The sequence below is a fragment of the Ammospiza nelsoni genome, chromosome Z (assembly GCF_027579445.1).
Source record: "Ammospiza nelsoni isolate bAmmNel1 chromosome Z, bAmmNel1.pri, whole genome shotgun sequence".
NCBI classification, from domain to species: Eukaryota; Metazoa; Chordata; class Aves; order Passeriformes; family Passerellidae; genus Ammospiza; species Ammospiza nelsoni.
Genome location: NC_080669.1, coordinates 79502070 through 79786072, shown reverse-complemented (window position 1 = coordinate 79786072; position 284003 = coordinate 79502070). Strand labels below are relative to the sequence as shown.

The window sequence follows — 284003 nt, the reverse complement described above, 5'->3', positions numbered from 1 at the left end:
TTAGGTAGAGTCATTGCCTCATCACCTCTCCTGTGGAGGGCCAAGTCCATTCATGATCCTGCGCCCTCTGCAGACATCACAGTGCACCCCTCCCTGAAGGCACCCATCACTGGATGCCTGGTGAGGACAGACTGAGCCACGGTGCAGTTGGGAGAGGCCATTTCTTCAGGACCTTACCCCTACTCCAACACCCTTTCAGGTAGAGCTGACTATAAATCAGAAATCAGTCCCCTCGATGGCTGGAAGTGAAGTGGCAAAGCTGTGCAGCCAGGGAGAGGATGCAGGACATGTTTGTCTGAGCAGGAGGTTAGAAAGAAAAGAGAAAGGCCTTGTGCTCTGCATGGGAGAGCTGACTCTTTGGCGTGAGGATAGAGACACAAACAACGCCAAGCATGGCCCTGAGCCCCCTGGTTACAGCCAAAGCCACACTGGCTTCTCATCCAGGCATCTCCAGACCCCCATCTCTGGCCACACTGCTGCACCACTGCAGCCTTTGGTGCTGGCAGGTTTGGGCTGGGGAATGCTGACCTGCTGCTCCCCTGAGTGGTGCTCCAGCTTTCCATAACAGAGACAGGGTGAAGGAGCATCACCAGCAAAATCCTCCAAACCCCTGTTTCATACTGCAGGAGAGGCCTAACACTGAGTGTGGTGCCTCTCCTGTATGCTGGTCGCTGGGCCAAGGACTTGGAGCCACACATCATGGGGGATTTATCAGTCACATGGGACACAATCCCTCCCAAGGATGTCAGCTCCAGGGGAGATGGGTCACATCTGTCCTGTGCTTCCCATCATGTGAATGACTCCCTCTCTTTCCCTCTGGACGGAGTGTTGGCTGGGCATTCTCTTCCCAGCCCCTCTCTGGTGTCCCTCCTTGCACCTGCTGGCAGCCCTCTGTCAGTATCCTGAGGCTGTTCCCTGTGTGGAGGACAAGACAGAACTGCAGTAACCTGACAAGCCACTTATCCTTATGGCATGGCTCAGCTCCCAGCTTCTTTCCCATTACATCCTTAGTCTCAAACAATTTGCAGTAAGGTCATGGGATGAGTCTGGATGGGATGGGAGGCTCTCACATCTTCCAGAGGTTTGGGGAAAAAGGGTCACAAAGGCAGGTAAGGCCTCTGTTGGGTGCTTCACCCACAGGGAAGGGGTGGAACCAGCCTCCTGCACCCAGAGGGGTAGGAAATGCTGGAGATCCCTGCTGCCTTGCCTGTGCTTGAAGCTGCAGGCATCTGCCAGCCTGTTGTGCAGCAGCTTTAGGAGGGACAGAGGCACCCTGCAGCTCTCTGTCCCCGGCTGCCCAGGGTGGGAAAGCAGGTTCTGTGCTAATGTGCTCCCTTGGAGGCTGCACCAGGCAGCTGGGACCAGCTACATGCTGATGTGCTCATGCAGAGACTGTCATCCAGATGACTTGTGGGGAGCAGCGTGGCTGAGGATGGAAGGTGCCACAGGAATTAAAATTACTGTCTCCAGGTTATTTGTGAGCCCGGGATGGAGGCATTCATCAGCAGGTCTCTCTGTAGAGTACAGCTCCCCAATTGCTCTGCATTTTCTGCTGTTATGTGTATATGTCTCTTTTTGCAGAGGAGGCACAGCCTCTGGTGCCCTTGGGGACACCCCAAAGGACCCCAAACATCTGCACAGGGCTGGTGGATACAATGGAGGGCAGGCTCTTGCACCCTTGAAAGGCCAGGTGGGATCTCCTGGATGGCTCCTCAGGGTCTGGAAACCTCCACCAGACACATGAACTGCTCCCTCAAGGTCACAGAGTAGAAAAGCAGCTGGAGCTGGTTCACATTTTCTTTTTTTAAACAAAATGAGCCTTTTCTTAGACACTGTTTTCAGGAATTTCACCAGGAAGGAAAAGATGTCTTTTATTTCAGGAACATTTTCTTAATGCTCCAAACTGACAGGCACACTGACAGCAAAAACATCCTGAACCCCCCATGACTTTTATTTTTTGCACACAAGAAAATTTGCATATGTTAGCATATATATTTGATATATAATGTGTATATCCTCTGAAAAGTAATTAGTATTTTTTCAACCAGCTGCAATGATCACATGTTCGTAGACTCCGTGCTGGCATAATTGGATGAAACTCTGCTGTACGTGTTATACTGCCGGTTTGAAGAATACATCCAAAAGTTCCCATCTGGCCCCAGGGTTTCTGAATTTCTGTCAGTGGTTTAAAGCATCTCTACCACGGCCAAAAGGTCAGTACGACACGAGAGGCTGTGGAGGCTGAGCCTGGGTGCTGAAGGTCATGTCCAAGAAACCCATCAGAATTTGTGCAGGCTCCTGAAATCAGGAGCCTGGGAGACAAAGTCGTTTGGACAGCCCCAGTCCCTGACAGCACACTTCCGGAGTGGGGGCTATGGCTTCAATAATCTTGTTTCAGCTTGTTTTCAGTTATCACATCACGCAGCTAAACCTGGAAAGCCACTCCTGACAGCGATGTGTGTCATGGAAGAAATGGTTTTGTTCTGAGGATACCGTGAAGGTTTTCTGAGGATAAAGAATAAAATTTGTGCAACTTGTTAAAGGAGCTGCAATACAGCAGGAAAACTGTTGAAAGGAGAACTCTGTGTGTCACTGAGGATATGAACTACCTGCCTAAAATTGATTGTCAGCATGCTCATGCTGTGGTCGGGTGAAAATGCTCCTCATCCTCCACTCTGGCCAGATTTTGTCATGGGGAAAGTAGGCAAGAGGCAAAGTGCAAGGGTGACTTACATGTTTTCTGATGGAGCAGCAGATGGATTTTTTTTTTTTTTATCAGCAGATTTAAAGGACTTTAAATCTTGTGCAGGGTTCAGGTGAAGAAGAGTTTAAGAAGTAAGAAAGGGTAAGGCTTGCTTTCAAGTCTCCTTCTCCAGGAGTTTTGTTGATGCCTGTGAGCAGAGCAGTTTTGGGCTCGAGGGGGGCTGAATTCCCCGTTGTTAGAAGGAGCTCAGCCGCACTTGTCCACCTTTCAAGGGCATTGTGGGCATAAATACTGCAAATGCTGAGATGCTACAGCAATCACACACACACTTGAATAAGAAGGTTTCTGTGTTGCCCAGAGGCAGCCATTTGCCAGCTGGAAACTCACTGCATTGAGAGGTTTCATTTCAAAGCAAGCTCAGCCACAACAGTGAAGGACATCCTGGTGTGCCCGGTGGTGAAGGATGATGTGGTCTGAGGAGCTCTCTAACAGCATGCTCCGCAGCAATTTTGAAGGAGCAAGTCTTGATAGCCTTGCCTGGGGATGGAGAGCAGCGAGGAAGGCCATGGTGAGGTTGTTGTTTGCTGCCTGTGATGTGCAGGCTGGAAATCAGGCTCCAGGCTTGAGGCAGCACAGTAACCTCAGATCTTCAGCCTAAACAGCAGCAGGGAAATCTGTTTGCTGGTTCCTCTCAGCACATGCTTGAGCTAATTGCAAGATGTGAAGGATGATGAATGGCAGCAGAAAGCATACCTGACAGAAGACACAGGAAAAGGCAGTGCATATTCATGAGAGCCTGGACACTCACAAGCAAATGCTGTTTTTCTTTCAGTCAGGTGTCACTAACAAAGTGCAGCTCCTGTTACTGGTGGTGCTGAACCCAAAATGTGAAACGGTGAAAAACTTGGTTTAGGAAAGCTGAGTGGGGGCAATAAATTCAGGAATATTTATATTTCACTGGCCTTATTTGTGGGCAAAATACCAGTGCAGCCCTGGATTTCATGCTGTTGCAAGCTTCGAAGCTATTGCTCTGTGTCTCTCAGCCAGAGGAACCTGGATTCGTGGGCCTTCTCTGGTCAACACAGGAACAATTCCCCTTAGCAGAGGGGTCATTGGTGTGCTGACAGGGCAGATGGCCCCCTGGCATGAGGACAGAGCACACAGCAGCTCTGCCATGCAAAATGCCGCCCAAGAATGCCAGCACTCAGACCTTGCTGGAACCACCAGGGCCAGGAGAGGCACCAGGGCCAGGAGACAGCACCACACACACCATTTAAAGCCACCCAATGATAAACCCTCTGGGTTCTCTGATTGTTTTCTCACTCTGAAACCTTCTCCTTCAGCAGCCACAGGACTCCTGTTCCAGGCTCTGAGTGTTACCATGGTGCTTAGGCCACCAGGGTCACCTCCTCACCAGCTCCATCAACACCCCTTGAATAATAAACTGCTGAGAGCACTGGATATCTCTCTGATTCCAGCAAGAGGAGTGCTACAGTTCTCCTGTGTCCCCAGAGCAGATGCTCTGAGATGTGTGAGGGTTTCATGAGTCCAGAATTGGACCACTTTCCCCATGACCTGCGCAAGCTGAGGCAGAATGGGCTCACCCTGGTACCTCTTGTTGAACTCTCGTGCCTGTGGTGACACAGGGCACCCAGAACCCATGTTTTTCTCACACTTGCTTGTCTCACAGCCCTACGAGGGACACAGAATCCCAGGAATGTTTTTCACAACTGCATTTTTTACACCCCCAGATGTTTCACTTCCTCTTTTCCCTCCCACCCCGCTGTGACACAATGATGAGAGACCCATTCCTGGAACTGGGTTAAGACCTTTGCCTACCAGCTTGGGAACTACATTTTTGGGCATTGCTTTTAACTTGCTTTTCTCAACTCCAGCAGCTGCTGGTTACTCCCTTTTGCCTGATGCCATGTCTGTAGCTTGCTCTCCCCTTAAAGGACTCTGCTAAACTCCAGCCCACCCCTGCAGGGCCCTTGTGAAGCACAGACAGGCTTCCATGACTGCCCAGTTTTGCATTTATCTCATAATCCTCCAGCTTATTCATCTCCCAGTTTGATAAAATCTTTTTAAGGCTTCTCACAATCCTTCATAGTTCTGTCCTTTCATCAATTTCTTTCCTTCTTCTATTAGCAAATAAAACCCTACACAGTATGATGCCACCTGGATAGATCTCACCTCTTGCTCTGTCCTCTTGCTTCTCCAAACCATTAATAAATATTTCCAGTGATGCCCCTCCCAAATCTAGTCCCTTGAGTCTTTCCCATTTAACCTCCCTCTGCTCCAAGGATCATTTATTCACTCCTACCCTTTGTATCCCATTGCTTGAGCAGTTTTTGACCCACAACAGGATGCTGCCCCTTACCCTACAGATATTTATTTTCCTTAAGAGTCTCCTGCGAGGAACTCCACCAAAAAGCCTTTAGAAAAATCCAAGTAAATTACGTCCAGAAGCGCCCTTTATCCTATTTGCTGTATTAACTCTTTCTCAGGTTTTGGCAGAAGTCACAGATTCCTGTGTCTGCTGCACTCGTGCTCATCCCCACGTGCTGTCCGTTCAAAAATCTGACCAGATTTTTGTAGGGCTGGGATGCTCTGAGTTACCCATCATCAGATTTCTCAGGATCCTACCAAACCAAAGGTCCACAGGACCCCAGAATATGGGGAGGGAGGGATTTTAAAATAAGGGAAAAACTGTGGAGCCCAGATGAATATTTCCACTTTAATTAGCCCAATCATCCCCCTGGAAAGTGTACTGGGGAGAAAAAACCACTTTATTTTCAGATTTTTGATTAGATTTCTGTATCTTTCATTCCCTGGTTTTGTTTACTTTTAAAGTTTCTGGGTTTTTTAGAAAGGTTTTAGTTAGTGTTCATTCTTTCACCATGGGATCTTTCAGGCAATCATAAGCCTTTTTCAGACAGAAAAAATACCCCCATGCTTTTCAAACAGAAAAAAAAAAAAATCTTTCTTTTAACATGAGCTCCTGGGTTTATTCCCTAGTATCTCCACAAGGGAGCTGCTCTTTGTGAACCCTTCAGCAGGACCTTGACAGGCTGCAGGGAAGGGTAGAGAAGACCCTGCTTGAAAGTCAGCAAAGCTGAACTGCCTGAAGTCCAGAGCAGGTCCTGCACGTGGGGAGCAATGAGCCCATTCACATTCTGGGGGAGAAACAGAGCTGAGCAGAAGGAGCTGGGGGTCCTGGTGGACCAGAACCTGCCCCCCTGCCCCTGAGCCAGCAGCATTCCCTGCTGGAAGGCCAATGGATCTTTGGGGTGCCCCAGGATGGGGTGCCAATGGTTCTCTGGGGTGCCTGCATTGCCAGCAGGTCAGGGAGGTGATCCTGACCCTCTGCTGAGCCCTGTGTCCAGCCCTCAGCCCCTCAGGACATGGGAGATGTGGAGCTTTAGGAGCAGGTCCACAATTTCTTGGTATATAAGACACGGCCAAGATCTTTGAACTTTATCTGTAAGTTTGGTGTTCAGCTTTTGGAAAGAAGTCGAAAACTGAATGATTGAAAAAAGGAACTGTAAAAATGATGAGAGGCCAAGGGAAAAAAAGAAAGCTTGGAAATGAATGTGAAGAAATTCATCCTATTTAGCCTACTAGAGAGAAGGGTAAGAAGTAATTTGACCTATAGGTATCTATACAGGAAGATGGTATTTGATATTACAGTCCTCTTTAATTGAGCAGACAAAGCAAAATGAGATCCAATGTCTGGAAGCTGAAGATGGAAAAATTAAAGGCGGACATAAGGTGCAGCTTTTTTTTTTTCCTTTTTTTTTTTTTTTATAGGCTGAGCAATTAACCACTGGAGCAATTTCCAAGAATGGAAAAATTATCCATCACTCTAGGTTCTGAAGTCAAGACTGGATGGCTTTCTGAAATGCACATCCCATGTCAGTGCCCAGTCACGAGTGCCACACAGGACTGCTGTAATTCCATGGACTGGGTCCTTCAGGAGGTCAAAATCAATTACCATAATTGCACTGTCTGCTTTAAATTCCCTGAATATCCATGGCCCTTTCTACACCACGTTTCTAAGGCATGACTTAAGAGCAGCACATCAGAACGCTCTGTTTAGGTTGAAAATATATCTAAATGAAAAATTGCCATCATGTTGTTTCCTTTCCCCTCTTTAGATGGCCTTTGGGAACACAGAGGTACCACTGAACACCTTTCCCCACCACTTTTGCCTTGAAGGTGCACCCATGGAAAGGCTGCCTGGGGCTGGTTCCCCCTATCAATCTCCTCCCAGAGCTGGGCCGTGGATTCCCACCTGGCATTGCCTCTCAGCCCTGGCATCCCCAACCAAGCTACTCCCAAACCAGCCACTTTGTGTGCTTCCCCACTAGGGCTCGTGTTTGTGAATTCCCTTCACCTCTGTTTCGCTGCGATGTTTGCCCCAGGACTGGCAAACCACACCTGGCTGTTTTCTAATACCACTGCCTGAAACTGGCCTCACTGTTTTCCCGCGTTTACCCTAAAATGTGCATGCTATTGTTTCACACCTCGCATTAGGAAAGTGAGGTTATCATGTGAACCCAAAACTGGGCAGCCTGAAGGTTCTCTTACTCTTGCTGCCCATTTCTGGCGGCACGAAGAGCTGACACAAAGAGTAACAACAGGAACCACGCATGATTTTGTGCTCCTGCTTCCAGGAAATTCTCCTTGTTGTGTATTTACAGAGCACCTCGCAGAGCTGGCCTGCAATGCAGGATCCCCAGGGGCAAGCAAAGAGGAACCGTTACTATCAATTACTGCAATTATTGCAATTATAATAATTATTATTCTGTCACTTAAATTTCAGCAATTAATTTTTCCAGAGTCTAGTTCAAGCCATTTTCTCTCTGCCAGATGCTGATCACAGCAAGAGCGAGGTGCAGCATCTGCTGCTGATCAGAATCTGGTTTAACTCATGAAATACTGCAGGGGCAGGTGCCTGGTGAAGTGCAGGCCTGGGTCTCTTTGGTGGGCTCAGGGAGAGCCCACCAGAGCAGCTGAGTGTGCAGTGGGATCAGTCTGATTGTGCAGACCAGGCACGATGTCAGTCTGGGTATTGCAGGCTGGAGCAGGACTGTGCTAAACTGGGCTGCAAGGTTTCAGAGCCAGGGTATTGTCAGAGAAAGGTGAAGGGTGGGGGGTGGATTATCCAAATTTAGGCAGCTGAAGGCTGTTTCTCTGAGCTATGGCAGCTGTCTAGCAAGTCACCAAGAGAGCCTGGACACGCCACGGAGCAGTTCATCCCATCCTCGTAGGAGCACCTCCAGCAGTGCATCAACTCACCCTCTGGAGACACCACCTCGTTTTCCCCACTGGTTTTAGTGAAGCCCAAAGTGTCTGCTTAGACCAGACACCTGCCTTTAGTGGGAGGAAAATCATACCCTTCACATTCTTAATTGCAGGATTGATAAGAAACCTTGACACGTGAGAAGAACCCGTCAATCCAGAGGTTTGGGAACCGCCAATTCCAGATAAATGTAGGAAAGACAAAGCAAGTGGCGGTTCCCTCCCATCAACTAGCATAAAGTGACACTAATAACACACTGTTTTGGCAAAAACCAATACAGAATATACAGGTCACCTTCCTGAGTGACAGATCTGAGACCTAAAACTGGCATCAGTTGGACAGGTCCATTGAGAAGTATTTACCTTTTTTATTTTTTTTGTATCAGCTCAGAGCTGGCTTACATGATATTCAGGGCATAATATTAACCTCATATGAGGTGCTGCTTCCTTGGACATCACTGCTGCACCTCGTTATAAGAATTCTTCTACTGCAAACACTGAGAAATTCTACACCCAGGTCAGCAAACTTGAAATGAACGCAGGGAGCTGTACCTCAGGAGGCAGTCATTCTAGAAATGCTCATAATAGATATTCAATTCACTGCTGTAAAAAAAGGACTGAATTATATCTTTGAATCTTTCAGTAGCAAGACAGTAGGCAGGAACTAGGAGATTGCTGCTGTCCTCTTATTGATATCGTGTCCAATTCTGTGTTTCTGCCTTCCAAATAGACCTTTAGTTAATTAGAAGGGGATAAGAAAACTGCTGCCACAATGACTTGATGTTGGGGAAGGTTGTCTTCTAGTGAGGAATTCACTTGCATTATTTATCCAAGGGAAAATTAAGAGGCAATTGGATCATGGCCTATGGGCCTGGGCATTGAAAAACGGTCCAGGGAAATAAATGGGACTTTGATTTGCTGGGAAAAGACAGCTGAAAATCCAGTGGTAGGCAGAGGAAATGCAGTCACACTGGTAAGAAAGTGCAAAAAGTGAGTGGATAACAAGGCTTGGCAGGGTGTCTCTCACTCCTCTTAGAGCCAAGGCTGGGGATGTGCTGTGGTGCTCACAAATTATCATGTGAACAATGCAGAAACTGGAGGGGTGGAACTTTGCTCTCCTCGCTGCTGTTTGGAGTTTTGGACTCTCTGATTCCCAGGGCTACAAACAGCTGCATTTTCTCACTGATAGCAGATAAAGAGTCTTTCTCACACACAGCAGAATGAGTTAGGACTACAGCAAAAGTCTGCCATTTTAGGCATCAGGGACAATGTCTGTTCTTTAAAAGACACTACTTAACTTCACTTGTGTGGTTGCTTGAATGTTTCTTGGTGATCCATGGGAAGATATCCAGAGAAAAATCAAAATAAATGGACCAGAAAGCAGACATGAAACAACTTGCTTTCAATTTGTCTTCTTCAAATTAAGAAAATTATAAAATAAAAGGTCAGTTTATTCAGGATCCACCAGCAAAGGCCATGTTTAATTCTTTGTAAAGTAGGTGAAGGTTTCTACTATTTCTGTAGTCTTTTCAGTGAGCTCTGCTTTAGTGGTGGTGTTTAATGGTCCTCTAGCTGAAAAAAAAGAAATAAAAGTAAGGATGATTTTCCCTTTTTTGATGTCAGAGCTGCAGAAGGCTGCAGGTTGAAACCCAGGGCTGTGAGTGGGGTTCCTGGGGTGTGTTCAAGACAAAGTTGGACTCTGACTCTGCTTCCACATTTTTGAAAGGCTTTGGGGCTGCGAGACTGGAGGCTTGTTACATGAAGGCAAGTTGCCCAAGGTAAAAAGAGATAGAGATGGGAGAAATAAACTGTGTAAACAACTTCACGAGTGTGCTGTGTTTGACAGGGATAGAGTTAATGCTTTCCGCAGAAGCTACTATGGGGCTGTGATCTGGATTTGTGCTGAAAACAGTGTTGATAACACAAGAATGTTTTATTTATTTCCGAGCAGTTCTTGCACAGAGTCAAGGCCTTTTCTGCTTCTCATGCCAGCCCAGCAGAGAGGGGGCTGGAGGCTGGGAGGGGACACAGATGGGACAGCTGACCTCAGCTGACCATGAGGACATTCTGTTCCATATGGACACATGCTCAGTACAGAAATCTGGGTGAAAGAATCCAGGGGAAGGGGGAACATTTGGAATGGTGGAAGTCGTCTTCCCAAGTAACCACGAGGCGCGATGGAGCCCTGCTTTCCAGGGGAAGGCTGACCATCTGCCTGCCCATGGAAATGGTGCTTGAATTCCTTGTTTGGTTTACCTGGGAGGCTGTTTTCATCTCAATCTCCGGGTTTTCTCACTTTAACTCCTCCGATTCTCCACCCCATCCCCACACAAAGGGAGTGAGTGAGTGGCTGTGAGGGGTCTAGCTGCTGTCTGGGGTTAAACCGTGACAGTGAGGAATAAGTACCATTTCTTTAATCCAGCAAAGGATTGCACCAGTCAGAACCAGCAGCTAGAATTCAATTGAGGCAGATGAAATTCAATTCAGAGGGAAAGCACAGGTTTTTCACTGTGAGACAAATTAACCACTGAAACAAACAATGAAGGAAGCAGTGGTTTCCAGCCCTGCTCATATGTTGGGCTGACATGCATATGGAGCCACAGGTGGATCCAAAATGGGGTAAAATTGGGGTGCATGAGGTGAGAGAACATCTCCTGATGGTGGTAGCCAGGTCAAGCTCTGCCCTGCAGGTTAGCACAGGCCAGAGGGGTGGCTGTGTGGCCCATTTGCAGATTAAGACACAGACTGGACTTCTTAACCAGGAACGTGCAGAGACATTTCAGCAGGTTCTGCTCAGCTACAACTGCATAAAGAAGTCGTTTAAGGAGGAAATGTTTATGTTTAGTTCACTAATGGGGCTTCATTAAGAGCCTTTAAAGACCAATAGACAAAGACCCAATCAAAGGATCCTGATGAAAACAGCAAAATAGGAAAACCAGAATTTCCTACATACCAGGAATGTGTGAGCCCATTCCCTGCGATGAACAGAGATACAGTTTCTTAATTGACATGCAAGGACACTTAGTGCTTATTTGCATATGAAAACATGTGCACAGAGAAGCACAAGCCCACAGAGGAGCCAGCATTCCCATGGATCAGTCCTGGCTGGGGTAGAGTACATCCAGCCTGTGTTGCAGGGTACAGGGCTGTAGGTGGGAGCCTGGGTCAGTGATAGGTGCATCTGGAGGATGGAGTCCAAAATGGGTGAAAAGATGGGTGAAAGAGGCTGCAGAGTGGTGCCACGACAGGACAAGGTCCAGCCCTGGCCCAATGCTCTGAGGACCCAATTTCTTGTATTTGGCACTGGCCCAATGCCCTGAGGACACAATTTCTCATATTTTGCACTGGCTCAATGCCCTGAGGACCCAATTTCTCATATTTTGCACTCTCTGCAGCACCAACTTGAGCTGGATGGCTCCTTCCCCAGTTGCAGGTGATCCAGGAGGAAATGCACAGACAGCCACCAAACCATCCCTCTCTCTACACTCCTAATCCACGGGGTGGAGGGATCACGGGAATGATCCCAAACCCCCCAGTGCTTCTCTTGCTGAAGGCAAAGGGTCATGGCCAAACACAGCCCTACAACCTCAATCTCCAACAGCCTGGGATAGGAACCCCTCCACTGTGCTTGTTCTTATCCTTCTTTCTTTACTATTTTGTCCTACTTTCTTTACTTCTTTCTTCACTGGCTATGTCTGCTGTAAGGAAGGGTAGAGCCTGCAAAGGGACTCTTGTGGGCACTGATGTCTCTGAGCTCACCCTGGCAATCAGAGTTGTGCAGTCCCAGGTCTCCCCAAGACACACCATAGTCTTGCCAGCGAACACCAGGGCCTGGCGGTCCTGAGAAAATAGACCTTTCTCTCACAGACAAAACCAGAGTAAAAATAAAATATTACCCCTGTGAAATGTTTCCCTTGCAGTGAGTTGTGGGACAAAATTTGCCTGTGGAAAGGACCTCCTAGGCTGCTGCAGTCACTCATCCACAAGAACCAAAGCCTCTAATCCCATTAAGAAACTTATCTTTCCTGATGGACAAAAAAGCTTTCTTCCATCAAACGTCTATTCTGATGGAAATCTTTATACCAGAACTCCTTCTGTCTCACAAAGGGCCAGGGTGCAATCTAAGCCTTTGATGTTGTGTTTGGAGTATAATGAAAGGCATTAATTTGAATAGAATTATTGAAATGGCATGTCTGTTTCTGCTATTAATAGAAAAATCTTAAAACAATGAGCAGCAGAGATGGGGTCTATTGCAGGGAGCAGGAACAAAGGCAGAGCATTTTGCTCTGGTTGTGTTACGGGAATGGCTTCAGGTCTCTAATGCGCTGGGCTCTGCACAGAGCAGAAACAACAAACCCTGCACGAGGCCAAAAGAGCAAAATCTTCAGACCTGGGCTCTGTCTGCACATGTCCTACAGCTCAAAAGCTGCAGTGCTTCAAAGAAAACTGCACAGAATGTATTCCAACCAAATCAGAGGTGATGGGGCCTCATTTACCTGGGTAGGCCTTGCCAGAGGGTGTTATGGCTGCTAAAAGTTCATCTGGGCCCAAGGTGAGACTGAATGAATTCACAAAAGAGAAATCCAATCAGGATCAAGCTTATAATTCCCTAATATTTGTAGCATGGGAAGGATGCAGGAGGGGAGGATCATACCTGTGTGACATGGTATTATGCCTTCCTTACAAATGCACTTTTGTCAGGATGCTGAGATACCAGAGCTTTAATCTGACTTAATAAAATTGTTCTGATAGCTTTGAGTTCTTCTGATCCCTGTATGTAAAGAAGTATTTGAGCATTTGTATTTTTATGTCTGTGCATCATTGCATAATAAGCTGAAAATCATAAATCTAGGTGGATTCTGTGGTGAAAAAATAAAAACCCCAAAAAACACTTCCCAGAGGCTTGAGTTTCTAATAATTGTCTGTTTGTCTTTGCTGTTTGGTTTCCAGGAACAGGCTGGCAAAGTGACTCAGGGATCACTGCTCCTGTGCTGTGCTCTGGGAGCAGAGCTGGCAAACGGCCTGAGGAACCTTGTGGGCACTGGCTCCACAAGGAGCTCACAGTGGGAAATGGCTGAAGGACAGCTCTCTGTGTAGGGTGAAATTAGGCAGCTCCCCTGTCCCAGGAGACTGAGAATCTCTGGGGAAAGATGGCAGAAACATGATTTTGTCACAGAGTGAGACACAGAGCCCAAGAGATCAGGAATACTCAAGAAGAAACTACTCTGTGGTGGATGCCACAAATCCTACCAGCATCCCCAGCAGCTGTCTCCATGAGGGAAGGACCACAGTGAGTGAAGTGAGTTTATTCTTTGCCCTAACAGGTGCTTTCTGGCTCAGACAACCTCCTCACATGTGTCCACTGACCTTACCTCCAGGGCTGGTTTGATGGGCACAGGATGGTGCAAGTCCCAGCTTAGGAATGGGCTAAGAGCAGACATGAGCAGCAAGGAGTTAGCTGCAGGAGGGGTCTAGAGAAAACCTGTGTGCTCTGGGATGTCATTCCCAGCATTTCCTTCTGCCCTCCACCATGCAAGGAGCAAGAAGCCTTGCCTTGCACATCTGCTCTGGGTCCCTGGCACGGTTCTGCTTCTTCTCCCCAAGACACCAACACCAAGGCCAGCAGCATCCTCCCTCGCTCAGGTTCTCTGTGGCTCTCCACTGCACTGTTGGGGTTTGAAAACATGCACACACAGAGGTCCTGAAGAGCTCTGAGAAAGTGACCAAGGCTGGAAATTACCCAGGGTACAGACAGAAAGAAGAGAAACCAGCAGTGGGTTTGCAGAGCAGAGGAGCAAGGGACAGGAATGGGAGGCTTAAAATTAAAGCTGTGAGATGGGGCAGACCAGAAGAAGCTGATAACAGGAGGCAGCACCACAACCTGTGGTCTTTGCTGCTTTGGTTTCAATTATCTGGCAAACCTCCTGCAACATTCCCATCCCTTTCATCCAGGATGCTGCGGTTTCTTTCCTGTCAGTCACCACAGACAAAGCCAGCACCACATTTTCCCTTCCCCAGACTGGGGGAGGACAAGGCTGATACTCTGCATCCTGCAGTGGGAGAGGGCAGCCTGGCAGACAGCGCCGTGCTGTGCTGCTCCCACTGTGTGTGTCCCGCAGCAGCAAGAGCCTGCTCTGTGCCAGTGCCATCCTCTGGAAGGATGCTGGACCCGCCTGCAGCCAGGAATCAGCTGGCTGGTGGCCACTGTAGGACACTTACGGCTGGTGGAGGTGCTGTGTTTCTTCTCTGCAGCAGTAACCCAGCCCAGGTGTCCAGTTTGACAGCCCCGAGCTGCTGTTGCAGCTGCATCGCTGTTACCTTTGCATGCTGCTGCAGAGTGATGCTGCTGGACAGAATGTGAGTGATTAAGGGCATGTCTGTATGCATTGAAGGGCATAAAACAAAGTTTCAGCGCAGCAGGAGGGTCCGCTGGGAAGCTGGGAGCAGGAGACCCATGTTGAATCTCCTTTAAGGATGCATTCTCCAGCTCTGGAATGATCCTTGGGACCAGCTTTGTGCAGGGCATGCTTCATCCCCTGCAGCAGAACTGCCCTGGAACACATTTTGTTTAGTGTTTTATCAAATTCTTGCCCCAGCTGCTGCACCAGACTCTCTGTCTCACAGGCTGCCTCTGAAGCACAGCAGTGCAGCTCTTCTGGGGGCTGTGTGGGCTGATATAGAACAGACACAGAAGCTTACTCTACCTAAAGAACTTGCAAGCTGTAAACTTTTCCCTGCTTTTTATCTGACTGATTGGCTGCTGGGTTTTCACACACACTTACAGAAGCCTGGTCTCCCAGGAACACCAGCAGAGAGGACTGGAAACCAGTGGAAAATGGCAAAGCCAATAAAGATTTTAATGGTGTCAAACTGAGCATCTACAGCTAACGCAGACATAAATACAGTATCAATGATGCATTTAGGAGGTTACCTCTCATGATAAAAGGGAGTTGCAACAAGGAGATTTCTCCAAACTTCCTTCTTTCCCCTTCTCACTCTTCCCTGAAACTTGGCATTGTTGAGGAAATGGCAAGACCTGCAGCACATGGGAGGAGCAGCAAACACCAAATAAGGCCTGGGACAGGACCAGCAGCAGACAAAGGTGCATACTGTAACCCACCCACACATTCATTAGAGTCTGGCAATTATGCTGGGTGTTAATTGCTGCTGCACCAGGCGGGATTCAACAGCACTGGCACCTCGGGGCTGGCACCAGTGCAGCCCCACAGCATCCCTTGCTCCACCTCTCCTTGGCTTTGCTCAGTACCTTGCTCCTCTGTCCTTTGGCAAACCTGGCTGGCACATTTGGAAAGGATGAGATAAAGCTCACAGAATGAAGAGGTTTTGAGCAGGTGCTGGATCTATCGATTCGTCTGCTGGCCTTTCAGTCGCTGGGGGTCACATCTCCAAGTTCAGCCATGAAATAACAAGGACTATAAATAAAACAAACAGGCTGAGATTTTTCACAAGGCTGCAGTCACTAGCAGCTTCTAGAAGACAAAGTGCCAGGTGATAGAGAAGTCCTCAGGATATACAACCAAAGCTGTCAGGCAGCAATCCACGAACATTTCTCTTACCAGCCATATGGGTGAACACCTCTCTCACCACCTCCTCTGCCACCAGCAGCTCTTTCTCCCCTCTCTGCACCACTTCTGTAAGCAGATGATGAACTCTAGGGGATCTGGCTTAAACATAGGTGTGTGTACATATTTCCATGTTTAATACATATATCTTTCCAGACACCTTACTTTCTGTCAATTCACTCACACTTGTTGTGTGGATTCAGAAAAGGGGGATGCTTTCCCATCATATCCACCATTTGCCATGAACACCCACTGTGAGCTGTTTAGCCTGCCCTTAAATAATTTTAGCAGCAATTCCTCCGACATCTTCCTGTGGACAGGGTTTGACAGCCAAAATCATCTCTTCCTGAGAGCACCCTTCTCTATTTTTCAGCACAAATTTTCTTTCCCTTCTGCAAGACAGCCGTGGTACAACAAATGTTTTTTTTTCTCAGGGTCATCAACTCATAGGATCGTTGACTCATGGGATCTTCGACCCATAGGATCATTTAGGTTGGAAAAGACCTTTGAGATCATCAAAGTTCAACTGTTAACGCAGCACCTCTGTGTTCACCACTAAACCATGTACACAAGCACAGCACATCTTCTAGACAAACCCTCCTGGAGTCACACACAGCAGCTGCTGTGCAAAATCTGCTCATTGCAGGGGCAGAGGCTGAAGAGCAGGGATGCCAGGGTGGGCTTTCCAAGGGGGCTGCTGAGCAGAGGGAGGTGGCTCTGCATGGTGTGGGAATGACATAGCATCCCAAGGATTCATGGGAATAGAGAATCAAGACAAACGGATGCACGGAGGCAAAGCTGTGGCAGGCCTGGGCAGTGATGATAATGGCAAGGAACAGAGTTTCATGCCAGGAAGTGGTGGACCACCAAGATGTGCTGAAGGTCATTTAAGCTTCCTTCTCTTAAGTATTACTGCAAAATATCACAAAGGGACAGCTGTGAGTGAACATTTTTTCTGAGGATATTGGGGTGCCATGCTCAGCTTCCTGCTGCTCCTTGGTCCCTTGTGTGCATTCATTCCACCAGGCTCCCAGCAGACTGCTCTGGCTCTGCAAGGCACCATGTGCCAGCTGAGACAGGTAACTCCTGCCAGGTGCTGCAGACAGAGTCAATGGCTCTGCAGACAGAGTTAACAGAGGCTGTTCAGCTGCAAGTGAGGGGCTTAAAAACCTCAGCCAACAGCAACACAGCTGTTTGCTCCTACCTGCTGGCACTGACAGACTGCTCTGTGAAAGCCACCCCACAACAGGAGTGCCACAGCTGTGGGGGGAGAGAAAAACTGGGTCAGTACACTGCAAGCTGTGCACGTCCCTGCTTGGTATTTTGCTTTCACCCAAGACTCCATCTCCCTTCTGCAAAATGGGAGTTTGCAGTTGAGCTTCCTCCTCCCCAGCTTTTGCAAGCTCAGTGCTCTGGATGGGGTACATGGATAACCAGGGAGGGTCCTGCTGTTGGCAGGGGTGACTCTCCTGCTCCTCCCTCTGGGCTGGAGGCAGCTGGGTGGGCTCTCCTTTGCCTAGTGAGGTGTGAGCATCACCATCACACCACAGGACCTCCCTGCAGCAAGAACATTAGAAGGATTTCCTCTCCTCCACCCGCTGCAATGTCCCAGAAGCTTCTTGCTCTTCACGTGCCCTCTCTCCTGCTGAGTGGGTTGAAACTGGTCTGTGCGCTCCAAAATCGAGAGGGGAGGCACAGCAGCCCCCTGTGCACATCTGTACAGAGGCAGTGCTGGAGCAGATGCCTGTCCCTGAGGACTGAGCAAGGTGAGCATGTCGTGCCTCATCCCCCAGGAGTCAGTGTCCTCTGCAGGGGTGGAACTTGGCAGGCAAGATACAAGGACAATTCAGAAAGGCAGGTGGTAAAATGTAATTTCAGATCCCATGCAGGCAAGAAAAGAGAAAAAAGAGACACTGAGAAGACTGAATTATTTGCTACTCTGGAATGCTTAATTTTTCATCTTTTCTGGAGCATTTGCATAATATTTTTTTTTTTTTTTTAGGTAGGATTTTTTGTTTTGTTTTATTTTTTGCTTGCAATTTCTTTTTTTTTTTTTTTTTCTAAATGAAATGCTTTTCATCTGTGCTACCTTGGCAGCCTGTGAGCAAATTATTCTGTGCTTAGTGCCATCAGAAGATGCCAGCTCTTGGGAGCCTCACAATGCAAATTGCAGCCAAAGCCTTGGAAAAGGGGAGAAGCTGGGGACAGGGAGGTCACCACCAATGTGAGTGGTGCCACCACTGCCACAGAGCAGGATTCCTGCACCCAATGCAGCATCCTGTGTGTATCACAGCAGCCTGTCTCACCCCTGCAAGGGCCCTGGGGTGTTCTTGGGTTGCTGTTGATATTTGGTGCCTGGAGATGCTCTGGATGTCTTTGCTTCAGCCCGTGCGGCTGAAGAACGAGTCTGGACTCTTCAGTTTTCGGTCCTGAGGTTGTTTATCAATTCTTATCTATAAAATTTTCATTCTGCCCAGCCGAGATCTGCTCAGCAGGGCAGCCACAGGCACTCTGACCAACCCGAGGCGGTGTTGTCTTTTTATACTACAAACTACATATATCATATTTACTCTTAATTCCCAATTCCTATCACCTATGTTAGACAGTGCACCTCTACTCTAAACCAATCCCAAAGTGCCAACATCACTGCAGAAAATGGAGAACAAGAAGAAGAAAGAAGGACTAGACACGCCCAAGTTCCTCCATCTTGTCCCCATAACCCCCATACCAAAAATCCTAAAATCTATATTTTCACCCTGTGAATATTTTATTATTACACTATTCAAACCTGGATTTCACGTCCTCATACAAAGCTGGTAACTGGCTCCAGGGGTCAAAATCAAACCCACAGGTGTTCTGGGCAGCGTGCCAGGGTCTCTGAGCCCCCCAACAGGGTCCTTGGCAACTCTGGACACCCAGAGGGATGTGCTGAGTTCCTAATGGGTGTCCCTTTGGGTTTTCATCCCGTCGCTCTGGGCTCAGGCAGGGGATGGTGCCGTGGGTGGAGATGTTGCTGAGCAGAGGCAAATCTTGCTGCTCCTTGGCTTATTCAGCATTTCTCTTGATCAGAAAGTACCAAGGCTCAGAAACTCAGCGGAGGGTCTGCCAGAGTGTTTCAACTGGTTATTGAGATCCCTGGCTAAGCCCCTTCGGCACATCGTCAGGCTGACAAACACAAGCATTGCTGAAAAAAAAATGGAGACATTTCATTTAAAAATTGTGCTGAAACTCAGCGTTCAGCCTTCTCTGCAAGAAAATGTGATTAAACATCTCCTCTTCAGCTTGAAAACACTTGCCAAGTTTTATCTGAAAATTCATTACACCCTCTCTCCACATACGTTTTCCAATGAATGCACTATTTATCTCCATCCTATTAAAAAATATACATAAACATCCGTCTCTTGCGTGTAACACCAGACTGCAGGGCTCATGTGTGGGTTCAGAGCCAGACTTGGTTTGAGCCTCTTCATTCTCCTGTGGGTCCATAACTGTGCTGGAAATCTCTGGGTGATGGACTTCCAACATGTCTTGGGGAAGGGAGAGGCCACTTCCAAAGTGAAAACTGAGTTAAATAATTTTAAAAAACCCAGAAAAGCCAAAAAACCCCAAACCAACACAAACAAACCAGGGAAGCAAACCAACCCAAAACGTCTTGGAAATAAAAATGAGCAAACTTCAGGCTCACTGGTGGCTAGCACAGAGCTATCCGAGTGCTTCAAGTCCTGCTCTTCCCAACCAGCCCTCCTCCTAATGGGGAATATTTATTCTGTGTTGACAGAACTCTGCTCCAGGGTGGGAGCTAATATTAATTATATGACAAACACATCCTTGGGCAGTGATTTGCATGAGGCCTTACATCAAACAACTCAAGGTCCTATAAAAGAGGAGCGGAGCCTGCTCCTGCTCCCTGCTGCATACTGAATGGATCCAGGCATGATATTTGATTGCTGTGACCTTCAGGAAGGTCTGAACCTGTTCCCAGCCCTTGCACGCCCACACAGGTGGCTGGCACACACTCGGCAGCCCATCCTGGTGGGGCTCTTCAAACAGTTTGCAGAATCTTCTGTGAAAATCTGGGTGTGCAAAGGCACAGGGTGCCTCGAGCTGGGGTCTGCCTCCTTAAAGCAGCATCATATTTACAGCTTTATCATCTGCAGGGAACAGCTGGTGCCTCATCCCGCTGCATGCTCCGCAGTGTGACTCTCCAGCTTGCAGTCTGATTTATGGAGCGTGCCTTGCTTTACTCAGTAAAATTTATAAATGGCACAAAAAAAAAAAAAAAGAAAACTAACCCCCCACCAAAAAAAAAAAACCCAACCAAACAAAAAAATAGAAAAAAAAAAGGAAAAGGAAAAGGAAAAGGAAAAGGAAAAGGAAAAGGAAAAGGAAAAGGAAAAGGAAAAGGAAAAGGAAAAGGAAAAGGAAAAGGAAAAGGAAAAGGAAAAGGAAAAGGAAAAGGAAAAGGAAAAGGAAAAGGAAAAGGAAAAGGAAAGAAAAGAAAAGAAAAAGAAGAAAGGAAAGGAAAGGAAAGGAAAGGAAAGGAAAGGAAAGGAAAGGAAAGGAAAGGAAAGGAAAGGAAAGGAAAGGAAAGGAAAGGAAAGGAAAGGAAAGGAAAGGAAAGGAAAGGAAAGGAAAGGAAAGGAAAGGAAAGGAAAGGAAAGGAAAGGAAAGGAAAGGAAAGGAAAGGAAAGGAAAGGAAAGGAAAGGAAAGGAAAGGAAAGAAAAGAAAAGAAAAGAAAAGAAAAGAAAAGAAAAGAAAAGAAAAGAAAAGAAAAGAAAAGAAAAGAAAAGAAAAGAAAAGAAAAGAAAAGAAAAGAAAAGAAAAGAAAAGAAAAGAAAAGAAAAGAAAAGAAAGAGAAAAGAAAAGAGAAAGAAAAGAAAAAAGAAAAGAAAAGAAAAGAAAAGAAAAGAAAAGAAAAGAAAAGAAAAGAAAAGAAAAGAAAAGAAAAGAAAAGAAAAGAAAAGAAAAGAAAAGAAAAGAAAAGAAAAGAAAAGAAAAGAAAAGAAAAGAAAAGGGAAAGAAGAAAAGTGGCTGAGCCTCTTTACTTCACATTCCACCATCAGAACTGACAGGTAAAAGGGCAGATGGGAAAATACCTGCTGAGAATGAAGGAAGAGCTACTAAACAGAGATCTATCTCCACTCCTCATGAGGTTATCAAAGCCCTGGTGATCTGAGTATGAAAATAACATATTGTCAGAGCCAGGTGCCAGCAGAGGAATAGCCCAGCTACACAGGGCCTCATAAAGAAACAAATCTGGGGTATTTGGAGCAGCCCAGCCAAGGGATATCTGATCCCGAAACTGTCTCTTATTTTGCTTATCCATTTCATTACCCGTGGTTGCCTTTCACTGCCAGAAGACACGGAAACAGCACCGTGAAATCCTCTGGCTCAAGGGGATCGGTTTGGAGATGTTTGGGAAGTCTTATGATTTTTCCCCTCCATCAAAAAAAGGAAAAAATAAATCTGATTTCTCAATACCAAAACTTGCCTTAGGGAATGCTTGGAATTTATGGATTTCCCAACTCTAAAAGTAATTGTTCCCAATACCTTTTGGAATTGTAAAACCAAGGGTCTCTGACTTCTTTCAGTGCTTACTTAGAAATGCAACCCCAGGGTAACAGAAATGTTTGAGGCGAGAGCAGAGCAGTCGGCAATGACAGTAGTGAAATACTTTGACTGTGCCAAACCAGTCTTGGAGGATTATTATTCCCGTTCTAGCCCAATCTGGAATAGACATTTTGTTTGTTTTCCTTTTTTCCCTTTCCTTTTTTTTTTTTTTTTTTTAAATATTAAAAATGTTCACAGCATAGGAAAATAGCTCTGGAGAGGCTCCTGTTCTGCCAGAATCGTATAATTTCTGAGGAGACTCCATGGGTATGGTACCAGTAGGAAACTATTGGAAAAAAAGGACAGAGGCACAGAGAGTGTTCTTGTGAGAGTGAGGCTCCCTATGCCCTAACTGTGTGAAATTTGGGAAACTCCTTACTGAAAAAGGAAAGACAGAAAGTTAATCTATGCATTAAATTGGGTGTTTCTTCTGAGCCCAGCACTAGGCTGCACCTTAATGACTTGAAGGTAGATATAAACTGGTTGTGTGGAGTTTCTGAGGGGAATCCCTTTCAAATACCCTTCATCCAGAAAGGAGAGCTTAGTGACTTCTCATACCCCCACTTCCCTTAAATGTTTTGCTTACAAAATTAATACCTGCTCATCTTTTGCTTTTGCTTTGAATATTCCCTGACAGCCTCCTCCCACCAGCTGGGATTCAGGACCCGTATCCTCATTTCAGGAGAGCAATTATTTTTCAGCTCTTGCTAGTGCTCTGCCTGGCCTCTCCTCTAGGAAATGGTCCTGGCAATGCTGGGGGCACTGCAGGCTGGGATTCAGGGTGAGGTTGGCTGCAGCTCATGGGAGCCTCCCCAGAAAAGAAGCTTGTGCAGGCATCAGGATCACACACCTCACCCAGCAAGAGCAGAGGGCCTCACAAACAGCCCTCAGGGTGTGTGTGGGGGGGTCTTTGTGTTTTCCTTGGGGATGTAAAAAAGCCCCAGATATGTTGGAATCCCATTTCCTGGTGATCCTGAGAGAGGGTGTGCCAAGGATGGAAACAATTTAAGGCTGCAGATTAAAAAAGAGGGAAATGAGGAGAAGATGTTGCCTGATGGTATGAGGACTCTGGAAACCCGAGTATCAGGTGATAGAGTAGAAAAAGGAGGTTGAAATGTGGAGAACAGAAAGGGAAAAGTCTGAGAATGAAAGAGAACAGCAGCTGCTGATAATGTGTCTTTGATGGAGAAGGGATACACACAGCTGCCAAGGGGTTTTTTTTCACCTTCATGTGTGAAAATTCATGTGAATTATTTAATGAGCGGATTTGCATATTTTCAAATAAATCGCAGTTTATCCTGCCATTGCTTCTCATTCTGTTTCTGTTGACAGAAGCTGTTGCTAATCGAGGAGCTCTTTTTCTGTGAGGTTTCATGAGAGGTGCTCAGTGAGACACTGTTGCTCCTTCCAGGAACGCACCAGGAGGGGAAAAGCTTGGAGACAGGATGAGATTCCTCTTAGGACACACACCAAAATCCCATTTCCCAGAGGGAACAAAATCCTTTTCAGATTCCATGCTCTGCTGCACTTAGGGTGGGACGAAGCTGAAGGAGGACTTGCAATGGTGTGAAGACCAGAGGAATTAACAGTGTAGGGACAGGTCAGGAGCCTTTATCCTCCACACAACAGCAGGCAAAACAAATAATTGTGCTGTATTAATAAAGCCTGGGGATGGTTTTTTCTGTAAATATGCCTGGGGAGTAAGCACACAGGGGTAGGAGAGCTATTTCAGCCAAAGGATAGTGCTGGCATGAGAACAAATGTATATAAACTGGCCATGAATAAACCAGGCTGGAACTTAGTCGAGGGCTGAGAACCATTAGAGCAATTGGGTTTGGGGCAACCACCCAGTAGGAGCCAGAAATCCAAATAGCTTTTAGGAGAGAGCACACTCCAGCTCTGAAAGGGCATTGTGATGTGTTGCTGCAACAGCAGGGATTGAATCTAGCAAGTCTGGAATTCCCTGCCAGCGCCATGTTCTTGTGCTTCAACTGTTTGGGAGGTTTGACTTCTATTTTTTTGTAGATAAATATGGCTTTGTGAGCAAAAGCAAATAAAGTGCTGGTGGCAAAAATTTATTTGAACATTTTTCAAGGTATATTTCAAGGGCAAAAAGAGTTGAAAACAAAAGCTGAAATGCCAGCTCTCACCTCTCTATCAGAGCTATGACAGCCTGGGGTGTCCTTTCCAGATAGGAAAGCTGAAAAATGAAGGTGTATGGAAATGTCACTGACCTGTGGGTTCAAAGAGGGCATTGAGATGGGGTGTCCTGGAGACAGAGACCATCGAATTCCAGAGCGGTTTCCAGTCTTAGGCAGAAAAAGGGTCCCACCAGTGATGGAAAGGATGGAGCTGAGTTTCTGAAACAAGTTCCTCCTCATCAGTGCCTTGACAGCCCCGTGCTTCACATCCCAAGCCAGGAGTGTATTTCCTGTCCTGCCCAAGCCCAGGTTTTATTTGCTAGTTCCCACAAGGATGTATCAACATCATGCAGTTTGTGGATGAACAGCCCCGTGCACCAATGTAAGTCAGGAACCCCCTGCTGGAAAGCAGAAGAGGCCCTGGGGGCCTGGTGAGCACAAACTGACCATGATGCAGCCATGTGCCCTTCCAGCAGAAAAGGACAATGGGATCCTGAGCTGCTCCAGGCTCAGCACTGCCAGCAGGTGAGGGGAGCTGCTCCTGCCCTCTGCTCAGCCCTGTGAGGCCACAGCTGCAGCACCGTGTCCAGACATGGGTGTGTGGGAGAGTGCCCAGGGAAGGAGTGATGGAGGGGCTGGATCCTGTCTCCTGTGAGGAAAGGCTGGGGGAGCTGGGACAGTTCAGCCTGGAGAGCACTGAGAGGGAATCTCATCAATGTGCAGAAATACCTTGAGGGAGGGTGACAGAGAACAGGCTCTTTCCAGGGTACCCAGTGACAGGGACAGAGGCAGTGAGCACAAACGGGGACACAGAAGGCTCCTCCCAAACATCAGGAAACACTTGGTCACTGTGAGGGTGACCAAAATGGGTTGGTCCCCACCCTGTGAGATCCTCAAAAGGCAGCCTGCTCTACATGGTCCTGCTTGAATAAAGGACAGAGGGCTTGGATAAAATCACAGAGCTCCCTGTCAGTCTTAGCTAGCCTGTAATTCCGTGAGATCCACAGGCAAATTATCTGTTTCAAAGGCTCTATTTTATTTGCAATCTGCCATCTACAGTTTTCATTTGAAGCCTCCTAACTCCAGAAAACAACTGCTTTCTCTCCATCCCTTCCTTCTCTCACAATCTTGCAGACCTTTCTCACGCTTTGGTTATCAGTTTGTCAAATCTTAGCCTCAGCTTATTGGGTTCCTCCTCACACAGCTGCAGTTCTATTGCTTCACTTGCTATTTCTGCCTTTTTCCAAACCTTTCCCAAAACAGCTCACTCTGGGGAGCATCGTGACACTGGAAAGTCCCTGGTCACAAACAGCAGGAGACACCTACAGTGAATTTATAGGTCTCAGTCGTTTACAGAAGATGAAATTGAGGTCTCAGGGAGGAGACAGGCACAGTATTGACTGGTAAGCTGATAAATCAACACACAGCTTTGGGATGCTGTGCCTGCTTGTTTGCACCAGGAGGATCACTCTGATGAAGGAGCTCCAGATGGATGTCCTAAACTGGTCCTAAAGCTGCATCTGCTCACCATCCCAGTGTGGCCAAACCCCATTAAACTGCCTGTTCCTTTGGGGCCAGAGTGGAACCTGTCCAAATTCATCCCTAAAGGACTCTGAGGATGATATTGCTGGGGTTCAAAAGTCATCCCTATCCTTGAATTTAAAGGGGTGGAATCTGGTGCCAAGGTTTTCCATGGCTTGCCTACACATCTCCCGCTCTCCTTCAGTCAGTGAAGCTCTCTTTGTTTGGACCCATCATTTTCTGGCATATGAATTGAGAAACAGCAATTGCCAGAGGTGCTGAAGCACTGCAATTTAGCTCTGGGTTGCTGGGCAGCGATTTAAACTACCATAATTTCAGGAGATCCATAGAGGAACCCTTCCCTAATTGAGCCTTTTTGCTTCAGTCAGTCAGAGATGCTTATACAGAGGACAATGAGTCACTATAGGAAACATCAATATGAGAAGTCACTGGGAAGGAACAAGACTGAGTTCAAACTGCCCACAAACTTCCTGCAAATTTCAGTTCAGCAGCAGCATTTCACAAAATAAACCTTTTCTAAAGTATTTTTTGAGAGCTGCAGTTTGGTTTTTTGTTATTTTGAGAAAAAAAAAAAGGTAAGGACACACACAAGAAAAAGAGCAACAGCAGTCCTGTTTTCTAGCTTGTGAAGCATTTTCTGGTTGAGAACTGAGACTTGGGAAAGGAAGTCAAGGATGCTCCTTGCCTACAGCAAAGCACAGGGTGAAGTCACAGCTCCTGGCCTGGGTTTGTGGTCAGAGCAGCCCGTGTGGGAGCCCAGAGGGGTGACTGGAGCAGGGCTTTGTCTCTCCACCCATGTCCTCCACCCCAACAATGACTTTGCTTTGAATCTGTGCGAGCAGAGGGGAGTAGGGTGTGTGCCTGGGAGTAGGATGTGAGCTCACACCTCAGCCAGCACCACTCACCCTTTCTCATTAAGGCAGCCCTGTTTCCTTGCACTCCCCTAATAAACCCAGTTATTCCTTCTTGTCCCACCTTCTTAACGTATTAATTAAAAGCATCTGGACCAGTCCATCCTAGTGTGCAGGTGAATGTCTTTTCAGTATTCATCAAGCTTCATTCTCTGGTGCCTGGTGACAATTTTATCTTCCTCTGGGGTAACAAAAGAAGGAGAGATGGTGTTGCCGTAAAGAGATGCTAATCGCACTATGGGGATCTCCTCAAGAATTCGCAGAGCTCTTTGTTGTGGGATGCCAGGTCTCCTTGTCCTCAGCTCTGTCTTTCCTCTCTGATTTCTAGAGGGGGTTGAAGTTATAAAGATCTTGAAGGGCAAGGGAAGGGCATTATTTAATATTGCATCTCAGAGAATGCCACAAGCTGTTGTGAATTGGGTCTGCCTTTTCATTGCACATGTGCAGTGCCTACTTGACAGGGACAGGGATCTGCTCTCACCCTGCATTGCAGGGGGGGTCTACTTTTTTCCTGCTATGAATTTTGGTTCCTTTCTGGCTTACCAAGAGCTGAAAATGGATCACTGTCCATACATATGCATTTCTTCTTCTGGAGTTTGACAGAGCTTGGGGAGTCTTTGGAGGAACAGTGGAGCCAGGTGTGGAAGGAAGATGGTTTTGGATGGGACTGACAGTGACTGGCACCTTCAGGTGACTGTGGTTTTTTGCAACACTGCCAACAGCAAAATCCACCTCCTAATGACATAACCCAGGAGCCATTTTCTCCTCCTCCGGCACCAGCCCATTTGCAGTCTGTAGATACATCCAAGACCTGTGCTCTAGACACAGCCTAAGAGCCAGGCATCTTCTCCTTGGGTCCCAACTGCAGGGAACAGCACCCAGCTGGGCTGTAGGCCGATGGTTGAGATCAGCAGTGACTTTGAGGGCTGCTTTACTATGTCCATGAACGGTGACTTCTTTGGACCCCTCATGATCCCTGCAGGTGAGGTTACACAGAGCCAGACCTGCCTTGCAAGCTGTCCCCAGCATCTGACAAGCAGCCTAGCATGTCCTGAGAGTGCCAGATGCCTGCAAAGCCTTTTGGATCTGCATGCCACATCCCCGTGCGTGCCACATCCCAATGTGTGCCACATCCCAATGCGTGTCACATCCCAATGTGTGCCACATCCCCGTGCGTGCCACATCCCAATGTGTGCCACATCCCAATGCGTGTCACATCCCAATGTGTGCCACATCCCAATGCGTGTCACATCCCAGTGCGTGCCACATCCCAATGTGTGCCACATCCCAATGTGTGCCACATCCCAGTGCATGCCACATCCCAGTGCGTGCCACATCCCAATGTGTGCCACATCCCAATGTGTGCCACATCCCAGTGCGTGCCACATCCCAATGCGTGTCACATCCCAGTGTGTGCCACATCCCAATGCATGTCACATCCCAATGTGTGCCACATCCCAATGCATGTCACATCCCAGTGCGTGTCACATCCCAGTGTGTGCCACATCCCAATGTCTGCCACATCCCAATGTGTGCCACATCCCAATGTGTGCCACATCCCAGTGCGTGCCACATCCCAATGCATGCCACATCCCAATGTGTGCCACATCCCAATGTGTGCCACATCCCAATGCATGCCCTGGGCTCTGTGGACTGGCAGCTTCGCTGCCTTCAAAGAGTTAACTTCCCTCCAGATACTCTTCCCCAGTGAAGTGACTTGAAACAGGGGCCAGCACACAGCAACAGAAAACAGGCTGGAGCAAACCATATGCTTCTGCACAAGAATAACAGCATCATTAAAATCCTGAACCAAGAACTCAAAGGAGCATTTGAAGAGTACATAGCAGCAGGTCCTGAATCCTAACTATCAGCTTCTCTTCCCCTCAAATCCTTTGTATGGGCTGAATGTGAAAGCAGAATGTGTACTCAATCACAGCAACCCACTTCCTCCTCAAGTGACTCTCCAGATATGTGTTCACCTCAGGAGTGAGATGTAGCCTAAAACAGCAGGGAAACAAACAGGTGAAACAATAGAGAGAAAAGGAGTATGGGGGGAGAGGGAGCGAGGCAGACCCCAGTCACTGCTTAAACTTTGCTTATTTACAGCTTCAGCATACATATGAAGATCTATAGCACTTACACCCAAATAAATCCTCCCCTGGAGACAGGTGGCAGATATCCCCCTCCATTATTTACAGCCACTTCTCAGTGAAAACTGCAAGCTGTAAAATGCCCATACAGTGCTGGGGAGATTTATAGTCCTCCTGTATTTCACACACTGTCTTGCCCTGCTGTGTTGCCTTTGGGAAGACATGGCAAATGGACTCCAAGGTGTTTGACAAAGATGAAGACTCATTTATTACTTGAAGCTTTGGAGAGAAATATTTGTACGCAGCAGCCTACACGGGCGGCAAAGGTTAATCCTCTCCTCTCCGGTCAATCCAGCTTTTCATGGGCAAGGGGAAAGCAATGTGTTGGCAAGGGAAAGAGTGAGGAAGGGGAGCAGCAGCAGCAGCGACCAGTGTCACCCTGCATCCTTTAGTAGGGCCAGAGGAGACTGGGGGACTTCACTCTGTCACTGACCCCTCACCAATCAAGTCTGATCTCAACTTTTTATTTCACAAGTCTTGGTCCTACAGGAAGGGGACTGATGTCCTCACTTTCGAGCAGCAGATGAGATTTCCTCAATCCTGCTGTTGGAGGAGATGTTTGGCTTGCAGGTCAAAAGCATCCATGGCACCCAGCAACTTGAAATCCAGTTGTGACACACCTTACTGCCCCTGGCACAGGACCATAGGGGCTTTGGGCAAATTTGGCTTCAAAGGGGCCTTCAGAGCATCTTCTCTGAGATGGGGACTCCACAAATGCATCCCCTTGTCCTTCTCTGCTGGTAGGGCCAACATTTCTGCTCTCTCCTCTCTGAAGGTGAACCCTGGGAGTGGGGTTGAGGCAAAGAGCCAGCGTGGTGCCAGCAGGCTGCCTGCTCTGGATACAGACAAAGAGCTTCAATCTCCGGGGCAGTCGATAGAATGCTTTCCAGCAGCACTAAATTCTTGCAAAAACTCGAACATGAAAACATAAAAATAAAAACACGGTGTAAAAAACAAACAATAAAAATATAACACCAAATACATCACTTAACTAAAACCGCTTACCCAGTGGCTTTGATGTTAATGCATTGTCTGTAACAACGTGGCATTCCAGCTGAATACTAACTGGCTGCAGAGCCCAAGCCCAGCCTCACTCCAGAGGTTTCTGGTTTTACTCCCCTGATTTCTGCAGTCAGCCTTCCTCTCCTGGGGTTTATTAGGTCTCGTCCCCTGCCATGATCAACTAAGAGCTGTTTTCACTTTCCCTCCCCAGTGTTAATTAAAGCTGGGGTGGAGTAACCCACAGAAGACTCCTTGGAGGAGGGAGAGGAAAGCCGAGCCCAGCACAACGACAGGGTTTGATCAGTGGAGAGCTGTGTTAACAAGAGCCTATGGATGTGAGTGGGATGAGCAGTCGGTAGGGAAGGCAGGAACAGATGGTACCCAACTATGTGCAGCATGGTTCCTGGGGTCTGCAGGATCTGCACAAGCTCCTGCTCGCTGCACAGGCTGCCTGGTGCCTGATGAGAGCAGCAGCCACAGCCTCTGCAGAGCCACACTGACCTGCTCCTGCACACACAGCGTGGAGACAGCGCTGACAGGATCTCTGCTGCTCCAGCCCTTGCATGCTGCCAGCATGGGCTCAGCCAGAAATTACTGACCCCTCTTTGATGTCAGATTTTGGGGGAGTTCCTGTGCAGACCTGATGCAAGTGTGGCAGCTCTGTGCAGATATTCAACACCCAGGTGCAGGAGAAGGGCTGAGTGAAAGCCTGGCAGGAAGGGGGGTCTGCATCTGAGCTGTGACACCTGGAGGCACAACTTCTGTTCCATACTGGAAGAGGTACCAGTTGCTCCAAAAGATTCTGGTCACTTTGTTGATGGAGCACCTGGATTTCAGTCTCACCTGCTGTGGTCTTTTGCTGACTGCTGCTGCCAGCCAAACGGTGATGGAAGGGGGTGAGGGTGACCCTGAATGGGTTAGTCAAGTGCCTGCACTATAGGTGCAGTCATGGGGCAGGAACTGAGACAGGAGACAAACTGGAGGGCTTAACCCTGGAGGCTTTCACTGTAGATGCTGTTTCAACTACAGTTAATAAAGCCAGTACCACAGGGTGATGGCCCTGGATGGCCCTGCCTCAGCTCACATTGCTTGCTGAGACAGCAATTGCCAAACAGACAGCTGGGGACAGCTTCCATCCAGAGCCTGTAAATCCACACCCTGAGCTGCTCCAGCCTCATTCTGTCGTTGGATTTCAACAGGTGGAGTCATGTGGAGCAAAGTGATCCAAGTTTTCCATTCCTGCAAGGTCATGGTGACCACTCTCTCTTCAAAGGAAAGCATCCCATCTGTTCATGGCTGCTTCATGCTGCAGAAGGCAGGTGGTCTCTCTTCTGTCCCTGGCTTTGCTAACATTTACTTCCACACCCAATCTTCTTCCAAAACACATTTTTGTTCTCTAAGATAAATCCTGAGGCAAGCATCAAGCACATCTGTTGCTATGCTCTGTGTCTGGCCCTGGAGCTTCTCCCTGGTCCACTTCCCTGCTGCTGGAAAGAGCAAATGTCCTCTGCTTCTCCAGCCTCCCACCCTTTTCCTGCCTTGGTACAGGCAGTGGTGCTGGGGCTCAGGGTGAGAAGCCAGAGGTGTGCCTGCAGTCTGTAATCACACAGCAGAGGTTAGGAGTAAGGCTGTGGCTGTCACATTTGTTGGCAGCACTGTGGCCTCTTCCTGGCTCTTTTGAGTTTGGATGTCCAGTGTGGATGGACAGTGGGAAGAAGGTGGCATTGGTTAGCTGAGGTAAAGAAATTCTGTTCTGAGTCAGTGGAGAAAGTGTCCAACTTGACCTAAAGTGAGAAAGGAAGATAAGAAGCAGCTGAGGAAGCCAAATATTACCTACAGACCTGAGAGTCTGCCCTTCTTTAATTTTTTTTTGGCAAATTATTCATCACTGCGAGGTGTTATTTTGTCTTGCTTTAACCGAGGCCTTTAACTGAGGCCTCTTGGCCTCAGGCGACCCCACCTGCAGCAAGGTTCTCTCCCACATTACTACACAGCATGCTTGAAAAGCTGTGCAGGATCCTTCTGCTCCTCCAGGCATCCTGAGCTGTTTGGTGATCTTGCTGCCTGACAGCAAGGGATATGATGGGGAGTCAGAAGGAGGAGAAATCAGTCCCAGTGAGGACTGATGAGTAGAGGGATTCCTCCTGTAAATAACTTACTCACCTACGAGCTGGCATCAGGGATTAGGAGAGAGACATCCCCAGAGCCTCCCATCCAGGGTGTGATGGTGCCTCCGCTCCTCTCACCCAGCCCTGGATCCAGCTCTGCTTCCCTCAGCATCTCCTGGGCTTGCAGCCCTGCTCCACAGCCCAGTGCCTCCCACACCTGCAGAACATGGAGACGCCCATCTCCCCCTGCTCCCTCCTGCTCCCTGCTCCCATCACAAGTCTCAGGGAAGCGTGATGCTCTGTGGGGGGCTCCGGCTCGTCCTGTCACGCACTCTGCTGTGTCATGCATTGGAAGCACTGCCTAGTGTTAATTAAAGCTTTGAGGACCCAAGTCAGGCAGAAAAGAGGAGAAAATGCTAAGAACAGCTAATTTCTTAAGCTGCCCTCTGGCACCTTTTGAAACTTACCTCATGTAGCAAATTAAAAATGCTAATAGATGGCCAATAAAAAAAAACCCAAATCCTTTCTTCTCTGTAATTTCAGTGAGATGAGTGGTACTGTGCATCAATTAGTGGTGGGAAATGAGATTTTCTTCACTGGAGAAGGGCTGGGCCGAACACACAAATTCACAGGCTGGCATCTGAAAGGGTTCAGTCCCCTGAATGTCTTCAGCAAAGGCACATGGGGCCATACTGAGCTGCCCCTCTCACTTTTATAGTTCTTACAGACTTATTACTCCTCATTGCCTTTTGTCTCAAGGCAGACTGTAAGTCCGGAGACTCAAATGGAACAAGCACCGCCCCTTGTTTTTCAGAGAGCTCCATCTCATCTGGGTACTGCTTTTACATCAGTAATTAATACAAAATTACAGCAGGCACTCCCCTTGTTGTACCTGAGGTTGTCTTTGCAGAGATGCTATCTATTACACCCCCATGGCTGCAGCAACCTCAGCTTGTGCTCAGCTGGGATAGCAGCACCTCTAAGAGTTTAGAGAGAAAACGGTCCCTGAAGGCCTTGCAGATCCTGTGCACAAGGCATGGGAAATTCTGCCTTCTCCCCCCTCCACCCTCTGTCACTACAGGGCTGCAAACTGAAAATATACAATCCATTTTTTTCTTATGGTCAGAGGTTTGAGTACCTTCTGATAGCCAAACAAGCAGTGTACTAGCTGAGACCAGAGAGCTTTGGAGGAAGGATTTTTTTATATTGATGAATATTGAATAGTTTATCCAAAGCAGGACAGCCACCAGGACTGAAACGGTAGTGGACACCAGCTGAAAACCTTGTCCCATGTGTATCTGCACAGGACACAAGTGAGGCAGAGGAGAGACAGAACTAGAGTTCAACACTCTCAGTAGACTGGAAACATCAGGATGACTGGAAAACATATGAAAAAGCCTGCAGTGCTTTGGATCTTCCGTGCTATGCATAGATACTCTGTGATTGCTCCTCGGGCACAAACAGGGACTTCAGCCTGGAGAAGACAAGGCTCCAAGGAGACCTTAGAGCACCTTCCAGTAGCTAAACAGGCTAAAGAGAGCTGGAGAGGGACTTTTTACAAGGGCATGCAGTGTTAGGACAAGGGGGAATGGCTTTAAACTGACCAAGGACAGGTTTAAATTGTACATTAGGAAGAAATTGCTTACTGTGAGATAGTGAGATGCTGGCACTAGTTGTCCTGAGAAGTCATGGATACCCCATCCCTGGAAATATTAAAAGCCAGGCTGGATGGGGCTTTAAGCAACCTGACTTAGTGGAAAATGTCCCTGCCCGTGGCAGGGGGCTGGAACAAAATGATCTTTAAGGTCCCTGCCAATCCAAACCATTCTGTGATTCTATGACCGTGCTATTTCTACTGAGCAGCATGAGTTGATTCCCTTCTTGTGCTGATCTTTACACCCTTTCATTGTCATCTCCCATTTGTCGTTTTCCAGAAATACCTACCTGTGATCTACATTTTTGAGGCCTTGGCCCAAGACAAGCACTCAGTTAAATATACAGTCCCAGCATATTGATTTTACAGATCAGCTGGAACACCTGAGAGGTAAAAAGTCCAGGGAGCTTGAAGGAGGTCATGGACAGCATCACAGTCACACAATTTGGCCTATATCCAGTGGCTCAGCACTTAAAAGCTTTCAGCCAACTAAAAGCAGTCTTGGAGCACCAGGAAGGTCTGAATAATAACTCTTGAGCATGGTTAATGAAACTTCTGTGTTTGACATATTTCAGCCACATCATGTCTCCCTTCTGCTTCTGCCCTCCCATCGCTGCAGTGGAGCAGACGGGAAGGAGCGAGAGAATTGCAAGCAGAAGCTTCTACTTTCCTTTTGGAATTGCCTTGACTTTTCACTCCCTCAAGGGCCACAGGAGTTTGTTGCACAGCAGGCCGAGCCAAATGAACATCGACACCTTTGTAATTGCTCTGGGCAAGGGAAGGTTGCTGAGAGGGGAGGAGAGGGTGGTATGTCCCCAGGGCTCCGTGACCTCATCCTTCCACTGTCACAGCAGAAGCACAGGGAGCAGGGAGATAAGGCAGCACTGGAGAAGGAGAGGAGCAGTTTCCAAGCAGGGTTTTGAGCTCAGGATTCACACACAGGTTCTTCACGGCATTCCAAGGCTGTTGTGGCCAGGGAGTTTCTCTTGTTCCTTCTGTGGGGCAAAGTGAACAGAATGGTCCCAGCGGGGTGCAGGCAGATTCCCAGTCACCAGTTCCCAGGATACAGTGAAGGAAAGGAGGTAGCTGTGCAGATTTGGGGTGTTGAGTTTTTCCTCTCCTCACAGTCAAAACACGGGACAAACTTCTCGTACTTGAAAAACCCATGTGTTCAGTGCAGCACTGCAAACACAACCCAAGGGCAAGTCTCCATTGAGAGCAAGGCCAGCTTCCACCTCTGGGGTGATGCTACAGAGAATTTTCTCACTATTTTTTGCAGCTCTTTGGCAAACATGTTTCAGGATCACCTCTAGCTCCTTTACACTCACAGGAACACAGCAAAGAAAGAAGGGCAGATCTATAGTTCCAGCTTGTCTCAGTAGAATAGAGAGAGAAAAAACAGCGCAAGTTTGCAGGACCTTGGTGATCAATATGTCAGCAAATTGGGACTGGATGGTGATGGTACTTGCCAGCACTGAAGAGAAGTTTCATTTGCTGTTTTTCAATGAATGGTTGGAAATTTTCTAAACACACAGTGTCACCATGGTTTGGTTTTTTCTTTTTTATTGAAGATTCACCTTCACTTCTGGTGGGACAGTGTGCAGAATTTGTGTCCAGGCTTTGGGTGTCTAGATACTTGCCATATTTCAGGCCACTTACAGATAGAGACTGTCTCAGGAGAGGTTGACTTTGATATCTAGAGGTTCAGCTTTTCTTCTGTTGCTTCCCTAAAATCTCACACAACAACTCAGGTGTTGCAGCCACCAGGACCATTTTGCCTAAGTAGGACACATTCCTGGGGTGCTAATCATGCTGATCATGCTTTTCGCTTCCCTCTGCTGCAGGTCACTGTCTGAAACCTGTTGAGAAGCCTAAGTCTCTCCATGATTCCCCACTGGGAGTTGGTTACACTGTGGGCTAGCTGGGCTATCAGCAGATGCAACTGAGACTCCTCAGACCAGGTGCCATGAAGGAGAGGACCCTGCTGTCCTAAGCCATGTCCATAGGGAGTTAGAACAAAGATATCCAGGGCTATAAGCTCTTTATCTTACACAAACATTAAATTCAATTTAATACAAAGGGGGAAAAATGAGATTTATACCTTCCAGATTCTGCTGGTCTGGGACACAAACTTAATTAGAAAGACTGAAATGTCATCATCTCCTGGAGGAGGGTGAGCATCTTTGTTGGATGCACTCACTGGCCAAATAAATGTGATCTGCTATTTCTTAAATGCCAGTGTCTCATTGCAAAGAGTGGGGAAATGACCCTCTGGAAAAAGAACAAACCTCTGCTCATCTTCTAGTCCATTTAATGAAAATTATTAACCTGGCCTATCCTTAAATTGTGCATGCTGTAAAGAGGATCCTGGCTGTGGCTTTGAAGCCGTGAGGAGAGTTTTAGGCGCAGCTCCTCCCAGCTGGGCAGCAGCTGCAGGGAGGGCAGAGAGCATATGGAGGAGCACAGGTCTGTGCTCTTGGTGCCTGCCTCAGCTGTGCAAACCCTGGGCTGAGCAGAGCTGCAGTGACAAGCAATGAGCTTGTACTACCAGAGGCTGACATCTCCAAAGGGCCTGTGGGTTTTGCAAGTGACCATTTAATCTGGCAAGCCGTGAGAACTCTGACCTTGACAACTTCCTAGAGCAGTAAGGAAGTTGTTCCACACCTGCAGGACATTAGGGTTGTGGTTCCCAAATTGGGACCTGGCATCCATGGCACGAAAAGGAAGCCACGGAAGATGACCTGTGGTTGTCCTTGGGAACTGTACTAGTCAGCTTTTCTTCCTCAGTGGTACAGAGAGCCTCAAAACATCTTCCCTCTGCCATGGGATTAAAGCCAAGGTCAGGCTGTTCCCATGTAATAGCCAGGTCATGGAGAAATGTTTGTGCAGTGTTTTGTGTTTTCCATTCCAGCTCTGCTCTGCTCACTGCAGCATCTTTCACAGCTCAGGGAGGATGTGTGCAGGACAGCAAAGCAGGAGGATGGGGAGTGTGAGATGAAAAGCAGAGATAGGGTGGAAAGCAATGTCCAGGATAGGGGGAGCATGCATTGAGGAGACTGGGGGATGGAAACAGCCCTGGGACTGAAAGCTTGCTCTAAGAATAAGAGTTTTGAAGGAGAGATGGAGATGACGGAGAGGGAGAAGGAGAGGGAGAGAGGAGCCGGATGTGCCTCCAGATCCTTGTGGCAGTTTGCTTTGCCTAAGGCCTAGTTCTGTGAGTCAAAATATTTGGAGACACATGTATGGGGAACAACCAGGCAGTGGTGGCAGGAAATAAAGAGGATGGCAGTTCAGGACTTTTCTGGTGATGTTTGATCCTGCCTCAGAGGGAGGGAGAGACTGGATTGCCTGAGCCTGGTGTGGGAAGGCAGAGCCTGTAAGGTGTTGGCTTCCACCTGTGGTCCTGCTTGTTCCAGAGCTTTGCAGGGCTGACCCTTGTGTGCTCTTGGGATAGGCAGTTAAACGTGCAAGGGCAACCCTTGGGTGTGTTTGGAGTCCCAAGTTATTCACACTCTGCCCCCAGGACTGCTAAACAGCCCCCAGTGAATCCCAGGGCAGCAGCAGGAGGCTGGCCAAGAGATGGCTGTGCCGTACCTTCCACACTTCCTTTCATGAAGGAATTGTGGGATAAAAGGAGGAAAACTCAGACTGAACAACCCTGTGCTGACTCCTCTCCAGGCCGCTCTGGGACACATCCTTAGAAATGATGGATTCCAATCTGCCTGGATGGCAATCCAAAGCCCAAGTCCTGGTCTCCAGTCAGTTTGGAAAGAAGGTGATCACAGGTCTGTCCCAAAGCAAGAGCACAGTGTAGGCATGCAAATGAGACAAGGAGCTCTCTGCAGGTGGATATCAACCTGAACAACACAGTTTCTTCCAAGGAAGGCTGAGGAGCACCTTGAGTGTTGTGATCTAACTGGGATGGATCCAGGCTCAACAGCAGTGGTCTACCTGCCCCAGTATGGCCCACAAAGCACACATTCCATTCAGCTGAACCCCATTAAACCATCAATTTCTCAGTTTCCCCTCAATTATGGAGATCAATGACCCCTTAACTCTGCTTTCCTCCATACATTTCCTGCTTCTTCCAAATGTGGAGCAGTTAATTGCAGTTCACTGCTCATCCTAATGTTTCCTCTCTTGCTCACTTTCTCTCTCTGCTGTAATTTACTGACATTTTCTGAGCACGTTTAGGCTATGTTGGCAGCTGGATTCTGCGATAAGATTTTTTGACATCTAGTGATTGTTGGTCGATAACATTTCTATCCCATAATGAACAGAGGAGGGGAACAGGGAAGGGAAGTGCAGACAAGGAGTGATCTTCAACAGTTAGGAGATGAGATCATTATCTCTTAGAAATATGGGAAAGGCAGAAGTGAGAGCAGAGAGGTGATGCAGTCATCACAGCTGAGAACAAACCTCATAATCACCTTTCACAGGACAGGCATTGCTTGGTACAAACACAGGTGGCCCAGGGTGCTCTCTGGTTTCCCAGCTCCAGCCTTGGGATGTCTCAGAGAGGGAGTCTGATCACAGATCTCCTTGCAGGGGATGTGCCCACACAGGGGGAGGTGCAGGTCTTGCTTTCCCTCCAGCTGGAGTTATTGCTGCTGGCCCTGCACGTGTGTTCCTGAGTGCTGGTGGGCAGCCAGACACCCTAAGGTGGAGAAGGATGGGATGGGGGGTCCCCTTAAGGTGGTGCTGGGGACACAGCTGTGTCACACTGCCATTGTCACCATCACTGGCTCATGGCCCACCAGCATTTATGCCATTATTAGTAGTGGCAGTGTCACTTTGCCATTGTCACCCACTGCTGCCTGGTGGGACCCCATGAACATTTATGGCGTTATTAGGGGTGGCAGTGTCACTTTGCCACTGTCACCATCACTGCCTTGTGTCTTGGTACCCCCTCAGCACTTGTGGCTTTATGGGGATGGCTGTGTCACATTGCCACTGTCACCCACTGCTCCCTTCTGGACCCCCCTCAACATTTTTGGCTTTATTAGGGGTGGCTGTGTCACCACTGTCACCCATTGCTGGCTCATGGGTTGGAACTCTGCTGGGGCCTCCAGAGCTGTGGGATCACATCTCCCTCTGCCTTTCCTTCTCTTTCAGCTGATCTAAGACCATGTCTGCACTTTCCACCTGTGCCTGCAAAGTCCAGCCTGACTGGTGAGCCCAGCGAAGGCTAAGGAAACAGGGTGCCAAGCTCCTGGTTTCCAGGAAACATCCAAAGAAATCAAGGCTGCTAAAAGTCAGGATTTGTGCCTTGGGTTATCAAGACCCATCTGTGTTTGATCTAAGATTATAAGGCTTCAGAGTCCTCTACTATCATAGAGAATCACAAATTGTAGAATAGTTTTGGTCAGAAAGAACCTTCCGAAGGCCATCTATTCCAACATTCCAACTACTCAGGAGTGAGCAGGCTGCTCAGGGCCCTGTCCAGCCTGACCTTGAATGTTTCCAGGGACATGGCACCCACCACCTCCCTGGGAAACCTAGGACTGTGTTCTACCACCATGATTGTAAAAAATCTTCTTTCCTATACCTAATTTAAATCAAGCCTCTTTCAGTTTGAAACCATTAAAGGCATTATCCCTTGTCCTTTCACACTTGCTGCTTGGGGCTTGGCTTGGCTTGGGCCTCTGTTTAAGCTCAGGTAAATGCACCTAGGTACAAAATGCTGTCTGTGGTGAAGAGTCCCAGGAATTTCACACAATTTCTGCTGTGTGGGCTGGGACTGTGGATGAGGGGTTGTGTTCTGGCTGTGACACAGGCACTGTGTAAAGATTTGGCATAAGAGCTGTCTTAGTCTTTCCTTTGTGTCCCAGACTGCAAAGGGGTGATGCTTGCTAGTCAGGGAGTTCCCCTGGACAAGAGCTGCCTGTTCCCTGGCTGCTTGGCATGATGGAGGTTTCTCCTGAGCTCCTGTACTTCTTCATCTCAGCAGACAGCAGAGATAGAAGTGATTTCATGACCTTGAGCTTGTGGCATTGGTCTTGTGCTGCTCCATGAGCCTCCCTGGGCACTCAGCACCTCAGGATGGAGCCCCAGCAGTGACCTGGCCTGGCTGACCTGGACCTCAGCACACTCACATGCACTCATGGGAAATGAGACAACACATTGCTTCTAACTCCATGCCAAATAACTTCAGATGAGACCCACAGCATGCAGGGATCCACCAGGCAGCCAGGCATCTGCCTGTCTCTGACTAAAGGCACTTCAGCCTTTTGCAGTCACAAAATTGGCGATGGAATTGGTGAACAGAGAGTTGCTCAGTGCTGGGGAAGCCCCAGAGAGCAGATTGCTGCCAGAAGGGATGGTTTGCTGGGGAAGCACAACCACAGGCTTGTCCTGCTGTGTTTGTTTGAGGTGGACGCTCTTGGCTGCTGTCAGGTAAGCCTCGCTAGAGTCACCTTTACCACCTGCCCTGTGACACTGCCTCTTCTCTCCTGGCTGCAGAGAGGGCTGAAGGCATGGCAGATCTTGTTAAGGAGCCAGACTGAAATGCAGATGGGGTAGGGCTGGACCTGAGTTTGCTTTACTGTCATTCTTCTCATCCCTGGAGTCTAAAGGGTTCTTAGTTCTGCTTTCTGCCTGCACCCAGCCCACCCCAAATTTATACCAAAGGTTCATAAGGACAGGCAGAGAGGGGCAGAACCACCCTCCTGCTCCCAAATCTCCCCTCTGCCACTTCCCACTAGTGAAAATTTTGGAGAGAAACACATGAGACAAGGCGCATATGGCCACAGCCTCCCCACTCCCACACCTCCCAAGATGGTGTCTTTGCCCTTAATAGCTCTTGATGGGATTTTTTTTCTTTTACTCATGTTGTTCACTCGCTTTGGGAAACAGATGAAATTCTTGTCATCTACAAGATCTGCTGGCAGCAAGCTTCACAATTTGAACACAAACTGGGGGGTGGGGGTGTGGTGTGAGGATGGGTGGCAGGAATCATCCTTTTGTGTTCATTTTAAGCCCATTGCCTGGTGAATTCCCTGAATGCTTGTTCACTCTTGTGCTGCAAGCTACAGCAAAAAAAGAACACTTCATCTGCCACCTTCTTTTAACCTGTCAGGTAACTCCCAGCATCTCCATTCAGCTTTTTCTCTGAGCTGCAGAATCTTAAGTGATTTAGTCACTTTGTGTTTAGAGCTGTTGTGCCTCTGATCAGACCTGTCACCTCTCCTTTTCTCTGCTCTTTCCAGCTCTGTTTCTTGTCTGAGACAGAGCTCAAGGCCACATCCAAGATGTAGCTTCGCCATGATCTGTGTGGTGGCACAGGTGCCTTCTCCATTCCTCCCCCAAAAAGGCACAGCTTTCTGTTTGCTTCTTTGGCTGCTAATGAACAGGAGACTGAGACTCCTGTGAAGCTGTCCACGCCAAACCGGCTTTCAGGAGGATAATAGCTTGTTGTCAGTTGGACGCAGCTGTGTGAGGTTCGTTGGGTTTTTTCCCCCCAGGTGCATCATTTTGCATTTGCAGGAGTCACACAGAGCCAGCAGAGCTACAGGCTACTCTCTGCAGCCTCCATAACTGATTCCAGTCACGGTGTAAGCAACAAACTAATTCAGCACAGAGTTCCTGCACCCCAAATCAGGCAGGGCAAGGTGGGGCAGGGCTTGCTTTAGGCTGTTAAAATATTAATGTGTCTGCTGGTTCCTGACCTGGTTTTTAAGGATGTCTGAAGACGTTCTCTTCAGCCCTGCTGCTGTCTCTCCTGGAAGACACAAAACCTCTGCTTCCTCAGCACACCCTTTCTTCTTCTTCTTCCACCCACTGCTCCTAATTTGGTCCCTCATTTATTGGATCAAGAAAAGAGGAACATCCCCTATGTTCTTACCAATCCATCCAGATAAAACTAATGGGATTTCAGTCTGACAGGACTCAGAAAAGACTATTTTATCTGACTGAGAAACATAACCACATGCCTCAGACTAATGGAGAAATACCTGTTGAGAGCCAGAAATAAAGGAGAGTAGCTGCCGGATGCTCTGTTTGCTTGTTAATATCATCCAACTTTTAAAACTCCTTAGTTATCAGATTTTGCAGATCAGCTTAAAAAAGAATCGCCAGATCTAAAAGACGGGAAGCATTTGCTCTTTGCTATATTAGGAATGCATTGCCCAGCTTTTCTCTGCAACTATTACAGCAAAGACTATGCACCAGAAACTGAAAAAAACACAAGCTGAACTTCCCTGGAAATAGCTCCTTTCCACCACAGGGAAGGGCATAAAAAAAAATAACAACACCACCAAATAGAATCATTAAATGTGAACTGTGAATTGTCTTTTCATCTCTAGCATTATCAGGTTAACAAGGAGAGAGGGAAGCACCACTGGAGGAAGGATTTCCTTGGAGGTGAGGGTGCCCCAGGAATGGCACATCTGATTTTTGTGTGCTCCTCGGATGGGAAAAGGAGCTCAAAGACACTTCTTCACAGTCCTCCCAGCAGAGGGAAGTGTCGGTCCTTGCTGGAGGCAGGTCACTTGGACGCTGGGAGGGTTTGCAGAGCCTCAGAACAGGCGTGCAGGGGTGGCTGCAGGTTAGGCTGGGGGCCACAGCCCGCTGCTGCTGCTGCGTCTGCTGATGTGGCAGGGGACGCTTGCAAGGCCACGGGGCTGCTCCATCCTCTGCATCACAGCCCATGCAGCAAAGGCTGAGCCTAGCCTGGTCTTGGGTAGGGTTATGGGAGCTCCTGATGCCGCTCTTGGACACATCCTGCACCAAGATGTTTCTGTTCTTCTCCACACACACATTCCCATAGAAAAGTAAGAAAAAATGGATGCTCTGTCTGTCCCCTACCACAGCCCCCATCTGTACAAACCCTGCCTGCATTTGCCACCCAGTGCCCAAATCCCATGTTAACTCTGTTTATCTCACAGCACCCACGGGGCATCATAAGCTGCTGGACTGGTGCACCTGTAATATAACCTAATTTTTATTTAAGAGGCATCATAAAAGTGCTGAAAGCAAAAATCAACCAGGTAAACCCAAAATCTATAATGGAAAAGCTGTATTTAAGGCAGTAAAGTAAAAAAACCACCAATTTTGCTTTTGCTGGAATGCCTTATTTCTGCCTCTTCCCACCTGTGCTGTCTGTACTGACACTCAAACTTATCATTTTTCATAGCTCCCCATATCTTATTTAATCTTTGGTGCACAAAGGGGATAAATTAAAGTTAACCTAGATAACCACGAATTTACTTTTGCCAGCTTGACCTGAGGAATGTGACTTCCAGAGCAGTGTTTATGTGATGCTGCTGTGGCCGTACACTCAGCTGGGCACACTCACACGCACACACAGAGGCTGTGGCCACACTTGTGATGCAGGCAGTGGGTGTGCAGGGGAGTGAGGGACTCCCAGGGAGTAGATCACACCTCCCTTCACAGGCACGTGAGAATGCTCAGTGCACTTCAAGCACAAGCAAATGGCTAATGAGTGGAGGAAACTGGTGTTTTATTGTGCAGTATAATAGGATAGCACAGCTAAACACAATAAAAGGCAGACAGCCATATCCCTGCAACATAAACCTGGCTGGGCTTTGGAGCACTTGGGGTCTATTGCATGAAACTCCGTGGCCTGGGGAAGGCAGAGGATTTCTGCTCCATTTGCTGACATTAGGCAGGGCTGCTGCTAGTGTAGGTTCACCCCATTACAGCCACCTGGCAGGCTCTCCTGCAAGTTGTCTCTCCCTGAGATATCCCTGGAGTTATCTCAGGATACTCCCACCAGAGAGCTGGATGCTCCCGTAGGCGCCACAGCAGTTAAACCCAGTCCTTCCCTTCCCAGTCTGGCCGCCTGCTGGGGTTTCTTTGAACATGGATTTCCTCTTGCCCCCTTTTGTTTTGTTCTCTAAGTCCCCAGTTATAGTCCAGCCCCAGCAGCTCCAGGCTCCCTGGGTGGCTGATGCAGCCCCAGCCCTTGTGCCCTTGTGGGGCATGGCAGAGGCTGTGCTTGCTTTGCCTTCTCACCAGCCTCTTTGGAAGATGAATGAGCCTTGTTAGTCAGCAAGTGGCTCTAGGAGAGGACTAGGGCATAACACACCTGCCCAGAACCAAGATACTGGGCTGTCTTCTGTCCTCTGCTTTGATGCCTCGTAATGCGTGTCACACCTTGGAGAGGGAGATTCAGAACTCCGCAATTAGGGCTGATTTGTTAATATTCATTAGACATACATTGTTCCTGAGCTCCAGAAGCCCTGGGCTCCTTCAGGCTGTGCTATTCAGCATCCCCAGGAGCAAACCCCTTTCCTTGTTTCTATTCCCAGCCTCATGTGAGCCTTTCCCTGCTTCTGACCGTTCCCTCTCTCATGCTGCTTTCCAGGCGGTGCTTGGTTGCTGATGGTCCTTGATATCTCCATCAGAGATGCAGGAGAAGTTGAGTCCCCAGCTGCATGTGAGCTGCCAGAGCAGAGATAACCCGTGCTGGGGAATTTGGGTTTGTTCCCAGGGCAGAGACCTGCCCATGACTCCACAAGCAGTGCAGATGGGGTGCTCTGCCAAGATAAACTTCACATTCCCAGGTAATCCATCCCAAGCTGCTTCATCCCCCCAGTCACCCTTTCTGCTGCAGAAGAGCCCCAGCCTGTGTAAGTGCTCCCTACCTGGAAACCATCCTCTGTTCATCCTTGCCAGGATTCTCCAGACCTTTTCCAGCTTCATCTGGATGAAACCCTGTGCCCCAGCTGAAGGTGTAGTGGCTCTGTTCCACACCATACTCTGTGTGCCTTCCTAATAATTCCTGCCTTTTGCTTTGCAATTTCCATCACCACAGTTTGCCAAGCTGACATTTCACACACAGGTGCCTGCCCTCCATGATTCTTTACTGTGTAGCCATGCTTTGTTCAGAGCAAAGGAAAACCTAAGGAGGCCTTTCAGCACAGGCTTTCTTCCACAGGCTGGTGGAGCAGCGTGAATGGCTCCTGACAAACGCCTGCTGCATAATGCAAATAAGTACATGCCTCAGAGCCTGCCCTCACAGAATTCACAGAATTCTCAGAATCACTGGGTTGGAACAGACCTTAAAGATCATCGAGTCCAGCCCATGCCCTAACACCTCCACTAAACCATGGCACTGAGCGCCACATCCAGTCTGTTTTTAAACACATCCAGGGGTGGTGACTCCACCACCTCCCCAGGGAGACCATTCCAGTACTTTGTCACCCATTCTGTAAAAAACTTCTTCCTAATATCCAACCTATATTTCCCTTGATGCAGCTTGAGACTGTGCCCTCTGGCTCTGTCAGTGCTGCCTGGAGAAAGAGCCCAACCCCACCTGGCCACAACCACCTTTCAGGGAGCTGTAGAGAGTGATAAGGTCACCCTTGAATCTCCTTTTCCCCAGGCTAAACACCCCCAGCTCCCTCAGTCATTCCTCACAGGGTTTGTGTTCCCAGCCCCTCTCCAGCCTCCTCTGGATGTGCTCAAGTGTCTCAGTGTCCTTCCCAACTGAGGGGCCAGAGCTGGGCACAGCACTCCCTTCTGGCCATGCCTGCATTCCCCACAGCTGCGCTTCACCCATCCCTGCTCCAGCCTGCCTGCACAAACCTCCCCAGCAGCACAGAGCTGCAAACCAGCTGATGTTACTCCTGTGTTTTTCCCCTCCCTGGGCAGCAGTGAGCTCTCTGTGTGTGTGGCAGTGCCAGGGGCAGTGACACAGTGATTGTGAGCTCCCTGTAGGAAGGTGGCTCTCCATCAGAGCAAGAAGTCCCACAGGGAAGCAAGAGATGTGCTGAGAAGTCGCCACTCCTCTGCAAGGGAGACATAGGAGCCCAGGGAAGAAGGAGGGGGTAATTTCCCCTCCCCAGTGCTGTCCCCAGCCACCCTTGTGGTAACATCTCACCCACTGTTGCCCAGAGCCCATCTCTGCACCCTTGCTGTGCATTGGGATGTTGTCTTAGAGGAGCACAACTCCACATCTGACACCTGAAGGCAAATGGACTGGTTTAAAATTATGAATCCTAAAGAAGAACCCTGATAGCATGGATGGAAGGGGCAAGGTAGGGCTGTGGGAAAATCCATATGGTGGGGTGAGCTCAGGCATTCAATTGCTGAAGCGTTGGGGGAGATGTCTGTCCCAAAAACCTGCAGTGAAAGGAAACAGAATGGCTCAGGGATGAGGCTGAGGGCAGCCCAGCTGTGCCCAAAGAAGCAATGGCAAGTAATAGGTTAATAAGGCAGAGAAAAATCCTGCCTAAATATAACTACCGTGCTGCAGGGTGGTTAGGCCATGTCCCCAGCAGGTCATTCTGGTCCTGACCTGATCCAGTTGCAGTGACACGAATAGCCATCTGTGAGTTTTGGTGTGGAAAATATTACTAATTAAAATTAAAAAAAGGAAAGCAAAACATCTGTACTCGGCAGCATCTGTCATTCTTGCTTCTTCAGGGCATCGTGCTTGGAAACTTTAAAACAAGAGGGTATTTTTAGTTTGAAAAAAAAAATTAAAAGCACAATTTTAAAATTATATAAAAAAAAATAAAACCAGCTCAACTTCCTTCCCCCCCCCCCCCCCCCCCCATTGCTGCCTGTGCAGCCTGGAGAAGCTCTGTGAGCTCCTGCCAAGGAGCTGAGCAAGGGGAGGGAGCGGGTGTGCAGAGGGATAGGGGTGGCAGTTCTACCCCTCCACATCAGGACCTGAATTCTTCCTCCAGAAAGAAGAAAACTGAGCAGGGATAAGGTCTGACTCCAGTGCTGGCTGTGCCCCTCAAGCTGCTGACAGTGTCACATGCATTAAAACAATGTTTTGTTAATTAGGACGGGGCTGGCTGGAGACCAGACCAGGGTAAGAAAATTGGGCAATTTTAAGAAATCTTCCCTGCTGGCATATTGGAGCAAAATAAATAAAAAGTTGCCCATGGCAAGCCAGTGGGAGACAATGCTAATTAAACCTGGTGAAAAAGAACCAGGGAAGGCAGAGAAGAAAGCAGCTAGCACCAAAAAGGGGTAGGCATGCAGGTGCTGCGTGCCCTACCTGCGTGGGCACAGCCCCCATGACCCAGTTCAGCCCCACAGGTCTCCCCTCTGGTCTGTCCCTCCATCTGCCCACCCCGTGGACATCCCAAAGCCTGGTCCTTGGCCACCATCCAGCAGCACCCCTGTCTCTGAGGTACCATGTGCAGTCTCCAGAGCTCTGGAGAATAGCAAACAGAAGCTGAACCCTTGCCAAAGCATCATGCATCTCCCCCACATGTGGACGTGCACTGCCCCCTCTGCACTGCCCTATAGCCCTTGCTGCCTGCTGGCAGAAGCCCCACACCTCAGGGGTGAGGGTGACCTGCTCCAGAGACAGCTCCAGAGCTGCTCTGTGGATCAGTTTGATTCCTGCAGCATCTGGGATGAGCTAGCTGGGAAACAGCAAGGCTTCTCCAAAGGGCAGCAGAATGGTTTGCAGTTTTTCTCATGAATATTTTTGAGATTTTTAGGTTTGGGTTTTTGGGGTTTTTTTAGCTGGTGGCAGAATTACCCAAGGGCTTGTGTGGTTGCCTGCCTTAATCCTGAGAATTTTGCAGATATTAATTGGAAACTTGAAAGACTGTGAGTGAAGCTCAAACCCTTGTCTGGGCTGTGTCTGCAGTATATATGGAAAGTGCAAGGGGACAGAGCCAGCAGTGAGGTTTGGGATGCTCTGTAGCAGTGCTGAGTGCTGCAGGATGCTGGCCAAGCTCTCTGCATTGTCCAGGCTGTCCTTCACCCCATGCATCACTCACTTCCAGTTTTGCCCATGTTGGTGACACCAGCCTTTGAGAGCAGGTTCATAATTTCTTGGCTGCTGCCAAGATTAAGGGCAGTCACCCATCCTCTCCATCCAAGGCAAACTTAAAGACAGAGAGATCCAGGGAAGTGCCAGAATTTATTCAATATCCAGGCAGAGAGCAGGCTTCCTTTCTTTACTAAGTAGACTCAAACCAAGTAAGTTTTAGGAGTAAGCTGCAAGGTACAACTGGTTTTCATATGTATTTAGGTGTCTGTACATGCACTGTCATCTGGGTGGCACTTTGGAAACCTCAGGAAGATGTTCTCTTCCTGGGAGCAGACACCAGCACCTGCTAAGCATGCTGGAGAGCACAGGGACCATTCAGGTATCTCCTATCCTCCTGTCCCCCCAGGAACAACATGCCTCTGCCCTGTGTCCTGCCCACCACCTGTGCCACAGTCATCTTGGCAACTAACAGGTGGGGAGGACAAGATGGAAGTCTGGAAGTGAAATGTGCTGTCTTTGGGGGGGGGGGTATCCCAACAATTATCCCCCATAAAAGACAAAAGAGAGACCTGCACCACCCTGATGAAAAATGGAGTTTGGCTCTCTAAAATCAGTGGGGAAATTAGGATAATAATTCCAGGCACGAGTCGTGGAGGGGCAGGGAGGAACCCAGGGCAATCTGTGACTCCGAGAGCCTTTGCACTTCCAGACAGATGGCACTTGGCAGAGGCAGCTGTCGTGCTGCTCGTGCTCGAAGCCTGGCTTGCTTTTCTGGGGGAGGACAAGCCACAGAGGGGAAGTGGTAAATACTCCCAGCCCCAAAATGTCCCTGTTATCAACCCACAGCCCTGCCTAGAGCCTGGAGATGCAGGAAACATGCAGGATTTTGGGCAGCAAGTGCTGGTTTGTTATTGCAGGGGACTCGGGAGCAAGGCGCTGCACACAGGGACACACCGCGAGTGCTGGAGGGGGAAGAGCACAAGTTGTTTGGTGCCTGTTTGTCAACAGCTCACAGGGCGAGCTGCTGTGGAGGGTTTTAGGGGTTTTGAGTATTTTTCAGAGGGTTCCCAGGTCTGCCTGTCCAAGGATCAGGGATGTGCCAGGCGTGCAGGGCATGTGCAGGCACAGGGGCAGAGTCGCTGTGTGCGCGGAGCTGTCGCAGGGACGGGACAGGAGCATAACCTCACGTTGCCTCAGCTGCAGCCCATTAGCTGACCATGCTCTCTGCTCCTAAATCATTTCCTGAAGGGCTTTTTGAAACCAGAAAGAAAAAAAATTCCCCTTCAAGATGGTGGTGGAAAGGGAGGGGAGGAGGGGGGTAGAAAATGGTGAAAAGTTCAAACACAGACTGATGTCTCGGAGCTGCTTTCATGCCCGGCTCCATCTACCAAGAGCTTTGTGTGGGTGTGCAAAAGGTAAAGCTGAGCACAGGCAAACCCTCCCCTCCACGGGGGTGGGAGCCCAGGGACCCAGACTGAAGTTTTTTGGGTTTTTTTTTTTCTATTTTTTTCTATTTTTTTTTTTCCTGCTTGTGACTTTTTAGCAGTCCTTAGGGGACATTCCAAGTATGTGGCCAGGCATGGAGATAGTTTAAAACACATTAAGTTCACGGACAAGGTGTCATTAGGGCTTCTTTGGAGGAGGAGAGAGGGAGGAATTATTTGAAGTTCGTTTGCCCAGAGGGAGTGCTCTCTGAAGAGGAATGGTTTCGGGGCACAGGGGGGTCTGGTTCAGGGTTTTTGCTCTTCCTGCGACTTCGAGGAGCTGTTTCGTTTGAAGACGTTGGTTGTTTCGGTGCAGAACAGGACAGGGAACAGAAAAGCATCAAAAGTATTTTGCCTGCCCTGCCTGTAAAGTTGCTCTCCCCAGACTGTCTAGGAGAGCAGGTCGGAGCCACAGAGTCCTGTTTCATGGGAAATATCGACCTCTTTGTTGTTGTTGTTCCAAACAGGAATGAAAAATGTAAATTTCTGGTCAAGCAAACATTCCTCAGGGCTGTTCTGGAAAATTGAAGCGACACTTTCTCAGCATTTTTTGTTATATTAAAATTCAGCAAGCTAATTGGCTGTGTGATATATATTACGTAACATACCGTGAGCAAAATGCAATAGAATATAAGGTATAAATCCAAAACATTAAATGGAGTGGTTTTCCCCTAAATATGTTACCAAAATTATACCTTTCTGGCAAAAGGTTTGGATTCTATTGAAATAGCTCCTTCTTTTGTTTTGGAAAATTTGCCTGTTGCAAACAAATCTGAGCCATCCGCAGGCATAGTCCCAAGACAAGCCTGCCCTTCCTCGGGGCCATCTTTCCATCAGGACCATCTCCCCTGTGAGGAATGGGCTCCTTCCACTGCTCCCTGCTCAGATTTTGGAAGAGCTTCCTTGTGGCAGGGGCTGGAATTTTACCAGGTTTGCTGGGCTCCTAAATACCAGGTACCTACTTTCTGGAAAAGGCAGGAGAAAATTGGTCAGACTTAGGAGAGCTTTTTCCCTGTATTAAGTCTGCAATTACAGTTGGGTTTTGTTTGTTGGGTTGTTTGTTGGTTATTTTTTTTTCTTTTCTTTTTGTGCTGTTGTTCATTTAAGCAATTATGAAATCAGACTTTTCCAGGCCCTCACAAGCAGAAATGCTGCTTCAGTACATGTACTAAAGTGTATTCTGGATGCTAAGGAAGATGAGGAAGGCAGGTAAGCCTGGGCTGGAACTCACTGCCCAGTCTTACCTCAGCAATGGGCTGCCCCATAGTGATGTCCATGGGTCTGGAAATATCACTGGCGAAACCTCAACAGGAGACAGGAAAGGGCTGTTTTGCTCTGAAAAAAATCACAAGCTGAAAAGAAAGCAGATATGGAGTGACTTCAGAAGTGTCCAGACCTGAGCACCACCCCCAGAACTCTAAGAAGGAAAAAAACCCATCTTTTGAAGACAGGACTGACCTTGGATTCACACTGCACACAAACTTCTGCAGGCCTGGCTCAGGCTCAGGAGGTGCACAAAGCTGAGCACCCCAGGCTGGCACTGTGCTTGTCCCCACAGCTTGGTGAGTCTGGGGGGGTCACGATTCCTTGGGGAAGGTCCTTGCTGTGCAGGCTGCAGCATGGAGCCAAAGCCTGGCTGCTGTGGGGCAGCTGCAGACTTCAAGAGTTGCCTCAGCAAAAAGCCCTTCAGCTTCCAAAATACTCTCCCTCCTGTTCAACACCCCCCTGGTGACACTGACAGTATGTGAGGGCTACAAGAGTCTCTAATGTCTTTTTAGTTCAATAAAGCACTGAGGAAAGCAGTGTTACCTGTGTCTGTAGTTAATGGGACAGTTTGGGGAGGTAAATTTTTTAATGATAATCACTGCAGTGAAGGTTGCAGGAGACACTCTATCCTTAGCCTGTTTTTCTCCCTAAAGAAGTCACCAGATTGACAGATTAAATCCAGCACAGGGGAAAAATGACCCCACAAAGCTGGACTGGGGTGGGACAGGACTTGAGTCCTAGCTCTGTGAGAAGGAGAGGTGTTAGAACCACTCCAGGATGGCACTGATTGGAAAAACAAAACCTTGCTATCTTTAAAAACGTCTCTGTAACAGCGAAGGAGGAGCGTGGGGCTTGAGAACAAACTGTCTGTGATCAAAGCCTCTCCTAGAAGCTGCTTGCTGCGAAGCGACGCTTTGATGATGTGTTACCTGTTCAGCAGCTGGCAGGGCCCCCCTGGAGCAGCAATCACCCCCAGCCCTGCAGCCCCTGCCCTGAAAGAGCCTCGTTCTTGCTGGGGCAAACTGCGCTGGGCAAGGGGCTGCTCAGCCCACAGGCTGTGTCACAGAGTGGAGACAGGAGCTGTGCGCCCATCTGCTCTCCTTCCCAGTGTGCCAGGGTAGACCTGGAAGCCCAGAAGGTGCCCTGAAAGGCTGGGAGATCCCCAGCCTGCACTGCTGCAGCTGGCCTTGCTGGAGAAGGTGGATGATGTTAATTAACTCCAGCTGTCTCCAAAGCAGGAGGGGTTAAAATTGTTCTCCCATCTCTGCACAGCACAGCCCAGGGAGAACATCTGCTCTGAAGGGTTTCCAGTGAAACCATGGGGTGAGACAGTGGATGGAAGCAGAGGAAATATCTGTGGATAGAATCCCAGAGTGGTTTGGGAGGGAAAAGACCTTAAAGATCATCTAGTTCCAGTCACCCTACCATGGGCAGGGACAGCTTTCACATTAAGGCAACAGGAAAATTACCTGCACACTTATGAAGAGGGTGGTGTGACAATTCAGGTGTCCAGGCAGGACTAGAATTCTGGGGAAATTTAACACCTATCAAACTAACTGACATCATTGGAAAAGAAACCAGCTTTTTTTTGGGATGCATCAAACCTTTTCCAGGTCTCAAACAGAAAGAGCAAACTTCAAAGGGAAATGCAAATGGGGAACCATGGCTCTAAGTTTAATTGGACTTGTTAGTCAGCTAGACCGGGGGATTGAAGAAATAGGTGATACAGGAACATAAAGGAGAGTCTGGGCCCTGTCAAACTGAGCCAATGTTGCAGAAGCACAGGCAGTTCACCATATTGCCCCAGTTTGATTTTCAAACAGATAATATAATCATTTAAATTACCCACTCACCTTCCCTGCTGAGGCAACAGGTGCCCTGGGGACTGGGTCTGCCTGGTTCTGCTGGTGCAGCTCTCATCCCTGCTGGGGATCAGGGATTATGGGGGGGGCCTGGAGAAGCTGCAGAGCTGAGCTGGGCTGGGATGAGCACCCTCATGGATAGCCTGGCTGGGCTTCATGGACCTGCCACAGGTGACCAGAGATGGGAGTTTTCCTTTCTACTTAAATCCCTGATATTTTTCCAGTGGACACATCATGAGGGATCTCAGTGAGCCTTTGCTTTGGGGGAAGTGTGTGTCAGGAAATCAGGAAACCATCCTATTCCTGCATGCTGAGAGCCCGTTTGGGTATCACAGCCTCGGGGCAGCTTCTTGGGGCTGAAGAGGGATTTGTGCCTAGCACTGCAGACAGAAACAGGCATGTCTGCCCTCATGGTGGGAGAACAGGAACTGGCAGCTGCAAATACCAGCAATGCTTGTTCCCAAGGGGGAATCATATTCGAAAGCCCCAGTCTTGAAAAGCCTGACAGTCTCATTTTCATACTTTTGGTCACTACAGAAGAAAAATGAAAGTTTTCCCAGCCTGAAGCACTCTGCTTTAACTTCCTGAACTTGTTCCAAGTGATTGGAACTGTGTAAGCATCTCCTTGGAGATGGACATTGCTTTTGAGGGTGTTTCCCTCGTGAAGCCCAGTGCCTGTTTTTCTCACTGGGTCCTTCTCCTGGCTATGGAGCTGCACCTTCCAGAGCCTTCCTTGATAACTGGGGTGCCCATCTGGAGCAGTCTGTACTGCGTGGTGAAGAATGAGACATTTTGGGGGGAAAACTGCCACAGGAGGGAATGATTCACGGACTCTAGGAAATGCAATTCTCTGTGCAAACACGCTGGTAGATTTACAATTCTTCATCTCTTTTGCACAGGAAGGAAACTTGCATGACAATAGCTTACCAGCCTTGAGATGAAAATATCTGGCATTTCTGGAGATAGCAGAGGGCAGAGTTTTGTGCTTGGACTTGGTAGCAGCAGCGGTGTGTGTGACTGGCAGAAACTGATTTGAATAATTGGGTGTCACGTCTCTATTTTTCTTTCAGTTTAACTACATGTGCAATTAATTAAAATAATAACCTAAACGGTCTCCTGCTGGGGTTGTGTTTGCTGCTTCAGTTCAGTCTGCCATCAACGCTGCTGAAAGAGTTTTATCGAGAGTTGCTTCTTGCTGAGAGGAGCTGGAGCAGAGAAAGGCTTTCCCAGCAGAGGAACCTCCAATGCTTGTGGCATCTGTGCTCTCCCCACCCATGTCGTCTGGGTGGTGGCTAGATAACACGTAGGGATTTAATGTATCACTTCCCACATCCTCTGCCTGACCTGTGCTTTGCCTGGCACGGAGAACTGCCTCATCCATGTCGTGGGAAATGTGGTCCCTGTCCTGCATCCAAGGCAGCATCCTGGGATGCTGCAGAAGGGCTTGTGGGGGTTCCTGTGAAATCAGGACCTTCCCCAGGTGTAGACACAGAATAGCCCTGAGTACCTATGACAGAGACAAGGTACAGAACACAAGACTTGTGCTGCTGAAAGGTCTCCCAGGACCACTCCACAGAGCATCAATGTGTCCAAGACCCCAGGAGCCGAAGTTTCCTGAAAGTGCCAACTCCTTCTCCTCTAATTAACTCTAATTTCTATCAGCTCAACACGGGTGCAGCTGTCTCCAGATCCCATCTGATAATTTTGCTGTCTGTTTCCATACACATTCCCTGCCTCACCTCAGCTCTGCAAGCCCAAGGCTGGCTGGTGCCCTCAGCAGCCTTTGCATGAAGAGAAAGCTCTGGTCCATGAGGAAACCATTAGAGGCTCTTCGTTCGTTCGTTCATTCATTCATTCATTCATTCATTCACAATGCTCCCCAAGTGAAGGTCAAGAATTCGGTGCACACAACATACCTTGCAAGATCAAGGTCCATCGTGTGCCCGTTGCTTCCATGCTGCAGTTCTCTATGGAAGGAATGAAATTACTTGGGGAGCTGCGCTCCTGCTTCTCACACTCCTCCTAAACACCCTTTATCTGTGAGTACATGCAGTTACAGTGGCAGCAGGAGCATACTTTAAAAAAATCAAGATGCTTACAAGTCTTTCCCTGTTGCTGTATTCATTGCTGGTACAAGAAATATTGTTCCCCTGCAGCTGAGTGCATTCACATCTCATCTTGCTCTGTTTCCCAGTTCTTTTTCTTGCCTGGCTGATTCTTTGTCAGCAGCCAACACTAATCTATCCCTGGCAGTCCCTTCCCTGCTTTTAGTTTTAAGGATGCTTGAGATAGAAGGTATTGACCATGGTTGTGAGCGTGGTGCCAAGCAGCCCCTCACCCCACAAGTCCTGCCTGCTCCTGGCAACAGAAGACAATGGTAGAGATTAAAGCGCCCGGCTGGCAGAAGCAAGATTATAAACTTGTCCAGAAGAAATTGAATTGGAATTTAGCTGAATGGGAAAGCAATCAACATTCAAAAGGTTTTGTTGGGTTTTGGGGTTTTTTGTTTTGGTTGGTTTTTTTTTTTTTTTTTTTTTTTTTTGGTTTTTTTTGGTTTTTTTTGCTTAAACCAACTGACTAAAGTAGAGCTCCCAAGACTTTGAACTGCATTCAAAAACTTTAAGGACAGTGAGGACCATTTTGATCATCTGATCTGCCTTTTCCTTGGTGTGAACCTGATCACTCCTGCCAGCCTGAGCACATCCTGCATCAAGCACAGGGTTTTTGTGCCTCTTTTAGAAAAACAATCTGTATTGATAGAGAGATCAAGAGAATGGCGAGCATCTCACATTCTTTAGTAGTCCATAAGTGCAGATTAAGCTGATTTATCAATTCTCTGAATAAAAGGATGTCTCATGCCTACCCCAGAGATAGTGAGGACCTGCTTCTGTGCCCACTTCTGTGCACAGGGTTTGCAGAGCATGAAGGATATACCAGGAGGAAAAACCAAAACACTGAGCCAGAAGAGAAGGGGAAGGAAACTAAAAGCACTGCTTGACAAAATGTTACCACTTTCCTCTGAGCCCATTGTCTGAAAATAAGAGATGGTGTGCTTTTGTTTCCATCCCCACTTCAATTAGCACAGTGGGGACAGCCATTAGTACCCAGCATGCCTCATCCAGAACCCTGACCTCCACAGAGAGGTCTCTAAGTACAGTTGTGATCTACAGCGGGGTCACTGCGGTTATTTATCACTGGTTACAGCAGAGAGTGATGTGGTAGGAGCTGTTACACCCCATGTGCCAGCATTACAGCACTTTCCTAGCACGGGCTTGAAATGGCTGCTGGAGGGGAACCTTTTCCTCTGGCCCTGACAATCCAGATGCTTGGGAGGTGCTGAGAGACAGAAAAGGTGAAGCCCCAAAAGGGGTTTGCTCCCTGGCCAGCTCAGAGGAGCCTGTGGGAATAATCCAGCCCATGAGAGGCAAATATGGGGCAGTGCTGACCTGGGCACAGCCAGACCAGAGTGGGACCACTGATGGGATCCAGCACACTGAGATCTGGGCTGTCCCAGCCCCGTGGGGCAATTTGGTTGTTGTTCAGTTCTCTGATGTGTTCTCTAGTCTCTGCTGGCCGTATCTGATGGCTGCACATGCCTGGGGGAGCATTCAGCTCATCAGCTGGTTGGGATGTCTGCCAGCCCCTCTTCTGTCCTGCCCTGAGCACATCCCTGCTTCACTAGCCAGTGCAGACCTTAGATGTGAGCCTTACACTCCTAAATCCCAGTACACCCTCCCAAACCCAAGTACACCCTCCCAGAAGCAAAACCGCCGCTCAAAACCTCTCACAGAGCAAGAGCCACCTGAAGGCATGGAAACTGCTCCTTCTCAGCACTTCTTGTGCTCCTTTGCCAGGGGTGCCTGAGGGGCCCAGGACCCACTGCTTGATAATTTGAAGGCACAGGAGAATGAGCTCTTGCTTCCCCACTCTGCTGTATGAACAGGCAAAAGCCAGAGAAAGGTGTGGGGACAGCACAGGGACACAGTGAGAGAGTCTCAGGGATATTTTCATTTATACCACACTGTAATGTCCAGCATGGTATAAATGAATGGTATAAATGTCCAGCATGGTATAAATGTCCACTCTTCCCCTTCTGTCCAGACATCAGGTTTAGCAAGGGTGCCTGTCATCCTATTTATCAGAGAACACCTATCTCCAGTTATACACCCCCCACACGGGGTATCAAAGCAGCGCAAAACGTGAGACCGCCGTGTTCCCTTTTTCCCCGGCGCTCAGCCCAGCCCCGGGCAGACTGGGGAAGCATCCCAGGCTGAGCAGCGCCCTGCCGAGCCGTGTGCCCGCCCTGGCGAGCCCGCTCGGAGCGCCGAGCATCCTGCCGCGGTCCCGGAGCGGGCCCTGCCGGGAGATGGCACTGCAGGCACGGAGAAACACCGGCCGCCCGCAGCAGCGCCCGAGCCGGCACAAGCCCTTTTATTTGGTCTTTCCTAGCCTTCCCCCGAGACCCCGCTGGAAAAATATCCTTCTCGTCCCCTGTGATCGCTGCCTCCTGGCCGCTTTGCGGTGTTTCTTTCACCTCGCTGCTGAGGAAGGCGGCTGGTGCACAAGGGATGGTTGGGAGTAGCTGCCACATCCCTATCAGCATCCGGGCAAAGAGGGATGGAGGCACAAAAAGTCTGTGCCCTGTCCTTAAGCGGTGAAGACACCCCTTTCCAAACATGTGGTTTGCAGTTTCAGACTCTGCCTGGAACCCTCCAGTGCATGAATATTTCAACTGCAGCCTCCTCTGGATCCATAATCACCCAAAACTTCCCTAGGAGCTTTTTTTTTTTCAGTTCAAACAAAGAAGCTGTGCAAGCATAATTAATTTCCCCGTCTCTAGGTGGGAAGCTTTGCTAAAGTGGCTGTCAGGAAATCAAAATTTACAGCACCTGAAGTTTTGCTAACTCGCTGTTTCACGTCGCGTTATCAGGGGAGATGCAGATTTTCTTGTTTCTCATGAGAGCTCGAATCTCCACCTGGACGAGACTGAGAAATTTCGGCAGCCTTTTGCAATGCTGGCCCAATTTCCTAAGGAAACTTCATGGGCTTTTCCTCACCCTGCCAGATTTTTCAACACCTTTCAGGAAGTCACAGCTGAGCAGTTTTGGTCAGGATAGTTTTGCGTTTCAGGGAGAATATTTGGACTGTTAGGTCTTCTTGGCAAACAGTTGTTGGATACTCCCAGGATGGGTGTTTGTGCTCAGCAGTGGTGCACTGTCCCAGGCAGCAAGGTGTTCCCAAAACTGGATATAATGCAAAAACTCAGTAAGAAGACACCCATAATTCTCTTGTGAAAACACATCTGTTTGGGCTTAGATAAAAGGTTCCAAACTGATGCTGTCTTAGGCTTGGGTTGTTTTTTTTTACTGATGGTTGGGTATGTGGTGGGGGGGTTTTGTGTTTGGGTTTTTTGTTGGCTGGTTTTGTTTGTCCCTTTTTTGGGGCAGGTGGGGAGAGGAAGGGATGGATGGAGTGAGAGGAGCTATTTTTTATTTGCAAATTCTCAAATCTGAAATTTTGAGAACAGGAACATGTAGGTGCCCCACCTGCTCTGAGGGGATGATAAAAAAGCAATTATTCATTTTGACGTAATGCCCTATTCTGGCGTTTTTACAGAGAAGTGATTTGCCCAGTTTAAAGAAGGAGCCAGATAAATCTGAAGGAAGATCAGTGTTGAAGGGTCACGAGTGGAACATTTCAACTTGGGGGTAAACAGGCATGTGGGCTGGACACCCTGTGATTGTGCCAGGCATGTGAGAGAAAACAAAACATTTGCCCCCTTTTGGGCTTGGCAGTGGTGAAGGTGAAGGCAGGGATGGCTGGAATGCAGCTAATGGAGAGGAAAGAAAAGGGAAGATGGCAGAGGGTGCAGGAGCAGAAAGAAGAGGGGGTATTTTTCCATTTTTATGAAAGGACTGTGTGGTGCACAGCAGTGTCCACTGTGACTTTGTCAGTGGCCACAGGAGCCATCCATCTCATGGTATAGATCTATTCCACACAGAGGCACCAAGGAGCTGTGGGGTGAGGATGGGGCTTAGCCTAAGAGGGTTTCACTTGCTTGATTGATCTTCTGGACTTGTAGAAATTTATCCTGGAAGTTAAGGAAGATAAACCAGCAAATTATTATTTAAAAAATGCATCTTTGAAAGGTTCGTATTCACTGAGAGCCAAAAAGTGGAGGGTACAGGAATGGTGGTAGTGGTGGTGGCATCTCTTCACAGGCATCATGTTTGGGATGGTGACTTCCCACTGTAGCTGTCTCCTCCAAAGGCAGCTCATGGGATCTGCTGTTAGAGATGGGATCTCTCTCTTCTCTTCCTCCCCTGCTCCGCACACCCGGCACTGATGTTTCCCAGGTGTTTCTGACTTGCAGGGTTTGAAACTGAGTCACCTTTGATTTCTCCTGACATTTCCCAGAATTTTTTTAACTGCAATATTCTATTTATCCCAAATGTGGATTTCTGGGGAAATCGTGCTTTTCAGCTAAAGGCAATAAAGAGAAAAAGTGAAACAAAATTAATCTTTCCGTATCAAAAACCCCCCAAAAAACCAAAAGTAAAGCCAATCAAAAAAAGCACCACCAAAAACCTCCAACCCTTTTGGAAGTCATGGGGGCGGGGGTTTTCAAATTCCTCACCAAAAGACATTCAAAAAGCAGCTCTTTCACTTTTTTTCTTTCAAACCCAACCTTTTCATGCTAAAAACATCAAACCGCTCTAATCCCTGGCTTCTGCTTTCTTATGTGAAGAAGATGATTTGTGATAGAAGCCAGTCCCGCAACCAGAGCAAGGAGCCACGCTGCAGCAGATGCTGGCTTGCCTTGAGGTGTTAATCCAGAGGCGGATCGTGGGGATGAACCAGCCCTGCTGGCACCGGCCACGGCTCGGGAAGGGCTCACACGTGGCTGGAGAATGGTGGGGGTTTGTGGCAGGGGCTCTCAATCCAGGCAAAAACCACAACCATGAGGACATCCTTGCTCTCTCCAGGGCTGCGAGAGTGTTTCTGCCATGCAGAGCCTGGGGCAGTTTGGTGCAGTTCTGCCACAGAAGGGGCTGGAGGCAGAAGGCTCCAGAGAGCAGTGCTAACCTGGGTGTGCCCGATGCCACCCACGTTCCCTCTGGACACCTCCAGGGTGCCCAGCCCTGGCAGTGGTGAGCCCCTGTAAGATAGCCTGATCCATGGGGAAAAAACAACCGACCTGGCAAACACACAGGATTATGGTGCTGATTTCCCCATTCCAGGAGCATTGCAACACTAATCCTGTAATTCAGTGCAAAGTGGTGCAAAACATGATGATCGCTTTAATGTCTCGGCACTTGCCTGAGATTTCATGGGGTTGCTCTTTTGGCACCACAGGAAAGAAAGTGCTGGAGGAAACCTTTTCCAGACCCCAATCCTCTTGTTCCTCGCTCAGAAAGACATGTGCAAAAATGTATTGTAAATATGTCTTTCATTCCACGCTGAGCCCCTTCCGAGTGAGGAGCTGGCAGCCAGGGGTCATGTGGTGAGTGGGTGATAGGACAGGCGTTATTTATAACAGGTGTCAGGTGATACTTTGTCATTGATATCTTACCCGGCAGTGCCAGCAGCAGCAGCACTAGTGAAGGGTCTCTCCATATTCCAATCTCTGTTTTCCAGGAGTGGGTTTGGTAACAGCATGCACCGAACCTGGCATCCTTGTTGCACATGGAAATTTCACTCATTTATTTCAGCTGACTGGCAGGACCCGGTTCTCTCCGTACCACTCTGCATCCCAAATCATGCTAATCACTCATCTCCGTGCCACTTGATGCCCATGACCAGGGCTACATCCAAGGACAGGATCTTCTCCTGCACAGATGGCCAAATCACACACCCTGTGCAGGCTCTGGAGGTCCCCACGGGCTCTCCTTGCCCACACATTGTTGTATGCATGCAGGTGCTCACCACCATCACCAGGACTCTTCCCAGGCAAATGGGTAAGGGGCTGGAAAGCCACCGCCAGGTCCTGTGCTTATTATCTCTGTCTTTCTCATGCACCTCCCACTATCTACACAGGAAGAAGTTTTGGCAAATGTAATAAAGACAAGGTGAAGTTTTACATAAAATATTCTCTCCTGCTATGAGTCCTGAGGAATTTTAATCAGTCCAGGAGTACCAGCAGAATTCCTTTGCCTGCAATCTTTTCATGATCTTGCTTTCCCCTCTTGTTCCTCGTGGGGAGCATTTGCTGAGAAGATGATTAAATTGGGCTGGTAAAAAGCTCGTCGGCTCCATAGCTTCCATCTTTTCCTGCTTCTTTGCAAGAACATTTGTACTTTTTTCTGGCCTACGGCATGCAAGGTCAGCTGCTTTCTTTGCAGTTTTCTTGTACGTTTCCTCACCATTGTTGTGGGGTTTTTCCCCCTCCAGAGAATCTCTTTTGTGCAGAGGCGAGAGACAAGGCTCCTAGCTCAGCCTGCTGTGTTGTTGTTCGCCTGAAGTCCAGCAGGAATTCAAGGAATGGTTCCCCACGTCTCCTATTCACCTTGCTCCTGCCAGTGGCAAGGGGTCGGGCAGGGGGCGGATATTTTGGGGAAGCTGTGAGCAAGGAGTGCAGACTCAGGGGCTGATGTGAGCTCAGGGATTTTGGAGGGCTGAAACTCATCTGCCGTTGCCTGCCAGTAGTTCAGTGTAGGAATTTGGGCATTTTCCTTTGAACAAATGATTCACCAGTAATCATTTAATCAGCTCTCCTGATGTTTGAATAATCTGTGAGTAATTTAGTCAGATGTTTGCCACAGAGTATCAAATAAATGGTTTGGAAAGACACTGGCTCAGACTCTCACCTCGTATATGCTCAGCTTTGGGGTAAACCAGGCCAGTGCTGTCCCCTGCGCTTTGGCCTCAGGTGTCCAAGAGATTTACAGCTGGCCAGGACCAGCCCCAACCTACCAGGTCAGGATGTGGCCATGGCTCAGCTGTACTGTATTTCTGCCATGCAGCTGTGGAGCATCTGCTCTCCTGCCTGGGGTACCACAGCTGCTGGAGGCTGGGGGTGGCGTGCAATGCCCCAGATAAGTGTCCTGGCTGGATATCAGTGCACAGGCTTGTGAGGAGCCCCTTGCTCTCTCTGAGTGGCTCCCTCTGGGGTGCTGTGGATGGGGAAAGCAGCCCAGGGTGATGGACTGATGCTGGCTCATAAGCTAATGGAGAATCATTTCCCCAGGTTCATCTCTCTGCCTGGACCTATTAAAGCTCCAGTATCTTTCCATTCCTGTCCCCACAAAACCACCTGCTCTCCTGACACACTTCCCAATGCCATCAGAGAGCTGCTGCTTCTCTCAGAGCTTTGACTCCTTCTTTTTCAGCTCTGATCCTGGCTGACAGCAGGGAGGGGTGGAGAGGGAGAATGAGGGTTGGCATTTTTTTTCCTTTTCTTCCATTTTGTGACTACTTCAATCCAATCCCGACTTTCTGAGCAGGAGGGTCACTCCCCAGCTTTGCTGCATCCTGTTGAAAAGCCTTGGAGACATCTGCTTTTGCCTTTAGTTTTCCCTCCTGGGGTTTTTTTTCTGTCTTTTTTTTTTTCCTGAGGATCTGCTATCACAGATTCCCTCAGAGTCCCAACATGCTAGTTATTCTTCATGGATAAAACTACTAAAAATAATAATTTATTGTGCACTTTCATCTGAGACAAAACATCATTATTTCCATCCAATTAATAGTGTCTTTTAGCAGCATCAGTGAAAAACCAGAAAAAACCTGGCTCCCACCCAGCCCCCTTCCTCTGCCTGTGTGACATTGTCTCCACAACTGCAGAGAGGTGGTAGCTTTGATTTGATCAACACTTATCTAGTTAAAACAAAAGAGAACTACTTTTGTAGGCTTGCCCAAATATTAGGTTTTTGGGTTTTTCTTTAACAGGAAGATCAGGAAGAGAGCTCTGTTGTTTTGTTACTACTGTTGTTTTCTTCAAACCAGGAGAAGTCCTGGGATGCCAGGGAAAGTGGGAACCTGCCAATGGGAGTATTTCTCCCAAGTCTCTCTGCAGAGTTTTCTCGCATGTGTTGTTTCCTGAGTCACGGGGATTTGAGCTGGGGACGCTCAGATATCTGGAAGCTGGAACAGCCCTTACTGCCGACCTGAATGCTGATGTCCAGGGAGCAGCACCCCTGCCACAGTCACTAGGCTGGAGATAAGGGCAGAGGATGTGCATCATAGGATTCTGGGCTCTGCAGGGCTCCCCAAAATTGCCTGTGGGCACTGCTCCCTGTGCCTTGCTGGCAGCTAGCCCCTGGCAGGGAGCAGGCTGTTTCTTCATGGGCATTTGTCTTTTCCAGGCTGGGAAAACAGAGGTATTTTTCTGCACACTGGCAGCCAAGTGGGGGATGTGGCTGTGGAAGGCTATGTCCCCCAGGCCTCCTGTTCCATGGCATCCCCCAGCCAGTGCCACCAGGGTGCCAGTCAGCCTCTCCCCAGACCCTCCCCACAAGGTGTTTGCCTTTGCCTGGGCAGCTGGCAGGAGGCAGGGGTGGATGCCCTGCAAGGGTGCCTTCCCCTCGGCCTCCTGCCCACCCTGCCCTTCCTTGCCCTGAGGCCGTTTGGCTGTCCTTGCTCACCCTCCCCATTGGCTCCTGCCTGCTTGGCCTCGCTGCTGCTTTAATTTTAGCAATTCCTTGGAAAGAGTCATTTTCCATAAGTCAGCTCTCAGCAGAGCCCTCTGCCTGCCAGCTCTGCCTTCTCACACGTGTTGCTGGCGTGCCCCAGCAGCACACGCCTGCACCTGCCCGGCCAGGCCTGCCTGTCCCAGCCCTTTGCACACCAAATCCTCACACCCGGCTCCCGTCCCCGCCTGGCACATCTCAGCCTGGCACTCCCAGTCCTCTGGTGCCGTGCCTGGAGTGGCCAACCTGGCCCAGCTGCATGGCCACCCCTGGGGCTCCCCCCTCACCAGGAGTAACTGGGCACAGCACAGGGGGACATCTGTCCTCTTTGCCCTGCAGACCCCACCCACACGTGTGACAGCTCTCTGTCCTTATCTGTGATGGGAAATGCCGTGTTCCCACATGCTGCAGGGGACCTCATAGGCTGGGGCTGTGATGGATGAGCAGGGTGGGCTTGTTCAGCACCCAGCAGCAGGTTTTATTGCAGTGGGGAAGGTGGGTGCAGGTGTGGCTGTGCAAGAGGAGCACAGCCCACACGTGTGGTGGGTGTTTGGTTGTGCAGTGTGTGAGAGGGGTGAGAGGCTTTCATGACAGTGAGCCTCTTCCTGTGGGCACTGCTGGGCACTCCAGGAGGGTGTTGGTGTGAGGAAGCATGGCACTCATGAGTGGGGCGTGTGCGAGGATGCACACAGAGAGAGATGCGTGGTTCCTTCTCTTGGGTCTGCATCTCATGCTGGTGGGAAGGGACAGTGCATGTGGACGGTGCATTGTGCACGACCCTGTGTGCATGTATGTGTGTGATTGTGTGTGTGTGATTGTGTGTGTGCACACAGGGCACGCGTGAGGTGACCGCGACCCTGCTGCTTCCACTCTGGGGAGGTGGGGGGACTTGCAGGGACTGCTGCTGGTGCTGTGTGTGTGTCTCTGTGTGGGGGGGGGGGGGGGGGAGGCGCCGTCCCCACGGTGCTTCCACGAGTGTGCATTTGCACGGGGGTCGGTGGGGCGCGCGCGTGTGTGCGGTGCCTCCCTCCGGCTCAGCATCCGTGGGGAGGGAGGCGGCGGCGGCTTGTCCTCAGGGGCGTGGACCAGTGTGTGGCCGTGGGGGGTGCGTGTGTGGGTGTGCGTGTCTGTGAGCCTGTGTGTGTGTGTGTGTGTGTGTGTGTGTGTGTGTGTGTGTGTATGTGTGTTTGCGGGCGGGTGCGCGCGGCGCGGCGGGGCCGGGAGCGCGTCCCCGGCGCTGTGCCGGGGGGTGCGGGCTGAGCTCATCGCTGGCTCCCCGGCGCTCCTTACCAGTGGCTTCTGCGGTCACATGGGTTATGTGCTGGAGTTTAAAAGAGCTTATAGCCCCCGAGCCGGTGCAGAAGCAGCCGGTGGTTGCATGGGGTAGCGCCGGGAGCGGCGGCAAGGAAGGCGCCGTGAGTAGCGGGCGGCCGGGGCCGGAGGGCGGCACGGGATGTACCCCCACCCGCGGGACGGGGGAGGCGGCCTGCGGGCACGGGGGTCAGCGCAGGCGAGCCGCGGGGCCCGCCGCCCAGGGAGGCGGAAAGGAAGGCGGACGGGAACGCTTTCTTCCCCCGCATTCGCTCCCGGTCTTGTGCTCCGTCCCTCCCGCCCCGCAGCCGCGCACCTTTCCAGCGCCCGCGTGTGTCCGCGCCCCGACGTGGGCCGCGCGTCCGCCCCCCCGTGAGGAACCAATTTGGGCAGCTCAATACTTTCCTGCCCCGCCGGGCGCGTGTTCCCGGCGGGGAGGGATGGGGGGCGAGGGGCCGGAGCGTCCCCGCACCCTACAAGACAGCGGGTCCGCATCGGGGCGCGGCGGTGACACCCCCGTCCCCTGCCCCGCGGGACCCCCGTCCCCTCCCGGCCCGGAGGGCATCGCGGCCGGCACCAGGTTGAGGGCTGCGAGGGATGAGCTCTCCCTGCGGCAGTGCGCGGGGCTGGAGCGGCTGGGACTGCGGGGCGGCTCTTTGTAAACCGGAGCCCGTGGATTTCCTGGGCGGGAGAGCAGGCTGCTTCTCCGTCTCTCCAAAGGCGCAACCTGCCTTCTTCTCTGCTGTGGCAGCGCAGATTTTATTTTTTCTTTTCTATTTTTTTTAATTTTTTTTTTTTTCCCGAAGTGTGATTTTTATAAGAAAAGTGTCTGCATGGTGTCTGCTTCTGGGGAACTGCTCTCCCCGGGCTAGGCAGACAGTTCATCCCGAGCGTGAGTACAAGGGCTGCTTTCCAGAATTGCATAATACACACCGATCCCTATGCTGCTCAAAACTCCCTGACATTTCCACATCTTGGTGACTTCCCCCACTGCAATCCTGAAAACGAGTTGTGACTCCAGTCAGCTCGTGAGCCAATTTGTGGTGTCTTCACTGAGGACAGAACCAGGTCTGCATGTTCCAGCTTCCCTGGCTCCTCTGGCAGTTGTTTCCTTAACCCGTAAACTTTTTTTGGTGTAACGATCGGCTCTTCTTTACTCTCTTACGTTCCCCACCCCAAGCTTACGGACACATGTGCTGGTCTGTTCAGAGCACAGGTTACAGAGAGGGGATTGCCTGCAAAGCCGTTCAATTTCTTTTCCCCATCCCTTTGTGTTTTAATTTGTGGGATGGTTGAGGAGATCCTTTCCTCGGATTGCTTTTTGCTCGGGAACTTGCTGACATCTCGGATTTAGCGAATTTCACTGGCTGTGCCCACTCTCAGCACACCGCGTTGTGTACTCGTGTGAGGGACATGCAGCTGCCAGTCCCACTGGCCGTGTGTTCAGGCAGTGAGGCTCTGACATTGGCTGCTTTCTGCAAAATGTGCAAATATTTGGGAGCAGCCGGTCTTGCTCCCGAGTCCCTGCCTTGCCCCTATCCGTGAGGAGTTAGAGCTTTGCTGTGATGTGTGGAGATGTGCAAGGGATGCTCGTGTCTGGCCGGGCAGCATGCTGAGACCAGGTGCTGGGACCAGAACTCTGTGGGGTTCACTGCACTAGGAGGACTTTCCCAAGACAGGCTGAGCTTTAGAAATGAGAGCCTCGTGCCTGGCAGCCTTCCTTGCGACAGCTCCTCAAGATAAGTTTATCAGAGCCTCTTGTCAGAGCAAGCCAAGCCATGATCTAATGATCGTACATTATCTTTGGTCTAATTTACTCCAAGAGGACCCCATTGTGCCAGGACTCTGCATCCCCTTTCCCCTGAAAAGTGCTCAGCAGCTTCTGGACTTGGGAAAAGCCCTGATACCTCTCACAGCCACAAAGCTTGTGATGCACACACACATTCAAATAACTGTGCAGCCAAGGCTTAGCTTTTGGGGACGTGACTGACTCTCTGAAGCTGGCAGCACGAGTTTTGTGGGTGCAAGCCCCAGCTCCTGGCCACTCTCATTTAATTCCCTGCAAGCTGGAGACACGCATCCTGCTCCAGCTCAGTCTGGGGCTGGGTGTGCGCCTGGGGAGCGTGTCTCTCAGCTCTGTCGTTTATTATTGCTGCCGCTGCCATTATGCCTGACAAATGAGAGTTGCTGAGTAATGTGCTGTTTGTGTGTAAATATCTGAGTGCTCGCAGCTGAGCTCACTCCTGCCACTTTGCAGGAAGCCATCTCAGCACCTTTCCCCTGTGAAGACCCGGGAGTGCACAGCGTCCTTCTGCGGGGACCTCCCCACCGCCACCGCCAGCTCTAGCCTCCGCTCGCCTCTGCTTCCCTGCAAGCGTGAAGCCTCCATCCTCTCCGGCTATCGTGGCAGCCCTTCTGCTTTCCTGAGTGTGAGTCAAGGGTGGGAAAGGGCTCTGTGTGTGTCTGTGTGTGTGTCTGTGTGTGTGTTTCTCTGTGTGTTTGTGTGTGTGAGTGTGTGTGTGTGTGTGTGTGTCTGTGTGTGTGCACTGTTGCTCCCGAGGGTCCGTGTCCGAGGCAGAGTGAGTTTTGGGGACTTTGAGTGTTTTGATGGAGACAGTCATGCATAACTAGGAAAGGAGATTTTTGGGTTGGTTTGGGTTTTTTCCCCTGCCTGCTCAGCCCCGAGTTCCCCCTCATTTCATTCCAGTACTGATGAAGATGCTAAATTGCTCCTTCCCATATTGTTTTCATCCCATTTGCAGTTTAGCATCCAACTGCTTCTTGCAGTCAGTACTTGCTCAGCCCAGCTAGGCTGATCGCAGCTTTTTAAATCTCCCCTTGTAAATCAATCCCTTCTGCCTCCTGATAATTTTTGTCGCTCATTTTTCTGAAATCCCTCCAATTTGTCCATTTTGTGTCGGTGACGTATGCCTGGCCCTAAACATGATGTATACCAGGCATGGCAGCGTGAGGGAAGGACACCTCCTCCCCTCCCACCCCGCTGGGGCTTGTGATGCTTTGTCAGCACTGAACTGAGTTACTTCCCCATTATTCTAAGCTATAGTCCCTGCTCGGTGTTGCAGAAGAAAGCAGCATACTCAGGTCAGTGCCCTGGGGAGAATTCCTCCAAATTCTGGTGATGGTTTACTGAGGTTTGGTTGCATGCTGGTAGCAGATGCTGGAAGGGGCCAGTGGTCTAGGTGTATTCCTGGGGTGCCTCTTCCCACAAGAACTAATAGCTGAACAGGAGGGGTGAGGAAAATAAGGGAGGGCAAGCTGGGCAGATGGGGAAACTGAGGCACGTGCATGCACATTTCCTGTGCATCTTTCCAGCTCTTATTTAGATGCTCTGTGTGTGGGGTGTGGTTGCACTTGTTAGTGTTGCAGCTGGCATGGGCATTTTCTGAGGAGATGCTGGGTGTTTGGTCAGAGCAGGCTGGCACACTGGGATGCTGGGCTCTGGGCTGATTTTGTTCATTGCTTCTCGTGCTCATAGCCAGAGCCTGATGCCACAGGTGCTCTCATGGGGAAGAAGCAGGGTAACAAAGTGCCTTGCATTCGCGCACTTTGAAGTTTTATCATGCCAAACCCTGAGCTCCTAGGACTGAGCATTCCCATTCCCTGGAAGGGCCGTGCCCTTCCAGGATCTGTCTATTTTTAGGAGGAGTTGTATTCTGGACAGTGTCCACTGCAGATGCTCTCTGCCTCCTCCTCTTGGCCCTCCTCCAGGGACACCGTTTGGGCTCTCTGCTGGAGGGGCCGCTCTTGCCGGGGCTCCTCCAGGGCAGAGCAGATCCGAGCGGATGTGGGACCGTGGGGATGCCCGCTGGGCTGTGGTACCCCGGGGTGCTGGGGAGGGACAGCGAGCTCACGCTGTCCCTTGCATGAACTACTGGGAATTCGCCGTGCTCCAGGAGCCAGCAGCACACGGTGGCTTCTGCACGGCGTGGCCAAGCAGGGGTGCTGCTGCCTGGGCCAGGTGGTACCCGGTGCTCGGCGGTGCCCGGCGCCGGCCCGTTCGCCAGGATGACACTAGGGGGCACGAGATCTGCTGGAATTCCTTTGTTGGGGATGGGAAAGGAGGCTGCAAAGCTGCTCTTGACCCTTCAAGCCCCGTGCATCATTCCCCCGCGCGTTTTGTGGGAATTACGAGTGTTAAACCCCACGAGCTGTCCCGGTAACTCCTCCTGCCGCCAGGGCAGGACGCGGCTCTCCGGAGGCTGCTCCGCTGGCTCTGCCCGTCCCTGGCCGTGGGAGCAGCAGGACAGGGATGGAAGCGGACAGCCGGAAACATCTCCCAAGCAAGGAGGTGGTGGATGCAGCCGGAGTGCCAGGGAATCTCCGGGGAATGTGGGAAATCCAGGAAAACACCTTAGCATGGTTTTAATGCCTCTCTAGAGGCGTTGTCCAGAGCAGGGATTAAGTTAGATTCAGGGCTGGCTTTCAAGATGCAGCGTGTTATGGTTTCATTTTCTGCTGGTTGTTAAATTCATGCATGATGTCTCCTCAGGGTCATGTTTTCCCAAAGCAGCAGAAACTTTAGAGAGTCTGATTAAATGAATGATTCTGATCGATCTGAAACATGGAGAGTGTGTGTATGTGTGTGTGTGTTTTTAATATGTGTCCATCTACATATCTGGGTGGGGTGCAAAGAATATGTTTTTGAAGGTATGTTTATGCATTTCTGCATACATCCAGCTGTAATATTGTCCTGAGTCCTTAAAATCTATTATTCCAGCTGTGAATGCGTGTATATATATTAAAGCACTGTATACTGGAGTCTTTCTCTCTTGTTATAACAAACCTCACAGAAAGCAAATAAAGAGACATTGTTCTCATAGCAGGCTTTTAAGGGCTCAATATTTATCTTCTATGAATTTTGATAGTTTTTGTTCAGCATGTTTGCAGTTATGATGGTGGTGGGGGGTTTGCCTATCTGCTTCGGATTTTGTGCTGTTGGGAAACTGAAAACATTTGGATCGTTTCAGCTTATTCATTAGGTAATGAAAACAGAAGTCAAGCTTCTGGATTGAAATGTTGGCACCTGATATCATTCTGGCATATTAATTTCTCAATGGTTAGGGTTTTTTCTAATGCCTTCCGTTGCCAGATACCAGGCTCCTTTGCTGGAGCCGTGCTTCTCTCGCGAGCCCCCGGGCAATATTTTTAGTAGGACACTGATGCATCGCAAACACTCCTGTACTCCGAGAAAAAGCTTTGCTGGCTGTTGTTGGAAGTAGCGCCAGAATGGGTAGAAAGGAGAGATCAGAGGAGGACGGTGCTGCCGCTGCGTCGGAGCGTTCGCTTTGTGCCTGAGACGGAGGTTTTGTGTCGGGTCGTGCAGGTGCTGTGCCTGTGCGGATGTGAGGGCAATTCCCCAGCTGGCTTCTGAGACAGGGCTGAGGAGCAGGGGTTTATTTATTTTGAAATGCCTGGTGAATTGGAAGGAGGTCCGGGAAGAAGTGCCGAGTCAACTTTCAAGTCAATTAGGGATGTGTCTGGAGGTGTGAAGTGGTTTGAAGAGGACAGGGTGATTTGTCTGAAAGTGTTACCTAATTAGAGGGTATAGTCAGGGCTCTAATTAGCCATGACACCCTAAAGATGTTATCAAAGCCCTCTTGGGGCACAGCTGATCCAGTGCCGTGGCTGTGAGCTCTCTGGTCAGCGCGGCCGCGCACGGCCGGAGCTGCCGCCCTCTGGCTCAGAGGCAGCCCCGATGCTTGAAGAGGCTCTTTTCAGGTAACTCGTGATACCCTCCGGGGCTGCTGCCAACGTTCAGTGATGTTCATAAAGTCACAGAATGAAAGGAAAGCCTGCAGCAGTTGGAAGAATTAATACTGGTGCCCACTATGTGGGAAATCTCCTCTCTTTTCCCTGAGCGGCGTCACTTTCTGCTGCTCTCTGCCTGGGGGGAGGCTGGAGGAGGAGGGTTGTGAGGATTTGCATTAAGTGATGCTGTACTAACAGCTGGTGGAGGAATCGTGACCCCTTTCTTAGCATTGCCTGACAGAGGGGACATGGGATCAACTGAAATCTGGCTTGCCCAGACCTGGTTGTATTTAAATACTATGCAACACACCCTGTGAGGGGGAACTGGTGGAGGAAGCAGTACAAGAAGTGCTGGGTAAGAGGGAAAGGCTCCTGGGAAGGCTTTTCCCTGACGTTGGAAGGAGTTTGCAGCCTGCACCTCTGCTGGCCACACCTGGGTGGTGGGTGGTTGTTTCCCTTTTGAGAGTTGGGGCTGGGGATTGCTCTCTCTGGGGCTGCTCTCACTGCCTGCTGTTCATCCATCAAAACCATTGTTCAGTCAGCCCTGTGAGGAGAGGAGAGTGGGAGCTGACCATTCCCAGCAGTGGTGCCAAGAGCCAGTAGGAGCCACCTGAAGCCAGGCTGGTGGATGGGTGTGGAAAGCAGGGCCCATTGCCATTCTCAGCAGCAGTGAGCAAAGGAATTCTCTTCGCTCTCAGGGCTGAGGTCCCTGTGTGTGTCAGAGCCCTCTGAATTGCCAGGAGAGAGCAGTGGGTAGCTCAGACCTCCTTGGCAGGAAGGAGCGACTGTTACTCCTGTGTCAATGATGGATCCTGGGGCTAGGATGTTCCCTGTGTGCTTCATCAGTGCTGTGAGGAGCTTGGCTCTGCAAAGGGACTCTCTTTGCTTGTGTAGGTGGAATTGCAGCCCCCCAAATGCAAACACACAGCCGGGCACACTCCCGTGCTCACAGTTACCCAGGGATGTGCCTGCTTTTAATTATGTGGGTGTTAAGCCAGTGAATTAATTTTGTTCACAAAGTTGCAGCTGGCATTTTCCTACTGCTCCTGGTCTCTGGTGGCATTCCCACACTCTGGAGCACATGTGCAAATAACTTGGGGATTGGGGTTTGGTAACTTGGAGGACAGTGCCAACAGGCATTGTCAACACAGGGCTGACCCAGGCAGCTCTCCCTGAGCTGTTGCTGTGCTGTGCCAGGGCTGCAGGTGCCACGCTGGATTTTAGGGTGCTGTGTTATGGTTGGTGGATGGGGAGCTGCTCCCTGTGCTGTCACAAGCTGATCAGCACAGAAGGAGGGACCTGCACTGCTGCCCTCCTGCCTGGGGAAGCAGCCTGGGTTGGGCATCTCAGCGCCAGGCACGAGATTTGGTTATGAATTCTAACAGTGTCTTGTACAATAAAACAGCCTTATCTCTGCTTTTGCCCTAGGTACACTCTGCACCACACTCCTTTTGTCTAGGGCCTAAAAATGCTGGTGAAAATGAGGACACATCCTTTTTTGTGGTTAAAGTGTGGTTCTCAGATGCAAAGGGAGGCAGCCTGTGCTAGACTTCACCACCAATGTGTGATTTACCCTCCTCTGTGCCACTGAACTGAGGGCTTGAAAAACAAATATGTTAAAAGGAAGGAAAGACAACAAAAGGCTGCTGGTGCTCTGAAATTCGATAAAAAAAAGCTCTGTCCAGTCCTCTGGGCTTCTCGCTTAATGAAGAGCTCTAGAAATAACAGTGTTACAGGAAAGTGCACCCACAGATAACAGTGGGTTTGGGGATGGGACTGCTTTGTTCTTGCGGAGCCGGGTTGAAGTTCATTTTGGGCATTGAAGTTCATTTTGGGTATTGAAGTTCATTTTGGGTGTTTTTACACCCCCCAGAGCCGGGGTGTTACTGTCACTCCATGAATCCAAAGCCATTCACAGCTGCCTGGAACCTCTCCGCTCTGCAGTCCTTGTCTAGCCTGTTGCCTCTCCCCAGCGTGCCAGACACACATATGGGTGGGAGGCTGCTGGATTTGGGAGCCCAGCTGGTGGGGGTGGGAGAGGTCCCACCGAGCTGCCGCCGCTGTTTCTCCCGGCTGGGTTCAGAGCAGTTTCCTCTCGCCCCATCCCGGCCATGTGCGGGGCGGCCGGCTCCCCACACGTGTTGCACAGACACATTTCCGTGCTGCCTCTTGGTGCCTGCTCACCTATTTGCAGCTGGGGGAGCTGAAGCTGCTCTTTCTTGTGATTTGTTAAAAAAAAAGTCTCTCTCTGGATGGAGTTGTCTGTGCTTTTATTGACCTGGTTACGGGAACGACAGAGGCTTTTCCGTCTCCTGGACGCGTGATTTCTGCAAGGGCTCTGGAGCAGGGGCCGGCTCTTGCTGCTGGTGTGTTTCCAGTTCTCCTAACATGATTAGTTTGACAGGCCCATTGGGTATGCTGGCGAGTCTAGTTTTTATTTTGTGCATGAAAGTAAGTGCTGTGACAGGGCACAGAGCACCAGCTAATGCTGACATCTGTGCAGGAGGGACAGATGTCAATATTTTTGGACAGTATTTTTGGCCGTGCCTCAGACGTGCTCTGCCACCTGGCAGAAACCCCTTGCCCTTTTGATGGGGCATTTCTGTAATGTCTCAACTTCCTGACCATCTTGGAGACTCTTCCCTTGTATCTGCAGTTGGAGTTGTTTTGCCAGAAGGTGCAGTTTGAGCTCGTGAAACCTGAGTGCTGAGGACATTCCAGGCATGCACCTGACGGCTCTCAGTGAAGGTGTCCATCCTTCAGAAGTCCAACAAGCTACCATCAGTCATTCCCATTGGCATATTTGCCTGCTGGGCTCCAGTTTTGTGTGTGTTGCCATCTTCCAGCAATGCTGAAGCACACCATGTTTTTGGGGCTTTTTGAGGTGGGAGGAGGACTGGAATGGGGATCATCGATCATCCCTGCTCTGCAAGCTGCTTTTTGCTGTACGGACATATCTGCTCTCCCCCAGTCCTCTTTGATCTGGATCAGCAGTTCCAGCTTCACCCTGGCTTGTTCAGCTGCAAAGCGAGGATGAAGAGGAATTTCCCCAGCAGCCATAGGGGTCCTCGACTCCAGGGGCATGCAGCACTTGTGCTTTCTAGATCTGGTAAATCTGTACCTCTGGTCCGGCCAGAAATGGTGGTGTTTTTTCCCAAGCAGGGCTGCCTTATGCACAGGGTAGAGCCATTTCTGCACAACTGGACCTGGCATCTCCCCATTTCCTTCCAGAGCAAGGAAGGAGATGATGGCATGACTTACAAAAGAGCCAATGGCAAAGGATTTGTGTTGATGATTTTGACTTTGCCTCTCCCAAGGAACTAATCTGGCCTGTCTTTGGGTGTAGGACCCAAACTGGAGGTTTAATTCACTGCACATCTGCTTTTAGGCTTGGAGGGTTCCCCAAGGCTGTTTGCTGTGGTACATTACCAGGGTCAGCCTTTAACCTTGTGACCACTAGGGGTTGGAGGCAAGCATCATTGCCTTCAAAGAGGGGAAGCTGAAACCTGGAGTGGCTGTGGGATTTCCTTGAGGTCCCAGAGCAGAGCTGGTGGCAGAAAACCAGATTTCTTGAGTTGCTAACAGCTCCTGCCAGCTGTGGGACACATTAGTAAACACTTGAGTAGATCAAAGTAGGGCATCCGGCTCTTTGCACAGCACTGTGCTTATCTGTCTATCTGTCTGTCTGTCTGTAGTGCTTCTGGCAGTCAAACCTAAGATGACATTTAAAGGCTTTACCTTTTTTCTCTCTTGCCGGATTCAGATCAAATTTGCTGAGTTGTCAAGCTGAAAATTCTTTTCTCCTAAGTGCTGGCCCAGCAACAGCTCACTGTGCTGCATCCCTGCCTCGGAGGAGTCCAGCTGGGCTCCTCCTGCCTCCCATCCCTGGCTTTAACATGGGGGAGTGGAGCAACAGCTTTGCTGGTGGACAGGAGAAAAGAAACAGATTTTCGCTTCCTTCTTCTCCCTGTTGATCAGGCCATTCTGGGCTCAGTTAGCAGCAGCTGTTCAAAAACAGCAAACAGAGCCAGGTTTGCACTGAAAAAGATGTTTTGGGGTGGAAAGGGCAGTGGTAGAGGCTTGCAGGCAAACCCTTGCTCCTCCCTAAGCCTGGCCTAGGTCTCAGAGGCAGGCACGTGTGCTGTGAGCTGGTGGGCTCTCAGCAGAGTCCCAGCAGGCTGGGTGTCTGTCTGGAGACAGCCGGGACAAGTGGCACCAATCAGCCTCTGACCCAGTGGGTTTCAGCAAGGAAGGTGAGCGCTGTCCTTGTGTGTGATGAGGAAATTGCTCCCGTGTCCCTGGAGGCTGTCACTCCAACACTTTGCCATGCTCTGCTGGTGGGGAGCGGCACCAGAGGATGCCTCTGCCACTGTTGTCTGCCTTGGGGACAAGCACAGACATGTCTCCAGCTGGAAGTCAGCTTGAGGAGTGGAGAAACCTCCCCAGAACATGCATTTGCAAGCTCTGGTGTGTGGCAGTCCCTCCCAGGCAGTCACAACCTCCTGTCACTGTGTGAGCGGGAAGGCTCAGCGCCTGCTTCCTGGCATGAGGAGAGGATGGAGCTTATCCCGCTCTGGAATAGGTAGCCAGGAGTGGCTGCAGGTGCTGGAGCTGGAGCCAGAGCCATCCCCTGGTCCCAGCACCAGCAGGCGGCTCCAGCTTCAGTCCTTGGAGCATTTTTGAGGGTTTTGTGCAATGTGGTTTCAACTCCATCCCTTCCTCTTGTGCAAGGCTCCTCCCTGAGCAGGCACAGTGACAAAGTCAATCCTTAGACAGCTGTAGTTCTCTGGATTTTGCCAGCCTCTCACCTTCCCCTTTACATTCACCAGACCGTGCCTGCTGGGAGCTCTCTCAGCTGTCCCTGAGCAGCATCTTTCAGCAAGGATGGCAGCTCAAGAGGGTCCCCCATAACTCAGTGTGTGCTGCCAGTTTGACCCAGCCAGTGGCCCTCTGGCAACCCCAGCTGCGCTTGTGGGGGATACCAAGCAGCTGCTAGACAGCAGAGACACAAACTGACCTGCACCTTGGCTTTTCAGGGCAGAGTCATGTCTGTGGATGGAGCAAGGCTGTGTGACACAAGCACTTACAGCGTTGGCTTCAGTGACCAGAAAAGCCAGAGGCTGCTCCTGTTACCCAGACTAGGAGATGGAGGAATTTATTTATTGTTCTAACTCCTTTCCAGAAGTGGTTCAGAAGTCTCAGCAACAGGCAGCTCTCTAAAACTGAGACGAAAAGCACAGGATTTTTCCTTTTGCTGTGTCTTGGACAGTTAACCCTTTTAGCCATCCCATGTCCAGATGGTGTGACCAGGCTCCATGGGACTCAGGATCATCCCTCTGGAGACACCTTTGGGCATGGCCTGGCCCTGCCCACAGAGCAGTAGTGCTGAACCCCTCCATCTGCAAATTTGGGATCTGCCCTGGGTACAGACTCTGTCTCAGTACTGCTCAGTTTGAAAGCCTTGCCTCATCACTGTCCCCCCAACAATTGCTGCTGTAGACATTAATTTTTCCCAGATTTTTGCTTCCCTTTGAATATCTCCGCTATGGATCATTTTCCTTACATGTGTTAGCTGGTATTTTCACAAAGCTGAAGCTTGTGCTATTTCCTGTCTGTCTTTCTATGCTTTCACTTGCTCCCTCTTCTGTCATGCCTAGAACGACCCTGGGCTTTTTTTCTGCTTACATCAGAAGAAACTGCTCCTCTTCTTCTGAAAGCTCATATGACGGGGAGAAAATGCCATTTAAAATATGAGGAATCCTGTCCACCCACATAATGCTTAGCACGTCCCCAGCTGGAGAAAAGTGTCTCCAGACTCCTGGGGTGGGAGGATCAGCTGGGTGTCCTGTGGATGGGGAGAGTCTTGCAGGGCAGGGGCAGGCTGCTGAGGCTGCCAGCAGTTTGTGAGGGCTGCAAGGTGAAGCTCCCGGCTGCAGCAGTGATGGGAGGGGATCTGGGAGTTCCTGTTCCAGGAGGTCTGAAGAACCACATAGGATGGGTGCTGAGGAGGGGGCAGCAAGGTCAGGCTGGATGGGTAAGAGGGGTGTCTTCTCTCTGGTGTTGTATGCAGGTTCCATGTAGGGAAGCAGGGAGTGTAAAAATTAGTCAGTTTGTCCTTTAGCTGTGTTTTTCCACCATTCTCTGTAGATTCCCAAGTGGAAACTTATTTTAGGCTTGAAGCCACCCTAATGCATTTTGTTTGTCTAGCTGTGGGTGCTGTTCTAGCTGAGTCTGTGTGGGGAGTATGTGATAACTTCTTTTTTAATGTCTCCTTCTTTAGTTCTGTGGTCCTTAATTGATATTTTTAGTCTTTTATCTCATCCAGCTGCTGCACTTGTCTCTCCTGAAGGAGAGTGATGCAGCAAAGAGTGGGACAGGTTTGCTGCAGATCCTCAGGCCCTGAGCTGGGGACAGACCATCCCCACTGTTGGTTCCTCTTGCTTTTGCCCTAGTCCTCATGCCATGCTATGGCATTTTTAGAAGCCATGAGCAGTCCTGTTTGCAGGGGGAGACTGACACAAGGTTCCAAGAAGATGGAGTGGAAAGGTTGCTTTACCTATCTGGAACAGTGAGCCCCTTTGTGCACTTTTTTAATTTTTTTTTTTAGACCTTACCTTCCTTGTACCCTGCCTCAAAGAAGCAGGAAAATACTGCTTTTCCCAAAGCCAGGTACCAGGGGACCATCGCCTCCTGCTATAAGCTCAGGAGTCAGACAGCAGCTTAAACACTAAATATATCTGCCTCTGCAGCTCTTGGCTTTTACAAAAATAAATCTTAAGGAAGTAACTTTTTGCTGTGCAGTTCTCAGGGCTGGCTCTGCTGTGGTTTCCACTGAGATAGCATTTGGCTAACACAGCCAACTAGGAGTGGAACAGGCCTGGAGCTGTATAGAAAGTGATTAAGATAAGCCAAGGTTATGATTTGCCTGTCTGATCCTGAAGCTTTGTGCATTATTTAGTGTGTGTAGCAGGAGGTCAGTAGCCTCCTGATAATTTTCATTAGATTAGTCAGGCAGGATAATCACCTGCTCAGGAAAAAACCAACTCGACACTGTCTGTTCAATAGTTGGGGTTTAACTGAAAATAAATAGTCTTGTAATTATAAGGACACTGTCAAGGTCAAGAGGCTCAAAGATTCGCTTTCTTTTTTCCTCTGGTGTGTTTACAGAGATCCTGCAATTCTTTGTGAGATTTTTTTTTTCCTCCCTTAAATTCAAACCGAGATCTTCAGGGCTCTTAAAAGAAATTCAACACTTCCATAGCAGTGGACGTGAGTGGTGTTGCAATAGCCAAGTGGTACTTGTGCCCTGCTGCAGCTGAGTGACCCCATGCTAATGAGCAGGGCACTTGCAAGCGAGCTGGGAGTGTGTGCAGCCAGCCCAAGCAGAGCTGAACTGGAGTAGAAATGCTCTCCCCTCCTCCTCTGGGCTGACTGCAGGATGGATCCAGCCTAGAAGACTGGGTCCTGCCAGGCAGGCAGAGGATATCCCTCCCTGGGAGCAGGCAGCCCGGCATGAGTGCCACCCTGTTGAAATGAGGGTGTGTGTTATCTCCCGTGGGTGACTTTGCTGCTGTAATTAGCTGAGACTTTCAGAAAGCCCAGGAAAGAAGAGGTGGGAGTGAAGCTGATGCCATAATCAGTACCAATGGGTTCTGCAAAGGGTGCTTTACTAAAGAAACTGATAGGTTATTAAGGCTGGGGTTGGTGCTTGTGCAGTGCTGAAACGCCTGCCCTTTTTCACCCTAGAAGGGATTGTGCTCGCTATTTATCTTCCTCATACAACAATAAAGCCGAGACGGACCTTTGTAATCTTTTTAATCTGTCCAGCTGCAGGACTGGTGCTTGCTGGATGAGACTTAGGAATGGCTTGCAAGTGCTCAAGGTAGAGTCAGAGGTGATGGTACTAGCCCAAGGTGATGTAGAGCTTGCTGGTGCTGTGGCTCCTTGGCAGTGTTCTGCCAAAGCAGGTAGCCTTGTGTGGGAAGTGTGGCAAGCTCTCAGCTCTCTTTCCTGAGCTCAGCTGTGAGCCAAGAGAGCTGCAGGGAACCTTCAAACATGGTAACCTATATGGCAGAAGAGGCAGGGTTTGCATGCTTGTGCTGGCTGTGCATGCCTCTACCATGGAAAAACAGTGCTGATGTTGTGGCCGCACGAGCTAGTTAGTGCTCTGAGTCCTTGCTGCTTTTGTTTTGTTTTGTTCCCAGTCTAATTGCTCATAACTGGGGATTCTTGTCATCAGAGCTGGTGGGGCTTGTGCTCATCCCATCTTCACTAAAAATCTGCTGCTCTGGCTCCCTGTCACGGGCTTTGACAGATGCCCAGGGGAAAGCGAGGGCATGGCTCGGCCTGATATGCCGAGTGACTGATGCTGTGGTCTGATGACTGATGCCACACGTCGCAGCAGGCGCGCGGGTGCTCCCTTGCTCTTCCTCTGCTGGAGATGGGAGGAGAGGGGGCTGCCTTGACAGGTTGCTTTGAAAGCAAAATTACTCCAGGGCTGGATTTCTTCTCCCCCTTTCCCATCATCTTCCACCCCCCCCCCCCATTTCTTTCTTGCTTGACAGAAAAAGCATAACTCGTCTTTAATTGGTGCTTTGTGCCTGTCTCCTGACAGAACTCAGCAGAGAGGGGGCTGGCTGGATCAAAACAGCTTGAAGTTGTGAGACTGTTATACGTCTGGCCTCCCTGTTTGAAACAAAAAAACCCTCTAAACTTTTATTTCAGCCCCCCCTGCCTGTTTTAAGCCAATTCCTTGTGAGCCATGAAAGCAAGCAGTGGGTGCTGCTCCCAGTGCTTCTCAGACATCCCATCAAGGAGCACGCTGACATGGGGCTGAGCACAGCACACCATGCACCTGACCCTCAACTGAGTCTGGGATTTGGGGCATCTAATTGCCATGTGTGTGGAAGGTGTCAGACCGCTTCATCATCTTACAAATAATTCCTGCCAGTGCCTGGAGCACAAATGTTGCATGGCGGATCAGGCAGGGAAGTGGTCTGCGCTCCTGGGGCAGCAGGGGGAACAGACCTGGCCATGAGCTTGTTCTTGAGCAGTGGCCATGAGCAGTGCTTCCTACAAGAGCAGGGCACAAACGGGGTTAGAGCAGTGCCTCTGGTCCTTTCAACTGCCCTGTTGTGGTTTCTCTCTGTTGAACATCTGCAATTTTAAGAGGCCAGGTAGCATTTCCTGGGGGTGGGTGGGGTGATGGGAAGAAGCCCTTGCCCTTGTAATGCCTTCAAGCTCCAACTCTGGCAGAAAACAGGATTACGACACCCCCTGGAGCCTTTGCAGACTGGGCTCGCCCTGGTCTTTGCAGAGCAAAATCACAGAATCATAGAATGGTTTGGGTTAGAAGGGATGTTAAAAGATAATCTCATTCCACCCCCATGCTATGGGCAGGGTCTCCTTCCACTGTCCCAGGTTGTTCAGAGCCCCATCCAGGCTGGTCTTGAACACTTCCAGGGATGGGGCACCCACAGCTTCTCTGAGCAGCCTGGCCAGTAACTCAACATCACATTGTTTGCTGTAAGATGTGCCTCCTGCCTGGTCGAGCACTCTTCTCTCCAAGGCGCTCCAGTTCCTCTCCTGGATTTCTGAAGAGGCTTGGGTGTCTCCTAATGCTGCCTGTTCGAGCACTGTCTATTGGAGTGGCTTCCAGGGATATAAGGCATAAACTAGGTGTGTCATTGAGATCCTTGCCAGTTGGGTCTGTCCCTGTGCAAGATGGGGACAGCAAGAAAATAAATTGTTTGTAATTGTTTATTTGTTTGTTTGTTTGTTTCTACTCTGGGGTTTGCAGGTGTGTCTGCCTTTCCCCAGCCAGAGGCCGGGATGAGACATGAGCCTGCAAACTGTTCCTGGCTGGGATCTCTGATGGGCTGTTCCCCTAAACTCTACTTTTAGTGCAGACCAGCCCTGGTGCAGGTGGGGCAAAGGCCATTGCAAGTGGCTTCACAGCAATTGCTTGGTCCTTTCTGAGGTATCAAAGCAAGCCTAAAGCTGGGGTGATATTTCTGTAGGTGTTCCTGGGGCTCCTACTAGGATGATGGGAGGAAATTACAAAGGGATTGGTAGTTAATATTGGGCAATTCCATGAGCATCATCAGGAGCCATGCTACTGTTGGTGAGCAGCACTTTAGGGGGAAGGGGATGCTAGGAAGAGACTTGTAGGAGGATGCAAAGCGGGAAATATCTGCAGCTGGAGGCTGGAGAGGTCTGAGCAGGGTCTGTTTGCCTGAGGAAGGCAGCTGCAATGAAGGCATGTGCAGAAGTGGGAGCCTGGAGGAGCTGGGTGCAGTCAGAGGGGTGGAGTGGTGTTACAGGTGATGTCCTTGAGCCAGGGAAGCACCATGGTGAACTTGGTGGTCAGGGTGAGGATATAGTTGTTGTGGAGACTGAACTGGTAAATTGGCTTGTGCTGGGCTGAACTGGAAGTGACAGCTATGTCTCCATGAGGAGAAGTCAGACTTAAAATGCTGCAACTACTTCACACAGCCACCAAAGGGCTCTGAGCAGGGTCTTCTCAATGTTTGGTAGGTTTTTGAGTACAAAGGAGGAGGGAAAGAGATGGAGCTGAGTCCTGGCTGGATTGATGCAAGTCCAGAGTAGCGTCACTGCCCGTGGTGAACTGTGGCACTGCAAAGATCTTACCCCACTCTTGGGACAGGCAAGGAAGGGAAACATCACCTGAGAGAGACCAAAGACCTGATGGGCTGCATGTGCTGGGGATGTTTAGACTGTGGGCAGGGCAGGAAGCCCAAAGGAATAGGTTTTTGAGGGGAGCAGACCCTTTGAACTTGTTTCTTATTATAGTCTGCATGGGAGCTTGGACCCTCTTATGGGAGGGAAGAAAAAAAAATGTATCAGTTCCATCACAGTAAAATCCTTATTTGCCAAATAATCATGTCCAATGCTGTCTTCACGCTGCATTGTCGGATTTTTCTTCACTTTTTTGGGGACTGTTCCAGGCATTCTCCCTCATGGGTGGTCTCAATCTCCCATCCACAATGCTTCTTGCAGCCACCCAGAGCCGTTCCCAGCTTGTTCTCTGCTCTGGGTTGAGCAAGGCATTGATGCTCTGGATTGTTCTTGTTTCTGAATTTGTAAAGTCTATTCAGCAGATCAGTATTTAAGACCCTCCCCAGAGCTGGCTGTGTGGGAGAAGCTGGCAGCCATATTTGGGGGCCACTCTGTCCCACTTTTAGTTCCAGGTCTGCAGCATCGGGATTCCCACCCCACCATACCAACAGAACTGCTTGCCATCCCCTACCCAGGGATGTTTGGAGAAGAGTAGAGCAAGGTGCTGTAACCTGGTAGTTTAGGTAGCAATGCAGTCTTTTTTGCTTTTCCTTTTACTTCAGGTTTAGCTACTGTTTTCTTGACAGTAGAAAATAACCAGTGTATACCTATTAAGTTCCTGAGAGGTCCTAACTTTATTTCTAGGCTGGAAACGCCGTACTCCATATGTCAGGAGCTGAGGGCTGCAGTACTCCCAGCAGTGCCCTGTCACCTCTGGGGAGCAGCCCACTGCTTTACAGCACAGATGCTTTATTGGTATCTCCTTGTTCTTACTGCTAGGTGTGTGATGGACAGTGGCTCCTCAGCCCTGAGTCTGGAGGCAGGAAAGTGGGGCAGAGCAATGTCCTCCAGCAGAGGAGGTTGTGTTAGGAACTTCTGGCTCTGCGCTTATGCTGTGGGGACCATTTTTCTGCCCCTTCAGCCTGCGGAGAGCCCAACCTCCGATGTGTGTGCCCCTCCCAGGTGGAGAAAGTGCAGAGGCTAGAGGAGGGGATAGTCTCTGTAGTCTCTGCCTGGATCCCTCTTTGAATCGGTGGGATTCAAAGCTGGGGAGGGAGTCCCTCTGGCAGAGGGAGTGGGGAGCCCTAATTGCCCCTCTTCCCAAGGCTCCCGGGCGTGTTAACGACCTGTAATGGGACGGGTTGTGCTAGCCCATTAAGCCCCAATGGGGTCCTTGTCGACTTAAAAGTGTGAGGAATTTCACTCAACCGTGTTAAAACACTTCCACCCCCTTTAATAGCTTCACGCATTGATTTAACCCCCTGGCACCTGGGGTTATTGGCTGGGAAAAGCCATCTGGCTCTCCGCAGCCTCCTGCCCTGCCTTCACGCAGCTACTTTGGCCATCATTCGCATTTCTGGGGGATCTTATTAGCGGGAGGGCTGTTGGAGCTCTTGCCTTTGCCGTGCTCCTTGTGGCCGGCTCGGCACAGTCAGTGTGGGGAGCAATTTCCCTCCCATCGCACCGAGCGCGGCCTTGCTTTGTTGCTTTTAATGAGAGTGCTTTTGCCCTGGCTTGTGTCAGCTGCAGCCCACCTGTGCTGCCAATTACTCCAGCGAATCTGGTGTGACCTGCCGGGCTGGATGTCCGAGGTTTAAGTGTTTCTGAGCTGCAAGGTGTGAAAAATCTCACCAGTGTTGAAACGGCGGGGTGGGGGAGCGGCTTGCTGCGTTATGAAAGACCTGAGGACACGCTGGTATCAGGTGCTGTTGATCTCCGGGGAATTTAGAGAATCAAGGGCTCGGTAATTGCAGGCATGTTGCCAGCATGTTGAGAAAGAAATTCTTAATCACAGGCTGTGTGCCCTAATTCTTCATTATTTTTTTTTTCCTAGTAATTGAATTAGTTGAATGTGTACTGTAACACCTCGCTGCCTGGGTAGGCCGGGAAGGACACACACGCAGGCCTGAGGTGTGCCTGTGTGCAGACCGGCTGACAGGGCTCTGTGGGAGCGGCACGGCCGTTCTGCTACATAAACACCATGCGTCTGTCACACATTTCCCTTCTCTGGAGAAGCTGGCATGCCAGCCTTGCTTACGCTGGCCCAGGCACAGTCCAAGATCAGCTCTCTGCAGTGCCCATGGAGCCATGAGTTCCTTCTGGCTGGTGCCTGATGCTCAGATTCTTCCTGTCTCCTTGTAAAAACTGTTATTATTGCCATGGTTTGAGTCATTGCAGGGCAGGTTTGAAGGGGAATTTTGGCTGGGCTGGTGTCAGCCCAGATTTGTTTTTCATCCTGCGCTGGACAAAAGGCAGTAGTGGTATGTGGAAATTGTGGTAGCTGGGTTAGTGCTGGGGAGTGAACCCTCTTTTGGGGCTCAGTGTCCCTTCAGTTGTTTATGCACCAACAAGCAACTCCCGTGTGTAAATACGTTGATGCCTGAGGCACACATTTAGAGTTACAGCTGGCTTGTGATCCTCTGCTAGGGCCCAGCAGCTGAAAGCTGGGAGAAGACACAGCATTTGGGATGCTGGCTGGGCTCTGCAGTGGCTTGGTCACTGTGTGCTGTGGTCCCGCCTGGGTGCCGAGCAGGAAGCACAGTCCATGGGGAGAGCAGTCCCTGGCGGCACAGCTGCAGGTCAGACGTGTCACAGCAATAGCAACTCCTGTTAGCTCTAACTCTGTCAAGGTTTCTGCTTTGGGGGAGGGCTATAGGCAAGCCCTCCCCCAAAGCAGCTCTCAAAAGGCTGCAGCAGGGCACTTGGTGAATTTTAGGGCAGAAGTTCTTGCTGGCTCTGTGGGATCGGCTGTCTCCATGTACCATTCAGAAGTCCTGTGCTCCCTAATAAATACCTCTGCAGTGAGATGCAGGGAAGAGAGCTACAAATATTCAAGGTGGGGCTATTTCAGGGAGAGCAGTGAATGAGTGAAGAGGAGTGTGCAATCTCCCTCCTCAGAGCAGGGAGGGCAGGGGGATCGGTGCATTTAAAAGAAATGGGAAGATACTGTTGGTGAAGTGAAGCCTGTTTCAAAGGCTTAAAACTGCTCTGGACACCTGTGGCACAGCCTGGCCTGGGACTTTTCTTTCTTGGCAAGGATATGCCTTGTACATGGAAAGCTGGTCTGAGTGACCTTCTGCGTCTGGCTGTCAGAGGAAATGTGCTGAGTCGAAGCAAGTGTTTCCAGAGCTGAGTGCTCAGCTCCGGGTCTGTTTATCTCCATGCTGAGATACAGGGGTTGGCAACCGGACTGTGGTTCTTCTCCAGTGCCTGGGCTTGCTCCCAGCCCAGGCCCATCAAACCACTTGTGATATGAGCTTCCTTCTGACTCTGAAGGTCAAATGGCTTGCAGCAGGATGACAAAGGAGCCCTTGATTTTAAAGAGATTGTTCTTGTGCCTTGCCCTAGGAAAAGTCTCATGGGCTGGGAAGCATGCTGGCTGAAAGGAATGCTTAAAATGTTCTTTCTTTGCTCCTGTTAAAAGCCCTTGCAAATGTGAATCAAAATATCTGCCACAGTGCTTTCCTGCTGCATGCTTTAGGCTGGCTTATTCCTTGAGAATGGCTTGGTCAGTGCAGCCAAATGTCCTGGGATTCTGTCCCTGGCAGTGGACAGTACTGGACATGCAAGGAATGGCATAATAACAGGGTGAGCATGTGCTATAACTCCAGCCTTTGACAGTCTCAAAAGTAAAGAGATTTTTTTTTTTTTCCCTCTGCTGTCAGTGTGTCTAAGTGCATCGATTCTAAGAAAGCAAGTCCTGATCACCCAGAGCATCACCACCCACCCACCCACCCACTCTTGGGAAGAGCTGAGGACCTGGCTGAGCTGGATTTGTCTCCCTCTTTCTGTGGGAGCTATGCTGCTTGTGGCATACTCATCCCTCACCCTCCACCACTGCAAAGCCTGTGTTTCTGTGCCTGCAGCTGCAAGGTGCCCTCCAGCAAGGCTCTGTGCTCTGAGGAGCCTTGGTGATGCTGTGCACCCCAGCTTCATGCTGCATCCCTCCTCTGCCCAGACATGCCTTGTCAAGCGTCTCCAGGTACAGGTTTTATGCTGTATGACAGTAATCTGGTTGTACATCTTCAGCACTGATGTGTGACAGCTCTAAGATCAAGCACATCCCAGCTGCACCTCACAGAGGTTTTCCCCATCCCTTGCTGTTCTTGGTGCTTTGTTCAGCTTCTGCAATAAAGCAACTGAGGGTGCTCATACTGGACAAATAAAATATCAACATCTCGGCCTGAAAAATACTTCACAGATTTGTCTACACAACTTTAAATTCAGAAGGAGGACCCATGAACTGGCAGCACCAGTTCTGGTAAACCTTTGGCAGTCCTCCTGCGATCAGGCAGAAAAGGGTCTTGAGTGACTTTGCCATGGCAGAAAGTTATGCTGGGGATGGAGTAAGGTTGTGATCGCTAAATTGATCATCAGCCTTAGTCCGTTGGAGATGAGGTGCTAATTACCGTCGTCATGTGTAAATTGAAGGCAGTGTTCAGGTGCTGGGAGGCAATGACTCCACTTATGCACGGCCAAGGGCTTGCCAGTTGGAGCAGCCGTGGCTGTATCGCATTTGTAGCCTGATTCGAAGGCTTCCTGCTCTGCTCCCGCTGCAAGTGTGGCTTTCTACCATCTGCCTGCCCTTGAGCTGCAGAACGCAGCTCTTGGCCAGGGCGGTGATGCGCAGGGATGTTTGCAGAGCAGAGATGACCTCCGTTTTTTATCCAGAGGGGAAATACTAGCAGGAAAGATGCTGAGTGCTCCCAGCTCTGCCATTGTGCTTCACTGGGAGTGATGCTGGGGCAGATGGGAGCGCTTTGGTGCTGCTCCCCAGCTCAGTGCAGTGTCTTGCTCTTTGTATAGATCATAGCAGGCTGGTTTGGTGCTTTCAGGTTAGGATAACCCTAACCAGGACCTAGCCTGCAGATGTGGTGCATTGTCTCCTTGGTAGCAGTGTGCCTACATTCTTTTAGGTAACCAAAACCTGAGCGGCTGTAGCTCTTTCCTTACGGAAAAAACAAAGGACCTGCTGGCTCCTGCTCCCCACGGTATGGCAGGGTCTGAGCAGCCAGTGGAGAGCATGTTCCCTGCATGGCATTAAGCTTTGCACATTGCTGTTACATCTGGCTGTGAAGCCTGTGGGGGAACTCTCTGCTGCCTGTGCTGTGTAAGTGTAATACAAAATCCTATCTGCTTAAGATGCAGGTCTGTATCCAGTCTCTCCACGCTGCAGCTCTGGGTCACAGATGGTCACTTAAAAATCACAGGATTCCATCTGCCTTTAACTGAAGGAGGCTGTTTGACCCAGAGCCTCGGACCGAGATGCTGCGCAGGCAGGTGAGGGAGGGAGAAGGGGAGAAGATTTTTTTTTTAACCTCTTGTTCCTTGTACCATCCCTTTGAAACGATCCAAGCTATTTAGGGAGTAGGTGGGTCAGAAGGCTGGCAAGGATGGGAGAATGAGGATGAACTGTCACTTGGTGATGGTCCAGAGTACCCGAGGAGCTTATGCAGGGCTGCCCAGACGTTCCTGCTGGCGGAAGATGAAGTGTCTGTGCTGTCAACAGCTGATGGAGAGCCCCACTCTGACGCCTCCCTGCATCTGCTGGCCCGAGTGACCTTCCCTGGGAGAAAGGGACCTGCCAAAGGGTACTTTTGCTTTCTCTTCTGCTGTTTCCCACATTTGGATTGGGGGTTTGTTTGCAAAGATGCCACGTTTCTCCAGCATCGTCCAGCTCCTGGGGGACTGGCATGGGTAAGGCCAGCTAGTGCTACCTGCACCTGGCTGACCCCGGTGCTTCCCTGAGAACTGAGAGAGTGGGACAGAAATGGCACAAGCTGCAAAGGAGCTGGTTGGTGTGCTTTGATCTTCCCCTCTTAAGCAGATCATGCAGCTGATCAGTAATCCTGGCAGACTCCTTGTGGCCGGGAGTGAGAGCATCGTGGCAATGCAGGGAGCAGAGTGCAGAAGGTTTGAAAGGGCACTGGGAGGTCAGGGCTCAGATCCAGCCCAGGGTAGTGTCACTCCAGGCTCTCCCAGGTGATGTGCAGGAGGATATTGCTGTTGTGTGGGCAGATTGCTGTGATCCCTTTAGCAGGACGTGGTCAGAGGCATTTAATTAGCTATCTGGCCCTAGATAGAGTGCTCAGTGCCCTGTCATGTCCAGCTGGGCTGAGGACAGCCTGGTAAAAGGTTACTTTGTGGCACAGCACAACGTGGGTTGCTTTGAAATACTGAGGAAGGAAGTAAGCAAATCTCCCTTCCTGGTTTGTGGTTTGTTTGTTTTTTTCCCAAATCCTCTTCTAATCAGAGGGATTAGGCTGATTGTTGGCATGGCAGTACTCTGACTGTCCAGATGATAACTTCCATTCTTTTGTCTTAAGCGATGGAAAGTACCAGCAAGAAGTCTGTTTGCAGGAAATTTACTGAAAAACAAAATTGTCTGATACCCTGCTGAAGCTGGTGGTTTCTTATCTGCCCTTTGGTTGTTCAAGACCTTAGGCCAGCAGAACCTCAGGTGGAACAAGCTCCTGTTTTAGTGCTTGAGTGCACAAGGGCACCTTGTCCTACTGTTAAGGCTAGAGTCTGTGCACATCTTCTGCATTCTCTGCATCAAGGAAACAGTGGGAGTTTTAAGGTGCCTTGGTTTTAAGGCTTCTCTCTTTTGTGGTCTTGCTGTGGCCATGAAGATCTGAGCTTTCATGACTGCATTCCCTGACTTTTAAGGGCCACCTTGTCTCTTATGACAAAAATTCACGGGCTGTTTTATGATATATTCCAACATTTTTCTGCTCACAAACCTGCTCTCCCTCTCCTACAGCTGCTCGTGTGTGCAAGTGCTGCTGTGTGGCTGTGAGGTTTTGCCTTTGCAGCAGTTTTTGGGCTGCTCAGTGAAGCCTTCAGTGTCTTGGGTTGAGGATATCTGGTCCTAGGGAGCAATGTGCTGCTGCATGGGGTTGGGATGGAGCACCTGGAATTTGTCTCCTCCCAGTATGGGTTGCATTTCTCTCTTCTTGTTTCAGTCAGTAATGCCTGACTGAGCTCATCTTGCTCAGGAGAAGTTTGTGCCTGCCTTGCCAGCTCTGAGCCCTTCTAATACACTTCCCCAGGCATTTATTCCTGTGCTTTCTCCAGAGCTGTCACCAGCTCAGAGCACAAATGTCTTCAAGATTGAATGCTCTCGTGTTATCATTTGGAAATACATGAGCAAAAAAGATTTTTGTAGGGAATGATAATGATCTTGATGTGTTTGCAGTCAATGAGACATCAAACTGCCTCTTCTAGGGCTCCTCTTGTGTGAGAGAAGCTGAAGCCTTTCTTTTGGGGAAGGATCTCTTGGTTGGTCATACATTTTTGCAGTACCTGCAGCCACCAGCCTCCTGTGATGGTTATTTGTCCTGGGAGGTGAATCTTTCCTTGATTCAGGCATTTTCTTACTGGGTACATTTCCTTAGGAAGGGAAGTTGTGGGGTGAAGTGAAAGGGTTTTCTTCTCCTTACACCCCAAACTGGGTCTCAGTGTTGAAGCATCCTGATGTCTCTCTAACACCTTGCATGTGCTGGTGCCGTGGGTTGCCAGCAATGGCGTGACAGGTCTGTGTTTGCTCTCCCATTGCTCCTGGAAGCCTGGCTGTGCCAGAATCCAGCTTCAGGCTGGCAGCTGCCTGGCCCTCTGAGCGGTGCCACTGGCCAGCAGGCTTCAGAGCTGGTGGCCCAGGGGGGCGCAGTGCAGGAGCTGCTCTTGGCACCTTCTCTGCTGCGCTTGGCTGCCAGCTCCGTGGTGTCTGCCACCCCTGCTTGGAGGGGACAGGCGTGCTGAGGGTTTAATCTTGCCAGCAGCTGGCAGAGGCACATTTTAATTTCTGTAATGGACCTGGTTCCTGCAGAGATGGTCCAGAGAGAGATAAATCACACGGCTTGGAAAAGAGAGGTTGGGGCACCAGGTGAAGGAAGAGCCCATCTAGTTCCTATCCAGTTTCTTCCTCTGTTTCTTGTCTTTGCCAAGGTAGATATGCTTCCTGCAGTCCTGGATCCTCTCCAATACCTTATAGTTTACCAGGCTGGAGATGTTATAAATCACATAATTCACAAAGGGAAGGTGCTGAACCAGAGAGTTTCCTGGCCCTAATGGGAGCAGGGAAGGAAGAAAAGGAGCAAAAAGGGCTGAAGAGAGGAGGGGGGTGAGGTTTGAGTGAGTGGGAGATGGTTTTTGGGTGAATATGAAGCAAGCAGGACCCTGATCCTCCACACAGAGTGGCTGATTAAAGGAAGGTGGTGTGTTGCTGCAGCCTGTCACTGCTGCTTCCCATCACTCTTTCCCCATCTGTCCCCACATTTGTCACAGCAGCTGCAGGAGATGACTCGGAGGTGGGTGATACTTCCAGATCTGTGTCTCCCACCATCCCTGAGAGGAAAACAGTGCTGCTGTGGGTAGTTCCATCTGCAGTTACTCTCTGTCCAGGTTGGCCAGGCCTCTTCTGCTTCCTTGATTGAGACTAATGCTATTAAAAAAAAAAAATGCAGTCTGATTTTAGCATGTGGGCTGCATGCAGCATCCCGTCTGGGATGTGGGACCTTGAATGTGCTGCCAAAGCAAAATTTTCCCCCCCTAAGTCTTCTTGCTTATCTACCTTTTCTCTGCTTTTCTGCTAGTGCCTTGCTGCTGAGCATAGGGCCTTTCTGCAGTGAGCTGGCGAAATGTGGTCCTTGAACACCTTTTTGAAAATTCTCCAACTGGGGAGGAGCTGTGAGGTGCTGGGGTGCATGGCCTGCATGCCATGTGTCTGTCCAGTCACCTCCTCGGAGGCTCCAGCCAGCCATGGCAGCACAGTAGAAGCAGAAAAAGCTCAGTAGCAACTAACTCCACGTGTAATGGCAAAAACAAAAACAAAAAAACCAACCAAACAAACAAACAAAAAAAGAGACAGACTCCCCCCTTCTCAAATTTAAGAAGATGACTGAAAAGGAAGAAAAACTTCTTTTTCCGAGGACTCATTTTGTCAGACTGACCAGTGAGGTACTGTTGCCAAGGTTAGGAGGCAACCTAGAGGAGGGCAGTACAAAACTCCAGAAAGTCAACAGATGAGAATTGAACTCTGGCTCTGATGCACCAGGACTGCCTAGTTAAATTTACTCTCTTAGATAAGCTCAAGGAAGCAATTGGGTTGTGCAAATGCCCTGGTGTTTTGATATCCTGGTGTGAGCACAAACCCATGTGTCTTTGCAGATCCTTCAAGAGCTACTGAGTGGTTTTGGTTTGGTTTTTATGCATTCCCAGCAGCAGTTCTGCCCCTTATCCCTGTGCTGCACTTTCCTGTTTGCTTGGAGCTGATGGAGACCAGAACACGCCTCACAGCTTGTAATGAGCATGGATAATACAGATCAGAAGTGCTCTGGGAAATGATGTTTTCCTTCAATTATATGTGCTTGTTACTTGTGGCAAGGGCAGGAAGTGTCCCTGAAGGTGAAGGGTGGGTAGAGTTCATGCAAAACCAAAACAGCCTGTTTTGGCTGGTTCTTCTAGCCTCTCCTCCCTTCTCAGGGAGGTTTCTTTGCCCTGGTGCCCGGAAGCCACACTTGTGCTCCAATCTCCATCAGGAATGGTTGCAGATGAGCACCTCAGGCAGTGGAGAGGGAGCACACAGCCTGCTAGCTTGCTGCCCTGCAATGAGTTGCCTTCCTCTCTCCAGACCTGGGTTTGTTTCAGTTTTTTGTTTGGTTTTTTTTCCTCTCCTACTCCTGCTGTATCTGCACAGGCTCTATCTAAATCTTTCCAGGCAGGGCCTCTTTCTGTGTGAGGGGTGTTGGAGCTGCTGTCCAGCTGAAGGCTCTGGGAATGCTGCAGAGACACAACTGGAAGTGGATGGTGGGGACAAGGTGGCTCAGCACTGATGCAGAGTGGCAGCACTGCAAGCACACCAAAGTCTGGTGTGCACAAAGAACTTGTGTTGGTTCTACTGCCTTCAGGAGAAGGTGATGGGAAAGCTGTGATGAAACAGTGAAGGACTCTTGTGGGAGGAAAAAGTGCCTGGGGCAGGATTCTCGCTGTGAGGTTGTAGGAAGCTTTACATCCGCAGAATATCTTCCCCTGTTGCATTTTTAGGTTAATAATTCTGTATCTGGGGAAACTGAAGTCGAAGGTGGACTTTGAAACGGGAGGCTCTTAGAGGTGTGATGTGGCCCTGGAGAATTGCATCAGGGAGAGGAAAGGAAAAAAATTGTGAGAAGACATACAGCAGCGAGGGATATAAAATTAAGAAGTGTGCTCATATGTGGATTTCTGCAGGCCTGGGAAGAACAGTCAAACTATTAAAAAGTCATCTGCAAGGATGCTGCTAGATGTCAGAGAGGAGTGTGGATGCTCTGGAGTTCACAATGGGATGAATCTCTAAGTGTCAAAGTGTCTGTGGTGCATGATCTCAGCCTTTCCAGCTGGTGATGGAAGGAAGGAGAAAAGCTTTTTCACAGTACTGCCAGGGAGAAGAAAATAGAAGAGAGACAATAAGTCCATTAAATAGAATTGTTTTCTCACCAATTTCTTTTCCTCTCTCAAATTGAGAAAGAGGAAAAGATTGAGATCCTTGCCATCTCTTTATACCTGTCTTTAGCAAGTCTAAAAAAGCTCAAAGAGATGTGTGGGAGATTGGGAACAAAACATGACTATACAGAAGTAGCTATTAAGGAAAGCTTGAGGGTACTTTGAAAGCATCTCAAATGCTTGGCTAACCTCAGCAAATACTCTTCAGGGCATTAAGGGAATTAATGATAGAATTTAAATAACTGTGTCCCTTTGCTTTAAAAAAGAAGGTAGTCTGGTGCCAGGGGTGTTGACAGTGCAAAGGACGCCCCAGTCTGAGGGGCAAGAAGGGCTCCCAGTGAGTTGATCCTGTCCCCACATGAAGTGGTGTAATGTCTCTGCACTCTCACATGCAAGTTCAGCTCCAGATGCCCCTCTGAAATGGGATTACAGCCCCAGCCTGAAAGATCTGTGCCATTAATTACTCAGCTCAAAGAGGCATCCCAGGCAGCCGTGCCTTAAAGGTGAAGTGAGCTGCAGCTGGACGGGTGAGTGAAAACCAGGCTTTGGTGTTGCAGGTGAGTTTGAGAGTTGCAGAGCTTCCCTGACAAAACTGGTTTCAATATGGAAGCAGGAATGGAAGAACAGTGAGACTTCAAAGTGATGGTGAAGCTCTTTGAATGCCTGTCCTGACCTTTTGAGGTTGCTGGTCTATCCAAAGTGATCTTCCCCTTGATCCAGTCAGGATGGCTGACTTGCATTTTGAAAGCAATATAATCTGCCTTCTCTTTTTCCACTGGCCTGACTCTGAGAACATGGGCGTCTCCTCTGGCAAGTCACTTACATGTGAATTAAGAGATAAAGGAAGGTGCAGAGGGACATCTGAGGGTGGGCTGTCAGTAGATGCCCTTGGCATTGTGATGCAAGTTGGCTTCTGGTTCATCTTTTTGGCTGGTCCAGGGAAGGGGACCAGGGCCTCTCCAGTACTCATCTGCCCTCCTCTGTTACAGCTCAGGCCTTATTGGTCTGGTGACTTTCAGATGTAGCTGAGACCTGGGCACAATACTCGCCTCTCCAGCCTAGTTCACCCTCTAAAAGTGACCCACAAGCTGAGTTTTCTCCTTAGCCTTTGTTGTGTGGAATCTGGGCAGCCCTGGACGTGAGTCCCACTGCCAGCAGAAATCTTCTCCCTGCACTTTTGCAGGGGGTGATTAAGTCCTCTCCTGATCATCTCTTGGCTTAGTTGAACCAATCGAGTGCTCTGTGTCTGCACAGCAGGCTTTCCAGTTCCCAATTCATTCTACTAATTATTTTTGGAAGCTGTTCTACTTCCACAACCTCCTTTTTTTCCACAAGTGTGGACACCAGCACTGGAGGCAGTAGCCAGGAATAGTCTCACTGTGCTCTAGCAAGCGCTAATACTAAGCTCATGCTGTTAAGGATACTCCCTGGTGTATGCAGGGCATTTTTTTCCCTTAATTATATTACTGTGCTTGAACAGCCTGACTTGTGTGTAGGAGCCACAGAGCAGATTTGGAGCAGCATTTTGGGATGTAGGAGGCTCTTTTAAGTTAACAAGTGGGCTGCAGTGTTTGATTGTGCTGGCATAGGTGGTGCTCAGCCTGGAAAGGCAGCTTCAGCCAAGGGGACACAGCAAGGAGAGCCAGTTGCCCTTGTGACACTGGGCGTGCAGCTGATGCAGCGCAGCAGGGCTTTGCTTGTGCCATGGCCCCGGGTCCGAGGGTAGGGATGGAATAGTGATGATGACTGGGGAGGATCGGTTTTCCGCTGAGCAAGTAGGTGGAAAGTCAGGCAACAAAATTAGCTGAGTACACAAACAGTCTGGGCTGGAAGAGGTTCTCTCGCCTGGGAGAGATTAAGGCATGTGGTGCCTTACGTAGCAGCGATGGCCCGTGTGCGCTCGCCATGCCTTGGCGCTCTGAGCTGACAGTTGTTGAGCTGCTGGCTCTGTGCTCTGTCCTCGTCACTCCCAGCCCCTTTCCGGTGACCAGCTGTGGTAGAATATCTCCTGACACATGCTCCATCCTTCTTGCTGCTCTTTTCCCACCGGTGGTTGAGTGCCCTGCCCTCCATCCCTGGGGCACTTGAGCTCAGTTCTGCATCTTGCCTGGATCAATATGTCCGGGTGCCGATGGTGCTGTGGGACAGACAGGACTCTGTAAGCCCTGTGCCCTTTGGTTTGTGTCAACTGAGCTTTTAACAGCAGAGGCTGTACCTGTGAACATCATATGAGACTTCAGAAATAGCTGTGATTGCACTCAGACTGTGTCCTTGAGCTGCTGGGTGCAAATGTCAGCACACCCCTGGGCATGGAGCAAGTGCCACCCCTGTCAGCCTCTTCCCTGACACACAGAGGATCACAGAGCAGAGGTGATAGGTGCAGCTGAGCATAGCAATAAAGGTGTTCAGACCCTCAGCTGTTTGTCACCTGGAAGTGACAAACATGCAAGCTCTTGGTCCTGGCAGCAGGCTGGTGGGCAGTGATTTTCCTTGGATCCCGTAGCTGTGGTCTCTGTGGGAGGTTGTGGCTGACCAGGACCCTGCAGGTGGTAGCTGTTTCCAGTACAGGTCTGGAACATCCTACCCAAACTCCATGAAACAAACAAACAAACAAAAAAAATAATTTGTTGCATGGTTTGGTTTTGTTTTGGTTTTGGTTTGGTTTTTTTTCCTGCAGTGGGACAGATCTGCTATTAAGTGTCAAAACACCTTAGCAGGTGGTAACTTTTTTTGCAACAAAACTTGATGCAGGAATGGAAAACTTCCAGCAAAGTCTTAATCTGACTTTATTTCTGAGAAGGATGGGAGCTCTTTCCCCCCAACCTATCTAACAGGATCCAGATAAACATTTGGCAAGGTCTGAATGTAAAGTCCCTTGGTGGGTCAGAATTCACGGTACATGGTAAAGCAATAAGAGGCTTGAAGGTGTCTCAAGTGGCATTGCAAGTAATCTCTTTAATTCTGCTTTTAATTTATGTCTGCTAATGAGCAGGGAGGAGTGGCAGAAGTTTTAAATTCATCTTGTGTAACTTGGAAAAGAGAATGAAACTTGAGGAGCCGCCAAAAAAAGGGAAAAAACAGGCAAGGATGTGAAAAGACTGTAAGGAAACCAAAACAAGAGAGGATGAGAAATGAAAACTCCAGGCTACTGCAGGAGGGAAATTAAATCCTAAAGTGTTAGGAGTTTAGATGTTTCCTGTGCTGAAAGCATCAGACTTCAAGCATTTTGCAAATGGAGTCCAGGGGCCAGGTTTCTTTCTGCATAGTTTGGTGTGCACCATGCTGGGTTCCCATCAGCTGCCTGGCTCCAGATGTACAATTGCCCTGCTTAGGCAGGAGTGGGGATGGGGGGAGAGCTCTCTGGTGGTCTCCTTTCTTGGTGTGCATCCCCGGGGACTCTCCCCTGCTCTGAGGCTGCCGGTGTCTGGGCTGAAGTTAACACTGTGGGTCCTCCAGGTACTTGCAAATAGCAGCTTGACCTGATTCCCTGGCTGGTTTTGGGTCAAAGGGTCACTCTGACTCATAAGCTGCTTCTTTGGCAGCATTTATCACAGAGCCAATAACCTTGGTGTCTTGTAGCTCCTTTGTCATGGGTGTGTGCCACCAGAAAAGCAATAAGGAAGGAGCAGGGAGTATGGGAGGAACAGGTCTGCATTTTCTGTTCTCTCTTTCTGGCCTCAAATTCAGTCTGAGAAACTCTAAGGAGGTGTCTCAAGGTGGAAAACACATTGGAGAGGACTGGAATTGTGTTTTGCTAGATCCAAAGATGGCCTGTGGCTCTGCCACGAAAAGTAAAAAAAAAAAAAATCCAGGTTGTGCAAGTTGGGGGAGATTTTGCTCTGTCTCCAACTCATCCACTGGAGTGGGGCTTTGGAAACAGGCATCTTAAACCCCAGTTTATCTTTGTCTCCTCATGGCTGCCTCTGGACAAGGCAGATGTTGAATTGCATTGCTTCCCCTTCGTGTTCACGTGCAGACCCCCACAGCCCTGGCTAGTAAATTCTAAGCCTAAACTTCTCCACAGGAAACTGCAAAGTAAATATTCTCTTTTGGAAACTTCTTTCCCGGTTGAATTGACTCTCTTGGTACTTTCATGCATTTTAAGAAGTCAGAACAGCTCACAATTGAAAACAAGCAATGTTTAGCTCGTGTGAAGGGAAATAGTCAGGTACCAGAAAGACTGTCATTTTCACCATGCTCTTACAAAAGAGGGTGTTACAGTAAGCTTGCTTATTTCACTGGAGGAGAATTCAGCAGGCTTGATGGAAACCGGATGAGACAGGCAGAGTAAATGGATTTTGCTGGGCGAATTGAAAGCAAAGGAATGCACGTGTGGTGGCTGGTCAAGAATTAACTGCATCTTGCAGAAACCAGGAATGAATTAAGGACAGAGAACTAGGAAGCCCTGAAACAACATCTGTCCAGCTATATTTAAGATCTCCTCACCTGTGCTATGACTCCAATGAAAATCGGACGCAGTGAGCCAGGTGGCTCTGTTGAACTGTCTCACCGCATTTTGGCTCTCCGTAGGCTGGAAGGATTAGGAGTGTTGAGCTCCAGCACGCTGCCGTGATGGTGTAAGATGAGTTGCCTGGGCTTTCTCCAGATGCAGCATCCCATGGGGTCACCATCACCTGCTGGAGGTGGCCAGGAGCTTGGGAGAACTGCTGGGGTAGGGCAAAGGAAAAGGTCAGATGCCTCCTGGTCCCTGACCCCCAGGGGAGGAGTGATACCCAGCCTTGCTCGTGGGGCAGGAGGTTCTGCAGTGTTTTCCCACTTTTAGAGGGTGATGCCCAATGAGCACAGTGTGGGGATCTCTGTATCCCTTACTGGCACAAAGCACTTATTCCCTGCTCCTGGTGCAGCATCAGCAAGGACCCTTCTGTTGGAGTGGGACCTCTGTCCTGTCTTGCTCACAGCTGTGTGGAGTGCTGGGGAGATGGGGCACTGGAGAGGTCTACAGCATCTTATCTGTGCCCTCTTCTGCAACAGCTCACTGCCATAACATGAGAACAAGGCTCCCATCCTGCAGCCCTGCAGGCTCTGAGCAAAACTGCTTGTTTGTACCATTATAGCTACAAAAAACAATATTCCAGGGCCAGGGGCATGGGAATGTATTGGTTTTGTATGCAAGGCTTTGGTGGTGGGGGTGGGAGCTGCAGAGGTGGTTTCTGTGAGAAGAGCTGCCAGAAGCTTCCCCTGTGTGTGACAGAGCCAAAAACAGCTGGCTCCAAGACAGACCTGCCACTGGCCATGGCCAGGCCCACCAGCAGCTATGGCAGAGACTCTGGGATAGCAGATTTAGGAAATGGGAGAAAAAATGCAGTTGCAGCCAGAGCCGAGAGGAGTGAGGGTGTGTGGGAGTGGCAGCTCTGCAGAGAGAGAAGGCCTGGAGGGAGGAGGTGCTCCAGATGTCAGGGCAGGGGTTGCCCTGCAGCCCATGGTGATGACCAGGGTGAGGCAGCTGTGCCCCTGCAGCCCTTGGAGTCCCTCCTGGGGCAGATATTTATGTGTTTTCTGTGGAAGACCTCATGCCATAGCAGGGGGATGCCCAAAGGAGACTGTATCCCTCACTGGAGCAGGCTCCTGGCAGGAGCTGCAGCCTGTGGAGAGGAGCCCACACTGGAGCATGTTTGCTGGCAGGACCTGGGACCCTGTCCATGTTGGAACAGGCTCTTCCTGACTCTGTGAGGGGATCTGTGCTGGAGAAGTTAATGAACTGCAGCTGGTGAGACAGACCCACATGGAGAAGTTTGTGTAGGACTGACTCCTGTGGTAGGGAATCCACTCTGGAGCATGGGAAGAGTGTGAGGATTCCAGTCTCTAAGGAGGAAGGAGCAGCAGAGACAACATGTGATGAAGTGACTGCATCCTCTAATCCCCATTCCATTGAGCCACTGAGCCACATGGAGAAGTTTGTGTAGGACTGACTCCTGTGGTAGGGAATCCACTCTGGAGCATGGGAAGAGTGTGAGGATTCCAGTCTCTAAGGAGGAAGGAGCAGCAGAGACAACATGTGATGAACTGACTGCATCCTCTAATCCCCATTCCATTGAGCCTCTGGGAGAGAGGAGGTAGAGAAAATTTGGGGTGAAGTTGAGCCCAGGAAGAAGGAAGGGGTGAGGGGAAGGTGTGTTAAGATTTGGTTTAATTTCTTATTACCTTACTCTGATTCAATTGGTAATAAAATACATTAATTTCCCCAAGCTGAGTCTGGTTTTCCAGTGGCTGTAATTGGTGAATGATTTCTCCCTGCCCTAATCTTGACTGAGGAGTTTTTGCTGTATTTTCTACCTTCCCTGTTCAGCCAAGGAAGGGAGTGATAGATTAGCTTTGGTGGGCATCCAGCTTGGGTCAGCCCACCACAGGGAACTCTGAGCTTCATCCCCTGGAGATAACCAGGCAGGAGTCCAGCAGAGGGGAGGGCAGCATGGTTGGGTGTGCTGTGCTTCTCCCAGGCTGATGAAGGAGCCTCAAAACTGCTGAGGGCTCTGTTTAGTGTGTGAGGACAGCTACAGGCAAACAGCCTTTCTGGTGTCATCCTGAGGTAAACCACCTTGGCAGGGAAAAGTCTGAGTGCCAGCATAAAATATCCTCCTTAATCATACCCCAAGATACTCCTCTAGCAGAGACTTCTTTCCTAAACAGGAGTGACATTGGCCAGGTATAATGCACAACAGCAGCCTCCTTGTGTAGCAAATGTGACCCAGAGTGTTAGGAAGAGGATTTTAGCTCTTCCATGTTGGCTGTCTTGCCTCCCCGGTGAGCACTGAGGCAGAAATATGCTCATTAATAAAAAAATATTGTGCTTTGCCTCTTGGTAGAGACTCTATTTACTTTAGTAAAGGGAAGTTATATTCTCCATCAGTATAAATCAGGAATAGTTGCCAGTGCTGTGTCCCTTGGCAGGCTCATGAGCTCCAGCCAGAGATGAGGAGCAGAGGCACTCGAATAGGGGGCAAATAATAAGCAAATTATAAAGCTTACCATTTATAAGCTTATAAAAAATTAAGCAAAACCAGGTAAAAACTGAAGAAAGGTAGGGCATCTCAAGATGAGGGAGACTGCTTGGGAAGAGATAGCCTGGGAAATGCTTAAGAAGTGTCTGTTTAACCCTAGAGCACTACACCCTACATGTAACCCATGAATTCATTTGGATCTCAGGGCTGATGATCCATACATGGCTCTTGGACATTTTATTTATGTTTTCTGTGCATTTGAAGCCAAAACACTTGGAGTGCCTCTTCATCACTGACCTGTATAAGGTGCAAGGTGGAAATGTGCTTGGGCTCAAAGCCTTGACTGCATATTCACAGATTCACCTGGATCTTGCCTTCTCTGTTGGAAATGGCTGGATGTGAAGCCTCTGCTGTTCAGCAGAGAGATGCTGCCCATCTCTGTGTGTTGGCTGGTGGCACAGACCAGTTCTGCATCATGGCTGGTGTCAAGGCTGAATGGAAACTCCAGGATGAGAGGGATGGACAGTCAATCTTACACGGGCCCTGATGGCAAGGGTGAGCTAAGTTTATTTCCTCTTTGCCAAAAATTAAGTCCTTCAGCTTGCCAGGTGTAGCAGCAGCCCTCAGTTTTGCAGACCCATCAGTGTCCCTGCTGTTTCCAGCACAGGGTTCCGTGTGGCCCCACTACTGCTCCCCTCTGGACCTGTTCCATGTGAGCCTCTCCCTTGCTCCACAGCTGGCATGGCCACTGCCTGGATTTCTCCTTCCCTGCCAAGGTGCTGCCTGCATCTCCCTGTGTGTCAGCAGGCACCTGGATTTCCCAATTCCTTTGAAGGGAAAGGGAACTTGCTTGCCTGGAGCTCCCACTGGATTTAGAGGCAGACTGTGCCCTGGGGAGCTGTAGGGCGATCACTTTCCAGTTGCTGTCATGTCAACAGAGGCTTGCTATGCAGCCACAGGTGCTGTGGGACAGGCTCTCTGTCTGCTGGAGGGTTTGTTTTCTCTCACCAGCCTCCTTTGCTGGGTTAAAGCCTTTGACCTGATGAAGTCTGGCAAGCTGGGCTCCTTGTGGAGTGTGCTTTGGGAAGGGCATTGCTTAGCATTGGCTTGTAGCTGCCCATTGCAAAGTTAGCAGCAGGATCTTTATCTGCTGACAGCATTCCTGGGTTCAGCAGCCTGGCAGGAGGCTGCCTGGACCCAGAGCTGTGGTTATGCAGCTGCTGCAGTGCCTTTTGCAGCGCTCTCAGAGCCTTCTGCCACTGCCGTTGCCGGAGATGTTGCAGGGGCTGGAAGTGCTTATAGGTGTGGTGGTGTCCAGCTGCCAGGCTGTGTCCTCACTGACTGTCTGCATCCTGGGCTTTCCCACTACACAGGAGTACAGGCAGGGTTCTGCCTCTCCCTGATACTGCAAGGGCAGAGCATTTTCAGTGTGAACTACTTCTGTGCCTTTCACTCGCTTAGAAATGTCCTAATCTTTATGCTAAAGCACTTCCCTGCTCTCCTCTAGCAGGGCTGGGCCCCGGTGCCGCACACCTCCAGATTTGTCTTCCTTACCTCTCCATCCTTTTAGGCCCCCAGCCCAGCCTAGCAGTGCTCTGGGGAGAAGCATCCTTTGGGGAATGGAAGCTGGGGAAGCAGACAGCAGCAGGATGAGCAGAGAGAGCACCTTGCTGCATCCTGGTCAGCAGTGCCACCTGTGACTGTCACGTCTCCTGCCAGCCAGATGCTGCCCGTGGATCCCATCTCCCACAGATGGGCAGGCACGGGGAGCCCATCGAGTGCCTTTTAGCAGGAGGCCAAGGCTGCTTCTGGAAGCTGGGAGGACAATGAAGGCGCTGAAGCAGCCAGAGCACTGCCGGGGGCAGAGGGGGACAGGCAGGCAAGGGGAAGCCATGCAAATGGGGACTTTGATGTGGCTGCAAGGACCGGGGCTGGAGCATTGTTCCTATCACATCACATCAGTTTCACATTCCTCATGCAGGAGTGATCAACGCTTTCAGGGCCAGACAAAAGAGCGGGGAGATGAACAAAAGCGAGAGGGGGGGCTTTACCTACTGCAGAATAGAGGCAGAGGATGAATTGCTCTCTTGGCAAGCCATGGAGATGGGCTGGCGGTTGCTGTGCTTTAGAGCACCAGCTTAAAATTTTTCTCTTTTATTTAGAGGAGGGGAAAAAAAAAGGTAGCAGAAAGGGTTTCCTGTGTGTAAAAGGGGGTATAAATAAGATAGCACGACAAGTATCTGTGGTCCTCTTGCATTCCCTTGCCTGGTCTCCCCAAGTGATGAGTCTCATCCTATTGCAGAAGTGCCCTCTTGAGAAGAGCTGGCAAACGGGTTTGACCCAGACTGCAAGGTGAGAATACTTCAAGGGAACCTTCTCCCAGAATTAGCAAGGTGAAGGGGCTTGGAAGGGCCTGACCGCAACCCATGGAAGATGGGGCTCTGCGGACCCGAGAAGGTTGCTGGCATCAGCAAGAGCTGTGTTGGAGGGAGCTGACCATTGTGCCCACCTCTCCTGAGCTGAAGTGTGAGGAGTAGAAGGGTGGAGGAGGTGAGGAAGCACTTCATCTTTGCAACTGGTCATTCTGGGGTCCAGCCTGCTGCTGCAGGGAAAACTTGGTAAAGGCCCTTTACTGGGCTGGTTTTTGCTGGAGCTGGAGAGCAGGGATAGAGCCCAAGGCAGAATAAGGCACACGTCCACCTGTGCATGTGTTTTTGTGCTGCCATCTCAGCCTTTGCTGCAGCCCCAGTGGCTGAGCCCAGGGTCACTGAATTCTGGCTCTGCTCACTTGTTTTTCCATCCCTGATATCTCCTGGCTCTTGCCTGTCACTGACTCCTCTCTTCTCTGTGAGCCTGGATCCCCATTCTGCCTTGCCCTCAGCTTCCTGCTTTCTCTGCTGTATGCTGGCATGCCCTTACCTCAGGAAAGAGTGCATTGTACCAAATCTCTATTTCCCCCTTGCCTGTGCTATCTGCAATTCGGATTTTGCCTGTGTTAAGTGGAACTAAATAGCTCCTCAAGGATACTCCAGCCTCTCAGCCTTTCCCAAAAACCTCTCTCCTGTGCGAGCACAAACCTTGAACATTGTCCCCACTGCACAGCCATGCCCTGCTCTCCCAGCCCCATGCACTGCTCTGGCTGCCCCCCCTTAGCCCTGACCCAGAGCCCCCTCCCCTCCCTCAGCTCCGGGCCCCTCTGCCTGAAAGGCTGTCAATCAGGCTGAATTGTCTGGTGGTTTTGTGATGTGGAAAGACTCCCACCAAGGAGTCAAGGGCCAGGCTGAGACCTTTAAACTCGATCCCATTTGTGTCTTAAATCAAACAGGAATCCAGGTCCTGGGATGGAGGGGGAGGTTTAAGGGGATGCAGGGGCTCAAAAAGCCTCCACTGCCCCCCTTGAGTTTTCCTGGAGTCCTTTCCCCACCTGCACTGTGTGGAGCAGGGAATGTGCCCATGGCCCTGGAGTTTAGGGCTTTGTTTCTCTCTGTAGTCCTCTCTTCTGGGGGTTGGCAGCACTGCTTCCTTTAGCGCTGGCCCTTTGAACCACCCTCTGCCTTGGGGTACATGGCAGAGATGGTCACTGAGCAAGGATTGAGGAATATGCTGGGAAGTGGAGACTTACCTAGAGAAGTTGGGAGCATGTGGAGGTGGGGAGGTGGGCAGAACTCCGCAGCATCTCTGGTCTCACCAGTTTGTGGTGGCTGCTGCTGCATGGGAGGATGTGGGTGCAGAGGACAGATCAGTGGCTGATGTCCTGGAGATGGCTGCAAGGTTAAAAGTGATGATTTAGCCTCCTCCCAAGACTCTACAGGTAAGCTTGACCTTACGGGACTGTTGTCATTGCAAAGAGGAGAGTGCCCTGGTTACTGTCCCTGGTGTGCCCGTGGCTCAGTGGCTTGAATCACACAGTCCCTGGTGTTGAAATTCATCTGCTGGTGTCTACAGAGAGGGGATAAAACCAAAATGAGATCACCCAAATTCCCAATCTATTGCCAGAATAGGGCACCAGGGCAGACAAGGAGTGTTAACCACTCTCTGCTTGTCCTTACTATGTGTAAAGATAGGCTCAGTCTGCAGAAGGAAGATCATCTTAAATGGCAGGTTGAAATTTCTGCTTTTTTCTCTGGAAGGGGGTTTGACAGCAGCAGAGCTAGACCTGCCCTAGGGCTGATCCCCATTTCATCTCATGGGGCTTGCTGAGGGCCCTTGACCTAGGGCTGCTGCAAAGAGGAGGGAGAGCAGGGCTGGGTGGGGAGCCAGCTGCTTTTTCAGGTCAGTTCATGTGTTTCTCTGCCTGCTTGTGAGCAAAGGGTTTGCTGTTCTTTTTTTTATTCCAACTTCTTTCCAAAGTCCACATAGGTCAGAAATTTCATTTTGTCTTCCCCAGGGTAAGTTGCAAATCTCTTTTCCCCTGACAGAGCCGTGTTTTCAGGAGAAGCCTGGAGCTGCCTTAAGACATGTACAAGCTAAGAAATGCAGTGGCTGTGTTTATTTTTTGTGTTCTGGGCAAAGTCAGAGCTGCTGCCGGTGCTAAGTAAATACAGAGCTACCCTCATGAGTGACTGCATTAGCCAGGGCCATATTTGCTGCCTGCATGAAACCAGATGGATCTATCTGGGGACTGGAACAGCAGCTCTCTTGTGACTAGCAGAGGCAGAGCCACTGGCATTTGGATTACCAGCTCTCCTGTGCTTTTAACTGAGTGCCAATGTTTGACAAAACCATTAAGTTAAATTAGGCCCTACGTGTTTCAAGTGGATTCTGAGACTTCTGGCTGACTCATTAGCAGAGCTGTCTCTTTTCCCTTTCGTCTTTCTCTCTCCCTTTTTTTTTTTCCCCTTCCTCTCCCTCCTCCATTTAATACCCTCCCTGTAGCAGGTTTTACTGCTGACATTTAAAAGCAACATGTGGAGACTCAAGGAGAGACCTGGCATTGGGATGGCGCTGCTGTGAGCCCAGACTTGCCGGGTCCCGCTGTGGTGGGCAGGGAGGATGTTCGGAAGGTGTTTGCTTGAGGCCGGCGCTGGATCCCACAGAGCCTGCGTATGGATCAGCCAGGGATGCTCCGCTCCCTGCAGAGCCCACGGCTGCTCTGCTTTTACCCATTGCCAGTGTTATTTATGGCCGGAGTTGCTGCTTTTGCTGGGCCGTTTCCAGAGGGCAGAGAAGGATGCCCAGGGCTCTCCAGGGATAGCAGGGAGCATCGGTGGGAACGGGGGCAGCGGCAGCACGGTCTGTCCGAGTCACCTTGACTTGCCTCTGGCGAAAGTGAAGTGCTTTAAAGAGGCACAGAGCGATGACCTTGTAAATGGATGCGTGACCCAAGTCCTTCCCCGTGGCGTCGGCTTCTTTGTGTCCCTGATACTGCTCTTCACGCCTGTGGGGAATCACTGGCGCTGGGGGGTGGTTGCTGGGGTCTCATTTGCACAGCTGCGTCTCAACCGTGCAAGCTCCGATAGTCACTGGTGTGAGAAATGCTGTCAGCCCTTCCCTGTCTCTCCAACACAGCTTTTCCTGGGGCAGCAGAGCCCCTGTGGGACCTGGCTCTGTCTCCTGGTGGAGCTGTAGCTGCCCTGCAGGGTATTTTGGGGGTGGAGTGTGAAGAGGCTGAGCACGACAGGAGCGCCAGCACCTGCGGCGCTGGGATTTGGAGGGATGGATGAACTCTGCATGAGGACCAGAGGCAGCTGCTTCACCGGAGCTGTGCTGCTGTCTGAGGTGGTGTCAGGAAAGAGGGAGAGCAGTGGCATGCAGCGGTCTTAAAGGCCAGGAGGCCAGGGATAGAAAAGCACTCAGTAGTGTTGGAGTGAAGGTTTTCCAAGCAGTAAATGTGCTGAGGGGGATTCGATGGAGCTTGTGCACTAAGGAGAAGATCCAGCAGCTGGATGGTGGAACAAAGCTGGAAAGGGCTTTCTGCTGGTGTCTGGGGTTTTGCAGCACTCTGGTGTGCTGCTCTGTAGTCCTGGTCCATGGAAGCACACTGTGCCAAGTGCTGTACTGGCAGACAACATCCCACATAGAGGCTTCTGTTCCTCTGCCTGAAAACTTCAAAATATCAGTTGCAGATGATGTGGGGACTGCAAGCTTTGGAGAATCTGGTCTGCACTGCTGGAACAGCCTTCCCACTGAGCAGGTCACTGCTCTTTGCACTGAAATGCCCTCAAACCCCTCTGCTCCTGCGCATCTCTTGCCCCTGGGTCTTTGCTGCCTTGGCCCCGTGTTTATCAGGTCATTCTGAGATGTGGCCTCTTGACACACATGCTCTCCCCTCTTGCTCTTCCTGTCACAGACTGTCTGGAGAGGAGCCAGGAGCTGCACGAGGGGAGCTTGCAGCAGATCAACACGATTTTTGGTCTCGGGTGTGCAGAGCTGGAGTGCTAACCCACGGAAAGGAAGTCTGGGTGAGGCCTTGGGAGAATCTCAGCACTGTGGAAGCTGCTGCCATTGACAGCCGGAACATGGTGCCTGTCACCATATCCCCCTGCTGTGGGCACAGCCCCCACCCCCATCAGTGTCTTGTTTCTCTGGGTGCTCTCTCGTTATTTCCATGTTCATTAATGCTGATACGCTCAATTGCATCAGCTCGTTTTGAGGGACCAAGTGCAATCCTGTGCCTTCATTTGCATCCCCGCTGCCTAGCTGTTGCCCAGGCAATGCCAGGTGCTTTGACATCATTACCCAGCCAACTGGCATCCTCTCTGCCCCATTAACCTTCCTGTAATTGACTTCAAATTGAACGGGGAAGGGAAGGGGAGGGGAGGAGGGAAAACTGTCTTGAAACTGCAACTGTTTGTGCCACCATGGAGCAGGGCTCTTTGCTTTTTGAAGGGAAAACTGTGGCAGTTGTTTACAACTGGATACAACTAGGTTCAAGAGAGGTTTCTTATCTGTTAGGAAGCTGTGCATTTTGTCTTGGTTTGTAGATTTCCCCACCACCGTCTCCTGGGGGAATGAGATGTCAAAACTCCTTGGGGTGGTTTTGGGCAGGGGAACTCAGAGGGTTTGTGGGGAAGAATGATGTTGGAGATGCTGGGAGCAGTGGATCTGTGCAGCCCGGGGAGGGAAGGTGAAGCAGGATGTTGAGGGGCATCATGACAATCTCAAACTCCTTAATGGGTAGGGAGAGGCAGGAGATGGAGGGGTCTTTGTAAGCACCAAGGGACAAGGCACATACCACAGCCCAGTTTGGGGTCAGGCATTGAGAATTATCTTGTCCCCATGTCAAACACTGCAACAGGAGTAGGAGATGGGGATAAGTCCCATCTTTGAGATGCTCAGCCCTGACCTGCAGAGCCTCTGTACCTGAGATGGCTGATCCTGTGCCCCCTGCATGGCATTGAGTTGAGATCTGAGTTAGGCTGCAATATTCTATAGCTCAGATCCTAAATCCATTCTGGTAACCACAAATACTCCTCTTTTTTTTAAGTCTAAAACTTAAATGTTGAAATAGTATAAAACTTCTCTGGCGTTTTTCCTATTTAAAGGTAGAACTTGCTTTTTGTGTCATTTTTGTTTTGTCCCCTTTTGAGCCAAAGTCACCCAAACAGATGCTTCACTACAGATTCTCTACCACTGAACTGGCATCTTCTATCAACTTGAGTCAATTTTATTTATTCACCTTCTGCTTGCACAGCACTGCGGCCGCCAAGTCTTCCTGTGTTTGCTCATGACTTGTGCTGGGTGTAATTCGTTAGGCTTAATTGAGCTGCCAGAGGAGAAGGGCAGTGCAAGAGTGGATGGATGGAACCCTTGGCATCAGCTGCTCGAGTGCCAAACCCAGCAGAACTGCTCCAGCAGAGCCCCTGGATAAGGCAGGTCTGTCCAAAGTGGGCAAGTGCTGAGCTTCTCTTGCAAGAGAAGAACTTCTCATGTGCTTCAAAGCTGGAGCAAAGGGGTGAAATACTTTAGAACTTTACTGCCTCTTATTCATTATTTACTAATATTATTATTTTATTACTTATTACCTGTTACCTATTAAGAGAGGAGGTAATTCTGCACTGTGTCCTTAGCTTTTCAGAAGGCAGACCTGAGGAACTTTTGGCAGGAGGGATAAGACCTAGGATTTCAGATGGTGTGATCCTTCCTGCTTGGCATGGGCTGTTTCTTGCATGGCTTCATCTTCTTATTCCCTGCAAGATGCAGGAGTCCACACAGGACCAGAAAAACCTGGGGCTTTTTGTGCAGACCTTGAATTGCTGCTGGGCTGTGGTGATAGGAAAACTGCTCATCCCCTCTAAGAGAGGAAATCTTTATTTGGGGCGAGCCTCGGGGCTGTGACTCCTGTGCTGTGTTATAGAAAAAGTCTGATGGGGGCAATTACTGATGCTTGTGGGTGGTGGTCTGGGGTCTGACTCTCATCTGGGAGAGGGTGTTCAAACCTTTGGTGGTCACAGTGCTTGGAGGCAGGTCAGGGATGCAGGGAGTGCAGCATAAGTGATCTCTGGGCTGAGGCAAGCAGCTCAAGCTGGAGGTGGTGTGACTGTGCCCTCAGCAGCTCTCTTGGGGAGCTCAGGCCCCTCATATTGCACTTGCAGTCAGTGAACCATGGTGTGAGGGGCACAGCTCTGCTTCTGTTTCCCCTAGAGCCAACAGAGCTTGGTATCAATTAGCAGCTTAATTTGTAATTAATAACTTGCTGTCTCTTTTCTAAATGGCTTTCAGAGAGGGCTGATACAGGAGGGTCACCCAGCCTGCAACGTGCTGTCATCAACTGCCAAGGAGCATCCTGAAATTTGGGGAATGGGTTTGGACATGGGTGGTGTTAGAGACCAGGGAAACAGCCCTGGCAGGGGATTAGTGTTGGGGAAGATGAAACAGGAAAGCCTTATAAATATGACTGTCTGGCAAAAAAATTGGAGAATATAAAAAATATAAGCAAGATTGAAATGAAAGTAAGCTTTGAGATCCCTTAGTTACTGAACAACTGGAAAACAATGATGTGGCTGGCTGAAGGCAATCCCCTTTTGATGAAACAACACCCTCTGCTTGCAGACAGGCCCAAGGGTCAGAGCAGACCCTGCCAGCTTGGCAGAAGGGGTCCAAAGAGGAGATTTAGGGTTTAAAATGTAACACAGTATGGTAATGTAATGATTCCTATAGGCTGTATGTAAATGCTATAGGATTTGTATATTGTACTAGATTAGTTAGTGAGAATTAGAATATTCAACACAGAAGAAGACTTATTGTATTGTAACAAGAACCTCGCTGTCTTGCCCTTTTTACTCCTCTTACGCTCTTACTGTCTTACCCCTTTTACTCTCTTAATCTTTTACTCTCTCACCCTCTCATCCTCTCTACCCCTCTCTTCTCTCAGTCCTGCTCTGAGCTGTGGCTGGCAGCTCCCAGCAGGGCCCTGCACCCAGGCCCTCTGCAATAAACCACAAGTTCCAGACCTGGCTGCAGAGATCTCTTGTCTCTGTCCGTCCCAACCATCCTGTCCTACCCCCTGATGCTCCTACAGATTGGGATGCAGGCTGTCCTGGAGTTGAGTCTGGGACCTCAGAACACTAATGCTTTTCTGTATTTGCATCTGTGAGTGCTGGCTGATAACCGTGGGGTGAATGTTGATCCCTGAGCAGGGCTCAGTCCAGGCACTTCCACCCTTGCAGTCCTTCAGTGGCAGCCAGCTCAGAAGTGCTGGGGGCTGCCCGTGTGTCTGGCGGGTGCTGCGAGGGGCTGGCAGGGCTATCCATCCTTTCCCCCTGCGACTGGGAGCTCCTCCAGCAGCACAGGCTGCATGTGCCCCAGTCCAGCTCTGGATCTTCCTTTCTGAGCCTGACATATGCCATCTTCCTTGCAGCTCTTTGTGGGTTTCCCTTCCTGTCCATATGGATGGTTGCTTTGCTGGCTGTCCCATCCTGTGGCGGTGTGAGGAGACTCCAGCCTTCAGGGTGCCCTCTGCAAAGGTCCCTGCTGTGTAGAAATTGGAGCTGCTTGCCAAAAGTGACAGTGAGTGAAGAGACAGCAGAGATACAATCAACCCAGGGCCTCCCAGCAGAATGAACTTGCCCTTCCTTGTGCCCTGGGGAGATCTGCTAGCTTTAACAGTGTAATATGTTCCTCTCCAAGTAGTCTTCCTGGTACTGTCCTACAAGAAAGAGCTGGATATAACAATGATGCCATTCCTTCCCAATCCCCATTCTGCTCCATCTTTCTCTGGCATGCATGCTCCATGTAAGTGGCACAGAGGACTCCTGCCTTTGTGTCTTGCTCCCATCTGTCCCTCCCACTTTTTTTGGGGCCTGTACTCATTTTAGGACAGAAGTGCTGTCTTCCTTTTTCTTTAGTGATTATTCCTGAATGATCAGGAATAATCAATCATTTTGATTGAGAAATCAAAAAAAGTGTCTGTGTACAGGGAGAAAAAAAAATAATTTCTGTGCTTCACCTGGCAGAGGAGAGATGGCACAGAAAATGCAGAGAGGATATGTGCAGCTGTGGCAACTGCTGGAAAATGATGGCAGGATGTCAGCACTGGGGGATGCTCTGCATGTCCCAGGTGGAGTGGGAGACAGGATGTCTGAGGGATAGATGTTCTTCTGTCACTCCAGCCTAGCCTTCCTTGTGTGAGTGATGTAACGGGGTTTAAGTTGTTTGTGTTTTTCCATTCTAAGGCTTTTCAGTGCCCAGCTATTTGAGCCAAGTGTTCCCTTAGCATTTGAGGCTCTCTGTGCAGGGAGAGATTTGCATCTGAGTTGTTTGGCATTCATTCGCTGTCCAGTGGGTCTCCCGTCTGGAAAGGTCTGCAGTCGGGTCAGAAGCTGAGTTAATTTGCACTGGAAGGCAGGCATACTTTGTTTTGCATGCTGGTTTCTTCCAGAAATCCTATTTGAGGTATTTGTTCTCTTATTGAAGCCGTGTTAGGAGCCATGGCAGCCTCCCTGCAAGGCTGGAAAAGAGACAGCTAGCCTGAAAGGTGCAAATTAAACCTGTGCTCAGATAAAAACCGCTATTGCACTGTTAATGTGGGCCTTTTTACAGAGTTTTGGGGCTTTTTGCTTCCAGCCGAGGAAGAAATACTTAGCAAGAGTCCTGTGGGAAGTAAAGCAGGCTCCAGAGTTCAGTTTGCAGCTACATTGGATTAAATACTTTGAAAATTTGAGGGAAAAGTGCCAGAGGGTCTTTAACTCTCATTTGGATCAGCTCATGGAATGATGAGACAGGGCAGGCATTTTGGCACAGCCTGCCTGTGAGGAAGGAGACTTGGGAAGAGCAGCTGTGTGGGGCTGTGGTGCTGCTGAGGATGGGGTATGTGGCCACTGCTCAAACACAGGAGGTGTTTGGTTCGAATTTGATTATGCAAAACCTTTTCTCTTCCCTGCCTGGGTGCCAGACTTGGCATCTGTGTGGGTCATCTCCTCTGTGTCCCAGGAATATGTCCTTCAGGGATTGCTCCAGAGCCCACCTCCAGCTCCCAGCAGTGTGTGTTTGCACCCTGGGTGGTTGTCATCACTGACAGCCCAAGGGCCATGGGTACAGATACCCCAAAATCATGTGTGTGGGGAGGGCAGATCCAGCTGCAAGTCTGGAGGGGATCAAAACCAGGAGAGGCCATAAACCTCTTTGCTGTTAAGAGGCTCTGGGTGACTTGTTACATCTCTGTGTGTTGGAGACACTGTTTGCACAGTCCTCAGCTCATCCCAGCCGGGGGGTGCTCCTGAGGCCTCAAATACACCTTTTTCATGCCCTGCAGCAAGATTTTCAGGGCTTTGACAGGTAAAAAGTGATCCCTACTGAGTGGTATCAGCACTTGAGCTTTCCTTCACCTCCACTTGCACCCTTCCCAGCCCAGGAGGGAACTGGGAGAGACACCCGTCAATGATGCCAAGGCTGTGCCATCTGTGGAGGGTCTGGTGCCAGTGGAGAGCCAGCTGTGGACTGCAAAGGGTTAAAGAGACATTGACAGTAAACAGAAAGAGAGGACAAAGCAAGTCTGCTGTAATTATCTAGCATTTATTATTAATACGCTGGAATTGCTGGAAGCAGGCTCTGTAATGTGAATACTGATACAGAGGTTCAGAAGACAATTTAGCTCATCTGTCTGTTTATTAGTTCCCTCAGCTCCGGCAGGCAGTGAACTAAAGCCTTGTTTGCCACTGCCTTGTTGCTGTCCCTCCCTCTGGCCTGAACTCTTCAGTGTTGCCATAAAGAAACCTGGTTCTGTTCATCCTCCAGCTGGGCACTGCAGCAATGTGTGGCATGATCCTGGATAGCCAAGCAAGGCTTTAATCCTTGACCTGAGCCTGCCTGTTTGCCAGGCAGGGCCCAAAGCCTGGAACTGGGCTGGGCAGAGCCTTTGCCTTTCTGAGAGCAGCACAGCCCCAGCTGAGGCTGGAGTGGGATGTCCCAGCTCCCAGGGCACAGGGCTGCAAATCCTTGGGGCAGCAGCAAGTCCACGTGGCATGAGCTGCTGCAGGTTGGCCCCCACAGCTCCTCATAGGGCTGTATGAAGGGAGAGGACAGAAGAGGTTTAGGAAGCTGCCTGGGTAGTAATTGGGAAGCTGTCTAGGAAATAATTAAAGGCTGGTGGGGTGGAGAGAGCACGAAGAAGTTAAACCATCTGCCAGGGGTTTCAACAAGTTTCCTTTTCCTTCTGTGGCTTGATAGGATTTGTCATTCTCACTTCTGTCCAAGTTTCTGAGCTTCAGCCTGGGTTTTTCTTGCATATCCTGAGCATATAGGACATCCATTCCCTTATGTATTATACAGTAGTTTAAAGAGGATTAAGACAATAGCTAATCTAAATGATGAATGATGTAGATTGCTCAGCCTCTGAGCCACCATGGTTATTCTTGCACACAGATTAGTCAGCTCAGTAGCTAAATATTGGGGCAAACAGTACAAATCCATACACATAAGCCTCCCTGGCTTGAATAGGATAGAAGGATTTAGAAATGGGCTCCGACACCGCTCTGTGTCTTGTCACGGCGTCTGCAGCCGCCTCGCTGACACGACGGATGGGGAAGGCGGCTGCTGCACAGCCCAGGTGGCCGAGGAAATACAGCATCCAGTGCTGCTGGGTCGATGCTGCCATCAGATACAGATGGTGGCAGGAGAGGGAAGGGATCGATGCTGCTCACCTCCCTGCTGCTGGAGCCGGCTGTGTGCCAGCTTGAGCCCGGGGAGGCTGATCCTGCCTCCGAGAGAGCAGAGGGATAACACAGGCTGGTGGGGTTTTACTTGCCTGAAAAGGCTGGTGTGGCTGGTACCTGCCATCTATCCCAGCATCAGTGCCAGGGCGGGCAGGGATAGAGGGCAGGTACCAGCCACACCAGCCTACAAACCTCAGGGAGTGTGACCTGTAGGAGAGAGTTTGTACTAGCACTAGACTGACAGCAGGTTTTTCTTAAGCTCTGAAGCAGAAGGATTTAAATCTTTTATTTATATGTCTGGTCGAGCCTGTCAGAGTTGTGTCAAATATTTTTGACAAGCAAAAATGCCATTTGCTTCAGCTTAATGAAAAATGATTTTTATTTTCTCCCCCCCCCCCCACCCCCAAGGAACTAAAGGAATTGTAGTTTCAATTGCAGACCCAAAAACTCCTCAGGAAAAAAACCCAACACATCACGAAACAAAACCTAAAACCTGATTGTTGTGAGAGTTGGCTGTTAAAAGAGGCTCTGGGCTGATGTTTTGGGTCTGTGTAAAATGAGGGTCTGGAGAGCATTCAATCATATGGTATCTCCTTTTATGAATCTTTCTGGGCATATTATTCTAATGACGTTTAATGGCACTGATTTCTTCTTCTTAACCAAGTGGGTCTTTTCCCAGTCCCACATAATTTTAATTTGCTCTCCTTCTGAGAAGCATGAGAGCTGGGACTGGCTTGACTTGGCACAGAGGAGGAGCTGTGTTGGTGGTTGTGTCATCCCTCCTGGTGAGGATGCATCTGGCTGTCTAAGGCTGAGGGTTGCGTGGAGGCAAAGCTTGCATCAGGACCAGCACTTGTCAGAAGACCTGTTCTCGAATGTTCTCTGTTCCTCTGGAAATAATTTGTTTTCTGTTGTTTAATAGGGAACAGTGTGGACAATATGGTTTGGCCAATACAGTGTGCCTAGCCCAAGGTCTTGTAGCTAAGCAAGCCCTGCCTCCTCCTTCCTCCCAGGCTGAAAATCCTTGGTGTGCTTGGAATGCCACGATGCAGAAGATGCTTTGTTCCCCTTCCCATGTGCCTCGGTTTTCTCTGTGTGAGGACCAGAACTGTGTGTGGTGACGAAGTGACAGTCACACAGTGGACTTGTGCAGTGGCCACACGGCCTGGTTGGGGGCAGAGAAGTGCTGGACCCTGTGGGATAGGTCATCTCCACCTCCCGACTTGGGTACAAGCCCTGCTCAGGGATGCAGGATGGATCTGTGTCTGGATTTTACCTAGTCTCCTCATTGAGTGAGATCTGGGTTGAGATTCAGTCTGGGTCACAGCTGGCTGTGGAGAAGGTCTGGTTGCCACAGCTGGAACTGCACACAGATCCCTTCAGCTGGCTGGGTGGTGTGGCCAGACACACAGATACTGCAGGCTTGGGGAAAAGATGGTATGTCCCCCACACGCTCTTTCCTCTTCCAGAGTTTCAGGCAAGGCTTGCTTTGCCTATGCCCCCATCTTTGGGCACAGATCTCCTTTCTCCATAACCTAGCCCACTGCTTGGTAAGAGAGGCCCTTTCTTGGGTGCCAGCTGGGAGGAGGGTAGGGCAGTGGGGCAAGCTGACAAACACTCTCTGCTCATCCTGAGCTGTTTGTCTGTGCATCCTGACTCAGGATCAAGCTGTCACAGCTCTGCTCCCTGCCTTGTGTTGCTTCCCCTGGGAGCTGTCAGGAGGCTGCTGGAGCCATGCGGTAACATGGGTCTCGGGGAGGCAAGCAAGGTCAGATGTCTGCTCAGAAATGAGATTGGCAATGATGCCACCGGTGCTGACAAATGGCCTGTCATTAATCTCTGACTCATGGCAGCGGAGAGGGCAGCAGTGGAAGAAACCCATGAGGTCACTGGCAGCCTCTCTCCCACAGGACCTGCACACAACTTCCACCCTAAACCTTTCTGCAAGGGGTGAGCTCGTCCCTGGGATGGGAGGGGGTTCTTTTGCTACACACCTGCCCTGAGTTTTTGTGTTTGTGTGCAAGTGCAGGGCACAACTCCAGACGAGCTGCAGTCAAGGCCCTAAGCACCTGGGAACTGGCACAATCATACAGTCCCTCTGGAACTGGATTTTGGCTTGTGGCATAGCTCTGGCTCAGCACTGCTGCAAGCAGGATGAAGGTTGAAACAAAGCTTGTGTTTTCAGTGGGTTGCAATACCGTTGTGAGACACGAGGTGCTGTGCTGCTGGGAGAGGCTGCAGGGAGTTGGGGGAAACAGACTGGGATGCTCAAACCCTGGCTGTGCTCCCTCATGCTGGGGCATTGCCAGGGCTGAGTCTGCAGGGTGCTCAGCTCTCTTTCAGAGAAGGCTTTCCTCCTCTCCTGCTCTTTGAGTCTCTTCTCATGCTTTTTATAGAAAAGGGGTGTTTCCTCAGTTGCAAAATACTCCTTGGAGGTGATAGCCAAACAGACAGGACTTTCTGTGGTAGTAGATCCTGATGGAGATGCTGCACTCCCTGCTCAGCCATGCTGGTGAGCTGCACAGGGCTGAGCTGCCTTTTAGGGCAGCTGTTGGTGCTACAAGTTTAACCTTTGCCCACGAGCAGGGAAGAGGTGATTTTCTCCTCTGGGTTATTTGGGGGTTGCTTCAGTCTCTTTTAGGACGTAACGAGAGATGGTTAATCCACCTCAACTCACTCCAGATGCTTGAACCTCTCAGTGTGCACTGGGGAGTGGATGGGCAGCAGAAGGCAGAGGCTGCAGTGTGGGATTGGGATTGGGATTTCTGTGCCTAGAAGGGCAGGGGAGAGGGGTGCACTGATAGTGATGAGGAGGTGCTGATTTTGGAGAGTGAGAGCTGCTACCATCCCAGGGTGCTGCAGCAGTGGCAGAGCCTGAGCTGTGCCTCCAGGACCTTCCCTCTCTGCCTCTGCTGAGCTACGATTTAATTTTTCACTTTTCTTCCATCCCCTCTTAACTGGAAGAAGTCCTAAATAAAGTTGCTGTCACTTTTATTTATGGGCACAGAGGAAGACACGGACAAAAAGCCTGTGTGCTCCTGACAGCTACAAAGCATCCGGCTGTTTTTCCTCACTCGCCTTGGCGAGACAATCGATCTGGGCACAGGCAAGCACCCTCCCTGCATGCATGGGGCTCCCACGTGCCCCTGCCCAGGGCACCCACGAGCATGGATGGGAGGGCGCTCTGCATCCTGGGTCCTGGCTCTCAGCTGTTGCAAGGCCAGGCTTGTCTGGGGATACCTGTCCTAAAATCCTGCACCCCTAAAAATACAGATGGATGAACACGCCTGCCTTAAGAATCCATCACAGGCTTCTTGTCTCCATCTTGATTGGTTCCAGTGAGGTCAACTTTTTTTAATAACTCCTGGACTTCAGCAGGGAAAACTATTTCCTTCAGGAAATAATATAATTAAGGCTGCCTGACACTTCTGATTATAAGCCCCTGTCTTCAGTTGCTTGAAACTACGCCAGCCTTTAACCATTTGGACTGAAACTTCACATGTCTCTGCCTCCGGCTGAATTTTTTTGGAAAATTTTAGCAAAGAGAGTTTTAAGCTGCTCTCAGAACAGGGTTGGGGTGTGGGGAAGGCATTAGTTTATCCACAGTTAAAAATAAAATTTAAAAAAAAAGAAGCAGAAAAATTCTTGCAGTTGTGCTGAAGGAATTCCAGTATCTTTGTGCTGTGAGTCTGAGCCTGACAGGTTTTGGGAAGGTTTTGAGCCAGGCATCAGGGTTTTGCTCGTTGCTGACGGCACAGGAATCCGCCTTCCCCGCGCCAAGTGGCGAGGCTGTGAATCGCGGGCTGTGCGGCTGTGTCACACACAGGATGTGCGGGGCTGTCCCCGCAGCAGGACAAATGCAAATGTCCCCTGCAAAACCTGTGCCCCCCGCTCCTGCGGGGATGCCTCGCTGCTGGGAAATGCTGGGCCCCTTCTGCTGGTGCAAGTAAAATTTGTGGATCCCTGACCAGCTTGTGCTGGACAGAAAGATTTTTGGCAAATGATGTGTGTTTGGATTTTTAATTTTTTTTTTTTTTCCGTTAAGCAAGTGGTTGAGTTATCCGTTAGCCCTTGCTGTGCCATGCGGATGCATCATGTGGGACATGCAGCATGCCATGAGTGCTGGGCTTCCTCCGGCATTTTGCAAGAGCCTGTTTAAAAAGTTAGTGCTTTTGCAGGCAGGTTTCTCTTAAGTCAGCTTGTTGCTTCAGAAATGGCCAAAGCAGGAGAATTTCAGTGAGGCAGCCCAGACAGGCCCTATAAAACAGGTGTCATGCTGATGATGTGCCGTGACCATGGCATTGCTGATGTCCTGGTGATGCAGGGTGAGCTCAGCACTGATGCAAGCCCTCCTGCAGAGACCTCACCCAGGATTTGTCCCTGCTCTGTGGCTGATGATATTTGCTCCTTAGTGAGCCCACCTGAGCTGTGACCAAGGGTGTCCCATTATTATGGGGAAGCACAGCTCACAGATCTTCCCTCTGGCTCAGCAGTAACTCATGCCCCAAGTCAGGTCCTTCAGCTGGTGACCTGTTTTGGACATTTTGAGTTCCTCCAAAATCCAGTTTGACCTCAATTTGAAGCCCCTACAAAAGCAAGTCATGCCTTGATTTCCACGTGGAAAGCTGGGCTGCTGGATCTGTGGCTGGGCTGGCTCATCTGGCTCAGTGCAGGGCACAGAGGTGGCAGAGAGCGTCAGTCCTTTCCACAGGTTCCAGAGATGTCTCTCAGAAAAGGCACTGGGATTATGCACTTTGCACCCACAATAATGCACTGTCTCCCTGAGGGTACTCACTGCTAAGCTCAGTCTCTCTTCTCAGGTCCCTGCCAAGCTGGAATTAGAGCCTAGGAGGGTCTCTGGCAGGTAATGATAAATGAGCCTCATCTCTTACTGTAGCCTGGTCTCCTTTCCTGTTCCGCTTCATCTGTGGGTAGGGAAAAAACCCAACAGTCCCAACCAAAACTGCTTCCACAGAATAACCAAAGAGTTACATTTGCATTGCAGAGAGGAGGCTTGGTGGGGAGCAGCCCCCTCCCCTCCTTGCCAGTCACTGCTCAGCTCTGGGGTGCCTGGCAGAGCAGGTTTTGAATGATGGGGCATTGTGGGTGCTGAGCTTGGGGCAACTGGAGTTAAATTTCTTGGTGGCTGACACCTGACAAGTGTGATAAATTGCGGCACACCGTGGCTGCCGGCATGACAAACAGTCAGCTCCCCTCCTTGTAAACTCTAGGAAAATTTTGTAATTACTTCCAAGCACTTTGCAAATGAGGGTTTCGCCATCAGGCGCCCAGTGTAGTTTCAGGGGGTGGTCATTTATTTATTTAGGTTTTGTAGGCAGGCAGGAGGTGGAGGGGGGTGTTGTAGTTTGGGTTTCTGCAGCATCTTCCCATTGGCTTGTCCAGGCTTTGCATGAGGTCCTGGGAGGAACTCTGGCAAAGCTCATCAGCTGAGGGTCGGGTGCTAATTAAAGCCTGTGGTGTTCCAGGCTTGGAGTCACTGTCACCCTTGGGAAAGAATCTCTGCAGGAGTGAGTCCCAGACCTTTCTCTTGCCAGTGGGTTTTGGCTCCTATTTTTCATTTTTAATAATGCAGAGCCACAAGATTTGTTGGTTTGTTTTTTTTTTTTTTTCTGTTCAAAGCATTTAAAAAGAAGTAGGGGAGCAATACAACTTCGGCCACAAGAGCTGGATAATGAGCACAGATCTTGACTGATAATTTGTTTGTCTAACACAAAAAGCGTATTTCCTGCTCTAAGGGAGGGCACCACTGGTTACACCAGTGCCTCTGACTCCATCTCACCACACAGCATGTCAGACCTAGCACAGAAAGTCCTCCTCCCATTTCCAGTCCTTGGTGTCTGTGCTGCAAAGCCGTACAGGCATGTTTTCCTCTCCACACCCCTGGGTTCAGTGGGACTGGCCTCTCCCTGCACCGTTTAACACGTGTGTGAGGCTTTTCAGGATTAGGGCTCAGGCAGCACAAGACGTCATGGGCAAATGGCTCAGTGCTGGGCTGGCAGTGTGGTGCTGCTGTGCTGCTCTGTCTGGGGAGCATTGCTGTCTGTCTTTAAAGAAGATCAGAGATGCCCCACGCTGCAGGGGTCTTTTTTCCCCTCTCCCATTTCATGTCTCTGAATCGAAATAATTAAGCAAATACGTGCTTTGGGGCCGGACTGTGACGCTCTTGTGGGAGGGCTCTCATTCTAACCATGTTTGTGTTTGCACCGGTTACCCCCAGCTGTCAGGGCTGGGAAACAGATGCCCCCCTCCTTGGTTGTTTGCTGAACCTGAAGCAATGGCAGAGTTTCACCTGGTAACCTGACAGGTTGTCTCTTCTGTTTTGCTGAAGAAAATCCCAGATCTGAGAAGCGAGGGTTGGACAAGCAGCCAGGAGAATCGCCCAGACGTTTATGAGAAGTTGGGGACGCCCCAAGGACTCTGGACTGGTGGAGAGGTAAGAGGTGGGTTAAAAACCTTGCTCACCCAGCTTGTCCTGAGTTGGTGTGCCTTGTGGGAGTGCAGGACATGTGTCTTCTGGTGAGGATGGCGGTGTTTATTAAAGTGTGGCAAAAGGTTGCTCCTGGCTCTGGTGTGTGAGCAGGCTTTTAGCTGCTGTGCAAAGAGGGCGGATGCTGAGAGTGGTTATTTAGCATGTGGAGGGGCAAGTATGGATGAACAGCCTGGAAAATCCCATGTTATGGTCTGCCCATGGACAACTTCTCCAAAAAGAGCTCTCCCACTTGAAAGCCCTTGGGCAGCTCAGAGGTGCACAGTCCAACCACAGCAGCAGAGGTCCCGTGCTGTGGCTGAACCACTGGAGCAGGTAAGTGTCACCCAGCCCAGCTGTGTGGTGGAAGGTGAGGTGCCACGTCTTGCAGACAAGCACAACTTTAAGCTCTCAGATCTACTGGGTGGGGTTTTTTTGCTTTCCTGCCCTGGCAGGCTGCAGCATCAGGGATGAGGTGGATGGGCTTTGCTTGGAAAGGAAAGCATCCCCTTAGGAGACCATCACCGCCAGCAGCCATGGGCTAGAGGCTGCACCACCTCTGAGGCCTGCTACATGGGTTCTCAGTATGGGGCTGTGGTGACACACTGCTGTTTGAGGAGGGCTTTGGGATCATGTTCTTTGAGCCATGGTGGAGCAGGGAAGGAGCCCGGAGATGGAGCTGCCCCACCTGGGGATGCAGACCCTGCAGAGCTGTGCTGGGGAAGCCTGGTGCTTGCTGGTGCTGTGCCTGAGAAAGGAAAATAATGAATTAAAATTTAACAAGTCTCTAAATGCCAGACAAGGATGTCTTAAGTGGGAATTGTCACCGTTTGACTATTGCAGCCTCTCACTTAGCTAAAACTGCATGGCTTTAAGTATGTTGATCCTAGAAAGCAGTCGCCTACACTGAAGAGGAGAAACTTTTGACCAGAATAGCATGAATAATGAATTTTCCCTGTGCCCCTTCCCTGCCCTCTACCCCTGCATCATGCTTCCCAGAGTTTTTTTGCAGCCCCTTTAACCCTGGATAAGCAGAGTCCTTTATCCTTTGAGCCACAAGCAAGGACAGAAATGCTCCCTATGTGCACGCTTGATTGTTTGCCCTGGAGTTAAAAGGTCAAGACTAAGGATCCCAGGGGTGGGCAACACCTGATGGAGCCACAATGGTCAGTGGGCTGAGGTCTGGGCATGCAGAGGTGCTCTGCAGCAGCAAAACCCTGCCCTTGGCATTGCTCCTTGGTGGCATCTGTCGAGCAGCATGGAACAAGGACTCCTTCCCTCCCCATCCTCGAGGTGGATCAGCCCACCCACGGGACTCCTTGCAGCTCTGCAAATAGAGCAGCTCGAGCAGGGTACGTCGCTAATAATACCAATTACTGTTACATGCTGGCTACAAGGTACACTGGCAGTAATGGGATCCTGGGGGGGATGAAATGAAAGCGATATAATATGGTGAGATAAATTAGCGTTGTAAAATTAGCCATGGGTCTAGTCAGGGATCTGACAAATGTGTCGCAGCTTTGGTACAAGCTCCAAGCACTGCTGAATTGGATTTAGTGGCCCAGAGCAGAGCATGGGAGCAAGGGGAAAAAGGGTTTGAGGGGTCTCCATGCACGTGCTACCAGTTAATGCTGCTTGTTTCTTCCTTGAATTCGTGCAGTGATACGTCCCCTGACGCCTGCTTGTGCATGGCAGCAGATGAGTAAGAGCCCAGCCCATATGATGTGCTGCTGGAGGAGCTTGGGCCTGGCAGAGAGCTGGGAAGGGGGTTGGAGAAGCATCAGCGGGCTGGTGCTCCTGCCAGCTTCGCTGCGTCAGCTGCCCATGCCTGCCCTGCATCACTGGCTGCCTCTCCCAGGTTTGCTCCCAAAGGGTTTGGTGGGATGTGTGGCAGGCATTTGCACAAGTTATAGCTGTGTAGGAAGGGTAGGAAGCTGCTTTCTGCTTCTCTGTGGCAGGCTGACCAGTTTTCCCACACCTGGATGGGCTCTGGGGCAGAAGGATGTCTGGAGCTGGGCATCCCACAGCCCGTGGACTTCTCCTTGTTGATCAAGGGTGTACAGCCAACTCTTTCCCATCCAGATGCACACTTTATTCCTCACCCTCTGAGGCAGAGGGTGGAAGCCGGGAAATGGGGTTTTGTGCCTCATGGAGACTCGGAAATGGGTGTGGTCAGTTCCAGTGGGATCCACCTCCTGGTGGCTCATTGGGACTGGCTCCACTTCAGGGATGTGAGCACTCCTGCCCATGAGAGGATGAGAGCCTCTCATGGATTTGTAAATTGCATGTTTAATGGCTGACATATTACATTGGATATGGGGAGAGACAGGCATGATTTAGGTCTGGTTTGATAAGGCATGTTCTGTGACTCACTATAATAACAAAGGGAGAGAAAAATTCTGAATATGCTTTGTAGTGCCCTGCAGTGGAGCTGAGGGGGGCAGAGGGGTGGCAGAGCCATCTGTGCAAGGCCTCTCCCAACTCATGGCAGGATGGTTCAAGAGGAATGGTGGGCACGTGGCAGACGTGTTGTGGGAGGGAACCAACTTGTCACATCCCTGGGGATAAGTTTGTGGAGGTCAGGCACTGCAGTTCTGCAGCAGCACCAGCTTGAGAAACGAATGCCAAGGGCTTGTCTCAGCACTGCCCAGAGAATCCCCAGGGAGCTGAGCCAATTTATGTGCTGAGCCTGTGGGGACAGAGGAGGAGACGAGCTACCCTTTGTGGGAGGTCAGCCTGGCCACTGCCACTGGTCCCTGTGTCCTCCTGCTGCCCTCCTGCTGCAAGCAGGGCAAAGGGTGCAGTGGTGACACTTCAGATATATCAGACCCCAGCCAGCCCCAGGGATGAGTTGTCCTGCTAAAACCAGTGGGGGGGATGAACTGCAGCAGCAGAAAGAGCCCCTTCCCTCAACTTTTCTGCTGGAAAGTAGTGCTGTAGGACTGCAGCAGGACACTGAGCCAGCAGCTGGAGTGCCAGTAGCAGCATAAACAGAAATACAACTTCTCAGCTTCTTGTGCAGCTATGATATATCTTGTTTATATTGACTTTCTTAAACCTCTAAAATACATTGTAGATTGATCTACAAATCTGCAAAAAGCACCTTTTTTATTTTTTTTTTAAGCCTAAAGCAATTTTCTGCCTGCTCCTTGTGGTTGGCTCTGAACAGACACATGTTCTCTTGTCCTATTTGAGGCTGGCATGCTGCCACAGTGGTAGGAAGTTTAGCAATACTTGAGCTGGATCGATTCAAGCCCATTATCTGTGCTGCCTGGGACTTGGTGGTGAAGGGGAAGAACATATTCTCCCCAGACACATCAAAGCCCTGTGATAAGGACACACAGTTAAGCTCTATTTATAGATGGACAGATGTCTTGCCAAAGCTTTGCTGCTGTCACTTGATTATGCAGTTTTTGAGTGCTTGGATCTGAAGGTGGCTGAGGTGTGTCCCCCCCAGGCACAGCCCCAAGCAGTACAGCTTCTAGGTTGTCTTTTGCCTTCTTTCAAGAAGGGACCTGATGTTTAGATATTAACGATGAAGTGGCTGAGAGATCTTTTCTTGGAGTTGGTGACCAAGATCAATAATCCCTCATCTTGTTCTTGCAACTGCATAGACCTACAAAGACTTTGGAGCTCCAGAGCAGAGCTGCCAAGGATGTCATATCAGAACTGTGTGGCTGTTGATCTGAGGGCTGGGGTACCTGGCTTTTAGCTCTGCCATCCTCCTAGCAAAGAGATTTTTTCCTATTGTCCACCCTAAACCTCCCAAGCACCAAGGTGTGTAGCCAATGACATGTTGTATCTCATAAGTTTTCCTTCTTTATGAAAAGCTTTCAGGGATATTTCAATCAGGGCCAGTCATGCAAGCTCCATATTTGGAGTGGTTCCCCAGGCCAAGTTGTCTCGGGTCTTGCAACATACGTGTTACATGACTATTTGATTTTTGAGGGGGACGGTGGAAAGGGTGATGTGAAATGGGTTAGCCAATCCAGATTCTGCTCCAGGTGTGAAGGAGTGCTGGTGCTCATTTCACAGAGCTATCCTTAATTTCCTTCCATATGTTGCTCTGTCTCAGTAGTTGTGAATTTGGCAATGGGAGAAGGGCAAAGGCTTCATTCTGCTCAGCCTTGAGTGTTGTTTTTAAAGATGCTTTGCTGGTTTTCTCTGGGTTCTAACCCTAGATAAAGGAGGGAAAATCTTCTCCTAGCATCAGTGGGAACCTTTTGTTTCAGATTTGCCCACTGTCACTTTTGTTTCAAATATGCCCACTGTCACTTACCTTCTTCACAGCTATGGATTGCTGTGAAGAGCCTCGCTCGGTGTCCTCAACAGCTTCCCTGGATATTTCAGTGGACCTGGCTGAATTTCCTTTAATTAATCAACACTGAAACTTCTCTTGGGGCTCCTAAAACTATGGGCAATGTCTTGATGTGGTTCAAGTGCTGTGTGACATGCTGGCTATGCCTGTGTTCCCACAGCAGCCCAGCCTGTTGCTGATCCCTTTGCTGCCTGGGCAGGCAACTGGCAGGACCATGCTGGCACACCAAACCACAGCAATGAGCTGGAGAATTTCACAGAAAGTGCTCTTTTTTAGGCCTCAGTGAATTGTGGCTCCACAAGGGAAGTTGTTGTATATGGGCAGGTTTGGGGACCAAGACCTGACTTCATTCATTTATTTAACACTTACTAACATCTATTTAATCTTGATCAGGTGCAGGATAGGTGCATGGTGGATCCTGGCCATTCCCAAGGCTGGGAGAAAGGAGATTTCTCTTCCCCAGGGTATCCATAATGTGTTCTCCTGCACGGCTCCTGCAGAGCCCTCCGAGCACTGTTTGGTTTTATTCTGTCTCCAGGGTGCTGCTCAGCCCTGCTCGTATATTCCTCTGATGAGTGGGCAAGACAGGAAGCAAATACCTTTGTTACAAAACCACATATGGGCTTTCAGTGGGTGATGATACTTCCCCAAGCTATCTGTCTAGTGAATGCACTTTCCCTCCTGCTTGTTTATATTCACAGGAGCGTTGGCTTAGCTGCTCAGGTGAGCTGTAGATGTCAAGAAAGGTGTCAGTTTCAGGAGAGGGCTTTAATGCAAGCCTTCCTGCTGCTCTGTGATGGATGGTGGAGGACACCCCAATGTGCCAAGAACCAGGGGAGAAGGAGTGGGACATTCTGCGGGGTCTGAGCCATGGCTGGGAGAGTGGCTGCAGCAGTGCTGGGGGTGACATTTTACAGCTGGCCCGGGATGCTGATCTACAGTGTGACCAAGCTGATCATTCAGTAGATGAGGGTTCTGATGGAGGAGAGCTGTGTGTATCCAATTCAAAGAAATAACCATCAGCAAGAAGGGCTGGACTCCTCTAAAGCCATTTCAGAGGGTGTTATGGGTGTTGTGGGTCTCATGGCTCCAGGAGGGCCTTGGTGGTGGATGCCTGCTACTCTGCCCGGTAAAGCTGGAAACCATGGGGCCACAAACATGAGATGCATTTGCCTGCAGTGGCCATTACCCCACTGAATCCTGGCTCTGAGACATTGGGAACTGTTGTCAGCCTAGTGGAGGGCATATGTGTGTTTGTACCATGGGCATCTGTGGCAGCAGATGGAAGGGAAAAGTGCAGACCTTCCCCCTTGTAGTCTCCCTTAATGCCCAGGGAGAGTGGCTGGAGGTGGGGATCTACTGGGGAAGCTGTTCAGCTGCGATGGAGATGGGCAGGATCCCACATCTAGGTGGGAAGAGGAGCGAGGGGCTCCTTTGTACACACCTGGATCCCTTCCATGGCCGTGGCACTCCCAGTGTTGTGAGCACCACTGAGGTTGTTCAAAGAGGAAGTAAACAGCAGCACTGATTGCGCTCTTTAGCAATGTTTAATTTATTATTTCCCCCTCTAGGATTACTCTTTTAAAGTTCCGGATAGCTCCAGCAAGCCTGGACTGGGGCCCATGTCTCCAAGGCAATTTACAGCACACACCAGTCCCTCAGCACTCATTACAGCCCCCAATGAGGACACCTCAGTGCTGCCCTTCAGTAAGATCACATATTACTGGCTCTTTTTTCTTTCTCTTGCCCCAAATCATTGCACTTTATATCTAAAAGGAGGGGCATGCAGGTGGGGAGCAGCACAATTTATGGATCAGAGATTTATATGCTGCTGCGACGCTGTATTTTTTCCCCACAGTGACACTTTATTGCCACAAATTACCAAACAGGCAAGGTTATGCAAGTGACAGCAGGCAGAGCTGTAAAGGACAGGAACAAATGGCAGTAGGAAAAGTACCCAGAGGAGAGGGGGAGGTCTGGCAGAAATAAAAGAAGGCGGGACAAGCATCAGAAATCAGTTTGCCTTACAGTGGGATATATGGGGGAAACCTGGGAATCAGTATGCCATCTCTGGTACATGGGCATGACATGGGGATGGGAGAGCAGCTGGCGGTCTGGGTTGGGATTCAGTAAATCCTTTGTTTTTAACTTCTTTTTTCTTCCCCCTCTCCCTAAATTGCCAGGTCCTTCCCTTCTGCAGGCTGCTTCTTTTTTTTACTTTCTTCTTTTTTTTGGCTTTTTTTTTTTTTTTTTTTTTTCTGTTGAAATGGCAGGTTTGTAGTTGTTGGTTTTTTCCCCCGTCTTCAGGGTGGTGTCTTCAGGGAGATGTGGGGATTCCTAGGAGGTGATGGCATTCAGAGGGTTATTTAGAGGTGTTTTGCTGTGGAAATGATTGCTATATTTTCTTACTTTATGGTTGTGGAGGGTGCAAATATCCCTGTCTTGCCCTTTTTGGGGGGCAGCATGGTCACTTATCTCCATCTGTATTAATACATTCAATATCCTTGATGGTGTGTGGAGGACAAGTACCAGGCCTTGGGCAGAGGAGTGTCCAAAACATTCTTTGGCTTTGGTTGAGCGACTCTGTCTGCATCCACTCACCCAAGTTAGATCAGCTTAACTTCAAACAAACGTGAAAACTGACAGGCTGGAGTTTGGCAGAGGTATTAAGGGTGCCTTTGAGCTGGGGATGCTACTCAAAGCTGCCGGGGAGCTGTCACTCTATTATTCTTGCAACAAAACACTACCGGCAGAGCTGAGAGCCTCAAAGGCTCTGGAGCCACAGCCAAAACTGCATTTAACTTGCAGAAATGTGCTACAGCCGTGGGGCTCACCATGCCAGCCCCAGGGACAGTCAGCACTGACATGTTCCCCCCTTGCTGGCAGCACAGAGGGGGTTCGGGGGCACCTCTGCACCACACTAGACCATCGCACAGAACAATTTGACTTGTCTGTTCCCATGCTTGTAAAAGATCATTTCCATTGAATCCCAATGCCATAAGCCAGGTATTTAATCTTGCTTGAAGGGAGCATGTCTGAAGCATGCAGGGCATCACAAACAATGGTAAGCAATCAATAGGCTAAATCCTGAGGTCTCTTACCCAGACTTTGCTGGAGTAAAGGTTGACAAAGTGCTGAGTAGTTACTCCAGACTTCAGCCTTGAGCTGAGGGCAGAAGTGATTGACTGATTTATTGATGATGCATTTTACTATGAATCTAGCCTGTCTGTTAGTCACAAATGCTCATTTAAGCATAAATCGTGGTCTGCCATGAGCAGATAGCTTCTCCTGCAGCAGAGCTGGGCAGAAAGATTTTAGATGAATGGCTTATTTGGTGAAAAATAGTTTTGGATCAACACAAATAGCTTGTGTTTCTGTGTTGTGCTTGGCAAATAGCCTCACAGAAGAAAGTGAAAGCCCACTTGTGAAAAAGATGAAGAGCTGGATTCTGACATGATGTTTAGATCTCTTTTCCAACTGGTTTTAGGTTTTCTTCCCAAATCAAAAAGCCAGACAAGTTTCAGAAGATTCCTCTGAAACACTTTTTCCTTGCCCTCTGAAGCCCTTTTTCCTTATCCTCTGTTCCTGACTTCTGCAGCAAAACCAGTGACACACAGCACTTCTAAAACCTGATGCTGACTCTCTGTGAACCCACACCTCATTTATTTTTAGTTGGCCCAGCAGCATGAGGGCTCAGGCTCTGGCAGGCATTCATTCACTGCTGCTGAGCTGTGGTCTGGGATGTGTAAGGCTGCTGGATTTGCTGCCCTGATGGGGGACAGGGCTTATCCTGCCTTGATGGAGCCTTGGAAGGTTTGGAAGAAGGGTACAGCAGCCAAGAACCCTTCAGCCCCAATGCAAGGCTAGGCAAAGCATTAGCTGTTCCTGCTGCACAAGACTGTGCAAGCCCTCTGGAGGTGTCTGTGGTGTCACCTTCACCCCAAACTCTCAGCAGCTGGGGTGTGGCTTGCTTGCTCCCATGTTCTCAAATCGCCACCCTTATTTCGATTCCTTAAGAATAATTTCTTACTGTTCAGGAATAAAACCATGCTACTCAATCACCTCCGTAGCTGCTTTTCTTTGTCATAATGTTGCTTTTTCTTTGTTTTGAGCCTGGCTGCTGCTGGCTACATCTGCTGTGGCTCCCGGAGCCTGTGCTTACCATGGCAGCAAGTGGGTGCATCCGCAGTGGATGCTGTAGGAAACCTCTCAGACAGATTTGTGCATGTGTGTACGCCTCTCTCAGTATTTCCTGTTAATTAATGGACACTGGAGTCTGTTGCCTGTAACAGCACTCACTGGCGGGTGATAAATTGTTTGTATGACAAGATGGCAGTGAAAGCCGGGCGAGCTGCGGCTGTCGGCGCTGGGTTTGGGAGCCAGGGGTGAACGTCAGTCAATAATTAGATAGGAAGAGGGATGGTGAAAAGCCCAGCAGCTGATTGCAAGATCCCTGAGGAATCCTGCCTGCTCGTGCTGTAGGAATCCTTGCTGTGGGCTCCAGCAAAAGGGCAGCGGTGCTGCGCCAGACCCCACGCTTTAACTGGCACCCCCCAGCCCTCTTGATGCTTTTTCATGTGAAGGGAGGAGGGAGGGTCTTATGCCATCCCCACTCCACAGGGATGGATGCTGGCTAGAGCTTGTAAGGATACACTTGGAGCAACCTCTCCTGACCCACACTGGGTTTTGCTGCCTCTCATACCATGAAAAAGGCACCATGCCAGGGCCTGGGTTCTGTTCTTCTGCACAGTTACAGCTCCCAGCAAACCCTGCTTGATAGATGCAGTACCCTGCAATGCTGCCAGCACCAGAAATCCCTGACATGGTTTGCCTGCTGATGCCAGCATGCTAACACTGGCACAAGGCTTGGCTAGGCACCTCTGTGTGGGACCAGGGCTTTTGGTGACCTTGATGGGCAGCCTTCGTGGCAGCAGCTGTGTCTACACCACCAGTAGCTGGGTTTAAACCAGCAGCAGGGCGTGATTGAGGTGCTGTGTTGCAGAGCTAACAAGGCTTCATGGATGTGCTGGAGTTGGGGCTGGATGTGGTGGATCTGGGCTGCTGCTGTTCACTGTGTTTTCAGCCTGCTCAGTTGTGGTTCTGGGCCCAAACTGAGCCCTGCATAGGAGACTTATCCTAGAAAAACAGCACTGGCACCAGAGTCCAGCCTCCTGGGGAGGAGACGTGGACGGACATGGCTTCTTGCTGCATTCCCAGTGGGACTGGTCCCTGTCCCTGCTCTGCATGCTGTGCCCTGTAAATCCATCTCCATTCTGGCTGGCACACTGAAGCTGGGCTTTAATCACCTCTTGTGCTCATTGGGGCTCCAGCAGTCAGAGCAGGGATCCCACTCAGGAGGGACAGTGTGGGATCTGTGCTGCCCTAGGACCTGTTGTGCTTCCCACAGCGCAGGGGGGACAGTCTGCACTTACTGGGAAATGGAATTATCTGCTTCCCCAAGTGGGGAAAATAATAATAATAAAAAAAGTGCCTTCCACTAGGTCATGAGCCATTACCTCGAGGGGCCCTTCATCAGCTGATGAATTCTACTTAATAAAATAAATACTGAGAGAAAATGTAATTGGATTTCATTTATTACCCAGTTCCGCCTAGCAGCCCCAGATTATACAAAAGCAATTAGAGAAAGCTCTCCATTAATAGCTATCTTCAAGCCGCCCAATGGGTTCATTCCATCAAACCTTCTGGCTTGTGTAATTTCCTTTCTTGGAGCTCACTCCTGGCCGGGGGAGGATGTGGGGTGCGCAGCGCCATTGCCAGCAGCCTGTAAACAAAAGCAGCCCTGTCTCTAACATTTGCACAGGCATCATCTTCCCAAGCATGTGGCTCAGCCAAAGGGTATCCTGGTTTAGGGCAAGGAGCCAGGGCACCTGGGCAGTTTGGCTGCAGACTAGGGCTTGGTTGTGCCTTCCCTGGGATGAGAGCATCCTTCCTCCATTGGCATTGCCGTGCGGCGAATCTGTGCTGCTTGGCAGAGGGTGGGTGTGCAGGGTCCCACGGGGGCATCAGGTACAAAGCTGTCCACCTGAGGGCCTGGCTGGTTCTCTGATGCTATTTTTTCCTGTAATGCCAGCAGGTTGCATCCCAGCTTCTGTCTCTGGCACTTTTCAGGGACACACAGTGCAATAGTTCCACTTCCTTGGGCTTTTTGCTGGGAGCACAAGGAAAGCTTGGTAAAGCTGGCTAAGGTTGGGTGGAGGAGGATGTCTCATACTATCTCTCCGAAAGTCTTGTGGCAACACAGGGAAGCATGTCTGAGGATCTCACAGGGCACAGGCAGATGTCTGGCACCTGTTGTCACTGAGGACAATGGAAGGTTAATCTGCAGCAGAGGCTTAATCTCTTATCTTTTTACATAATCCCTGTTTACAGTGGTGGGTGAGGAAAGACAATTACAGTGGAGAAGGGAACTGGGGGGAGAGATACTGAATGATCCTGGAGGGTGGTTGGTGAGGAGTGGTCCATGGTGGAAGCAGAAGGGGATGAGCACATCCCTTGTGTGTGTAGCATGAGAGGGTGAAGCCCTCTCCCTCACTCTTCCAGCACTTGAAGCCCTTGAGGAAAATTGTCTGGCTATGCTGCCTGCTTTTGGGCCAGTCTCATTTATGAAGGGACCACATTTTTGTTCTACCACAGCAGATGCAGGGCTGGAGGGACAGAAGGGATTTTAAATGTTGGTCCCTTTGCAGTGTGGACGAGGAGGGAGGGCTTGAGGAGCCAGAGGTTCTTATTTTCTGCCTGGGGGTGACATTGTCTTCTCATCCTGTTGTCACTCTGGGCAGAAGCCAGCACCTTTTCTCAGCTGAGACAACCAGATCTGTTCCAGCTGATGCCTTGATGGAGCCAGAGTGGTTCATCGGGGATGTACCAGTGCATGTCACTCTTGGGAACTTGCACTTGGCTCTGGCATCTTTGTATTTACCCTGCTGTACTCTCTCCCCCACTGCCCCTTGCTGTCCCCTTTCCTGTCTCACTTTTCATCCCCTCCCTTTCATGCCGTAACCTCCCTGGCACAAGGCTGGAGTGAGAGTAACAGCACAGCCAGGAAGAAGCTGATATTTAGTTTCAGACAAGAAACAACATAAGGCGTAATGCAACCGGAAAGGTGAGGGCAGATGGAGAGGGCCGGCAAGGCTGTGTGGCTCTTCATCTTCATTACAAGGCTGATGTCTGTGGTCTTGCTTCCATGCTGCTTGCTCCAGCAAGGGAGGGATGGCTAGCAAGCAGAGATGTGCAGGGAGAGCTCTGCTTGCAGGAGGTGAGGCTGGTCCTACTGGATGGCAGGGAGAAAATCAGAAGGGGATTTACTGGGGGAAGCAAGCATGGGAGTAGGGGGTGCACAAAGGTGATGTGGTGGAAGATCCAAAAGGGACAAAGAGGGATGCTCTTCTTGATGGGAGATGGCAAATGCCTCGTAAATGCAAACTGACTGCTCACCCTGGGTACTCAGGGAGCAAGGAGAATTGGGGTGTTTGAAAGCATAGGAGGGGAGTGGTTGATGCTGATATCATCAGCAGGAGAGGCTGGAGATTAATCTTGGCTGGTGAGATGGAAGGTGGTAAGGGGGTACCTTGCTCAGGGATGAAGAATTAGAGCATGAGATGGTGAAACTGTGGGTCTGAGAAGAGGGCTGAGGTGTGGAAGAAGGTGGAGACCTTTCTAGCATGGAATGAAGGATGTGCAAAGCTCAGACACTGAATGTTGGGCTGCCACTGATGTTCCCTCCTTCCCAGAGCAACATCTTATCTTTGGCCTGAGGGTTAACCTTGGGCTCAGTTCTGAGATGACAGAGAAAACTCCAAAAGAAGTAAATCCAGCCTCCAAAGAAGAGTGGGGACTTAAAAACTGCTTTTTTTTCCAAGCCACCCAACAGCAGTGACCACATGAAACCTTCCTTTTTTACCTCACTGCTTATTTTTTACAGGGGTCTTTTATTTATACCCCCTTAACATCCCTGCTGTTAAAGCAGCCTTATTAGGATGCTGCCCATCACCAAGGAACTCTGCTATCGAAAAAGAGCATTAAAGATTCAACAAATAGCTGAGAATTGGGATTGATCCTAACCTCCCATAAACGGGAGTACCTTCCCCCATTAATCAGCCTTGGTTTTCACTTACAGGATGATGGCCTCAGTGCTACACTTCTTCAGGACTAAAAGCACGTTAAATATTTATCACAGCTGAGTATTCACTTCCCCCAGTATTGCCAACTAAGATCCACTGCTTAAGCCTGCGTTGGCTTGACAGGTTGTGTAGTGAGGTGGCATGCCATTAGGAAACCTCTTGTCCCAACGTGCTCTACTCATTTGCTGTGCTAAGCACAAAGAGATGGTGGCATCTCTCATCTCAAAGCATGGTCAGCATGGGACTGTATTATAAAGCCTCTCTGCTGGCGTTTGGCACTATTAAATTAAACATACTAGGGATAAGACACTTGTATCTGCTCTTTAGCAGAGGGCTGGATCATCCACGCTCTTCCAGGTCTCTTTTAATCTCAAAAAACTTCTCAGTAGGAGTGGCCGTCTGTCTGTGCTGAGGCTTCGCCCCATGCCAGGGTATTCATTAGCAGTCCAGTGTGGGGCTGTTTACGTTGCTGTGCCTGGAAGCATTTCCCAGTTTATGACCATGCACTCTCCTCTGCTGAAAGGATGAGGCAGCACTCTCTGCCTTTCCTTAGGGGGCTGGGAGGCTTGAAATGATGACAGGGCATTCAATGATCCAATTATTGGTCTATACATATGTAGATATATTTTTGCTAATTGTGCCAGGTGTGCCCGTAGTGTTTCAGAGAGCAGCTATTTTAGGAGCGTCTCTGGAAGCTGCCTTGCCATTTTGCTCTCTGATCGTGTGCTGGCATTTCTTAAAAGGTGGCGCTTGACTTTGAGAGCTCCTGATGAACCTCAGAGGTTGGAGAAAGAGCATGGGCTGCTCCCTAGCTGAGATGCTGCTGAGAGCAGACCCTGAGCCACGGTGGGAGCAGTTTACCTGCTCAGGAAAAGCTCCCTGCGATGTCGGGCGGAGTTTAACTTCTGCACCAGGGCTCAGCGCGCAGACTTCACTTGGCCAATTCCGAGAGCTGAGATTGAGCTGTTGTTGCTGGGTTAGTGCTTTTTTCTTTTTTTTTTTTTTTTTTTTTTTTCATTTTCATTTTCAGCCTGTTGGTTTGGCATCATCATGATGCATGTCCCCGTCTTGGCACCCACCTCCCGCCGCCCCCAGCTCCAGTTTGAGCTGCTGATGTGCGCAGCCTGGCTGTAGCCGTTTACATGTACGGGCGCACAATGTGTTTCATTATCCTTGTCTCAAACTTGTTTTGCTGCTGTCACGCACCAGAAAAGTTAAACACGTCTGATCAAAGGCATGTAAACACAGCTTCAAAACAAATGCCCTCGAGTCCTGCCAAAAGCACAGAGCTGTCTCCGAGCAAATCACGTCTCGTATTCCCCTGCCTGTGCCTCCTGCTTCTCCGAGAGGGTGTGCGATGCCTCCTGATCTCCGGGAGCCTTCTGAGCTGCTGTTTGCGGCGTGGAAGGGTTGTCCGCTGAGGGGATTTGCACCATAGAGGCAGCTGGGAGGAGAGCAGAGCCTCAGCCTCAGAGCAGGAGGGAAAACTTGCTGCATCCTTGCACGTGAGAGGCAGCAAACCCCAATGGTCTGCAGTTCTGCTGGGTCGAGGCAGAGCAAAGCGTGATATGAATTGGCTGGAAATAAAGGTGCCAAGTGTGCTTTTCCCAGGTGTGCCCTCGTGCTCCAGCTGGTGTGTTACCCTGATGCAGTAGCTGTAGGACCAGGAGCACCCGAGGCTACAACTGCCTGTGCTGCCCGGGCATCACTGGGTTTGGGCTTGGCTTGAGGGAGAGTCAGCCAATTGCATCATTTGTGGGATGAGAGGGGCCGGACTAAGGGTCTGGGGATGGTCCCAGACCAGGAGATGCTTCTGCTCTGCTGGGTTTCCAGCCCTTGGGGGGCACGGAAGGGTGAGGTGAAGTGAGGTGAGATTTGCATCCCTGGCTCAGGGACTTTGATGTCACTTGATTTCCCATGAGCTTGGTAAAAATAGGGAATTCTCTGTAGTGGCAGACAAGTCAGGTTTTCATCTTAGTACAGCTTTACAGAGGGCTGGATATGCATTTTAAATAGGAATGGAAATCTTTGGGCTTTTGCAGCCTCTGAGGGCAGGTGTTTTCAGAAAACACTGGCTCCTTTCAAATCTGCCAAAAATCTATTCACAGCTTGGCTACCAGTACGGCCAGCAAATAGTTTGGGAATTCATGAGCTTGTGAACTGACCCGGACTCTGCAAATGAGTTGCCCAAGGTCTTTGCCAAATGCCTTTGAATAATGGACATGTCAGAACCAGATGGGGTTGCAAATGGCAGGTTATTAGTGCCCGGTGCCGGTGCCAAGCAGTGCTGCACGTGTGTGCAAGTACGCAGTACGTGCATGGCTAGTCCCTGGAACGAATGGAGTGGCTGGGTTGCTGCAGGTAAGATGATCCAATGGGTCTCCTTCAAGCCACCTAATTGCATTAACAGGGGAGATAAAATCTCAGTCATCCCCCACATTGCTGCTGGACAGTCGCAGGCAGGCTGTGAAATGCCCCGCAGGCAGTGGGGATATGGTCAGAGGTTAACGATGGTGTCAGCCTTCATAAATCATCCCTAATGAGACCTGGGAAAACTTAGGGTTGCAGCTCTGATGCATGGCTCGGCTGCGTTGTCCTCCCTTTACTTTGGGCTTTTTCTGCCATTTGGTTTCCAGGGTTATCTGTGTGAAACCTTTGTGAGGCTGAAGGCACTGGAGGCTTTCCTGCGTGACAAGGAGTCCTGGCTCTGCTCCTGGCACAGGCAGGCTGATGTGCTGCAGAATAAACACATTTCCCCCCTTTATTTTCCCTAAGGACAAGTTCACGTGTCCCTAGGGTGCCAGAAATCTCGGGCTGGAGGGCACTGCCTGTGTCCTCGTGTGGAGGAGCAGCGTGCTTGATGATGCTGTGGGTTTGGGATGCCTCCAGGTAGAACCCGAATCATGAAGTCTGGCTGGTCCAGTGCTGCCTCTGGGCATCATTCTGGTCAGACAAAGGGCTGCGGAGCCCTCTCTTAAGCTTTCCTCCCAGCCCCTCTCACCTGCATTGGAACCACTTGATGAGGGTGTCACGAAATCCAAACGCTTCGTCAGGGAGAATCCTGTGCAGGAAGCAGGACTCCGGATAAGCTGTGCAAGGTAGGAAGATGGAAAGGGGTTATTAATGTCCCCACCAAAGGCAGCACTGGGGCTGGCAGTGGTGGGCTGCTCCAGGCTGTGTGTGGTCCCTGCAAAAGCTGCCAGACACCGGCCGGGACACTGGGAGGAGTGAAGCAGGGTGCAGAGAATACTCCCTCCGATTTATTATTTATAAAGTACTGTCACAGCCCTGGAAGTGTTGTGACTCTCAGAAAAGCTGTAGGAATGTACTAATTAAAGAACACAATGGGAATGTAAATTGGGAAAGCTCCCCAGGGGGAAGCAGCTCTGGGGGGAGCTAATTTGCCAGTCCCCACTCCTCCCCTGCAAACTGGCTGAGACACTGGAGCAATTAAGGAGTAATTTGAGTGTTAAATATAATCTGGAATTGTGTTTTTGGCTATTTTTTTTTAAATTGGTTTATTTTTCTCTTGGGTAACTGTGTTACCAATTCTGTAATCGCAACTTTAACCCTCTGTTCTGCTACAATAGGGGCTTTTTGTGGGATTTTTTGCGGGGGGTGGTGGTGGTGTTGGTCTTTGTTGTTGGAAATAAATTCAGGTGAGTGTGCCAGCACCAAGGTGGCATGTCACCTCCTTGTGTGATGAAGGATATATGGCCCCAGGGCAGGGCTAACACTAGCCGATCTGGTAAGAGACAGTCCCTGACTTTGGAATCATGGAATCACAGAATGGTTTGGATTGGAAAGGATCTTAAAGATCATCTAATTTCAACCCTGCCATGGGCAGGGACACCTTGCACTAGACCACATTGTAGAGGGCCACATCCAGCCTGGCCTTTAAACACTTAGAGAGATGGAACATCCAAAACCTCTATGGACAACCTATTCCAGGAATAAAATACTGATTGTCAGAGTTGTCTCCTGAAATCCATCCTAAAAATATGGCTTTTTTGGTTGGTCTTTTTTCCTGCCCATTTCTCTTCTGTGTGGCCTGGCTTCCTCATTGTGCTGTTTTCACTTGTCTTGCCTGCCCAGGAAATACATTTATTTGGTGTCACTGGAGCTGTGGCCTGTAGAGCGGGCTCAGGGTACTGGCTGTGACTTATTTCTCTTTTCCTGTCAACTTTTATACAGTCCAGGGTAAGAAGACAAATGTAGAGACTGTCACAGATGTGAGGTGAAGTAAAGACATGCTGAGGCTGTGGTGGTCAGCAAGGGGTGGCCATCAGCTCATGTGTCCTTGGTGTTGGGCTCACAGGTCAGCCGTCTCCCTGTGTCCAGGCATGCAGCTGAGCAAAGGGCTTGTGTTCTTGGGCTTTGGGGTTTTTTCTTTATCTATAGCACACACTTCAGTGTGCTCTTTACTGCAGGGTCTTCAAAGCTTGTAAAAGAGCTTTGAGAAGAAAAACCGGTGTGGTTGTAGCTGGCGTTGTTTGTGATGGCTTGGTGTTGGATCATTTTAAGATGGTGTTCTCAGGCAGGCAGCAGCTAGTGTGTTGCAGGGTCGTCCTCCCTCTCTCATTTTTATTCCTCTGATTAGCTTGAATATTTATTACATTTTATCAATAGGCATTAGTTGCCTGAGATCCTCATCCATTGCTAGCTACCGTTTGCAAGGGTTTGAGAGCTCTCAAAGCCGAGACATCAGACATCAGAAAACACCACAGATGTAGATTCATGTGATAATGAGAACCCTCAGAGCAGTAGGATTTTGTCTGCCTGCAGGGGCTGACGTGCTCTGGATAAGCTAATGCTTTGTGATAGAACAGCATCCCTGGTCCTAACCCTAAAAACCCTGAATTCAGCCTTGCATGAGGGCTGCAGAGCATCCCTCTTTCTCCCAGGGGCATTGGAAGGGGAGCCCCCACCCACACAGCCTGCTGCAGCTGGTGATTTCTGCTGCCACCAGACCAGGCTCCATCCTCAGGGTCAAGCCACAAAGCCCCATGAACTCCTTGCTGTGGCTGCTCCCTGACAGCCTGGTGGCTCTTCATCTCCTCTGCCCAGCTGGATCCAATATCTGCCTGTGGGGAAAAGTCACACCCAGCCCAGAAGCCTGGGGAGAGCTCCTCCCTGGCTGGGGCTGGACAAGCTTCTCCCTGGCCAGGGCAGGAGGATCCTCTGGTGGAAACCTCTGTGGTGCACATCTCCCACCACGGGCCACATCTGCCACTGGGCAGAAACCGGCCCTGGGGTTTCAGCATTGTTCAGGAGATCTCTGCCAGGATCCAGAGCAATCCCAGCCACTTTCCTCTAAGCCTGCCTGTATTTATTGCCATTTGTTCTGGTTTATTTTTCCAAAAATAAAAATGGGTTGAAGTGGTAAAAAAGCTGGGGAGGAAACAGGCTGAAGGAGCCTGAGGAAATAAAGATTTAGAGATTGTGCTGCCCCCTCCCTCCTCCTTCTCATCCCCAACTCTGAAAAATCCATGGAAATGTGGAATTTAAAACCATTCCACTTTTTTTTTTTTTTTTTTTTTAACTGTAGGGCTTACAGATTCCATCTATTACCTGCAGTAGGTAGTCTGGTGAGGCAAAACAGCCAAAAAGTTGTGTTTTCCCTATTTGAAGGGGGGAGGGTAGGGCTGGGAACCTGTGGTGGAGCCAGGAGCATGGCCCACACCTCTCCAATCACTGGCAGTTTCTTTCTTTCTTTCTTTCTTTCTTTCTTTCTTTCTTTCTTTCTTTCTTTCTTTCTTTCTTTCTTTCTTTCTTTCTTTCTTTCTTTCTTTCTTTCTTTCTTTCTTTCTTTCTTTCTTTCTTTCTTTCTTTCTTTCTTTCTTTCTCTCTTTCTCTCTTTCTCTCTTTCTCTCTTTCTCTCTTTCTCTCTTTCTCTCTTTCTCTCTTTCTCTCTTTCTCTCTTTCTCTCTCTCTCTTTCTCTCTCTCTTCCTTTCTTCCTTTCTTCCTTTCTTCCTTTCTTCCTTCCTTTCTTCTCTTTCTTCTCTTTCTTTCTTCTCTTTCTTTCTTCTCTTTCTCCCTCTCTCCCTTTCTTTCTTCTCTTTCTCTCTTTATCTACTACCTGCAGCAATAGTCTTTTAGAGACCATGCTGGGACCTGCTGACACTCAGGATTGCATTCAGGCTCCAGAATGGCATTTTCCAATGTGACCTCTGACCAGCCTCTGTTGTTGGGGTATCCAGTTCTTCCCAGAGCTGATGCTGACCACTCTCCCTTCCTCCGTCTCTCACCATCTGAAGTTAGTTTCCTCTGGAAGACAAGGGTCAGGAATACTCGGGTGCTGACGGATCAGTATGTGCTTTCCTGGATCGGGGCCTTGCATTCCTCCTGCCCGTCCAACTGGATGCAGGATCCCTTCAGGGTTTGCAGCCCTGGGGAGATGCTGCAGCGGGGCATGAGATCCTAAAAGCAGCAAAACCTCTCACCTGCAGCCCCTGCTGCTGCTGCTTTTCTGCTGGCAAAGGAACTCATTCACCTCTGTTGTGGGGATAAATTAAAATCAAGGAGCAGCTGCTGTGCGCCAGGCTGGGTCAGGCTGGTGGTGGGTACCGGTGCTCAGTGCTAACCCCAGCCAGCTCATTTAACTTTCTGACCTGCGAGACAGCAGCCTCCCGCTGGGAAGCAGCCCTCGGCTTTGCTTGTCCTGTCTTTGGGCAAGGGAAGAGGCTTCCTGCAAGCGGGCGGTGTGCGACCTCAGCGGCGGGGCAAGGTAAGTCACCTCCTCGGCGGGGCTGTTTGCACAGCTGCGAGTGGCTCCAAGAACCCCACATTCTTCCCCGCGCCGAATATCCGGGACAGGCATCCATCCCTCCACTTTCATTTCCGTCGGCGAGCCGGGGGAGCCTCGCCCGAGCATCCGAGCTCTGGGGCTGGCCCTCCGTCATCCCGCCGGGCCGGTGGCAGCTCAATCCATGCGGCTCGGGAGCGCCGGGAGAGCGCTGCCCGTGGGAATGCCGCCCTGGAGCGCACCCGCGGCAGCCGGGCTGTGGGAGCAGGAGGCTCCCTGCGACCCCAGGGCGCTGACAGCCTCCCTGCGCAGAGCCCTCGCTGTCACCCGGCGCGCTGTTGTTTTTCTCAGCAGCCCTCCCGCTGCCCAGCCAAGCCCTTCCCTGCGTGCGGATTTTATGGCGCTGCCTCCGGGACGCTGACAGCCTGCTGACATCCGTGGGTTGTGGGATTTTTCCCTTTGCTCGGCGGCCTCCATCACCCCGATACCCCAGCGTGACGCCCATCTTCATGCCAGCAGGCGCTGAGAGGTTTTCATGGCTCCTCTCTGTTCTTTTCCTGCTTTGCAGAGAGCTCCAGTCCTGCCCCATTTGTCCCGAGACTGCACAAAGTGGCGATCCCGGCGCAGACAGTGCGCTGGGGCAGCCACCCGTGCTGGCCCTGGGATTTACTACAGGCAGTTTGTTTTCCCGAGGAAGTTACTTTCCAAGATAGCATCTGGTCTTTTATGAGGTCTGATCAAATAAGGTGGTATGTGTGCAGACAGGGGGTGGTGTTTTTATGCTTGTACATGAATTTAAAAGTTTTATAAATAGCGGAGTGATGAGATGCTTTCTTAGTCCAAAACTGCATCTCTTGTTCCTGTGGTTTTGCTGAAATTATTACTGGATCCAGGAAGCAAGCTGCTTGTCTGAAACAACACAAGGGCAGTACAAATACTCATGTCTTGGAAGATACACGTACTAGTAGTAGAATACTAGTAGTATTCTGCAACGTTGATGCAGAATTGTTCTCTAAGAGCATTACTCACAGCACAAGAGGCAGTCAGCCACAAAGGTTATGGAGGAAACCCAAATATTTCTGCACACAACTTGCTGGCCCATTTAATCTCTTCAGAAAATGGCAAGAGACATAACCTGTTCTTAGGGGCTAGGGCTCAGTTTGCAAATAATTTTCCTGGAATAAAAAAAAAAAAAAAAAAAAAAAAGGAAAAAGGAAGAAAAAAAGTGAGGTTTCATGGTGTGTTTGTGGGCAGAGCCAGAGAGATAAGCTATATGCAAATTTCCAGAGTGGTTCTGGGGTTCCACTGGTGCACAAGCAAGTCCTGCATGGAAAAAAGACTAGACAGAAACTTGCTGTAGAGCTGCCCCTGGTTATATCTGTTGCTGTTAAAGCTTTGGCTGAAAGAAAGGAAACGAGAAATGGAGGTGCAGCTCTCAGCTTTTGGGGGAATTTCTTCCAATGAAATTGGAAGGAGGATTGGCTGGAAAGCATTGTAGTGATAGAAGAGGGAACTGTGCTATCTGCACCCCTTTCATCAATGGGTGGTTAATCAGTGATGTGCTAATCGTGTGTGGGGACCTGGTTATTTGAGGCTTTCCATCTGGGAAGTTTTAAAAGATGAGCTGTATCATCTTTAATACAGAGCTGTATCATCTCATTTATATTTTCATGCTACGACCTCACCTCTTCCCGTTCCCTTTCCTCTGTGTGCACCCCTTTCACTCCCAATGGGCTGGCTGCAGCGGGGCAGGCGGGCACCATCCCTGTGTGTCCCCTGTGGGAAGCCTGGCTGCTAGGGAGGCCACCAGCACCTGAACTGCTCCAGGTGCTTCGGGCAGCCGTGGAACCCTCGGGGATACAACCTTCCCAGTGAGAGCTGCCCTGCCCTCCTGTTGGTTTTCACAGCATCTGCCCCCTTTCCTCTGCCTTTGCAGAGGCGTGCCTGGATGGGAGTGCTTAATCCGCTCTCCCGCGGTGACCCCCGCGGAGCCCACCCTGCCGACAGAGATAACACCACGCCGAAGCCACCCCTCGGCGCATCCCCGGCTCCGGGATTTGTTTTTCATTTCCTCTCGGTCTCCCCTGTCTCCCACTGTGAGATGTAAGGGTTTGGCAGCAGATCCCATTCACCCTGTTTGCTTTCCTGCCGAGAATAATTTCTTCAGGGTGTTGTGTTAGCAGCGATGGGGGGCTGAGCCGAAGCCACTCGTGTCTTCTTGAAGATGTGAAAACAAATCTGTGTTGTGTGACCTAACCTCCTACCTCCTTGCCATTCCCCCGGGGACCACCACCAGCTTCCCCAGCTCCTTCCTTTTTGTGCTGTTCTGTATACTTCATTTTTTCTGGGAAGTTTTTAAGCTATTCCTATAAACTTGTACAGAAAGGGAAGGCAAAAGTCACTCCTGTGAGACAGAATGACAATAGAGCTGGTATTTCCACTGCTTTAAAGCAAACTATCATCAGATGGAACCAGAGTTTTCTTTGCCACGTCAAAAAAGTATTACCTAGAAGCAAAAAAAAATCCCAAACCAAACAAATCCCACCTTCTCAGTGGGATATAGAATTACCAGCTGATTTTGCATCTGCACCCAGGCTTTTCTGCTTGGCTGAACCTATACCAGGGTGTCACTGCAGTCATTTCTAGTTTGGTACCAGCTGTCCTACAGGCATCTGTGAAACAGTGCCCACATGATGACAGTGTGATGCTGTGTGATGTGTGATGCAGGCACTGGATTTTATGGAGATCAGAGCTGCTGGTCAGAGGTAGATGATATTTCATGTCATGAGCTTCTCCTCTTTCTTCTGTAGAAATGGCCATGAAGCCATCCATGTAGAGGGGAAGGATTTTGGGGACAAGAAGCTAGTTGTGTGTGTGTGCATGTTTATAAGGGAGATGGGAGAGGTAAATCCTTTTGATAGATCCTTTTACTTCAGCTCAGTAAAGGGCCAAATAAAAAATAGCCCTGAGCTTTGATTGAAAGCCTGGGTGCTGCTTTACCAAGAAAATGCTACTTGATGTTGTTTGCACTGCTGCAAGATATTTACTCAGTGCCTCCTGCCAGCAAGTGTTTACATCTCTCAGGAGCAGCTCGCCCAGCAGGAACTTGCCTCACATCCCCGTTTCTGGCTGCTGGTGCTGTGAGGACACTGGGATCAAGGCACGGGGCAGCCTGCAGCTTCATGGAGGACAGCTGATGTGCCAGCAGCTCCTGCTTCAGCTTCTTCTGGAGCCTCAGTGCTCTCCCCAGTACCTCTGGGGGGCTCAGTGGAAGCAGGTGAAAATGCCTCCTCCTGGTTTTGTCCTTTGGTTCTGCCTCCGCGTTTGCTTGCTCAGCTGCTGTGCTGTTCTCTGCAGAGGGCAAGTCTGGTGCCACAAACAAACAGCACCGGGGGCTTTCTGCAGCCAGTGCACGCTCGTGTCTGAGTTCAAAGCCATCCTTCCATGAGGGCTTCATAAACCATGCTGCTCCCAGGCACATTTCTTACCTTCGGCTGAAGTTTTTCTGGGAAGCAGACACAAACTGTTCATGGGAAATTACTGCGAGGTATTTGCTTCGTGCTGGGTGAGCACTGAGGAGGAGCAGGCAGTGCCTTACCCTGACCCAGGAGCCCCTGCTCAGTCCTCTGCCCTTGCAGAGCAGTGGAGCAGATAAGAGATAGCTGCCTCATGATGCAGTTTTTTTTTTTCCCCTCCAGCTTTTCATTTGGGATGAGGTGAGCATAAGCAGGGATTAGTTTGTTAAGCTGTGACAGTTCATTAAACTTCTTGGACTTTTTCTCTGCATTTCCTCTCCAGATACTGATGATGGCTGAGCTGGTGTGGGGGTGTGTGTGCAGATACTATGGGACAGGGCAGGCAGTGGAAATTTTTGAGATTTTAGTTTCCAGACACCCTTATCTATTTGCAAAGCCTGGCAAGTACCTGCAAGAACTTCTGCATTTTAGATATTTCTATTTTGAAAAGCCTCTGGAAGTAAAGTTAATTTTCCTTTGCTATTTTTTTGCCTCGAAGAAGCCTCTTTTTCTGTTAGGAACTGATGGCTAAGGCTTAGATGTGTAAAACTTGGTGAAATTAATGGGAACCAGGGCTTGGATCTCCTGCACGGCTTTTAAATCCTCTGACTTGTAAACAAGGAGCCTAGTTTGCAGCTGACTTTCAAAGTCTGCCAGAGGAAAACCCAGAAGGCTGAAGGTAAAATTATGGGATACTCACAGGGAAGGGGAAGGGAGCTGTGTTGTGTTCTGTGATTAATACCTTGTTAATTGCTGCACAAATAGCGGGTTTGGAGCTTGTGGTGGTGAAGTGTCAGGGCTGTGCCGGTGGTTATCACCATCACACCAGTCCTTTTTGGCTCTGAAGCCTGTGTAACCCCATTTTTCAGGCTTAGCAGGAGACCCCAGCACTCAGGACTCTCTGGGCTCTTGCAGTGGGCTTGGCTGCCCCACTGGGTTGCTGTGCATGGGAATATGCTGCTAGCTGTATTCTTCCCACTGTGAAAAAGTCATCTTGGAAGGGAAATTATTTGCATGCAAAGCTGTGCCACCCCACAGTGAGTTTCACTCTGCACATAGCACAGAAGGGGCAGCTGAAGGTAGACATGTGAGAGCATCTCTTGTGTAGCCACAGAAATCTCATTTGATCCTCGCTGGTGGGAAAGGAAACGAAGCAATAACCCAGGACAGTTTAATAGAGTTTGGGTGAAATACAGTTGTTTTTGTAAGCTGGTCTCTGTGCAGTGAGGGCTCTTTAGCCCGTTTGTTGTGCTTGGCTCTGCTCTGGATGTTGGCATCAGCTGCTCTGCAGGTGCACGTGTCTTTGGCAGGAAGGAGCTGGGATTTGGGGATTCGCCTTTGTTGCGGGAGGGGGGAGAGCAGGGGGGTGGAGGGGGGAAAAGCAAAGAGATGATGGTTGTGTCTTTCAAGTGAGTAGGACACACTGGGGCAGCGGAAGGACACAGCCCAGGGTTCAGTGGGGTCTCAGAGAGTCAGCTGGAGAATGGGATCCTGTCCTGGTGTCTCTTTCTGCTGTTCTGGGACAGAGCAAGAGTGAATCCTGCAGGCTGTGCGGCTGCAGAATTAAGATGAGGCCAGCTCTGGTGAGCAGAAGTTTGCCCCAGAGACAAGACAGGGAGAATTTCCTGTCATGTCCCCAAAATCTTGAGAGTTCAGGGCAGCAGGAGGGTTGTACATTTCCAGAGCAGAGCCCACAGGGATGCAGAGAGATGACATTTTGGGAGGTTTTTGCAATGTATTTTCCTATTGTTTTCCCCTCCACCTTTGCTTCTTCTTTCCTGCCTTGTGCTGTACAGGGGACCAGCAGAGGTCAAAGAGGACAAAGGCACAAAAAAAACAAAAGCTCAAACCTCAGGTGCCCCTGAGGAAGTGCTTTCACCCCCCCCAGCCAGTGGTGGGATGGAATTCCCAGGGAAACTGTCCCCAAGGCTCTCGGATGTAGTTCTTGGGGGACATTACTGCTGTGAGCACTGCTGTGTTTGCCAGCTGCTGCCCAGTTTTGGAGGACAGGGACTACTGGGAGCAGGCTGAGAGCCCCTGCAGCCCCCTGGGCAGGGGCTGCTGTGCCCAGCAGGCAGAGGAAGGGAAGAGGCTGATGTTTGCCCCAGCAAAACCCTGTGGATGAGCAGAGCTCTGCACGCTGGCACTGGCCCAAGGCATCTTTGCTTCCTGCCACCCTTTCAAATTAAGCAAACGATTCATTTTATTTCTTTAATTTTCCAAATGGAAGTGAATTGGCTGTGCTGGCAGGTGCCTGATTGACGTTGCAGAGAGGATGGGAGGTGGGGGCTGGGGGGGCTTTCTGATCCATGCCTGCCCCAGACGGGACTCAGCCCTGCTGCTGGGGGCCCCTTTCTCCTCTTAGAAAAGAGAAAGGAATAGTCGAGTTTCAAGCCATAGGTAAAACAGTAGCAATGCTGAGCTCCTTCGAGGTCTTTCCAGGGCAGAGGAGAGAGCCATGACACCCCTAGTGCCCCCTATTAACTCCTGGCATTTGGTGTTTTACGAGTGTGGCTTTTCCTCTTGCTTTTATGATGCTTTGCAGACCCTTTCTCATGCATTCTTTCAGTCCCTGCCTGCTCCACAGGGATGCTATCAATAAATGACTCTGGCTTCACCAGTAAAGGGGACAGAGTCCCCATTTGCAGGGAGTTTTGGGGTGGGATGCTCCCACTGGGGACCCACAAAGAGGGCCATGCACTCCTGCCCCTCTGGGTGCTTGTTGCTGCACCCCTAAACCTCCCTGGCTCTGCACACAGGTGCAGGGCTCTCTGCAGAGCTGGCTGCAACTCTGCCTGCAGTGAAGGAAGTGTCCAGAGATGGAGAGGGGAAGATTAGCCCCACTACATGGCAGTGATTATCAAATCTATCCGCTGCATCGGTGAAATGAGCGGCAGCTGGTGGCTCGCTGCCCGAGTGCGTGGCGTGTAATTAAGGTCTAGCTCACCAGTCTCTAAAGATCCCTTCCTAATCTCTGGCATCACGGTCTCATTCTGGCTTTTAACCCCTGCTGCTGTTTTTCTGCTCTGTTTTTTCCCCTCAGCTGCTCTCCCCTGTCTCTTGGAGAGCAGCAGTGGGGTGGGAATCCTCCTCTTGACCCAGTCTGAGGCACTGGAAATGTGAACCCTCAGGATCTGAAGGCATTGTTGGCTGTCCTGGAACTGAATCGATCCTACCGTGAGATGCTACTGAGCCACCAGGGCTTTTTCACCTTGCCTCCATCTCTCTGAAGTGTCTTGCCTGCTCCATGGGGTCCCTGGGAGGGTCCAGGGGGACCAGCCTTGGCTGACCATGGAAACCTCTGAGCTGTTCTACGCTGGAGCAAAAGGAACCTAGCTGTGTCATGGTGGTGATCCTAGTCTAAGCATTAAAACAGCAGTTTAATTGGCCATTTGAGGGAGGAAAGCAATTCTCACACGCCCCTCACCTGCTGTCAGGGAGGAAATCTCCTCTGAGTTTCAAACTGGGACTGATGTTCTTGGGACCCATGCTGCTGCCTGCTGCTCTGCTTGGTAAAGGTGTCACCAGCTCTCAGTCTGTTTGTGGCAGGGGGGAAACTGAGGCACAGTATGCTCATGCATTTGGGGCTGCTCGGCCTGTGTCCCAGGCCAGCAGGACTCCCAGCAGGGCAGGGACTGGCCATAGGACAGCAGAACTCACAGCATCATCCCTATGCCAGCCCTGAGGAGTGACGGGGTCCTACCAACTGCCCCCCGTCTCTGCAGCATGCCCTGCTGTTCCAGCAGCCCCGGCCAGCTGTGCAGAGGTTGCAAGCCCACAGAAACAGTTTCTGCTTTCCGTAATGCCCTGCCTATGGAGGACAAAACCCTTGGCAGTTTGAGAGTGGAAAGGTAAAACATGAGCTGTCTGTGAGCTGCATGGCAGCCAGAGGGATGCAGATAAAAGCTCTGCTGTCTACCACCGAGATAAATTTCATCTCTGGCTAATTCAGGAGTAGAAAGGAAACTCGGCAGCTGGGTTTTGTAATCCTGCACAGACAAGGTTTTCTGGGAGACACTGGAGCTGACTCATTTTTACGTGGGCATTAGAGATGTGACAACTTAATTGCAGCGAGTTCTTTGGAAGGGGAGCAGGAATCAATAGGTGTTGGTTAAGGCACTCGTTTTAAGATAACGTCTATTTGTTAAATTATAGTAATTTGTCTCCGTGCAGCCTCAGAAGCTGTTAATTGCGAGCAGCCCAGAGGGTCGGCCTGCTCTGTCCCAGCTTGAAACCCAAATAGTGTCCGTGCCCTTTGGATGCCGGGGATGGACGCGCTGGCAGTGCTGCCGGCTAGTGGTGCCGCTGCCGCGGTTCAGGCAGGAGGGTCCCCAGCTCCGGGGGACGCTGAAGGTTATGAATTCAAGCCCTTAAGCGTGTCCTGTAATCCCTTTTCTGGCGCGGAGAAGAGGCAGCCTCTTCAATTTCCAGGGCATGAAGGGCCGGAGGGTATGCATTTCCCAAAGGCCAGCCCAAGGCTGCGGGGAGAGCAGCCAAAAATACTCAGCTTATTTGGGCACGGTGGGGATTCGCCTTACAAGGCTGGAGAGTAGTTTGTTAAACTAAAAAAAAAAAAAAAAAAAAAAAAAAAAGCCCTAAAGAAACAACGCACTCTGGGGCCAGATGCTGAGTTTTGCATGCTGGAGCAGCAGGGAGGTCTCCACGGGCTCCCGGGGACTGGCTCTGCTCCAGATGTGCATGCACAAACCCCCCTGCTCCTGTCCTGGTCCCGCTAGAACACGGCTCTCCTGGACCTTAGACAATTCTCTCCGGGGCTTTGGGCTGATGTGCTCCGGGCTCGGAAGCGTGTTGCTAGCAGGAGAAGCTTCGAGGGGATGCTGCTGCTCCTCGATGGGTTTGAGGAGTGGGCTCTCCTACAATCACAGAATGCTGTAGGCTTGAAGGGACCTTAAAGACCATGGAGTTCGATCCCGCCCTGCCGTGAGCAGGAGTGCCACCCATTGGACCTTGGGGCTTTGGTGTGGCACGGTGGGACGGATGAGTTCCCCCAGGTGGTGCATGCTGCAGACCTCCTCCCTGCTCCTGGCAGCTCCTCCCTGCTCCTGGCACCTCCTGGCACTTCCTGTCTCCTTGAGCCACTTCGTGGGATGTGGGTCCGGTGGGGCACTGCACACATGTGTGTAAAGGTGCCACAGGAGTATGGGGTATCTGGAGGTGATGGGTAACCCCCTGCAGGAGCTGTGTCTTCCAGCCCCGTGCAAGCCATCCCTCAAAAACCCTGCATTTGTGTGTATTTTCACGGGAAGCAGGAAAGTCTCAACAAGCCCCGTGTGTTTTCTACTGAACGTTTTGCTTAGAGCATGATTTATTTTTCTGATTTTCCCTCTGCTTTTTCCGGCTCTTCTTTCACTCCCCGGCCGTGTGAGCACAACCTACTGCCACCTGGTGAGAGCTGTCTGATGCTACACATCCCCTGGGCAGGGAGACTTCCCCGGGCTGCCTCCCTACCTGGCCGGCTTTGCCCTGCTCTGCTCCTCACAGTTCACACAGCTGGTGCACAAAAGCAGCAAGGGACTGCGAAGAACAACATCCAGATCAGAGCATTAAGCTGAAGAGGCTCTTAATGGAGCAAGGGGTTGTGTATTCTCCCTGTCTGACACTAGGGATATCTGTTGTGCAGCGATCTGATGGTGCTTGAAGTATCCTCCAGAGCTTTTGGGAAGAAGGAGCACCCAGAACTGGTTTAGAGCGGTGCTGTGGCAGTCCAGATGAGGAGCAGGACCAGGTGGGCCCTGCTTTGCCCTCCACATCCAAAATGTGTGTCAAAACCATGCAGAAGAGAAGCCAGGAGACAGCTCTTTCTGCATCTCAGCCCTTCAGTGCAGAACAAGGTGAGGGTCTTGGGTCAGCAGGCATAATTTCCTTTGCAGGCCATGTAGCCAGCAAGGCTAGCACTGCTCACCCAGGGCTTTCAGCCTTTGGTACAGGCCCCACCATGCTCCTCTGTCTGCCTTCATCTTCCACTCACCCATCAGAGGATTAGCCCCTGGATTTGGTACTGGAGGGTTAATAACTGAATTCTGCCTTCACTAGTGGCTGAGCTTTGGGTGCTGGAGGGAGCAGGATTTGACCTTCCCGCTCCCATGGTCTCTCACTATCTCCATGACCAGCAGAGATCCTAGCAAGAAGGGTTCCACCCTTGTTCCCTGACCTGAAAGGGCAGGATGCTCCAGCACAGCCAAGCACGGAGCAATGTGGGTGTGCTGCTGGGATCCGGGCAGGTCCCACCAGGGCAGCCAGGAAAGTCCATTGTCTGTGGGCTGGATGTGTGGGTCTGCCCCAGGCTTTGTGTTTGCCTGCTCGAAAGGACACGTGTGTCCATCCGTGCACTTGCTCAGAGGGGTGGGCAGGGTGCCCACACGCCTGGGGTGCCGAGAGGGTTTCTGTACTCGCAAGCTCCGAGCTGGGGGGACGGCGGCGTGCACGTGACAGCCTTCGTGCCTGCACACCGTCCACATTGATCTCATGTGCTGAGATTCTCGCAGGCACCCAAAGGAGTCATCGAGCTGCGTGCTGATGTCTGCACACTGCCAAAATCCTCTGGAATCCTCTCCCCTGCGTCGCCCCTTCCCAGGTCAGCGTCAGGCTTTGCCGCAGCAGGTGCTGAAACCCGTTCCTCCTCGCGACCTGCCTCCCTTGCTTTTCCAGCACATTTTCCAGAGGTCAGTCATCCCCTCCCCTCCACTGGATTGCTTTCCTGCCCCTTCCCAACTGCTCCATCCACCCAGCAGATTTTTGGAGCTGGAGAGCAGCTACGTAGGGGTCTTGTTGGGGGAACATGAGTCCCAGGGAGAAATTATTCCTATCATGACCTGGAGCTGAAATCTTGGAAACACCATGTTCTGATCCAGCAGCTCTCGAAGAACCAGGGCCGAATATGGCAGTAGCTATTTCTGGCCGCTGGCAGCTATTCCTGGTCTTGACCCCAAGGTCAGTCCTTTTTTCTCACCTCCTTCCCTGTGCGCTCGGGTGAGCTCAGTGCAGGGTGTGCACACTGAGCCAACTATAAATAATAGCAGCTATGGATGACCCCTTGGAAGGGCTCCGAGCGGAAAGCATCCCCAGCTCTGCAGGCAACCAAGATCCCCTGCCCCAGGCCAGCTGAGGATGATGGACTGTGCCTTCCCACCAGGGGTGTTTTCTGTGGGATTTTGAGTCCCAGAGCCCCACTCTTCCCTGTAAGCAGGCATTCAGACTTTCAGGCTGAGTGAGTGCTCATGGCTGAGTTTATTTTTTTAATATTTCTTGAAATCCACTCAAGATCGGCTTGCTGTCCTGCAAGACACCTGGGTTGAGATATCCTTTTTCCTCCCGATTTTTTTTTCCTCTGGGGAGTATTGAGCAAACCAGTGGATGTGGCAAGGGGAGTGTCCAGGAGCTGCGTCTGCTGGAGCCTGCATGCTGCTACAACCTGCCTTTTCTGAGTGCTTTCCTCTTCTCCCTCTTTCCTTCTCCACACCCTCATTTTCTCTGCACTCTTTCTCCCTTTCTCCCCACTATCTGCTTCACTTTTCTGTGCTCTCACCTTCCCTATCCCTCGGTTTTCCTCTGGGCTTTTCATCCCTTCTTATTTCACTCTGTAGCTACCCTGCACTCGGACACACTCCCCTCCGTACTCCCACAGTTTTTAGCTCTCCCACTCTATTCCCTTTCTCTCCTTGATGCTCCCTCAGCCCCTCTCTGCAGCTGGGTACCATTTTGCTCTGCCAACACCAGCTGCCTTGTTTTTCTGGTGGCGCAGCAAATGTTTCTGCAGTGTTGTGGAGGTCGCCGAACAAAAGGATCTTTTCATTTCAGCTGCGGGATGGATAGGGACTGCGCTGCTGGCCTGAGAGGTTGACGCTCAGGTGGCTCCCACGCCTACATCCACCACCTCGCCAGCCTGAGCACTGCCCCCCGTCCGTGGAGATGAAGGGAAAGCCTGGTGGTCTTGGGATCACTCGGGGTTTAGTTGAAAACACCCAGCTTGTGTTCACTTGTTCCCCCCCTCCTGCCTCTCCCGCTGCAAAACCAGTGTAATTGGAGCAGGAAATTAAACATTTGAAGCGTTAACGTGATAATCTGCTGGTTTAGGCTTTGTGGGGGGCAGGGAGCTATGAGCTGAGCACTTTGCTGCTGCCATGGTGTGCAGAGACAGAGAAGGGACATGGTGCCAACAGGGTCTCCCCAGCACGTCCTACACTCTTGGCCCACCTGGAAAAACCACAGGGAGGGCTCTTCTTCAGTTCACTCTCGGGTGGTCTTTAGGCCCTTGGTTAGGATGGGTTTTCGTTTTTCCCTTGGTCCTGGTAGCTGTACTTCATTGTTCTTGCTGGTGAGATCAGGACCACTGCTGGTGAGTGGCTGCACCCATTGCCTGTGATGAGTTTCTCGGTGTTCTGCTGGTGCTGGTGGTGCTGGTCCAAGCAGCAATCCAAGACCTATGCATGGACCACATCCCCAAGACCGTGGTTTTGGAAGCATTCAGTCTGGAGAAGAGAAAGCCCAAAAAAGCTGTAAGCTTTGAGAGATGCAGAAATCTCACAGAGAAACCAGCCCTTGAGTCCCTGAGGCAACACACTACAGGGGTAAAACACAGTGTGAGAGGTTCAGGCTGGGCGCCAGAAGAAATGATCCTGATGGAAAAGATGGATAGATATCCAAACTGACTGCCAGGCAATTAAGTTGGGTTTTCCATCTCTGGAGGCATGGAAGAGCTGAGCAGATCCTGATCAGGAAGACTGCACCAGGATGGTCCTGAGTGCAGTGGAGGGTGCATTCCTCTGAAGGAGTTTGGGCACCAGGCAGGCGATGGAGAGAGCGTGTTCCCTTAACTCCCCAGTGGAATGTAAAGATGACTGGCACAACTATATTATGTTTTTTAATTTATTTTTTCTTTTTTGGTCAGGCTTGAATTGTCAAATAGACGCTCGCATTGTAATTTTTTACTTTAATAGGAATCATTTGTAGAGAGATCTGCTGAGCTCAGCATCCTGGCTAAAGCTTTTGCATTATGGAGAGTTGCTGTCTTTGCAGATGGATGAGTTTCAAGGATTTCTAAATACACAGGCCTATCTGTCTAAACAAAAGTTCAAATGTTGTGCAGTTCACTGGTTTGGAGCAAATGTCAAAGAGGCAGGACTGGGCTGTCACCACTAAACAAACCTCTGTCCCATTTTCTTTTGCGCTTTCCACAAAATCCTGCACGAATTTGGTGTGATCAGCTTGTTTCTATTTATGGGGCGAAAAACCAGTGTGGAGCAGAGCTGTGGAGTTTTTTGCTCTGCTTGAGCTTGTGAGAATGTTGAAGGGAGGAACAGTGCCACAATTGCTATAACCCCCCTTCCCTGTCCAAAAAGCCTTTCAGAGAAGAGATTATGACCTTTCCTGAGAAGCATCAGTCTCTCTTGGCCTGAGATGCTGAGTCAATGCCTTTTCCCAAGGATCTTAGATGAAGATGAAGGTTGTCCAACATGCTCCCTTGTACTGGAACACGACCAGCATTCTCTCTCTCACCCATGTGGATGCTTGTCTCACTTTTTCTAAATAATACCCCAAAATACAGGCTCTGGAGTCACTGGCTGCAGAAGTGGTACAAGCTCCTGCTTGTGTCTCCTGGGTTTTAACGTGCTGCAGGCCATGTGGTAAAAAAGAATACAGCTGTTTGCTGACAGGGATGCCACCAGGAGATGCCTTTGGGGTTAGCGTTTAACTCCTGCCCTGACCTTGGTCCCTTTCCTTGCTGCAGCTCCAAGGGCAGGGAGAGGGGAATGTGCTGTCTCCAATCACACTTGTAGCAGAATGGTGAGATGGTATTTGGGCAGGAGCTCATATGTGCAGCTCTCTGTCAGCATGGATGTATTTGAAGGCTTCCAGAGTAGGTGTCATTGCCAGATTCTTACTGGTGTCATCACCAGATTTTTACTGGTGCCAATGGGCATGGCGAATCCTCCCCTTTCGCCACCTAGTCCAGTTCACTGACAAGCCCGTGGAGGGAAAGGATCATCCTTGGCTGTTAACCCCTCATGGGAAGGCTTTGTGGGATGGAGATAGCAGCCTGGTGTGGGAGACAGGAGACCTTTTTCCCTGACACCTGCATATGGTGCGACTTCGGCACAGCCTCTCACATCCGGTGGTTTTTGTGTGTTTTCCGAGGAGTTTTGTGTTTGCTCCTTGGCCGGTGCTGGGAGGACTGGATTGGAAAGGAAAGGGATTTTCATACTTCATCTTTTTCTCGCCGGGGCCTGAAACGTGAGCACCTCTGAGGCGTTGCCGAATGAGGTGGTAATGTGTTCATCAGCTGGGAAATCACCAGACCTCAGAAAACAGCGAGGGAGAGACACACAAGGGTTTGTGTCTGCCCACCTGGCCCTGGGCAACTGTGGTTCTAGGATGCAGCTGGTGAGTGTGAGGAGTGCGCTGTTGAGGAGCATCCCAATGGTGTTGGGAAAGCTGGGAATTCTGCCTCAGTTTCCCCTCTGCGGGCAGCAGCTGCCCTGGAAAGCTGTGTGGACATGGCATTTGTAGTGATGTGCTGAGAGTGGTGCTCCTCATCAAGGGCTGAGGGAGACATGAGAAGAGAGAAGATCCAACTCATTAAATACCTAAATATACCAAAAAGGTGCCCAGGGGAGCCTGCCTGCTGCAGGCCATCGGTTGACCCTTGGCTGTGTCCATCCAGGAGCAACTTTCTGTGGGAAACAGGTCCCATTTTTCTGTCTGGATAATCCATCCATAAGGCCTCGTGCTGACTGTGGTGGTATTTCTCTAGACCTTGGTGTTCTTTTTCACAGAATGACTCTTCCTTCACCCACTCCCAGTGCCACCACACACCTATAAGTCTCTTTAGAAATCAAAGCACTTAATTTTTGTTTCAAACTCACCCTGGCTGTGGTTCTATGGGATCCTTGGTGGTAGCACAGACCTGGCTGTGCACCAGGTGCTAGTCGTGTAAATACAGCATCTTGAAGTCTCCTTTGTAGTGTGGACCCTCCTCCCCTTTCCCATATTCAAGGAGCATTTGTCAGCTCTCTTTTTTTGCTCTCTGTACCTCCTTTGTCTTCCTGTTTATCCACCTCCTTTGTAAATTAAAGTCTCAGGCTCCACTCCTTCTCTGCATCTCATTGCTTTTATTGCCTGTCTCTGAACAGATACTCTTTAGCCCTGATTTTTTTTAATGCAGGATATCCAGGATTAATCAGAATGTTCCAGGTCAGGGTGTATCGTTGATTTACAGCATCACATATGATCCTGGCCTTTATATATCACCTAACATTTTGTTTGCCATTTTAGCTGTGGCCACAGAGCAAAGGCTGACATCACTTTGCTGCCTGTTTTCAGCTAATTTAGGCCGCAGCAATGTATGTGATTAGTTCAAAATCTCCCTTTCAGCATGCAGTGCATTGCATTTATCATCACGCCACACTTCCTTAGTGCCTGGCACTGCCGCTGACTTTGATGGTCTCCCCTATCCATTGTATTCTTGATTAGCCTAAATAGTATTATCATCTGCCAGTTTTTCCTCCTCATTGCTCAGCCCCTCTTCAAAGCATTAATAAACAGATTATAGCATGCTAAGCCTCATCCAAAACCACGAGGCACAGAGACCTGGCAGTGCCAAGCTCAGTCCAAGCTGCTTTGGCCGCTTAGTAAATTCAGGGTATGAGACATGACGAAGGTGACAACAAAAGGAGACAGAGAAAACTCTTATGGTTTTGTTACAAGTAAAAGTGTTTCTATTCTCTGACATGCCCATATCGCTGCCCCATTCATTTTATGAATGGCTAATGCCATTCTGCATAACCAGATATGCTCTTAGTGTTAATACTTTGAAATGGAACCATTGTGCATTTAAATAGCAAGGGCCTTTTTAGGGAAATACTTAGGACTTTGGTTTCATGGGAAGAGCATAGTTTAATATGAAAAAAGTGTAGATTATTATTGATGTGAGATAGGGTAAAATTATGGATGTGGACATACGCTTGCAGTTAGATCAATAAATGTTATTAATGTGTAAAGATATGATTTTTATGTTTCTTTTTTTTCCAAAGGGTTTGTGGTTAGTTTGTATTTTGAGCTTATTGATGAAAGAATTGTATTTATTTTGAAAAGTCAATGATTCAAATCAGGGCAATTTTTTTAATGGGCTGTAACTTGTAAGCAGCATAATAAATTTTCTTTGTCATTTACAGAAGTATTTCCCTTTGTGCTCAAGATGAATGTGGCAGTCTTCAGGTCAATGGCTCCAGTTTTCCCTAAGGTAAATTCAGGAGGTGCTGAGCTGGCCTCTTCAGGGTGAAAGCAGCTTGCAAGCAAAATCCTTTAAAATTTACATTATTTAGGAAAGGAAACAAGGGAAGAGTGATCACAGCCGTGTTCACAATTTTCCTACGTGTTGCCCAAATTGAAATAAATGTAGTTCCTAAAGTACATAGGAAATGTGGCAGAAATTGCACGTCTGTGCTCTGGTTTGTAGCCTCACGGCTTCTTGGAAGCAGCTGCTGCTCTGGCGGCTGCGTCAGAATTAGCAGACCTGCGCTCCATGAAGGTCCCTTCCCATCTGCAATCAGGATGGGTGGTTTTTTCCTACAGTATGCCCTGGCAGTGATTTCTGATGTTTCCTGCAGAAAGAAAATATCATGAGAGTTGTGTCTTGTGCTCGCTGTAACCAACTGCTCGATGGTTGTATTGAGCAGCCTGCAATTGCTGCGCTGGGTGGAGCAGCAGCCTGTGGCTCCCTTTTCACTTCCCTGTTTATTTTGTTTGTTTTGTTTAGAACTTCACTGTGGAGAGGTTGGGAACTGTATTGCAGCTTGCCTGCCTCTGAAAATCTCAGCATAACCTGGTTTGAAATGCTGGTTGGGAGGTGGAAGAAGAGCTCCCACTTTTGGGAGGGTGCCCTGTGCTGCGCCCCCTCCACTGGTTGTGGCTTTCCTCTTGTCTCAGGGAAACTGTGCTCTTCATAACCCTGAGCAAGAGCTGATCAGAGATGGGAGGAGGATTATGTTGGCATTATTTGTGTCTTTGCATTGGTGGGACCAGATTTCTGCTCTGACTCTGAATTCAGCTTGGGTCCCTGCTCTCCAGAGTCCCACTGCACTCCAGAGCTGTTGGGAATATTGTTCCTCCAAAACCTCCATTTCCCTTTTTAGAGGATGGTGGTAACTTTCTTCTGCTCCTATTTTACTCAGTAAGTAGGATGAAAATAGATGAGGTCATTGGTGTCTATACAGGCAGATTTGGCCTCCATTTTCTGTTTACTAGGACTGCATTAGTTATGAATAATGGCGCGTCAAACTACTCGCTCCAAGCAATTTATTCATGGGATTTGGCCCTGCTTGCTGTCTGAGAGTTGCCTGCCAACAGAATCTGATTTTTAAAATACACTTACAAACATGCAGACATTTGCCCAATCTGTTTGCAAATATATCTGGGCCTCTGGGTGCTCAGCCCTTCTCTCAGGATGGCACAGCTAAGCTCCAAAAATCACATCCTGATGTTTGAATCCATGCATGGGCAGTGGCTGTGTCCTTTGAACCAGTTAAAAGAGGTGGAAGGCAATAAGTCATGGGTGATTTTAAATAGTCTTCTTTCTCTTTTTGCCCCAGGGAATGTCATTATGTGAAGCTGGCGGCACACATGCAATCCCAAGCCTTTGAGACAGGATTCCCTCCCTAACCCAGGAGAGACGGCAACAATTTCTAGCTCATTTCTTGCCGTCTGGCAAATTTTACGGCTGATTTTTTGCTCTGTCATGTCCCCACAGAATAACCATTGATTTATATAGCATCCAAGTCCAAAACAAATGCTGGATACCTGTATTCTCTCCAAGAAAGGGTCCTGCTCCCCAGACTTGGATTAGAAAGCCGCAACCAAAGGGAAACCCCACTTGCTGTGGTGTTGGTGGAGAAGGGATGGAACAGCCCACATGTGATGGGAGGCAGCCACGGGCCTGCCCTGCTCTGCTGCTGGTAGGATGTGCCTCATGGGCTGCTCTTTTCCCATGCATTTCTTGCTTGATTGATTGCTTAATTCACGTGCCTCTGTGATAGCAACTGTCATGCAATGGCTCTTTTGTCAGGCTGGACTGAAGGATTTTATTCTTGGGAGACAGTTTAGGCTCCAAGATGCTTCCCGAGAATGCTTGGGCTGTTGTTCCCATGGGCCATATTTGGAAATCCCAACTGTTTCTGCTTGGCCAAAAGCACCAGTTGATCTTAAGGGATGTTTTGTTTGTGTTATTGTGCAAGTTTCTGGCCCCTGATGGTCTTGAAAGAAAAAAAGCACCAAAAAACAAACCAACCTAAGAAAACCCCACGTTCCCAGCTCACAAGACATTTGTACTAATTAAACAGCAGGGAATTTGCTTCACTTCACCACGGGTTTGATTTTTAGGCTTCTGTCAGACTTTTTGCACACAGATTTCTACAAACCTCATTAATATGGAGGTAGATGTCATACAAAGTTGGGAAGGTTTTTCCTCTCTAAGTTGGTGGGTTCCAGATTGAAGATTAGGGATGTATTCCTAAACACGACCCAGTCCCATTTCCTGCTATTCCAGATCCTCTCCCTTGCCTCTACAGGAAGGAGGCTCCTCAGTTTATTAGGGAGTGATTTATGCCAGGAGCCTGTCCAAGGTCCTTTGTGCTGCTCTGTCTCTGTCCCTGGATATAGAGGGATTTTGGGAGAACTGCATCCCAGCCAAGACAGCAAGAAAGATGCACAACCTCCCCTGGGTACCACACCACAACTGAAAGTCTTACTACTTTTATTGTTAAATTCTGCAGCCACTGGTAAGCTTGGGAATCCCCCTTTGTCCCAGGGAAGCAAAGCAGTCCCTGGAAAGCCACCAACAGATTGGTCTTCGGTGATTTACTTCTGATGCCAGCAGAGCAGGCTGGGTACCATGACAAGAGAACCCTCTGGACTGTCATAGATGTCCTGGTGTTGCTTGCAGTACTGGGACCACAGGGGCAAAGCTCCTGCTCCCACCAGTTGGGAGCAAGGGACTAAATCCCTAAGCCACATCAGGGCAAGCCCCTGCTTCTTGCTCTAGCAAGGTTTCTGATTTCAACCACAAATTCCCCTCCTTCATCCAAGAGATTCTCCCTGAAGCACCCACCCCTTCCAAGGAATATGAGGATCTTTTTTTCTCCTCCTCCTATGCAAAATCACACAGTCAACAAAATCTTTTCCAGCACTAATCCTCAGCTATGCAGGAGGACTCCTTCAGCCCCGCGATAGTAGGGGAGAGACAGATGTTCAGCAGATAATTAGTGCAGTTGTGCAGCGCCTTCCTGCTCGAAGCCTGGATGCCAGAGCCTCCAAGTAAGTTGCTGTGTGTCTGCCTGCATTGCTTTGTGCTGCAAGACCTCTTTGGAACACCAGCACCAACAGGACTTGCTGCTTTGGGAGACACCGTGCTCCCCAGAAAAGTCATCTCTCACCCCAGTTCTCAGAGTCATTTCTCCTCTATTATCCATTAAAACATCACTGAGACTCTCCAAAGTCTTTTTCCTATGAGTTATCCCCAAAAGAGGTGCTTATTTTTCCCTTTTGGAAGTTTTCTGACTTCAAGGGTTAAATTCTGGGATAGAACAGCTCCTTCCCACTGAGGGTAGCAGCACTGAATGCAAAGGGAAGTGACAATTTCAGCACAGCACAGGGAAAACACTAAGAGTTTCTAGAGGTTTCAATTCTTAATTTCCATTTTTGAGTTGTTTTCAGAAGCACCCAGGACAGGCCTAGATTTTGGTTGAAAACCAGGGAAGAGGAGTCCTGACTCCTGTTTGACAAATGACGTCAAGTTGGGTTGCAAATGCCTTGCAGAAACTGGGCTTTGTAGGAACAGGTAGCTCCTTTTTACATTTTCCCATGGTGGTCCTGAGGTCCACCGTCAGCTTAATTGTTTCCTAGTAATTGGTTTGTGTGGGTTTGATGGCATCTTTTAAGAAGCCAGGTCATTCACAGGGCACTGGAGTGCAGCTGGGGGCTGTGACACAAGCCTGTCCTCACAGTGGGACTCCTGCACCAGTATCTGAGGATACCTGGCAGCCACGGGGGTCAGAGGTGCCCAGTGTTAGGAGCATTGGATGCTCCTATGTGAGAGGTCCTGATGGTTGAACTCAATGAGATAAAAAAGTCTTCTTTTCCAACCTTAACAGTTGTATGACTCTTGGTTTATTTGGCTCATTTCCCCCTGACTGGGAGGGAGTGGAAATGCGGAATGCTATTCCAGTTTCCCAGGGCAGCAGCACCACCCCCTGAGGATGAGAACCTGCATGCCTTCTGGTGTCAAGAAGACCTGCCCATATTTCCTCTGTGGTATTCTCCAGCTGCCTCTCCCTCCTGGACTCCGTTTGCTCTCAGAGCTCTGTTTTGCAGAGCTCCTGCCCCTCTGATACCCGCTCTCCAGGTGAAGTGCCTATGGCAGTTCATCATGGATCCGATGAGAGCTGAAAGCTCATTGCACCCACACGAAGGCAGCCTGGCATAGGGAGGACCTTTGCCAGAACACACTCTTTTAATATGTTTTTCAGCAAATTTGGTGTTGTCTTTCAAATCTTGGTTATTTATACAGAAGCACTGCTTGCTTGCTGGGCGTTCATGGAGTGGGGATGACCTCAGAGGGGGCCTACCATGTTTGGTCCCAGTAGCTGGAGCAATTTGCAGGTTGGTGAGTGGAATAGCAACTGGAGAGCCCAAAAATTGATCCAAATAATTTATCCTTCCTCTGTCCTCCTCTAGGCAGCTTTGTAGCTTGCTCAATATTCACCATGCAGCATGAACTGACTGTTCACAGCACTTAGCACTGTAAGATTAGTCTTTTGGGGTTTTTCTTTGTTTAAAAAAAATCCTTTTTTAACCAAAAAAGGGCAACTTTTGATGCATGTCATTCCTCCCTTCTTGCATATGTTCATTTTTGATTCAAGCGCACTGTTGAAACCTTTCCTCCCTCACAGAGCAAAATCCCCTGGAAAAGAGCAGAGTCTGCTTGTGTGCATTTATTTTTACTGGCTCTTGAAAGAATTTGTTACTTAAAAGGAGAGAGGTGGGAAAAAAGACTCTATTACTGATTGAGACCACTGAGCATTACTGTGATAGGAACAAAAATAATAAGGTAACAAGCAGCTCTAACCTCAGCTTAATTAACACATCGTTAAGATCGAGTGTGTGGAGAGGTAATGGCTCCCTGTTACTGTGCCTGGCACCATGTTCTTATGCGTGAACTGAGAGGTGTGGCGACCCAAGAAATGCATCACAATTTATTTCTTATTTGAGTGTTTATTCTTTAGTGTAACCTAAGTAATTTTTCCAGGGGAGACCGGCAATGCTCGTAGCAATTTTCAGGTAGGAATTGGAAGAAATTAGTATTGTGAGAAAGGGCAGCATGTGACGAGGGAAGGTTTGCTCAGAAGTGCAGGCAGGCCCAGATCTGGATCCTCGGCTGCTGAGAGCAGTCAGGAAAATGGGAGATGACTGAAAGCTTTTAGTGCCAGAGCTATTTGTTGACGTCTGAAGCAGATCGCTTTCTGATCTCATCTCCCCTTGCGCTGGGCTTGGAACCAGAAGGAGAGGTAAATGGGTCAAGATTCCCAGGGGGGTGGTGAGAAGGGCCAAAAAGCAGGCGTCCACAGGGGGAAAACAGTCGATTTGGCAGGTCTGGAGTTCATTGAGAAGTTATTGCTTTGGAAGGCACAGGAATATCTGTTGGGAGTCATAGAAGAGTTATTGGTGTTGGAAGTTATGATGTAGAATTATGGTGGAGGATATAGAGACCCTTATAGAAGCTTAGCAAACCTGTGAATCCATCTATCTAAGCACCCTCAATTCCCACTGAAATCCTCTTGGAACAATAATAATCATTTAACAAAGGAAATGGTTTTTGACCCAGACAACTAAATGCATTTCCGCTTAGTGCTTCCCAGCCCTCGCCTGGTGCTCAGCCGTGTGTTGAGGTTGCCTGTTATTTTCCCAGACATCAAAGGCTTTGAAGGAAAAAAAAATGCAACTGGGGAAAAATTGATTGTTTGCCACGAAAACGTACCCTGAAAAGAGCAGTCTGAAGAACAATTAGCCAGAGGTATGCAAACAGATTGCAAAGGAAAACACGACTGGGGAGGGAGGTTTCCCCTGGGAGAGGTGGTGCAGTGCCCTGCTGGTGTAAGAGTGGTTAAGGAGGATGAGGGCATTGCAGTGACATTAATGTCTCCTTTAATCAGGTTTTGTACGAGTGGGTGGTGGAGGGGGATCTACTCCAAAGGAGAGCTGTCAGGAGGGAATGGAGGAAACCTGGGGCTTTGCTCTGCCTTTGGAATGCCAGGTCCTATCTAATTCATCAAAACCCCAAAGAGCACCATGCCCTGGATGGAAGCACTGATCTGCTGCTACCCTCTCTCCTTCAGCTGGGGAACTGGGGCTCTGAAGTGGTTTTTTTTTATTGCCTTTCCTGTAAAAGGAAGTGATGGCACCCACACATGGTTGCTGCTGAATATCTCTAGCATGGACACCTACCTGCACTAGCTCTCCTTCTATGAAGGCCCTTTTGGGGTTAAAAACTTAAAGCTAAATGACAAATTTTGCTTAATGAAATTCAATTTATGCCTGCAAACTGCAACATCTCTTCCTTGACAATGGAGAGAAATAAATGCAGCTTTGTATGGCTCTGTCTGCAGAAGATATCATGAGCATCTGGTAAGGACCTGGTCCCCCTGCAATGGCAGTGCCATGGGGCCACATGCAAGCATCGAGTTTATTTTGCCATTGCAATCTCATTCCTTTATTTTTGTATTTATTTTGAACTAAAGAATGATCGTTCTGAGGAGGGATCAATAGCCCAGCTGAGTGTTCAAGTTATTAACTCACAAACAGTGTGAAGGCTGATGGGAGGAGGAAGAATGTCAATTTTCTGTGCAAACGTTATTGCGAGGAGCCATCAAGGAGTGTTTTATTTAGCAAATCAGGGCTATAGGAAACTGCTATTCCCTTGCTGGGAGAATGGAGAGAGTTGAGGAATCAAATTATGTATCTGGTAAAGTGTCTCAGGAGGGTTAACCTTCAGGCTGAGGGTCAGCCTGAAGGGACCAGATGGGGAACAATGTCATGTCTCTTTTCTTATCCATCTGCCCATCTATCTTTGCCCTCTCCAGTGAAAAAGCTCTCTGCTGAGTCTTTTCTCTCCCCTCCCCTCATTTTTGGGATGTTTGCCTTCACAGCCAATGGACATGAACCTGTCCTAATTCTTTCCATAGGAGGAAAATAAGGAGCTGTCCTCTTCAAGCCATCCTCCATTGGAAGTGGCTGATAAAAATTGGGGAATCACCCACTTTTAGCGCCCTTAGGGCTGCCCACAGAGCAGAGTATGTGTTTTATCCTCCTTTGAATCCCCATCCTGCTCTTGCCTAGAAAGGTGTACCAGTGTTTTACACCCCTTCAGATCATTTTTGCCTTGTGCCCATATTAAAGAGTGGCAGAGGGCTGGAGGGCCAGGCTGGCAGCTGGGGCTGTCCCAGCTCTTAGCAAATCCCACCATGCATTAAAATCTTTGGTTTCCCAGCCCTTTTCCCCTTTTATGTCCCGTGTCAGCAGTGACTCAGTATGTGAAATGTATTACCAAGGTCAGAGTGTACACTTTGAAATCTCAGCTGCCACAGAGGAGGTGGCTTTGCAACACAGAAAATGTAGCTGGTGTCTTGCCACATCCCAGGCTTGCAATGTTCCATGCAATATGCTCCCTTGCCTGATGCTTAGGAGGTACATGGGGGGAAAAAACCTCTATTTCATTGCCCTGCACTCAGGTTTGTCCTGCTGCTAAAACAGAGAGGGTGAGGTAGGATTTCTGTAATGTTTTGGTGTGGATCTCTCTTATGGCAGTTTTTACAGCGAGTGTGCTGAGCCCTTATCCTGCAAGGGCATTGCTATGACTCTAAAGGGCACTGGGAGGCTGCAGCAGGGAAACCTTGGGGCTGCCTGCTCAGTTTTAGTGTGTTCCCTGATAAGCTTCCAAAACCTGGTGTTACTGTGGGGCAGAGCACATGACAATGCCATCCCTCTGCCCTTTTCTGCAAGGCTGATTGTGGGAAGGCAGTGCTCTGCTCTGGCCCAGTGAGGGTGAAAAGGGTGAGAGGGCTCATCTGCCCATCTAAATCCCCTCCTTTTGCACCACCAAGGTCACTGCTCTCCTTTCTGCTGGTAAAACCTTGCAGGTGGCAGGTCCTCAGCAAAGGAGAGCCTGATGTTTTCAGGGAGCATGAAGCCACTTTGCCTTTACAAGCCCATAACAATAGGGTGGGAAAGAGTCTTTCTATTGCCATGCAGCCATCTGACATCTAAGAAAAAAGTTTTGCAATTGAGGAAAACATCTTTTGTTCGCTCAGCCCTGCATGATCCTGTTCTTGTGATGCCTCTATTTCCGTGATCCTGTGGGGGTCTGTGGCTATATTGGGTAAACCCCTCCCACTGAATGGGGTCTGGCTGCGCTGGTGCATTACAGCCTGGGAGCTTTATACCCCCCAGAGAGCAGCCAGCCAGTTTTTGGGATTCACGAGTGTACAGTCCTCATGCTTTCTAGGTGTGTAAGGCAGAGGGGCCTGATGCTCCTCAACCCAACCATTGTTCCTTTGCTTGCTGAATCACATCTCTCAGGCTGGATTTTTAGGTCCTGATGTTCCAGTTGCTTGAAGCAACAGATGTCATGCCAAACCCACTTGGCTGCACGATTGCTCCTTTACATACCCTGTGCTCACATGTGTGTACATCCCAGGCATGCTCCTGTGATCATTGCAGTGTCTTATAGGCTGATGAAATGCCTTTTCCTCAATTAGAGGTGGAAAAAATAGTGAGGGGTGGCGTTGGGTTCACATCCAGTGAACTGCTGGTTTGCTGTGGAACATTGTGCTGGGTTCCTGTGAGGAAGTGCATGAGCTGCCTTGCTGAGCAGCAGGCATATCCCAGAAGACAGTTGTCTGCAGTTTTGTGCCACATTTCCAACCCCAAAACACTCTTCCCTTCAAACACAATTTGGTAGTGACTTTCTGCTGTGCACATTAGGTCCTCATACACCAGCAGAGTTCGGAGTGGAGAGGGGTGGTTTGCAGGGCAGAACAAGTTGTGTGAGGAGGCAGAACAGCACAAGCCTTGCCCTTGGATGAAACAAGAAAATCTGGCCATAAAGTCCAATGTTTTATATATACAGCAATTGCTTTGAAAAAAAAATTAAAATTAATGAGCCCTTCACATTTTTGCGGAGCTCTGGTCCCAATCAAATAGCTGGACTGGGAGAAGCATTAGAAAATGGGGGAACAATCTCATGTTAGTCCATTGGGAAAGTTAATAGACATTTTCCATCCCAAGTTTGTAGGATTCTGGGCTTTTTGCAAAGCTGTTTCTGGGCTTTTTGCTTTTAGCTGTTTCACTTAAACCACAGCTCTGTGCATTGCCTTGCTCAAACTGACGGCTCCTTCCCCTCCAGTGGCCCCGCTTGTCTCATTAAAGCTCCCACCTTTCCGCTGCTCAGCTGAAAATCAACAAAGGGAAATTTAGGCTGGATATCAGGAACAATTTCCTCAAGTTGACCGTGAAAACGCCTCCAGGGAGGAGCAGCGGAGGCTTCGTTGCTCTCAGTATTTAATGGGTTTCCCATCTAGGTGTGGGAGGGAGAGCAGCCTGTGCTTGGAGCTGTCCGGAGAACGCTGGGCATCCCTGGCTGTGGGCAATGGTCTTTCCCTTCTTTTGATCATTTCCCTAGGGAGAAGCGGAGCAGGTGTTGCTGATTCTCCTTCCTTGCTGCTCTCACCCCAATGCTTCAGGCATGTCAGTGCAGTGGATTTCCCCATTAATAAACCCTGAGATAACTCCCTGCCTGGGACAGCAACCGAGGCATATTCGACTTGAAACAGCATGTGCTCGCTAGCTGTCCAAAAACTGATTTCAGGTGAGAGTAACTCCGCACGTGTGCTGGAGAAAGCAGGCGCCTTCCTTCAATGACTCACATTGTTTCAGCATCTCCTCCTTGGCCCTGTGTTTGCTGGAAGGGGGTTTCACTCACAGTTTTTCTGTCCCAGGTTGGCTTGGCTTGGCTCTTTCCCGTGTTGGGGTGAGCATGAGCCTGCCCTGTTGGAGCTGAATCCTGGCATCACCACATTGCACCACCTCAAAAGTCTCTAAGGAGCAATCACAGGAGAGGGTCCCAAGGCATTCCCTTCCTGGGGAGGCTGGTTGTGGCGTGTCACCATGTTGGGGTTTAATTTCATGCTGGACTTTTTAACTAATTATTTTAATTGGATATGCTATGTCTCACGCTAATCCTCCGTGACCAAACAAAGGGGCAGGGAGGATTGAGAAGCTGGGATTTTACTGAGGTCAGTCAGCTCAAATGGAGAAAACCATGTTTTTCTGAAGGGAATGCTTGAATTATCATGGAGGATACTTTGGGGCAGAGGAAGGCTGGAAAGGAGAGGGCATAGACAGGGTTGCCATTTCTGGCTGGCGGTGCAGGCAGAAGGTGCTCACAGATGCGAGGTTCTGAATCAAAGTGAAGCAAACATCCTGAAGAGCTAAGCTGAGGGGTCAGCTTGCAACTCAGACAATATGAGAGATGGGAAGAAGAGGCGACAAGGAAGGAACAAAGCCCTAAGGGGAATGAAATCCTCACTCAGACTCCTGCAGCATGTCAGAGGACTTCTTGGAGATCAGTGGTAGAGAGAAACAGAAAACCTAAGCATCCTACAAGGATATTTGATCTTACCTTGAAACACTTTCTTCCTGGAAGCCTGGTACATGGAGAAAGGCAAAGAAAGAGCTCATAGTTTAGCATCTCACCATGTGGTTGCTGTTGCAGGAGCTTTGAAAGGAGGAGAAACCGCATTTGGGGTGTGAGAGGGAGATCAGAGTTTTCGCTGTCCACATTCCTCATGGTGCCATGTGGATATCTTATGGCTATTTGTGGGCATTCCCCTTGCAGGGACCTTGTGAGGCCATACATATGATGGAGAGAGAAACCCCAGCACTTCTGGGGACCACCATTTCAGGGTGTTGGCAGGTAGTATCCCACAGTGTTTTCTCTGGGTCACATGGCCTTCCTTTCCCACCCTCCCTCCACAGCTGGTGTTGAACAAATGCAGAGGAGGACATTTAATCCGTTCTTTGAATAATTTCATAACCTAAGGCCAAAGGCTACAGATGAGCATGGCCTTTGGGGGACAGGGAACTCTTGAAGGTTCTGGTCAGTGTGACAGGAGGTGGTGTCAGTGCAGCAGCCGCCAGGCTGTTTTAAAGCAGAACCCTCTCTAGATAGCTTTTAAAAATGTACGTGATATCTCACAAAAACATGGTCGAGGTGTGGATTCCAGCTGTGCACTTCAGAGATTTCCGATCTTTTGTTTCCCGTGCATGAACCCAACGCACTAATCTGCAATTTGGGTCTGTCTCTGCTCTTTGCTCCAGCCGGTGGAGCTGTGCCGGGAAGTGGGACGCCACGTGTGACCCACAAGGGCTCAGCAGAGAGCAAGCCAGGAGCAGCGAGGGGGAAGGGGAGCAGGTTGGGCTGGATTTCTATGGCTCTGATTGCAGAACACTGTCTTGCCGTGCAGGATGCTTCTGGGAGATGGGGCATCTCCTTGGATGCTCTTCTGAAGGCTGTGGATCCTTGCAGTAACCTGCTGCCCTCACAGAAGAAGCACTGTGTCAGAGCTCTCCTGGCCTGCACCCACATCCCAGTTCTCTGAGGAGGCAGAGTCTTGCTTGGAGTCTTGCACAGAGGTTCCCTGAAACTTCAGGCTTTGGGCAGCCTCCCATGAGGGTATAGTTGTCACTGTCACGAGCACAAGCAGGCTCTGGGTAGGGGCAGAGCTATTTTCCTTGTGCGGAGCCCATTTTCCTTATGCATCACAGAGGACCAGCAGGACAGGGGTACATCTCCAGGCCTTTTCTTTATTAGCATTGTCCTTAGCCCTCCAAGATGGGCTCTGGGTGTCTTTGCCCTCCTGTGCACAGGAGCTTCATGGGCACTTGCAAGGCATCACTGGGGAGACTCATGAAACAGGATGAAGACCTGCAGCCCACCACAGGGCCAACACCAGCAGGATCCATGTCAAGCAGTCTGGAGCTAGGGTGTACCAGGCAGCTGGGAACACAGGCCTCAAGAGTTTCTTTGGAAAAGGAAGCCACAGCCGTGTAACACAGGCAGGGCTGTTTCTGTAGCATTCTGTGGGCAGGGAGCAGTTCGCTTTGGGAAGCCCAGATGCAGCCCTGCAGCTTTTCCCCAAACCTTCTTAATTTTGTCACTGACTCCAGCAACGTGAGGGCTTCCCTTGTGCCACGAATGCTTGTTTTGCAATGGAAGTGACATTTGTTTCCTGCAATGACGACACTTTGCCCTTCCAGAGCCAGCTGAATTCTTGCTAATCCTCCCTTCCCTCGATTCACACATTTTTTCTTCATTCTGCTCCTAGACCACGGCGCTTCGCTAAGCGTCGCAGTCAGCAGCAGGTAATTTAAGCACACATCTGCTTGCAATCTGGGAGGAAGGAGAGAGGCAGTTTGTCTTTGTTAGAGGCCTGGCGGTCATGGCTCTTTGCTTACCTGGTGGCACGAAGAATTTTCTGTGGCTCTGTGGGGGCCAGCTGGGAACCAGGGGTCAGCTAGGATGGGGACACAGTGCCTGGCTCTGATCCCTTACCCAAGGGCATCTTTGGGCGTGTCCAGCCAGGGCTGATGTGCTGCATGACCCAACTTGAGCACTGGTATCTGCCACGTTTGGCTTCCTCATCCCTCTTCCCTTAGGACCCCTTCTTGTGACTGCTGGACTTACAGCCTTCTCCAGTGAAGGCTTGCTGTCCTGCTGGGTGGTGGCACCCAGGTTTGAGAGACAGAGAAAGCCACTGGAGTCAGTGCCCAGACCCATGCCCTTATTTCAGGAAAACTCTGAGGTTTTGGTCCCGTCCCTATGGATGAGACAGGGAAAACTGAATTCACAGGAGAAGGTTGGAGCTATTGCTGGGGGCGTGGGGGGATTAAATAGCACCAGCCTGTAGGAAACCAAGGCTTGTCTCCTTCCAGTGCTTCAGGGCAAACTTATTTCAGCAAATTCTCCATCCCCTATTGCTATTCCCTCTCTTGGGTTTCCTCTCAGTACACAAAGCTGCTCGGTTTATTTTTGGAGCTGCCCACTCCCCACTGGCAGAACAGACATGCCAGTGCATTTATATGTCAGAAAGGCTGAAGGTCTGGAAATCAGGAGGTAACTGCTGATTTTTCTGGGGAAATGAGGACATGTCCCTAAGTTTTTCCAAGGAGCTGTAGGAGTGGAGCACTGCTGAGATGCTACATGGGAAATTTGGGCTGTAGAAGGATGCTGCAACCCTGAAACACTCCTCATGCACCCATGCAGCCCCCTCCTTCCCTGTTGAAGTCCCTGTGAGTAGTTTTTAAATGCACTGATGTCTTTTTTCATGTTTTGCTAAGTTTAGACTGCTTGCCTTTTCTCTCGGTGTCCCAAAACAGCTGCTGAATGAAAGGCAATCTTTTTCTGATATTCAATTCCATAAGAAGGAGTGATTTGAAAATGTGTTGATTCCTTGGACTGTGGGAAAAAGACCTGTACTGCTGGCAAAACTGGGCTGAAAAGTAATGTGGGTTTTTTCAGGGTGGGTTTTTTTCTTTTTTTTTCAATAGGTTCATGGAAAAACAACTCATATTTCTTCATTGCTTTGAATTTTCCCTGGAGGATTCTGAGGGGCTGAAGTCTTGTATTTCTATACACTTGTTTGCGGAGACGGCAAAATACGGTGGATTCACACAAAAGCCTCAGATTTGGCAGTATTGGAAAAAGGGGATCTGTGTAATGCCCTGAAGCATCGTTCTTACAGCCCACAAAAGCCAGACATCCCAAGGGGAGCCCAATGCCAAAATTAGCTGAATTCCCAGCCACATCAGTGGAGTGAAGTGGCTGTCCAGCAGACCATGCTGGAGGAGCTGTGCTCCCTGGCCCTTGCTTTGACACAGATGTTTTGTGTCGCACTCGGGTCCACTGGCAGCAATGGCTTTCCACTCCCTGTGCCTTCAGGGCATCCGTGAGGGAATTGCTCCCACCATCAGGCTTTACCCTGCTGGCTGAGTGTGGGGTGAGAGGCTGATACCCAGGCTTGATCCAGATGCTGCGCTGCCGGCTGTGCGTGGGCTTTCCTCCACCCAGAGAGCAGCCTCACGTCCTCTAAAGATTGCATGTTTGAGATATGTGTAATATTAGTCCACGTAAATCACATCAAGCCCATAGTTTCCAGCACTGCTGGCTTGGGGTCTTGCAGACTGGCTTGCTGTCACTCAGCCACGGGCCGTCTAGGTTAGCTTAATGAGGAAGCCAGACTAAGATGAAATAATTAATGCAGCTGTAGGAGCCTTTGGGGAATTAGGAAGCTGGCCCAAATCTTCCTCCCCAACCAAAGCACTCCAGGCCTTTTGTGAAGGTTCGGAAATTCTCCATTTCCACTGGGTGCTGAAGGTGGGTCTGTGGTCCTTCCAACCCAGGATGCTCCCAGGAGCTCTCTGAATCAACTGCATAGGCATGGAGATCTGGACTGGCTTCAGAGCAGCAGCTGGGCTGGGACTGTGAGCAGGGAGCAATGTGGGGAGTCACAGGTGTTTTGGGAAGGTGAAACTCCCATGACAGGAGAGGAGAATGGTGCCAGGCTCTGGAAGATGCTCTGTGGTTGGGATGCTCTTGTTGGCTCCAAGAGTGAGCAGATAAGTGAGAGACCTCTCACTCAGGGCTTTCCCCACTCCACCAGTGCAAATGGGCAGTGACAAGGGGAGGCACCCCCTCCCGCTGTGGTCCTGCTGCTCAGCACGAGCCCAAATTAAAGAAGGTTTATTTAGTAAACCCATTCCAGGATAAAGGATTTGATTTATAGGCGCCCGATAGCGCTCCAAGGAGAACTTGTACAACTTTAACTGCATTTTCTTAGCATCACACCAGCCCAATAAAAGAGAGTTCATATGCGCTGCACAAATTCTCACTTCCAATATAAAAAAGGTTTTATGAGACTGGAAGTCTCACTGGCTCTGCGGTGCCGGGTGTATTGGCGGATACTCCGCATGACAGACCCTTGATTCCTCTTTGAGTTGTCAGACTTCAGTAGCATTTACAGCTATTTAGCTATCAAATTTTATGTGCAGCTCTGAGAGAAATGTGTCTTTTAAATACTGCTCTGTCTCATAAACAGCAGTCTGTTAAACCATGTCAATGGTTCAAGCAGTTTGTGGAGTCCAACAATGCAGTCGCCTACAGGTCCGCTCATTACCTGAGCAGCATAGTGCTGAACAACTCACAAAGTTAATTTCTCGAGCCAGTTGTCTTGGCTGGGGATCAGCTTGCCAAGCAAAATCTGGTAATAACCATGCTCCAGCAGCCCATATTCAGGTCATGTTTTAGCTGGAGTCTCACTTGCTCTTTGCTCACTCAGACAAGGATCTGGTGTTAAGTCATCTGCACTATGGTTATGCCAAGAAGCCATCAGCAAGTTCACATCCCTGGATTTTTCCAACCCAAAACTTTGAGGCTCAGGATCCTTTCCTTTCTACAGAATGACCCTTTGGTCTTCTCTTTTGTCTTTTTCCTCAGAGAAGGAGCTGGAGGCAGAGTGTTTCCAAGGTGCTGTCCTTGACCTTGGTCATAACAGAATCCCTTCACTGCCCCTTCAAACTTCCCCCTAGGACATCCCTTTCCTGTTGCTTTCCCCCTCTGTGCTTTTCCCAGCCATGGTTCAGGGCAATAGTATGTACCACATTACATCTCTGCTCTATTTATTCGGTGACCCAAGCTGAGCCTGCTTGTATCAGATGAGGAACAGAAGCTTTCTTGCCCTTTCTGCCGATAGTGCAATCACACCAGCTCCAACACTGGGATATAATTTATGGACTCTGAGCAACAGGTCGGATCCAAGCCAGACATGAGCTTTCAGACTCTTCTATTTCATTCTTTACTTCTTCTTCTTTTTTTTTTTTTCTCTCTTAAATTTATTATTTTAGTGTAAACTGGTAACTTTATGCGCGTTTTGAGCTTGTGCCGCTTGGAAGGTGTAGACGGCGTGGAGACCCTGGGCTTTGGGTGCCTCCACCCCAAGGCGTGGGGTAACGAGCACTTGGATGCCTAATTGCTGCCATGTGCTGCAGCCTGGGAGGTTTGCTCTCCCATCGCTGCCGTTTCTGTGTGCAATGAGCCGGGGGGACGGCGAGGAAAAACATGTATATATATATATGTGTATATATATATATATATATATATATATATATATATATATATATGTGCGTGTGCAGCATGGTTATTTTCAAATACGAAATTGCACCTGCAAAAATAGAAGCCAGGAAAAGGACTGGCAGGCAGCTTGGATCTGGGAGGCGCCATGCGTGCGGAGCAGAGATGGAGACGGCGTCTCTGAGTTCCTTTCCCATGCTCGCGATGCCTGATAGTTTTAGCGGACATGGCTTTTCCTCCCGCTTGCATTTCAATTAATCATCTGCTTGTCAGCGCTCTTCTCCCCAGCTCCCCTCCCCGCCGCGTCCCGGGGAGCGCTGCGCACACATGCAAGGCGCCCATGCACGCAGCCTGCGTGCTGATGGGCTTGGCCGCTCATTAATCACTCACGGGTGTTGTGCGAGGAGGTTCCCCCCAGAAGGAAGTTTGGAAGAGGGACAGATAGACATCTCCTTGGTCTCTGCTACATCAATGGGGTTGAGCTGAGCACAGGATCTGGCCCTGACACGCTGCGGTCCTGCGGTCTCTGTTCGTCTCCATGCTCGACGTCCCGCTCCAGGCAGAGAGCTTGTCAGATGTGTTCACCCAGATTTTGCCGTCCAGTATCTGAAACAAGCGCTGAGCAGGTCCATCCCCCTCATAATTTGTGGGGGACTTCATCGTATTTAATTTTTCTTGGCAGTGGCATGCTCATCTGAAATGGCTTAAGAAACGGCCTGAGGAAGCTCCAGTCCATAATCCTGCCCCTTGCAGGCTAAATACTGAGTGTGGACCAGTTTACTTTGCCTATTTGGGTTTTGAATACCTTCAGGCTTAGGTCCTACAACTTGTCTGGGTTCATCTTCCAGCAGGTGATGTTCATGAGACTATGCCTTCCTTATGGCAAGCCTGAACCTCTCCTGTTGCAGCTCTTGCAGTTCATGCCTGTTGTCTCTCATCTTCCCACCATGGAGGAAATCAGCCTGTCTCCATCACCTCAGTGATCTCTAGGTAGTTGCTGTCAGGTTGCTGTTCAATCCTTCCAAAACCATCACTTTTACAGGCTGTGCAAGCCCTGTTTTTTCAACCTCTCCTCATCCCCAGCCTCATCACCACCCTTTCATGGACTTGCTGGAGGTCAGCATTGCCAGTCTTATACCAGAGCCCCAAAACTGGGCACAGTGCTCCAGATGTGGTTTTAGGACTTTTTTTTTTTTCCATTTATTTTTTTTTCCATAGTGAATCTTACAGACCCTGCCTAGGCATACATTTGGCATCAAATTTCCCCTTTCCCATTGGGAAAGCTTGCCAAAATATATGAAAATTAATAAGGTCTGTGTGTGTGTGCTCGCTAGTGTGCACACTTATTTAGGCATGATTCCTCTTTTGAACATTCAGTGGATTTTTTTTTCTTATTAATACTTTTCAGAAGTGTCTCTAGGAACTACAGTTTGAGCCCTGCACAAAGGTGCTGCTCTGCTGAGAGGCTCCTCTGCAACCCCAGCAGGAGCTGTGCCCTTTTCCTGAGCCGTGTTTGACTTCGCTTCCACAGACACTGTGGGATCAAATGGTTCCTTTTCCTTTCCCCTCTCCTTGCCCGGGTTTTCTCCTAATTAGTGCTCTGAGGTTTATCTGCCAGGAAGAAGCTTTTTTTGGGGCCAGTCAGAATTGCTCCAGCATGGCTGGTACACTCTGTGCTGGGAGGTGCTGTAGCTGTAGAGAGCAGATTGTTAGGAATGAGGGGTGCAGCCAGAGCTGGAAAAAGGGAGCACAAATGCCTTAGGAAAGCTTAAAGAAGGTTGGGGTCCAGGCAGGCTGCAGAGCAGGAGGCAGAGGTAGGGGCTTACAGAAAGAAGGGGACTCAAGGGGAGCAAGGGAGCATTTGCTGGAGGTGAGCATCCCAGTTAGAGCATGAGAACGCTCAGTGTGAGCTTGGCTCCTTCCAGAAGAGCTCATTGGCATCTTGCAGAAAAGCCAGTGCTGCTGAGAGAGGAGCTGAGGGTGAAGAGGGGGAGCCAGCAGCACTGGGGGGAGATGAGGGACCAAACAAGCCATGGCAGCCATCCCTTTGCTGGGTCAGGCTCTGCTCTGTGGCCACAGTGAGTATTTTCAGCCTTCCTTAGTTTTGCAGAAGGGCTTTAGCTAACAGATATGCCCAGTGGCAAGTCCAGGATGAGCCAACTCCACATCCCTGGAGTGGAGAGCTGGGATGTAAGTTGAAACCTTTTGCTGTGCCAGGGAAGTAGAAGCCAGGCTCCCACTCGGCATTCAGGCAGGATCACAATGGGCTCAAGCAAGCGGAAAGCAGCAAAACCAGGGGCAGAAATCTGTTTCCCCACATTTGCTGCTCATCTGTGGCTCTACCCTGTGGTGAGCTCAGCGAGCTGATGAGTATGAGCAGACCTGACCCTGGCTCAGTTTTTCCTTTGTTCTGCCATTGACAAATATTCGGGGATTGAAGTGAAATACTGTGCTTTTCTCTTCCAATGAAAAAAAAAAAACAAAAACAAACAAACCACAAAAAACCCCCAAAAACCAACCAAAAAAAAAAAAAACAGACGGGAAGGAGCCCCTTTTGCATACTGCACCGGAGAACCCTCGTCATCCTGTAGCAGGAGGCCAGCACACATGAATATTCCTGTGCAATATGTGCAAGTGATGAGCCCCATATGCAGGCCTTGGGAGAAATTAAATGTTTTCTACGGCATTTTCCAAAAAGCCTTTCTATCAAAGTGCTTGGCCAGGAGCCAAAAACGCCCCAGCTTTTGTGGCCCCAGCTGGTTGACACTTTTTTTTATTATTTTATTTTTAAATGCTGATGAATATTTTCTAATTAAAAAACAAGCCTTCCCCTAAACTGAGTCTTGCCCCAGTGGATGGAGTGGAGCCAGAGACTGGGAGGGGGTTGGAGTCCACTGGGGATTCCATGGCTGCTCTTGGCTGATGGATTTCTCTTCCTTCGGCGCTGGAGCTTGCAGGAAGGGTCCTGAGACAAAAGGCACACGTGGTTCATATCTGCCCTGCCATGCTTGGGGGAAGGCAGCCTGCCAGGCAGGGGTGGCACCCTGGTTCCTGCCTGCTGCCTGGCCCCCAAGAGAGGGGAGGAATGAGGGCAGGCTCCAGGCAGAAGATTTGAAGCACACCAGCCTCCTGGGAGTGCAGCTAGGCAAGGGGATTTCCAAGTCAAATTTGGCATTGCAAATGGCTGTCCTTCATATACTGCCCACAAAGGTGAGAATGAGAAAAGCTATGGTGTAATTTTAGGGATGGAAGAGATTTTAGGGGTGGTTGTTGAGGAGAGGCAGATGCATAAGATGAGACTTGATGCTGGCACTTGTGTTGAGCACAGCATTAAAAAGTCCTGATAGTTTTAAGGCATGTGAATGGGGTGCAGATTTGGAGGGCTATCAGGGGCATAAAAGGGAGATCAGCACTGGTTCTGTGAACTGGAAGGAAAGGAGAGTCCAGAGTCCAGTGAGAGCCTAGCTGGTGGGGCAGGGTGATTGTGCAGGGAGTGTGGGGCCAAGCAGGAGAAGTATCAAGCACTCCCCTGCTTACTCCTGGAGTCTGGCCACCTCCAGACTCACAGCCCCTAGAACTGCCCTAGGGTAAATAAAGACCTGGATGTGTGCTCCTTGGCTATGAGCCTTCATGGCAGATCACAGAGGCCACTGCATTCATGTTTAGTGTTTGGCTTTGAGGGCTTAGTAGTGGAAAACGTGTCTTGGTGCAGGAATAGGGGCAGCAGCTGCCCTCACCTCCATCCTCCTTTGTAACAGCCACATGGCTTGAGAGTGGGAGCTCACAGGGCAAATCTCAGGGGATGGAGAAACGGCTTCTGGGGTCTGGCAAGGTGGGATTCTCCTAGCTGAGTTGTTTTTCTCCTATACAGCCAGGTTGGCTTCAGACTCCTTTCATTGTAGGTAGCTGGGTAGGAATGTGATGGCATGTCCACCTTGGATGCTGTATCCCATAAAGAATAGGAAAGAAGAAAATGAAGAAGGGAACTGAGCAGTTTGACATCACTAAATCAGTTCTGGGGCTTGGTACCAGTGTATGCATCTTCCCTCCCTTGCAGGGCTGAAGACAAATTGGATTTTATTCAAACATCTTCTTTATTGAGTATTCATTTAATTCTGCTGGCTTTGCATGGCAAAATCTTCCTCCAAGAGTACATCTTCTTGACTTTGTTTTTTGGAAAGAGGCTGAGACTCACAGTCTCACACCATGCCTCACCTGCCAGTGGCAGCACACAGAGATGCTGGGCTTGCCAGAGCCATGCTTGGTGGAAATCCTCATTTCCAAAAGGGTGTGTTGTTTCCCCCTTCACCACTGAGCACACCACATCATCCCAGCACAGGTCTCAGTGGACAATCACTCAATCCTCCTCTCTGCCCTGCAGGAGCTGCTTCCCTGATGTCGGGCAGGGAATACCTCTAACAAACATGTTAATTTAAGAGCTGTTAAAGCCCAGGGGCAGCAGGAGGTCACAGTCAGCACAAACAGATGGTGTTTTGTCCTTGATAATTAAACTTTCCTGTAGTTTTGGGTGAGATACTTTCTTGACTTTTATTTCAGTGCAGCTGCCTTCAGCCAGCTCCATTTCTTTCTCCTCATCCTCTGCTTGCCCTCGTCAAACACTGCCTGTGAGGTCTGGGGCAGGATCCCAGGGAGATTGAGGGTCCCCAGGGGTTTTCAGAGGGGACCCCAGCAGCCCCTGGGTCTCGCCCCACATGCTGTGCTGGCTCCAGGCTCTGGCAGTCAGAGCCCCTCAAAGAGGCAGCAATTGGAGGCCAGGAGAGGAGGCCAGCCTGGGGTTTTGGGGTACCCCCAGCCCATTTCAGCAATGCTGCTTCTGCCTCTCATGGCTGCTTTTCCCTTTTCACCATCTGCATCCACCCAGTGCTAAGTTGAGAGGGGGCAAGGGAGCAGGGGCTGGGAAGGTCCTGCTGCAAACTGAGGCAGCAGTGGTGCCAAGACAGCTGCTGTCAACCCATGGGGCTTGGCTATGGCTAGGGACATTTCAGAGCAAAAAGAGGACATTTTCTACCCCCTGCTATCCCTGGAGGGTGTTTGCAAGGAGAAGAGGGGAGGCACATCACCCCAGTACCCCTGCCAGCCTAGGCTCAGTTCTGGGGCAGACCCCTGGGCATACTGAAATGCTGCTGGCAGCAGAAAGCCCCTTCCAGCATCACTGGGGCCAACATGGGCTGCATTCACCCATGTTTGTGGGATCTCAGCACCTCAGGATGGAGGTGCAGAGTGGCCGAGACCACCCTTGGGGGGCTCGGGAGTCCTGGAATGTTGCCAGAAGTGTCTGGTGGCTGGATTTTGATCCTACACAGGAGACGACGCCTGTATGAGGACTGGGAAGGTTTCACTGGGTGAATGGTGAAGGGATAAGTTAGTTAAAGTGTAAAACACAGGGTTTAGGATTTTGGTACAGGGGGATCTAAAGAAGTAAGATGGAGGAATTGGGGCGTGTCCTGTTCTTCTTCTTCTTCTTGGCCTCCATCTTCTGTGGTGATGGTGGCACTTTGGGATTGGTTATTACTAAAAGTGCACCAGTTAATAAGGGTAGAGGGTATTGGGGAAAAATGATAAATATTGTACACGTAACTTCGGGTATAAAGATAAGTGACCGCCCCGGGGGCTCGCAGTGTGCCCATGGCTGACTTGCTGTGCAGACCTCTGTCGGGCTGAAAGAAAATCTTTTAGATAAACAATTAATAAACACCAAGGCCGAGACAAGATCAGAAGTCTCTCCTCGTCCTTTGAAGCGCCGGGCTCTTCAAGGCCATCCCTGGGCCTTTCCAGGCCACCTAAACAGCACCAGAAAACTAACACATGTTGGGTGGGATTAGCTCCTGCCTGTAATGCTGCCCCTGTCACTTGTCATCAGGGCATTATGGAGCATCCACATGCCTCAGGTTCCCCCTTCAGTCGCCCACTTCAAAAGCTGGGTGCTTCTGTGACATATGGACACGGACCCCTGGAGGCTGCTGGGCACCTGTGGAACCACATGGGGTGAGAGTGTGTGAAGCTATGACCTACAAACCCCACCTGTGTGCAGGGTGGGCAGAGTTCCCCTCCTATCTTCTTTGTCCTGCCCAGGTTTTGAGCAGTATTCTTGCAGTGAAGAGGGAGGCAGGGGACGGCCCATATGCAGGTAGAGGACAAATGTCCTCACTGTCACGTCTGTCCTGTCTGCCTGCAGTGGGCTGTGATGCCACAGCAGCTTGTGGGACAGTGACCCCAGGGAAGTTGGTGGTCTGAAGGCTTTAGAGGCAGTGGGGACACAGCACCTCCCGTGGAACCTGGACAGGGAAGGACAGCAAGCAGGGACCAGTGGGGAGCACACATCCCCAGCATCCTGAGCCCCTGTCTGCCTCCTACAGTGTTTGCTGCTCTCCCTGGGCCTTGGAAGCTCCCTGGCTCCTGCCTACCCCATCATCCTGCCAGCTTGTACAGCAGGCATGGAGAAGAGATGAAACAAAGCAGCACAAGCCATAGTCACATCCCTGGAGGTATTTAAAAGACATGTAACTATGGCACTTAGGAACAGGGTTTAGTGGTGGACTTGGCAGTGTTAGGTTTACAGTTGGACTTGATGAGGCTTTTGTCCAACCTAAATGATTGATTTTATGATTCCATGATCCTGAGGCATCTCTAGGGAGGCAGCATCAGAGTCATTGGAGAGTCTTCCTCTGTGCCAGCAGCTTAGAAAAAAAGAAAGCCCAAGCAAAAAGCCAAGCTGAAATTAAAATGCCCAAGAAGCTCTGTACAACAGGGTGTTTCATCAGTTACTCTCCCAGTTCTGCTAAGCCAGTATCTTCCTCCCTCCTTGGACAAGACATCTGCCAAGATCTCTTCCAGTGCTCCTCAGTCCAATCTGCTCATGTCCCTGAGCCCGTGCCACACAACTTCAGGCTGTCATCCTCCTCCAGCTCTCTCTCAGCATGTTGGCAAAAAGCAAACCTGCCCTGCTGTTTGAGCAGCAATGCTGTGGCCTCAGTCCTTGGACACCTGTGTTGGTTCAGGAATGAGCTGTAGCTGTCCCTGGCTTGGGGACATCACCACTGGGAGGTTTACTGGGGCCAAGCAAGCACAGTCCAGCCTGTGCTGGAGGAAGGGGGTCTTGCAGGGTGCCAGCAAACTGTTTGGGGTTGCAGCTGGCAGTTTTGCCCTGCTTGCCCCTGTGTTTCCACAGCAGTGCCGTGCTCTTCACCTCGCACAACCCCAGTGCCAACGAGCAGTGCCCCCAGTGCGTCCAACCCCTTGCCTGGGTGCTGCAGAGAGCAGCCCTCCAGAGGAGCAAGACTGGGCTGGTAATATATGCAGTCTTTGTGTTTTAAATAAGGTTTCTGTGGAACCTGTGTCTGCAGGTGCTATTGAGAGGGATGCTAAGCTGCTGTGGCCACACATGCCTCAAAATCTCTCCTAGCAGTGACCACAGGAAACAGCATGCTCCTCTGTGCCATGTCTGCTGTGTCATGGGCATCCAGCTGATAGAAGAAGTCTGTCTGGACAAGCCCTGCCTGTCCTCCCTTTCCTCTTTGTTTTGCTCAGGATGGCACATGACTGTGCCACAATCCAGATTTTAATACTAGGCTGCTTTTCTCTGCCCTGGAGCTTTGGATCTGAAGGGATGTTGTGTATTTCATAAAGCAGCCTCACTACAGAGTCTCCCCAAGGCAGAAGACAGAGTTGTGAGAAAAATCCTTGGGGGACTGAAGGGCAATGCAGCCCCGCAGACAAAAATAAGAAATGTTGCCAGCATTTGCTTGGAAAGCAGAAACTGAACCTGGCATGAGACAGCAGGACCTTCCTAAAGAATTTGGGATAATTTGCTCAGTGTATGGGAGTTTGGTTTTGATTTTGTGGAGTTGTTTTGGTTTTGTTCTGCTTCATTAATTTTCTGCTTTTTTGGATGGAGGCTGGGAATCGAAGTACCAAAAGTCAGCATAACACCAAGAGCTCCATCCCACAGTAACCACAGCCTGGAGACTCAGACTGAGCAGGAATTGCTCCCAAATATGTCCATCTTAGGTGATTTCTCCAGCTTCCAGAGAGGAGCACTGGGAATCACCTGAACCACCAGCATTTCCCATCTCCAGTTTCTCTCCCTTCTCTGTCTGATCCCTTCTGTCTGTCCCTGATGTGGCACCATCTATGGAAAAAGCACTGCTCAAGACCTCATTTGAACAGAGGTTCCAGATAAAAAGCGCTGGTTCTGGCTGCTCTTTAATAGAAGCAAAGATCGTATTGATTCCTGCAATCTCTCTCTGCAGGGAGCCAGGAAATGCTCAGTGCAGAGGAAAGCTGAGTAAAAAGAGAGGGAAAATTTCATTTTCCATTGTTGGTCTGAGATTTCTTGCATCTCAAAGGCTGCCTGGGTGGGGCTGTGGGCTGTGGAGGGGTGACGCTTGGGTATGGCAGCACGGCTGAGCTTCCTGCCCAGGTAGCACTGATGTCTCTGAGGAATAGTCCTGGGACAATGTTGCTCCCCTGCCATGGGGATTCAAGCCCCTGCTGCCCTGCTGTGCCTCCTCACAGTGCTGGTGTTGAAGATGTGTGATGCTCATTAGTATGCTGCTCCTTGTGCTGGCTTTTATCACTGCTGGAGCAGACAGCCGGCCTTGGAGCGCTGCCCTCCACGTGAGGAAAAGCTGGTGGGCATGGTGGGAGTTTGAGGACAGGTATGGGCTGTGAGAAACATCCCCCCTGAAGGCTCCAGGAGGGAACAGGGAATGGGCAGCAGCAGGCAGCTGCCTATGCAGCAGCACTGCCCCACAATGACGTGGCACCAGGGGCAGGGTCCCTGGAGAGGCTCCCAGGGATTGTACCTGTCCCATGCTCTCCTGACATGGTGCTCCTGCCTGTCCTGGGGCCATGGAGGGATCAGAGCACCCCAGTGTGTCCAGAGGTGGGCTGCACTGTCCTGATGCTTTTGGGCACCAATTTGAAGAGCTGCCAGGTGTGAGGTGAGAACCCTACCCTGCTCCTGGAGCAGGAGTGCCCCAGCCCCTGGAGCTGCAGGTGGCAGCCTCACTCTTGGGACCCTCAGGACTCTGCTGGTCTTTCTACAGCTCCCTGCCCCAGTGGCAGCATGTCACCATGATCCACAGAAGCAAGGTATTACCTGGGAGCCAGCTTGCCAGTCTGGGGGATTCTCAAACAATCTGGGCCTTTTCATGGTTTGTTCCTCCCTAGACCATCCCAGCTGCCCCTGGAGCTCCTAAACTCTGCATTACCCTCTGAAAAGCAGCTCTGATTTAATCTGGGCTGATGCTCCCTCCCACATAGCTGCTTTCTTCAGCCCCATGGATATAGGGAGCAGCTTTGGTCATTGCTTTTCACACTGACTCACCTTCCCAGTGGCATCCAGGGAAGATGGAGCAACCTTCAGCACGGATGTTGGAACCAAGAGGTCTGCAAGTCCACAGCTGCCTTTGGGGGCACACCTTCAACCCAAGCAGCTGGGAAGCTTTGTGAGGCCCACCTTTCCACCATTTGCCCATCTCCTAGACCACAAGGGCAGGAGGGTCTGTGCTGCCATCCAGGGGTCCAGCAGTGCTCACTGGATGGCAGAGGCAGGGTGATGAAGGAGCTCTGCTGTGGGGTGCTCCTTCCTCCAGGCTGTCCTCCTCCTTGGGGTCTTTGCTTCATTACCAGCAAGGGAGGAGGTGGAGGGAGGAAAGTCACAGTCCATGAGAGCCAAGAGTGAATTTATTTCAGCTGGCCCAAGTCATCCCTGTGGCACTCATGGTCCAGTGGGGCAGTGCTAATTGCTCTATTGACAGTAGGGGTTTAAATTAGATTTAAGAAAGCTTTTCAAGCAGTGGGGATTCTGTCTCTGCTGATAAGGCTTTCTGATAGCACATATGAAGGAGATGATAAAGTCCCTCTTTTCTCTCTTCCTCTTAGGCAGCAAAGAGGAGTTTAGTGCTGACAGGGCACTGTAAGGCCCAAAGGTTTTAGGGCTGTTAGCAAGTGTCTGATATTAAGTGACAACTATTTTTTCCTCTGCTTCCCTCCTCTTGCCTTCCCTTGCTTCCAGGGGTGATCTGAAAGGAGGAGACAGCACTCAGTGCTGTCGGGTGCCCAAAGCAGAGCTGTCCACATGTGGTGCAACCCCTGGGAACCCAGGGCTGGAGGGTGTCCTGCCCACTTTGGTGCTTCACTGCTCATGGCAGCACCATACCCTGCCCCTGGGAGGAATGGCATGCCACAGGAGGCACCCTGCATCGCCAGGGCTGGGAGAAGCTGTGCCAGCATCTCTGGCCTAGGCTGAGGAGTCGAGAGTGGCTTTGGTAAGGGTGCTGTTTCTCCTTCAGTAACGCTGGGGCCCAGGAGGCGCCTGCTGCCAGTGCAGGGGCACTGTGATGCCTGCAGCTGGCACCTGCACTACAGGCACAGTGCTACACCTCAGCAAGAGGCAGACTGGGACCTGGCCTGCAGGACAGGTGGGCTGCAGTCATCTGCACTCCAGGTGTTGGGTACCAACACAGCCAGCCCCTGTGGTGCAGGTGTGTGGTACCACCGACACTCAGCAGCTGCAGTACAGGGGGTACCTGAGCACGTGCTGGGGGTGTCTGCAGTACAGGGGAACTGTAGCAGCTACAGCCTGTGTCAGCAGCACAGATGTCCATCCCCAGTGCAGGTGACCATGCACAGCCTGTGTCAGCAGAGAGATGTCCATGCACAGCCCAGGTGTGCAGCACAGGTGTCCATGCACAGCCCATATCTGCAGCACAGGTGTCCATCCCCAGCCCCTGTCAGCAGCACAGGTGTCCCTGCACAGCCCAGGTGTGCAGCACAGGTGTCCATGCATAGCCTGTGTCAGCAGAGAGATGTCCATCCCCAGCCCAGGTGTGCAGCAGAGGTTCTAGCACAGCACTGACAGTCGCTGTGGGCAGTGCAGTCACACCGTGGTCCCTGCCCGCAGGACAGGTGCTGCAAAGCTCCTTTGGAAGGCTCAAGGCAAAGCTGGAGGGGAAGCAAATGACTAAACAGAGTTTGTTTTTCCCCAGTTCGCCACTTCAGAGCCAGACTCCATAACAGCACCTGGTGGTGAATTGTCTGATGGAAGACTTTGTCATGGAAACACTGGGTTTTGAAACTACCACTTTTCTTCTGAGGCAGCCACACACTTCTAGAATGAGGGTTTTATTTATTTACCATTGCTGAGGGGCAGCCTGTGGCAGGTGAGAGTTGTGGTGGGAGACTGGGGTGCAGCCCACATCCCTCACCAGCCTGGCCCTGGAGCTGCTGTTTCCAGGTGCCATTTGGTATGCCATTGCTAGTGGAGAGCTGGAAGGGATCCATCCCTTTGCCTACTAAAAAGAGGACACTGGGACTGTTGAGCAGAAAATGTCATCCTACTTTTTGCCTGGATAGACTGGAATCCCTTGCCTGGAATCCCTTTCACTCCTGCTGTACTCCCTCCTGGGACTGTCCTCACCCCATCACACCACAACAGCTAATGTCACATTGCTGTGCCCCTTCAGTCCTGATCCAGCTCAGGGAACACAGGCCTGGAAACCTTTGATTTAGACTGAGAGCTGCTGGAGGGGACCTTATCCATGTCTGTGTTGAGTTGCCTTCTGCTAAGAGGGACAATGGCTGATGCCCTCACTATCCTTGGTATAGAGGACAAGGCAGGGAAAGATCAAACAGGAAGCTGGGGACAGGGAGGATGGCTCCAGAGCTGCTGGTCCACCACTTCATATGTTCCCTCTCCCCCTTTCTTCCTCCCCAGGCTCCTCTTTCCTCTCTACCTCCAAGAAATTATTCATTACTGGGGAAAATCTACCTTTTGCACAGAAGATTGAGTTTCACACTGTGGGCTTTGCTGTGTAATAAATGTGGTTCCCCTCCATCACCTATAAACTGCTCCCTGCTGCCATGGGGACATAGCTCAGGACTCTGCACACCTGGTCAACTGCTGCTCACTGGCCTGTGCACCTGAATGCCAGGGTGCTGGCTTTTACTAGAGAAACAGATAAGCAAGCAAATACAGCAACAGAAATTTGCATTGGAAACATCTGCAGAAATTGCAAAGGCTTTGTTATGTGTTTGAGGAAAAAAAAAATCACCATGGCTTTGGGCAAAACAGTCAAACAAAGCAAATACTGCATGGAAAATTGCAATCCAAGTGAGAAGAAGTTGGTTTTCTGGCTAGATTTTTGTCCTAAAATAGCTTGTCTCCTCCCTGGTCACAGGGCTAATCTCTAAGAAGAAATGAGGTTTCCAGGGTGAGAGCAGCCAAGTGGTGAATTCTTTGTGCTGTCACTGTAAGCCTCTGTCTGTGTCCTGGCCATGCCACAGAGTCCTCAGGGATCTTACCTGGGTTCCTCTGCTCTCTCTTACTCCACCTGTATCCCCTGAGACCATCAATGCTCTGGGACAGGAACCATTCCCTGCTGCATAACTCTGTTTTGATGCTGGCCTAGGCACATGGGCAGGAGCAGCAGTAATTATTTTAAGAGCTGATGAGACAAGGGAGGAGCAGCAGGGGGTGGGCAGCAGGTGGTTTTGCTCCCTGGCAGGGCCAGGAGGTAGAAAATGATGCTGGTGATGATATTTGCACTGAGCCAAGCTAAAGACTGCATCAAGGAGATCTCACACTTTCCAAAGAGCAGTCTGGTTGCTGGGGGTCCAGTTCCACCTCCTGTCATTGTCCCCAGAAATGGGGTGGCTGCACTAGCTGGAGATACCTGGGCTGTGGTGAAGGGAGGCTATGGCCCCTGGTTCCTTGCCTGCTGCAAGTCCTGGTGCCACCCATCAGCTCCCAGGGCTGCAGAAAGGGAATATTCAGTGGAAAGTAAATTTGAGTGTAAATAGGGAGAGTTGCCTCCTGGGTTGCAAGTGGTTTTCCAGCTGCTCAGGGTCCCACATGCCAGCAGTACCCCAAGATGAGGCATTGCCACCTGCCTCGGGTTCCAGCTGTCACCCACTGCCTGAGGTGCCTCTTGTGATGGCAGCTGGAGCACAGGTGGAGTCACAGTCAAGGAGCCATGCTGGGGGCACAGAGGGGACACATGGAAAAGGCAGTGGAGGGCAGGCATGAGACGAGCAGGGGGGAAGAAGAAGAGTGAGTGATAAGGAGATTGTAATTAGCACTTGGTGCTCCTCGCCCAGAGCTCTCAGAGGAAGGTCACCTTCATTATCTCTGTTTTACAGATGGAGAAACTGAGGCACGGGGAAGGCAGTTAGAGTGATTTGCTCAAGGTGACCTGTGAGGGCTGTCAGCAGGGTCTGGGGCTTGCCTGTCCATGCTCTGCAGCACCAGCACACTGGGAATGGCTCTTGCTGCCAGCCCTTGGAGCCCAAACCCAGCACTGAAAGATTAAAGGACGTGGATCCCTTCTCTGCCCATCTCCAGGCTCATCCTCTTCAGACCCACTGTCTCCCCCAGCATCCCCACCCCTAAGAGACATTCTCAAATGGCTGGTCCAGCTGCACCCCAAAATCTGCTCGTGCAATCCCACCCAGCTGCTCTTGCCTTCCCTCCAGCCCTGCCAAGGCTCCCTGTGAGCCCGAGGCCATCTGGGCTCCTGCAGCAGTCCTGTTGGGTAATGGAATATGTTTTGCTGGGGTTTTTTTTCTCTCACCAATGGAGCTCCCCCTTTATTTAGGTTTAAATGGATGCCATCTGGCTAATGAGCCCATACTCATGTTCTAGATTAAAAGGCAATCCTGTGCACGTTACCGATATGGCACTGGAGATTAGAGAGGCTTAAATGGTTTTGAAGGTGCAATTTGCTTTTCATGCATGGTGCAATTTACTTCCTGGTGGGTGGGCCAGCATCCCAGTGGCTGTCCCCAGCAGCTCCCTCCTGGCCCTGGTCTCCTCTACCAGCCCTGGCTGCAAGAAAATGAGAGCTTGGGCATCTCCAGCCTGGCAGGGCCGTGCAGGGTATCCTTGTAGTTATTGCTGCCATTTGTCTACTCCTGGAGAGGCTTTTTGATGCAGGCAGGATGTCTTCATCACCTGCATTCTTAGCTGTCACCCCCTCCATACCTCCCTGCACCACAGCATCCCCTGAGACAAGGCACAGCTCACCAGGACAGAGTAGCCTCTGCCCCTCTCCTAGCCCACAGAAGTGGGGGACATCTGTGGCCCATGAAGATATTGATGGCAGGTGGCTGAGGCTGAGGCCTTTGCTGAGATCTTGCATATCCTTCAGCGTCAACTGTGAACTACCTGGGTGTGCTCCCATCTCCTCAAAACCCCTCTGCAACCCATTTGCAGGTAGCGTTGGCTCCTGGGATGATGCTGCATCTGCCAAGGAGAGCCCCACCAGGAGCTGGCTTTCCTAAGGAAAATGTTGAAAATGAGACAGGGAAGATGGAGCATTTGTGCAAGGCATGTCATCACCTCCAGGCACCTCCCACGGAAAGTGCCACAGGCTATGGAGTGATGAAGTGCCCCAGCAAAAGGCCTCATTTTGCAGTGAATTTTCCCTTGGCTGCCATGGAGCTGGTTTTACAGTCATCTCCTTGCAGTCCCATCACTGGAGGCTCTCAGCCCTGGGGGCAAGCCCTGACTGCTCTGCCTGTGTTTGCTTCCACAGATGGCTAACCCTGTGCCGTCAGCGTGCTGCGTGGTGCTCGCCGTCGTGGTGGTGGTGTACGCCCAGAGGCACAGCCAGCTGGGTGAGTCCTTCACGCCCCCTCCCAGGCCCTGGGGGTCCTCAAAAACAAGAATCCTGCTCCTTCAGCCCCTCTCTCCTGGGGGAATCTGGGTGCACCCTCCAGGTGTGCCTGATATTATTGCTGTGCATGTTATCACTTCTCTCCATGACAAGTGTCCTCTCCACCCCATCACTGTGGGGTTTGGGCATCCTGCATCTCCCTCTGCTGATGCCCCTTGCTCTGCCCACAGCTCTCTGTGTCCCTACTGCTTTGGACCTCTTTGCCCACTCTTTTGTGGACACTGCCGCATGCATCCTGCCCATGAAGGGATGAGGAGTTGGGAGGAAGCACCAGCCTGACAGCTCCAAACTCCGATCACCCCTGACAGCTCCATGACACCTGGACCCATGAAAATGATGGATGATGCTTCATCTTCCTCTCACCTCCTTGGAGTGACTTAATCCCCACTGCCATGATATATCTGTGCCCACCACTAGCTCACATCTCTCCAGGTTGGCAGAGGATTCAGGGCTTATTTTAGTGGTGGCTTTAGAGGGATCACCCTTTAGAGTCTCTGGTGGCACTGGGAGCCAGAGGAGCCCCACATAATCCTGGGTCTAGGCAGGAGCAGGAAGATTATGAGAGATGGCTGGTCTTGGTGTAGGGTCCAGTTCTGCAAAAATAGGAAAAAATGGGGAATCTCCAGAATTCCCTGCTTTTCCTGGCAGTCTGTCTGTAGTAGCTTTTAGAAGATCTTGGAGTGGAATTTTGCTCATTAACTCCAGTAAAGACATCTATGCATCCTTGGGCTCTGTGAAATTGAGGAATCTAGATAGAGTGCCCACTGAGCTGCCTTAAATCCAGCTGGGTGGGTTTACACTGCCGCAAGCTTCCAGGTTGGACACAAAACACAAGGGTTTGGCAGCACATCCTCATTGCATGGGGACAGCCACTCTCTGGACATGGAAGGATCTTGCTGGCTGGTAGTCCAGGAAGGTCCCCAACCCCTTCCCAGGGTGCCTGCCTAAAGCATTTGGGCACTGTATGTGGTGGTGCTGTGATGTTTCCTGCAGAGAAGCAAATCTGCTCTCTCCTGCTGTGCTTGCAGGATCACTGCCTGGGGAGCTTTAAAGGACCTGGCAATAGGACAGCAGAGCATCCTTTGGATGCTTTGAATAGTAACCCAGGCCTGTTGCACAGGGGGGTGCACAAAACACAGAAGTGCAAGGTACTTCAGGGTCGCACACACTTGAATTGTGTTGTCTAGAGAAGAACAAATGCTGCTGCTCACCAGTGAGCAGGACCACACATTTTGCCGCTGACAGCTGGTGCAGAGCTGCAGTGACTGTCACCTTCTGCTCTGTGATACAGCAGGATTGAGGGGTTCAGCAGCATAGCCTCCCATGTCCTCGTGTCCCTCCTGTTTCCCTTGCCTGCCTGTGTCTGGGAGGGAGATTTTTGGGGCAGCAGCTCAAAACTGAAGCTGCTGAGGCCTGTATGCATCAACAACTGCCTGAATGGAGTGTGAGAAGTGTGGCAGGGCTCTTCCCATCTGTAGCAGCTTCACTGGGTGACAAAAAAGTGTACAGGTCAAAAAATTACTTATGAGACAGTAGAACACCTTCAGGACTGCCCTCAATCTGTCCGTCCCGGGCACCTCTCTGAAATTCCAAGATTTGCTCTGAGCAGGAGCTTTGGAGCGCCAGATCTCCCTCCCACCCCACCATTCCCAGCTTGGAGAGGCTGCACACAGGCAGGTCAACACCAGAGACCCAAAGCTTGTGCCCCGTGTCCCCCAGCCAGAGCTCATCCCCTGCCCTGCTGCAGCCTCTCCTCACCAGCTGAGCCCAGAGCTCATCCCCCACCAGCCGGGCGCTGGGGCTGGAAGTGCACAGCAGGAATGGGGCGGGAGGATGGGTTCATCCCACTGGTGGCAGGGACCCGGTGGAGTGGTGGGGAGATGCTGGCACAGAGTCCATTTATCATGCACTTGAGGCACGTTCCACTTTAATAGCTCATGAAGCACTCTAAGAGATGCATTAGCACTGAATACTTGAGTGAGGAGGATGTGACAAGCTGTTAAGTGAGCGTGAGCACGGCGGAGGGAGCCTGGCCACCCTCTCCTGGCTCTGTATGCACCACGGTGATTACTGGAGCGTCCTGCAAAGTGCCACATGACTTAATAAAAGCAGCGTCAGACTTGGTGAAGGTGAGGCTGTTCATGTATTAACCCCTCTGCTGCTCGCCTTTAGTCCTTCTCCTTGGAGCTGGCAGAGCATCTGTCTGGGATGCAGAAGCCTGGGATGATCCCCCGTGTTGGGGACGGGAGTGGAGGGGCTCAGAGGTCAGTGGGTTTGGGGCTTCTGTGGCCTTTGGGGTGACAGAGCTCCCTTGCTTCGAATCCCTGGCAGGCTGCTCAGGTTTCATGTGCATCACACAGCTGGGGACTGAACTTCCCAGGGGATGGGCACTGGGTGGTGGGAGATGAGAGACATCCAGCAGGGCAGCTCCAGGGGCATGCTCAGAGCATCTAATGTTCTGGCTCTAGCAGTGGGTTTGGGCTGTCCTGCTGCAGGGAAAGGCAGAGGGGCAATGGAAGAGGGTGTGCAGGACTGTCATCCCCAGTGCATGAATAATCAGCTTTAGATGGGGCTGCCAGATTGGGCCAACCTGCCTGCAGAGATGGGCATTGCCCTGGACAGCCACAGGCTGTCCCCATCTGCACAGATCCAGCTGGCATGGAGGGATGGATGTGATGGTGTTCACAGGGGTCCCAGGACGAGGGAAGAGACATGAATCTTGACTCATTGTTTGAGAAGGCTGATTTATTATATTATGATATGTATTATATTAAAAGAAAATTATATATTACAACTATACTAAAAGAATACAAGAAAGGATTTCATCAGAAGGCTAGCAAGGAATGAAAAGGAATGATAATAAAATCTTGTGACTGCTCACAGCCTCAACACAGGTGGCTGTCATTGGTCATCAAGTAAAAACAATTTCACATGCTGGGTAGACAGTTCTCCAGATCGCATTCCAAAGCAGCAAAACATGGAGAAGCTGAAGCTTCTCAGCTTCTCAGGAGAAAAGATCCTGGCAAAAGGATTTTTTATAAAATATGTCTGTGACAGATGGACGGGAGCTGCAGGAAGAATGGGAGAGCACAGAGCAGGCAGAACAGGCTGAAAACCTGGAGAGAAGGGGAGAGCCTTGGGCCCTCTGTAAGGAATCACAGAATGGTTTAGGTTGGAAGGGACCTAAAGATCACCAAGCTCCAATCCCAGAGCCATGGACAGCAACAGCTTCACTAGAACAGTTTGCATAAAGCCCCATCCAGTCTGGCCATGAACACTTCCAGGGATGGGACATCCACAGCTTCTCTGGGCAGCCTTCACCAGTGCCTCATCATCTTCACAGTGAAGGATTTATTCCTGATATCTAATCTAAACCTACTCTTTTTCAGTTTAAAGCCATTGCCCCTTCTCCTGTCACTGCATGTCCTTGTGAGAAGTCCCTCCTCAGGTCTCTTGTAGCCCCTGTATGTACTGGACATTCATCCCAAAGCCTTCTCTTCTCCAGGCTGAAGAACACCAAGTATTTCAGCCTCTCCTCATAGAAGAGGTATTCTAGCCCTCTAATCAACTTCCCATTATTGTGGATAGCTCAGTTTTCCTTCCTGTGTTTCGTTCTCCAGGCAGTGGCTGCTGCCAATTTATTTCAGAATGGAGGAAGGTGCTGGGGGAAGCTGAGCAGAGCGCAGATGGCGATTGCTGTCTGCTGTGACACTCACACCTTTGGTTGTCCAAGGCCTCCACTCTGTGAGAGCAGCGCTGGTGGGGGTCCCTGCAGTGCAGTGACCTCCTCCGTAGCAGGGTCTGGGTTCCTTCAAAGGTCTGGGAGAGGTCACTGCACAAGCTTTGGGGTTTAACCCAAGCTCTTATGTGGGAAGTGTGTACGTGGCGGAGATGCCTCTCCACATGTCAGGCTACAAAGTGTACTTGCATGGGTGATTTCAGCTTTTTGTACTGAGTGCTCTGGCTGCCTGCTGCTGGACTTACTTATTACACCCAATGTCTAAGGCAGTCCTGGAAAGAGGGAGCTCTGCTGTGACCAAGGTGTCTTCCCCATCCATCAGCCCTGCCAGAGTTATGTCCACATCTGTCCCAGATTGAGATTTCTTTGCTTTTAAAAGAGGAGTAATTCTGCTTTATTGATCCTCACCTTGCTGAATTAACTCATGTTTAAACAATAATTATGTTTTCACCCAGGAGAGGAGACAAAGAGATAAAAGGCTCTGGAAATGAATGCACTTCAGATGCCACATGCTGGGGTTAATTTATTGATGGGTGAAGAAGCTCCCATCTCCTCTCTTCCTCACCAGCTACAAGCAATTAGCCCCCATCATTCCTCAGCCGAGAAAAAGAGAGATTTTGTTTCATTACTCTCCCTTTTTTCTTGCTCTCTTAAGCCCTGACTAATCTTTTGCAGTCGGTTCTGCTGCAAAGCCTCCCGGGGGCTCCAGTTTGCACATACCTTGTTAGAAATGCTGCTGCAATGACAAAGCCTGGACCGGTAAATAGCCTTCAAAGTGCACAGCAAAGCCAGGCAAATTGGCTTTTCAAAGAGAAACCAGCTGTAGATAGGAAAATCTCTTTCCCCTTCTAGAATTGCTCAGCCTTGTCTGTGTTGCATTTTTTGGCTGACAGGGGTGTGAGCTCTTTCTGCACTCTGCTTCCTCCACGTAAGTGAGCCCATGGCAGGGAGTGCCATCTGCCTGGCATGCTTAAACCAGACACTTTGAATTTGGAGGTGTTCTCTGGATTTGCTGTGTAGGAGATGGTTTGTACATTCACACCAGGCTGTGTGTTTTGTTTGTAGACATCTGTGTAGGCTTTGGTTGCTGTGCAAATGCAGTTGAGTTGAGGTGACTGGATTCAAGAGGTGTGATGGGGTAGCCTTGTGCATGCATCCTAAGATGGCTCTGCAGGAGTGCTATCTACAAATATACATTCATAAGTATATTTGAAGTATCTCCTCTCCTCTCCCTCTCCTCTCCCTCTCCTCTCCCTCTCCTCTCCCTCTCCTCTCCCTCTCCTCTCCCTCTCCCTCTCCCTCTCCCTCTCCCTCTCCCTCTCCCTCTCCTCTCCCTCTCCCTCTCCTCTCCTCTCCTCTCCTCTCCTCTCCTCTCCTCTCCTCTCCTCTCCTCTCCTCTCCTCTCCTCTCCTCTCCTCTCCTCTCCTCTCCTCTCCTCTCCTCTCCTCTCCTCTCCTCTCCTCTCCTCTCCTCTCCTCTCCTCTCCTCTCCTCTCCTCTCCTCTCCTCTCCTCTCCTCTCCTCTCCTCTCCTCTCCTCTCCTCTCCTCTCCTCTCCTCTCCTCTCCTCTCCTCTCCTCTCCTCTCCTCTCCTCTCCTCTCCTCTCCCTCTCCTCTCCCTCTCCCTCTCCCTCTCCCTCTCCTCTCCCTCTCCCTCTCCCTCTCCCTCTCCCTCTCCTCTCCTCTCCTCTCCCTCTCCCTCTTCCTCTCCTCTCCTCTCCTCTCCTCTCCTCTCCTCTCCTCTCCTCTCCTCTCCTCTCCTCTCCTCTCCTCTCCTCTCCTCTCCTCTCCTCTCCTCTCCTCTCCTCTCCTCTCCTCTCCTCTCCTCTCCTCTCCTCTCCTCTCCTCTCCTCTCCTCTCCTCTCCTCTCCTCTCCTCTCCTCTCCTCTCCTCTCCTCTCCTCTCCTCTCCTCTCCTCTCCTCTCCTCTCCTCTCCTCTCCTCTCCTCTCCTCTCCTCTCCTCTCCTCTCCTCTCCTCTCCTCTCCTCTCCTCTCCTCTCCTCTCCTCTCCTCTCCTCTCCTCTCCTCTCCTCTCCTCTCCTCTCCTCTCCTCTCCTCTCCTCTCCTCTCCTCTCCTCTCCTCTCCTCTCCTCTCCTCTCCTCTCCTCTCCCTCTCCTCTCCTCTCCTCTCCTCTCCTCTCCTCTCCTCTCCTCTCCTCTCCTCTCCTCTCCTCTCCTCTCCTCTCCTCTCCTCTCCTCCTGGCACTGTCACAGTGTCCTTCAGTCATGCATTAAGTGACATGACAAACATCTGTCATGTGTTGTTTGTTTGTGCACCCATTCCCCAGGGTGAGTTGCGTGTGCAACAGAGTGATCTGGAATTTTTGTAATTGCCAGGGCACAGGCAGTTGCTGGGGCAGGCGAGGTCAAAGGGACTGACAATGTGTGCAGAGTGGCTGGCTGGGAGGCTGGAAGTGGTGCCTTCTTCCAGGCTCAGGCTGGGGCCACTTCAGGAAAAAGCTCTGTATTCTCATTAAATAGCACCTTCCTACCGCCCATGACACCTCCTCCTTCTGCCTCTGGCCAAGTTTTGCTCTCAGCACTGCCACTTTATCTCCAAGTGGCTCCTGACAAAGCCTTATCAGTGTTGTCCTCCCCAGGACACCGTCCTGCAATTCTGCCGGTCTAACCTATATTCCTCCACTGGAGATGAATGGACTTGTGTTTGGCTGCATAAAGCACATGCTCATGCCGAGAGAAGACTTGTATATTAACTGCTCTGGACTCTGTGTGTGATGGACTCATCCCTCCCGTTATATACATCAGCCCTTGTGTCACTGGCAAACTTTGCCAGCAACAGTTTTATGTTGCCTTCAAGATAATTGATAAGACGAGTGATTAGCAATTGGCCAAGAACATTTCCCAGCGGGACCACACTGGGAACACCCTCCTGCAATGATGATTCCCCATTAACAATTAATTCCCCATTAGCAATTACATTTTTTAATCCTTCCTGTTATAACTCTGGATGCTCTCATTATCCAGCTGGCTGAAAATACCAGCCTCACTGCACACTGCAGCCCCATTCAGCAGAGCCTGCTTAAATCATTCTGAAGGCTGCCATTCAAGGGCAGGCACCTGCTCTCTGCCTCTTCTTGCTCATTGCTGCTCACAGCTGAGCTAGCCCAGGCTCGTGGCCATCCGCTGAGATCCAGCATTTTCCCAGTGGGATTACTGCATCCGCTGGGGGACAATCTGCTGGCTCATCCCGTGCTGACCAGAGGTACAACCTGGCTGTAATTCAAGCTAATGCCTTTCCAAGGAAGGTCCATCATCTCCACCCTTGAGCATTCATTACTATGATGGTTTTCCCACTGCCTCCCCATTTTCCCTGCCAGGCCATAGCTGCAGGGAAGCAGAAGAGACAGCAACCCCACCTGCAGGGACAGCCCTGTTGCAACCTGTTGGACTCTGTTGCACATTGTTAGGGTGTTTAAGTCACCTTTGTTGCTCTGATCTTCCCTGGTGAAGATCAGAAGAAGTATCCTGGACCCAAACAGGCACAAACATCTGCATCCTCCCCTTTCCATTTCTACCCCTCTCTCTGTTCATGAGCACGTGGCTTTTATTTTTCTTTTTTTTTTCCAGCACAAGATGCATCTCCCGAAAGGTTCTCTGCCTGCAAAATAAAAGAAAACAGCAAAAATAGCCCAAGGTCCTGGAACAATTTTTTCTATTACTGGACATCCCCCTGAGCTCAAGTAGATTTCCTGCCCAGACACAGAGTGAATTACAGCCAAGCTCTAGGCAGCTGACCTTGTGGTCAGCCAGAGCAGAGGCTTGCTAATAATTGTGGTCAGCCCCACCACAAACAGCCTATTTTTAGTGTCCGTGCTTTCTTGCCCACTGCCTCATCACTCCACAGGTTCCAGAGCCGAACATCCCACAGGGGTCCAGCCAGCAATGCAGGATAGCCCTGTCAGGAGCACATCCCAGGCTTGCTCCTCTCTCCTTGGAGCTGGGAAATCAAGAGGGTTCATTTCCACAGATTGCCTGTTAATTTTGTGCTGCAGAGAGTCGCTGGTGTGCAGCACAGCGTGGCCTGTCCTGCTGGGACACAGTGATCGTGCCTATCAGACAGGGATTGGAGAGCTCACAGCTCTTACCTGTGAGTGAAAAATAACCACAGGTCAGCAATAAGATTGATATCCCATTGTGCTAAGTGCTGTCGGATGCAGGAGGTGAGATGTTCTAGAAGTGCAAGTGGGGGAGAGAAGGGAGGAACAGGAGTAGAGGGACTGGCAGTTAGGTGAGAGGAAACACAGCTTGATGGTTCAGGGCTTTGAAGTCTTTCTTTTTGCAATTTACCAAAGTTTGTGGACATTGCGAAGAAGCTGCCTGCTTTCCATGTACAACTCTGGAGTCCCTGGAACTGAATTTGCCACTTTCTGGAAATGGAAGTAGTTGTTTGAAATGGAGCTGATGAAGTTCTGGAGTAAAGTGGAGATCTGTCCCATGTGAGCCATCCAAGAGCTTGGAAGGAAACCTAGCTGGCAATATCTGTGATGCTAGCAAAAAAGGGAACTCTTCCCAAAAATAGGTCCTGTGTATTGAAGCAGATCACAAATCTGCAAAAGAATCAAAGACATAAAATAAAAAAGAAAACACAGCTTTGGAGGGTGGATCTATCCAGGCTATGTACAAGCCTGTGATCCCACAAAACCTGTGAAAGTAGTTCCTGTCTGTGGTGAGAAGAAGAAACTGCCGGGAGGATCACAGTCTGCCAGGACTCATTAGTTCTGCCAGTGTTAAGGAAAAACATGTCTCAGTAGTTTCTTAGGCTTCATTACACATCAACAGACAACAGAGGAGAAGGAATGGGATTTGTAGTCCAGCACCCAGACTTCTGGAGAAGGTTCAAGTGGAAGAATTCTGCTAACACAGGGCAATGGTGCCACAACCCCAGGGGCTGGGGCAGGACCTGCCTGGCTGTGGCTGTGCAGAGAGGGCAGCACTAAATTTGTGGATCACCTGCATATGCCAGAGAGTCCTTGCCAATAAATCCTTGTTGAAACCCACTGCTGAGCAAGGCCTGCTTGCTGGGGAGAGGCTGTGAGGAAAGATCTGGATTTCCTCTTGGCATGGCATTGTCCTGCTGTATGGAGCAGGAGCATGGCTTCCTCTGCTGACAGTAGTGGTAAATGGACGCATTGCCACAGTAGCTGGGAGCCCCCCAAGGCTGACAGAAGCCAAAATCTCATTTACACAGATTTTCAGCCCTTAGGAAGCTGAGGTTTAGTCCAGCAGAGAGGGAATGGCCATGGACCTTGTTCTTTATGTGAGCACTGACTGCTGAAGAAGAGCTGTGTCCTGTCGAGCACTGAGCTCCTTTTGGTGAGGGGGAAAGCAATCCTAATCCTTTCCTTACAATCTCAAAGGCTTGCAGAAATGGAAGATCTCATAAAACTGTGACAGGTGGAGTGGAAACCTTCAGTGCTTCAGAGATTTGGCTTCAATTAGCTTCCAAAAGCTCGGAAGGTCTCACCTCGTAAGTCACATGTGGCCATCCCAGTGAACCAAATATCTCATATTTCCAGAGCAGCCTGCTCCCACCAGCCCATGTGTCCAACAGAACTTGAACTGAATGTAACGCTCATTATTTATCCCATTTGAAGAGTTTCCAGTGTCTGGATGCTCTGAGACTGCAAAGCCATTTTCCAGCCAAGCTCTAAGAGCAAAATGTGGCACCAGCAGCTCTGGGCACCACTTTTAGGAGCTCACAACCTCAGCAGTGGGTGCTACCAGTCCTCCCCAGGACATGTCACAGTAGCTGTGTGTGGCAGAACCCAGGACCAAAAAGTCAGGAAAGGCTGAGACATTCAGGTCCTGCACATCCATTTGTAGTGTTGGGCATGGAATCACTTGCTGCTATCTTCAGCCCACCTGTGACACATCTGGGAGCAAGCAAAGCCCTGGATAATGGGAATGCAGGCACAGCAAGACATTGAGCACAAACATCATCATTTCTGCTTCCTCAGGATTTTCTGGGGTGGGAACAGAGCAAAGATACCTAAAGCATATTCAGGAGTGCAGATGCTGGGACACAATGTCCACGAACCTCTGTTATCAGAGTTCTTGGCGGGGTTAATCTCTCTGAGCAGACACTGTCCTTCTGTGGAAAGGGAAATACCAGATTCCTAATCAGGCCTGGAGATGCTGGAGTGTAAAACAACTTGCAAGATGTGCAGTCTGTGCTGTGGATGAAAAGAGTGTCTTTCAGGATAAGTGGCCTTGGGCAGCACTAAATGGGGTGGATCCATGCAGAGAAGCCAATATAATTGTGGTATATTAAAAGGAGAAAGAGAAGAGGGATTGAGGAGGGGCGGTGGCAGGCTCGTTACAGAGGGGAAAAGCGATGTGTGTCACCTTGTAATGGCTGCTCCTGGAAGGCCCATCAGGTGGAGAAGTGAAGTGAAACCACAAGGCAATTGACAGTGATGGAGGCAGGAGGGGTTACAGCAGTATTAGTCCTGTATGAACCATTGATCTCTTGGTGTACAATTTGCTGGAAAACACTGCTATGCAGGCTCAGCTGTTAGCAGGTGCTAATTGAAGCCAAGCAGTCTGGAGCCTCATTGCACTGCCTTCCCTTGATTAGACCAACACTGGGGAGGCTGGTGCTGGGGAAAGGGATTTGTGGGTGTGATTCACAGCACGGGGATACAACAGCCTTCGTCTCTACTGAAGAGACAAGAGGAAGGAGATAGAATATTCTCCGTACACAGTTGTGTGCACCTGTGTGCAGGGAGCGTCCCTGGCAAGACACATCCACTTCTCAGTTCAAAATTCCCCATGGATGCGGCAAAACCTCACCTCAGGGTGCAGCAGTTGACAGAAAGGTAGTGCCTTTCATGCCAGGTTCCACACACTTGGCCTTCCTAGCTTTTTTGTTTTGCAAAGCCTGCAGCACTTCCCCCAGAGCACACCTGTGTTAGCAGATTTAAGTCATTTGCCAGTAGCCAGGCTCTTCTTAGTTATCCATTCTGGAGCTTTGCAAAACAGCCAGAGGTCTACAGAGCTGATGCTAGAAAACATTGACCTGCAAGGCAGGGAGCCTGTGGGATTTCTGCCAGCCAAGACCTCTGTGCTTTGTGGACAGAGGAGAGCTGGCACCATCACACTGAGGGATTAACTGGGATGCACAAGCAGGGCTGCAGCATGTGGCCCATCTTGCCTGATTCCTGCTGGATTTGCTGAGGTGTTTTGAGGTGTGCCCACAAGTGCATGCATTTCTGATGTCCAGGCCTTGGGTGTGCTGCTGAATAACAGAGGGGTGGTGGGGAATGGATGCCCTGCTCCTCCAAAGGGCACTTCTGCTCTCTGGAGAAAAGTCCACTCCATGCTAGCTGGTCTCTGCCACCCAGTGCCTCCAGCATCCAAACTGAAATAAAAGCAAGGAAGTTGATAAGCATCCCTCACGATGTAACAGAGCTCCAGAGAGGGACCAGGGTCTCATCCTTGCATATGAGTGGCAGGAAGGCAAACTCACAACAGCATCACCAGCTGAAGACTGGGGTGGTGCAGAGCGTACACACAGGGCTCCACTGCTGGGAGCTTATCCTCATCAGCCCCACATCCATCCATCCATCCATCCATCCATCCATCCATCCATCCATCCATCCATCCATCCATCCATCCATCCATCCACGCATCCAAGTGAGGATCTTCTCCAACCAGGTGGTTGAGTTCTGCTCATCATCTGCATTGTTTATGCACAAATCCTCTCCTAGAGGGAGTGTAAATTGAGCCTGGAGTGCTCTCAAAGGGATCCTTATCCACAGCCATGAACTTGAGACTGTGCAGGATGAGTCACAGAGAGCCTCTGACTCCAGCCAAACCACGAGCCCTGGCAGGTTGGACTCCACTGAGTTTGTGGCTTGTCTGAGCTGTGGTGTGGTAGCTCCAGCTGACTGGGTGCTGTGCAAGGGAGAAACTGAGGCACATGGGAGCGAGAGTGTGTTAAATCCAGAAGCCAAGGCCTGTCTGTCTGGTCCTCTCCTGCAATTTCCCATGGGAAGCCTCCATGACTGGCGACAACTGTGAGCCTGGAGACCTGCCACAACCTGTGCCAGCTGCCAGGACAACTGGAGAGGCTGGGTGCAAAGTGATGACAATCCAGTGATGTTGCTGAGGTGTGGTGGGAGGCTGTTGAGCCTTACTGGAGCTCCTGTTGTTGGGGAGGGCATGTAGCATTCCATAGGATGCATCAAGGCAGGAGCCTGGTGCTCATATTCATGGCACAAGTTCCTGTGCTCAGCAGGCTTGAAAAGTAATTTTACCTTTGTGGTGGAAAGCAGATTCTTGTGTCTTTCCTCAGTGTGGCATAGTGGAGGGCAGATCAGGAGCTGGGATTCCCCATTGGTGCCTCCTCACTCTCAGAGCATCACAGAAGCCCTTTTGGCAGGGTTAGGAACCACAGCCACAGGCTCACCTTCTAGTGAGCTCCAGTACTGCTCCCACTGGTGCTCCACTGAAGTCCATTCATTCTCCAGGGACTCTGCCCTCTCTCCTCTGCTCTCAAGAAGCCTTCCCATCTTTGTCCATTAACACCTAGCCCTTGCCTTCCTCTCTCTACATCACTTTGGGCACTAAGGCAGAGGGCTTTGCTCCTCCTTGGTTTTGGATGGTGCTTGTGCTCTGTCTCTGGCCCCAGACAAGCACCCTCCTCTCAGCCTTGCTGGGTGTAAAAGCTGTGCCAGCTCCATGGTTGCTGTTGGCAGAGAGCCTGTAGGGATGCCCGCAGGATGCCTCACTGCTGATTTACAGCTGCAGCTCACCAGGGTCTGCCCCAGCTCAGAGGACTCCTCCAGCTCTCAGCTCTCACACAGACATGCCTGTCCATCCCTCCTGGTTTGCAAACAGAGTTTCTGTAGTTTTCAACCCAAGTTGCTGGAGGCTGATCCTCGCTTTTATGGAGTGTGAGCCCTGAATATTCAGGGAGCAGCGCTGAAGTTAGTGTGACTGTGGTTGGCAGGCTCTGGCCCTTAATTAATTAGCATTGATTGTATTTCCAACAGTGGAGGAGGGAGCTGCAGCTCAGGAAAGCAGTGAAGTGTTGCAATATAATCACTGCAGCTGTTTCCACGCTGCTGGTTGGTGCTCTTCAAAAGTTACCTAGCTGCTGCATTGGCAGCATGGTAGACAGAAAGGAAAATCCCAGGGGGAAGAGTAGCAACACAGGACTTTGGAAGCTGTCATTTTCGAGAAAACATCTGTCTATATGTCTGTGCAGGGTAGGAGTTTTTAAAATGTCTTGTTTTTTTATTTTAAAAAATACTTATTTAGTTATTTGTTTGTTTGTTTGTTTTCTGGTGATTGACATTGCCTTAGCTTGACTCAGCCTTGTGAAAGGTGCTGTTCGTGTCTTTTGCATGGCAGCGGCGTCAGTTCACCCCTGGGCTACTAAGAAGTGCTCTTTAAGAAGGGGGATGTGCCTTATCTGACAGGAAATTTGGAGCAGGTTGCAGGGCTGTGTCAGTGACTTTAAAGTGGGAGTTCCTGCCCCATCTGAACAAGATACCCCGTGGACAGCCCCTGCTTCTATGCCATTGAACCCACTCACTCTGTAATCTGGGCAAATCCAGAAATTGCACTATTGCACTGAGCTCTCTAAGTCTGTGGGCTTTTGTATCCATGATGCATTTATTTCCCCATATTTTTGCAATTTTATTCTTGGCAGCTCCAGAGAGGTGGGCCTGAGCATCCTTCTATTGATCTATGAGAAGGACTTTGGGATGCAAACCCAGAAGGAATACTTCCAGGATTTAGGCAGACAGATTTAATCCCTCCACATTCTTCATCCTGCCCTAAATCACAGCTCCAGAATGAAGAACCTCACAGCGAGACCTGCCATGAGCACTCACAGCTCCTTTATTGCTCTTACCTGGTGTTGCAGAGGTGTCTCCCAGCCTGGTGAATATTGAACCCTCCTGAAAACATTCAGTGCCTTTAATTTGTGCTGTGGCATGGGGCAGCAGCAGCTCCCAGGTGTAGGAGCATCAGGGGGTGGGACGGTCGGGACAGACGAAGATGAGGGATCTCTGCAGCCAGGTTGTGGAGCTTGTGGTTTATTGCAAAGGGCCTGGGTGCAGGGCCCTGCTGGGAGCTGCCAGCCACAGCTTGGAGCAGGACTGAGAGAAGAGAGGGGTAGAGAGGATGAGAGGGTGAGAGAGTAAGAGGGTAAAAGCATAAGGGAGTAAAAAATGTAAGAGCATAAAAAAGGGCAGGAGAGCGAGGTTCCCATTACAATACAATAAATCTCCTTCTGTGTTGAATATTCTAGTTCTCACTAACTAATTGAGTACAATATACAAATCCTATAGCATTTCCATACAGCCTATAAGAATCATAACATCACCACACTGTGTTACATTTTAAACCCTAAAAACTCCTCTTTGGACCCCTTCTGCCAAGCTGGCAGGGTCTGCTCTGACCCTTGGAACTGTCTGCAAGCAGAGGGTGTTGTTTCATCAAAAGGGGATTGCCTTCAGCCAGCCACATCATTGTTTTCCAGTTGTTCAGTAACTGAGGGATCTCAAAGCTTGCTTTCATTTCAATCTTGCTTATAGTTTCTATATTCTCAAAATCTTTTGCCAGACAATCATATTTATAAGGCTTTCCTTTTTCATCTTCCCCAACACACAGGCTTGTCCCTGCACAGCCCATAGCCCCACAGTGTGCTGGGGCTGGGACTGTGTGCTGCCAGCTGGAACTGTGGGGGTCTTCCTTTCACATAACATGTGTGCACAGACGCCTTGCCAGGGTTCTGGAAAAGCAGTGCCAGGGCTGGGTGAGGGGTGGGAAGTGCATGTCAGCAGGCAGAGACCTTCGAGTCAAGCCTGGTAGCAGAAGGGATTAGTGGGTACGGGCTGTTGGGTGATTTAATTGTGTTTTCCTTCCTCCAGTGAGTTTGCACCATTTTTCTTAACTTGCTTAGCCCCGAGGAGTTTTTTAGTGTAACCAGTATTTATGGAAGGTTTTTGCTTTGGTGGTCACAGGGAGTCACTGGTGTGCAGAGCAGCAGCCGTTTCAGAGCCCCACAGTCTGCATCCCTGCAGTGCCCGAGTGCTGGCATCCCAAGGGCCATACAGGGGTCACAGGTGGATAAAAAGGCACCAGCTGAAGTTAATTCAGTGCTTTGTGGTTTTGTGTTTCAGCAGGGTCAGGACAGCCTGACCAAACCCTGGTGTCAATGTACCAGGTGTTGTAGGATCACAGGGAAGGAGGAAAACCAGAGCCTAGCTCTGATGAAAACATCTCTCCTGGGCCAGTCATTTTATCTGCTTTGGGGACTAATTCTCCGTGTGTAAGACAGGGAGAATGGTGTTCTTCTCATTTGTCTCACTCAGTTGTCAGATCCTTGTGGCAGGAGCTGTGTCTTGCTGGGTGCCAGCACCAACCAGTGGATGACAGGGTGGCCATCCCCAAGGGGCTGCAGGCACTGTGATGGTGTGAGTGCTGAGGAAGAGCTGCCTCCATCCCCTGTGCTGGAATCCTGTGCTTCCCATGAGGGGCATCTCCATCAGGGAGTAAAGCACTGGCTGCCAAACTGTGCTGGGCAAAACTGATGGGGAGGATCCTCAGGGGAGCAGTTTTCTGTGGGACATGAAGTCCCATCAACATCCAAATGTTTTACAAAATTTTATTTCTCTGTCAGGGATGATGAAAAAGAGATGAAGCGTAGTTGAAAGAAAGTTTGTCTTTTGTTTGCAGTTTGTCTTTTTGGGTGTTTTTCAGAAATGGTTCGGTTTTTCACTTTAAATTGACACCCCCTTCCCCCTTAAAAAACCAAATGTTTTGCAAAGCCTTTTGTACAACTCAGTATAGAAATTTTGGAAAAAAAAAACCTAAAACACGTGAAAACCTATGGTTTCCTTCTGAAGGAAGGAACTTGGCTGTTTTGGTGGGTTTTTTTCCTGTTTAACAGAGGTTATTTGTAAATTTTGGCTGCCGCCCTGGTGGAGGCAGAGCAGCATTTTCAACTTTGCAGCACCCTGAGCCTGCCCTGGCCGTGCCAGAGCTGTGGAGGGGCTGCAAGCCTGGGATCCTGGGGCAGCAGGGGGAATCTCCTCTGGCCCATTCCCGCTCCTGGTGCTGTCTGCAGCCGCTCGTCCTGGGTGGGCTGCAGGGGATGCTCTTATTGCTGTGCTCCAGTTTTTCTCTCGGTAACCTCAAGCTGGAGGTGGGGGAAGCGCGGCTTGCTGCTTGTAGCTGCTTTCCATGCGTGTGTGCATAGATTTGCACTGATTTTCTCTCCTTAAGGACTTTGTGGTATCCCCCCTCACAGGCAGAGCATGTGGTTGTTTGCAGGCTTCTGCCTCTGGGCAATTTCCTCCTCTTCATTACTACCCTTCAGTCCCTCATCCCTTATCCTGTTCCTGATGGAGACAGTCTCTCACAGCCGACTCATTTCAGAGATGTTTTTTTCACTGCCGAAGCCAAGATTTTTCTCTCTCCCATTGCACTTCATCTGGAAATGGGAGGAGGAAGCAGGTTTTGGGTTTGGTTTGGGATGTTTTTTTTCAGCAATAAATAATTTCTGAATGCTGAAGAGGCAGGAGAGTGAAGCTGGTGTTAGGCTACATTGAAATACTCCATTTGTTCTGGGAGTCTTTCTCTGCCCTCCTCCAGAAAGCTTCCTCCAGTGTTTAATTTTAAAGCAAGTCACTATTTTTTTTTGTTTTCTTACTTTCCAGAGGAGATTCCTCTATTATTTTGGCTTGTCTGGATTTCTATGTACACCAGAGTTTTTTCCTTGGCTTTTGTTTCCTCTTTGATTTCTTTTCGCCAGGGTTAAAAGCCCCAAGTCAGCAAGGTACTTAAACACATGCTCAAAGTTAAGGCCTTGCCTAAGTGCTTTGCTGACTTGGAGCCAAAGATATTTTCTCAAGTCCTTTAAATGCTTCAGAACCTGAATTCAAAACGTTTTACTTGAAATTCCAGATTTCAGGTATCTCTTGTGCTAATAATAGTTGTAATTCAGTGCTGCCTTCAGATGACTGGGGCTCTGGATATGGCAAGCTTCTGAATAGTCTTACTTTCAGAAAACATGCCTCCCTAAAATCTTCTGCTTCAAACCCAAGAGCTCTCCAGAGAACAGGGCACACTTACTTGTATTTCAGTCAATGAAACATAATTGGCCTTTTAGCTGTTGTTTTGCAGTAAAACACTTATAGCTTTTAAACACTGAAATTTAGGAAATAATGCACAATTGGTTCAAGAATGAATGTCTGCTCCTGAACTAACATTTGCTTATTATCCCCAACAAAGGCAATAAAAAAACCTGCGCCAAACTGAAGACTCTCTGACCTGGCAGGATCAGTAATTGGAGGTTAGGAGATGCTCTGAAAGGCAGACTGGGCTCCCAAAAGCAGCGCTGCTCTCTGCTTTAGTCAGATGGATGGCAACAAAAGTGGTATGGAAAGGGAACAGCTGTGGGCAGACAGTCAGGAAAAGGCTGTGTCAAAGAGGAGGAGAGGGAGGGGGAGAAGGAGAATGTATTTCTAGAAGCAGAGAGGCTTCAAAAATCAAATAGAAATTGCAGCATGTTTATGGGGCTCTGCATGATGAAGCCATGAGGGTTCTGCGTGATGAGGCCACCAGCCAGCCAGTGTGAGTTGCTTTGGAAATGCTCAGCTGCTTAATGAAGAGCACCTTCTTCACAGGTTTTGGAAAGGGTCCTGGACATTGGTGCTTAGGGCACCAACCAGGGAGCAGGGCCAGGCAGGAACTGGCTCAGTTAACAAGTGCGCAAGGAGTTGCATGCTCAGTCCTCTGAAAGCACTCTGTGCTGCTGCTGAGAATGAGACCAGCCCTGCTGAAAGCTCCTGGCTCACTGGCCTCATCTTAAGCTTCTCCGTCCTGAGTTGGTGTGATCTCCTCTGAGCTTCTGCACTGTGCTTTGCAGATAGATGCAAACGGGATGTATCCAATCTGTGATTCTGTGATATGTGCACATCTGTTGGGCTAATGATCTTCAGAGGTCCCTTCCAACCCATTCCAAGGTCCTGTGATCTGCACTGGAAGGCATGCAAAGGCCCCAAAGCACTGAGCACTTCAGTCCCCTGCTCTCTCATGGATCTCCTTCTTGCTTCTGGGATCTTCCACATAGTGTGCGGAAAACCCTGTCTCTCCTGCCTGCTCAGAGACAAATCCAAAAGACACTGCCACCTTCGATAGTTCTCTGACTGCAGAGTAATTTGTAAATACTCACATAGCCTGTGGATTTATGGGGCTTCTGAATAATGCTAACCCCCAAGAGGAGCTCAGAAACCATATGGGGACCACAATCCTGCAGTCATGACCTCCATTGTTCAGATACACTTTCCAGCCTGATTCAGCCCCGAGCTGGAGTCTGTCTCCAAGCTCTGCTCAAGATCCAGGAGCTCTGTCCTGGGCTCCTATTGTGTAGTCTGTAGTGCTCCATTAGCCCATTAGCTATACTCTGCAATTTATTTTGTGTCTCTGGTGTAAGTTACTCTTCCCAGCGTGCCGTGGCTCTGATATGTGCCCATCTTTGCCCCCAGCAGATGCTCTGTGTGATGGGTGGGCTGCAGCTCTGCTGGCTGTCACACAGCTCAGAGCATGCAGGTGATCCTTTCCAGGCTTGGCTTTGCTTGAGGATCCTTCAGAGTGAAAGGCATCAAATGGGAATATAGTATCTTGTTACTACCAACGCAATTCCTGACCGTTGTCTTAGTTCTTAATGCAGCCCCTACAGGGGAGAGAAGATGAGTGCCTTATTTTTAATACTGTTTTGACACAGCGCCTGACTCCAGATATGTAGGTGTTACTTGGAGGAATGATGGTGACTGGGTCAAAAAAACCCCCAAACTTGGGAAAATAGTTCCCATTTTATCAGAGTCCATTCTTCTCACTCTCTTCATTGTGCTGCCCTGGCACAGTTCCCCTGCTATTCTGTAGCCACATGCACAAAGAAAATCTTGGTGTTGGGGCAGGGGAAAGAAATCTCTCTTTTGGGAAGAAACAAGCCCTGTGGTGTAACCTTCAGTGGATGTACAGGTGGAGAGAAAAGTTGTGGTGCTTTTTTTGAGAGCCCCAGGGAACGCCCTGTCCCCCATGTCTTGGTGCTATAGGCTGCACCCCTGTTTGGATTTCTCAGTCCAGCTTCGGTGATGCTTTTGAGTCCTGTCCCTGCGTGCAGTGCACTCTTTTGGCTCCTCATTGTGAGGCTGAGCAATAATGAGGAGGATGAACCCTGAGTACCTGTGATTAAAAAAGCAGAGGAGTTTTTCCATCCTCAGGCACAGAAGTTCATGTGTTAAGTTGTAGTTACCCCAGCTTCAAGCCCAGCTGCTGCTGATCCACCCAGGGGCGTGAGCATTACATCTGTAAGGGAAAGCCACTGGCCTACAGCAGGCAGAACCCAAGCCAACAGACAGACAGAAAGAGCCTGAGGGGCTGAATTTTAGAGCTATTAAATGATTAAATGCAAGGGGAAAAAAAGTTAATTTAGCATCGCGGTTGTGATTTTACACACCCAAGAGCCTGGAAATTGAGAGCTCTGCTTCTCACACAGGGATCGTAACTTGGCACAGCACAGATTGTACAGTATGTAAAATTAGACTGGAGAAATAGTAAATATGCTGCAGGGACCAATACTGTCTTGGCAGAAGGAGGATGGACTGAGTGGGACCCAACAGGTCTTTTACGCCCCTGACTTCCATAATTCTGTGCTAATAAAAAAACATTGCACAATGCCTGATGCTAATCCGCAGCCCTGAGTGGGGTGAGACGGGAGCTGGGTTGTTATGTGCACAAATAGCAGTCGTCCCCGGTGTATTTGAGTGGAGCTAGGCTGCTGTTTGAGGGCGGGCGTGTGGGCATTGGCAAACAGGGATGGGGAGGTGTGCACTGTGCACAGGGCTGGAAAGGCAGGCTGAGGTCAGCAGGGAGTGAGGCACCCCTGTGTCTCTATCCAGCTCTGCCCCCACCTCCCCCTCCCCAAACCTCAGTAAATACAGGCATCTTCACGCTGTTGCTGGACCACAATGAGCTCTTCTTGTGTTTACGGCCCTGATTTGGGCACCTAATTCTGAATTGTATTGATTTCCCCCTAAACAGCATTGAAAAGCCTGATCTAAGCACTCTTCTGTGGCTTAGAGTTATTTGTCCTGTCTGCATGAAAAAGCAGGACCAAAAAACAAGCCTCTAATTCATCCATGGTGTTAGCACCAGTCATTTGGCGGCAAAGGTTGAAGGCTCAAGTGAGCCAAGCTTGGAGGATATTGGTGGGATTTTCCTGCTGTGTGCTGGTTCCCCTTAGTGCCATTCCCTCTGGTGTTCCAGCACCTTTCCCTCCGTACCTCCCCACATGCTGGGGAAGCCTGATGAAGTACAGGGAACTGGAGGAGTTGCTGCTTTGCCAAGCAACTGCACTTCCTCAGGATGAGTCATCTCAAGCTGACTCCGCAAGGAGGCCAAGTGGGCAAGATCCCATCCAGCCTTGCCTTGGGATGAAAATGGTGTCACAGCTCAGCCAGTTGCAGCAAGGAGAGCACTCAGAGTCCCAGAGACCAGCAGAGCTGGGACAGACATCCAAGTGATGGCCTTATCAAGACCTTATAGGAAACGGGTCAACACATGAACTCAGGTCCCCTCTTGGGAAGCAAGACCAAAGCCTCCTGTGGAAAAAAAACTAAAAAGCCAAGATCACCAGTCCAAAAGAATCAAGACCTCTCTGCTGTAGAGCTGCTGAGACAGAGAAGCAGAAGTAGCAGCATCTGCTCCTGGTCCCAGCTGTGTCAACACAATGTGATCCAGGATAGAGGTATCAACCATTGCAGATGGGTGCGCACCAGCCTTATCACCCTCGGACAGAGCTCACTCCTACCCTGAATCCATGGGAAAGGAGAGCTTCTTTGTGCTCTCCTGCCCATGCATGGCTGAGGAGACTCTCTTAGAGAGGCAGAATGGATTTGGTTGCTGTTCTCAGTTTTGCTTGACCCCTGTGACCAGGGTTAAGTTATGCTTGGGGCACCACATCACTGTACAGCTCCTGCTACTCCCAGCGAGAGCGGGGCTTGATGGTGTGCAGGAAAACAAGGCTGCCTCTGACACAGAGCCCTTCTGGCCTGCAGCCAGGAGCACTGCCAGTGTGCAGCTCTGGGCTGATGTGATTTGGCAGGTCTAGAGAGCTGCTAGAGAAGCTTTGTCCCAACATGGGTGTCATGAAAAGGCAGCAGTACCAGGACAAGACACAGACATAATTAGGCACAGAGAGAACACCCTCTCCCCTGGTGAGATCCCACTCAGACCAGACCAAAGCTGTTGATTCAGCCAGTCTGATGATATGATACAAGCAGAAAAATGACACTTGAGTTACTTGTCTGCTAAGGCACCATTCCTCATCCTCCTACAGTCTCTGCCAGCCAGGGCTCCCCACTGGCCAGCAGCCCAAAAGACATGGGGAGCTGCTGCATCCCATGGGCTGAGCCAGCGCTGCAGCAAGGGCTTGGCCCTCACTTGAGAGTGTGTGTCGTCTGCTTGCAGGAGTGGGTCTCTGTCCTGTGGTTTCCTGCTGGGTTTAGCACTGTGTTTTCTCCCCAGGAGGGTGCTGACTCTCTGCCTCTGCAGAGCCTGGCTGGCCCCTGTGCATGAGTGATGCAGGTGACGCCATCCTGATGGTGCTGCCATCCTGTCTGCTCCTGTCACCTGGAGCTTGGCCTGGGCAGTGGCATGTCAAGCTCATGGCAGGGCAGGCATCACACCTCCCCACTGCTGGACCATCAAGTCCGGGAGGGAACCCGTGGGTTGGACTATCGTTTGTGACAATGGAACATTTGATGGTAAAAGTGTCCCCTCATCCTCAGAGCATTAAGGCTCATGCGAGAGGCACCAGCCTTGTGCAGCTGAGCAGCTAGAAGGGCCAAGAAGGCCCTTGTCACCCCACCACAGACATCTCCATCTGGGTTTGGGGGCAGCTTCAGAGGGAGGCAAAAGGGGAGGCTGGTGCAGAGCTGGAGCAGAACTTCTGCAGGAGCATCAGGGCTTTGCCAACGCCCACAGGAGGATGTTTTGTTGTCACATCCAGGCTGAGGGAAGAGGTTTTCCTGCCCTGGATCCTGCCCTGAGCCAAGCATGTCAGAGGGGTCAAGTCCTTCCTTCACAACAGTCCTGAAGCAAACCAAGGTCTGCTTCCAGGCTATCGTGGTGTGATTGAGTAGAAGTCCTTTAGCACCCATCTGTTATCTCTTAATTAAAGTTTCTTTCTAATTATTTTTTCTTGTCAAGAGCAAAGCTGCTGACACCAGGGATTTACCAAAGTAGAGCAAACAAATGTGGTCTCTGCTTTCTGCAACTCTTCATTAATGGACAAAATTAACTTGGAGCAGTCCATATCTTTGTCTACATCGATGATACTTAATTATGCTTGTTTCCTTACAAAGATATATCCAGTTTTAAATCACTTGTGGAAGAAGTGCCTCCTTAAGCATGAAATTTCTTCTAGTTGAAAGAAGATTTCTGCTGGCAAGAAAAGCTCTGCAAAGTCCAAGTGGCATCACAGGGAATAGATGTGAGATCAAGACTGGGGCGTGCTTTGGGAATCTGGGGTCAGGAAATCCCCTCCATGGCCAGGGGCTGCTTCATCTCAAGAAGGGCAGGCTTCAGGGACTGTCAGACTGCACAGGGGAGTGGAGCCACTGGCATTCCTTGGACACAGCTGGTGCTGCTCAGGCCAGTGGGCAAGGGAGAGGCCATAGGATTGTGCCACTACCCTGTCCTATGGCTGGAGCAGGCTAGGAACATCCTCCCACAGAGGCTGGTCAGGCCACCTCTCTGTCCCCTTGCCCTCTCCATCCTCTGGGGCTCCTCTCCTCCGTGGGCTGATTCATCTCATTTATCATGGGAAGTTGAGGAATGAAAGACCCTTCTGGTTTTTATGCTTGGAAAGCTCTTGGCATAGTCTGGGCACTGTGTAAATATTAAATGTGTAATTTATTCTGTACACAGACAGATAACTAGCTGCTGAGACAACTATTTGTGGCTGGTTTCTCAGCTGTGGGAGGGACATGTGAAGGCCAGTGGGGTCATGTGAAGGCCTCTGTCCAAGGACATGTATGTAGTGCTCTGTCCCACTGCCGAAGTGCTCCATGTCCTGTCAGAGAACATGGGCACTTGGCCTTTCTCACTGTGCTGGTTTCACCATCTGCAAAAGAAGGGCAGAGCCAGGGGCTGTGGAACCTGCAGGGTGCTCTTCCCTCTCCCCAGAAATGCTACAATGCCTTTCTTTTTCTCATTCTGTGCTTACTCAAGCCACAAGCCTGCATTGCATTTTGGCTCAGAGGGAATATTTGTCCTGGTCTGCCTGTAAATCGCTGTGACAGCGAGGGTGGTTTTGGCCCTGTGTGTGCCTGCTGGATGTTGTCTTGCCACAGGCCCTGGCTGAAAGACCCCCATTAAAGGGCTGTGGTGAGCTCTGGTGCCAGGAATGCAAACTGTCCTCTCCACTTCCTCTGCTTGCTGTTCCAGTGACCCCTCAGGCGTGTGGGCACAGACCCGCAGTGCCAGTCTGTGGCTCCACACATGCCAGTGCCCAGCAGCATTCCTGCCATGCCTGGCAGCTGCCCATGCTGGCTGGGTGGGAGCCTCAGCTGGAGCAAAGGCACAGGAGTGGAGATGGAAGGTGCCAAGAGGAGTTCTGCTTGTTCCTAGCACAGTGCATGCCAGGGCAGTGCTCACCTTTTTGCAGGATTTCCTTGTGCTGTTGCCCTTCCAGTTTCTATGTATGTCAAGATTTCATGAAGGAGGAAAATGAGGATGAGGTTTCTGTTGGATTTCCAGCTGGATGGGTTTGGGAAGCATACAATATTTTACCATGGGCCCCATGTCTCGGCTGCTTTGTCTCATTTTCCCTCCACATCTCTCTGCTGGATTGCTGTCTGCTGTCCTGTTGGTCCCTGTTGCAGTTGCAGGACCTATCAAGCTGCCACTCATCGTTGCTAGTACGGGAAAGCAGCTCACAGCTCATTTCACCAAGCTCCCCCAGCTTCATTACTAGAATATGTATGTTTATGCCACAGCTAGAAGCTCTGATGTTTATTCCCATCTTCCCTCCACTGCAATTTTGCAGAGATGTGGGTAAAGCTGTAATTTCTCCCATTGTGCATCACCATGGCGCCTTTCTAGATGTGGGACTTCATGCTGTGCCTGGCAGGTGTGCTGTGCCTGGCAGAGGATGTGGCCTTTGGTGGGATTGGATGCTGAGGCATGTTGGTGGTTGGGGTGCAGCCCCTCTATGATGACATCACAGCCTTGTGATATCACTTGACCCAAAGGCAGCATGCTTTGGAGAAGCAGGGTGGTGCAGGCACAGGGCAGGGCAGCATTTTGAGGTGTCAGTTCTAGCGCTACAGTGATCATGTCCTTGTTACTGGGAAGGAATCTTTGGAAGTGTCTAGTCCAGTGCCCCACTTGGAAAAGCTCTGTCCTCAGCAGAAGACCAGATCAGCTGTGGCTTTGTCAGCAGAGCACTGACAAACTCCATGGATGAGAATCCCCCTCTCTGTGGGTACCTTTCCCAGTGCTGTGTTACCCTCCAGGAGAATAAATTATCCTCCATGTCCAGTTGGAATCTTCCACCAGGACACTCCTGTCACCAGCTGATGTCCATCCAAAAGGGCTGGCCCTGCAGGACAGGCACCATTGTGGTCATTGACCCCATGGGTTACCAGTGAGTGACACAGTGACCAGGAGTGTGGACAAACCTCCCTTCCCTCCCTGTTCAAGGGAGCTGTGGAGCTCTGGGTTCTCTCCTAGCCTGCAGAAAATTCAGGATCCCAGCAGAGCTCTGGTCACATCTGCTCATCCCCATCCTACAGCAGAGCTGCAGGCTTCTCCAGCATTCCAGGGAAGCTGTCCCCATGGTGCCCCTTCCCAAAGAGGCTGCCACACATCTGATGTCACTGTCCCACCCAACTCCCACACCTGGCATGGGACAAGGGAGTATATGAGAACTTGTGTCTGCCCAGTAGGATCCTCAGCAAATGCTGCTGGAAGAAATGCCTCCTCTGAAGCTGTGCTTTGGGTTTCTCCTTCATCAGGAACCTTAAATCATTGCCTTGGAAAGGAGCATTGCTTTCAAAGACCTGTCTTCCAGGAATGGCTCCCTCAGCCCTTCTGGATGAATGCCAGTGTGTTTGTACTGTGTTTAAGGAAATAACTCAAGGTGACTTTTTTCCTTCCCAACTTAGTCCTTCAGCCACTAGCTACAGACAAGCTCTCAACCTCAGTCTGAGAGGCAGAGCTGAGCATCCCAGAGCTTTCCCCCATCCCAATCCTTCTCTGGAAATAAGCACCAGGCAGGAGCCAGGCAAGGGTGGCAGGTCTGTGGATCCATCACTGCACTGAGCCTTTCTCTGTGCAAGGCTGGTGGGTGGTGCAGTGGTGGGTGTCAGAGCTCCAGTGTCTCTGATAAGCAGAATTCCAAGTGTAAGGACAGGATAGTCAATTGTCCTGTGAGCCAACAGGAAATGGGAAGACAAAACCTCTTTACCTTATCACTCGAAGAAATTAGAGAACTTGAGTAAGGTGCTTGAATTCTTACTGAAACTCTGGTATCTGTGTTTGTCTATCCACACTTGTGCCTAATCATCTGCCTGTCCATCCATTCATCATCCAACCATCCATCCACATCCAGAGCCATTCAAGTAGCCAGCCATCCACCCAACCCCACTCACACTCACTGTCCTTCCATGCCTCCATTTCCTCATTCCATCTGTGCCCATCCAGCCTGCTGTTCATCTGTTGTGGTTACACACATTAATCCATCCACTGTCTTTTTCCACTTCTGCCTATCTGTCTATGTATCTGGTCCTGTTCCAGCTATCCCTCCTCACACAGATGCTTCATCTTAGTTGTTCTCCACTCTTTCTGCCTGTCAGTACATTCTCCCAGCTTTTTTAGGACCCTTGAAACATATTTTCTGGTCAGCATAGTTTCCCAAAGGTTTTCCATCCTTGGCTTGTGTCAGAAATTGTACTGGGGCATCCCACCAGCAACTTACTCACAACAAACCAGTTTTTCCTTGTCCTTAGCACCCCCTTTCCCTTTTGGTGTTTCCTTTAGGGATAACATCCCCAAAGGTACGCTATTCCTGTCAGAAGCAGGTGTCCTGACAGACCATCTGCAGGATGGCTGAGACCTGCCAGACATTCCTCCAGAGCCAGCCTTGCAGATGGGATCAGGATGTGGCCTTAGGCACGAGGAATGCTGGATCATATCCATGTGGTCCCACCTACCAGTGGGACCCAGGAGCTAATTTCTGGAGAGGGAGGAAAAAAAGGAGAAGCCTTGGAGGTGCTTATCCCATCTGTCTCCACTATCAGCTGCTTGCAATCTCCCAAGGCTCACTGGGCAGCTCGGTGTTTTAGGTCATCTTTTGCTGTGAATTCATTTACACACTGTTCCCCCCTCCTATGTTGACATCAACAGCATCTGATGGATATAGATTTCTGTAATTTAATCACAATTCGTGCAAAAGAAAAAGACCACTTTCTATTGCTTGTCTTGCTCCCCCTTATTTTATTAGGAGAAAGAGCAAGCAGTCCTTCTCTATTTGTCCTCTTCATGTCACTTGTCATTGCTAAGGTGTCTGTCACATCTTTGCTTGGTTGCTCCCTTTTATGGATGAAGGGTTAGTCTACTAAACCAACTTCACATGGAATCTGTTTCAAGCCTTAGCTGTTCTTGTTTGCTTCCTTTGCCCTGCTTTCAGGGATGCTGTGCTCATAATAGCATGGGGACAGGTTTGTTCATGGCTTTTGAGTAACAGTGCTTTCCATTTTGGGTTTGAGTTCTTGGTCACCACTGAGCTGATGTTCTCAGGGAGGGGAGCGTGATGACTCCGGGGTGGGTTCCCGTGGAGGCTGTGGCACATTTGAAACCATGAGTGTGTAGGGAAGGAAGGCTGCATGCATTCCACTGTGCACTAATCAGCACGGGGTTACTGCCTGGTGGTCTGTACCGCGGTGTCCTCCTGCAGCACCTTGGAGCCCAGCTGGGCTTTGGCTGCCCTGACAGCCCCAGCAGCGCTCTGTCTTCTCTCTGCCCTGACCCCTTCTACCTGTGAGTTACGAGGGTGCTGGGCAGATCTGATCCAGCTCAGATCTCCATCAGACTTCAGCAGTGACATCTTCTGCTGCTACATTTGACAGCTTGTTTTCACCTTTGGTCTTGTGACTTTAGCTGCTATAAATCCTCACAAGGACTTTCCCCATGTGTCAGGGCTGCTTAGTTTCCTTGGAAGGCACCTTGTCAAATGTGATTTTGAAGCCCAGGAGAATTCTGAGAAGTGAACCACCCTTGTCTGTGCACAAAGGCTTGATGAAGCCTTGAAGGAACCTCATCCCCATTCATCCTCCCATCCTGCTTCACCCTGTGTCACGCACACGCACTCACGTGGTTTTATCCCTGCCACATAGAGCTCAGCACAGCCAAGTGTAGCAACACAGGAAATATTCAGTTGCTAAGGATCATTAATAAATGTCAGCTCCAGCTCCTGTCCAGAAACCTGAGAAAATTCAATTAGGCAGCTGGTGCCCAATGAGCTGTGTTGCCCCACTCTGTTACATCAAACAGCTCAGCAAGCATCATGTTATTGTGGAAAGAGAAGAAAACCCAGACAGGAGACAAACAGCACTGCATGCACCAAGCAGATGTGCCTTTCCACAGCATAGCACAGTTAGTTTGCAATCATCCTGCCTGGTTTACTGGATAGGGAATTGCAAGGAGAATTACCTGCTTCCCATCTGCACTAGTAAATACATGGATTTTGCTGGTGACAAGTCCTAAGGCTGTGTGATCTCTCTGCTAGGAGTTTCTGACACATGTGTTTGGTTTGTGTCCTGCAACAAGTCACCTGGACACACGACTGGCAATGCCTTGTGTGTCTGGCCATGCTGGGGGGTGTTTGGCTGGTGAGCCATACATGCAGCCCTGACGTGTTCACCATAACAAAGGTGAGAGGAAGCCATCCTGTGGGTGGAGGTGGTCCCTGATCCTCTGGTATTTGTCAGCTGGTCTAAAATAAATCATGGCTGAGGTCAGAAGCAGAACTTGGGCTTCCCTGTCCACCAGCAAAGTGTCAGTCCACACCCCAGTCCTTCTCTTTACCTCCCAGACAAGAAGGTAAGATCTTATCCACAAGGCAACTGTTCTGAGGGGCTCTGAGCTCACCTGTTTTTCCCCTTTTCCTTCCCACAGAGAGCCACACCCAGTACGAGCGGGTAGGTGCAGACGTGACCATGAAATGTGGCTCCATGGACTGGGACGCAGCCGTGACCTGGACAGCCAACGGCACCGACATCGACGAGTCCCACCTGAATGGCTCCTACCTGGTCCTCAAGAACGTGGACCTGTCCCAGAGCGGCCAGTACTCCTGCTACGAGGGCTCCTCCTGGCACCTCAAATACCAGACCAACCTGAGGGTGGGAAGTGAGTACCCCAGCATGCCACATTGAGGGCGACAGTCTCTGCTCCCATACAGAGTCTCCACAGCCCCCCCTCCTACCATCTCAGCCCCTCTACCTTCCATACATAGGGTTGTCTGCTGCACACTTCTGTATGAGGTCCTCATGGCATGGTAATCCCATTTGGAATCAGCCACTCTGCCCCAAGCTTTGGATCAAAGCTAGCAGGTTAAATGATGCCTCAGGAATAATTTAAGAAGGGATGTAGCTTCTTCCTCTAGCCCTGTGACACATCAGCCATCTCTGTAGGTAGAAAGAGCTATTGGACAGGATTGCAGTCAGCCAGGGGAGGTCCTGGCCAGGATTACAGCAGTGTGGTTGTTTCACAGGAGCAGCACAAAGGTGTTGCAGGATCCTGGGTGCACAGGTGTGGTGGAGGACAGCTGCTCATTCCCCAGCATTTTGCATATCTTCGGCATGGGATGCGCTGATTCCTGGGCCTCAGCAGGGGAGATAAGAGTTGTGCTGTATTTCACATGATGCTGAGAGCTGATAGCAGCTGTGTGTTTTGAGGGCTGCTGTGTTTGTACAGCTGATAGCAACTGTGTGTTTTGCAGCACGGCGTGTGCAACTGGCAGCCGTGGGTGTCTGGGAGCACCAGCCGGCCTGGCTGGCTGTGGGATGGTAACTGTGATTCCCAGCTGGGAACCCCGCCATCCAGGGATGTGTCGTGTAGGTAGCTGTATGTTCCCAGGTTTGGAAGACACAGCAGAGTCTTCCTCTACTCCTTATCTCACCTTCTGCACTGGTATCAGAGCCAGGGTGGTGTTTCCATCCTAGGCCATGCTCCAGGGACAGAGGGTCACAGGAGGGTCTGTGTAAGCCCTGAAGATAAAGCATGAGGTTCACTGCACCTAGAGATTTGAATTTTAGAGATGCTCTGCAGTGTACAATTCATTTAAGGATGTGTGGGATGGATCCTGGTGTCTGGGCCAAGGAGAAGGAGCTGGAAGGAGCTGGAAGGCAATGTGAGGAGCAGATGAGGGGAAGCAGTCAGCACAGGGCAGGGTTTACACGGGTGAGCAGGAGTGGGGGGCTGGGAGCATGGCAGACAAAAAGGCCACTGCCACTACCCAACAAATGAGTCAGAGCCTTTTTATCTGCACTGTGCTCAGGAGGTGTTCACAGCTGGGTCAGAGCCAGAAAAGGCAGGAGCTGGGCCCAGTGCAGGCAGCAGCACAAGGAGGTTGTGCAGTTCCTCTGCTTGGGCATGTGCTCACCAGATCCCATCTGGGGAGAGGTCCCAGGCTGTGCCAGTGCACAGAGGGCTGCAGCCCAGGCCTGCAGGAAACAAGGGGAGTGGGGAGACTTCCACAGCCTCCAACCACCTCCTCTGCAGCTGTGGCATCGCTGTGATTTTGCAATGGCTCCTCCATCTGCTAAGCACCTCGCTAATAGTAATCCCTGTCAATCCGCTCAGGGACCCGTGGGAATTGCTCAGCGTTAGAGCCCAAATCCTGTCTTCCCTATTACTGTGTGTTCCCATTTGCTGGAGAATCACAGCCCCCTGAGCACTGGGACAGCTGAGAAGCCCAGTTGGACGCTGCTGGGGCCACCAGCCTCCAGAGAGAGGGTGACAAATAAATAAACAAGTGTCTGGCGTTGTTAACACAATTAACTGTGCAAGGAACTAATCAGGTGAGACGCTTTTAGTGGTAATTAATTTAACTGTCTGGATTTTAATTTAACGCTCTCTGTGAGGTTTCTCTTCCCAGCGCTGCACCCCCAGCCCCTGCCTCCCCACCCCACCCTAAGTGTCCTGGCTCTGCTGGAAATGATTGATTCCCTGGAGGTGTGAGGATTCATGCAAAGGAGTGGATTTGGGAGCATCCCGGCAGGGAATGGAGATGGGTTTGGGGATGGAGGTGGAGATGGGTGACTTGTGGGAGGTTTGCAGCATGGCCCTGTGGTAGCATTGCTTCTGCAGCTGAGTGCATTGGGAGCCCAGACCTGGGATTTGAGGGATCTTGGACTCATTTCGTTTCAATTGCATGGGAAATTAAATGAAAACAGGCCTGTGCCTGCATTTTTCTCATTTGCTGGGGCAACAAGAAAGCTGATTGCAGCGAGAGTGAGAGGCTGGGGCTGCACGTGGAGAAGTGCTGGGGATCTCATTAAATAAATGGTGGTACCTGGAATGTGCTCCCCAGGCAAGGCAGGGGTGCTCCTGAGCATATAACACCACAGGAAGGATGTGTAGAGGGAGCAGAGGAGGGTTGAGGACCAGGAAAGGGTGTCAATTAGCAAAGCAAGCACTGTCGTGGGGGTCAGCGAGCACAGGGATAAAGGGAGACCTGCCAGGAGTCAAGCTGAGCGAGACCTTGCAGAGGAAATGAAAAGGGGGGTTAGCCATATAAATACAGAGCAAACGAGGAGAAAAGAGCAGACTTGGTCCTGCAGACAGGTTTCAGGGGAGATTAAACATAAGCTCGGCAGAGCCCGATACCAAATGAACCCCACCAGCTCTGAGCAGTGATGCTGAGAGTCAGGGCAGCACAGGCTAAGGGCGAGGAGGGAGCATAAAACCTGGAGGTTACCCTCTGTTCTGGAGGCACCTTCAGTGCACTGAGGGCTTGGGGAGCACCTCATCCCCATGTGAGGACACCTGTTCATTAGCAAGGCTCATTAGCAGCTGAGAGACCAGTGGTGGTACCCAGTGCAATGTGTCTTCTCGTCAGAGAGCCTGACCCCACAGCACAGTGGGGCCACACCATGCACTTGGAAGAGGGAGCAATTAAAGATGTGGAGAGAAATGGAAAATGGGAAAAAAATACAAGGGGGGCCTGCCAGGGATATATCACAGCAGATTAACCTGATAGCTCTCTTTGATAAGGGAACCGGTTTTCTAAGCCCAGAAATGTGGTCAGTGTAATCTGTCTTGACTTCAGTGAAGTATTTGCTATGGTGCCACATGGGAAATTATGAGTTAAACCAGAGAAAATGTGGATTAGTATGAGAATTGGAACACAGCTTAGGAAATAGCTACAGGGGATCAGATTGTGCTGAAAGGGGGAGCTCCTGGAAGGGATGGGGAAACTTTGGCACCATGGTTGGACTGTGTTTGGGCCACTCTCTGCAGTGTTATCTGTAATGGCTCTGGCCCACAAGGACCAGGGGCTTTGGTTGGAAATGCCAGTGGCTAAGGAGGGACAAGAAGATATCTGAGGTGGGGATTTCGTGCTGAAAGGACCAACATGCTACATTAATGGTGCAGGCACAAATGTGGGGAGGTGTTTTATCAATATGCTTCAGCAAGGGGGAGGGAAGGCACAGATAGCTCATCTGATCCCTTAGATGGGTTTGACACCTGAGTGCACATCGTGGGGGATGTGGCTGGGAGCCCAGCAGCACCCTGCAGAGGCTGGGGGTAGCTGGGCTGTCTCACTCACTGTAGAAATGGGAGCACTGGTGCACATATAGTGGAACAGTGTGCATTCAGGGATGGCGAGGAGGGATCCCCAGGCTTGTCTATGGCTGAAGTTCCCAGGTCAGCCCTCTACAAGGCATGCATCCTCCTCAGCACAAATTGGCCTGAGGGAAGCTGGCATTTCTGCAGAAGAAACTTCTTCCAGGGCACTTTGAGCAGTGACTTGTTGGTCTGCCCCTTTCTTCAGGCAGCTGAGCATGAGGTGAAGAACAGGAGAACAACCAGGTGCTTATCTTCAGTGATCACCTACCCTGCAGTCTGACAGCAGCAGATGCCCACCAGAAGCAGGAGATGGGTCCATGTCTTTTTACACGCCAGGCATCCCTGTCCTGAGCGCAGGGCTGAGCACCAGGAGCAGGGCAGGAGGGAGCACAAGGCTCTGGGTAGCAGCAGTGCGGTGCCGGGCTCCTGGCTGCCCCCACAAGCCACAGCTCTGGATTTGGAAATGCGCAGCCGGAGGGCCCAGGGGTGGATATAACAAAGACATTGGGAAATAATGCACTCTTGAGGTTTGGCACACGCACTGTGCGTTACAGAATGTTATAAAAATACTGCTAATGGGCCAGAGAGGAGTGGAAACGCGCGTCGGAAAGGCTGCCAGAAGCCGTAGAGTGCACATGAGAGCGGGGAGGCCTTGTGTGCTGAGAAGGGAGGGAAGCAGCGAGGGCAGGCACCCTCCTTCTGCTCCCATCCCTCCATCCCCTTCTAACCTGCTTATCTCCATCCCGACCCAGCACCTCCTCCCCTCTGCCCTTCTGTCCCGCTTTGGGGATGTCCCAGCCCTCGTGGACATGCATCTGACCCTCATCATTCGGCCTGCTGCCCAAAAAGGTTGCTGCCTGACAGGATGGAGTGCAAGCATGGGAGAGGAAATACAGCAAAATCCCCTCCAGCAGCAGGGGCATGGATCGGGATGCAGGCAGTGGAGTTGTCTTCCATGTTGCAGTGGTGGCCTGGGTCTTGTGGCCTGGTGCCAGCCCCAGCGCTGTCCCATGGGCATTGCTGCCTCCTAGGCCATGGATGTGGGAAAGGGACTGGCAGAGTACAGGCAGTCCCAGGCTGGCCTGCTTCCTCCATGTCTGTCACTGCAGTGGCTGGCGAGAGAAAGAGGAAAAAACATGCGGTTTGACGGAAAATGACATGGAAAAAACAACCAAATTAACAGAAAAACAAACAAAGCAAAACCAGGGAGAGGGAGGGGGAAAGGGGCAAAGCAACAGGAACCACATGTGAGCAGGGAGGCCAGGAGAGCCTGAGTGTTCTCTGGACTGATTAGCAAGCAATCAAACATCGGCCACTAATAAATAATCAGAGCCTCCCTTTTCTCTGCCTTAGAAGTCTTTTTCCTCCCAGCTGGGCTCCAGCTGCAACCAGAGGGTTGTACTGCAAGTTTGCATCAATTATTTGTTGTTATTTTTGAAACTTTTTTTTTCTGTTTCACTTATCCAAAATAAAGAAGCAAAACAAGAAGGTAGTGACCTCTCCACGTAAGACATGCACCTCTGGCTCCTCCAGGGCACACATGAGCATCTCATGGTGGGCACTGGCTAAACAGTGGAGGAAGGCAGTCCCCGGGACTGGTGTGTCCCTGCCTGTTTCCATGGCTTGATGGGTGGAAGAAAACTGCAGGAGGGCACTGATGACATGCCACTTGGGAGAACAGAAGTTTGGTGGCACCAGGCTGGTGCTCCTGCCTGGATGCTGCTGGAGAAGCATAGGTTCTGGGTCAGTGTGTGCAGATAGTTCCTTGCTCGTGTCCAGCGATCTGTGATGCAGAGCTTTTTTTTTTTTTTAATTATTTTCAAGAAAGCCCTTTTGATGGATTTTTTCCCCTCTGAACTCTTCCAATCCTTTCCTGTGGTGATGTAAACTTAGGCTATTTCAGGAGCAGCATGTTAAACATGACTGCAACCATTCCCTGGCACCAGGGCCAGCTGGCAGGGAACAGCACCCACCCCTTCGATTCATCCCTCTCTCCCTCCCAGCTGCTCCTGCTCCTTAGGGATAGTCCCACACAAGGGCAACCCCAAGGCTGTGCCCAGGCAGTGCTTGAGGGCAGGACTACATCAACATGGACCAAACCTACAGCAAGGGTGGAGCTAATAAATTTAAATGACAGTTGATATTCCAGCATCAGAAGATGCACCCAGAGCTGTTGGGTTCATTACTATGGAAGGTTTTTTCTCCCCACTGGGGGCTGGGTAGGTGCATTGGTCCTGGGGTGATTCACAGCCAAGCATGACCCCCCCAGTTCCTGAGAGCCACAGAAAGGGAGCAGCAACAAGCTTGCAGGTATGCTTTGTTCTTTGAAATTCAGCTTTATTTCACAAGGCATGCAGGCTCTCCTGTCGCTGCCTTCCCACATTGTGCTGTTCGTGCATGGCTGGGAAAACTCAGTGGATGAACTGTGCTGCTGCCTGTGACCAGATTTCGGGTCTTGGCCTGGCTGAGAGCTGAAAAGGCTTGCTGGGTAACAGTATGCAATTTACTATCCCGGCTCTTTAAGGAGAAAGCCAAGAAAAACCCACCCAAAAACTCCACCACGCTCCCAGATGCAATTAGTCCTAATCGAATTAGGAACCGGACTAGAAAAACAAACACGTTAGCAGGCAGCAGGTGACCTTTCCTCCCCGTGCAGTGGGCTGCAGGCTGCATGCCACGGCGGGAAGGGCTGAAGGGAGCCGTGCCCCGTGGCCCACGCGTGCACACACTCAGCGTTCGCTCGCACCCGCGCCCCGCTGCTCCTCTCCTCCTTCCCCTCGCCGGGCTGGGCAGCCAGCCCAGCTGCAGCATAGCAGAGTGATGCTTCCTTGGCTCGCTCTGTAAAACATGATAATCTGGGGCAGCCGGTGTCAGGAACAATAAAAATATCCCCTCTCCCATGCTTGTGGCTCCCCTCTTCCCACGGGGGAGTTGGGGACAGCAAGGAGCGCACGGTGGTGGGGCCAGCAGAGCCCCACAGGGCATTTATGAGCAGCCAACAACAGCACCAGCAGCTCTGCCCTGGCCTTGCCAGTGCTGTTTGAGGGAAGAGCATGCCCAGGAGGTGGCCAATGCATGAAGTGTCCCATTCCCATATCCTACCACTGGTAGCTGAAGGGATGTGGCAGCACACTTGACCCCAGTGAGCAATGAGCCCATGCCATGTTGGGGGCTGTGGAGAGCTCATGGTGGAGTTGTGGCAGGGGCATCATGTGGCACAAGGGCACTGAGAAGGGGAGAAGTTGGTCACTCCCTTGCCATCTTCCTTCAGTTGCAGAGTTCCAGCAACGAACCAGAGCCAGGGATGGAGTGTCTGTCAGGCTGCTTAATATGCAAGAACCCTCTTAGTGAATGTGAGATCCTGAGCTTTGGAACTCCACGTGAAATGAGCCCCTGTGCATCCTCTCCTGCAGCTGGGCTGGAAATAAGATCATGGGATAGGACTGAGAGTGAGCCTGGCTCCAGCTGCTGGGCTGGAGGAGAAAAGGAAAAAGGATTTGGGGGCTTGGCAGCTTCCTGGGAAACCCTCCTCATCCTTACCAAATGCTGCATGCAGCACCATCATCCATGTCCTGGGTGGATGGCAGTACAGCCTCCTTCTGCTCTCCTGAGATGTGTTTATGCTGCCCAACACGACAAAAACAGCTCTGTAATTAAAGAATCCCAAGTCCAGTCTAAACAGCTTCCCACAACCCTTTCTCTGCAGTGCCAGGAATTAGGGATGCCCAGGGCTGGGAAGACAAACCCTCCTCGTTGGCTGGGGGATGCTGGCCATGGGTGGGGACTGTGACTGGGGGGACACACACTGGTTCTCTGTTTGCACTGGCCTCTGCTCCAGGAAGGATTTTATCTGAGCTGCTCCTAAGTGCCCCTTGTCAAAATATTTGGTGTGAGCTTCCTGCCGCCCACCAGCAATGTGTCCCCATCTCCCAGAGTCCTGGGAGGGGAGGAACAGGCTGGGATACACACCTCCTATCACTGCAGCTATGGGACAAGGAGCAGAGGAGTCAGTGCTCCACGTGTGAAAGCAGCTCCACGCTGCTTTCCTTTCTCCACCAGAGCTCTAAAGGGCTATGGTATTTAAATAAGAGGGTGCTGAAAGAAGAAGCCCCACCAATGTCACCAGCACAGGGTGTGACTCTTGCCTGTCACTGCCCACATGTGCCCGTGTTTGCAGGTACCCAAGCCAGGTAGTGTCACCAGGAATGGGAAGATCCTCAGTGAAGATCCTCAGTGTCCACATCCCTCCTGTCTGAAGGAGAGGAGATGGCAGGCAGCAGCAAATTCTCATCTTTTACCAGTATGCAAAGCTCTTCCATCTCTCTGTGAAACTTCTGGCAGTGGCTGGGAGCAGCAGTGGGGCCCAGCATGCAGTGAGGTGCCAGCCAAGGGCTCAGCAGGGTCAGGGCAAGGCCCAGGGTACATCAGCGTGAGAGACATTGTCATTAGCTGTGGTTTCCCGAGCCGCTGCGTCTGCTGTAAATAATTTAGCAGACTAAATGTGTGCTAACAGCAGGTCAGGACAGGGAGCAGAGGAGAAGGAGCAGAGCTTTGGGCCTGGACTGCAGGGAAGGGCACCAGGATAAAGTGAGATTATTTTCCTCCTGTTAGCAGGACAGGATGGTGTCTCCCCTGCCGGAAAAGGAGTCAGAGGGTTCCCATGCCCGATGGATCCCGTTCCTCCCCAGTCCCTTCCTGAGCTGTCAGCATCAGTACCAGAGGCAACTGCAGGACAATTTCCAGTTGCTCTTGCTGCAAGCACTTTAATACTGTTTAAACAATTACGCAGTTGATAAATTTTGACAAGAAGAGATAGAAATAGCCTGGGAGAGCCATGCAGTAGAAATGCTCTAAACAGATGTCCCTTTTCTCCCCCTCCTGTGCTCCCTGGGGGTCTTTATCGTTTGCTGCCAACTGAACAAGGCAGCGTTTGCATGAGTTAGGGTGGTGGGGAGGGGGAGCAATGCGCCTTATTAAAATGGTTTATGATACCACCTGGGGTGACGGCTGCTTGTTTTCTCTTCAGGATGGTCTTCTCTGCCCTGGCAGGAGCCAAACAGAGCCTGCTGAGCACGGGTAATGTCAGGCTGTGTGCCCCTCTCTCCACCAGCTCACAGGCTGGGCAGCCTGGCTGCTGATGATGCTGGGGAGGGACAGGGGTGTTTGCCTAAAGCAAGTGAGCAGTGACAGGCTTATGTGCCAAGCAGCGTGGGGAAACCTGGTCTCACTCTGGGGACCAGCAGCGTGTGCACAGAACCTTGTGTCAGCAGGGACCAGCAGTGGCTCTCCAGTGCTGCTGTTTGCCCCAAGTGGCAGATGTGGAGGACAGAGGGATCACAAAACCAGGACTGGACCAGAGTCAGGTTCACAGGGAAGCTCAGTGTCCTGTGTGGCTGAGTTTGGATGTGTAGGATGAGAACATGGATCCTCTGGAGGTTCACCTCTGGAGTCCAGGAGATCACTCAAAGGGTCCATGGCAGGAAACCAAGAGGAGGTTTGGAGCTGTAGCTCAGACCTTGGTGCTGCATTTTTGCTCATGTTGGGCCGCCTTGTCTTGAGCATTCCCAGCCCTGGATGTTTTTCCTCTCCACAGCTGGACAGTGTGAATAGCTTTGTACTGGGCACACCCCGGCTCTGCACATTCCATGAGGAGCAGCCTTGCATGGCATGGTTTGTCACATGTCATGGGTACATCGTGTCCTCTTGGTCAGGGAAGAAAGCAGAGGGTTGCAAACAGCTCTCTGCCTTTTGGCTGCTTTCTGGCTGCTGTGTGACCTGTGTTGGTCTGAGCCAGTGCCTGCTTCCAGCAGGCTGGAGCCAGAGATCTGTGAAATATTTTGTTTGTATCATAGATGAGCTAGAACTTGCCATCTTTTGATGTCTTTGCAGGTGATGGGGTGCCATTCACTTTTTTGGGGAAATAGCTGCTCAGCCCTCCAGTGCAGAGTTCATCCCTGCTCTCTCCATATGGACCCAAGCTGCTTCCCCTTCCCTCTGTGCTGCCTGACTTCCCTGAGCTTCCAGCCAGGTGTAGCTGCCCTCTGAAAAGGCTCTTTGGCCTCACCAGCTTCTTCCTCCTCTTTCTCTCTTGCCCTTACAGAAACTCACATGGACTCCAGTGCTGCCCTGGGGACACAGGGCAGCGTGTGCCACCTCTCATTCCTCCCCCAGCTTGGTGGAAAACAGAGATGTTAGAGTCTAAATTAAAAGACAGAAGGGGAAATTAAGACATAGACTGGGGAGGAATTTTCTGAAGCTGAAGATTTGGACTTAAGACTCTGTGGGACGGCTCCGTGCCATCCTCACCCTCCAAGGCTTCCCAAATTGGGTGTGTTGGTTGGGACACCCCCAATGCCAGGACTCACACCCACTGCAGCCCACCCCAGGGACCCCTGATCAGCCAGGTCTGCATGTTTCTGCATCCCCCATGGAGTGGCACAGCTCCCAGGCAGCCAGCCTGCACGTGTCATGGGCAACCTCCCCTTTCTGCCACAGCCTTCATCATCCAGCCCTCCCTCCCATTCCTACTCCCTTTCCTGGCCAGCATGTGGGTTTGCCCCCACTTCTGCTCACAGAATTGTGAATCCAGGGGAGAGGGGAATTCCCCTATCTCCAGCTGACCTGAAGCATTGCGCTTAAGTTGCCAAATCAGGTCCAAAATCAGAAAACCCTGAGTTCCTGAAGTAAAGAGCGTGGAGGGAGGAGCTGGTACTGTGGGCACCCCTGCTGTTCACATCCATGCAAAGCAGGTGTGATTATGCTGCTGGGTGGCTCTGTGCAAAAGCACCAGGCTGTTCTTGCTGCGAGTATCAGTGGTGATACACAGCCCCTTTGCCAACCCCACTTGCTTTGCTGGAGCAGCATGACCACACCAACCATACTCCCATCGCCTCCAAAGGCTCAGGAGGGGAAGCACCACTCACATTTTTAGCTGCCAAAGCACTGTTCGTGAATGTGATTTTTGCCATGGTGGTGTGAGGACTGATGTGTCAGCCCATGGGAGGTTTGTCCAGAAGTGGAAAAGAGCAGTGGGGTTATTCATGGGCATTAAAAAGCTCACAAAGCTGCTGTGAGACACAGTCATTGCAGGCATCATTTTGCAGCATTTCCTTCTCCCACTTCCCTGCCTCTCAGCAAAACTCAGGGGTGATTCCCAGTTGGAGTGAGTGGAGCAGTTGCCCAGGAACAGTGGCAGTATGAGGTGTGTGCTGCTAAACACCTCCAGGGCTTAATTATGACCAAAAGCAAAGCAAAACAGCAGAGAGCACAGAAGACAGCTCCTGCAGGAGGGTGCCGGGATGGAGGTGCCCCACACAGTGAGTTTGTGTTGTGACAGGCCGGCCAAAAAGGGGACTCTTGGATCCAAGACTGAGCCAGCTCTGCCAACTGCTGCATATGTACAAAGACAATATTAGATCCTTGCTTAGTTCCCGTGATGTTATCTAAGAAATTATTTGAGAAGGACCCTGGGAAAACAGGAGTAAAGAAGGACGTGAAGGGAGCAGGGGGAACTGCCAAAAGGAGAAAGACTTAAAATAGTCTGTTCAGTGACTTCAAGGGGAGCTGGAAAGATGCCTTGACTCCTTTTGGTAATTACCTCCAAGCAGAGAAGATACCGGGTACTAACCCAGCGAGCAAAGGCATAACTAGAGCCAATAACTGGAAGCTGAGCCACAACCACATTTGAATTAGAAATGAGGCTCATATTTTTAATAGAAAAAATGATTAAGCATTGGAACAAACTGCCAAAAGCCGTGTCGGCTCCTCTGTTGCTTGTTATCTGCAGAGCAAGGCTGGCTGCCTTGCTGAAAGATGGTTCTGTCAAACACGAGTTATTGGGCTCAATAGAGGGGTAATGGAGGGATGTAATGGCCTGTGCAACCCAGGAGGTCAGGTGAGATGAACTAATTTTCTCCCATGGCCTTCAAGTCAGTGACTTAAGGGAGGTGCACATCCCTGTCTTGCAGATTTAGCTTCACGGTTGCTGTTTCTTTCATCGGAGAGTGTGGCTCAGGTGTTTAGTGGTGCAGATCAGGGCTGCGAGGAAAAACCTGCAGAACAGGGGGATGTGGGGTGTTCAGAGGATGCTGCTTGTCCCTGCTGAGGATGCTCCTCACCCTGCTGCATCCCAGCTCTGTGATGTCTTGGCTTTCTTTGTGCCCTGCTCCTGGCTGGGAGACAAATGTTACCTCAGAGCTGGGGTGTCTGCAAGGCACAGGGCAAGGCAGGAAAAGAAAATGGGGCAAAACGGGACAAGATGGCTCAGGTCTGTGGAAGGGAAGGAAGAAGAGAGATAGATAGGATGGAGATACTCATGTAAGCATTATCATGAAGGACAGAAAGCTCTCCCAGCCCTCCTTCGAGGGAGGAATTGACGGAGAGCTTTTGATGAGGAGCCGAATGGAGATAATGTGCCATCAAGCAGCACGAACTCTGCCTCCAGCGTGCAGACAGGAGCTTGGCATAGTGCACCCAGAAGCACTTACCTTCCTTAATGGCCGGGCAGAGCCTCCCAGGCCACCCCATTACGAGCTGCCTCCCCAGGCAAGCTGGCACAAAGTGCTTGGCCAGCCCAGGAGCAGTAGTGCCACAAAGCCAGTGATGCTCCAGTCCCAACAATCCCAGTCCCTCCAACTGGGTGTAAGGCAGACCCTGAGAGTACAGTGGGGCAGCACACAAGTTTGGGATCAGACCTGGTTAGTTGGTGTCTTTTTGAAGCTGTCTGACCCCTCCGGAGCAGGAAAAGCCTTGCCTCAGTCACAGGGGGCCGTGCACCCTGCATGCCACGGTGCTGGCATTGCTCACAGGGCCACTCCCCACTGCCAGAGGAGCTGGTGGCCCAGGGTAGCAGAAGAGCTGTGGTGCTCTTGCATCTGGAGTTTCAGGATGGTGTTGCCCGTGGGCAAAGCAGCACTCACTCCCCCAGGCTCTCCACCAGCACCCTGCAAGCAGCAGGCACAGCTGGGCTTATCCTGGGAGGGCAGCCCAGCAGAGACACAGGAGGAGGGAGTGCAGCCCCAGCACTCCCTCCTGCTGAGCTCCTTTTACCCACAAAGGAACTAACATGCCAGCAGCTGCTGGCAAACACAATCCAGGGCAAGTATCAGCAGGAGGAGCTGGCTCCTGCTAGGAGGGGACCACGTCGTGTTCACCTTGCACCCCGACAGTGCTCCCTGCTTTGCATGAAAGAGGTGCTTTGATTGCTGACATCTGTAGACAATCAGATAAGAATTAGAGTTATTCCTCTAGGCATAAATGGTATTTCTAATCTCATAATCCCTTAATATTGTTCTCACCAGGATGTGGCTGGTGCTAATCCCAGAGAGTTTGTTCTAGGGCAAATTTCAAGGAAGCCAGGGAGGTGCAGGAGGAGGGGTTGCCCACCTTCTCTCACTTCAGTCCTGGAATCCTTTCTGGGTGCAAAGCAGGCAGGGACAGCACGTCACCCTGCAGCCCCTCTTCCCACTAGGGAAGTGTAAGGATGCTCACACTAGGATAGAGGCATTTCAGAGCCCTTTCACCAATGCTGTAAAAAGCCCCTGCAGGTGTTCGTGCCCCTATCCCTGCTCCACGTTTGTCTCGTGGCTGATCAGGTCTGTAGCACCAGCAGTAGGCTCCAGCCTGGTTTAGCCATTTGGCTGCTTTCCAAAAGCAAATACTGACCCCTGAGGAGCACATGGGAATTCTGTTCTGAAGGTGTGCAGTGAGGGAAACACCCTGCTCCTGCAGTGCTGCAAAGTCTGAGGTTCCCAGCCAGGTGAGGGTGATAAGTGTTTTGTAAGGACCTTGGGCTGCCTTTGGTCCTAATTTTACACCCTTTTGGGATAGTATAGGGAGAACCACTTGGGTTGCTCCTTACCCCCTGTCCTGACATTGGTGTGCTGGATACAGATGTGCCCCTCTTCAGCAGCCCACAGTGGGCTTCCATCCTGGCCACCTTGCAGGCACAGTAAAGGTGCAAAGTGAGCTGAAAACCTCTCACCATCTAGTATCAGAACAGTCAGCAATTCCCACTTCTCTTGTCCCTGCTGCTCCTTCCTTTCTGCAGCCCAGCCCAGCTGTGTGTGACAGCTCCAGTGGTACTGCACCACTCCAGGGGCTTGCACACCTCACCCACTAGGAGCAGGGATAAAGTTCAACCTGGCTGGGTGATATCAGGCTTCTGTGCTGCCTGCAGCCATGAGCATCCCACCACAGCACAGAGATGGAAATTGGTGCTCTGGGCACCAATCCATCCCAACAGATGGTCAGGGGCCAAGGTAGCATTGTCTCAAGGAAGCAGCTTGCAGTTCAGAGGGCCTGGAGTGTGCAGGCACAGGTCTGTGCCTTTCCTGTCTCCTGGGTTCCCTCACTTTTACAGCAGCTGTTGCTTCTCCTGCCACTTCAAGTTTTTCCCCACGTTTATTCTGCAAACAGGTTGTAGAGGCAACACAACCGCTTCAGCCATATTTTGGGCATCTCCTTCATCCTGGCAAGGTGAGGGTGTTGGAGATGGCTTGGCAGCAGTAAATACCAAACAAGTCTGTGTCTGTTTGTGAAGTTTGGAGAGCCTCATGCTGGTACAACATGCCCATTGCATGGGCATGCAGCAGAGCAGGGGATGTGTGAGGAGACTCTTTCCCTAGGGAAGCACGCCCATCACTGTGCCCTCCACGCTCCCCTCACGCCATCCTATCCACCAGCAGCCTTCCCATCTGCCTTACTGAAACCTGTGCATCACTGCCTTGCAGCTCTGAGCAATTTGTTACCACAGCTACATTTTTCCATGCAGGGAGAGCTCAGATCTCTGCTTGGGTGAGGTCTCCCTCTCATTCTTCAGGGCTGGAAGGGAAGGACAGGGCTTGGCCTGGAGGCCGGGCACTGAGGACTGTGCCATGTGAGTACTGTGATGGCAGGACTCAGGACAGTGTGGTGGGATGGTGCAACATTTCCAGGAGCCCCTTAGTGCCTTGCAAACACTGAAACTCTGAAAAGTCCCTGAAAAGAGAGGATTGGATGGTGTAGGTTTGCAGTGAGCCAGCCTAACACTGCAGCGTACATCCCTTCTGCTCTCTGAAGGGTGGCAACTGGAGAAGGAGCTAGCAGGAGCCCTCATTGCACTGGGAGATGCTAATCCTCAGATTCCTAAGCAGTTTTCCCAGAAAGAAGAAATTAATGGGATTTGCAAATCACTGGCAACTTTGGAAAAATGCCCTGGAAGTCAGAACCAGATGAAAATTTTTGTTGTATGTTGTTACAGAGTTAAGCACTTTGTGTTCAAGATTTTGCTCATTTTATTTTGGTTTGATGAGGTTTTTAATTAAATCAGAGTGAGCTCCAAAAGGAAAAGCCTTGAAAATCCAACGTTTCATTTCAAATCACCAGAAGCAAAAAAAACCTGCTGTGCTGTTGTCCTGTTTCTGTTGAGAGCAAACAGGCTGCAGAGCAGCCACAATGTCTGAAAGCCTTTGGCATAGCCAGATCTGTGGTGGTCCCCGCGGCAAGGTGCTGGTAGGACAGTCTGCTTTGTACCCATTTGGGTGGTCCTGGTGCAAACTGGTCCTGCTGGGTCCACGGCCATGGGTGGGAGAGCAAATGCTGTTCTGAGCCACCTGGAACTGGTGTGGGTGCAGAGCAAGGGCTTACCAAACCCTGAGACACGAGGGTGGGAAGGACACAGGTAAATGCATCCATTGACACTGGAACTGTGCACCTCTGCCCCCTCCCATGCTTCCCATCCCATCTGTGCAGGACTACCATCACTCTGCCCAGAATCTGGCTTTGCCCTGTGTCAAATCTCAGACACAGAGTCCTTGAGATCAAGCAGACATCCTAACTTTGCCTGATTAGGGCATTCTCATCTGCAGAGGGAGGGCAGTGACAGCATTCCCTGGACTCTGATGACCTCCAAAAGTGGATTGTGCCTGTGTTATCTCCCTTCTATGAACAGCCCAGTCCCTATCTCTTAAAACTTGTTTAAACCAGCTCTTTTTCTCCTTGGGGCTGGGATATCATTGCTGTTCACAGCCGAAGGCCCTCATGCCTCCATGGAAATCATCCAGGGCTGCACCAGGAAAAGCAGATAATTAAATTCAGGCCCTTGCTTTTCCCCCATCAAGCAGATGCAGCATGATGGCAGTCCTACAGAGACTTTATTTGGGGCAGGGGGCAGAAATTTCAGTCTTGAACCTCCCCATAGCAGCTGCTGTTATGTGTCCTCTGAGCCAGGGACCTGCTCCCCCTATCTGGCCATGCCTCGCTGGCTTATCATTTCCAATCCTATCAGAAACAAAACTGCTGCTGCTTAATGCTTCATTACAGGCTGTTATGTGTCTTCTGCACTGCCCAGGAGAGCAGCAAGGAGGGCTCTGACTCTATTTAATAACTGTTTCATGGTCCCTAATTGACAGATAAAAATGCTACTAACTCAGTTTCATCAAACATAAACCATGGGCAGGAGCAGTGTTGCCCTTCTGGAGCCAGGGTGGCAGCACGGATTTCGATCCATTATTTTGACATGGGAAATCCATAATATGCCAATCTGCCATCACAGTGACGGGTTTATGCCTCACTTTTTCCCCCCGTTGGTTTTGACTTTTGCAGCCTGGGGGAAGATGTTAGGGAGGGATTTGGGGAAGGTTGGCCAGGGCAGACAGAGGAAATTAGAGGGTGGCTGGTGCTTTATTCTGAGGGGCCTTTCCCATGAGGGGCTGCAGCACCCTGGTGCTTGGCAGCGAGGATTTGCTCCTGTCTGCTCATCTCAGGACTGTCCCTGACCCTGGCAGGTCCCCAACCCCAGGACTGTCACACTATGGTTGTTAGCCTGAGCCACACTGGCACCCTGGGGAAGATTCACCAAGATTTTCAGCTCTGGTAGAAAAGGACCTATATATGCTCAGATGGAACAGGTAAAGATTTATTATTGTAATTTGGAGGTGCTGGTAAATCAGGGTGCTCCTTTGTGCCTTGTGTGGTTAGCAGGATTGTGTCATTCCCTGGGGCATTCCCCTCCCTCTTTTTGCTGGTGTAGGTGACACAGTGACCCAGACTTTTTCCATGCTCTGCGCTCAGAAACTCCAGACAGAGAACCCCCTATTCTCTCCAGGAATAGTAATGATAAATGTTGTGATTCAAAAGCCACATGCTGGACCTGAAACCTGCTATTCAGACAATCTGGGATTTGCCTTATCAGATCCCACATGGGGCTGGCACTCAAAAAGAAGTCTTCGGAAATGAGATTTTTCAGGGCTTTCTCCTCCCACCACAATGACTGGAAACTTAAATACCAGCTGGGAGTCCTACAGGTATTTGTGACTGCTGCTGGGGTGGGAGAGCCACACTCCCAGGAGGTGTGGGCAGAGAGGTGGAGTTGCAGGGAAGTGTTAAGGGTTCGTAGCTCTGTGCAGAGCAAAGCAAAGCTGACGGCCACTGAAATGCTGAGAGGATGAGAGGTTATTAGTAGTGAGCGCTTGAGGGATAACACGGGAGATATTGATTTAAATAAAAATCACCATAACAGCAGCTCTAACAGTACCCTGTGGGTCACTTGGAGGAGAATCAGAGGCAGCAGAGCTCCGGTGCTGCCACACTCAGAGCATTTCCTAGCTGGAAATACCACGCTGGAGAGAGCCAGGACCTGCTGCCCATGCTCCTGAGCGGGGACAGGGACAGGGACAGGGAAGCAGGCACTGCGCCAGGTGTGCAGCACACACTGGGATGCCTAAAGAACATCACTGCAGTGAGGGGAGAGGCTGGACCCGCCGTGACCCACGGGGACACACCGCGCTGTTTGCAGCTCTGCTGGGAGCCGCAGTGCCAGGACATGGCTCTCCATGATCTCAGCCAGTGCACAGCCCCCGTGGAGGTCAGATTCCCGTGCTGTGAGTCAGCTGCATTCCTCCCCAGGGTCAGCCAACTGCGCCGGGCTTCGGCGGCCCCAGCTGCCTCCTGCCCGGCGCTTGCAGTGATTAACTGCGCCGGGGATGCTCGCTCGGGGTGGACAGCACAGAGGGTCTCAGGTCAGCTGGGGACAGTTTCAGCGGCTCCTCCATGGGAGAGGAGAGGAGAGGAGCAGAGCAGTTTCTTGGCCACCCTTCATACCAGGAGTGCTTTTATCAATGGGGCGTGAAGGGCTGATAAAATGCTACCAACCGCCTCCATAGACAGCTAATCCATCGGTATGGATTTGTTGTTAGGGAATCCTGCGGGCCCCTTGTAGCTGGCTGCAGCTTTCCTGCCATGGGTGCAGCCACCTGCAGCACCAGCTGTCCCCAGCACGGCACGGAGCCGTGTCATGTGCTGTCAGCAAACTGAGATGTGATGCGAGATAACAGCCAAGCTGTCAAGACAGGGAAGGTCTCAGCACCTAACAGAAGGGTTTCTCCACTCCGGGGATTTTTGTATGTGGACGTTTTTGTGTGGTTCCGTCTGATCATGAGCTTCCATGAGAATTGGGTGTTTTGCAGGGGAAACCTCCCATGCCCTTCAGCTTTGCCATCGAATATGGGCAGACCCATCTGCTGGACCTGCTGCACAGACAGCACAAGGTGGATCTGCATTACCAGATCTCTTGTCACTCCCTGCTCAAGGGAATTAAAACCACCTGGAGCAGCCCACTTCCTCTGGGAGGACTCAGCTTCCCTCAGGCCAGCTCACAGCCTGGTTCTGGCACTGAGCAGCGTTTGTAAGGGTCAATCCAGCACATTCATGCATTACTGTCAGTGAATGGAGATCCCCACCCAGCCTGGAGCCAGCCCTGTCCTGCCCACTGGGCTGTCCTGGCAGCATCACACGCCTGATCGAGATCAGCTTCTCTCTGAGGACAAGGCAAAATGAGCAAACTCACCTGCTGCTGGGAGTGGGGTCAGGTGCCAGGAGCTGTGGCTGGGAGCTCCCCATTGCTTTCTGTGGTACCCCAGTCTCTGCTTTGCACTCAGACTCTGCACTAAGACAGTCACTCAGGTGTAATGTCCCTGTAAATTACATGTGTGGGGCTTTTTTACAAACACAACCTCCTTGTAGATGTGAGGATCGCAGTGCAATGCTGCAGCCCTCCCAGCAGCCCCCCTGCACTCTGCACAACCCCTCAAGGAGCTTATTTCTACATGGAAAACCCCACATGGGGCAAAACTGAAGGAGCACAATCAAAATCCAGCTGTGTGGGGCTGCACAAGCCTTACTGTCAGTGAGTCCAAGCCAGTGGTAGTATGAGCACAATGTCAGCATCTGCAACAGGGGTAAGGCTATTTCCAGCACTCTTGGAGGCCAGCTTACAATGCTGGGATTCTCTCCAGCTAAACCACTTGGGTTCAGATTTTCACTAACCCACCTCATTTCCTCATTTTTCTTAATCTCCCAGCAAAAAAGTTAAACCACTGGCTGCTTTGACCAGCTCCTTGCCTGGAATTAAATGACAAACTCCTGGCCACTGGTGGTCCTGGGCTGGCTTGTCCTTGGAAGATGGCAGAAGAGAGTAAAAGAGGGGTAATAGAGAATAAAATTGCAACCACGGAGCTTTGGCCAAGTAAGCAGCTTTGTCCTCAAGCATTACAAGATGATTGACCCCAATATCCTTGTGCCATGGGAAGAGGGAGATGTGCACCCCCTGCAGCATCCCTGTGATGTGGGATGTGAGGAAAATGTGGCAGCCCAAGGCTGCTGCCTGCCCCGCTATGTGGCCCCTGCAGGGCTGGATACTGCCCTCAATAGATCCCTCTTTGAAGGGCAGCTTTTCCTGTGAAGAAAGCATTCAGCCCTGATATGAACACTTCCAACGGCAGGGAATCCTCTTGAGCCTTTGGCAAGCTCTTCCAGGTGTCAAAAACATTTACAATGTTTTATGCATTTTCATCAGGCACTGATCTCTTCTCTGTGGTGCCCAGTGACAGGACCTGAGGGAATGGCCTCAGGTTGTGTCAGGAGAGATTTAGGTTGGATAATAGGAAAAGGTTCTTCTCCCAGGGGATGGCTGGGCACTGCAACAGCTCCCCAGAGAAGGGGGGAGTAAGCACCAAGCCTGACAGAGCTCAGAACTGTTTGGGCAATGCTCTCAGGCACATGGTGGGATTCTTGGGGCTATCCTGTGCAGAACTAAGAGCAGGATTTGGTGATCCCTATGGGTCCCTTCCAACTCAGCATATTCCATGATTCTGTGAAAACCCTGCAGACAGGACTCTCCATAAAAAGGAAAGATTTGATTTGCTGTCCCCAAGTGTCTGTCTGTCCCCATCAGGCACAGAAAGAGTTGAGACAGACTGCTTGGCCCAACCAGCTCCTTTCCAGGTGGTTAAATATAGATAAAAGCAACTGAGAGCATCAGCCCAGCCCTTCAGAGAGGTGACTGTCCAGCTCTCCATGGCATTCCTGTGAAGTTTCTCACCAGGCTTGGCTCCCATCAGGGTGACATCTCTCCTGACTCATGGCTTGGGGAGGACAAGATCTGCCCTGTACGTTCTCACTCTATGATTCAACTCTTCTAAATTCTGCCTTGAGAGACATCCCACATCTTGAAAGGCTTTTGGCCATGTCAGGGCCAGCATCCCCATCTTGTAAACCCTCAGCTCAGGCAGAGCTCAGGTGGTTTTCCTTACTGGGATCTATTGGCAGCTTTACTTTTAATAGCATGTACGTGATGTGGAGTGGGATAGACCACTCCAGCTCTGGCTGGCACGTTATAAATCTCAGAAAGAAAAAAAAAAATGCAAAAGGCCAGGAGACCTGGGGGGGAAGGGGGGGACCATGAAAAAAAAGCAGAAGAAAGAGGCTGTTTTCCCAGAACCCAAAAGCAGACAGGGGTGGGGAGCGGGAAAGGCAGGGTCGTACGGCTCGCTGGGGCAGAGTGTGCAGTTGTTTATACTGGAAATGAGTTTCTGTTTATTGCAAGCTATGGTGGGGAGACCACAAAGTGAACGTAAAACAAAATGGGAAGGGTGTGGGAAAAGTCAGGGGAGGGGGAGCGGGTGCCTTTGACAAACTCCAGAAGTCACGTCCAGTAATAAATCAAGCCGGGATCTGTCCCGGGACACAGGACCCAGAACATCTGCTTGGGCTGCAGGGAAGCCAGGCAGGCAAGGAGGGATCTCCCGGCCTTGCCTGGGGCCAGGCAAGAGACAGAGGCTTGGGCAGCTCAGCCACCCATGGGTGCTGAGCTCAGCAGTGCTCAGATGCCTGCAGAGGTGTCAGAGCACCTGGGGTTCAGCAGGGAGCTGCTCTCAGGGCTGAGGGGTTTAACAGGCATCCTCTGTCAGCCTCTCCATCCTCAGTAGCCTTCCTTGACTGCTGTGTGCTTCCATTTCCCTGTAAGGTGACTGTAAGGTGGCACAGGATGCTTTCCTCCCATCAACCACTTTTCCCAAGCCTTGCAGCAATTCCCACGTGGGCAGGCAACTCCTGCATCATTTCAGAGCCTAGGCATGGTGTAGGTGTCACCAGGAAGGGAGGCCCACTGCCCAGTTCCAGGGCAGCAGGAATTAGTATGTTTATGGGGCTAGTGGTGAAATGAGAGACAAATCCCACAATAACTCCACTGGGACCAGCAACGCATCCATTCTGTGTACAGACTTTGAAGGTATTAAGTGCTAAGGATTTTGGTTTGACATCTGAATGCAGCTGCATTGTTTTGAGAAGCCCTTGCAGGTTATTGCTCCAGACCAAACTTCCATAAATAATCTATTGCCTTGGGTGTAGTGCTTCGGAAGGGGCGGTGAATGTTTGTTTTGCTGATTTAAGCATTCCCGTCCTCTTCTTCCTTTTCCCCTTCCCTGGAAAATGGATCCTATTAAACACTGCAGATGACACAACTCATGCCAATACATTTGCAACCCATTTTGGCTCATAGCGACAGCTGCTTTCGAGCTACAGACTTCCTCAAGTGTCCAAGAAAAGCATCAGCATGGGGGTGGAACAAAGACAGTGCATCTGCCCGGTGGGTCCTGGCCCTGTTCTTGCCTTTCCATCCCATATTAGTGCAGAAAGCAGGACAGAAAGCCGTCAAGATGCATGTGTGAGTTAGGAACCCAAAAGTCATTTGATCTTCACTGTGCTGGGCCATGGTTTGAGCTGTTCTGCCATAAAGCCATGGGTGCTGCTGTGGGATCTGCTTTCCAGAAATGTCTCTGAACAACCTTCTGGGCATGGGGTAGGTACCAATGCAATTTCTCCAGCACCTCCCTCTGTCAGGCAAACCCCAAGTCTTCCCATACTGGGTCCTGGCCAGGTTCAACCTCATGTCACCACTGGAAAGGGCCAAAACTTTGGCAGCACCACAGCATTTCCCCACTTATTCCAGATGTGTTGCCTTCCTTCCCATGCTACTGGTGACTTATACATCACAGGACAGACCTAACTGCATTGGCATTAACCCAGTCAGAGGTGTTTTTTCTGCTCCAGTAGAGGATGGCAAACTACTGGATAAACCCAGACTGCTCTGCCCTGTCTGGTTTTTGCCAGCACACCCTTGCAGCCCTCATCTGCAGCCAAGCCCTGTCTCTCAGACCTGTCCCAGCTGCTCACCTCATTTCAGAAGGATTGTGGGCCATCTGTGTGCACCAAGAGGAGAGTCCCTGTTGCAGGAGGTGTTTGCAGTGTGCTTCTGATTCATGATAGGGAAGTGGGGCTCGTGTGAGCCCAGCCACCACAGCATCCTTATGCTGCTGGCAAGATCCAGACCACGGGGCTTGCTCTTCACCTGTAATTTTCTGTGAAACGCTTCAGAGAGCACAGCAAAATCCTTCAGTGACTCTAATAACATTTCTCTGCAAAGCTCTAGGGTATTTCCCCCCCCATCCCTGTGAAGTCATGCTTCAGGTCTGCTGAAATCCTAGCAAATGCCTCCTAAAATCCCCTGGAGCCCCTGCGACAGTTTATTGAGTCCAGGACTGTTTGACCTTGGAGGGGGTGAGAAAGGGAGGGGAAGAAAGAGCAGCTCTAGGCTTCCCTGCCAAACTGCTTGATCCATTGCTGAGCCCTTGCAGGGACCACAACACAGCCAGAAATCTCTCCCAGACCATCAGTGGTATATCTGGGCACAGTGCCTTCCTCTCTCCTCTGCCCCAGGTCTCTCAAGCATCTCCCACTGTGCTGGGCAGTGCTGCTGCATGAACAATGTGCTGTGTTCCCTAAAAAAGCAGCAGTGCCCCAACCATTTGTGCATGGTGCCCATCCCAGCATCCTGGCCCCCTCATCCTGCCCAAAAAACGTCTGTGATCCTCTGGGTCTGAGCTCCTGCCCTGCTGTGGGTGCTTGGAGTGTGCAGGAAGGTTGCCCACCCTGCGGGAGCTCCGTGCTGGGGGCTCCCACCATTCCTCAGGAAATAATTAAAACACTGATAGCAATATTTTTACATGACAATAAGTGCTTCAAGTGCTTTTTATTTCTTCTTTGTTGTAAGCAAATCAGAGGATGCGTGGCAGGCTGCTGTCCTCCACGAGGTGGGAGAGGCTATGCTGAGCATCCAGATTATCACTGTCAGGGCAGGCTTGGCAAGGATGCTGCTACTGCCACTGATCCGGTGCTGATGCTCTCAGGGAAGGTGTGTTTGCTTCTGGGGTTTCATTGTTAAAAGGCCATCGATAAATTACAGGGAGTCCGGAGGAAAATTGATTAAAGAATTAAAAGATATCCTATGACCTAAAGGGGAGATTAGGGGAATTTAGTGAGGTGCTTGCTGCGGAGTGGAGCTGGGGATGGTAGGGAGGGAGCAAAATGAAAACAACCTTGCAAAGGTGGTGATTAGAGCAGGTGGAAACGGTCTCTGTGAGTAAGTGAATTGGTTTGTGGCTCACGTTTTGTTTTGCAAATGCCAGGCTCTCACACACGGTGAAAAGAGGCTCCCCAAGCTGGAGCTGCCCTGGCCACGCATGGCACAAACATCCCCTGGGGTCTGCCCACTGCTGCTGGCGGGGATTTAAGCAGCGAGCCAGGATTTGAGGAAGATGAGCGTCGTGTTCATAAAGCAAAGGGCCTTTTTTTAGCTCAATTTCTTTACAGATGGGCTGGATAATGGGACCTCCCTTGAAGCCAGCTGAGTTAAGGACACGGCTATTACTTCCAAATGCAGTGAAGTTCGGAGCTGTGTGACTTACATCATCCCAAGGACCTCATTGCCTTAAGAAAAGAATGAGGCCAGGGTCTGATTGAGGCCTGAGGATAAAAAAACAGACATTAGTAAAGAGAGCAGTGCTGTTGAGTAGTGCTATTAGCTGAGCTGGTATTGCAGCCACACGCCTCCTGAAATGTCACACACTTTTGTTTTTCATCTGCTTGGACACATTTTGGGTGAGCTACAGAGACTGATGATCTTCCTGCCTCCACCCCTAGGTACCAGTAGCACAGGGGAAATTTCAGCTTGAACTGGGAACACTCCTACTGTTAGTGACATGTCTGATATTTTCTCAAAGACAGAGAGTGAGCAGTTAAGGACTGGTGTGGAGACCTCATTCCTTATGATAAATGAGGCATCTTCCCAAATGCCTGTCATTATTGGGCTATCATCATCCCTGAGCAGCCAGAATAACACCACAAACCAGAGCCACCCCTGTGGTGTCCATCTCAGCTCCAGTGCTGTGATTTTTCCAGACTTCATCATGCAGAAGCACAGGTGGGATGAGTCAGGTGGCTTCTCTGGATGTACCAAAGGAGGCTGACTGCTGCTGGGAGGACTCTCGCATATCCAGGGTGGGAATAGCATGGGGAGAAGCTCCTTCTGGTCCTGGGTCAGTTCTCTACACCCACCTCCAGCATCTCCTTTGGCTCCAGCCCAGCTGTTTTTGCAAGGAGCCTGCAGGTGGTTTCCCAGCAGGACTGCAACAATGACCTGAAGCTGGGCAAAGCCACCAGCATTGCAGGGGACAGGGCTTTCCACACTCACAGCACGGTCCTGGCAGCTGAGGGACAGGCACAGGCTGCAGATCAGCCCCAGGAGCAGAGCAGCATCTCACCAGGAGATCACCAGGAGCAGAAGGGCAGCCCCAAGGATGTGAGTCACTGGCCAGGGGATGCTGAGTCTGTGTGAGCAGACCCAAATGCCATCAGGAATGGGCAAACACAGGATGAGCAAATGGCTCTGCCTGTGCACACATCTGGTGTGCTGTGTATTACAGATGCCCACTTTTAAACCCCCTGTCCTGGCTGAATCCAAAGCAGAGCAGTCAGTACAGGCTCAAGGGCACCATGGGTCTGTCCTGTGAGGGGATGGAAGAACAGACTGTGACATATTCCTAGCAGAATACATGAGTGAGAGGGTGGTTTTCAATAAGTGCTGAAGGAAAGGAACTTTATATGCAAAAGCCAGTGCTAGTATGAGGAGAAAGGGCGTAGGGGGTATATCTGCTTACTAACCACTCCCATCACTCCTCCTGCCCAGACAGGAGAAACCCAAAAATATTCTCTGTGCTGCCAAGAGAGTCAGAAACCTCTTTCGGAAACCTCTCCATTTCCCATGGGTGAGAGGCCTCTCTGCCAGCAGGTACTTCCCTCACTGGGGAAGAGGAGAGCAGGGAAGGGGACATAACCAGGCTGCATGTCAAGAGAGATGAAGAGAGCAGAGGCATTTCTGGAGAGCTGCTGCCTGTTAAAGGCAGCCCACACTCCCCCACGGGGAGATAGCTGGTAATATTCGTGGCTAGCTTGTTGCTCAGTGCATGACAAAGTGCTTATAGCTTCCCTCCAGAGGCTCCTCCTGGATAAATCTACAACTTCCAGGAGTTCTGGTGGGACAGCTTCGCCAAGGATACATGGCTGTTGATGGTCCCAGTTGTGTCTGATCACACCTGGTATTTTCCCTGTCTCCTCCATCTGGAGAGAGGATGGATTGCTTTCTTGTAGCTGTTAAATAAGGTGGTGGAGGGGGCAGGGGCATTGCATGGTGTAGGCTGTGCAGTGAATTTCTGCCTGGAGCTGGGGAAAGTGGGAGAAGGGAGTGATGAGTTCTCTGCTGCATGCATGGCAGGCATGAAGGCAGGGGATCCTTGGGGTCCACAATACCTGAAGAACTCCTGGGATCACCCTGCATTCCCCCTGCACGACCTAAAAAGGCACAGCTCTCCCTCTCAGCACTCAGGGAGGTTTCCTCTCTATGGCTTCTCCAGCTGAGCTCCCAAAGGAGATTGTTGGGGCTTTGCAGGCTGCTCTGGTCAAACCTTTTATCACAGAGAGCCAAGGAAGGCAGCTGCTTCTCCCTGGAGACCTGGGCTGTGATGTGCTCCCATGTGCACCCACCTCCACCTCCCTGGGGTGGGCAGCAGCTGCTGGGGAACCCATGAGTTGCGAGGAAGCATCTTGTGCCTGCATTGCCTGGGCACACTGCATCCAGCCCCATGTCGAGGAGAACAGTCCCCTGGAAGGAGAAATTAATTTGGCAGGGACTGGAAAACCCCATGTAATTCATGCCCTTCATCTTTCCCAGCCATTTTCAGAGAGACAGGCCCAGGATTTGGCTGGGTGGGAGCTGCAGGCTCATGAAGCTCTCCTCTCCAATCCCAGCTGTGGAAAGCCCTGAGAATGTGCAGGCACTGAGAGCACGTCAGCCCCCTGCTCCCCTTCCCCGCTGCCTGGGCATGGCAGAGTGGCATCCCGGGATGCTCCAGCCCTGAGCTGTAGGCAGGGAAAGCCTCCCGAGGCCCCTTTTGCCGGCACTTTCCCCTCGTTTGCTGCACGCTCCCTCACCCCGGCCCGCTCTCCAGGTCTGCAGGAGCTGGACGGGGGCCCGGCACAGTCAATCCCCGAGCAGCCGGTAACGAGGTTCGGTCATCACTGCCCGGGGCTATGTGCGAACCGGTGACCTGGCTCTGAAATGGTTTATGTTACATGCAAATCCCCTCGCAGAGGTGTTGGGGGAGGAAAAGCCGGCCTCGCCGTGAACTCCCCGGGCTGATGAGCAAACCCCAGCGCTGCAGCGAGCTTCCCGTGCCCGGCGCGGCGCTGCCGCATCCCGCCGCATCCCGGGTACCATCCCCAGGGTACCACAGCGAGCACCGCGGCCCCGGCCCCGCTCCAGGGCTGGCGGTGCTACTGTTATACACAAAACAATAATCAGCTGCCGTAACGAGGATGCAGAGTAGCTGAGCTGGCTTCCCTGCTGTTGTGCCGGCTCCAAGTGGAAACAGCTGCATTTGGTTTGGTTAAATGTTTTATTTACTCACAATTATCCCAGATAACAGGTTTGTGTTCGTTTGTTCAATATTTAATATTGTTTCAGAGCAAAGCTGCTCTTTGGTTTCTGGAGGAGGACTGCGGTGGGTCAGAAAGGATTTCCTGCTGTGGTGTGGTCCCAAGTGAAGGGTGGAGGTGTCCTGCGTCCCTGCTGTGCATCTCTCCCTAAGGCACCTGGCCTGGAATTCTGCCCCATGGGAATAAAGTCACCTCCAGGAGCACAGCTGGGTTTGGAGTGCTGGTGTGCTCAGCAGGATGGGCATTTCCCTGGGACAGCAATGCTGCCAAGCACCAGGGCTGCCAGAGGGAATGGGAACAAGAGAGTCTGTCATGGGTTTGGGATGCCAGATGGCTTCTCCTGCCTAAATCACCTTCCCCTAGCATCCTGCACCTTGGGGAGCACCTCCAGCAAAGGCTGCCATTCCAGAGAAACAGCCCACCCTGTGTCAGGGTTGCCAGAGCCCCTCTGCTCTTGCTCTTCCCTCTCACAGATCAATGGTGTGAGGTTTGCTTGATAATTTTCCAGAGGCTGGAGAATGGTCGAGTTTGAAGAGCAGCTCTGCTGTGCTGGAAGCAGCATGGCCTCATGCACTGCAGGATGGTGCAAACTCCAGTGAGCCTGTGATCACACTGGGAACTTGCCCTGCCACTTTGGCTTAAAGTGGGATCCTTCTCTTCTCTCTTCTCTCTTCTCTCTTCTCTCTTCTCTCTTCTCTCTTCTCTCTTCTCTCTTCTCTCTTCTCTCTTCTCTCTTCTCTCTCCTCTCTTCTCCCAAAAATTTACAACATTGCCTCTTGCCATGCTCACTGAATTTTCTGTAAGGGAAATGAGAAAATCCATAGCTTGGTTTATGAGCCCCAATCAGTGTAAAACAGGGCCTTTTAGAAATTTATCTGTTGCTGAGTCCACCTTTTTCTCCAGCACCTTCTTGGGGAATAAATTCTTGCTCTTTGAGGCTGGGGAGATGGCTCTTAGGTGGCAGCAGGGCCAGGGGTCTTTGGCTGCAGCTGCAGGTGTCCCTGGCCCATTTTGGGAGCTACCAGGGAGGTGCTGCAGTGTTGAGTCTGAGCGCTGGGCTGGATGCTGGCTGAATGTGGGCAGCTCTGGTGATCACTTGGGGTACCTCACACTCCAGAGGGATATATCTTCAGTGTCAAATTTCAAGGGAAAGGAATGTTCCCCAGAAAATGTCCATTTGCTAAGCTTGGGGTGGCTTAGACTGAAAGGGAGAGACTTAAACCCTGTCTGCATCACTTGCCCAGGTCACCCAGAAGGTCAGTGAGAAACAAACCCATCTCATCCTGTGCACCTGCCCCCCTGGGTTCTCTAATTCTCTCTCAAATGAATGTTGCTGCATCAACTAAAAAAAAAAAAAAAAAAAAAACAAAAAAACAAAACAACAAACAACAACACAAAACCAACAAATTTAAAACACCTGCTTTACCCTTCTTGAAGAAGTGGTGGTTATGAGCATGATGTTCCCAGAACATAGGGAGCATCACCTGCTGTCCTCCACACCCCTTCTAATCCTCACACTTATCCAAGAAGAACAGATGGTCAAGGGGAAACAGAACAAATTCAAAGCCTCACCTCTCTCTCCCTCCAGCAACAAAACACAGAAACACAGTTGCACCCAAACATTTGGGTCCATGGAGGGACTGTCCCCAGCCACAGCCATGCTGCACTCCAGCTCAGGTGGCACATGGCAGACAGATGCTCCCCTGATACACCTGGCAGTAGAAATATGATTTATTCATCATTGTTTTCTTTGTTGTTTCCTACCAGCCTCCTGTACACAAACAGGCTTTTAGAAAAGCAGCATTAGATAAATAATACATCGTGCTGGCAGCCAGCATGTGCATAACAAAAGCATCTGTGTGGATGCGTGTGTGGAATAGCAAAGTCTGCTGCTCCCGTGCCCACGTGCTCAGTGCTGGCATCTCATGCCCAGGTGGGTTCCTATTGTGCTGTCCAAGCCTCTGCAGCTTTGCTTTTGGTCATTTGGGTGGCTTTTTCTCTGTATTCTGTATTTCACACCACAGCACTGGTGTGAAAAAAAGTCACTGGGTGATGCCAAACTCCTGCTGTTTGCACCCCACGTGCCCACTGGACCAGTGCCCACTGCTCCTGCCATGGGCACCTGGGGTGCAAACAGCAGGAGTTTGGCAGCAGAACAGCACTGGTTGTGGGGCAGCACAGGGCTCCTGCCCGTGTGCAGACAGGCTGCGTCACAGCTGTACCTCTAGCTCGAGCACATGCTGCTGCCATGGACCCTGGAGCTTTTGCTGGCCCCAGACCGAGATGATGAGTTATGCAGGTGACCCCAAAAGCACACCATGGGCTCATTATCCCCCATCAGCCCAGCGCCTGAATGTGCCCCGAGTGCACCAGAAAAAATACCTCCTACAGAAGTGTTTGAGAGGCCTCTTAAAACTTTTATTGGTGCTATTTTTTGTATCCCTCCACCTGTGGAGCAAGGCATCTTTAGTGCATTCAGCCCTCAGCAGGAGAGGAAAATTATAACTGATCCATTTCAGAAACCTCTAAAAGTGACCTAAAATAACTTTTCTATATATAAAAGTGTCATGATTTTAATGTCCATTATCTCATGACCTAGCAGAGCTAGGAAAAGCTCTTGTAGATCATTTTTAGTGGTTTCTAAAATGGATTGGTCACAGTTTTCCCCTGCACAGTGGGACTGAGGGTACAAGGACAACTGGGCTTTAGAGATGAGGAGGGAAACAAAAATCGGTTTCTGTGCTGGTGTATCCAAAACTGTTTCATCCTCCAGGACTACTGGTGGTGCTGTCCCCCGCAGAGCAGAAGTTCTGAAGCTGGTCAAGTGACAGCTATTTCCAAAAAGCTGTAGAGACAGAGTTAAATGGATGCAAAGCATGAGGCTGGGAAAGCCAGCTCTATCCATGCTACTGGCCTTTTCAGGGATCTGCAGGGACAGTGACTCTGGCACCAGCTTTCACTGCTGTGGCAGACCCAGATTTTGCTGGAGCATCTCACAGTTTGTGAGCCACGTGCCCAGATGGGATGTGCTCAGCTCTGAGCCTTTCCTCACCTCACCCAGGGCTTTTGCAGTGAGGCTGGTTGCAACCCAAGCCTCTGGGAAGCTGCCACAGCCAGGCATTAAGCATGCTGGGTTTTCAGAGAGGACATCCACAGAGCACATCGGAGAAGTGGCTCCCTGCCATGCAAGAGGTTAACAGACAGATTAGAGAGGGCAGGCGCTGTTTGTGGCAGAAAGAAAAGGGCTCTGCTTTTACACAGTTCAGCAGCTCTATGAGGCAACACGGGTGTAAATATTTGCCAGAATTAGGGAGGCTGTGTGCAGGAGCCCAGGGAGGAGTGCCCGAGTAGCTCAACCTATTGTTTGGGCTGTTTGTGATGTGGCGCAGGTGCTGAGAGCTGGACATCATCTGGGGGAGGATGGAGAAGGTTGGAGCAGGACACCCCACACCCAGCAGCACTGCCTAAAACCTCAGAGCAGAAAAAGCCTTTAATGCTGCTCCCTTGATGGCTTTGTTTTCCTCCACTGCCTTTCTTGCTCTCTCTGTTGGCCTGATGGGCTGGCCCACCTCCAAAGACAGCATTACAGCACGCTGGATCGATTGGAGCCTGCAATTTTATTTGCTGTCTTTAAGAGCCTTTGATGGGCAGCCTGAGCCGTGCCAGTGAGCGCCTTTCCTGGGAGAGGAGGGGAGAGGAACAAGGTTGCAGGCTGCCATCTCCCATGGGAGGATGAGGAACCTGCCACCAGCTTGGAGAACACACCAAGGCTGGGTGGGCAAAGAGGGCCCTCCTGATGCAGCAAGGCAGCTGGGAAGGGGTTGCAGCTCCATCCTTTGTGGTGCCTGGCAGTGGTGGCCACGGTCGCCCATGTGTGCCATGGTCACAGCCCCCAGTGGCACACTGCATGGGCCTCACACTCTGCCATGAACCTTCTGCCCATCAAGGTGGAAAAGGGGATATCTGCCTGACAGAAAAAGAGGGCAAAGGTTGGGCTGAGACAGGCTCCATACAGCAGCTTCCCTTGGGCTGCATCTGTCCTTGAACTCTGCATAGGGAGGGCAGAGATTTGAGGGTCACTTTATTTCCCTTCCCCAGGCTCTCCTTCCTCCTCTGGCTTGCTGAAAGACACCAGAGGCTAAGAGGTGGAGCAGGCTGGACACAAAAGGTTGGGGCTGCTCTTGGGGGCCAGCCTTGAAGCAGAGGGCAGGATTTTCACGGCACTCAATGCTGTGGAAATGGGGCACGTTCAAAGGCTGCTGCAGAGAGGGGATCGAAGCGGGATGCAGGATGCGCAGCCCTCCCTCCTCCTCCCAGCCAAACGAACCTGGAGGAGTGAGCCCGCCCCAGCCTCCTCAGCGGAGGAGTTAGCACAGATCACCAAGAGCCAGATCCGCCGTGATACTGGAGACAACAGAGATAAATTATCCTGAGATGGACTAATTGCGGCGCATAGCAGTGCAGCATCTTGGGCCGCGCCAGTAGGGCTGCACCCTGCAGGACTCCAGGAATGCTCGAAAAAGCCCCGCCTGCTTCAGCCCGGCTTCCCTGCGACTCCCGGTCCTGGGAGGAACAGCTGAGCACCAGCAGCAAGTGTGCGAGCCGCCCACGGTGGCATCCCCGGTGTCCCCAGCATCCCCGAGCAGCAGTGCCAGCCCCATCCCGCTTTGCCGGGCAGGTGCTGCTAGCCCACAGTGCCACCACGCGGTCACCCGGCACCCAGAGGCTGTCCCCACCCCCCCTGCACCCCTTCAGCCCCCTCGGGAGACCCCCGACCCCGCATTGCACCCCGCAAACAGCAATGCTGCCCTTGCCCAGGGCGGGCAGGGAAGGGGTTAAGGAGCCTGCGGGGAGGAGGAAGAGGATGGCGCTGTATCAGGGATCAGGCCCTTGTCTCTGGCTTTGCGATTAGCCATTTTGTTTGGACGTGGAGGGTCTGCTTGAATAATTTAACCCGGAGGCTCATTAACCAGGCTCTGGCCTTCGTCTGCCGGCTGAAGGCTGAAATGGCCATTAGGAGGAGCACGGAGCGGAGCGGCACAGCCCTCCCTCCTTCCCTCCCTCCCGCCGGCCCCCTCCGCCTCCGCTCCCGCTCCCTCTCCTCCTTGCTCCCTGACTCTGCTGCACTTGGCTCCCTTATCAGCTGCTTGCCCTCCAAGCCCTGCCCCAGGGTTGCACAAGGCCTGTGCCTCAGTTTCCCCGCGGTAGACCGTGGTAGGCTGTAGGCTCCAGCCGCAGGTGGGGCTCGTTCCCGAGAAAGCTGTGCCCCAGCGTGTGCCGTACCAGTGACACCCGGGCTCCGGGGCTGGAGAGGCTCCGGGGCTGGAGAGGCTCCGGGGCTGCCGGGTCTGCTCGGTTTGATTCAAAAAGCCTGCTGGGAAAGAAGAGCAGGTCCTGGGATATTCCCAGTGGATGGATGGGGATGAGGGCTGACGAAGGAAGGGGAAGAGGGAGCCCCACAGGATCAGACAGCCTTTCCAAGGGGAATCCTGGTGCACATCCAGCCCAGAGAGTGTATTTTATGGCAAGGCACTGTGCCAGGGTGCTGTTCTTAACAATCAGTGCAAGAGCCTGGGTACCAAGAAGAGTTGACTTTGGTGTCAGATCAGGTAAGGTTTTTACCCACAAGGGCAAAATTTATCTGCCAAAATGTATCAAATCTCATTCTTTGCATGCACCTTCCCTCAGCATTTCACAGAGCTTTCCTGCAGCCCTTGCTGTGCTCCTGCAGAAAGCAGAGTGCACTGCACATGCCTCCAGAAAAGCCAAGTACAGTGTGAACACTTCACTGGGTTTAAAATCCTCTCGTGCCTCCAACCTCTAGGATCAGCTGGTGAGGCCAGAGTGTTGCAGCCTAAATTGCTACTAGTAAAGTCCAAGGTAAAGAAGCAAAAATGACCTTTGCATAATATCCACAGATTATTAATTCAGCCACACGGTGAGATGTTCAGGTCCCAGCCCACACACGTGGAGAGTTCCCCTGTCCTTCTCCAGGGGCCTGGGGGCTGACCCTGGTCTCAGGGCAGTACAAAGATAAGGGCCAACCAGGGAAATGGGAGGCCGTGGCTCAGGAACGCCTGTGTTCAGACATAGGAACGGGGGAAGGAGCCAATGGGATGTAACTTAGGAGATGCCTCCCAAAGGTTCCACACCAGAGGAAGGCTGCTCCCCCTGGGTGCTCTCATCCTGTCTCCTTTTGCCTTTGGGACTCTTTGGAGGCAGTGAGCAGAGTCAGGGATGCTCTTCCCCATGCCAAAAGCATCAACACTGTTAGTCCTCTTGTAGAACTGGATTGTCTCCACTGGTTTTAGTTTCCTCCTCATCTTGGTCCTTCTTCTTCCCTTTGGTGACCTCTGATCATTTGCAGGACCATCCCTCAATAAGTTTATCACTCCTCAGGGATGTGGCAGAGAAAGCTGTGAGCAGTGTAGATTAATGGGGTCAAGAGAGCAGCACCTCCTCCTCATCAGCAACATCTCTGTCACAGCCTTGAAGACAACTTCCCCTGGTACCTGCAAACCATCTCTATCACTCCACCCCTCATTAGAAGCAGTGAGCTGCTCAAGGAGGTGAGGTTTGCACTGCCCAGCCCAAAGCAAGGTGCCATAGAGGACCTCAGCAGAAGACATGGGACAAAGATCCCCAGATCATTCCAACACAGACCAGGCTCCCCTTGCAAACTCTTCCCTCCCAGTGTGGCAGCACCTGGCAGTGGTGGGTCGTCCCTTTGCTCAGAACATGGTGATAAGCCCACCTCAGGAGGCTAATTAGGTTAATTACCCTTTCTCTTTCCCTGGCAGTGCCCCCGAAGGAGCCCGTGCTGATGTGCCGGTCCAACAACTACCCGAAGGGTTTCTACTGCAGCTGGCACCTACCCACTCCCACCTACATCCCCAACTCCTTCAACATCTCTGTCATGTAAGTGTCTGGGAATAAAGGGTGCAGCAGGGTGAGTTTCAATCCCCACAGCCTGGAGCAGGTCTCAGGTAGTGCCATGAAGTCTTGGGGCAGTGGGTCTGACCTGTGCTGAGCATATAGCATCAGAGTCCCAAAAGTGGGCATGGGGAAGGATTTTCTGAGGACATACAAACTGGATGTTTGGGACCAGGACTTTGTGCCAAGAAAGTTTCAATTTCCTTAGAAGGGACCAGGAAAGTCCCCATTCCCCAGGTCCCCTTTCCCTGCTTCCCAAGACCATCATCTCTGCACCACTTGTCTGTAGTGGATGTTGTGCCCACTGTTTTTTGGCACATTTGGCACATCCATGCTCTTTCCTGGTGTAAGCTGGTTGTTGTTGGGCAGAAGCAGTGTCTCTCACCTAGAGCTGGCCATGGCATGGCATCATTCCCTACCCTGAGTCAGATTCTGGCACAGGTCTTATAGAGGCTGATGCCATGTATTATCTTCTGAGGTTGTGTCACCATCAGGAGACCTTGTTCCTCCCATGGGAGGGCCAGAGCCAAACCCAACCCCAGCAGGGTCCCATTCTTCCCTTGGGGCCAGCATGAGGATGTTCACTGAAGCCTCTGTGTAGGCCTGGGAGAAAACCTCATAGATAGGAGCCCACACAATTCCCTGGCAGGAGGAGAGCAGCCCTTAGGCTGCAGTGAGGGCTGGTGCATGGGGACCATTGTCTTAGTGGGCATGCAGAGCTGCACAGTCTGCCTCCTTCCTCCAGCAGCTTGGGTAACTGCATCCACAGGTAACAGCTCTCTCACCTCTGCATTCCAGACACGGCACAAAAGACATGGTGTGTGAGAAGGATGCCGTTCCCAAAAACAGGTGTCACATCAGATACCTCCAGCTCTTCTCGACAGTGAAGTACAAGGTGACGCTGACAGTCACAAATCCTCTGGGCAAAAACTTCACCACGCTCACCTTTGACGAGTTCGCCATAGGTAACTTCCACAGCAGCAGCGGGCGGTGCTGGGGCTGGCTTGCTCTGCATTGTCATCCCCTGGGAAAATGGGGAACGGAAGGGACTGGCTCTCTGGGTGGAGATTCTGCCTATCCATGGAGATGGGGTCTGAGCCACTCTGGCCTCCTCCCTGTGCTCCTCCCATTCTCAGGGCCCTGCTGGTGCCTGAGCATCCTGGGGGAGCCAGGCAGGATGCCCACAGGCAGCCTCCATGCTGGTCCCATCAGTGGCCTGGTGTCACGTGTGATCCCACATCAGTGTCATGTGTGATCCCACTCCCAGTGGTCCAGATCACCCATGGTTGCCAAGTTCTTCCCTGTTTGGGATGCTGGGGAAAAAGCTGCCAGGTATTAGGGCAGAGAGCTGTGAAAATTGTGAGATCCAATGGTGTTGCTGTTCTTACCCCTCAGAGTGTCCCTAAAGGAGAGGTTTGGTGTTTGTGCTGGAAGCAGAGTCATGGGAATTAGGATTGGAAGAGAAATTGAAATGTCCCATTCTCTTGTCTCCATCCTTAGTCAGGATAAAGCTCTCCTATAGTCAAGTCCCCCCAGCCCTTACCTAATACTCTCCTAAAAGCCCTATTCCTTCTTTTGCACCTGTTCACTGCCCCACCAGGACAGCAGTGTGGGACAGGGAGCAACAGGCCCTGTGGGCTGGGGCATCCATGTCTCAGGCTATGCCACAGGGATGCTTCCCAACCATGTCCAAACCCAAAGCAGAGAAACTTCCCTGACTGCAGAGGGTGGGCATGCACTGAGCAATCCAGTGCCAAACACTGCCAAGCAAAGCAGGGAGCTCTCTTCACCATCCAAAGCTGGATTACAGCTGGTGCTGTGACATCCTCAAAGAAGAGGAAAAATAGGAGAGAATGGAGTTCATGAATACGCTGGAAAACAATTTTCTGGTTGCGAGTGGCAATTACTGAACCTGAAAAACAAATAAGTGAATAACTAAAGTGCAGCCAGTGGTTGGTCTTTGCCTTTGATGTGCTACACATCACAGCAAGGAGAAGCTGGAAGTGCTGGTGTGCAGGAAGAGGAGCTCCACTGCTCTACCAGATTTTCCTTTTGTATTCCAAATCTTGAAAAATATCTAACGAGGCACCCGGTCTGAACAGAGCAAGGAAATAACTTTGGAGTGGGACTGTCCTGCTATGTGTCTGCAGCCATGGTCCATACCTGAAGCTTGTGTTCATCAGTGCTTTGGGAATGCTGATAACAAGGGAGGGCGCTTAGAAGGGAAGCGGTGGAATTTCAATCACTTGGGTGCCTTTAAATGGAAATTGTTGTGTTTGTGGAAGATACACTCCTTAAAAATGAGGGTAACCTCCAGCCTGCATGACCCAGGACAGCAATTATGCAACATTTTCCAAGTTCCTTGCATTCCCTCCTGCAGGAGTTCAGGGCACCTTCTTGTAACATCTGTATCCCACCCAAGCCCTGCCTAGCTTCCCAAACATCTGCTCCTCCATCCAGCACGCAAGGGCAGCTCCCCTGGGGAAGCACACCCAGCTGCAAGCCCCGGGCATCCCAACACCAGCACAAAGCTGGATCTAGCACAGCAGTTTGAACTCGGCCCAGGTCGGAGGAGTGGTGAGCAGAGGCCAGCACTGCCCCAGGCCAGCCCTTAGGACAGGTCTACTATTGCTGCCTCTTGCACAAGTGCCTGGAAGGGTGCAGGGTGCCTGGACACGTCTCAGCAGTGCACTGAGGGGTCACACCACCTGGCATCACCTGGCTCCAGGATGGCTCTTGGGGAAGGGGTGATGGGTTGGTGCTGATAGGCGAGGCCGTGTCCTGCACCAACCCACTCCCATGACCACTTCAGTATCCAGTGGCCTTAAAATCTCCATATTCTGCACAACTGTGAAATTCTCCTCCTCAGGATTTGGTACAGGTGCCATGCATCAGCAGCACAGACAAGGTGGTGACAGAGTGCTGAAGCAGGCAGTGGCAGGCTTAGCAGATCATTACAGCATCTGCTGCTGCTGACAACACCACCTACCCCAAGTGGAACTTCTCCTCATGCCATCCTGGTGTTAAGTGCACTGCATTGCTGCGTTTTGCTAGGCAGTTTTGCCCCAGGTTGCCTGCAGTCCTCACTGAAGCTTCAGTGTTTCTTCCAGCTTTCCTCTCTGCAGCTGCAATCCAGGACTGTGTCCCAGCGTGGGGAGTCGTGGAGATGTGGATCTAGCATCCAGTAGGTTCTCTGGGGATCTCCGCTGGCCCAATGAGCTCTCATATGGGAGATTTTTCTGGTTTCCCTTTGCTAGATGGAGAGTGGAAAACCTATAGCTCGGGGCAAAGCCGCTGCTTTGGCTCATTGAGAAAATGCTGAGTGGGAACATTGCAACATCTGCACACATCCTGCTAAAATGAAGAGACAGTGTCAGCCAGGACCTGTGTGATGCCTCTCCAGAAATCCCTGGGCTCTGGCTGTCAGAGCCTGCCTTGTGTTTTTCCCTTAGCCTAGAGAAAAACATCATGTCTTCTGCATGGAGGTTAAAGTGCAGCCACGTTGCCCCAGTCTCATGCCCTGCTGTGGACAGAGCAACCCAAAGCCAAGGAGAGGGCAGTGCAGGGCAGGCAGCTCTCCCTCCCAGCACCATCTGAGCTGGGAGAAGACCCTCTGCTGGGGCAGACCACCCATCCAGCCTGGGCAAGCACAAAAACCCCCTGGGAATGAGTGACCTCCTTTGGTTTTGCTTCTTCGCTCCTTTCTCCATCCCCGAAGTCGCCAGAAGAAAATCCCTCCCCCAGCCGCTGGGAAGATGGTCTCTAATTGAGTGGAAAATGACTGGTACTTTCTTTTGCTGTCCTGAGCCCATGCCTTGCTGACAGTCATGCCGTGCTGGTTATTAGCAGCCAGCTGCAAAGGGTCACTCTGCATTTCATTTTCAATGATGACTGGAAAAGCTTTTCCGGCCCTCTGGCCCCCATCTCCTATTGGTAGGAGATCCGGACTGCCTTCTTCCTCATCTTGCTCCTGCAAATTGTTTTCATAATTACATCTTCTGCAAAAGTATTAATATTAATAAAGGTGAGTGTGAGGAGGTTCTGCAGAGCCCTGCGGACATCAGGCTCCAGCCTCAGAGGGGAGGAAAAGGGACTGTAGGGAAGAGGACCTGGAGGCAGAGGAAGATGCCAGGGAGGAGTGAGGTGGTGTGTAAGGAGCTGCCACCTCCTTCATGATGGCTGGAACAGCATGGGGACATTTTTGGCTGACTAGGACACAACCACACTTGTGTTTCAGCCCAAGAGGTGTTTTTTGCATTCCCCAGGAAAGCCAGGACAGCACCACCGTGCAGCAACATCCGCATCCTGCCTCAGCACCTTTCTCCTCATACGATCCTGGGGAAAAATATGAGAAGATGCACAGCATTAAAATGAGGAAGGCAGCCTTTGATGGAGCCTTGCAGGTGTGGGTACCTTCATCAAATGTGCTGCCCATGCCTTGTGTGACCTTGAGAAGGTCATCTGATCCTTCCAGTTCCAGCTCTGGGCTGATGAAGATGCAGAGCATCTCGGAGAGGCTGCATGATGCCCATGTCTGTATGAAATTCAGAGTCTCTGAACACAGGTATACAGTTGCCTAAGCAGAAGGTCAGTTCAATTCATACTACTTAGGAAGGCAGAATTAAATTACCTAGACTGACATTTGGCTAAGACATGGAGTTTAATATCCCTCTGCTCATGGAAAATGCCAGGGGATATTTAATGGCCGCAAGGGATCCATTTTAGTGCTTGTTGGAGAGACGGGATGGGCGACGGGCCGCTCCATGCCACAGGGCCTCAGCTGCCTTTCTGAACCACCAGATTCATTTTGAGACATGTCTGACAACAGCCAGGGGCGATGGATAGCTGAAGACTCACAGTTAACAGGCGTGAGCGTGCAGCGCCTTAAGGAGAAGCTGCTCCCTGATGCTCTTCTTGCACTTCAAGCCCTGTCTTAGACACAGCAGCCAAAAACCAAGAGGGAAGAGCTGTGAGTAGCCTCCTGGCCAAGTCGCCTTCCCAGGAATGTCTGATAATGCTCCCTTAGCTCTGCAGGATAATATTACATCTGGTTTTATAGCCGCTTAACCAGTACTCAGCCTAATGCCCATCATCCATTATTATTATTACTATTACTGCTTTTATTACGTTACTGCCTGCAGGCCCTCAGTGAGGACAGGGCTCTATTATGCTGGCTGATGTACAGCCAGACAGCCCCTGCCTCACCATGTGCAGGCTGAATGGAGGCAGACAAAGGCTGGGGAAGGAGGTGCACTCGTCCCTGTCTGCAGGGTATAAAGGATTCCTTCAAGGTCATACAGAAATCAGAAAGCTGGACACAGCCTGTCTCCCCTCACTCCTCAGCTGCCCCCGTGGGACCAGTCCAGGTGTTTCCTGTGATGAGCACAGCAGGATGAGGTCTGTCCTAAGAGATACAGGTTTGTCCTCTCTGGACTGGCTGCCAGAGGTATAGGCCCCTCTCCTGGCTGTTGTGTCCCTGCTGCCTTGGAAGGACATGGCAGGAACAGTTTTGGCTTTGTGACTTTGGAGGGATTGGCCTTGCTGTGCTCTTTAGCCTGGGCAGGAATCCTGGGGATGGAGGGACACATGAGGAGGTACCAGGGACTTTTGGTTTTCCCGTTTATCTGCTGAGCTGTTTGAATAGCAGCTGGGAACATGAAACTGCAGCCAGGGCAGCCTTCCTTTGTGCACCAGCAACAGTGTCCAACTCACAGGAGAGAGGCTAGGTGTCACATCCCTGCAAAATGGGCAGGTGACTCCCACCTCAGCCTCAGGGCACTTTTTTCCTGACTTCCTTTAGCAGTCACAGTAGTATTTCTCATTGCTGCCCAAGCACATTTGCTATGCCCAACTGAATTTAATCATGCCTTCAGGCTGGCATGCTAAAAACCAGGGCCAGGCCCCCTGCATTACCCCAGGGAGTATCCATTGCATCCATCCCTAGCCCGGCACTTTCCTTCCCACCTCCTCGCTGCAGAGCTGCAGTTCGCAGTCATCTGTATTCGTTCAGCCAAACAGACTTTTGTTTTGCAAACCCATCCTACTGAGCCAATGCTGGATTTATACTTTTCTGTATGTGTTTGGACTCCAAGTCCCTGTCGATGGAAGCTGATGTCCAGCCCCAGCCCTGGGATTCAGAGTGAGCAGAGGAATTGCAGAGCCATCTGGAGTAGCTCAGCACAGCACAGCCCCAGAGAAGCATTCCTGCTGCCAAGGATAAAGCTGTAAATGGAAAATTGCACCCCGTCCTGCCACAGAGAGGAGCCTGTGGGAGGTGGGAGGGGGCACTGGGCACTGTGGTCAGGCTCACCAGCTGGCCAGCCATTGCCAGAGTCTCTGGGAGCAGCCTCTGAGCCTGAAATGACATTGGGAAGGAGGAAGCTGTCCAGCCCTACTGGCACTCACTGTGACAGAGGGAAGGTGGTGAAAGCCAGGTGGTGGTGAAGATGATGGTGATGATGGCACACACACAGCAGGGTGTGTGCCTGGGTGCTGAGCAAGAGGAGGCTGGGGAGACAGAGGTAGTGGTGGGCCTGTCTCAGGGGAAGCAGGTCCCACTGAGGTAGCTGGGCTGTGGCTTCACTTCAGCACCCTCTCTGCCTCACCTGCAGACAAGGAAGTGAGCTCCCAAAGCACCACAGGCTGGTTTCTCCTGAGAGGGGCAAGCAGAGGCAGTGCAGGGACAGTTGCTGCAATGCCACCATCATTCTGGAGCAGGGGTGGCAGCAAGCAGCTCACACGTGACTGCACTTGCCCCAGACTGGCCAGGCATCAGCGCCTGGTCCCATTTGAGTGAGGGAAAGATGCCTTTCACACATTGGGCAGGGCTGCAGGCAGGCTCGGGTAATGAGGGAGCAGCTCAGTCACCACCACCTCCTTCCTCTCTCAGGGTAAGCAAACCCCTGTGAGGGCATCACTGCCCACCCACAGCAGGTGGGACAGCATGGAGAGGACCTGACTGCAGGGCAGGAGCTCTGCCAGGCAGAAGGGGGCTGCCCGCAGCCCCACCATCCCTCCCCCCATCCTGGGGAAGGGAGTTTGGTGCTGACATCTTGACAGGCTTCTGCTCAAGGCGGTCAGAGCCCGGGGACCATTGTTCAATCCAGAAATTTTCAGGTCAGGAGGGATCCACTTGCCTGCGTGTGGACTTGGAAGGGGCTTAAGCGCCTTCCCAGGACAGGAACACTCATGTGCATTGCTATTTTTGGAGTGCACAGAGAGCCCTCTTCCACCTCTGGCACAGCTGTGTGCCTAGCTCCATGTGTCCAGCTCCTTCCTGACCATGATTAAAGGATAAGCATGGGCGTACACAAATTTTTTTAGCTTTGCTGTTGCAATTGGGAGTTTGAGCTGTCAGGATTTGATCAAACCCTTGGCAAGGAGCACGGACTGCTCTGCAACAGGCAGTGACATCCATCACAGCCTGTCTGGGATGAGCTTCCGGCACTCTGGAAGTAGCTGCAACATCAAAGCACGTTGCATAGCTCACAGCCAATTAATATTCACCTGAAATACATGGCAGGTAGCAAGAAAATATTCCCATATCCCAAAAGCAGAGCAGGGCAGAGAGAGGGAGAGAGAGCTGGGTTGGAAGGTGACCAGGGCAATCCTTCTCTTTTAGTAAATACAATGTGCCAATGCTTTGAATCCTCAAAACCCCAGCCCTGAGCCCAGGGGCCAAACTCTGCCACATTATTGTGAGGCTTGAATGTGTGTCAGACTCACAGAAATCACAACTCACAGCAGTTGCAAGGAAAGTGCAAGATTTTGGCTTGGTGGGCTCCTCATCCTGATCCAATTAGCCCTGTGTAGGAGGGATGCTCTCTGCCCTGTCCCGGTTGTTTCCATGTGTCTCCAGTGCTGTCACCTCCTTGGTGGTGGTTTTTTGAGCCAGGACAGCCATACAGCTGACCTAGACAGCAAAAAGTGATTTGTATCTAATTAATTTGGGGAAAGGATGCATGTTGGCTGCTTCTCTTGGAAAGCACGTGGTGCAAAGCCAGCCAGCTTTGCCAGGGGGTGTAAAGGGAGAAAGCCACATGCAAAGCTTTGCCAATCCCCCTCTTTTCTTCTCTTACAGTAAAACCAGACCCTCCGGAGAGTGTGGTGGCCAAACCTGTGCCAAATAACCCTCGAAGACTGGAGGTGTCATGGCAAAACCCCTCATCGTGGCCTGACCCTGAGTCCTTCCCGCTGAAGTTCTTCCTGCGGTACCGGCCCCTCATCCTGGACCAGTGGCAACACGTGAGTGACCCTGCACTGCCTGGCATGTGAGGGACAGGGGCGAGCTGGTGACTGGGAACAAGCTGCATGGCAAAAAAGTGTTCAGGGACAAAAAATATGTATATTTACTGCTCAGGCAACCTGGAGCCTGTTCCTCTCCTTCTCTTTCTCATTGCTTTTCTCTTCCTCTCCACCTTTTTTGTGGCTCACACTCTGCCTACAAATGGCTCTGCAGCCTCTCCCTGCTCCGCATTTTCATCCATGGCCCCTATCTACTTTCCATACATATGTTCTATATAAAACTTGCCAACGAGACGTAAAAGGCATTTAAAGTATAAATGTCACCACATTTAAATGTGCCTCTGCCACATTTAGATTTTGAACTGGAGATAAAATACCGCTCACCATAACTCAGAGCACAGTCACCGAGCAATTGCTGAGATGTTATCGTATTTCTTACTTTTATTTCTTGTTTCTTTAAAAAAAATAGTCAGTGAAATCCTTGGTAGCCTGGAGGACAGATTTCATTTGTTACTGCAGGAAGATAACAAACGGGTTTTTCTTTTTTTTTTTTTTAAACCTCTGTGTGCTGCTTTTATGCTCAAGTTGGGTAGGAATGCATTCTGTGGCTGGAGAGGAGATGCTGCTGCTCTGGCATAGCTCATCCAGCATCCCTTCTATGCCCAAGCTGGGCCAGTTGAAAGCCAGTTAGGTGCTTTGCTTGATAAAGGATTTTGCTAAAAATCCAAAAGTGAAATAAGAGGCAGGACTATGTCCCTGGGCACCTGCATCAAAGAGCCAAGTGGGATTTTCTTCCAGCCAGCGCTTCCTGGGGAGAGGAATGTTGGAAGAGTGGATGGGATGCTTCGCTCGTGGCTCTGCGAGGTGTCTTGGTGACTTTTTCCTTTTGCTTGGATTTTTTGTTGAGGCAGCACCACAGGTTGTGTTTCAAATTGCAGTATTTGCTGATGGCTCTGAAAATAAGAGGGTTTTCCTGCTTGCTGATGGCTCTGAAAATAAGAGGGGTTTCCTGCTTGCCTGTTTGCCCTTTGCTTCTCTCCTAGTAGTGGGAGAGCATCTGTAGAGCATCCAGAAGGGTTAGAAAGCATTGGTAGAGACTGGCTATTAGTTTTTTGTAGGTATTTTTTTTTCATCTGGGGAAGGAATGCTCAAACTGTAGAATCTGTGTAAAAAGGGGAAAATTTAGTGGGACCTGCCAAACACAACACTGTTTTTTTCCCAAGGTGTGCAACTGTTGTGGAAAAAGCTGATGGTTTTACCCTGCCACAGACAAATATCCTGGTTTGCACCCAAAAATGGTGGGGTAGCCACTGAGCTACCTCCTACCTCAACACCCTCGGAGTGGCTGGTCCCTCCATCACTGGGTGTGGGGTACCATAATTGCAGAGTCAAGCCAGTCCCCTCTGGCAGAGCCCTGAGGGGATGCTGTGGCCTCTCCATCAGTGCCCTCAGGCAGGCAGCGACAGTGGGAAATACATGGAGGTGTTGGTGACACTGGTGGCAGGGCCATCCTTGTTGGTAAAGGCAGGTTTTGGGCAGTAAAAATGTAACTTCTTCTATGTAAAAGCACCCTGAGGTGCAGAGACACCCTCTCCTGGTGGGTACCAGGATGGCTTGGAAGGGTTTCATTTCCCAGCACTTCAGGAAGGTGCAGCAGTCCTGGGTGCAGCTTTTAATCAATATCCTCTTGCAAAAGACATGTTCCTCATCACTGACTGATGGAGAAGAGTGTTTGGGGAATAATTTGCTCAGTGAGCAAGTGCAAGCATTCAGTGAGTGAGGTGCCAGCCTTGTTTTCCGACTCCCTACCCTGCTGGCTGGTTAATGAAAAATTTGATTTGTGGATGATTTGAGGAAAACTGCCACTATTCATCAGATGAATTATTTGCAAAGCCTAATTCAATCGTTTCCCAAACACCAGGGAAAGGCAGTGCTGCAGCAGCTGGAGCTGCTCTGACCCCAGACCCCACTGGTACATTCAACCTGCTTAGCCCAGCTGAGCACCCTGCAAATGCAGGTGTTTGTACCCAAAATTAACCCCACCAATGCCGTCATGCTGGGAGCATGCCCAAACCTCCCTGCACTCTTTGTTTGCCTTCTTATTATTTTGGAGAGTGTCCCTGTACCCCCAGACTGAGACAGAAGAGGGAAGGACACAATTTGGTAGGTCCAAGCCTTGCTCATGTGTCCCTCTTGCCCTGCAGTGCTGGTGTTGGGTCTCAGCTCAAAGGGATGAGTGCCCTGAGAAAGGATGAGGTGGTCACACATGTGATGCTTGCATGGAGGTGTCTTAATTCTCGTGGAGGTGCAGGTCTCTTGCCATGAGCTGCCCCTCACCTTGGCTCTTGCTGTCCCCACTGGCAGCTGGCACGGAGAAATCCTTGCTTTTTTATAACCTGCACGCTGACAATGGGGCAGCTTGGAGCTCAGTAGGGAGAGGAGATGTCCCTGCCAGCAAACAGCAGTTGGGTAACCTCATGTTCTGGCACGTCCCTGTCTGCCCAGGGTCCACAGGCTGAGCCCTGTCCCTGCCTCCTCATGGCAGCCCACCTCTGCTCTGGGTTTTTAGCATGTACTTGGCAGCACTGTGGGAAGGATGCTCCCACAAAGGAGCATCCAAGGCTGCCCCGAGACAGAATATCCATGCAGGCCCTGCTCACACGTGGTGTTTCTTGGCAGAAGAAGCAGCTCCTCTTTCACCTCTCCACCTCCCGTTATCTTTGCAGGGTCTGATTTATGCACAGCACCTGGGCAGGCAGGACCCAATGAGCACTAATAGGATCAGATGGATGTCGAGCTGTCGAATACCATAGGGCCTGATTCAATCAGCATCTGCTTTCTTCCAGGCTCTTCCTTTCAGGATTTTAATAATGCCAGGACTTGGCACCAGAAGATGAAGCCATCCGTGGCGGGAGCAGTGGATCTTATCGAGACTGCCACAGTGTGAGATGGCCAGAAATGCAGTTTGCCTGCTCCAGAGAAAGTCCAGTGGTGCCTGGCCCAAGCACCCACGCCGTGAAGCAGTCTCTGGGCTGACCCAGCAGTGGGGAGAACACCCTTGTCACCTGCCCAGCGCTTTGCAAATTGGATTTGAGCCCCAGCATGCCATTTGCAGTCCCTTTCCCCTGCTCAGCAGCATCTTTCCACTTAGCAGCTCTCATGTTGCAGTTTGCTCTGAGAATTACGGTGATGTGCTCTGGGAATTACTATCATGGAGGGATGATGATGATGAGTTCTCACATGGGCATACAGTGAAACGTGCCAGATTGCACAGCAGCTCCCTTGAACCTGGGCACAAGCATTTCATAGCTGTTGGGGATGCAGCCATGTCACATCGTGCCACATCATGTGGCCAAAAGCTCCCCTCCACCCCACCAGCACTGAGCTCACTCTGAAACTCAAGCAACTTTAAGATCACACTCCTCCCTTTCTGGAAGAGGGGCTAGTGGTTTCTCTGCTGCCAGAAGAGAGATGGATATTTGTAGCCCAAACAGGTTTTTTATTCTCTCCTTTTGGCAAAATCTCCCCTTCTGTCTCCTAAATATAAAACATTAAATGTTTAGGGTATCCTTTATTTTTCTCCCGCTTTTAAGTTTGTAATTCAAGCCAGATTAGCGTGGTTTCCTCTTCTGTTTTATAGCCCCATCCTGGCCCCAAGCGAGCTCTCCTAATGCTCTCAGATGTTCCTCTAATGGCTTACCTAGGCTGGAACTGGATACCCTTTCCTAATGGATCGCTAATAGCCTGTTTCTGGTTTTACAGGCTCCCTCAGTTAACTCGCAGCAGCAGCAGCAGCAGCAGCAGTGCTCGCACATGCGATCTCCCTGCGCGCACATCTGCACGCTCGGCCCTGCGCAGCCGGGTGGCCTGACACCATCCCGGGCATCTCTGGGGAGCCACGGGCAGGCCTTGCGCCCAATTCACTCCCTTCCCATGGCATTTTGTGGAGCTGCGTCCCCCCTTCTCGCAGTTTTTGGAGGGAGATCACGTGCACTGAGCGCTTGCCAGCTGGATGCACATCCCAGGAATGTGGCAGGGCTCAAGACGGTATTTCTTGTGCAGCGTCGGAGCTGGTGGCCAGACCAAGGGAGGATTTCCTACTGTGGGTTGCCAGCAATTTGCAGATGCCGTCCTGAAGTCTAATTGAACCCATTGGCCGCGATGACAACATGAAATGTTAACGAACCGTGAGGCAGGCTGCACCTCAGATCTTGAGATTTGCAGGAAAAGGTCATGAGATATTTAAAGCTAATAATGTGGTTGAGTTCTCTCCTTCCTCTTCTGCGTTGGAAGCATTAGGGCCATGTTCGTGAGCATTTGCAAAGGCTGGAAGCGTCCTTCTCTGGAAGTGCAAGCTGAAGTGCTCCCACTATCACAGGATTTTAGGAGCTGGGGCAAAAACAAACCCAAAAACCCCACGCAGACATCTGTGCCTGCTCTGATGCAGTTAAATGGTGGGGTCTTGGGGACAGGAATGAAAAGTTTGTGGGCATTGCCGAATACTTAGTATTGGGTTTGTTGGTGCAAGGATGGCATTGTCCCCTAGACTGACCTCCCTCGTCCCTGTTGGAAGTGGCTGCTGGAGTGGGCTCAGGCTTGTCTCCCAGGGCAAAGCGACATTTTTTCATCAGAAAGGTGAATTTTACATGCTGTCTCTGGAAGTTCCTGCCTTGGAGCAGCCTGAAACAGCCTGAAAGTGTGAGCTAATGCATATATCCTATCTCTGATGGGCAAGGAGAGGGATGGAGCAAGCTGGGTAGGAAAGCAATTAGTGCCACTGCCTGCTACAGCAGCGTCCCCGCCGGCACGGTGGCAATGTCACTTTGCAGCAGGAGTGCCTCCTTGTGTCCATTTGCATCCCCCTGTGCCTCTGCTGCTTTGCCTGCACTCCCCCTCTTTGCAAGGCAATCTTGGCAGGGAGGTCACCCTGAGCAAGCTGGGTTACAACTTCACGCCTGGTAGCTTTTATTGCAGCATTTCTCTCCCTTCCTCTCCCAGCTGCAAAGTCAGTGATTAAAAAAGAAGGGGGGGGGGGGAGAAATCCAAAGAATTAATAAGTGGGAGCAAAATATTTAGGCTGTAATAGTGTCACTTGCAGCTCAGCATGGGGCAGGCAGGGCTGGAGCAGAGATTTTCTCGCAGGAGGACAGGGGTAGGAAATGCCCAGGAATCACTTTTTCTGGTACAGAGCAGGTTCAGGACCCTTGGCTGGCATTGCCTGGGCGCTCTCAGCACCCTTGGAAGCTGCTGCTGACCTAAAAGCACTGAGCACCTGACAGCTGTGAAGGTCCCACAGTGCAGCAGAGCACTCACACATGCATGTCCTCACCTGCAGGCTCACACAGGTGGGAAGGTGATGGCAAGCCTAACTTTCCATGCCCACATGCAGACCACACTGGGCAGGTGTCTGTGCTCTGCCATGGCCTTGCACAAGCTGCTGTCAGCCATATCAGCATGGTGAAGGCATCTGCAGGCAGCCTATACCAGTGCCAGCCAGGTTAGAGCTGCTGCTGAGTGCCCTCAGCAATCCTCATCCCATCTTCCCCAGAGCCACGAGCAAATGTGACTTCTGACAGTTGTCACTTGGCAGGACGGGGCCAGCACATCTGGAGAAAGTTTCCTGTTAGCTTGTCTTCCTGTAACAGCCCCTGCTTTCAAAGATGGTCTTTATTTTTGAGCCAGAAGGGATCAGTTCAGCTGCATCTGGTGTGGCACAGCCCAGGCTGCAGAGGAGCCCTGTGATAGCTCATCCTCCAAAACCCTCCAAAACAGCAGGGCTGGGCTCTGTGCAGCACCACAGCTGACAGCAGAAAGCACAGCTCAGACCCTGCTACAGTGGCTCTTCCACTACCCAGCTGGCAGGGAATAGGAGGAAGTCATTCATTTTTCCCAACCTTCAGTGATCCCAGAGTCCAGGTAGGAAGTTTTATCTGGGGTTATACTGACTGATTCTTGCAGCTCTGCAGAAGGAGGAGGTATCTGGGGGTATCTTTGTTAGTGATCACTGTCATTCATATTTGCTCTCCAGGCATGGCTTTCAAAGGGAAAAAGCAAAACATTTCTTTTCCACGTGGCGACATCTTTTCTCAAGCTGCACTGGCCATTTGCCGTGACCCTCCTGAGCTTCCCAGTGGCAGGGGAGTTTGCTTAAGATTACTCCTGTTTTTGGTTTACCTTGTTCCCCAGGACAGGTGGAAGTCCTGCTGGGATCCCCCTGCACTTGCAGGGCCTGAAGGCACCTGAAACAGCAGTTGTTTGTGTGGCTGAGTCCCTGCACAGCTCATTGCAGCCCAGTGGCAGGATCTGGCCCTTGCTATGGGAAAAGTGGCTGTGAAATAGAGCTCACTGTGTGTCCCATCCCTAACTCAGTTCCCCCATCAACCAGTATAACTAGAGTCACATCCAGAGGAGGAGTTGCAAGGATGCCAGATGTTTGGCAGTGCCAGGTTGTGCTCTTAGAAGGGGTTTCTTCCCATGAGTGCTGTGGGTAGCAAAGGCTGTGTGAGCACACCAGCTTCACCTTACAATAGCTAGGGAGGGTGCTCCTTTTATTGTGGGGAAGGCAGACTCATCTGGGCTGGATACAGCACCTGGGACAGGTGTGACACACACAGAGTCAGTGCATCCCTGCCTTGGGACAGAGGGGTGCCATCCTCATCCCCATACTGCCAGTGAAGCACTCCCTTCCCACTGCAGGAGCTGAACTGGACAGCAGGAGCTGTCAAGGAATGGGAAACAGAGCCACTGCCACCACGGGGGAGCCAGCAAACACATTTTCATGTGGGATGCAGAAAAGGAGGCATCTGATCTCCCCTTGTCTCCCTGCACTTCCTTTCAACACACACCAGCCCCCAGCCCACCTGTCGGGGCAGAGGAGGGTGTAGTTCTCTTCCCTGCCTCCCTTCCCATCCCCTTCCAAAAGCCATCTGGGCTTCAGACCTGCCCATGCATCACCCTGTTCACCACTAATTGCTGCCTGGTCACCCCGGAGCAGGAGCAGAGCCTGGGTGGGAACTAAGCCCAGTGCCCTTTTTCGCTGCCAAGGCAGCCTGGCAGGGCAGGCTGGGGGCCTTGGGAGCAGGATGAGGGGGGCTCAGAGGGGATAATGGCTTCCCTAACTCCTGCTGTGCTGAGCACTGAGACAGGGACAGCAGTGTGGAAGGAGGGCAGGCATGGGTGTTGGAGTGTGTATGGCTGCTGTGGCTGTCCCCAGGCCCCCAGCCTGTGCAGGGGAGACCAGCATGGACAGGGGAAAGCCAAGTGGCAGGCAGTCCTCCCCTCAGCCTGCCCTAAGAGTCTGTCTCCATCCCATCAATGTGGCGCTGGTCCTTGTGCTCATCCTGGCACTTGGGGCTGTGGGTGGGCACTCAGCAGCTCTGTAATCTTTCCAGGCAGGAATGTGGGGTTATGTGACCATGGCAGGGAATGGGATCCCAGCCCACGCTGTCCTCAGCAAGTTGTCATCTGAATTACTTAGGTTCAAGGGCTTTTTTGCTTTTTTTCATTTCTCTCTCCTCTCTCTTTCTCTCCTCTCTCTCTCTTTTATTTTTCTTTCTTCTTTTTTTTTTTTTTTTTTTTTTTTTTTTTTTTTTTTTTTTTTTTTTTTTTTTTTTTTGCAATGCTAATGGCTCTGCATTGCACTGGCTACTGATCCCTCATTAATCTGGGCAGCACTTCACAGCCAGTCAGAGTGACTTTTGGCAGGTGCACAAAGGCAGGCAGCAACACACAAACCCCCACCCTGGCCAAAAAAATTACCATGCACAGCCTTCCTCCAACTTTTGTCTCTGTGTGGCGAGGACATGGATTAAGGAATTTCTTCCTCTGCCTTTGATGCTGTGTGTCCACCCGTCCCCCCACAGCCTCCTCAGTGTGTCTTCCCCCAGCTCTGTCTCTCTCTGTGCTTTCCCATTTGTGGTGGCACTTCTGTGTTGGGTCATGGGCACCCACCCGGTGGCTTTCTCCCCACCATGACAAATGCTGGATGTATCCAGCAAATGTGGCTGCCCAGCTCAGAAGTTCTGCATCCAGAGGCTGTTTGTGTGGGAAGAGATGGATGATGCCATCCATGCTTTCTCTCTTTAACTGCTGTGCAAAGCAGAGCTTAGGGCAACATCCTCCCAGGTCCTACAAGGAAGGTCTGGGTCCTTGGGGGACATCCCCCTGCCGAGGCAAGGCACAGATTTAACCCCATGGTGCCTGTGACACCCCACCTACAAACACTCTCAGCTGCTGGTTGGTTGTGGGTGGGAAGAGGCAGGAATTGCTCCCAAGGGAAAGCTGGGAGGAATCTTGGGATGGGGAAAATGCTCCTGATGGGAAAGCAGCCTGGGCAGGTCACCAGGACCTTAGTAGGGCTGGCCTTCCTGCAGCCTGCTTGGTGCAGGTCCCAGGGAGGAGTCAGGGGTTTGGAGCATGCTGGAAGTCCTGGACAGAGTCATACACCAGCTGGATAAGCCCAGCATCCTTCAGACCCCTGTCCCCATTCTCCAATTCCAAGCCATACCCCAGCACTGAGCAAGTCAAGTCAGCAGGGCAGCTCACACTGTGAGGTTTCATTTCATTTAATTATCATTAGGAGTTAATTTAACTTGATTCCCTTGGCGTTGCCATCCACACTGGTGGGTGCCACCAAAGAGCCCCCAAGGTCTGGGTGGCACAGAGAGCCTCACTGTGCCACTACACTGCAGGGAGGTGCCCTGCCTAGCACACCAGATGATTCACAACCTGCTGGGTCCCCTGCCTACCCACCCCAAGGTGCCTGGGCTCCCAGTGGAGTCAGTCCTGCATCCAGATGTGCTCCAAATCTGGGGCTCAGGTCGGGTGGCAGGAGCAGCTGGGATTGCAGAACCCAAGGGCTCTGATGTTCTGGACAGAAGGCTGGAAGTGGGAATAGGAAAGGAAAGGCTTTCACTTGGAGCAAGAAAGCAAAAATTCCCCTCCTCCTGTAAGGAATTCCCCAGAGTGACAGTAAAAGCCTGGAAGGGGCTGCAGCTTTCATGCCAAAGGGATTGCATCTGTGCTGGGCTGTCACATGTGCTGCACAGAAGGGACTGGAGAAGGCCTGGTTCTTTCTCAGGGTGGGTTCCTGCTTTTAAGGTACTTCTGCAAGCTGTGGGGTGATGGTACTGCCCATCTGGTGTGCACACATCCCTTGTGTGTGTACAGGCACGCTGCCAGGGCAGCCTCATCCCACAGGTGCCCAGGTACCTCCTGGGCACCCCAATGGTGCAGCCCTCCCTTCCTCCCCTCCTCCCTTCCTGACCAGGCAAAAGTTTGGATCTTCCTCCTGCAATTGAGCTGTTGGTGCTGCCCAGGGCAGCATGATTCTGTGCCTGACCTTCTCCTCGCTGGCTGGGGACGTGTGGAGGAGCCCACACGTGTAGCACCATGGAGCTGCCCCCACCCATGGCGTGATGCTTGCCCTGCTCGAGCCCCTGGCTGTGCACTGGTGCTCACAGCTGGGCTGTGTCAGTTCCACAACACCCCTAATCCTGCAGCATCTTTATTAGGAATGTGTCTGGGCAAGAGATGCCCTGTGTGCCCCCCAAACCACGCACAGCAGCAGCACAGGGGGGTACTCAAGTGGGCAGCATGTTGGTTCCTTGGTCTCAGAGATGGGCTGGAGTGCAACATCCCACTCAGCCTCTCCAGATACTCCTGCCCTGGAGGGTAATATCCCACTCAGCCTCTCCAGATACTCCTGCCCTGGTCCCTTGGGTGCTGAGCCCTTCTCCTCTATCAGGCATGTGTGTTTGCTCACTGGGGTTGGTGCCAGCAGGGTGCATTTCTGCTGAGCACCTGCATCCCTCTGTCCTGGAGCCAAGCTCCAGATGGATCAGAGATCCCTCGGAAGGTTAAATGGGGTTAAACCATTGCACTTTGCAGCACAAAGGACAGCAGGGTCTTCTACAGCTCAGACAGCGGTGACAATGGGGCGGAGGGAATGGTTTCTAGGAAGAAACCATCGATCATAACTTGATACTTGTCCAAGGGCCCAGCTGGAGAGATGCAAGCCAAAACAACGGGATGCCAGCAGCCTGGCCAGCGGTGCTGCTGGTGGGGAAGCCTGCTCCCAGCACTGGCAGCGGTGCCCTGAAAGCGCGCTGCACATCGCAGCCACTGCCTGCAATATCCAGCTCCCAGCTCTGCACTGGCGTGTCCGAGGAGCCCGCACACACATCTGCTAGTTTCTGGTGACCTCTAGAGGAAGCTGCTCCACTCTGACGCCGTGAGTTTGGGAGTGGAACCAGATCTTTAAACCTTTAGTGGAGTTGCAGCTGGAGCATCTCCCTCCACTTCCCTCCCTGTCCTGGGCTTGTGCCTCTGCCCACAACGCCTCAGTATTTCCAAAAGTGCTGCAAAAGCCTTGTTATCATCTTTTAGCCGAGTTAAATTGCCTTACACGTCCCGGGCACCCCTCTGACTGCCCTCCTGTACCCACTGCTGCCCTCAGGTCGAGCTGTCGGACGGGACATCGCACACCATCACGGACGCTTACGCTGGCAAGGAATACATCATCCAGGTGGCAGCCAAAGACAACGACATCGGCACGTGGAGTGACTGGAGCGTGGCCGTTCATGCCACCCCCTGGACAGAGGAGCCCAAGCATCTCACCACGGAGGCCCAGATCACAGGTAAGAGCCTCCTCCCAGTACAAATAGGAGGAACACAGAACTCCGGGCTGAGGGATCTCCTCTTGCTCCATGCAAGTTTTGCCCACAGCCAAAAATAGCCCCAAAAAACTCATGGAGCTGCAGCCCTTCACGCTGCACTTTGCCCCCTCCTGTGGCCAGGTCAGAAGGTGTAACCATGGCCTGAAGGATGCTGACTCAGCTCATCTGGATCCAGCATCCTTCTCACCAGGATACTTGGGGCAGGACAATGAGGCTAGCCATTGTATTATTGTTGTTGTTGTTCTTGTGGTTGTTGTTGTTGTTGTGGGTGTTGTTGTGGTTTTTGTGGTGGTTGTTCCCTGGAGTGTTGTCTCACTCCAGCCCTCCCTCCCCTCTCCAGTCCTACCTCCTCCACACCCCTGACCCCTCACAATGGCTCAAAGGGATGCCAATTCAAAATAAAAGCCACCAAGTTAACACCAAGTCTCTGTTTCTAGGAAAGAGCTGGGACTCTGTCCAAATGGATGTTATCAGCCCTCTGTTTCCCAGAAAGGATGGAGCAGACCCTGCACTGGTTTCCTTGGCTTCTGTGCAGAGAAACCCCCCTTTTCAAAACAGCACCTGGTAGAGCACCTGGATATTCAGGCAGCAGCAGGGATTTACAGCCCCCACCACCATTCCCAGGTGGATAAAGCCCCACAAGGAGTGCAGGAGCACTTTGCAGCAGCGCTACTGTCAGCGTTTTGGTTTTTGCTTCCATTCCTACCTGTGTTGTGCTAAATGCAAATGCCCCTGTCAGTGTCACCTGCCTTGTGCAGGCACACGAGTGTCCCTCACACACACATCCCTGTGTGCCTGCTGCAGCCAGGTAGGGCTGATGTGGGACACCCCAGCTCCAACGCTGAGCCCCACTGTGACGCCTCCGTGGAGTCTGAGAGATGCTGAGACAAACTCTGTGGTGCCCAGCATCAGCCCAGACAGTCTGGCCTGGACATGCTGGAGCCATCTGGATGTGGCCAAAGCTGCCTCTGCCTGACTGCTCATCCAAGCACTCCCTGCAATCCTGCACCCTCTGCAGGCACAGACAATCCATCTGGTTCAGGACAAAGCAGGACAAACCTTGTGAGCCAGCCCAGTAGATGCAGCCTGCTGTGTGTGGCGTGTCCTGTGGGTGAGGGATGCTCTCAGCTGAGCACTAATGGCTCATTGTGACTTCCTAGCTAAGATTCCCACAGACCTGGTGCATGGAGTGGCTCAGCTGGTCAGGATGGGGATGAGAAGGATGCCCAGCTCTGCCTGGTGGCAGAAACATCTCCAAGCAGTAGGTGCACCATCACAGCCAGGGAAATCTCATGGATCACACCATCCCTTGAATCATCCCAGCCCTTTACCTCAGCCCTAGTGTGGTATAGCACTGAAAAGGGCAATTTGGAGCCAGGTCCAATCCACACCAGAGCAGGGCTGCTCCTCTGGGATGAATCCCAGGGCATCCCAGCCCTCCTCACCACCCACTCTCCTTTCTTGCAGAGACAACAAGTGCTAGCACCTCCTCTTTCATGGCACCACCCACAACCAAGATCTGTGACAAGGGGGCCGTGGTGGGCAGCGGGGCCATGGCAGTGTGTTGGACAGCTGGACTGGTCGTGGCTGCCTATAGTGTCCTCTTTATTTAGTGAGTATCTCCCAAGCCTGAGGCATGAGAGGCAGGATGTGGGTGCTGGGATGGGGCAGGGATACAGGGATATGGGATATGGGAACCCTCAGGATTCTAATGTGGTTGGGAAGGGGATGCTCTGGCCAGAGAGTGGGTGAAGGGCATTGGAAACAAGTCATTTGGGTTTTTCTTGCAGTTTTGTAAATGCACCAAGTCTGACTGCTTTTTCAGATGGATATTCGGCTGGAGGTCTCAAAAATGGCTTTTCAAGCAAAGCTGGCAAAATGGTCAGTCTTTGATGTCTTGTTCTCAGCAGCCCTCTCCCATCCTCTCTGCTGACATTTTTAAGAGGCAAAGAAGCCACATGGAAATCTAAGGCCTTTGCTTAATGATGAAAGAAAAATTGTCCGAGATCAAAAAATTCAGATTGCATCTCAAAAATGTCCTTAATTCGGCTTAGGATGGAGCTGGCATCCTGGAGAGCCACAAAAAAGCTCCTCTCCTTTATAGACCAGGGCTGCTGTCTCATGGGTGTCACACCCAAATGCCCTTTCATATTACCCAAGGACAGGGATGGATCCTGGAAGCAGCCACATGTGTCACTTTTGGGAGATAAAGGATAAGCCACCCCTCCTTGGTGCCCAGAGATAAGATCCTTGTGGGCAGGGGGTTCTTTGCTCCCCTCTGACAGTGTCATCTCGTGTGTGACACCAGGAGGGGTGGTGGCACGCTGTCAGAGGAGGGTGGGCAGGGCCCAGCCCTGGGAGGAGGAGGTGGAAATTTGGGTACCCGAGTACCTGCGGAAAAGAGGGAAAAAGGAAATTCCGCTGGGTGTGTCCCACGGGTGGCTGAGCAGAGCTGACTTCGGAGCGAGGCCGTGACCCTTGTGCTCCCCGCTTGCAGATCTCCATCCGTCCATCCACCGCCGCCCAGCGCAGCCGCCTCCCCGCCGCTCCCGCCGCCCCCGCCCCGCTCCCGGGTCGAGTCTCTTCGCTCTTCGATTTTGCACACATTGAGGACGCACCACGCTTCTCGCCGCCACTCCGGAGGAGGACAGAGCTGCTGCCGTCCCCTGGGGGGCCGCAAAATCCCTCTGCCGGCCCGGAGCGAGGAGACAGACGCCCGTCCGTGCCCCTTTCCTCCGCCGAGGGGAGCGAGCCGAGGGTCCCGCTCATACAGCTAAACCCCCCCACGCCAAAGACGTGCCCGCCGCCCCCGCGGCCGCGCACCGAGAAAAGGGGATATGAAAACGGGGGGGTGGTGAGGGGAATGATGCTCCAAGCTGTTGTACCCCCTTATGGCAAAAGGGGGTCCCCCAGGGACTGGACTCGCTCCCCTGAGCTCTCCACCGCGTGGCGAGGCTGGAGGAGTGCACGGATCGGGGCGGGGGGGGTCGTGTCTTGGTCCTCTCCGAGGGGGTGGTGGAGGGGGGACCTGGTGGCTTTCACAAGTGCGATGGGGAGCAGGGAGCTGGCGGGGTTTTAATGGGATAAAAAAAAAAAAAAAAAAAAACAAAACAAAAAAAAAAAAACCCCAAAAAAACAAAGGAAGTGAAACACCGGTAAAACCCCCCTGGCCCTTGCCGAGCGCCTGGGAGAGCTGTCCCTCCACCTCCCCCTCCACAGCGCCCTGCAGGAGCCTTCGCCACCCCCAGCCCCGACCCAACATCACCCCCAAACTTTTAACCGTGTTGGATACAGGGAATCACCCCCATTGATGTCTTTGTCTCATTCTCCAACAAAAGCAGAATAGCTCTGCTGTTGCCTTTAGAGCTGGAGCCCTGCAGACCTGTGCCCCGCTGTCCCTGGCTGCCCCCAGCTGTCCCCATGCCTGCTCTGCTCTCCTCTCCTCCCCATCCTGCCCGAAGCCCTGTTTTGTAAAGACACCTCCTCTTGGCCCTGCCTGGACCCAAGCGCAGTATTTAATACCATACGTCCTAGTATTCCCACTGTTGACATGCTGTATTTGAATTTTTTATAGATGTATATATATAAAAAAAAAAGAAAAATAATAAAAAAAAAGTAATAGAGGGGATAAAACTAAGCTCACAGAGACAACGCACATGCACACACACACACACGGACACACACACACACCAGGAGAGACTGTCTTCATTAAATGTTCATTTCATGATGACTGGCGGCTCTGGGTGTCATTTCCCTTCCATCTGGGGAGGGGGGTTTTGGCTGCCTTCTTCCATGCCTGGTGCTGGTTGAGTTGGGGAAGACATGGGAACAGCATTGAGAGGACACACACGCACCCTGGAGCCTGCTCTGGTGTTTGAGACCATAGCACCATCCTCCTCGAGGGGTGAGAGACCCAAAAACTGCCCTTCAGGACATCCTGAGAAGGTGCCCAGCCTGGGGACTCCTGGTGAGGGAAAGGAGATGGTTGTCACCAGCCCATATGACACCTCTGCTGTGATGGGGAAGTGCCACATCTCCCCATTCACGAGCCCTGGAGGGTCCCCTGTGTCCCCAAGCTCTGGCTGCACCCTGACATCCCTCGGGCAGGCAGGAGGATGGAGACCTGCCTGTGCAGCCTGGAGGTGGCCTGTAGTCACAACTAATGCACTTCCCATGTCTGATTAACAATTTCATGTTAGGAAAATGTCACTGGCCCAGCTGCTCTGAATTAAACTCCTGTCAGGGCAGGGCTCACAGAGACCCAGTGTGGAGGCAATGGACATTGTTGGAGTGTGTCCTTTCCCCATGTGCCTGGCTTGGGACCACCCCCTGGAGCAGGGGTGCCATCAAGCAATGTCCATGGGCAAAGCTCCACTTTTTAGAAAATTACCTCTCTGGTGTCCCAACTAAGAGGTAGAAAATTACCTCTCTGGTGCCCCTGTCTGGTGCTCCACTTTTTAGAAAATTATCTCTCCAGTGCTCCACTTTTTAGAAAATGACCTCTCTGGTGCCCCAACTAAGTCTCTACAGCAGGGAGGTGTGTGTGGCTGGCTGGCTGGCTGGATGGATGGACACATGAGTCGGGTGGATGGATGGGTGAGTGGGTGGAAGGAAGGAAGGAGGGAAGGAAGGACAGAGGTGAAGGAGCCACAGCCTTGGCTCTGCAAAGCCTGAAGGCAGCACCAAGCTGGTCACTTGCTCCCACCAGGCACTTTCTGTGATTTGAACAATGTTGGAGCTCTATTTAGGGAAGAGCTCAGTCAGATGCAGACCTGTCTCTGGCTTGGCCATGCTGGCGGCAGCGCTGACTTGGTTCACTGGTTAATGTTCCATTACCAGACAACATGCCTCCGTCATTTATTAATGTTTCATTAGTGTTAAAAACATCTGGTAATTAATTATGCACTAATTATAGATTCACAGTGCTAAAAGCTGGGGTAATCTACCATAGCAGATGGCTCTTTGGGGCAGGGGGAAGGGACAGCTCTTAGCAGAGATGAAAATGTCAGGCCCAGCCCTTGCTAGGGGGAATCATCCCAGACAGACAGATCACCTTCATCTCCTCCCAGCATTTCCAAAGCTGGTCCAGAGGCTTGCTGTCTCAGGTTATTAAGCAGAAGAAACCTGTCCCTCTCAAGTTGTTTCAGGGACCAAGGGAGTGGTGCTTCCCCTGCTCAGGGCAGCTGTGTGAGAAGCCATCTGAGAGCAGTGGCTTTCACGCAGAGCCCCAGGCATCATCCAGCACCTGGAGCTGGTACTCGGCTTTCTGCCAGTTCTGGGATGCTGTTTGTCAGCCCTTCCGTGGTTCCTAGCCACGTTAAGCAGCAGTCTATAAAGCAAGGGGTGTCGTAAAAGCCCACTCATTAAGTGCCCCAGGAATATTATGTACAGATGTGCAGAGATGTTTCAAACTGGGGAAGGTCCCAGGGGAGCATCCCTGCCAAGCAGAAAATCCATCCACTTAGCAGTATAAATCCATACAGGAAGAAAGAGGGAATTACAATGCTCAGAGAAACCTGTGCATCACATAACCTGAAATCCAATACATCACCCGGGTGCAATGGGTCCCTGCATCTTCCCAGCACATATGTGGCAGTAAATCCCATCTTAGGTGTTGTTTTTGGGCTGTTGCTGATGTGAGAGCAGCCTTGCACGGAGCTCCCCAAGCTCTGCAAGAGGGATCAGAAGTGTGACTGGAAAGCAGGAGCTATTTCCTGGAGACTTGAAGCCTTGGAGGAAGCAGGAACTCCCCATGCTTGAGCGAGGGGCTGAACAGTGGAAAGGGACTGAATGCACCTCCTGCATCCTTCCCTTAAGTGGGTGCTAGCAGAGACCTCATTCTCCCTGACCCAATAGTCAGAAAATCTGCCTGCTCCCACACCAGCCTCCCATCCAGAGCCTGGATCTGCCAGGGGACAAAAACCAGTTTATTTATCCCAAATCAGGCTGACAGGAATGTGTTGTGCAGCCTGTGGTGGGGTGGAGGAAGGAGGAGCAGTGGGTGCTGTGTTGTGCGTTTCAGCTCTGGCAGAGCGTCAGTCTGGCACAGTCACAGGTGAGAAAGGGGAATGAAAGCAGGCTCAGCTGTTGAGAAAGCACACCCATAGCTGCACTGCTGACCCGAACTGGGAGCTTGCTGGGCTGGGTGGAGATTCCAGGTGGGATCTTTTGAGCCAGTTGGCAGAGGAGAGCTCTGCATATTTGCACAGTGGAAGATCTGGTCCTCCAGGGGCAGGGACCCTCCTCCATCACAACAAATGGGAGAATGTCAGGTGAGGTGAAAGCAGCAGGAGCTGGTGGAAAGGCAGTCCCTGGGATGAAAGCATGAAGAGCAGCATCTGTGAGGGGTGAGACTGTAAACAGAGTCAGCTTGACTTAGAGAAGTCTCTCCCAGACTCTCCCAATCCCCAACTTGCAGTAGCGTCAAGTCCAGCAAATACAAGAGCCCAGCCCAAAGCACAGGGTATTCATTCAGAAGAAGCTGATGTCTCCTGTACAGAGCTTATGTCTCCAGTACACTGCATGCCTCTGGCAGATTATAACCTTCCTCGCAGGGATTTCTTCCCCAGTGGTAAGGGGGGTAGCTCAGACAACAAGATCCCACCGTGAGGAAAGCCTCTTCTCTGACATCTTTGGTGCAGGAGTGAGCCCAGGAGCTTTGAGTTAATCAGCCACCACCACACAGAAGCAGATGGAGCTGCAGGTGCAGACCTTGGAGGTAAAAACAGCCTTGGGCACCCTCACAATGCTGTAGGGCAGAGGTTTGTAACAACAAGAGGTGATAGATCGTCACAGCAAACCACAAATGACAGTCTTGGACCATCTTATTTGTTGGTGGCTCCAGACAAGGATTTGATTCACCTCCAGAAGAAACTGCCTGTTGTTTGAAAAGCCTCCAAGCAGTGATGCTTTTCTTCCTTGTGTCCATCCTGACTGGCTCAATGTCTGTCCTGGCATTGTGTCCCTGGTCCCCACACATTTCTGCCTGCAGCCTCATGCCCTCCCTCCCCACTAGACCTTCCCTGAAACCTGCTCACTGCCCAGATGGGCACCTCCCGCCACTGTGCTCCTATCTCCCATCACTGCCCCTGTGCTGCAACCTCCCTGCTCACCCCCAGTCTGTCCCAGCCCCCTCCCTGATCTGGGCAGGGTGACCCACATGGATTATGTGCTCACAGCATCCCAAACCTCCCTACAGGCAGACACGGCAGCCAAGCACAGCCCACCCGGCTCAGCTGCAGCGTGGAGACCAGACCACACCAGGGTCCTCTAATAAGCAATTGAGTCTTTTTTTCCTCCCTTTCAAGAAAAAGCCAAGCATTAATTTGGCTTCTGCCACTCTGTTTATCTAATAGCATCGCTGATTGATTGTCTTATTTATAACCCAGATCCGGTGTCTGGGCTGCTCGCGGAGACGGAGTGATTGATGGAAAGAAGACAGCCAGAAAGGGACTTAATGGAGCCATGTGGCTGAGAAGCGGAGTAGTGGCTTAGGCATGAAATGAAAAGTGTCTCCCACAAGTCTGGGCTCCTCTCCTCCTTTCCTGCGTGGTTCCCAGGGAAGCTGCTAAGTGCTGGGAGAGAGCAGCGTGCTCCCTGCGCCCTGCCAAAAGCAATCAGGGACCACGCTCAGGTCTCCTCCTGCAGCCTGGCCAAGGGGACACAGCCAACAGGGACTTGGACTGCTTCCTGAGAAGGCGTCACACAGTCTCTGGGAAGGTTTTCCCCTTCCAGGATGGAAGGGATGGTTGAAAGGTGTGAGACAGCCTGACCCTTGCCCAGCTACCAGCCTGCTGTCAGGATGCCTGTTCTGCCAGCTGGAAATCAGGTCCCTGCACAGACACATGGTGCAGAGAGAAGCCTTCCCCCAAGGGCCCACCTGCGGGCTGGCAGCATCTTCCAGAGGTCTGTTATATCCAAAGTTGGACTGAGATAATTCTACATCCCTAGGGAGCTTCTCTGTTTGTCACACCCAGTGGTCACAAACCCCAGCAGAGTCACCAGCTCACATGTGAATTACCCCATGGAGCCATAAAGCACCAACAAACAGGGAAGGAGATGCAGTCCCAGGAGGTGATGTGCCATCATTCAGGGTCATGCTGTGGATGTGTGACAGCCTGGATATGTCCCAAACCTCAGTCTGCAAATTCACCCCAGGGCAGCCTGTCCCCAACTGCAGGATTGGATCGTGGTCAGGATATGGCTGACAACTCCAAGTCCTCAAGAAGGCATTTGGCTTTGATCTGAGCCAGAACTAAACCCTCATCTTGTCCATAAAGATCAGTTTAGGAAGAAAAAACAACATACTGGTTCAGTCAAAATATTTCATAGCTGTTTAATGGTCTTTATTTCATGTCTGATTGTAACAGATAATCTAATACAAGCCTCAAGCAAAGCCAAACACAGTTGTTTCATTTTGAAGGACCCCATCAGCCAGCTTTGACATGGCCAAACCCCACTCCTTTCCTTTTTTTGTTTCTTTTTCTTTATTTTTTCACCACATATGAAATTTGAGGAAAACCAAAGCAACTTTGTGAACACTGCTGTTTCAGTGGATTGAAAGAAACCATGCAGGAGACAGGTCTCCAGTACTGGACGTATTGTTGCTCCCAACACCAGTGCTTGGCAAACACTATCCAATGCCTTGTGATTGTTTTATTGCTTCCAGGAGAAGCCCCTCCTTGGAAAGTCCCCCTGGAACAGCAGATATGGGCAGGTGATGAACACTCACTCTGGCAGGGGTGTCCCCAGTCGTGGTGGTTCCTCTGTGGGTGATGCCACTACCACCTCACCATGTGTCCAGGGCTGGGAGGAGAAGGGACCAGGACAGGGCGATCCCTGCAGAATGCTGGAAGATGGAGGGGCCCCTGAGCAGTGGGAGCGGAAATGGCCTTTGATGTGGAAGCTCTCCTTTCGCAAACACAATGACTCGCAGAGAAGTTTTATAAACATGGCTATTGTTGCTCCATCCCTTTGGTGGGAACAGATGGTCCGAGCGCTCTGTTTGGCCCCCCTTCCCTCCCCTCTCTCCCTATCCCTATTAATAAAGCCCCGGCAAGTCCAGCACTGCTAAGGTTTTCCCAAGGGGGATCAATAAATAAATGTAATAACAACAAAGGGGCCCATGCAGACGAGATTGGGTTACAAAGAGGCCTCGGCCCCCCTCCTCCTTTCCGGGTGAGAGTCGCTGCATGCAGGCACTCTGGCCAGTTCGAGGAGAGGTTCCTCCATCCCCACTGTCTGTGGGAAGTGGGGACAGGATCTTGCCACTGAAAGAGCCAACCACCACCCTGCAGTCATGGATAGCAGTGTCTGACCTTGCTGTTCACCTTGGCCATGGGACATTGATGGCAAGGGGCTGCCAGATCCCCACCTTTGGAAGTCACCTGAGGTAGCTGTGGGAACAGGTTCAAACACTGACCCTGGGTGTGCAGCAGGCAAGTGCCTTCTTCTAAGATTTCCTGGCCGAGAGGTTGCTCCAGGTCCTTTCCAGAAGGATCCCATCCTAGAGAGTGCACTTGGGAGCAGGAATCATGGCTTCACCTGGGCTCACTTTTAGCCTCGCTCTTGCCTGATGAAAGACCAGACAATTTTCTGGCCAGCTGGAAGGCATTGGTGGCCCTAACCTACTCCTCAAAGGTGTGGTGAGATTTGATGCAGGCTAAAGCAGGGCAGAGCAGTTTGCAGACAGGGTTTTCCTGTGGAAACCACCAGCATGTACCAAATGCTGCCCATGAGAGTGCAGGGCAAGAGAGCAGCTTCTCCAGGAGTATCAGTAGGGCTTGACTGTGGCCACAGCATCTCACCAGACTCTGGATGGTGGAGCAGTCACATGGAGGCACTCCATCGAGTGGTCTCACCAGTGGGGAAGGAGGAGACCAGCTCCAAAAACCTTCCCAGGAGCTCATCTACTGAGGAAGGGCCTAAGGCTGGAGTAACCCCATGGGCAAGGCCCAGACAGGACTTTGGTGACATGCAGGAAGAACTGAGCAGATGGTTTGATCCAAGAGCTGACACTGAGCCCTGCTGACACATCCCTGTTAGCTGCCATTGTCCAACCTCCTCCCCAGCTGGTCCCTGCTGCTTGGAGGTGACAGGATGCTGGTTTTATCTGTGCAGGACTCCTGCAGCTGGGGGTCTGTGGGATGAAACGTGTTTCACACACGCACATGCACGCACTGCCGCCTCCCCTGTGAGTCCCTGCCTCCCCCCGACCCCTCGCTCATAAAAAAATTAAAACTCTAGATATCATCTCTCACAAACGTGGGTTTGAGGCCTCGTCAGTCACCAGACACGTCCCACAATCTGCACTGGCTCCAGGCAGCTGGAGGGGTTTGCTGGAGGACCAGAATGACTTCATGCCGCCTCCCGCGTACCGGGGGTCACCCATAGTGCTTGGTGCGGGGAGGGGAGCACAGGGGCACAGGGCCCCATCCTCACCATATGCCACCATGCCATGCCCTGCACCCAGCTGGGTGCTGCTCGCCTGGGGAATGACAGATAGAAAGGCCCTCCCGAGGTGCAAGGCTCTCCCTGTGGGTGCAAGCAAGGCAGCTGGGCTGGGCTCCTGTGCCGGGGAGGTTTATGAGGGCTGACCCCTTGCTCCGAGCGCCTGGGGCAGGAGAAATCCCACTCGGCCTACAAGCGCAGGTGCACGAGGCTGCCGGGGAGCGGAAAGGGCTGCAGATGCATGGGGGATCCGGCAAGGGGGAGCTGGGGCCGGCCTAAGCTGTGTGCTGCTTTGGGTCCATCTCCCCTTGCCTGCTCCGGAGCCCGCTGCATTGCTCTGCAGTGCTGCACTGCTCCTGGCAGGGCTGCCTGCACACAGCCTGCCATGGAGAAGCTCAGGGGTGCAGGAAGACTTGCACCATGCCAGTAGATGTGCTGCAGGACGTCCAGAGGAGACTCATGGCATCGTGGCGGTGCCCACAGCCTCCCTTGGGTACCCCAGGTGCTCGGAACATGAATTCATACCTTAGTGCCTCACATTCAACCCTGGTTTAAATCCTATCCAGGACTTCCTAGCTACTGTAATGCACCTATTAGGTCCCTATTAGGCCTGATGTCTCAGCCATGGTGACATGAAAGATGATGTGCCAAAGGCCTCAAGAGAGGATACAGGTGATGTGCCCAACTCTGGGGGGTCCTGACCTCCCTGCAACACTGGGAGATGCTTGAGGCCTACACTGGAAATGGTACCTGGCATCAACATAGCCCTCAGTTCTACAAGGACCACCCTGGGCAGTAGGTCCTGCCAGTCTGGGACATGGGGATCTTCATGGGCAGGGCTGGCAGAGACCTCTGCAAGAGCAAAAGGGATTCCAGCTCATGGCCCACCTCCCCCATTCAAGGATCTGAATCCTTGTCTTAGGAGCCAGGCATGGGGTTGGGAACCTTTCCCTTAGTGAATTATAATCACCTTTCAAAAAAAAACAAAAACCACAAAGCAGGTGGCTGAGCTCAAAGGTGGATAAATGCCCATCATAAAGCACCTGGCTGAAGCCAAGCACAAGCTTAACTTTGGACTCTTTGAAGTCAGCACATCCTTATGCTCTCTGTTGATTTGGGGCTTAAGCCCTCTGCGTGTGCCTTCTACCAATGCTTGGGTAATTTATAGACTTGTCAGGCTGTTCAGAATTTTTTTCTGTGAACCTCTTGCATGAACCCAGTCCAGCTGGTGGGGTCATGTTTGCCTCTCATTCACAGCTTGGTAGAAACACTGTACAATATGAATCAACCCCAGGAGTAAATGCTAAGACTTGGTATCCCAATCACAGACTGCATCTCTCAGGCATGCCATTCCCTGCTGCATGACCACTTTACCCTACCTGACAGGCAGCCCATTGACTAACAGATGTGCACACCCCTTAATTACAGCACAGTGAATCCACTTAGTGCTGTTTTGTTAGAGATCTTGTCTATTGGAGGAGCTCAAGTGGTACTCACTCAGCTCAGCAGCCCAAGCCTCTGGATTTTCAGGCCCTTAATATTCACTCTGATCTGTTCATAAGTTATTCATGGGGAGTGGGAAATGCCTTACAAGAGAACTCACTCCAAACTGCGAGTGCTTCTGAGGCACCTTGCAATCTGCTTGCACAGGGAAAGGAGGGGAAAGTAATGAATAAATGATTGTTTACAAATTATTTACTTGTCTCCACTAATTTCCACATTGTTTACCTGGCAGCATGCTCAAGTCAGGAACAGTTAGAGAAGACTTCATCCTGGTGCATGAGGGGATGGAAGTTGAGCAGCATGGGGGGAAGGAAGCCGATGAAGCAGAAGAGCAGGGAGCCAGCTTTGGCTGCCAAAACTGGCTGCTGAGTGTGGTCTTGCTTGGTCTTCACATTCCAGAAGAAATTGCTGCGCAGGGATGTATCTCTGACATAACTTCCTAGGATGCATGGAGCTGAATCCAGGGCCATCTAAGCTGCTGAGGGTTCTAAAGTCCTTAAGAGGACTACATTATGCAGAGGATGATCAAGCCTTCCTAGGAGTTCACTGTCTATTCCCAGGGAGCCAGGACTTTGTGGAGAAAACCAGGAAAAGGTCCTTGCTGTGAGCAATGCAGCAGAATAAGACCTGGCAGAAAGGCTGAGCTGTTTTGGTATCAGCAGTGTAAGGTCTGTGAATGTGGGAATGAAGATGCTTACAGACCACGGCCTGTTGTCCCAAAATGCAAACGGGAACTCTGCCCTGGGGCAAAATCACCCCAGCAGATCATGGCTACTTAAGGCAGGCAGCAGAATGAGCCTGTCCTCCTCCTTAAAGCCATTTTAGGCTTCTCATTCCTATCTCAAGCTAATTTCCCACAGTAAACGAGAGACAGAAAGTCACTGTGAAGAGGAATGGGCAGCAGCAAAATTAATGTGTGTGTGGTGTCATTTGGAGGAGAAAAGGGCATTTGGCTATGTCAGGAGAGCAGGAAAAGCTGGGAACTGGTCAGTCTCAACTGGATTGATGTGTCTTCCAGACTTCCCCATGCTTCATCCCCCTCCTGTTGCTCAAGGGTTTGTGAATTCCCTTTGGCTGAACATACAGATCCTGTATCTTTTCACACTAGGTGCTGGAGCATCATAGGAAACAACTATGGAAGGAGGCACAAGATGCCTGCAGAATGGAGGGGGAAATGCCTCCTGAAGCTTGAGCCAGGACGGCCACCAGCTGCTGGCAAGAGAGCTCAGGGCTTGGATAATGCAGCTGCACAGTGTGTGATTAACTCACCCTGCAGGACAGTGACCCACAGGACACAGAGTGACGCTGTGAATGAGGGACTGGTGAGGTTCACAGAAAGGATAGGTGCAAGTCAAATTACCCAGCTACAGGCTATTTTCATTAACCGGCATGGGAACATGTACAAGATGGGATAGAATCATGCCAGCCTGTCCCCATCAAGTCCCAGGAGCAGCCTGTCCCCAGCCCTCACAGCTGCCTGTGCCGTGACCATACCCTGGGGACAGACAGCAGTGCCAAGTCCTCAGGCTGCAGGAGACAGCAGAGCTGCAGACACACCAGGGTGGGAGGGGAGATTTGGGATGTTACCACTTGTAGCATGGAGAGGGAAAGCTGTCTGCAGACTGCAGGACACTTTTGGGACTTTGTCTGCTCCATTCCATCCCTGGTCTCAGCTACCCCTCACCGGGTAGCTGGGATCCCACCACTCCTCAAACTCCTCCATGCCCTGCCCTGCTTGGCACTGACCCTGCTCACCACAGCCTTCCAGCTCATCACTCCCTGTGAGCAACCTGTAAATCATCCTTGTACACAAATCTCCCTTGGCCTTGGGGAGAGGGAATTTATCCCTCTAGCTCAGCTGTCAGAGACCTCTAGCTGCCAGAAGTGATCAGGATGCTCTTAATTCATGGCAAAGGGCGCAGGGCTCCAGGGAAGGCTACCATGCCTGCTTCCCTGCCAAACCTTTGGTGCATGCTTGTGCCCCAGGCATAGACACTTTCTAGGAAAATTGCTCAGCATGATTTAATTGCTGTGCTCCTGAATGAGGGCACATGAACCTGGTCAGGAAGCAGAGAGGCAGGAGGGGACTGCAGGCAGGACATGCAGCTTGGGAGACTCTGATATGCTCAGAGTGACTATCTACATGGTGGAGACTCTCCCAGCTCCCTGGAGAGTCCTGAAGCATCCAGACCAACAAACAGCAGGCAGATGATTCAGGATTGCCCTAACCCTTGCCAGTGCCTTGTCAAGTCCCTCACAGAAGCATGAGCAACACATCCAGATGCAAACATCTGGCTGTGCAGCCCCTCTTGTCATTGACCCAAGGAAATTGTGCAGCTGAGAAGGCAGGAGGGAGGAACATGTGGAAATCCCTGTAGGTGCCTTGCCCAGCGCATGGATCCAGCAGGGATGGGCTCACATCTGGGTGACCTGACAGGGAGCTGGCAGCAATTCACTTGCTCACACCAGTCTGCTCATCTCCCTCCAAAGCCCCCCCAGAGCCTGCATCTCTGGTGTGAGATGAACAGTGAGCAAATACCCCTGCTTTCCTGCCACAATTACCCTCTTTAACTTTTCAACCTATCACCTGCACCGCGGTTTATAAAATTTTAAAGCTAATGGCGTCTCTAGTAATGATACTGCAGATGTACAAGCTGCATCCTGGGATGAATAAATTATAGGAGGGTGAGTAAATTGCAATGGGAAGGACAGCAGCTGCATGATGGAAACAGATGGCTTCACAGTGAGCCACAGCTTGGTCTCAGTGCGGGGTGTGTTCCCAGGGCTGCCCTTTCCATGGTGGCCCTGAAGAACACCTGGGTACACCTGAGGCTGCAGATCCCCAGAGCAGCAGCAAGTGCTGCAGCCAACATGAGGGGCTGGGCAGGTGGCTGAGTGCTGCTGTGGGACTGGGGCTACAGTGGCAGTCTGTGGGTCAGTAGTAGGAAAGTAGGAGACCTTGTCTTCCTTCTGCTGCTCACTGGGTTCTCACACAGGGGGAGCTCACAGCCTTCAGAGCTGACAGGATGCTTGGCAGCTTTCTTGAGGGGAGGTGGCCTGTGGTGTCATTTACCACTGCATTTCTCCCAGAAAAGCTTTTTCTGCCTCTCTCCACCCTGCACATGCACACAGACACTTTGAAGAGTGGTTCATCCTACTCCTCTGCCCTTTGGCAAGAGACATGCAGATGTATGGCGAGGATGCACAGGGGGCTGTGCCTCAAGTGCACATTTGTGTCCTGTTGGTGTGACCAAAGGGGCCACCTCAGATCAGTGCTTGGGCTCCTTCACGCTGAGGGGCAGCACAGCCCCAGCTGAAGTCCAACAGTGCCGCATTTCCTGAGCTGTGGTTCCAGCAAAGCTGATAGCACACTTGTCACATTCAGCAGGGGGACAGGACAGGGCTGTCTCTGTCCCACACAAGGGACAGGTTAACAGAGCAGCTGTGATTCCCAGCTCAATTAAAGTCACATACCCCCTGGCTGCTTCAGTGTTCCCCTTTCACTGTGCCTAGGTTCCCATCCCAAACTCATCCTGAGACAGATAATTCCTGCCAGGGCATGTTCAGGGCTCCTCAAATGCTGCTGCAATCATGGCCTCAGACATTAAAAAGCCTGGCCTGACCCTCACTACAGGACTGGGGTCTCAACCACATGTCTGCTGTCCCCTCTGATTTGTTGCTGGAAAAGATAAGCCCCAGTGACATTGAAGAGATGCAAAGTAAGACAAAGGTGGGAGAGGAGCCAGGACATACAGACAGGCAGTCCCTAAATCACCCTGTTCCCTGCCTCTCCTTATGAGAACAGCATCCCCTGGTCAAAGGCATACACTGTGGAGCCTGCCTCTGTCATGGGGACCCCAGAGAGGCTGATTAAAGTGGGGACTTTTCTCCCAGAACTGTCGATGCCACCAGAGGTTCTCTGACAAGAATACAGATCTTCAGTAGGCAACCAGCCAGCATGGCTCCATCTCTGAGGGATCCACAGTTCATTCACACCCACACCCTACACACACGGGGTCCCACCAGCCTCACCCCTCCTGCATGGTGGCTGCACCACAATTCCCCATCCCGCGCCTCACAGGTGTCCCTGGTCCAGACTGGGAATGTACAAGAGGAATTCACCCTCCTCTGGTCCTGCTGCAGGGGTGGCAGGAATGCCAGAGGACCACGCTGCCATCCTAAAAGGCCTTGACAGGCTGGAGACAGGGCCTAACAGGAGCTTTTGGCATTCAGCAAGGAGAAGTGCAAAGTTCCACCCCTGGGGAGCAACAACCCCCTGCACTGATGGACACTGGGGCCACTGAGATGGAAAGGGCTGGAGATCCTGGTGGGCACCAAGCTGAATACTAGTCAATGTGAATATTACGCTCTTGCTGAAAAAGACATTCTGAACTGGATTGCAGAAACTGCTGGCAGCAGATCAAGGGAGAAGGTCCCTGTGCTCTGCACAGCAATGGTAAGGAAACAGCTGGAGCCCTGTATCCAGTTCTGGAATCCCAATAAAAGAGAGGTATAGACATAATGGAGAGTCTAACAAAGGGCCACAAGATGATGAAGGGATTGGATCATCTCTCCTATGATGAAAAGATGGGAGAGACTTGTCCAGTGACAGGACAAGAAGCAGTGGTCACAAACCAGAACATGCGATACATTCTTTTATTGGCCAAGTGACCAGCCACAGGAGCAGATTGACCAAGGGGACTGTGGATTATCATCTTGAGACATATTCTAAGCCTCCTGGATTTGGTTCTTGCCAACCAGCTCTGGCTGGTTGGGCCCAGATCAAACAATGTTTTGCTCTGGAGGTCCCTGAAAACATCTGCCATTCTGGGATTCTGTGAACAACTTTGCAGACGTTACAATTTTTGCATTACAAAAGACGTTACAAATTTTACATGCATTACAACTTTTGCACTGTATTATTTGCGTGCCTGCAGGTTGGAGGCTGACAAGGCTACACTCAGTTACCCAGCCAGGAGAACCTGGGCACTTCTGGAGACATAGCCAAGCCTTAGCAGAGGGGAGAATACGTTCTCAGAGCCTGTTTACATCCATGGGCTAAACGAGCCCAGCAAGAGCAACACCTGGCACCAGCACTGGTGGAGTTCGCTGCTTTGTCAGCACCCCCAAATACCAGCTAAGCTCAGGGTCCTCAGAGCATCCCCAGAGCTGAGCTGAGAGGGGACAGGGCAGCCTTTCTCTTTGTCTGGAGAAAGTTTTGCTGCACTAGGTAACACCGTCTGACTCCACTTTCTTCGACGGATTCATTGCCTCGTTCCAGAGCTATTGAGCAAGAGAATGTGTCCGAGAGCAGATGGATCCGCTAAGCGGCTCTTTCTTGCACATTATCTCATACAGTTTGGGTGCAATAAAATTTCCAGGCAGAACAAATCTTCAAGCTTGTGCCGTGCCTTATTTTTAGCTGCAAAGTACGTCTGTTTTAGTGCTCCTAATCCCCAGCTTGGTAGTAATTTATGGAGCAAGCTCTTGGCTCGCTTGGGCCAGAAGATTTGTAGTAAAACTTTTATAAGTTGCAGAGATAAATCCCATGGACTCTTGCAGTCTCGGGGGACTCTCTTCCAGAAGTGTGTTTTGCTGAACACTCCTCAGCATGGGAGTATGTTCAAGACAGAAAGCCTCAGATGGCTGAGAATAAACTATCCTGGGTGTCATCATGATCTGCAAATCATCTGGAAAGGGAAATTGGGGAAGCCATGGATTCCCCAATCTCAGCCAGAATTTTGAGAGTACCTGGCCAGCAGGAGCTGTTTGCCCCACATTTAGGTCCTCCAAATAGTGTCTGGCAAACCCTAGGGATGAGCAACATTATCAGGCCATGCCAGGCAGTAAATTGAGACAAGAGTGGTGGTTCTGTCGTTAATGGGGTAATTGGTGTGATCAACCACTTGCATGTACATCACCGTGGAGCTTTTAGCATGGACAAGGCTGTGACTTAGGAACAGGGGCAGTAGCAAATGTCTATTTCTCCACTGCCTTGCACTCCCTCAGGGAAGGAGTTTGCAGGATTCAGCAGTACTTTATGCTTCAGTAGAGTAGGGGGATGAAAAAAGTCAAGGAGTAGAGAAGGGGAATGGGATTGAGACACAGCACCCCAGAGTAGCCCCTTGCAGATCCCACTGGAACCATGGGCCCATAGCTGTGCTCCCAGCTCACCCTTCCACAGGCTATGTGTAGCACCAGACCCGGTTTTCTAGAAGCCCAGATGTTTTCTGGAGCTGGCAGCTCTCAGGGATGTCCTGTCCCTGAGGCCAACAGCTGGGGCAGGAGCTGCTGTGCAATGGCCATGGCACACCACAGCAGGGAGAATGTTGATTTGCCATCCACATGCCGTGCTGCAAAGGGCTGGTATTTGCTTTCAGATGTTCTTAGATTCACACAGACCCATATCCTCAAATACTTCATATTCCAAAGAGCACTTTTCCTGTAGAGAGGGAATATTTCCAGAAACCATAAAGGAAGGAAGGTCAAATCCTTCCTTTAGGAGAAGCTGCTGCAATTCTGCACAACTTCATAACCCAGGCAGGTACCATGGTTAGCTGCAGCTGATGGGTAGATGATCTCCTGGTGTGCTGGCTCCTCCGAAAATGGAGCAGCCTTCTCTGTACTTGGCATAAGGACCATGGAATCATAGAGGGATTCAGGTTGGAAGGGACCTTGAAGGTCACCTTGTTTCCATCCCACTACCATGGGCAGGGACATCTTCCACTAGAGCAGGTTACTCAAAGCCCTGTCCCACCTGGCCATGAACACTTACAATGATGGCGCATCCACAACTTATCCAGGCTCATGACAACCCCCTAGTGCTGTTGCCTGCTGTTGTAGTGGGAAGGATGGGTATTTCTCAAAAGTTTCCCAGTAGCTGAATCAGGGATAAAGCTATCCCTGCCCAAATTTAGTGCTTCTGTTTGGTGTTCTTTGGGAAATGCAGACAGCAGAGTCTGTACCATCCCAAACTGTTGGGATCTGATGAGTCTGGGCTGATCAGGGGACAGCCCTGAGAGGTATCCTCACACAGTCCTCCTTCCAGAAATATAGTTAGTCCAGTTTCTGGTGTCCACCAGGGATATTTTCCTGGGAGAAAAGTCACCCAGACACCATCTGGAACTCGGAAACATTGGAAAACCCCCTGTGCTTTCCTGTCTCTAATGTGTCTGAACAAGGAATATCTGACAGATTATCAGCCACATCCTAAACAACCTTTTACCTTCTCAGTCTCCTGACTGCTGCTGGTCCCAAAAGCCTGCTGCTCCCTCTGCAGCTCACAGCCCACACGTCTTCTGCCCTGTCACCCTCCCCAGCCCCAGCCTCTTTCCCCATCCCTTGTAGGAGCAAAGTTGCTCTCCTGTCACACTGGAGAGGCTTCTGTCATTGTGGGCATCCTCTGCTCCCTCCACAGGGCTCTGAGGGGGCACTGGGCTGAGCAGATCCACCCGTCCAGAACCCACAAGGGTTTTACCAGCATGAAGCTGGCAAAAACTTTCAGTGTCTCTCCCCGCTGTCATGCAGAGATGTGACCTCTTGGTGCACAGGGTAAATTCTCAGTGACCAGGGTTTCCCATGCAGATCCCAAAAAGCTGACTTTGCTTTCTCATGTCTTTCCCCATTTTCAACCTCATTTCCCTAGTGAATGTGCAGAATTCATACACCTGGGGCAACGTGCACCCAGCCAGGATGGTCACGAATCTCACCCACCAGGGAGAAAGGAGATAAAACATTTCCTGAGCCAGCAGTAGGAATTGCAGCAGCTCTACTCAACCTGAGCAAGCCCTGGCTGCTGCAGGGAGGGAGCACAGGGCAAGGTCTGGGAGGATATGTGGAGAGAATTGCTGGGAAGCAGGTGTGCAGGCTCTGCTCTGCTCCTGCTGCTCGGGCTGCGGCTGCTGTTGCTGCTCCTGCTCCCATTCCTTCTCCTTCTCCTTCTCCTTCTCCTTCTCCTTCTCCTTCTCCTTCTCCTTCTCCTTCTCCTTCTCCTTCTCCTTCTCCTTCTCCTTCTCCTTCTCCTTCTCCTTCTCCTTCTCCTTCTCCTTCTCCTTCTCCTTCTCCTTCTCCTTCTCCTTCTCCTTCTCCTTCTCCTTCTCCTTCTCCTTTCTCCCGTTCCTGCTCCTGCTCTCGGCGGTCTGTGCTGCCCTCGCACGGCTGTTCTGGGAGCCCTGCAAGGATTCTCCAAACGGAGCAAAGGCACCCACAGACCCCGGCTGCGCTGCTCGGCTGCCACCGAGCCTCTGGGACACCCCGAGCAGACGTGGATTTACCAACAGTGATGTCTGCAGGGACCCCCGCCCCGGGGAAACTCCCTGGCAGCTGCAGCAGATGCTCTGCCCTGGGAGAGCTCACACAGACCCCCAGTGAGGGGCAGACACATCCCCAAAGGAGAGATGCATCCCCCTCTCCCACATCACCCCCTCATCCTGATTCCAAGAAAGAGGCCCAGACCAGCTTCCAGCAATGACCTATACTCCGGGGACTTACTAGAGACAATGGCTTTTGACATATTGCATAAATCCCTCTTTTCTGGTCACAGATTTCTTTATCTTCCATATTGCTGCCCTCCTCCCTGTGTACAGCCCTGCCATGCTGCTCCTGCACTGCAAGTGGCACCCTTTGCTGCACAGGTGTCATTTCTCACGGGGAGCAGGTGTGAACCAGTGACACACAGCCAAACATCAGATTTTCCTGGTGCCTCACGTGAATCCCCAGCCCAGAGCACCTCCCCCTGGCGCAGGGGTGGATATTGGTCCCTTTCTCATATGGGTGGTCTGTTCTCCATTTAGAACTGTCCTTGCTCAAGGGATGCTTGCTGTTAAATATTAAATTCCTCTGTTTTCCTGGTGCCTCTAGCCTCAAGACCTTCATCTTCTCATGACCCTGTGCCACAGAGGTTATGCTGTTATCCTCTTCTGTTATGCTCCTTCTCTCCCAGGTGTCCTACTCTGCTTGGAGCCACAGGGAGCAGCAGCAGCTTGAAACAAAATGGTCAAACTGGATGCTTTTCCCTTTTTCAAGATTGGAAAGCTGTTGCCTGAGGGAGCTTCTTGGAGGATATATCAGCAAAATTCAAAACCCTGGTGAAGTTTTGAGAGAGGATGGGGTGTGGCTTGGCCCCTCTCAGGAAATCTCTGTCTCAAAGAAAAAGAAAAAAAAATCTCTGTGCTGCCTGCCTGTCCCTGAATGCCAGCACGTTTCTG

At 50.7% G+C, this 284003-nt stretch overlaps 1 protein-coding gene across 2 annotated transcripts; it reads left to right on the top strand.

Moving 5' to 3' along the window:
- The first annotated feature begins 62861 nt into the window (after positions 1-62861).
- Positions 62862-265811, top strand: CNTFR (ciliary neurotrophic factor receptor). 2 transcript variants are annotated; one of them, XM_059491824.1, is made up of 11 exons: positions 62862-63067; positions 65221-65392; positions 116418-116512; positions 182073-182154; positions 210173-210403; positions 243793-243910; positions 244724-244890; positions 252006-252169; positions 262626-262806; positions 264313-264457; positions 265343-265811. In XM_059491824.1, coding segments are annotated over exons 4-11 (1089 nt in total). In that variant the 5' UTR covers positions 62862-63067; positions 65221-65392; positions 116418-116512; the 3' UTR covers positions 265344-265811. The 2 variants fall into 2 exon arrangements, with proteins under 2 accessions (XP_059347807.1, XP_059347806.1); XM_059491823.1 differs by having other exon boundaries at positions 116408-116512.
- The last annotated feature ends 18192 nt before the right edge of the window (positions 265812-284003 follow it).

What these genes read in the sequence shown, in the direction of transcription:
- CNTFR (XM_059491824.1), top strand. Translation starts at nt 182,073, where the DNA reads ATGGCTAACCCTGTGCCGTCAGCGTGCTGCGTGGTGCTCGCCGTCGTG. An exon ending in GACCAACCTGAGGGTGGGAA is followed by an intron (nt 210,404 to 243,792) that starts GTGAGTACCCCA and finishes TTTCCCTGGCAG; the next exon opens with TGCCCCCGAAGGAGCCCGTG. An exon ending in TCCTGGACCAGTGGCAACAC is followed by an intron (nt 252,170 to 262,625) that starts GTGAGTGACCCT and finishes TGCTGCCCTCAG; the next exon opens with GTCGAGCTGTCGGACGGGAC.